Source organism: Sitophilus oryzae, unplaced genomic scaffold (genome assembly GCF_002938485.1).
Source record: "Sitophilus oryzae breed Bouriz unplaced genomic scaffold, Soryzae_2.0 scaffold_1716_pilon_pilon, whole genome shotgun sequence".
Classification (NCBI taxonomy): Eukaryota; Metazoa; Arthropoda; class Insecta; order Coleoptera; family Curculionidae; genus Sitophilus; species Sitophilus oryzae.
Genome location: NW_022146409.1, coordinates 2,535,965 through 2,824,322, shown reverse-complemented (window position 1 = coordinate 2,824,322; position 288,358 = coordinate 2,535,965). Strand labels below are relative to the sequence as shown.

Sequence of the window (288,358 nt, the reverse complement as noted above, 5' to 3'; positions counted from 1 at the left end):
TTATCTATACAATGTATTTTATTAGTCGTAATAGTCTTCTGAAATAACTTAACCAACGTATTTATTAACATTCTTGGTGCCAATAGAATTTTTCTAATTGCCTTGTTCATCTTCTCTAACTTTTCTTGGTCAGATAGTAGGCGTACTTTTCATGATCAGATTGTAGCGTACCTGTTTTATACCGTAACTGTGAATACTGTGATTTTCCGGAAATACTATTAATATTAGTTATCAGGAATTACATTTTTTTCAAATTAATTTTTCCCCACCTTCTTCCACATATAAAAAACAGACCGTTAATGATTTAACAAATCAAACATAATATAAACTCACTTTGAAATATTTTGAAATCACATTCATAGCTTAAGAGAAGTTTTCTGAAAACAACAGCATTTACGATTTTCCATCTTTTTTCGGCGCGTACAAAAACATTTTATTATAGTTACTGGTAAATGTTATCCAACAAAACAATTAATTTTTTAGCATTATTGGAAATAGTTTAAACGCAAATTTAATTTAAAATCAAAAATAAACAATTGTAAACAATGTCATTTTAACATTGAATAAACAGCAATGCTGCCAACATCATAAAATTCACCAAGTTTATTTGGAGACGAAAACCAGCCAATCATATTGAAATTCAAACTTTTACCCAATTTTTTGGCATAATATTAAGTTTTATATAAAAAAGGCTAAGTAGCAAGCACTAATTAGGTTGAAATCTGCATAATTACGTGTGCATAATTACGTGGAAATTGAAAAACATGAAACATACCCATTGGTATGTTAGTATATGACATAAATTAGGATTGATTGACGTATTAAATTGTTTTCGGTCACTTTCTGTTTCACAGAAAATGACAACTTTTGATTTTTAGATTACATATTTAGTATTTTTTTACTCCATTTGATAGAAAATGACATTCTGAATTCTGAATAGAATGACATGTCATATGTCAAATACATAAAACAACTTTTGATATTTTCAATTAGAAAAAAATTGAATTTTAAATTTCAATTTAGAGTGCCATGACCATAAATGTAAGGACAATTTGATTCGAACTACCAAATGTGTGTTACCAAATTATTCGTAAAAAATGGTTTTCGAAATATGCCAATAAGCCACCCTCGTTTTATTTGAAAAATCAAAGTTTTCTCTCCAAAAAAGTCATATATGAGTACTTCGCCACTGCAAGAAGATCTACAAAATAAAATAGTTATTTTTTTTTGTAAACACTGCTGGCGTTAATTCAACGAAGACTAATTATCAGCATTGGTCTACCAATGAATAAAACTGCCCAACGGACAAAAAAAAAATGCTTAACGTTTCGGAAAGTTTATCTCTTTCCATCCAAAAATAAACGCATCAATGACATAAAAACCCACATATAAAAACCTCAACAACTTAAATAAAATAAAATTTTGTGGTATTTTGTACAGGTGGTATTTTGCACAGGTTACAGATTTTGTACGTATTTTGTACATTTGTGTGGTTTACAGGGTTTCTAGTTTATGAGCAGCGCATCAGCTCAAAGTGGATCGAGGTATAGGGATATAGCGGTCATAAATAGAAAAAAATTCTTTAATAAGTAATTTGTAGCCCAGCTGCTTTATTTATGGCGAAAAGAACAATATCTATATATTTTTATAATTTTAATTGAATTTTAGCAAAACGCCGGTCTAATTATGACTGCAAATATTTTTTTTTGCAAAGCGTGTCATTTAATAATATCGGTAAAGGTACACACCCGTAAATTTACCTTCATCGCTTAGTAATGATTTCTGGTGAACTCCAAAAAATGTTTTTCTTACATTAACAGCCCCACGCCCCCTCCTTTAAAGGGTGAACGTGGGGGATGGGCTTTGGGAAATGTTTGGATTGGGTGAGCAAGTGACAGGTGAAAGAGATAAGTTTATAAATTCTTTAAAAATCACTTCTTGTATCACTAGCTGTGTGTTTAGACCTTTCTTAATTAAAAAAAATTTCCCCGTGAAAAAATAAAATAACAAGATACTAATTTAACAATGGGATCAAAAAAATATATTATATGCGTGCAGACGAAGAAGTGTTTATAATTTAATTATGTTTGTAAAAAAGTTTTATTTTGTAAATCAAGTGATTTCCATACTTAAAAGAAACTTTAAACAATACTAAAATAAACCTGAAGTACCTATAAAATTAAAAAAAAATATATATTGCACAAAACAAAAAACTAAACCACCATTACAACTCTGAACGTAAAAGTAGAATATAATATTTATGTAAGAAAACATATTCTTAACCAACTCAGTAATATGTTCTATAAAATGAGTTCTTTGGCTTCATCATCCAGCTCTAAACATTCACTTTTCTTCCACATATGCCGAAATGCAGCCAAATAAGGGTCAGAGGATATCAGGAGACAATTGAAAACATCTTGATTTGTGGCATACCGTGAACATTTTCGTCTATTGTCTTTTCTGAAAAAACGTAACTTAAAATTGTGTTGCGGTCTATTGAGAAACACGGACTACTTCAAATAAATATATCGCATGAATAGGCAGAATTCGGCAGACCATTTTTTGTTTATAAACAAATACATTCCTCAAACAATATTATTTGCGATAAGATGAAACGTCGATAAGCGTCGATAGTATTTTTTTGGTATTTTGAAAACTATAAAAATATGGATAAAAACGACGTTTAAAAAACATGAAAAATTAATACATAATAATAATTTCAGAACTTTCTTAGTAATAGTCCAAAAGTAGAGAAAACCTTTTTTTCTTTAAAATATAAAAAATAATAATCATCTCGGGTTTGTTAAAGCCTCCAGGAATATTTAGATTCTTATTTGCTATCACTCAGCGAAAAAGACAATTAAATGTGATGGATTTAAGAAAAAAACATGGTTACAAATTTTATTCAAAAAATTTGTTGTTGTTTTTCTTTAAACCAATGCTACTACTATTCATAAAGTTTAACAGTGTGTCATATAGTTTAATTTTTCCAAAATCACTTATGGCCGCTCTTTAACATATGCAAGAGCCACTGTACAGCGGTACAAATATACTGTTTTCAGAATTGCTACTTCTTTATGAAACTAAAGATGGTAAACACTTAATTATTTTAAAAGATTTAAGTCTTTTATAAAATGACTTAAGCCATTAAAAAGATTTAAATCTTTTTTAATGACTTAAACTGTATTTTTCACGTCTTTTCTTAAGACTTAAATCTTTTTCTATTTCGGAATAAAGACTTAAATCACAAGTCATTTCGAAAATGACTTAAATTTTAAGTCTTAAGTCAGCTTTCGAAATATGACTTATTAAATTCAAATGATTTATGTCATTAAAATTTTTTAAGTCAAAAAAAGACTTAAGCCTTCTGTGAACTTGCAGCTCTGCTTAAAATGTTGCTCAGAGAAGAGCTATATAGTTTTTTAAATCTTAACTCGGCAACAAAGGTATAGACACATTATTTTTATCTATCGTATTTTCTTAAAAGGTAGAGCAAGGAATACTAGACATATTTACCCTATCTGTCTACTAATGTTAAGCAAAAACGTGTCTAGACTCTACTCTAAAAAATCGAACTTCTAACGAGAATAGCACTGGTTTGATAACATCAACATATCTCTCTAAACCTGCATCGAATTACAAAAATGCTTGACTGTAACAGAAAACCGATAACTGGCTCATACGCTTTGTTCGTGATTGAAACTGCCGAGTAAACTATTGTTTTTCTATTTGTTTTTGTATGGATTTGTAATGGAGTGAGGTTTTAAATAGAATTCTGTTTGATCCCTGAGTTAGTTAATCTAGATAAATTTGATGAATTGTATACGTGTGATTGTAATGTTTTTGATACAGTATATTTAGAATGTGTTTAATTATTGGCGAGATTATTGGTAGACAAGGGTGAATTATAAAATAAATAAAAATTCTTGGACTAACTATAATGTTGTTCATCTTTAAGGTTAAAATTCTTCAAAACGATTTGACTATATCACTATACGTTTTCAAGCAAAAACTTATAAACTAACAAAACAAAACCTTTGAAGGCGGGTAAAAGGACAAATAACTCACAATCACAATCTTTAAATAAAGATTGTGAGTTATTTGTCCTTTTACCCGCCTTCAAAGGTTTTGCTTTGATAATATGTACTCACACTGGGTTAGAGAACGTTTAGTTTGTAATGAAGTTCATAAAATTTCTAGGACACCCTGTATATTGTGTTAATATTGTACTAGAATAATAGAGCCTTCATGTTCTTTTGATAATGACAGTCAATGTATTTTATTGTTAGATCATGTAATGAACTTCATTAGTGTTCTTATTGTTGAATTAAATAAGTTAAATATTTAATTGCCATTTTGTAAGAGAGTTTTGATCGGTTTTGGTCGCTAAAGTTTAATGCGAAAACCCGAAACGTTTGCGCCGCTCTCCCTACTCTGCTAGTGCAGGTTGAGTGGAGGGGAGCGTCAGTCGAGTACCTCGGCTGCAGCAGCTCCAGTTAGACAGTTTGTGGTCGCACGCGAAACAGTGAAGTCGAGTCCGGAGTGCCTGCCAAGTGACCTGCTGCCAGCTGCCCATCGCCGCCGTACTGTGCTAGGTAAGCACCAGCCGCCGAATTGGTCGAAGGTAGGTCGTATCCTTGTTATAATTATTAAGCGGTTACTGTACCACCTAGGCGCGTTTTAGGGATAAGGGACAGCGTAGGTTGCCGACCAGGCGAAAGAGGGAACACGGTTTACTACAGTAGTTGTCAGGAATGACGTCCCGGAAACTAGACAACATAAGGGTGGCCTGACATCTACTCTGGTTTAACGTGCCTCTCGGGAAAAGTTAATTACGGGATAATAACTAAAGGGGTTTTAAACTTCGTATAAATAGAGGTTACCGACCAGGCGAAAGAGGGAACACGGTTTACTATAGTAGTTGTCAGGAATAACGTCCCGGAAACTAGAAAACATAAGGGTGGCCTGACATCTACCCCTTAGCTCTCTAATTCTAACTAATTGGTTTTCATAAGGGACAGCTAAAGTGGTTCAGTAAACGCACGGGCGCGAATATTTATGGAGCTAGGACAGGACCTCGCCCAAATCCCGAGGCTGGTTTTGTAGCTCCCGTATTTCTTTAGGTGTGCCGTCCGGACGGCACCCTGCAACAGTGACGCTGGACGGGATCTCGCCGAAATCCCGAGGCTGTCCTGACCGGGCGGTGTGTGTGCGGGCTGCGCTTATCCGAACGACGTACAACTCGCCGAGACGTCGCTAACGTCTACGTCACTCCGGGACTCGCGTTTGTGTATCCCACGGGACGCTGTTAACTGCGCGATCGATCCAGGGCTCGCGTTTGTGTACCCCACGGGACGCGGTTAACTTCACGATCGATCCAGGGCTCGCGTTTGTGTATCCCACTGGACGCTGTTAACTTCGCGATCGATCCAGGGCTCGCGTTTGTGTATCCCACGGGACGCTGTTAACTTCGCGATCGATCCAGGACTCGCGTTTGTGTGTCACGGGACGCTTTTAACTCCGACGCCGATCCGAGGTCCGTGTTTCGCTGTAAAACGGACGCCGTTACGATAAATATTTAGCTGTGACCATCGGGACGCCTGTAACGACGTCACCGCCGTTTAGAGAGTCGCGTCGTGGTAGAGTGTGTTGCTCCGGTACCTACGTGTCTGTGTTCATTAGGACTCCGCTAAATCCGACGCCGATCAGGAGGAACTCGCGTCGTCGTGTTTAATAGAATGTCACTTCGGGAACGCGTGATAGAATCAGTCAGAGAGTCACTTATCGGGAATAATCGATCAAAACTTTAGAGGTACACGGTTGTTAGTGTAAATTTTGTTCTACGAGGTACTATATTTTTATTATTGTTACAATTAAAGAACGCGAACTTTCTTTGATTACTTTTGTACATAATTAATTAGTTAAATAAAAACCTAGTGTTACGTTATAGTTAATTGTGTGTTTTATTTTCTTTTCATCTCATCACTCCCTGGTATCTCCACTGTATAAAAGCTACCCGTATTGGCACTAGTGGTCTCTTAAACACTTTAAACCTTGGGGGTGGCGCCCGAGGAACCCAACCAAGGCAACTCTGCGTCCGTGACCTCTCTCAAAAACGGGGGAGACTCACAAGTTTTTATAAACTAACGTCACTGAAGCTACTTCTTTGATACTAATCGGAGATACTAGATCATGATGCATTAGGTTGAGTTAGGTTGCTGGGGTTTGGGATCCTGTTTGATCTCTCACTCAGAGGCTTTGGGCTTATTGCGATACCCCTGCATTATTGTAAAAAAACCTTCCTCTTATTCTTTCTTTGCTTTCCTTCCAAGCACTTCCAGCTCTTTGCAAAGTTCCCGATGTCGATGATATTGATGGCTTCTAATATTATCCTCTATTCCCTCCAAAAAACCTTACCCTATGGTTTTAAAGCGTCAGTATTCTAGTGCCCGACAGTGGTACAGCAGATGTTCTATGGTTTCTTCTGCCTCTCCGCATTCTCTGCAGTAGTCGTCGGAAATGTTCCATCTCACGAGGTTTCCCCCGTGTGGTAGTTTCCAGTGATAACGCCTATGCGTACTGTAGGTTTTTTTGTGTTATAGTAGTTGTTTTGTCTTTGTCGTTTTGTCTTTGTTGTCTTTATTTTCTACCACTGGCCACGCTCTTCGAGCTGTAACGCAGTCCTCACCGTGTTGTCACGTCTCTTGGTGCTTGACCTTGATGGTAGTTTCTATAGCTTTCTTCAGTGATCGTCACAAGTGGTAGATAATCTGCCACAGACTCTCTCTAAGAGAGGCCTTACCTTGAGAGGCCTTACCTTGATGCAGCCAGGACACTGCTTCTCGGCAGTCCATCACAGTTTTCGATCTCACTCATTGCATGGTGATGCTTAAGCGCTCAAGTTGTCAGGGTATATCAAGAGATCTCCTATTGATCTATCAGCGATTAACAACATTCTGTTCATACGAGTATTATCTTTACATTTATTAAATTTGACACTCTCATATGCATCTAATTGCCTGTAATTTGAGAGTTGTTTAATTAATTTTAAATTATTAATATCTATAGGTAAAATAATCTTTATCAGCAATATGCTGAGCAACGCAAGATTTATCCGGTCTACAATATCTTACCTGAGCAATATGTTCTTTAAATCTAGTTAATATTGATGTTCTAGTTTGCCCAACATACCGTATGATCGAAAAAAAAACGGCGTCCGGTTGGATGGGAAATGACGAATTCTTGCCACTTAACTGCTTATATAGAAATTTAATTCTACGCTGTGTTTGTCATAATGTGGATCAACCTGCTCTCACTACCGGTTTCGGAGCCCTACTCCATCATCAGGTGAGCTTGGGCAGAGAATTAAATTTCTATATAAGCAGTTAAGTGGCAAGAATCCTTATATAATTTTATTATATACCTATACTGCAAGAAATTTGTTTTCTATTTTATAATTTGGCTTGCCTGAAAATAAACGCCTTTTACCATCGATAGTTGCGCCCCGGTGGTACGAAAGTACTACCATTGCACGCAGGCCTCTATCTCCCGTTCGGGACTTAATATCTAACCGACACTTTCCGACAAGTCGGAATTAACTATCTCTGCGCTGTGGTTGTCATTTTGTGGATCTGCCCAAACTTACCTGATGATGGAGTAGGGCTCCGAAACCGGTAGTGAGAGCAGGTTGATCCACATTATGACAAACGCAGCGTAGAATTAAATTTCTATATAAGCAGTTAAGTGGCAAGAATCCGTATATAATTTTATTATACCGTGCTGGCAACTGTTACTTTTGGGTCGGCATTTACATGTGTGGAAGTAAATCGCATAGGGATCTTATTAAGTCGGAGTGAGAGAAATGCGACCAACCGACGCGACGCGCGACAGTGTGCTGTTGCGGCGTTGCCGATACGCCTTTCCCTATCAAGTAAAGTAAAATCACGATCGCAAACAGCTTATTTTTAAAAGACTTTTTTTTTCAAGAGATAAATAGATAAAATCATCAGGTTTGTAATGTTTCTGAGCATCTGAAATGGAATTATAAGGATATCGTTAGTGTGTCATTTTTTTTATAACGAGAAAACGTCAGTAATCGCGATAATTTAAAAACTCAACTTTTTAACACATAACAAGCCATAACTCAAGAACCACTTTAGATATTGAAACTTTTTTTTTATTTTCAAGATCGGATATTTTACAATATGTTTACATAAGAAAAATTCGATAAGGTTGTTTTTTCCATTCAAAAATTGTAAACAATTCATCCATTTACTTTTAGAGCATAGCAATTTTCAGCAATCGTGTAATTTTTTATTGATAAAGATTTTCACATGCTGTCTACAAGGAAAATACAGCAGAAATATTAACAAAGTTCTTGAAAAAACTACAATCTATTATTTCTAATAGATTTCGAGATATCGATTTTTGAATTCAGAGTTCTAAGAGCGCGACCACAATTGAACACCCACTCAATTCCACTTATTTTTACCAAAAATGCAAGTGTTTCTAGCTTGCCCTTAAAAAAATTCAAGCTATAGGGAAAATTACAATGACTCGTTAATAAATAAACAAATCAAGTATCACGAGACGTAATTAAATCGTGAAGCTGAACGCATGACGTACACCTTTCCCTAGAACTTTAAGTACTGACAGAGGTATTGATTGGGTCGACTGGTCAACTGCGACAAATCTGCTATATCCCCTTCCACGTCTCTTAGCGATGTGCACAGTTTCTGGGTTTAGTTCATACGTTTGGCAACGTGTTTACTGTCCTCTCTTTGTTCAGTACATTATAAACGCATTGTACTCTTCTTACATACGGAAATCTCGACCCAATACTAACCTTTGCCAGCCCTTAGTATACCTATACTGCAAGAAATTTGTTTTCTATTTTATAATTTGGATTGCCTGAAAAAAAGCCTTTTACCATCGATAGTTGCGCCCCGGTGGTACGAAAGTACTACCATTGCACGCAAGCCGCTATCTCCCATTCGGGACTTAATATATAACCGACACTTTCCGACAAGTCGGAATTAACTATCTCTGCGCTGTGGTTGTCGTTTTGTGGATGTGCCCAGGCTCACCTGATGATGGAGTAGGGCTCCGAAACCGGTAGTGAGAGCAGATTGATCTACATTATGACAAACACAGCGTAGAATTAAATTTCTATATAAGCAGTTAAGTGGCAAGAATCCTTATATAATTTTATTATATACTTATAATGCAAGAAATTTGTTTTCTATTTTTTCATATAAAATGACTGCGATCTTCATTTCATAGCCATCGCTAACGCCGTTTTTTTTTCGATCATACAGTATTTCTGATTACAATCTTTACCCCCAAAAAAATCATAAATACTCGACCTTTCCAGTGGAGATGTTTTATCTTTAGAATTACCTAATAGTTGTTGTAATTTATTTAAAAAACTGGTCAAGTGCGAGTCGGACTCGCGCACGAAGGGTTCCGTACCATTCATTATCTATACAACATTAGACACTATATTATTATAAACTTTTTTCCGAATTAGCTAAAATTTTGAATGCGCGTATAAATAATTTAAAAAAAAAATGAAGAAACACATTACTAAAAATTGTATTAATCAATAATAAAAAGTAAATAAATAAATATGTAAAAATATGTAAAAATTAAAAAAAAACGATTAAAAAAAAGTCGCCTTGACTAGGATTCGAACCTGCCTTACTACGGCCCCAACGTCATAGCAGCGTAAAGTCCTAATGCTTTAACCACGCGGCCACCGAGGACTTGAAATATTCTATGTAAAATTCTTACTTGAAAGATAATGTTTAGTGAAAGGACCTTTTTTATTTATAAACATTTATTTAATTCTGTTTTTAGTATTTGTTCTTATAGCGTAGAACATAGATACATTATCTGTAAAAATTTCAACTGTCTAGCTATAACGGTTCATAAGATAGACCTTTGTGACAGACGGACGGACGGACAGCGAAGTCTTAGTAATAGGGTTCCCGTTTTTACCCTTTGGGTACGGAACCCTAAAAAGGTGTCCATTATTCTCAAAGAGACCTGGTTTATAAATCCAAAAGAAACAAGCCACTTTAATTATTTTTGTTTCTTTTGGAATTATAATTTATTGTTAGCACTAATTGACATTATTAAAAATTCTTGCCATCAACAGACAAAACTCTATTTTGGTGTTGAGACACCAAAGATTCCAAACCCAAGTTATTATGCTGTAAAGGCAGTAAGATACTTTCTCAGTGATTTTTAAAACACCCCTTTCGTGACATCATCATTCTGTAGGATGACTCTTTTCGAACATTATCTTTTTTATTCATTTTGATATCTGATTTATTATATTATACTAGAAAAAATACAATGCAGAAGAAAAAAAGGTTGCAATTTCATCTGTACTTCTATTCATTTCCAGACGGTTTTGTTTTATTCGCTGGTTTTATTATTAAAATTTATTAAAAAATATTCATAACGATTATATCCAAAATGCCAAAATGGTATACAACTTTATTAGTATTAAAATTTTGCGCCTGCTTCTTTCGTTTCTCTATTTTAAAATTCAGCTTTAGTTCTTATTATAATAATACCCCCATAATGGTTTGTCCCTTGTATACAATACATGGAATAAATAGATATAATTAGGTTTTATTCCAATTCAGCTAGTTCAAATCCTCTTTAGAATATAAATCGTGTGTTTATTTTGATACAAGGCTTGAGTTCAAGGAAAGACAATACACGTAAGAGAAAATGTACAAAGTGGCTTCCTAGAAATTGGCAAACGACTCTGTGGTGGTCGATATAGCCGCACCGGAAAATCTTTGTAAACGGTGGTGTACATTATAGCGCTTTGTTTACACATACAAAGGATTTTACATACAAAAAACTGTATTTTTTAATTCTTTCAGAAATTTTTCTACGAATAGATTCTAAAACACTAGTTTATTAAACAAAACTTGACTTCGAGTAGACAACTACCATATAAAATTATCACATAAAATTATATTATTAGGAACAAATTATGAATTGTATTTATAATTAGATTCAAAGAACATAAATAATCTTTGTTAATATACTTTAGCCTGTCCAACGGGAGGATTCAACTGACAGTGATAGTCGAGTCTATCATTTTAAGGTGTATTCCGTTGCTTTCCTTGGTTATTGTTTTATGTTCAGTTTCTATGGGTTTCCTGAAAGTTTTATATAACTGTCACCAAACTAACCAGCGCGAGAAGGCTTGTTTTTCTGGTTTTGTTTGTCAATGTCATTTATGTGACAGAAATCAAGCAAATATTGGAAGTTTGAGTGAAATTCTCATTTAATTTCTAAAATTTGTAATAATATTTTGTATTTACATCCAAAAGCAATGGAGGTAGGCAGTAAAGGTAAATAAATTTCATTAACTAAATAGAATGACATTTTAGGACCATTTAAACTTATCATGCAGCCATTTTTCTTGAAGTCAGGAACATTTAAAGAAAACGTGAAAAAGAAGACAACAAGTAATCATGAATGTTTTGTAAGCTATAAAAATATAAATATTGATTAGATTTGTTTATTTATTATTGATCTATTTTAATATTGAACCTGCAAATGTTCACTTGAGCCGTCTAACGAGTTTAACAGTTTAAAATTAATAAAGTACTTTTCAATATTAAATTCCATTGAAAAAAAGAAGCAAAGGTAAAAGCAGATAATAGGTACATTAAAAATGTATAAAATATATGAAAAGATAAATTTTGTAATAAAGGTATTGAAATTTAGGAAACGTCAGCATTTGACAATTTCAATATTTTACCAAACCCTTCCGTATCAAACCGATGTTTTTTAGGAACCGCTCTTTACCGTAGTTTACCGGTCTGGTTTGCCTGGTTTTGCAACGGAATACAGCCTTAATAGGTCAATTCATCATAGACAGTAGAACAGATAAAAATTACCGCAGACAAAGCCGTTAAAGGTATCACCAGGTGTCACAGCACTGTAGGTCAGTGAAGTAAACCGCGACAGTCGACATCAATGACTGTTCAATCGGTTTTATATGTTGAGATTTGGACAGTTGCTCTCTTAAAGGAAAAGTACAGAAAACGTTTGGCGCAAGTGCTGAGACAGGCAGCACAGAGTACTTCTACATTTTACCGCAAAGCTTCTGAACCTGCAGTGCTTCTTTTCACAGTGATCTTACCTATAGCTCTTTGTTGCCAGACAACGGTATGCCATCTACCAAAGAAGAGCCGAATTGAACCAGAAAGAGGTAAAAAAGAAGGAAACCAAAAGATTGTAGGAACAGTAGAGTAGGGTCGCTGGACTGGACGACTTATTAAAGATAATGTTTTAGCATTTTTAATATAAACCAAATAAATTTTTCCATATTTCAAAAATTACATTTTAGAAGATGATGTTTTGTAATTTGTTTAGGGGAAGCACTGCTTCCCTTGCTTCCATGGACCGCCACGCCGCTGCGATACTCCTGACTCGTGTACTACAAAGAAACGTATATAATATTACATACTGCATCTTACCGACCTTACCGTCCACCATCTAAAAAAATGCGAACTTTCATTCATTTGCCTTTGATTTCAAGCATGCCCTTATTGAATTATACTGAATTATACTTCATTTGACTGTTACATCACTGTATAATATACTAAGCTAACCTAACCTACCTCAATGAACTAGTGCAAATATTTTCACTGCTCTGTCTTCAAGATGCAACTTATCTGAAAAGCTGCATTTTACAGCAGCGACCTGCTACATAAAAGAGCAGTTGATAAATTTGTGTTTAAAATGACCTGAATACGACAGATTTACTGGGTCGTGTAATAGAATGAACCGGCACCGTGACAAATGGTTATGCGAGGATCGCACCGCAAGGAAAAAGCCACTTTGACGGCGAATATGAAAAAGCCAGCTTTACTACAGGTCTCTATTTTTTCCGTGTCCCCTTTTTTATTGAGTCGTAACTTATATTACTTCTCTCTTAGGGTTATATTACGTTACCTAAAAATAACTGTACACAACGGAATTATTATAGGGAAAAGTCTGTAAATAAACAGATATTATTATATAAAAATATAACGATAATGTGTTCTTTCAAAGAACAGACACAAATTGCTGTGGGAAAAGAACGAATTATGGTCATATTTTTATGATCTTTGTTAGGATAAATAATATACACCACTATAATACAACAAGCAGGATAAAATCAATCAAATTTAACTAAAATTACGTTTATATTACCTTTACCAGTACAGTAAAACTTCATAGGCATGTTCCAAAAAATATAAATTCGCAAATAAATCATTGTATTGCATAGATTAAGTCTTCATTACTTACAATACATAGGAAATTAGAAAAAAGTCCATGATATCTTTTTAGAAATTAAATTATAATTTCAAACTTGAACATTCCCGGTTGAGTTGTGGCGTACATAGCCTTCACCAATCGCGCTTCAGATCGTAGAAAGGAAAGTTTCATATCATATGTTGGCATGACTGATTGCCTGGCTCATGCGTATCGGGCGCAGCCATTTTGGATGTTTTTAATATTTTTCTTCGTGCTTTTCAGTTCAGCGGTAAATTTTTTTGGTTATAACTTTTAATTTTATCTAGGTAAATGGCTGAAAACTATGAAAAAGCTTGACGGAGTATATGGTAGACAGTTTTTATATAGACAATTTTTATATTTACAATTAAGTGTTCAAATAAAGAAGTTAAAATATCAAAGGTGAGATTTTTTTTCGTGAAGAAGTTATTTAAAAGTAATAAAACCATTATTTATAGAGCATAGATTGAATCATAATGATAACAGTTCGATTGGAAACTTGGAAACGTTCAATAAAAAGAGGGCTTCTGTACAATTAAACAAGAAGTACATCTGAACATTATGTGATTGCAATGATAAAAGTGTTCAGAAAGTGGAGAGAACTAAATTTTTATCTCTACTTTTTTTATCACTGGCGATTTTTAAATTATAACTAAATATGTAAGTTTTTATTTATCTATTTATATTTTAATTTTAGGCGGGATGTAAACATGTCATACATAAGAAATAAAATCAAAAAAGATACCATGCTATGATTTATGTAGAATGAAAGAAGATAACATCTTACTTTCTAGCAACTTTTATTGCCATTCTTGTCTTCTCATAATATTTGTATTTTATATTCTTTTAGCGGGTTAATTGTAAATTCAGTATTTAAGTAAGTATTCAGTAATTAAGTATTCAGTAAGTCCCATCACCATCAAAATGTAAATTATTACAATACTGTAATTAAAACACTTTATATTTACTTGCCTTTTAATTTAATAAATTTATACGTATCTGTAATACACAATATATGTTTCGTTGGAATCTTCCTGATATAAATAACACTTTTAAAAAAATAATATAATCCATATATAATAAACATTACTGATCACATTTTAATACATTTAATAACAAAACTTTAAAATAACATGTTTACTTGATTTTATGTAAGAAGGCACTGCATTAGAGCCTTATTTTATCTATACAATGTATTTTATTAATAGTCTTCTGAAGTAACTTAACCATGAACGTATTTATTAACATTCTTGGTATCATTATTATTTTTCTAATTGCGTTGTTCATCTTCTCTCACTTTTCTTGGTCAGATAGTAGACGTACTTTTCATGATTGTAGCCTACCTGTTTTATACCATAACTGTGAGTTTTCCGGAAATACTAATTATCTTATTTATCAGGAATTACATTTTTTTCAAATTAATTTTTCCCCACCTTCTTACACATGTAAAAAATAGGCCATTAATGATTTAACAAATCAAACTATATTAATATAAACTCACTTTGAAATACTTTGAAATCGCATTAATAGTTCAAGAGAAGTTTTCTGAAAAAACAGCATTTACGATTTTTCATCTTTTTCGGCGCGTACAAAAACATTTTATTACAGTTACTGGTAAATGTTATCCAACATTAGAACAATTAATTTTTTAACATTATTGAAAATAGTTTAAATGCAAGTTTAATTAAAAATCAAAAATAAAGAATTGTAAACAATGTCATTTTAACATTGAATAAACAGCAATGCAGCCAACATCATAAAATTCACCAAGTTTATTTCGAGAAGAAAACCAGCCAATCATATTGGCGAGGGCTACATACGTCGTCGCATCGCGCGTAATTGTGAAATTCAAACTTTTACGTCATTTTTTGGCCTAATATTAAGTTTTATATAAAAAAGGCTAAGTTAGCAAGCACTAATAAGGTTGAAATCTGCATAATTACGTGGAAATTGAAAAACAGGACACATGCCTATTATCGGAACAGCCCGGCTGTCCTAAAGAGAAACACAATATATACATATATTTTTTGTAAATACCATTTTTAACATATATTTGGTAATTATTTATCTATTGCAATCGTCAAAATTTAGATTTACAGCAAAATAACGAAGATACAGAGTAAAAAAAGCAGTATCTTCAATACGATCGGTATAACAATGCAAGTTTTACTCTTAATTTTTTACAAAAACATTTTTATCATATACTGTGTTTTTCCTTGGGACCGCCGAGCCAACGCCGAATTAATGAAGTATCCGGATTACTAATGGAGAGGTATATTTTTATAATGTTATTGTTTTATAGTTTTATTATTTCCAACCTAAACTCCAAACTTAAACACAGTTTTTTTTTAAACCAAAATGCAAAACGCTTTATAAAATATATTAAAACTTCTTTTTGTTTTTATAAATGTGCATGTTTGTGCTTATTGATATAACAACTCAGTTACTACTTACTATAATAGTGGCGGCTCGTGGGGAAAAAATGAAGCGAAGAGTTAATTTTTCTGAGCTGTCAAATTTGACAGTTGTCAAAAAAATTTCAAAGTTGTCCGATTTTGATAAAAATCGATATATTGGATGCCCACTACCCCATAGGCGGTTTTCATTTTATTTGTCTCACATATCTTGAAAAAATGACAGCTTAATGACATGTCAAAATTTCAAAGTCAACCGATTTTGATAAAAATCGATATATAGGATGGCCATGGGCTAAAATGAATGAAAAAAAATTGAACTTTGAAAAAAATTTCAAAGTTGTCCGATTTTGATAAAAATCGATATATTGGATGCCCCGGCCCCATAGTCAGTTTTCATTTTATTTGTCTCACATTTGAATTGTCAAATTTGACAGCTGTCGTTTTTTCTTAAGTTCTCCTTTTTTAATGAAAATCGATATACATATTATTAGGATGCCCATAGGAAGTTATTTAAGAAAAAAACAGCATTACTAAAATGTAAAAAATAAATTTTAAGAAAAAAAACTTTTTTAAAAACAAGCTTCTATTTAAATACACTAAAAAGAAAAAAATAAACTTTTTCTTTAAAACTTTTATTATGAACTTATAACGTTATTACAAAATTTTAATATTATATAAAAGCTTGGCGCGAGATTTCTCTACATCGATAAACAAGCAAATTAAATTACTGGATCTATTTGATTTTAATTGTAAAACTTTTGAAACTAAATAAGTACATACGAGTAAGTACACAATTTTGACATACCATATTTTAAATGCATTAAAACTAACAAAATTTTGGTACGTTTACATCCACAAATTGTCTGAGTTGTTAATGCTTGTCAGTGGGTACAAAGCTAAAAAATACTCATCTCATAAAAAATGATAATTAATTTTATGTTATGATAGACCATTAGACCAGACTTGTATCTAGCCCCAGCAGGCAACTATTACGCCCGACCAATCACGTTAGAGTTTTTGACCAAACACAAATGAATTAACACCCTCCAAATAACCACGCTAACCAACCTGATTGGTCAAGCATAATATTTGCCTGCTGGGGCTAGACACTTCTCTAGACCAGGAATTACAAGATTGTACGTCTATTACTTACGTACGTTTTATTGTCGTACCAGATTTTTATGAGTGCAACTGGGTAACTGTACACTCAAATCTCGCGACAAGCTTTTATGTAATATAAAATTTTGTAATGACGTTATAAAGTTCATAATAATTTTATATTCTATTTTTTTATAAAGCATTGTGGCTTTTTAGTTTAATTAAAAATATATTTAACTTTCGAGTTTACCATTTTATAGAGTAATATTATATATTTCATACCGTTCTAAACACGTCATCGTATTTCTTTCGTTCGATACAATATTCTTTGCCCATATCCGGGCATTTTCGAATGAATATTTCACATGACGATATTAGTTTCGGATAGTGAATGCGTGCATCATAGACGTACAATTTATTTCGATCGTTCCGTATCTTTGGAAACGTTACTCCTCTCGAAATGTTTTATGACTTAGCAACAACGTATGACACCCAGAATAATAAAAATGCACGTGTCTAACGTTCAGTTGAATTTATGAACTCGTAAATTAAAGTTAATATAAGGCTCAATTCAGAACTGTTATATACAGGGTGAGTATTAGGAAATGAGAGCCACAAGAGTAACGAAAAGGCAGATAAAATGGCGAAACAAGGCTCCTCATAGATCATTCATCATCTCATAGATCGTTCATAGTAGATCATTCGCCAAAACTCACGACTGACTTGATAAGCAAAGTAAAGAAAAACAGTCAAAGCTGTAGTGGGTCTAATGTACAGGGCATTGTAAGCTGAATGACTATTATTGATGACTATCTAAGCTGATAGGATTGACGAAGCCATGTGCAGGTTCTGTCAATCTTAAGAAGAAATAGATTAGATTAGATTCTTGGAGGTGGCTTTCGGCCTGATCAGGTCTATTCGTACCTTCTCAGATCTATTGTGGTCCTCTTCTGATTCTTAGATTACATTCTCCAATCCTATCCTTTTCACAAAGTTTAGCAACTTGGAGACTGAACATTCCATTTAGCTCCATGGCAATGGCCTATCATTGCCTATTACCGAGAACCGCACATTTGCCAGGCTGTCGCACCGACATAAAATGTGTTCTGTTGTTTCTTCCTCAGATTGGCAGAACACATTTCTCTTCAGAACATAATCTATGTCGGTGGGACAGCCTGACAAATAGACAGCTTTTTGTACTAGGCAATGATAAGTCATTGGCAAAAAGCTATATGGAGGGTTCAGTTTCCAAATTGCAAGAATTTGTGAAAATGATAGGGCTGGAGAATGGTAACTTAAGGAGCAGAAGAGGATCACAATAGATTTGAAAAGGTCGCAGTGGAACAGGCCGATAGCTACCTTAAAGAATAAGACCAATATAACAGTCATTTTAGAGTTATTTTACTTTGAAAATTCCACACCTGTAATTTTTAACCAATCAAAACGTGTTTTTTTGACAAATCACCATGGCAACGGATAAATTTTAGTGAAAATTTTTTCCTTGTGGGCACCCAACAGCGAATTATACTGGAAATTTTTGTTTATAATGACAGAATATCTTTTTGAGAGTCTGGTTTTTATTTGTTTACTTTTTTGATACATTTCAACTACAAAGCTGAGATGAAAGTTTTTAAACTGCTTCCATACGCTTGACTTCGATTTCCTAGTATTCGCGGGTGTCAACTGCTTAATCTCCTGGTGAATATTTTCTTTGCTTTCATGACCGAAGCAAAACATTTTTTAAGCCGTGCCGCTTGACATCTGCAAAACTGAAATAGTTTTTAGGTTTGGGTGTCACTTAGTTGTCATAGTAACTAAATAATCAATTCGACCAAAAATCGAAAAATACATTTTAATTATTTGAATTTCAAACACAATTTGGTGTGGAATTTTCTTACCGAATACCACACGAGGACAAATTAAATCCGGACAAAAAAATTTCCGGAAATAATTTGACCTCTAGTGGTATTACTAGTGAAAATTAAAAAAATATATTTTTTTCTTAAATTTATGAGTCAAAGAATTGTCGTTACGGACCGCATGTTACAATTTCAAATAAACCATATGCGAAAATGTCAAAAGTTGACATATGATATGTGATTCTATTCACAGTGTCATTTTCTATCGAATTAAGTAAAAAGTACCGAGAACGCCTTTTAAAAACCAATAGTTGTTGTCATTTCCGGTGAAAAAGGAAGTGACCAAAGGCAATTGAATACGTCAATTAATTCTAATTTATATTATATTCTAACATACGAAATCTGGTTTTTTTAGCAGGCAGCAGGCAGGCAGGCAGGCAGGCAGGCAGGCAGGCAGGCAGGCACCACGAAAATATTTTGTATTTAGGTCATTTATGTCCCAAATAACTCATTTTGAGTGAAATTAAAAAAACTTTTTTTTTGCCGATCCTAATAGCCTATATTGGCTAATAAAAAAATTATAGAGGTGAGTCACTTTTGAGACGCACCCGGTATACAGGATGAAGATATGGATTTTTACATAAAGACACCTGGAGTAGGTGTCTATCTATACGTTGTCGCTTTAAAAAGTGATATTATTTTGTGTATTTTTATGTCACCCGGTTTGTTATTACATTTTTTGAAGCTACTTCCACTTCCCATAATTTTCGAGATAAGAAAAAATAAAACATATGTAAAATCGACAAAAATATGATTTTGAATAAGCATTGATAAATTTATGAAATTCTAAGACGTGTTAAGATGATTAAAACAACGTATCAATTCTTGCATCTATCGATCGAAAGCCGAAGAAGTATTGAAAGAAAGAAAATGTGTTGGCTGAGAAATAACCAGACAGTGAACAGAGCTATACGATGTACAGAGTGTTCCATTTTTAGTGCGTTTTACAGGTGTTTCTCGTTTATAAGTAGAAATATAAAGATGCGGTTTTCACATACTGTGCCACTTTGTTATAAAACTAAAATAGCTACATAGATTTGTCCTAGCGCTTTTAGTTCCTGAAATACAGGGTGAATTTTAAAATTCTTTAAATAATTTATTTAACCTTGAAAAATAATCAAATAATTAATTTGACCTCATTTATTGGTTATTGGACGATTGATGATATGTCCCATATAAATTTACATATAAAATGACAGCGATCTTCATTTCATAGCCTTTTTTTCGATCATAATGTTGACGCCGTTTTTTTTTTGATCATATGGTTGATATATTCCGAGGAGAAACAACTACTACGTATTTTTAGCCGACCATACCAATAGGTATGGTAGGCTATTAGGATCGGCAAATTTTTTTTTTTAATTTCACTCAAAATGAGTTATTTGGGTTATAAATGACCTAAATACAAAATATTTTCGTGGTGTCTGTCTGTCTGTCTGCCGTCTGTAACACGATAACTAAAAAACCGCTGAACCGATTTTAACCAAATTTGGCACAAAAATACTGTGGCACCCGAGAATCGGGCCATTAGTTTTTGGTGGGGGTGGGGGGTTGGTAAGGGGGTATAGGAGGGAGTTAAAAATTTAAAAAAATCGTAACTCCAAAATTACAGTAACTAGCGAAATGCGGTTTTCAAATTAAGATTATATATAATATTAGCAACAAAATCCATACATATATAAAAGCTCAAAGGCCTTTGAGCTTTTATATATATGTTTTTTTTGTTACATCCATCCCGCCGAAACTGCTTTACCAATCTTGATGATTCTTTTTTTAATGAAAGGTATATATGTCTAGATTTGTTATAAAGTATTTTTAAATTGTTGAATGGCTATTTCTTTGTGTAAATTGACTAAATATTAAAACATACCTGAAAAACACCTACATACAATACCTCCAGAAATAAATTATTTGTCATTGTCAGTGGTTTGTCAGTTAGATTATATATCAAGTTTTTAGATATTTTAGAGATCAGTTCATACAGCCAGCTTTAGATACATAAATATTAGAACAAAGGTTCGTTTAAACGACATTAGTGAATTAGTTACACAAAGCGATTTTAGGAAATTCATCCTCTTAGAGACTAAAATTATGTCGGAACAATTTGTTCTATGAAAATTCCTTACTATGTGGTCTAGAAGAATGAAATCCTATAAAAAGAATTAGAAGAGATTTTTGAAATTCATCAACCAAATGGGTAAAGTTAGTAAAAATTTATATAAAACTTGGTGACCTCTGAATTAGACACATAAAAATTGGCACAAAGGATCATTTAAAAGACATGAGTTAATTATTTGGATAAAGCGATTTTATGAAATTTATAATCTTAGGGAGTAGAATAGGGAATGAAAGTTTGCTGTTCGAAAATGCATTATTATAACATCTAGCAGTATAAAATTTTATAAAAGGGTTTATTTAGTGACACATCAATAATATAAACGAAATATTTCTTCTTCAATTACACAGGCCGACAAAAAAAAATTTTTTCGATGTAACACAAAGCTCAATAGGATATTGTGGTAGAATGAACCTATCTAATCACGAAAGTGGCAAAAAAAAAGTCGTAACACGTAAGGTTTTTTTGTTACATTAATAAAACATCATTCAATATTACAATATTCAATATATTAAGATAGCTATTCAAAACATGATTTAAGAACTTCTTAAGCCTATATACCGATTATATTTTATAGTTTACACTCCTCAAACATTACTTATACCTAAAAAGTACAAAAACAATCGAAACGAGATCAAAACATAAACAAAAACTTTTACTTTTTCCTTTTATGAGGGACCGCGTCTTCTCTCTTCAAAAACCAACAGTAATCACCCATCATGGCTGGATCCCATCGTCCTTGATAACGAATTTCCATTGTCCTTATGTCTTGATGGAATCTCTCACCTTGCTCATCACTGACAGCACCCATATTTTCAGGGAAAAATGACAAATGAGAATGGAGAAAGTGAATTTTTAAAGACATTCGGGCACCAAGCGATTTATAAGCATCTAAAAGCTCATTAACCAATTGTTCGTAGTTCGCATCCTTATTGTTTCCCAAAAATCCCCTCACTACACTAACAAATGAGGTCCATGCTCTGAGTTCCTGCCTGGTAAGCGTGTCTGTGAAATTTGTGTCGTCCAACAATTTCCTGATTTGTGGTCCAATAAAAATACCCTCTTTCAATTTGGCATCACTCAACTGGGGAAAGACTTGCCTTAGGTATTTAAATCCATCACCTTCTTTATTCATAGCTTTCACGAAGTTTTTCATGAGGCCAAGTTTGATATGAAGAGGAGGCAGGAGGACGTCTTTGGGGTCTACAAGAGGGATATACTTGACATTTTGGGAACCCGGTTGAAATTCACTTCTTTCTGGCCAAATTTTCTGTACATAATGATGATTTACTGCACGACTGTCCCACAAACAAAGAAAACAGCAATATTTTGTAAATCCTCCCTGAAGTCCCACTAAAATTCCTATAACTTTCAAGTCCCCACATATCTGCCATTTATACCTGTTGTAGTTGATTCTATCTAAAAGCATGCGCATATTTTCATAAGTTTCCTTCATTGTCACTGAATGGGCAACTGGTATAGAGGGTTTTAAATTTCCGTTATGCAATAACACAGCTTTTAGGCTATATTTCGACGAATCTATGAATAAGCGCCACTCACAGGGAGAATGTTCTATAGAAAGTTCCTGCATTAAGCCATCGATATCAGTACATGCACACAACGAATCCTCCATACTGTAGAATGCAGAGAACGGAGCATTTCTTTTTCTAAAAGTGGTGATTTTTGTTTCATTGGCTAACAGATTCCATTCCTTAAGCCGGGATCCAAGAAGTTCTGACTGCTGCTTTGATAACCCCAAGTCACGCACTAAGTCATTCAACTCGCTTTGAACAATCAAATGTGGCTTGTCGGAACCGCCCTCTGGGGTAAAGGTAGGATCAGTACACTGGTCTCCAGAGCTGTTTGATTCAATATCTTCCTTATCTTCCAAAACAATACCTTGCCAGTCTAAGGGCGCGATCGGCACTGGGAGATCTGCACCATGAAGAACAGGTCGTATGGCAGACGGCAAATTGGGATACTCGATCTTGTGCTTTTGTTTTTTGGAAAAACCTTCAGTTTTCGTCAGGCAAAAATAGCAATCGTCAAAATGGTTAGTTGGTTCTCGCCATACCATTGGAACCGCAAATGGCATTTTTTCCTCTTCCCTTTCATCCACTGCACAAGCGACACGCTACAAGTAACGCAGCACACATGAGGAGCCCACTGCTTGTCTTGATCTCCAACCAAAACTCCAAAATACTTGAAGTAGGCTTTCTTCACATTTTCAGAAAATGGTCTGGCTTGTGATTGCACCATAAATTCTCCACAAATGTAACAAAATCGATCAGGAGACACTTTACAACTGCGGCGCGTTTGACTTGACATTTTCGTACTATTTATCTACACGCATAGAACAACTCACGTCGAAAATCAACTGAAAACTGAACTCTCTTATGTTTTTCACAATATATTATAGTGCACAAAATGCGTCCCTTTCAATCATCCCATCATAAAATTTACCTGTATGTAAACGAATCTACCTAGACTTAATACCTGACATCTATAAAATTGACTACCTGCAAAAAAGAGGCGTAATTAGGCAACTGAAAAGTGGTACGTGTAGGAGCTTCAGGAGTATTTTTTCTGTTATTAGAAGCATATTTTTATGAAGAAATTCTGCAACTGACTCGTGTTACAAAAATCATGTCGGCCTGTGTTATCCTTCAAGGAATAAAAAATAACTATAAATAGAGTATTAGTGCTCTTAATAAACCAAAAAAAGAGATGAAAAATAAAAATAATATCAAGGGAGTATATTAAGTAAAGCGACAATTGAAAATTTTAAATATTCATTTGAAAACTTTATATTTCAAAACTATTTATTTTAGTAATACAGTTTATATGGGGCCATAGGTAGGAGTTCTATCTATAGAGGGTAAATAATCATTTCACTATTTATTATTTTAGAGAGATTTTATTTTTTCAGATTTTGAAAAAGTTCTTTGAAATTGACTTTGGTTCGATTTCGAAAATAATCTATATATAAATAAGAAATAAAAAACCGCCCTAGAAGATTGCCATCCACCCTCTATCCAACCATACATAATTAGTTTCAGTCAATTGAATTAGTTAGAAAAAATTGATAAAAAGTGTTAAAAACAGCAAGAATTCAAAAACATTTTGTAGCCAAAATTGAACTTCTTTGAAATACTTTGATTTCGATAACTTCTAGAATTATTAAGATTTTTTATTTCAGACGGCTCTAATCAAAAGTTTTATTTTTGGTATACAAGGTGTGTCATAAAGTCATATACAGGCGATGAAAAAATAAAAAACGGTTTTTAAATTTTCGAATTTTCTTAAGTACGTAATAATATTTAAAGAGAATAAAAATGCTCTTGAAATTGGAATATTGACGGCTTTTTATAAATTTTAAGTAAAAAAATTAATAAGTCAAAAATAACAATATCGATTTCTTGTCGAGCGAGTCTTAAATAAGTGCAATTATTCTTTGCGGTAGTAGGTATATTTGACCCCAGAAACACGATTATGAGTTTTTTCGCGAAATTTTTTCTGAAAATTTGGAATTTTTTGAAAAACCTTTTGGATTTTTTTTAGTTTTTAGTTAAAAACCGTAATTTCTTGATAATATGCCAACATAGATAGGTAGTAGATTAAATTTACAAGACAGAAAAACCCGAAAAGCTGCAGTGGTTCTCAAAATTTAAGCAAAAAATATTTTTTTTGGAAATTTTTGAAGTAATTCGAAAGAGTTATTTGAAAAACGGTAAAGAGAAAATATGGGTTTTTATCGAGATCTACCAGCCCTGAAAATATTTGCACTTATTCAAAACTTGCCCTGTATAATACCCAGAAAATCGACAATTGATAACTTTCATATAAAATACGAGTAGCTCTAATACTCTTAAAAACATAGTTTAAATAGGTCATTTGTAAGGCTCACTAGCTCTATATACAAAGTAAATCATTTAAATCAATGCATGAACTATTCGAGGTGTAACGCGAACGTAGTCGCGGGAAAAACCTAGTTTATAATAACATCAAAATCAGTCAAAGTCGCAGTTTTCGAGATATTAATATATTTTAGTATGGGCGGTTATACGTGCCTCCCGGCGCCAATTTTTGGAATCAAAATAAATACTTTGGACATAATTTATCTCTAAACAAAAGTGCTTTGTTTGTTAGAGGGCATCAATCTTTAAAAAAATAAACGCTTTTTTAAGATATTTTAAGCACCGTAAATCAGCTTTAAATGAGATTTGGGATGTCTATCTTTTGCTAAGCGTTTTAACATTTAACTTTCCTAAAAAAAATACGGGAAGGGTGGAAACTATATCCACCCCCTACATATATTTTTGTAGAAATATTTTCCAAAACTCCACTGACGAATGATTTTTTTTCGTAAAATGGTCCTTATAGTATTTACTACATTTTTTTGTAAAAAACACTACATTTGTAAAAAAATACTACTCTTTTTGAGAAAAAAAATTAGAATAGTTTCTTTTTCTATGTCCACTGTATATTGAAGTAATTAAATACGAAGGAAGTTCTGAGGTGGTTAATATTTTTTTTTCTTATTAAAATAAAGACTTTTTGAGTATTATGCTTTTACTTACGCTGCGGTCTCGCGCAAAATAATTCCGAGAGCAAATCTTGGAACTTTAAAACTGGCTGGAATCTCGTAAACAGCGTCGAAGTTCCAGTCACTTTTGATAAATCACCGGGCGCAGTTAGCCGTGGCACCAATTTATCTATGTTAATTTAAGCAGAACGTGAATAATTTTATTAGTTCAGGCTCTATAAATTTTACGAAACTAACAAATTATAAACTTACCTACTTTTTTAATTTAGTTTGGCAAAGTTTAGTTTCTCTAATTGAATGAAACTGCAAAATCTCTCGCAGTGTTCAGCACTCTAAAAATGTTTCTTATTAAGGGTTAATTTTTTGAAGTATTGAACATTTGGTACCTACTCAGTATTTAATACTATTTATCTACGTCAGTGAGTTAAGAAGCTCTTAACTCATCCATTTTGAGTGAGTTAAGAGCTTCTTAACTCACGCATTTTCATTATCGCACTCCTTGTTTAGATGACTACCAAAGAGAACAAAAATATTTTGTAAAACATTTATTTTGCACTAAATTGGAAAAATATGTTATGAGTACCAAACCAAACCATAGTTGTATACTTTTTTTCCGTGCACAATTTTTCATACTTAGAGTATGAAAGTGGCCGGCCGTAGCTCCAGCGTTAGTGTAACGATCTCCGGAGCGGAAGGTACTGGGTTCGATCTCCAGCCAGTACGGTTGCTTTATTTATTTAAATAAAAATATTTACTTATCTAAATAGAGCGACCAACGAGCCGCCACCTCAAGGAAGGCAATGGCAAACCACCTTGAGTAGATTTGCCTTGTACAGCCTCTCAAATAGTGCCGTTCGGATTCGGTAATAAACTGTAGGTCCCGTGTACTTGTGAAACACTGATGACACACATCACAAGTACATGCGAGAGGTAGCCGACGCGACGCTCTATACATATAGAGTATGGCACAGTAAGAAGAAGGGTATGAAAATATACATACTACAGTGGAGTATGTATATTGATACTTCTGTTGCGATTTTGCTGGAAGCTATCCAGAAATGGCTCTGAATGCCTCTTCTTCAATAGGTACCTTTACATTAGCACTCTTTCCTGTGCGATTGCCTTGAGCGCGCCGTTCCACTCATGCGCAAAAGAACGCTAGTCTAAATCGAAATAATCGCGCGAGTTTGAGACTTGTTAAAATACGGGCGATGTCCCTAATGCAATCTTGTGGTAAAATACATTTTTGGTCTTTTCGTTTTGTTTGTAAATTATTCAAAAGGAACAGTTTGCTCCATTTTAAGCAGTTTTTAAAAAAATTTCAAATACATTTTTCTGTAAAATAAAATGGGGAAAACTTATTCATTATTTTTAAAAGGGTTTCCTATGTTCAGGTCGGCGATGCAACAGATGGATAAGATATTATATAATCCTGGGGGATAAGGGGGAGGATCCTGTATTAAACTGCGTTAGTTAAATCATTTTTTTAATTTTATATTGTAAAAGTAACGAATATCCTTCAATTTTAAAATTAATTTTAGTTTTGTTAGCATATCTTTTAAGAAAGGTAGAAAAAATACAAGTTAGAGTAAAAATTTATTATCTTTTATTCCAGATGAGTTATCGTAAAAAATCCAAATACGTCCCGAGATATTAGTCTTAGCTGTACCTAGAACTTATAATTCTAGTTACTTTTTTTGGCAAAATGGCAGCAACACAAAAATTACATTCCTTTTTTTCACACCCTGTATATCATAGAAAACTAAATCTCATACAAAATTTAAAAAAATCAGATCAATCTGCGAAAAACGATCTTTAATGTGCTAAAAAATCAACAAAATTGGTCCATTTTTTTCAAAGTTACAAACTCGTTGAAAATGAGTAAAAAAATCGCTGTGGTATTTAATTTGACGGGCAGTTTAGTTAAATATACTTTTAAGAAAAATACCATACTATCTTAAAGAGATGTTTAAAATGGTGGTATAAATTAAAAAAAAAATGGCAATAAATTTTTTAAAGTTAAAAAAATAAATATTTTAAAGTTATGATCCTGATTTATTCCAATTATATCTGAACTTGATGCATACTTAAATATTGTATGTATTAGCATTCTATAAGGGATACCAATTAAACGTTTAGTTGCATCGTTGAGGGCGCGCTTTTTAAATTCATTGCTGCCAACCATGGACTTATTCGCCGCCTGGCTGACTAACTGGAATTTAAATTTCTTGCTAACTATTCAAGTGGCTATTCAAGTGGCAGCTCTGCTGTAAAAAATGTCGAATTGCCACATTTATTTATTTATTTCCTGACATTGTCATTCGATTTGACGATTGACGACAGCTTGTCAAAATTCCTAATTTTCTTAGTTTTGTCAAGCTGCCATATTAACAGAAAGGGGTGCCACTCACCCCCCCTCGGGGGGTGAAGCTAGAGGCGAAATAATATGCGTAAAATGTCCCCCTTTTAAAAAATAGATCGACGTGTTCGAGCATTTTTTTTACTAAAATCCCAGTTTGAGAAAATAATTTTTTTCCATACTTTATGTACACACTGTATAATATTATTAAATTTAAAATTGTACGTAAAATTCTAAATATACAAATGACTAAAATTACTGCACGGTAATTGATTACCAACTAACTGATTATTGATTTTAAGCTTAATGCCACCAAATAAATATTTTATTACAAAAGCTGGCTATTCTACAGGGGCTAATCTGCAGGGTAAGTCCCTGTAGACTGCCACGTGTGTAGTTTAATTGAACCAAATTTTTAACCTCCACCATAAATTGACTAGTTGGATGTTTGGCGGATTTTCCGCCGATAATTATTAATATTATTATTAACATTTAATTTTTTTTTGTGTTGTAAAAGAGGTTCAGAATACTACGAAAATAATTGAAAAAATATTTGTGCAAACATTTTTCTTTGTTTTCAATTTTTTTATTGTTCCAACATTGTGCAAGTTAACATAATATCTATTCATGAAAAGTTTTAAAACAATTTTTCTTTTTTTAGCCACAATACCACGCCTTATTTTTCGCAGGCGATATCGGTGTATCCGTTGCAACAAAGAAGTTTACATCTTTACTACGTTCATTTTTCGGCAAAATCGGTCTACTAAAGATTGTGCTGCTTCCAAGTTACATTTCTTTGTATGGATTTTTTGTAATTTTTTGGGCATTAAATGGCTTGTCATGGTTCAGCTTGATATTTCTTCATTTGAATCTCGTCGTTCAATATTTCCATTTGCACTTCGTCGCCTAAATGTGTGATTTCCTAGCGACGCCTGGCGTCCGCGTCCCGCCGCACACTTGTTTGTTTCACTATAATAAAATGATACATTACTTTTCATTGATATAATAAAATACTTGGTTTTGGTCACGTACGTTCATAAAGACGAACTAGTGTGCAGCAAGACGCGGACGCCAGACGTCGCCGTCGCTAGGTAATCGCACGGAAATTCCTCCTACAGTACCTCGTGATCTTCATCGTCCTCTTCTGGACCACTTAGTAAGTAATTTGGATTTGGATCCGGTCAGTATCCGAAAAATCCAATCCATCTTCACTGACGGTCTATCGGCGACTTCCGATTCAGTCGATCGGCTTAAACACTTTTTGTTCAATTCTATGCATAAGATAATAATAATAAGAATAGAATGTAAAAAAAACGAAGATAAATATATAAGATGAAACAGATATTTTAGTGAGTTTTTTAGTGAGTTTTTTTAGTATTTTTTGATATTTGAATAATAATAATAATAAAACAAATTACAACGAAATAAAGTTAGAAGGTTGGTTTCTACACCTCACAACAACTCACTGTAGTATTGAGTAATAAAAAGGATTGGAACGAAGAAACGCTTACTCAGCATGTAAAAGACCATACCATAACGTAGTATACTGATGCTTCCAAAACCAAAGCAGGGACAGGGATAGGAGTATTTGGGCCAAAAACTAAATTCTCCGAACCAATAGACACCTAGCCCAGTATCCTTCAGGCAGAAATTTACGCTATCGAAAGATGCGTACAATTTATCTTAGATAGGAACTAAAAAAAACAGGAAATTGCCATCCTATCCGATAGTCAAGTAGCACTAAACTCGATCAACTCAGTTACCATCAATTCGAAGTTGGTCAAAGAATGCCTAGAGAAGCTCAACAAATTAGGTAAAGAAAACAAAGTCCTCCTACTATGGGTGCCTGCTCACCAAGGGATAGAAAGCAATAAAAAAGCAAATGATCTATGATGAAAGCAGAACTGAAGAATCTGGAAGACTCCATCCGTAACCTGGACTGGGTGTCCTCCAACGGTGTAAAACACTCGAAAAATTCCTCAGAACTTACGACCGAGAAAAATTAAGATTTTTCTTGATTTAAGTAAAAACAATCTTCGGATTGTCACGGGGTTTCTAACAGGACACGATCTCCTCAACGAACACTTCATTAGGCTGAAGCTGAGAAACAACGACGAATGCAGATTATGTAGGGAAAATGAGGAAACACCAGAACACCTTATCACTGAGTGCGCCGAGACGACGCTCGACGACCGTTTGTGCCGTGAACTTTGGTATAGCTGATGTCGAGGATAGAGAGCTGGGCTCTGTGGAGCCGTCTCAGATACTGGCTTTTGTTAACGCCCTGAGACTGTATTATGAATATAACTCGTTATAACTAAAAAAAGGAGAACACACAATCAGAAAACAGATTTGTAAGGTCGCGGTGATTAACTCCCCTCCTAAACATTCTACATTCTATTTTACACTGCATATTGTACTCATAATTTGCAAATATAAAAATGAAAGTCAAATGTATTTTTTGTAAGTATCACATATGAAAATATACAGTATTGGATCAGTCAGTCCCCGGATTGTCTTTACAAGAGGAAAAACATTTTTATTATTGACATGTTGAGAAAAAAATGCATTTTTGATAAAAAATTGCATGTTCTAAAATGGTTAATCCTATTTATACTTTTCCAATTTTCATACCATTTTAGAGGAAATTTAAAAGAACATAAAAACATAGTCTTAAAAGTCAAAAAGGTGTTTCTATGGTAATATCATTTCGATTTCATTCTTTGGCAGATTGTTATTAATACAATTTTAATTGAAGTCATATTTTTTGCTGTTTTAAAATATTAAAGAGCTACAAAATTTATTTAGTTCATTTCTACGGAAAGGGTGATAATTATTGTTATCGGAAAATGTGATACTTTAATAACAGCAAAAAATATGACGTTAAATGGAAATTAATAATTACCATCTATCAAAGAATGAAATCTAAATGATATTACCATAGAAACGCCTTTAGATTTTCAGAATTTTCATGGTTTTAAAATTTTCTCTAAAACGGCATGGAAATTTGGAAAAGTATTAACGGGATTAACAATATAGAGATAAAATTTTATTTTAAATTTCAATTTTCTCTTTGATCATTTTTAATATAGAAAGGTTTTATATTGTTCATTTAGAGTTCACTATTGTACTATGCAATAATCGTATTATTTACGTTTCAATGGAATATTTTTGTCACACTATATAATAAAAAAAGGAAATACATTTAAAAATAACAAGCATTGTGATTGCTGTTATATTTTTTGGATATTGATACTGTAAGCGATTTCAAATTAATTAATTATTAGATTAAATAATTCTTTCATATTTTGGAATATTTACATAGGACAGAATTACACGTAAATATTGAAGTTTCTGGTACCTATTTTTCGCAATAATATAGTGAGAAAATGCAAAATAGTTTATTTTTATTAAACATTTATTTTCATAATTGATACGGATATGAGAAACCTTTATATGATTTGAAGTATGATTTCATATTTTTACTTCATTTTTAGCCAATTAATTGTTAATATTCTTTTAAAATGTAATTTAATATTCACTTGTACATAATAATTCATAAAGTACATTGTTTTGAAAAAAACATTTAAATATAAAAACCCTTTTATTATATTTTACTACACAAATAATTTTGAATGTTTCATGTAGTGATACCTACATGAACGTAATTTGAAATAAATAATTTTGTTTAATCAGACGGAAACAACTAAACAACATTGTTGATTATTATTTTCCATGCTTTTATGTGAATACAACGAATGCAATTATTACTATACTAACATAGCTTTAAATATTCTCGTTTAATTGGGATACTTTTTTCTATTTTTAGAATAATTTTAATCAAGTTTGCATTAATAGAAAAGTGTTTAATTTCGAGTATTTTTTGAGTTAATAAATATTATTAAACCGAATTTAAACAAAGGAGAATAGTGTTTGTGAATGAGTTGAATGGTGTTATTTATCTGATTTAAAATTAATTAATTGTTAGATTAAATAATTCTTTCATATTTTAGAATATTTACATAGGACATAATGACACTTAAATATTGAAGTTTCTGGTACCTATTTTTAGCAATAATATAGTGAGAAAATGCAAAATAGTCTATTTTTATTAAATATTTATTTTCATAATTGAAATGGATAGGATAAACCTTTATATGAGTTGAAGTATAATTTCATATTTTTACTTCATTTATAGCCAATTAATTGTTTATATTCTTTTAAAATGTAATTTAATATTCACTTGTACATAATAATTCATAAAGTACATTGTTTTGAAAAAACATTTAAATATAAAAACCAATTTATTATATTTTACTACACAAATAATTTTGAATGTTTCATGTATTGTTACCTACATGAACGTAATTTGAAATAAATAATTTTGTAAAATCATACGGAAACAACTAAACAACATTGTTGATTATTATTTTCCATGCTTTTATGTGAATACAACGAATGCAATTATTACTATACTAACATAGCTTCAAATATTCTCGTTTAATTGGGATACTTTTTTTCTATTTTTTAAAATAATTTTAATCAAGTTTGCATGAATAGAAAAATATTTAATTTCGAGTATTTTTTGAGTTAATAAAAATTCACAGTCCTTTACAAAGATGCAACCGGGGGGGCATTGAAAATGATGAATAAAAACGTAAAAATATGATTAGTGTTAATATGAGTGTATTACATACATATGTTTAAATAACGAACTTAACAAAAAACAACAGATTTAAAGATTCACTGAAAAAGTAGTAATGTTAACATTATCTGTTGTTTCTTCCTCAGATTGGCAGAACACAATTCTCTTCAGAACATAATCTATGTCGGTGGGACAGCCTGACAAATATACAGCTTTATGTACTAGGCAATGATAAGTCATTGGCAAAAAGCTATATGGAGGGTTCAGTTTCCAAATTGCAAGATTTTGTGAAAATGATAGGGCTGGAGAACGGTAACTTAAGGAGCAGAAGAGAACCACAATAGATTTGAAAAGGTCGCAGTGGAACAGGCCGATAGCTACCTTAAAGAATAAGTCCAATATAACAGTTATTTTACTTTGAAAATTAAAAATATATATTTTTTTCTTAAATTTTGAGAACCACTAGATTCTATCTGTTTTTGTTCGTTTTTTTTTAATTTTTGTTCATGAAAATAAATCTTATAGCATCAAACCTCAAATTTGCACTTATTTGAAACTCATCCTGTATACCGGGGGCGTCTCAAAAGTGGCTCACCCCTATAACTTTTTTATTTTTTTTAGATGAAAAAACGAAATTTGGTATGCTAGCATATGACATAAATTAGGAATGATTGACGTATTCAGTTGTTTTGGTCACTTCCTGTTTCACCGGAAATGACTACAACCTACCACTTTTGATTTTTAAATGGCACCCTCGATGACATCCTCGGTATTTTTTTACTTTATTTGATAGAAAATGTCACTTTGATTAGAACTGTCAACTTTTGACATTTTCGCTTTAAAAAAATCGTATTTTAAATTTCAATCTAGAGTGTCATGGCTGTATTAAAAACAGTTATTTTTAATTATGGAACCTTGGAAAAATAGATTTCATCGTTTAGTGTTTTTCGATTTTTGCACTGGCCAGTTAAAAGATGCCCAAATTGTATTTTTAATCATATCTCAATTTTTTCAAATGGAACGAAGGTGGCACATTAGCATATTTGGAAAATTTATTTTTTACGAATAATTTGGTTCCACACACCTGGTATTATGAGTCAAATAATTGTCGTTACGGACCGCATGTTACAATTTCAAATAAACCATATGCAAAAATGTCAAAAGTTGACATATGATATGTGATTCTATTCAGAGTGTCATTTTCTATCGAATTAAGTAAAAAAATACCGGGGACGCCATTTAGAAATCAATAGTTGTTGTCATTTCCGGCGAAACAGGAAGTGACCAAAGGCAATTGAATAGGTCCCCCCAATTAATTCTAATTTATATTATATTCTAACATACCAAATCTCGTTTTTTTATCAGAAAAAATAAAAAAATTATAGAGGTGAGCCACTTTTGAGACGCACCCGGTATACAGGATGGACATATGGATTTTTACATAAAGACACCTGGAGTAGGTGTCTATCTATACGTTGCCGCTTTAAAAAGTAGTATTATTTTGTGTTTTTTTATGTCACCCGGTATGTTATTACATTTTTTGAAGCTACTTCCACTTCCCATAATTATCGAGATAAAAAAAAATAAAAAAAAACATATGTAAAATCAACAAAAATATGATCTTGAATAAGCATTGGTAAATTTATCAAATTCTAAGACGTGTTAAGATGCCTCATATCTGGAGTACCTAATATAATAAAAACAACGTATCAATTCTTGCATCTATTGATCGAAAGCCAAAGAAGTATCGAAAGGAAGAAAATGTGTTGGCTGAGAAATAATCAGACAGTTGACAGAGCTACACGATGTACAGAGTGTTCCATTTTTAGTGCGTTTTACAGGTGTTTCCCGTTTATGAGTAGAAATATAAAGATGCGGTTTTCACATACTGTGCCACTTTGTTATAAAACTAAAATAGCTACACAGATTTGTCCTAGCCCTCTAAGTTCCTGAAATACAGGGTGAATTTTAAAATTCTTTAAATAATTTATTTGACCTTGAAAAATAATCAAATAATTTATTTGATCTCATTTATTGGTTATTGGACGATTGATGACATTTCCTATATAAATTTACATATAAAATGACAGCGATCTTCATTTCATAGCCTTTTTTTCGATCATAATGTTGACGCCGTTTTTTTTTTGATCATATGGTATAAGGTTTATAGTAACAGATTAATTACAGGGTATTTTAATATTCCGAGGAGAAACAATTGCTACGTATTTTTGGAATCAAAATAAGTACTTTGAACATAATTTATCTGTAAACAAAAATGCTTTGTTTGTTAGAGGGCATCAATCTTTAAAAAAAGAAACACATTTTTAAGATATCTTAAGGTTTGTTCCAACCAGCATTTCGGGATCGTTTCGAAATTGTACTCGAATCGGCTTTCTTGCACTTTGTTAGCATGCGCGGACTTCGAATAGTTTCGTGACGGTGCAAAATGTATCAACGTTGGAACGCTTTGTGGATTGTTTTGTGTCAAGCGTGCGTGTATCGATTGGTTTTTTGTTATTGTTTAGAATTTCATAACATAACCCTATTATTTTTGTTTGCAATTTGCAATAATAATAATTATTATTCTTGAAATGGAGAATCAGAATCCAGTAATTGTTAGTAAGTGTTGTTTCAACTGTATACTCACTAACTCACGTACCTATCCTCTCTTTTATGATCCTGTTATGCGTAGTTTTCAGTTATTTCAGCAGTGATCGTCACTTATCCTTAAGTATTATCTATAGATAATTATGAAAGTGTACAATTTACAATTTCCGAACGATTTACTCTACACAAGCTCACAAGCAAAAGTATAACGCACACGTATTCGAATTCGTAAAAAATAACCAAGACAGAAGCATCAGCCGGACGCCGGACCAGAATCAGCTGTTAAAATTCGATAATCCCTGCCAATATGCTTTAATGCGCAAATCAACCCAAACAGTTCTCAATTTGGACCTTGTACCGAAATTACCGTTCTGAAATCGTAACTAAACGATCCCAAGGTAGGTTGGTACGCAAATAGGATCGATTTGAATTACTACGCACGAGCGTGATCGTTCTGCGGTAGGTTGGAACAAAGCTTTAAGCACCGTTAATCAGCTTTAAATGAGATTTGAGGTGTCTATCTTTTGCTAAGCGTTTTAACATTTAACTTTCCTAAAAAAGAAAAAAATACGGGAAGGGTGGAAACTATATCCACCCCCTACATATATTTTTGTAGAAATATTTTCCAAAACTTAACCAACGAATGATTTTTTTTTCGTAAAATGGTCCTTATAATATTTACTACATTTTTTTTGTAAAAAACACTACATTTGTAAAAAAATACTACTCTTTTTGAGAAAAAAATTAGAATAGTTTTTTTTTCTATGTCCACTGTATATTGAAATATTAAATACGAACGAAAGTTCTGAGGTGGTTTATATCATTTTTTTATTAAGACTTTTTGAGTGTTATGCTTTTTCTTATGCTGCGGCCTCGCGCAAAATAATTCCGAGAGCAAATCTTGGAACTTTAAAACTGGCTGGAATCTCGTAAACAGCGTCAAAGTTCCAGTCACTTTTGATAAATCACCGGGCGCAGTTAGCCGTGGCACCAATTTATCTATGTTAATTTAAGCAGAACGTGAATAATTTTATTAGTTCAGGCTCTATAAATTTTACGAAACTAACAAATTATAAACTTACCTACTTTTTTAATTTAGTTTGGCAAAGTTTAGTTTCTCTAATTGAATGATACTGCAAAATCTCTCGCAGTGTTCAGCACTCTAAAAATGTTTCTTATTAAGGGTTAATTTTTCGAAGTATTGAACATTTGCTACCTACTCAGTATTTTTTATTATTTATCTACGTCAGTGAGTTAAGAAGCTCTTAACTCATCCATTTTGAGTGAGTTAAGAGCTTCTAAATTCACGCATTTTTATTATCGCACTCCTTGTTTAGATGACTACCAAAGAGAACAAAAATATTTTGTAAAACATTTATTTTGCACTAAATTGGAAAAATATGTTATGAGTACCAAACCAAACCATAGTTGTATACTCTTTTTCCGTGCACAATTTTTCATACTTAGAGTATGAAAGTGGCCGGCCGTAGCTCCAGCGTTAGTGTAACGATCTCCGGAGCGGAAAGTACTGGGTTCGATCTCCAGCCAGTACGGTTGCTTTATTTATTTAAATAAAAATATTTACTTATCTAAATAGAGCGACCAACGAGCCGCCACCTCAAGGAAGGCAATGGCAAACACCTTGAGTAGATTTGCCTTTGTACAGCCTTCTCAATAGTGCCGTTCGATTCGGCAATAACCGAGGTCCCGTGTACTCAGAACACTGATAACACACATCACAAGTACATGCGAGGGGTAGCCGACGCGACGCTGTATACATATAGAGTATGGCACAGTAAGAAGAAGGATATGAAAATATACATTTTATTTTTTGTTTTTACTCTTGGCTTTAGATCGTTGGGGTTGCAAAGATGTTTCTAGATTTTGTTCCTTATTTTATTTTATGACGACGTTTCGACAGTATATGTCTTTTTCAAGCCTCTTTAAGTACATAAAAACAGTCAGTTAAAATCAATAAGATAAAATGTCAAACTAAAAGGTCTTACCTTGAACGTAGATTTAGTTTGACATTTTATCTTATTGATTTTAACTGACTGCTTTTATGTACTTAAAGAGGCTTGAAAAAGACATATACTGTCGAAACGTCGTCATAAAATAAAATAATGAACAAAATCTAGAAACATCTTATAAAGCAACCCCAAGAAAAAAGCCAAGAGTAAAAACAAAAAATATATAGTATACAGGTCAAAGAAACGAAACAAAAAAAATATACATACTTAGAGTATGTATATTGATACTTCTGTTGCGATTTTGCTGGAAGCTATCCAGAAATGGCTCTGAATGCCTCTTCTTCAATAGGTACCTTTACATTAGCACTCTTTCCTGTGCGATTGCCTTGAGCGCGCCGTTCCACTCATGCGCAAAAGAACGCTAGTCTAAATCGAAATAATCGCGCGAGTTTGAGACTTGTTAAAATACGGGCGATGTCCCTAATGCAATCTTGTGGTAAAATACATTTTTGGTCTTTTCGTTTTGTTTGTAAATCATTCAAAAGGAACAGTTTGCTCCATTTTAAGCAGTTTTTAAAAAAATTTCAAATACATTTTTCTGTAAAATAAAATGGGGAAAACTTATTCATTATTTTTAAAAGGGTTTCCTATATTCAGGTCGGCGATGCAACAGATGGATAACATATTATATAATCCTGGGGGATAAGGGTGAGGATTCTGTATTAAACTGCGTTAGTTAAATCATTTTTTTAATTTTATATTGTAAAAGTAACGAATATCCTTCAATTTTAAAGTTAATTTTAGTTTTGTTAGCATATCTTTTAAGAAAGGTAGAAAAAATACAAGTTAGAGTAAAATTTATTATCTTTTATTCCAGATGAGTTATCGTAAAAATTCCAAATACGTCCCGAGATATTAGTCTTAGCTGTACCCAGAACTTATAATTCTAGTTATTTTTTTTTGGCAAAATGGCAGCAACACAAAAATTACATTCCTTTTTTTCACACCCTGTATATCATAGAAAACTAAATCTCATACAAAATTTAGAAAAATCAGATCAATCTACGAAAAACGATCTTTAATATGCTAAAAAAATCAACAAAATTGGTCCATTTTTTTCAAAGTTACAAACTCGTTGAAAATGAGTAAAAAAATCGCTGTGGTATTTAATTTGACGGGCAGTTTAGTTAAATATACTTTTAAGAAAAATACCATACTATCTTAAAGAGATGTTTAAAATGGTGGTATAAATTTAAAAAAAATGGAAATAAATATTTTAAAGTTATGATCCTGATTTATTCCAATTATATCTGAACTTGATGCATACTTAAATATTGTATGTATTAGAATTCTATAAGGGATACCAATTAAACGTTTAGTTGCATCGACGAGGGCGCGCTTTTTAAATTCATTGCTGCCAACCATGGACTTATTCGCCGCCGGGCTGATAAACTGGAATTTAAATTTCTTGCTAACTATTCAAGTGGCTATTCAAGTGGCAGCTCTGCTGTAAAAAATGTCGAATTGCCACATTTATTTATTTATTTCCTGACATTGTCATTCGATTTGACGATTGACGCAGCTTGTCAAAATTCCTAATTTTCTTAGTTTTGTCGGGCTGCCATATTAACAGTAGCAGCCACCACTCGGGGTAGCTATTTTTTTTTGTGTTGTAAAAGAGGTTCAGAATACTACGAAAATAATTGAAAAAATATTTGTGCAAACATTTTTCTTTGTTTTCAATTTTTTTATTGTTCCAATTGTGTTCCATTGTGCAAGTTAACATAATATCTATTCATGAAAAGTTTTAAAACAATTTTTTTTAGCCACAATACCACCCCTTATTTTTCGCAGGCGATATCGGTGTATCCGTTGCAACCAGGAAGGCAAATCGGTCTACTAAAGATTGTGCTGCTTCCAAGTTACATTTCTTTGTATGGATTTTTTTGTAATTTTTTGGGCATTAAATGGCTTGTCATTGTTCAGCTTGATACTTCTTCATTTGAATCTCGTCGTTCAATATTTCCATTTGCACTTCGTCGCCTAAATGTGTGATTTCCTAGCGACGCTTGGCGTCTGCGTCCCGCCGCACACTTGTTTGTTTCACTATAATAAAGTGATACATTACTTTTCATTGATATAATAAAATACTTGGTTTTGGTCAAGTACGTTCATAAAGACGAATTAGTTTGCAGCAAGACGCGGACGCCAGACGTCGCCGTCGCTAGGTAATCGCACGTTAATTCCTCCTACAGTACCTCGTGATCTTCATCGTCCTCTTCTGGACCACTTGGTAAGTAATTTGGATTTGGATCCGGTCAGTATCCGAAAAATCCAATCCATCTTCACTGACGATCTATCGGCGACTTCCGATTCAGTCGATCGGCTTAAACACTTTTTGTTCAATTCCATGCATAAGATAATAATAATAAGGATAGAATGTAAAAAAAAACGAAGATAAATATATAAGATGAAACAGATATTTTAGTGAGTTTTTTTAGTATTTTTTGATATTTGAATAATAATAATAATAAAACAAATTACAACGAAACAAAGTTAGAAGGTAGATTTCTACACCTCACAACACCTCACTGTAGTATTGAGTAATAAAAAGGATTGGAAGGAAGAAACGCTTACTCAGCATGTAAAAGACCATACCATAACGTGGTATACTGATGCTTTCAAAACCAAAGCAGGGACAGGGATAGGAGTATTTGGGCCGAAAACTAAATTCTCCGAACCAATAGGTACCTAGCCCGGTATCCTTCAGGCAGAAATTTACGCTATCGAAAGATGCGTACAATTTATCTTAGATAGGAACTAAAAAAATAGGAAATTGCCATCCTAGCCGATAGTCAAGTAGCACTAAACGCGATCAACTCAGTTACCATCAATTCGAAGTTGGTCAAAGAATGCCTAGAGAAGCTCAACAAATTAGGTAAAGAAAACAAAGTCCTCCTACTATGGGTGCCTGCTCACCAAGGGATAGAAAGCAATAAAAAAGCAAATGATCTATGATGAAAGCAGAACTGAAGAATCTGGAAGACTCCATCCGTAACCTGGACTGGGTGTCCTCCAACGGTCTAAAACACTCGAAAAATTCCTCAGAACTTACGACCGAGAAAAATTAAGATTTTTCTTGATTTAAGTAAAAACAATCTTCGGATTTTCACGGGGTTTCTAACAGGACACGATCTCCTCAACGAACACTTCATTAGGCTGAAGCTGAGAAACAACGACGAATGCTGATTCTGTAGGGAAAATGAGGAAACACCAGAACACCTTATCACTGAGTGCGCCGAGACGACGCGCGACGACCGTTTGTGCCGTGAACTTTGGTACAGCTGATGTCGAGGATAGAGAGCTGGGCTCTGTGGAGCCGTCTCAGATACTGGCTTTTGTTAACGCCCTGAGACTGTATGATGAATATAACTCGTTATAACTAAAAAAAGGAGAACACAAAATCAGAAAACAGATTTGTAAGGTCGCGGTGATTAACTCCCCTCCTAAACATTCTCCATTCTATTTTACACTGCATATTGTACTCATAATTTGCAAATATAAAAATGAAAGTCAAATGTATTTTTTGTAAGTATCACATATGAAAATATACAGTATTGGATCAGTCAGTCCCCGGATTGTCTTTACAAGAGGAAAAACATTTTTATTATTGACATGTTGAGAAAAAATGCATTTTTGATAAAAAAATTGCATGTTCTAAAATGGTTAATCCTATTTATACTTTTCCAAATTTTCATACCATTTTAGAGGAAATTTAAAAGAACATAAAAACATAGTCTTAAAAGTCAAAAGGTGTTTCTATGGTAATATCATTTCGATTTCATTCTTTGGCAGATTGTTATTAATACAATTTTAATTGAAGTCATATTTTTTGCTGTTTTAAAATATTAAAGAGCTACAAAATTTATTTAGTTCATTTCTACGGAAAGGGTGATAATTATTGTTATCGGAAAATGTGATACTTTAATAACAGCAAAAAATATGACGTTAAATGGAAATTAATAATTACCATCTATCAATGAATGAAATCTAAATGATATTACCATAGAAACGCCTTTAGATTTTCAGAATTTTCATGTTTTTAAAATTTTCTCTAATACGGCATGGAAATTTGGAAAAGTATTAACGGGATTAACAGTATAGAGATAAAATTTTATTTTAAATTTCAATTTTCTCTTTGATCATTTTTAATATCGGAAAGGTTTTATATTGTTCATTTAGAGTTCACTATTGTACTATGTCATAATCGTATTATTTACGTTTCAATGGAATCTTTTTGTCATACTATATAATAAAAAACAAAATACAATTAAAAATAACAAGCATTGTGATTGCTGTTATATTTTTTGGATATTGATACTATAAGCGATTTAAAATTAATTAATTATTAGATTAAATAATTCATTCATATTTTAGAATATTTACATAGGAAATAATGACACTTAAATGTTGAAGTTTCTGGTACCTATTTTTAGCAATAATATAGTGAGAAAATGCAAAATAGTTTATTTTTATTAAATATTTCTTTTCACAATTGATATGGATATGATAAACCTTTATATGAGTTGAAGTATGATTTTATATTTTTACTTCATTTATAGCCAATTAATTGTTTATATTCTTTTAAAATGTAATTTAATATTCACTTGTACATAGTAATTCATAAAGTACATTGTTTTGAAAAAATATTTAAATATAAAAACCATTTTATTATATTTTACTACACAAATAATTTTGAATGTTTCATGTATTGTTACCTACATGAACGTAATTTGAAATAAATAATTTTGTAAAATCAGACGGAAACAACTAAACAACATTGTTGATTATTATTTTCCATGCTTTTATGTGAATACAACGAATGCAATTATTACTATGCTAACATAGCTTTAAATATTCTCGTATAATTGGGATACTTTTTTTCTATTTTTTAGAATCATTTTAATCAAGTTTGCATGAATAGAAAAATATTTAATTTCGAGTATTTTTTGAGTTTATAAATATTATTAAACCGAATTTAAACAAAGGAGAATAGTGTTTGTGAATGAGTTGAATGGTGTTATTTATCTTTTTTTGTTGATATGTAATTACAATATTTAATATGATATACAGGATGATTTACGGCTGTAACAGATTATTTCCTTTATATTATTATTTATATTATTAACAGATTATTTCCTATGTCCTTTACGTTCAAGTCGATGTTTTCGGTTATTAGTTTCGGGAGAGGGTCTTTTAGCAGGAAGTAATAAAACAAACATCTTTCAAACGTGACTATTTTTAAATTCCCAAACTTATAGAAGGGCAAAACAAATAAACTGTAGAACTTAGAAGTAAACAGAAAATTGTAAAGATAGACCCGTAGATAAAAACGCTGGGACATTGTAAAACCAATAACCACCCTTGATAACATGTAACTATCGCCGGATGTTTTGCTTAAAGGATCTGAGGAACTTTAGGAAAGCACGTATCTAGACACAAAACGAAGGATTAAATACGTAAAATGGTCATAAGTACTGCCATCTAACAACGGGAGGTCAGACCAATTTGGTTTGAAGGGCAGTGTCAAAGCTGACCAATCAAGCAAAAGAACAATACCTTTGGGATGATCCTATTGGCAGAAGTACCAGATGCACCACTGCTTCAACCCTGTAATGTTTGGAACCTCAGGGCTGTTTTTAGGCAGAAAAGTTAGTTCAGTTTAAGTTTCTAAAAGAGACGGTTCTCTCTCGGGTTCGCGAAACTCGGTAAGGTTCACGATGTGACCCCCTGTAGTTTTTAAGTCTGGTGTCTGCTAATAGTATTTTTTTATGTCCTTTTGTCAAATGTTTTTAATTTTCTTCTCTAAAATTATTTTAATGTGTTGTAGTAAGATTTAGTAATGGTAATAATAAGGTTCAATTGATTATGTAATTATCAGATTTTTCAACAAAACAGACACCAGACAATTTTCTTGTATTTTTCCATCTATTTTCCATTTTTAGTAATAACCAGTAATTTCGATCATATATATATTTTTTATTTGTTCTTTATTTTCTTTTTAATATTAAATTTAAATGTTTTCTAAAAACTCGGCCGTTTTATTTCTATAGTAAAAATAACCAAGAGTGTTTTAAAAGTATATAAATAAGATCCTTATGAACGGGCAGAATATCTCCAGAGCAGTCCAGAAAAGTCTCGAGAAATGAGCTACAGATTCACAGATAGAGGTCGGGCCGCAATTAAGGTAAGTTATAATAGATTTGAGAGACTAACAGCACTAAGACAAAGCATTAAACATACGCTCCAAAGAGTCGATGTACTTCTTATCCAAGTTTGCCTTCCGCTCAACTTAATTGTTTTTTCATAATTATAAAATAGTCACGCTACCCATATACAAGTGATTAATCCGAAAAGATTTGTCACACGGCGAAGCATCGTAAGTTAGGCATTGTTGGTGGCTTATGGAGAACCGGTGATAGATTTTTTTTAAATTTGTATTTTTACATCAAAGCACTTGGTTTATCTATCTAAATTATTTTCAGTGTTACAGTATTGTGGCTTCATTTAAAAAGTTTATGGCGATAAAAAATGCACATTGTGTGTAAAATTGACTAAAAACAGTGATTTTTAATGAAAATCATCAATTCAGCATATTGAAACTTAAAACTTGGATTACAAGTTAAGGAAAGTCAATATATTTAATTTTTCTAAAAGTAGCCCATTGCATATCATACAAGTAGGTAAAAAATATATTTATACAGAGTCCGGCAATAGTGCGTCGGGCATATATAGCTCCTGGAATAAAAAACTTAAGAATTTTGTTTAAGTGCAAATCTAAAGTATGTTCTAGGATATATTCCAGGAAAATATTTTAACTTCTATAGGGTGGCTCAAAAAAGTGTGAGTGGATTGGGATGAATTTTTTTAAATGGAACACCCTGTATATTATTGCATTTTTGGCTTCTTTTTAGATCACTTTACATAATCCTAAGATATGAGTAAATACATTTTGATACTTTCAGAGATATTAATAAATAAATTAAAAAATATATATTTTTCAGCCTTTCTAAAAAAAAAATATTAAAAATACAAGAACTGTCCTGAAATCAAAACTATATTAGATATTTACTTTATGTACTTACTTTGCTATAAATATGGTAATCGTATATCATACAGGATGTTCAAAATTTTACGCCAAACTTTCTAAAATATAAAATAATGGTTCTTCGTTTTTTTTAAATGAAACACCCTGTGTATTATTTTTTCAATAGATGGAGAATTAAAAAAAATGAACATTTTTTGTATTTAGAGTATTTAAATTTTTTTAACGGTTTCGCAGATATTTGCGGTTTTATATTTCATATGGCATTTCCCATAGTAAATTTTTATCAAAACTACCCAATTATTTTTCTCTCGTATTTTACCGTTCAGAGAGCCATATGGAATAATACTGATGCGTGAATCTGCGAAACCATTAAAAATTTTAAAATACTTTAAATACAGAAAATGTTCAGTTTATAATTCTCCATCTATTAAAAAATAATATACAGGGTGTTCCATTCAATAAAAAACAAAGAAAAATTATTTTATATTTTAGAAAGTTTGGCGTAGAATTTTGAACATCCTGTATAATTTAAGATTACGATATTTATAGCAAAGTTAAGCATATACCATCTAGAGTAAAAACCTAATATAGTTTTGATTTCAGGACAGTTCTTGTATTTGTAATATTTTTTTTAATGAAGGTTGAAAAATATATTTTTTTTATTTATTTATTAATATCTCTGAAACTATCGAAATATATTTATTCATATCTTAGGATTATGTAAAGTGATCTGAAAGGAAGCCAAAATTGCAATAATATACAGGGTGTTGGATCCCGATCCACTCACACTTTTTTGAGCCACCCTATAGAAGATAAATTATTTTCTTGAAATACATCCTTGTACATACTTTAGGTTTACACTTAAACAAAATTCCCAAGTTTTTTATTTTAGGAGCTATAGATGCCCGACGCACTATTGCCGGACCCTGTATATTTCCCTTTCTTATGAAATTTCCCAAAACTTTGTTTTTGAAAATTTAACCCTAAGAGTTTGTTCCCATACCTAAACATTCCGGATTTTTAGTAGACTTATTTAAGATTTAATAATTCAATTATTATAGTTTTATTTACTAATTTTATACTACATTGTACTTATTATACCTTATATAAGTTTAAATATTTGTCATGATAACGATTTTCTTAAAATCGAGCAATTATAAATAACATTGTGATTTATTAAATGGCTTTGCTGAAGAAACTGGAAGGTTTAGGTACAGAAACATGATATGTCTTGAATCTTGATGTGTTTTGAATGTCTTGAATTTTAGGACTTAAAATTCTATCACATTTTCATGTTTTTTTTTATATTTTCTCTGAAACAGTATGGAAATTTAGAAAAGTATAAACAGGATTAACCATTTTATAACAAGCAAATTTTTTTATGAAAAATACATTTTCCTCTAAATATCAATAATAAAAATTTTTTCCTCGTGTAAAGACACTCCGGGACATACTGTATATTAAAAATATTGCTTATGTCATATAAAGAGTCATAGTAAAAAATTCAACCATATTTTTATGATTTTTTTAATTTTCTCTAAAACAGTATGGAAATTTGGAAAAGTATAAACGAGATTAACCATTTTTCTGAAGAATGCATTTTTCTCAAAATGTCAATAATAAAAAAATGCTTTGACAAATTGTAAAGACAATCCGGCAACATACAGTAAAAATAAATGAGTGGTGGTATCATAATAAATTTATAAATTTTAGTAAATATTAAGTACCTAACATATAAATTTTTTTTTACATAGTTTCAAAATCTTCATATAGGTTTTATGTAAAATTCTACATACAATATCGACCATTATTTTAAAGTAAAATATTCTTCAAACTATAAAGTGTACAAAGAAAAATATAGTTGAAGCCAAAAGATAGCACGTAGAGATTTGTTGTAAATGCAGTGTTGTCAGGAAAATTAAATTTAAGGAACTCGCTCATGCAGCAACGGGATTGACCGTTTGTAAGAAACCTGTCTAAATACAAAGAACCAAAATATTTTATTCAGACAAGAATACATTCACAGAGAATATGATTTGAAAGCATTTTCGATTTTACTTGGAAGACCATTTTAAAATTTCTAGTTAATAATATAACTTGAACTATATTAGTTAGTTGAGGTTGAATGAAACTAGTTAATTGAGGAATTGAATATTAAATTTATATACTAAATAATTCAGATGGCATATGAATGTATTTTGTGCCAAATACAGGTGGGTATTCTGTAGTGCTGTCAAAAATCAAGTAACTTCACAGAATAATAACAGGGTTGTGTAGAACGATAACAGGGTTGGCGATTAGGGAACGTAAAAATTATGCGTCAAATAAACTATCCAGCCTGAACGAGTGGGAATCCGGTGATGATAGATCAGACATCATATATTATAAAGACGTAGAACTAAAACGTTACAGCATATTATGACTTCAAAACTTGGGAAGGACTACAAGTTAAGAGGAAGATCAATATATTTAATTTTTCTTTTTTTTTTTTTTTTTTTTTTTTTTTGTAAAAATATATTTATACAGAGTCCGGCAATAGTGCGTCGGGCATATATAGCTCCTAGAATAAAAAACTTAAGAATTTTGTTTAAGTGCAAATCTAAAGTATGTTCTAGGATATATTCCAGGAAAATATTTTAACTTCTATAGGGTGGCTCAAAAAAGTGTGAGTGATTTGGGATGATTTTTTTTAAATAGAACACCCTGTATATTATTGCATTTTTGGCTTCTTTTCAGATCACTTTACATAATCCTAAGATATGAGTAAATATATTTTGATACTTTCAGAGATATTAATAAATAAATTAAAAAATATATATTTTTCAGCCTTTCTAAAAAAAATATTAAAAATACAAGAACTGTCCTGAAATCAAAACTATATTAGATATTTACTTTAGATGGTATGTACTTACTTTGCTATAAATATGGTAATCGTATATCATACAGGATGTTCAAAATTTTACGCCAAACTTTCTAAAATATAAAATAATGTTTCTTCGTTTTTTTTTAAATGGAACACCCTGTGTATTATTTTTTCAATAGATGGAGAATTAAAAAAAAATGAACATTTTTTTTATTTAAAGTATTTAAAATTTTTTAACGGTTTCGCAGATATTCGCGGTTTTATATTTCATATGGCATTTTCCATAGTAAATTTTTATCAAAACCACCTAATTATTTTTCTCTCGTATACCGTTGAGAGAGTATGGAATAATACTGCGTGTATCTGCAAAACCATTAAAAATTTTTAAATACTTTAAATACAGAAAATGTTCAGTTTTTAATTCTCCATCTATTAAAAAATAATATACAGGGTGTTCCATTTAAAAAAAACAAAGAAAAATTATTTTATATTTTAGAAAGTTTGGCGTAGAATTTTGAACATCCTGTATAATTTAAGATTACGATATTTATAGCAAAGTTAAGCATATACTATCTAGAGTAAAAACCTAATATAGTTTTGATTTCAAGACAGTTCTTGTATTTGTAATATTTTTTTTAATGAAGGTTGAAAAATATAATTTTTTTATTTATTTATTAATATCTCTGAAACTATCAAAATATATTTATTCATATCTTAGGATTATGTAAAGTGATCTGAAAGGAAGCCAAAATTGCAATAATATACAGGGTATTGGATCCCGATCCACTCACACTTTGTCGATCCACCCTATAGAAGATAAATTATTTTCTTGAAATACATCCTTGTACATACTTTAGGTTTACACTTAAACAAAATTCCCAAGTTATTTATTTTAGGAGCTATAGATACCCGACGCACTATTGCCGGACCCTGTATATTTCCGTTTCTTATGAAATTTCGCAAAACTTTGTTTTTGAAAATTTAACCCTAAGAGTTTGTGCCCATACCTAAACATTCCGGATTTTTAATAGACTTATTTAAAATTTAATAATTCAATTGTTATAGTTTTATTTACTAATTTTATACTAGATTGTACTTATTATACCTTATATAAGTTTAAATATTTGTCATGATAACGATTTTCTTAAAATCGAGCAATTATAAATAACATTGTGATTTATTAAATGACTTTGCTGAAGAAACTGGAAGGTTTAGGTTCAGGAACATGATATGTCTTGAATCTTGATATCTTTTAAATGTCTTGAATTTTAGGACTTAAAATTCTATCACATTTTCATGTTTTTTTTTATATTTTCTCTGAAACAGTATGGAAATTTAGAAAAGTATAAACAGGATTAACCATTTTATAACAAGCAAATTTTTTTATGAAAAATACATTTTCCTCTAAATATCAATAATAAAAATTTTTCCTCGTGTAAAGACACTCTGGGACATACTGTATATTAAAAATATTGCTTATGGAGTCATAGTAAAAATTTCAACCATATTTTTATGATTTTTTTAATTTTCTCTAAAACAGTATGGAAATTTGGAAAAGCATAAACGAGATTAACCATTTTTCTGAAGAATGCATTTTTCTCAAAATGTCAATAATAAAAAAATGCTTTGACAAATTGTAAAGACAATCCGGCAACATACTGTAAAAATAAATGGGTGGTGGTATCATAATAAATTTATAAATTTTAGTAAATATTAAGTACCTAACATATATATTTTTTTACATAGTTTCAAAATCTTCATATAGGTTTTATGTAAAATTCTACATACAATGTCGACCATTATTTTAAAGTAAAATATTCTTCAAACTATAAAGTGTACAAAGAAAAATATAGTTGAAGCTTTTGGCATAGCACGTAGAGATTTGTTGTAAATGCAGTGTTGTCAGGAAAATTACATTTAAGGAACTCACTCATGCAGCAACGGGATTGACCGTTTGTAAGAAACCTGTCTACATACAAAGAACCAAAATATTTTATTCAGACAAGAATACATTCACAGAGAATATGATTTGAACGCATTTTCGATTTTACTTGGAAGACAATTTTAAAATTTCTAGTTAATAATATAACTTGAACTATATTAGTTAGTTGAGGTTGAATGAAACTAGTTAATTGAGGAATTGAATATTAAATTTATATACTAAATAATTCAGATGGCATATGAATGTATTTTGTGCCAAATACAGGTGGGTATTCTGTAGTGCTGTCAAAAATCAAGTAAAATGAAGTATTGTTAAGTGTAAATTAATAAATAAATGCCTTTATTGTCAACAAATTTTACAATAAGATAAGGAAGTAAACAAACAAAAGAGAATGCAAAACATTATACAAATAACATTGTCAGTCTTATTGTTTAAAATAAACATTTATAAATGTTTACAATGTCAAAGAACAAAGAAATAAAAATAAGATTCAAAAATATTTAGTAAGTTTATACTAAATATCAATGACCTCTAGATAAATTTACCTCGATGACATTGGTAAATATAGTAGTAGCAAACATTAGACCAGTGTTTACAAGATCAAATTTGATCATCAAAATATAAGTCATTTACAGCGTAGAAAGCCTTGTCTAGTAAATAAGAGTTGAATGCTTTGCGAAATGAAGAAAATGATGTTATGGATTTGATTTCAAATGGCAGATGATTGTGCATTTTTTTCGAGTTGTATAATATTGAACTTTTAACTAACTTTGAGCGTGGGGTAGGTAAAGATCTTGCTCCGCGTTCCAGAGTGGATAAGTGTGAAATGGCCTTTCTTGAGAAGCTGATACATGCTTACGTATTAGGCAAACGGATTCAAATATAAATAAGGAAGGAAGAGTTAATATTTTTAATTTTTAAAAAAAGTCCTGGCAATGAGTAGAAGATTTTTCACATGTATGTGAAATCTGCTTATGACTTTTTATCCATTTATTCAAGTACCTATACTAGCTTTTCGATAAATTTCTTGCAAAAAGCGTAGCAGTTTTTCTTTGTTTGCCAAAATTCGAAAAAATAGACAAAATGCATCTAGAAAATCTGCTCCTCAATTATTCTTGACTTCTGTCATAGTTTTTCAAGCCACCTTGTGTAAAATTATGTATAAAAATTATAGAGCAATAAAATTATACTAAAATAACTCCTATTTCAATAACATTATTTGTTACGTACAAATACAAGATAAAAATATAAGGCAATTTCTTCTAGTTCAATCTGATATTAGCTTCAAAATAGTTTGATACCAAGAATAAAATAATTAAAAACACTCGATTGAGGAAGCCAACTATATACATCTTGGATAGATTTTCTAAGAAAGAAAAACAATTAAAACTAGCGAAGAGAGGTTGATCGACCCGAGAAATCCATTACTTTTATTGAGGATGTGGGGTTATTAGCTTTTATCTACTCGATGTATAGTTTGTTTAATCTTTATTTTTTGTTATTTCAGTCAATATTACATTGAAATTAAACATTTTTATATTTCTAATTTGATCGATGCTAAAAAAATAGAAACATCGAATGTTGATTTGTCTTTATTTACATCTGATAATAATTTACGATTTCTTTCTCTAACAAACTCATCTAGAAACTGAATTTTTTCCAGTGGAAATTGAAGAAGCTGTCAATAAAAGTAGTTTTAAATTATTGTCTCGTAAGCCAAAGAAGCAGTATAAAATTTTAGAAAAAAAACTTTCAAAAAAGTTTGAAACTTTTTAAGTTTTAATATTTAACCATCATATTTACTACTATTGACTTACTAAAAATACGTTTAATACAAGTGATAAAAGTACATTACCTTTAAAAGCAGTATAATAAAGTAACATTAAAGACACTGAAAATATACGTTCTCATACGTTTACTGATGTGTCGGAAAAATGCTATTATGATGTACCAAAAGGGAAATTTAATAACCATTTTGTTTGAAACCTCTAGGTATATTGTCATGTTTAGGAGATACAGGGTGTAGAATTTAAATTTTTATTTGGTTTTTTTCCAAATAATTTTTTAACTACTAAATGTCGATATTTAGATGAAAATTGGTGTCAGGTTGTTTTTTGACATGTGAAATTTGGGATTTCGATGTCAATATGACTCCAATTTGTAGGAGGCGCCACTTAAACCTTTTTTAATATTTGTTGTCATAGTTTTAGCTGTCATTAATAGGATATACCGGGTGCGTCTCAAAAGTGGCTCACCCCTGTAACTTTTTTATTTTTTCAGTTAAAAAAACGAGATTTGGTATGTTCGTATATATGACATAAATTAGGATTGATTGACGTATTCAATTGTTTTCGGTCACTTCCTGTTTCACCGGAAATGACTACAACTTTTGATTTTTAAACGGCACCCTCGGTATTTTTTTACTTTATTTGATAGAAAATGACACTCTGAATACACTGACATATCATATGTCAACTTTTGACATTTTCGCATATGGTTTATTTGAAATTATAATTTGCGGTTCGTTACGAAAATTTGACTCGAAATATCAAGTGTGTGGTATCAAATTATTCGTAAAAAAATGCTTTTTCCAAATATGCTAATGAGCCACCCTCGTTCTATTTGAAAAAATTGAGATATGATTAAAAATACGACTTGAGCATTTTCTAACTGGCCAGGACAAGATACTAAAAGCATTATACGATCAAATCTATTTTTCCAAGGCTCCTTGATTAGGGATTAGAGTTTTTAACATAGCCATGGCACTAGATTGAATTTTAAAATACAATTTTTTATTAAGCGAGAATGTCAAAAGTTGGCATATGATGTGTCATTCTATTCAAAATGTCATTTTCTATCGAATAAAGCAAAAACATATCGACGGTGCTATTTAAAAATCAAAAGTTGTAGTCATTTCCGGTTAAACAGGAAGTGACCAAAAACAATTGAATACGTCAATCAATCCTAATTTATGTCATATACTAACATACCAAATCTCGTTTTTTTATCTGAAAAAATAAGAAAAGTTAAAGAGGTGAGCCACTTTTGAGACGCACCCGGTATAGCAAATTTGTAGCGACGACTATCGGTATCTCTACCGTGGAGTTATTGGCACGGTAGAGATACCGATCCTCGTCGGTACAAATTTGCGATATCTGCCATAGGGCCGATCGATAACTATGACAACAACAAGTAACACATTTTTACTATATAAATACGTATCGATAGCTGTCGGTAACTTATCGATACCAGCGATTGTACAGAATAGCGCTCCAAAGGCAACATGCATAATTTTTGTCAATTATCACATGTATTTTGATTCCAAATATTTTGAGAACCATTAACGATTTTTATTAAGAGACTTTTTTTGTCTAAAAATGACGGAAATGTATTTTTGTTCAGTAAGTGTCATACAGGTACCGCCTAAAAGTAATTACTTTTCAAAACAGCAAACGAAACAACAAAAAATATGTAGATGCCGCCCATTAGAAGTAGGACTCATATTGACATATAAATCGAATTTCTCATGTCAAAAAACACCCTGATTCCAATTCTTATCTAAATATCGTTGTTAATTCAGAAATTATTTGAAAAAAATCGAAATATAAATGAAACTTCTACACCCTGTATCTCCCAAACGTAGGATTTTAGGACATAAATTTATGCGAACTTTTTTGCTTATTGTTATCTGCAGAATATACTGTCAAAGTTTCCCGAATAGCACTTGGACCACCCTGTATAATATACATACGTGTAGTCGAGGGCTGTCGCACTATTAGAATAATTACATGTACATTTTCTTGGCAGTCGCTGGCAGTCATTGGCAGACTGACGACGGCAGTCGCTTATAATAATTACATGGCAGTCATAGGCAGTCTTCTTCGTAGTCATTGGTAATAACATGATATTTTGGCAGTACATATACATTTATTACCCAAGTGAAACATTAGAATTAACTATTTAATAGTTTCTTGCATTTTCGCTTTTAATTGCTACTTAGAAGCTTATAATAAGACAAATAAAATAAAAAAATTGGCACCGAGAGGCACGTATAGCCGCCCATAAATATTCATAACATATATGTTAATATCTCAAAAACTGGGACTTTGACTGATTTACAAATTTGACTGTTATTACAAATTTTGTTGCAAATATTATTCCTAATCTTAATTTGAAAACCGCGTTTCGCTAGCTACTGTAATTTTGGAGTTACGATTTTTTAAAATTTTAACCCCCTTCCATACCCCCTTAACAACCCCCCACCGCCACCAAAAACTAATGGCCAGATTCTCGGGTGCCACAGTATTTTTGTGCCAAATTTGGTTAAAATCGGTACAGCGGTTTTTGAGTTAACAACAGACACCATGAACGCCAAATAACTCATTTTGAGTGAAATTAAAAAAACTTTTTTTTTGCCGATCCTAATAGCCTACTATACCTATTGGTATGGTCGGCTAAAAATAATATACAGGGTGTCCTATTTAAAATAACATAAGTTTGAGTCAGATTGGCAAAAAGAGCAACTCTCAGCAAAAAAAGTAGTTGTAGAATCTTTATTAATTAAAACGAGTTATAACTCATCATACAGTCTGAAAGCTTTAACAAAAGCCAGTATCTGACGGCTGACGGTGTTTCCCCATTTTCCCCATTCGCCGTTGTTCCTCAGCTTCGGCCTACTGAGGTGTACGTTCCTCAGCTTCGGCCTACTGAGGTGTTCGTTCCTCAGCTTCGGCCTACTGAGGTGTTCGTTGAGGAAACAGTGTCCTGTCATAGAAATGTCCAGAAACTCCGTGACAATCCGAAGATTGTTTTTACTTAAATCAAGGAAGATAGTAAGGAATCAAGGAACATCGTAAGTTCTGAGGAACTTTTCCGTGTGTCTTAGACCGTTGGAGGGCTCCCATTCCAGTTTAAGGATGGAGTTTTCGCCAGAACCGTTTTGGTTTCCGCTTGGAAAACAAAACGGTTTTGGTCTAGTTAGTGGAATGTTCGCTCCTTTTCTAGCTAGATTATTTGCTTTTCCATTGCCTTCTATCCCTTGGGCACCCAGAGTAAAAGGACTTTATCTTCTTTGCCTAATTTGTTCAGCTTCTCTAGGCATTCTTTGACAAACTTCGAATTGATGGTTACTGAGTTGATCGTGTTTAGTGCTGCCTGACTATCGGATAAGATGGCTATTAAAAATAGGAAAAAAAAGGAAGTAAAAAAATGTGAAATTTTTAAATTATAACATGCGTATTATAATATAATTTTCAAATTATGCTATACGTATTTTTGTAACTACGAATGCTAGGACAAATCTGTGTGTAGCATATTTAGTTTCATAAAAAATAGCACATTAATGTGAAACCCGTATTTTTGTGTCTCTACGCATAAGCGAGAAACCATGTAAAACACACGAAAATGGGACACCCTCTACAGTTTAAAACACTATTTACGAAAATTTAAATCCAAGAATATGAAAATAGTATTCGCTTATCTATATATTATATATCTACTAGACTGAAAAAATGCATTAAATATCCAGTAAATTTCCACAACACACAATTATTATTCGTCCTATAGCAAAATAGGTACTAAATAACCTCGGTTCTAAAAATATTCCACGTTGTTTGCCCGTCTACACTCCCAACATTAATTAAATCAAGTAAACAAAATAAAATGGCTCTTGCCCTTTCCTGTTTGTCTTTGCCCTTAAGAGAGAAATAAAAAACAGATGCGCTCCGCTGATAAAAGGACTTTTTAAACAAAAAGAAACGAGAATACTTTTAATTGATGTTTCTAATTTAACATAAAAAGTACTACAAAAAATATATTTTGATTTATTATAAATGTAATAAATTTTATTTGTGTTAATTATGTTTTTATAATTATATATGTCACTGTAAATGTCCGAAATGCGGTAAAACCTAGGATAAGCGCGCTAAACCTAGGATTTATCAAAAGCAAGTGGTAAAAGCTCGAAAACAGTGGTAAAAGCTGAAAACTTCGTTATTTTGCTTCCATTTCGGACTTTTATCGGTCCCAAACAGTAAATCTTAGGATATACCACACCGCATTGGTAAAATTAGGAATTATATACAGGGTGTTTCAAAACAAATGCGAAAAACTTCACGGGGGGATTCCTTGTTCAAAATAAAGGGTAGTTTGCTTAAATGTTGGGTCAAAAGTCAACCATTAGGGAGATATCGCGGTACAAAGATGGCGGAAAAATAATGTTTTTATTTTTTATCTTGAAAACGAAAAGAGATAGATTAATGAAATTTTACGGAAGCATTACTGTTATGAAAACACACTTTCTCGTTATTTTTTCACTATTTTAAAATGAGTGGAAGGGGTTGAAATAAACTACCCCTATCATTCATGTTAATGAAATTTAAAGAAAAATCTTATCAAACACATGCAAAAAAAATTAATTTTGATAGTTTAGTTTATTTAGAAACTTTTTTATCTCTTGTGTTTTTTTGATAAAACTCACCGATTTGAAATTAAAAAATAAAATGTAAAGCATTACATGTCAGGACAAAAAACATTTTTAGATAAAGAATCTAGTGGGCAGCTGTAATTTTTTTAGGAAAAATCTAGTCGGCCGCTGTCACTTTTTAGGATGTTTCTAATATTGTTTTATTTGACATTACCCTACTGCAATACGTTATTATCTAGATTATTATTATTATCATTATTATCACTAGATTCTTAATCTAAAAATATTTTTAGTCCTGACATGTAATGCTTTACATTTTATTTTTTAATTTCAAATCGGTGAATTTTATAAAAAAATACAAGAGATAAAGAACTTTCTAAACTACCCAAATTAATTTCTTTGCATGTGTTTGATAAAATTATTCTTTAAATTTCGTTAACAAGAATGATAGGGGTAGTTTATTTCAACCCCTTCCACTCATTTTAAAAAAGTGAAAAAATTAACCAGAAAGGTCAAACCAGAAAGTGTGTTTTCATAACAGTAATGCTTCCATAAAATTTCATTAGTCTATCTCTTTTCGTTTTCAAGATAAAAAATAAGAACATTATTTTTCCGCCATCTTTGTACCGCGATATCTCCCTAATGGTTGACTTTTGACCCAACGTTTATGAAGCAAACTACCCTTTATTTTGAACAAGGAATCACCCCCTGAAGTTTTTCGCATTTGTTTTGAAACACCCTGTATATATTTTTCTGATAGAAACAATATCGACAAATTAAGGATGTCGATATACAAACACATCTCTGTTTTTGTTTACTTAGGCATTAAAATTTTAACGATTAAGGTTGATTCTCACTATACCTTCCGTTTCCATTCCATATCCATTCTATATCTGTTCCGTATTTTTTATTGTATTGACGCTATACGTAAGCTTCCGTTCCGTATCAGTTCCATAACACTGTTTCCGATACTCTTCAGTCCGTCCGCAAAAAAAATGTATGAAAGGAAAGGATATGGAACGGAAGGGAAACACGGAACGGATAGTGTACCTATTCATTTACATGATACAATATTTTATGTAAACGGAAGGGAGCTGATACGGAAAGTATAGTGAGATCAACGTTTATCGGTTCACGATATCGATTTTTGTAACGTATCAGTCTTATATTTGTTACTGTAAATTTCCGAAATGCGGTAAAACCTAGAATAAGCACGCTAAACCTAGGATTTACCAAAGACATTAACTAATTAGGTTAGCCTGGCTATTTAAAGGGCGTTAATGCATTGGTTAGCCTGGTTAGCTGGAGGGTGTTAATGCATTGGTTAGCCTGGTTATTTGGGGGTGTTAATGCATTGGTTAGCCTAGTTATTTGGAGGGTGTTAATGCATTGTTTAGCCTGGTTATTTGGGTGGTGTTAATGCATTAGTTAGGTGGTTATTTGGTGAGGTTGGTTGGTTTTTACTACCTCTTGCTTATTCTTACTTTTACCAATGCGGTGTGGTAAATCCTAAGATTTACTGTTTGGATCCGGTAAAAGTCCGAAATGGAAGCAAAATAAATAGTTTTCGGGCTTTTACCACATGCTTTTGGTAAATCCTAGGTTTAGCCCGCTTATCCTAGGTTTTACCGCATTTCGGACATTTACAGTAACATATATACTTTTAATTTTTTAATTTATACAGGATGTCCCAGAAATAAATGCAATTATTTTAACTGGTAGTATATTTTGGCCTCAAAACACGCCTATGTGTTTATTTTGCAAAAAAAATGTTGAAAATTTTATATTTTTCTTGACATTTCCCCGAAAATTTTTTAAAAACTTTTTGGTGCCACTTGCTTATTCACATGTGATTTATCTACGGTGTATCTTAACCTTGCAGGGTTGCCACCTCCTACATTATCCTTATTCGACATATTATTCGTGGTTTGGTTTCTCTAATTAAATGAGGATTTTCTCTTGCATAATAATGTGGTTTTTTTCTGTTTTTTATTGTACCAGAATTTGTAAATAAAGATTCATTCCTCCATAATATTTTTCTAAAAAAGAAAAGGCTCTCTTGAACACTTTCCCGAAACCATTTGCAAAATTGTAAACTTATCTCGTATCACCAGCATATAAAAAAATGTAATCCTTGAAAATTTATTAGTCTTGAACCTTGTTTCTAAAAATTCTGATTTTTTTATTTTCTTGGGATTTAGGTTCGGGAAAACTCTGATTAAGTTTTCATTTAGTTTTTCATATCTTTATTTCATTTTTAAAGGAAAAACAAACGTTTCGACCAACACTACAGCCTTCATCAGTGTATTGTCAAATCATTTGTATGTAATTTTTGGATTATGTTCGATACTGATGGTTTTTTGGAGTTTTCCCGAACCTAAATCCCAAGAAAATAAAAAAAAAATCAGAAAAATGTAAATTTGGTACACATTTAAATTTAAAGTTGTGATATTTATGTTTTTTGATAATTTTCCCTACATAGAATCACTTATACAACACTCGCGACTTATTTTACGGCTAGCACTAAACTTTTAAGTTATTTTTTAAGTAAACATCATACATATCTCGTGTTTCCTCACTTGTGAACATATTGTTGACTGTTAATACACTTTACACTATCTACTATAAATGTTTGTGTCCAGATTTGACACTTAATAGAGTAAACAAAAATTAACTTGCCTGTCATATAAAGTGTCAATTATATTTCCATGGCAGACCGGATCTTTTGAGCGAATTTTTAAAAAATCTATTTTTTAGCGAATTTACATAATAATGAATAAAAGTTAGATACCCACGTATAGTATAGGTTATTTTTTGCTCTATCTAATTGTATGAAAATTCAAAAGGGCGGCCATAAGAAAACAAAAACTTGAATGTTGTTGTGCGAAATCTAGAAGTCTTAGAAATTTTTTGAAAACGGCATTTAATTGGCCGAGGTCAAAAATATCTAACTACCAACTTACGTTGCAATAGATACAATAGTTCTGGAGATATTGCCATTTAAAATAAACGTATAATTTTCATTTTTTTACATAAATCTGAAACTAATCAAGATACCGGGGTTTTCTTCATATGTGTTTTCAAACTTACGCAACATTGTCCCATTTAACCGAATTCGTATCTCTCGTAGTTTCCGAGATGCCCATGTTGAGCATAGAAATTGTTACCACCCTGTACCGGGTGTAGCATCGTCGAGCGGGACATAGGAAATCCCATGTAAATTTTAATGGTGTCAATTATTGGCTTCCCTAATTATTTTAGAGAATAATTCTATTACGTTTATTGAAGAGCACTAAAACCCACATTCAAAAGAATAACTTTAGATATTTTTGATCAGCCCGTTTAAGAGTTATCGCCGATTTCTTTTTAAATATTTCTCCTTTCTTATGGCCCTGTATTTACTTATAAGCACCAGTCAAGGTAAAAGATAACTGTCAAATGAAGTTGTCATTTCAGAAATTTATCTATTTAGTGCTTTATTATTATTATTAAAAACTCATACCTACATCGAAAATATGAGCCGTGAATTACACTACCGAAGAAAAAGTATTGATGGAAATCGAATGGAATCGAAACGATGGAATCGAATGATGAAATGGTATTATTAAAGAAATAGTTATCAAAAGGTGTCGGACATGTTTGCTGCTCTGTATCCGAATAGACCGATACCTGGAAAATCTACAATCGAAGAAATGATGCCGACCTGGAAGTCTTATTGTGCGTGGAAGAGAACGATGGAAAGATCAGCACAAAGAAACTTGAGGATGAAATAGGAATAGATCACACTACAGCGTTTCGAATTTTGAAACGACATAAATACTATTCCTTCAAATATGAAAAGCACCTAGAGCTACGAGATGGGGAGGAAATACGGCGGCAGGCGTTTTGTTTTGATATGATGGAAAGAGCAAACACGGAGAGGGAATTTTTATAAAACATATGTTTCACTGACGAATGCACGTTTACTTTAAATAATGAACCCAATGTTCAAAATGATCGATATTGGAACAAAGAAAACCAACACAGGTTTGTCGAAACAAGGACGCAATATCCACAGAAAGTAAATGTTTGGGCAGGGATATTCGGACACAATATTATCGGGCCATTATTTCTTACGCGAAATTTAAATGCAGAATATTATTTGGAACTACTCGAAAATAATATTTTACCAGCTTTACATGATGCCGCTAGGGAAAATCAGGAAGTTTGGTACCAAATGGATGGCTGCCCGGCACATAGTACCCTGGCTGTTCGGGAATATTTAGACAATAGTTTTAACGGAAACGTTATTGGCCTAAATAATACAGTAAATTGGCCAGCAAGGTCTCCTGATATTTCGCCAAATGATTTCTTTCTCTCGGGCCATTTAAAAAACAGGATATACAAGGATAAAAAATACCCAATTCTAGACGAGTTAAAAAATGCTATTTCTGCCGAATGCAATAGAATTTCAGTTTACCAACTAGCGAATGTAAGAAGAGAATTTTATGATCGCCTGGGTTATGGTCTAGCAGTCGATGGAGGAATATTTAAGCACACCCATTCTCAAAATTCTTCTTTGGACCGCGTCCCATACGTGCTCGATGGGGTTGAGGTCAGGAGATTGTGCCGGCCAGGGTAAGATGTTTAATTGATGAGCATTGATAAACGCACTTACCACTCTGGCGGTATGAGGCCGTGCATTGTCATGCATGAGAATGAAGTTTCTCCCAAAATCATTGGCATATGGTAACACGACAGGCTCAAGAATTAAATCACCATTTGTGATTCCTGTTAGAAACCTTTCAAGAAAAACGAGATCGGGTTTTCGGCCTAACTGGACTCCTCCCCAGACCATAACTGTTCCACCTTGATAAGTGTGCACTTTCTGAACATGATCCAACCGAATAAGATTTCTCGGTTCACTCCATACCCTAAGCCTTCTCGAATCTGGATGAATTCCAAAGCGTGACTCATCCGTGAAGAGAACATTGGCCCATTGTTCATTCGACCACTGAATATGATCTTGAGCACACAAATATCGTACCTCTCGATTTCCTCTCGTTAAGGGTTGAGCTCTCCAGGGGCGTCTGCTTCTTAAGTTGACCTCTCTTAATCTATTGCGAACAGTGTCAGAACTAACGGTTACATTATGTGTTTCCTGGAGAATTAAACTAAGCTCTGGTGCTGTAAGAGTCGGTCGGCGTCGAGCATTTAATTGTAAAAAATGATCTTGCTGAGGGGTGTCGCGATGTCGCCCTGTGTGCCTTTCAGCAACATCACCACTTTCACGGTAGCGTGCACTTAATCGCGATATTACACTTTGCGTTGTATTTAATGCTCTAGCTACGTCGATTTGGCGCATTCCAGCTTCGAGCATCTCTTTTCAGTCCTAACCCCCATTAGGGAGTGTAGTGGTCAGCGTAACATCATGGATGATTTTTCTCCATGCGCCTCTGTCTTTTGTCATCTCGATGACATCGTGCATTGGCTTGCTACAGCTAGTCGTGATCTGGTCTATCCATCGAGTTGGAGATCGGCCACGTGGTCTACGTCCCTTCACCTTGCCTTGAATTATGAGTCTTTCCATATTGTCCGGACTTTTCCTCATTATATGTCCAAAATATTTTAGCTGCTTTAGTTGGATTTTACAGGAAACTTCGAGCATACCCATGGCCCTTAGCATTTCGCCTCTGTTAAGATGTCTACGCTCCATAATGTCGTTTAATACTAAACAGAGTTATTTGAATGAATTCTGGCCAGTTATCATAGAAACATAGCCAATACAGGTTAAATTTGAACAATTGATGCTAAGTGCTTTTTATACATTTGACAATATGACAAATGGCACTCCTATTTTATTTATTAATAAAATATTTATCTTCTTAAATCCTAAAGTTCTAACAATTTAATAGTACCTAAATTAATAAGTTATTGAATATTGTAATAATACTATAATTAACCTTGTAATTGATTACTTTATTTTACTTTAATTCATATTAATTTGTATTTATGAATACATCTTTAACATTTCCGATGTAGGAATGAGTTTTCAATAATAATAAAGCACTAAATAGGTAAATAGGTAAATTTCTGAAATGACAACTTCATTTGACAGTTATCTTTTACCTTGACTGGTGCTTATAAGTAAATACAGGACCATAAGAAAGGAGAAATATTTAAAAAGAAATCGGCGATAACTCGTAAACGAGCTAATCAAAAATATCTAAAGTTATTCTTTCGGATGTGGGTTTTAGTGCTCTTCAATGAACCTAAATAGAATTATTCTCTAAAATAATTAACGAACCAATAATTATTGACCCCATTAAAATTTACATGGGATTTCCTATCTCCCGTCCGACGATGCAACACCCTGTATACATTTTATTACTTAATATTATTTATTTTTATGATTTTTTGAAAAACTTTTTTATATAGTTAGATGCGTGAATAAAAATCACAAAATACCTCACTATAAGTTTGTCGAATGGTGTCTCACCTGGGCGAGCAATGTAAATGTACTGCCAAAATGCCATTTTACTGCCAATGACTGTGAAGAACACTGCCATATAATTATAGTCGACTGATGCCAACGACTGCCAACGACTGCCAAGAAAATATACATGGAATTCCAACAGTGAAACGCCCCTTCCTCGCAGTTGTATAAACACATTGACCAAGTACGAATTTAAGTTAAGTGCTTTAAATAAAAATATGTAGAGATAAAAAATAATTTGAATAAACGATTGACTGTTATGCTTCTGCTCAATATATTCTAATTATTAAAAAAAATTCTGTATTAATATCTACTTAAAAAATATTTAAAGTTTTGCAACAAAAATATACTTACCTTTGACTCTGTACATGAATTTATAAACTTTCTTCTGTAAGAAAAATTAAGACTAGGTAAAAGGATTTTAATAAAAAAAAACAATTAAATCATTCATTATAACAAGCAAAAATATATTTATTAAATTTAAACAAAATGCCATAGAATATTCACAGTCAGATAATATCAAGACAGTTACTGTACAACAATTATTAATATTTAAATTAAAATTAGATTTAAATATATATTTAATACCACATATAAAACACTTTGTAAAGAGACGCATGTCAATATTGGTTCATCATTTTTGTTCAATAGGTTTATAGTAAGTTAGATGAAAAATATCACTATGCTAATTTTTTTATTATAATGATTTTACTTCTGCTGTTATTATAATTAAAAAAGTTAAGTATCGGTTTACAATACAGGGTGTCAAAACAATAGTGTATGTATATGGATAAAAATATAAAATAAGACAAAAAGTTTCAATGCCCTAAAATGCTTACCGGGGAAGTTCCAGCCCTTGAAATGGTAAATAAAATTAATATAAAAATAATAATTACGCTGCCTATACAAAATTAATATGTTTTGTTTATTTTTAAGTACATTGGTAAATCGTCTTTCTTGAAATTTGGTACTCTTACACACATTTTAATATCAAATCGAATGGCGACAGTGTAAAATTCCGTAACAGCCCTGAAAGAGTACTTTCCGGTAGTACTTTTCTTTAGGGTAGAAGGTACTACTGGCGGTAGTTTTTTTTTATCCTGATACAGTAATTCAATAAATGAAAATTAAAGCTTAGAACTTTTTTACGTAAAGAGGGTGCTCTTCATTTAGTTCGAAACAGTGAACGGTTTTCAAGATATTTGCGTTTAATGATTACGATGCATCGATTTTAGTATGAGCGAAATCAAGAAGAATAATATTATTTTATACGTAAACAGAATGTAGCTTAAAGGAAGTTAGATACACTATTTTTTGACACCCTGTATGTGTAGATAAGCATTAATTAAACAATTATTGTTTTTAAATTGTTATTTAAACATTTTTTTTTCTGTTTTTATAATAAAACATGTATTTATAAATGTTTACCATTTTGAAACCAAAAAAATGAAACGATTTACAATAATTCTAACAAATATTTGTTTTTCAACTTATTATGTGCGTATGAGAGTAAAGAGAAAATATTACATCTAGATGTTTTGAGACATTCAGTAAATAGCAGCTTAAGATATACTAGATTTAAAAATTTAAACCATCTCCCCCCTTCCCCCCTAAGTCAGCAGTTAGAATCTAAATAGAATATACATTAATTTGAGCAACATTTATTTAATTATTTTATATACTATTTCATTTTTACAATTATTTAGCTTAATAATTTAAATAGTTAATAGAATATGTTGCAGGTCATAATATATAAGTATATGATCTACATTTTATCTTTTTTTTAAATCTCTTTTCATAATATTTATACAAAAGTACGAATGTTTTAAAAACAAATATATTTATTTAGTAAATAAAAATAATCATTCTGTATCTTCGGTTTGCGTTTTAGAGATTCAGACTATACTTAGAGAATGTAATGTTAATATTGAGATATCTTTAGTAATGAACTCGATGATAAGTCAATTTATTTATACTATACATTAAAGAATATAACAGGACGCAGAATGCTGTAATACTAAACTATTTTTTTTGAAAATATTAAATATAAAAAACAGAAACATAATCATTTTCTTTTTAAATGTTTCTAATAAAAATATTTTGAACTACATATTTACTTATCTTTATTGTCTTTACAATATATTTTAGCTCTTTTATAAACTATTCGAAATATCCTTAAATGCAATTGGTACTTGTTAGTGCATATATACTAACGACAAATATACGTTAAGTGTTACAGAACATCATCAAGATTTTAAGAGTATAGAATTGGCACCTTTACAAAACAGTATTCACTATTAAACGTCTCCTTCTAAAGTAAATAGCACTCACAAGTGTAAATTATTCCTTGTTTGTTCAAATGGTCTCGCTTCTTTGAAATTCTTGAACATTTCCATTCCAGTCAAACGAGAATTTTTATATTCTCTGTCGTTTCTGAAGTTCTTCAAATAAGCTGTTCCACACGATACAGGCTCGTAGATACTATCCTGAAACAATGACATAAAGAATAAGGAAATTGAGGAGCAAACCAAACAGGTTCATTTTATAACTAGGGCTGACAACTTTAGCGCCTTCTTCAACTTTAAAATTTTCATAATAAAGAAGCAATGTCTGTATACTATAAATGCCTGTATACTATATACAGGGTGTTTCAAAACAAATACGAAAAATTTCAGGGGGCGATTCCTTGTTCAAAATAAAGGGTAGTTTGCTTCATAAACGTTGGGTCAAAAGTCAACCATTAGGGAGATATCGCGGTACAAAGATGGCGGAAAAATAATGTTTTTATTTTTTATCTTGAAAACGAAAAGAGATAGAGTAATAAAATTTTATGGAAGCATTACTGTTATGAAAAGACACTTTCTGGTAATTTTTTCACTTTTTAAAATGAGTGGAAGGGTTGAAATAAACTACCCTATCATTCTTGTTAACGAAATTTAAAGAAAAATCTTATCAAACACATGCAAAAAAATTGATTTGGATAGTTTAGTTTGTTTAGAAACTTTTTTATCTCTTGTATTTTTTTGATAAAACTCACCGATTTGAAATTAAAAAATAAAATGTAAAGCATTACATGTCAGGACAAAAAACATTTTCTGATAAAGAATCTAGTGGGCTGCTGTAATTTTTTTAGGAAAAAATCTAGTCGGCCGCTGTTACTTTTTAGGATGTTCCTAATATTATTTTATTTGACATTACTCTACTGCAATACATTATTATCAGATGATTATTATAACGTTATTATCACTAGATTCTTAATCTAAAAATGTTTTTTGTCCTGACATGTAATGCTTTACATTTTATTTTTTAATTTCAAATCGGTGAGTTTTATCAAAGAAACACAAGAGATAAAAAAGTTTCTAAACAAACTAAACTATCCAAATTAAAGCATTTGCATGTGTTTGATAAGATTTTTCTTTAAATTTCGTTAACAAGAATGATATGGGTAGTTTATTTCAACCCCTTCCACTCATTTTAAAAAAGTAAAAAAATTACCTGAAAGTGTGTTTTCATAACAGTAATGCTTCCATAAAATTTCATTAGTCTATCTCTTTTTGTTTTCAAGATAAGAAATAAAAACATTAATTTTCCGCCATATTTGTACCGCGATATCTCCCTAATGGTTGACTTTTGACCCAACATTTATAAAGCAAACTACCCTTTATTTTGAACAAGGAATCACCCCCTAAAGTTTTTCGCATTTGTTTTGAAACACCCTGTATATAAATATAATATTATTTACAATGTATTTTACAATTAATATGATAATTACACAGGTTGTTACAAAAATAGTGGGCCAAATTTCAATGGGTGATTCTACATATAAAATAATGCAAAAATTCTTATGAACATAATATACCGGGTGTTGCATCGTCGAGCGGGACATAGGAAATCCCATGTAAATTTTAATGGGTTCAATTATTGGCTTCCCTAATTATTTTAGAGAATAATTCTATTTAGGTTTATTAAAGAGCACAAAAACCCACATCCAAAAGAATAACTTTAGATATTTTTGATTAGCCCGTTTACGAGTTATCGCCGATTTCTTTTTAAATATTTCTCCTTTCTTATGGCCCTGTATTTACTTATGAGCACCAGTCAAGGTAAAAGATCACTGTCAAATGAAGTTGTCATTTCAGAAATTTATCTATTTAGTGCTTTATTATTATTATTAAAAACTCATACCTACATCGAAAATATTAGCCACCGAAGAAAAAGTTTTGATGATTAAATGGTATTATCAAGGAAATAGTTATCAAAAGGTGTCGGACATGTTTGCTGCTCTGTATCCGAATAGACCGATACCTGGAAAATCTACAATCGCAAGGAATATCCAGAGGTTTGAGACCAAAGGTACCCTAATAAATAATTGCAAATGTGAAGCAAGGCAGTAACAAAGAGAATATGCAAGAAATGATACTCTACTACTGACTTGGAAGTTTTATTGTGCGTGGAAGAGAACGATGAAAAGATCAATACAAGGAAACTTGAGGGTGAAATAGGAATAGATCACACTACAGCGTTTCGAATTTTGAAACGACATAAATAATATTCCTTCAAATATAAAAAGCACCAAGAGCTACGAGATGGGGATGAAATACGGCGGCAGGCGTTTTGTTTTGATACGATGGAAAGAGCAAACACGGATAGGGAATTTTTAAAAAACATATGTTTCACTGACGAATGCACGTTTACCTTAAATAATGAACCCAATGTTCAAAATTATCGATATTGGAACAAAGAAAACCAACACAGGTTTGTCGAAACAAGGACGCAATATCCACAGAAAGTAAATGTTTGGGCAGGGATATTCGGACACAATATTATCGGGCCATTATTCCTTACGCGAAATTTAAATGCAGAATATTATTTGGAACTACTCGAAAATCATATTTTATCTGCTTTACATGATGCCGCTAGGGAAAATCAGGAAGTTTGGTACCAAATGGATGGCTGCCCGGCACATAGTACCCTGGCTGTTCGGGAATATTTAGAAAATAGTTTTAACGGAAACGTTATTGGCCTAAATCATACAGTAAATTGGCCAGCAAGGTGTCCTGATATTTGGCTAAATGATTTCTTTCTCTGGGGCCATTTAAAAAACAGGATATACAAGGATAAAAAATTCCCAAATCTAGACGAGTTAAAAAATGATATTTCTGCCGAATGCAATAGAATTTCAGTTTACCAACTAGCGAATGTAAGAAGAGAATTTTATGATCGCCTGGGTTATTGTCTAGCAGTCGATGGAGGAATATTTGAACATCTTCTTAAATCCTAAAGTTCTAACAATTTAATAGTAGCTAAATTAATAAGTTATTGAATATTGTAATAATACTATAATTAACCTTGTAATTGATTACTTTATTTTACTTTAATTCATATTAATGTGTATTTATAAATACATCTTTAAGATTTCCGATGTAGGAATGAGCTTTCAATAATAATAAAGCACTAAATAGGTAAATTTCTGAAATGACAACTTCATTTGACAGTTATCTTTTACCTTGACTGGTGCTCATAAGTAAATACAGGGCCATAAGAAAGGAGAAATATTTAAAAAGAAATCTTCGATAACTCATAAACGAGCTAATCAAAAATATCTAAAGTTATTCTTTTGAATGTGGGTTTTAGTGCTCTTCAATAAACCTAAATAGAATTATTCTCTAAAATAATTAGGCAAGTTAATAATTGACCCCATTAAAATTTACATGGGATTTCCTATGTCCCGTCCGACGATGCAACACCCGGTATGCTTTAAGATACATCCCGGGGAAGTTACAGCCCTCAAAATGGCAAATAAAAATAATATATTCTGTTTATTTTTAAGATATTGTTGAACCAACTTTGTTAAACTATTTTTCTTGAAATTTTTGGGACATGTTTCAAATGAGGGCTGTAAGGACTGTAAATACTATCAAGGATTATAACTTTTTTTTTTTATTTTTATCTGCAAAACCACCCAATGAGGTTTAGTACACTATATTTTGACACCCTGTATAATATTACTAATTCATTATTAATTGATTCAATTCTCACTAGCAACATTGTATTTAAATTGCAAATTTAATATAAGTATAATGACCTTTGACATATACCATCCAAGCCAAAAATACGTAAATCAAATTTAATGGTTCTTTTTGCCAGCTTAAAAACGGCTAAAAATTAATTTCAAATAATCCGAAGTTGATTGCCTCATTTGAAGGCAAATATTTTTATCAAAAAGTTTTTTTCGAAGAAAAAATATTTTTAACTTTACCCACTTCGTATTATTAAATACGTGCTAATTAGTTGCTAAACGATTAAAAATTATTTTTTAATTACGGGCCCTGACAGACATTTATTTTATCAAAAATAGAATTCGTTTAAATGTGGGCTGCAAAAACTGTAATTAAAGTAGAATTATGTTTTATAGGCTTGATGCATTCTCCGCCGGTGCTGCCACCATCATTTTATCGTAAACAACTAGTATACATAAATACACGTGTTTAAATAGCGAGTATACGAAAAATTGATTATATAATTATTCCAAAAGTGATAGGAAGTATAATCTGTAAAAATTCTAAACAAAAGTAAATATATTGATATCTTCAGAAGGGTCTAACTTGTATAATAATTTATTATTCCAGCTAAAAAATTTTTTAGATGAGTTCAACTACGGTAACGAGCATAGTTTTTATCACCAGTTTAGCTAATGGGGTCATAATTGGAGCTATTTCGGCTATAACAAATTTTTTTAAAGATTCATAACGACAGTTTTTTAATAACCATAAACCATTTTTTTATAACGTGAAAACGTCAGTACTCGCAATAAATTAAAAACTCAACTTTTTAACACATAACGCGCGATAACTCAAGAACAACATTAGATATTGAATCTTTTATTTTGAAGTTCGGATTTTCTATAAGATGTTTAAATAAGAAAAAATAGATAGGCTTGTCTTTTTTTCTCATTCAAAAATTAATAAAAAAACATCCATTCACTTTTAGTGCATAGCAATTTTCAGCAATCGTGTAACTTTTTATTTATAAAAATTTTTACATACTGTCTGTGAAGAAAATATACCAGAAATATTAAGAAAGTTTTTGAAAAAACTACAATCTGATCGATTTCGAGATAACGATTGAGTTCAGAGTTCTAATAGTTAATAGCGCGACCACTGTCGAACACCAACTCAATTCCACTTAGTTGTACAAAAAGTGCAAGTGTTTCTAACTTGCCCTTAAAAATTTACAAGCCATAGGGAAAATTACAACGACTCCTTAATAAATAAACAAAAAATAAAGTATCACGAGAGGTAATTAAGTCGTGAAGCTGAACGCATGATGTACACCCTAGAATTTTAAGTACTGATTACTAGTGTTGGGAAAATTCGAATTAAATAATACGACTAATTCGATAGTAAATTAAAACTAACTAATTCGAATTATCTTTTTCGATATAATCGAGATAAAAATTAGTAGTATTTTATATTATATCTGTGGTAACCGAATTACAAATGAACATAAAACATAACCTCTTATGGACGAATACGAATATTAGTAATTAGTATAGTACTATTAGTAGTATTCTTTCGTTCTGAACGAACTGAAAATTTTCACATAAACTGATTTATAAACCGAATCGACAAAGAAAGGAACGATCCGATATAGAAAAATCCAGAAATCATTGTTATTTCCTATACCACGCAGGAATAAATCAGTTTAAGTGAAAATTTTCATTTCGTCCAGAACGAAAGAATACTACTATTATTTGGTTCATTTCATTTCCATCTCACCCAAATTTCACCGAACACCTACCGAACACTAAAATTAATTTTATTCTTTTATCTAAATAATTATTGATTGCAACTGATAAAATAAAAAGAAATACGAACCGCACGTAAACAAGGACACACTTATATCGTTTTAGAAGAAGCTTTTATTTTAGATATGAGCTTTTCACGAGGAATTGAAACAATCATAAATTCGGCACTTTTAAATTTAAAACGGCTTCGGCACAGTTAATAGAATACATTGAATAAAGAATATTTTTTTTTATTTTTTATTCAGTGATAGAATATAGGTATGGCAATGGTTCAGAATTTGTTTAAAATAGCCCCTAGACGAGCACTAGCTGGGACGAATTTATTTTTAGGTTAAATTTATAATACTACTAAATAATTCGAATTATTAATTCGATTGTGAAATATGAATTATTACTAATTATTCGATGGTGAATATAATTCGATTATTCCCATCACTACTGATTACTGATTGGGTCGACCAGGGTTGCCACAAGAAAAATTTTGATTGTGCAGAACTTGACCACAAAAATGTGTAGCATTGTGTAGCCATCCATGACCAATAACAGTAAACTATCCAATAAGATGTACGTTCGCCAAATTTTAAAGCATGATGACGAGTCTCACTTCCACTTGTTTATATACGTCAATATATTCATTTCCCATTTTTTCTCATGCCAGCAAGGATTGCAGTGACGTCAAAATTGATACCGCGAAACTAACGATTTTATGGACAAATTAGACCAGTTAATTCTTTTTAAAAACTGTAAACTATAAGGACTGTTGATTGACCGACTGGATTGATTATTTAGGACTGTTTAATCGGTCAAATTTGTCAATAGAAACTGCAGTCCTTGCTGACATGGAAGGAAGTGAAATAGGAATTGAATAATATTCACGTATGCAAACGAGTGGAAGTGAGACTCTGAACTACAGTGACCTAATTCAACAGTGAATATGCATTATTTAAGGGATTAAGCAATCCTGTCTATTTATCGTTTTTGGCTCTTGTCATTTGGTCCTTGACTCATGACCCAGTTCGTACTCTGACATTTTACTGAACACCTGAACACTGATGACGGAAAACTATATTTGTCAGTTCAAAATTTAAAGTACATTTGCGACTTCTTTTGATGTACTAACTTAGATAATTTAAAAGCAAGAAAATGGTATTATCTTTTATACGAAATATGTAAATTCTCAAAATGTGTAGCTCGGACGATTATGGTTTAGTAGCTGTGCAATCATTGAAGCAAATGTGTAGCAAAGTACACAAATGTGTAGGTAATCCACTAACGCGTTTTAGCAATGTGCACAGATTCTCAGTATTTCATATGTTTGGCAATGTTTTTACTGTTCTTAGTAACTTTCAACTCTTTGTCCAATACATTATAAACGCATTGTACTCTTCTTACATACCGAAATCTCGACCCAAAACTAACCTTTGTCAGCCCTTAGTATAAGTCTACAAATTTAAATGAAATAACTCAACTACACGTGTTCTGACACCAACAAATAATATAATTAGAGAGAATATTCCATTAAACAAATAATAGGTAAAGGTCATGCATTAATAGTAAAAGTTTTCCATTATCAAAATATACTCGTCATTCGCTGACCTGGCGTAATCTACTTATACAAAGTCCACACTCAATTTACGTCCGTCGAACAATTCCAAAATTTACCGTCACGATATTTCGCAAATTTGCCCGCGGCCTAATTCGTTCAATTTTTGGCCCACATAACTGACCTAGCTAATTGAATAACAAAACTTGGTTAATTAATTACATAATTCGGACGTACGTGTTTGAACTTTTGAATTATTAAGTTTTAAAGAGTCCTCGTTGAGTGCTCCATGTAAATATTTAGTAGATTAAATAGAGAGTATGTTATGGTAATGTTAGGCATATAATATTAAATGAAATTTGACGAAAGAATGAAAGAAAATAGAGAATTAAAGCTTCTTTATTAACAGCTAACGGCACGAAAAACGGCCACATTAAATTTTTCAGTTATTTTAAAGTACAATAGATTCTGTTCTAGTTGGCCAATTTTGATGATTTTTAAGCAATATGTAGCCAAATGTTTTGACATTTTTTAACTGTAATAATTTATATAATATCAACCTATCTGTCTGTTATATGAAGGCAAACAAAATGTTATTTTAGAAAAAGTTTCAAACACCCAGTGAAATGGTTTAACAAAATAAGAAATTTACTCACTTATTATCACATGCATACATACTGCCATTACTCTGTCTGTGAAGAAAATATACCAGAAATATTAAGAAAGTTTTTGAAAAAACTACAATCAATTATTTCTGATCGATTTCGAGATAACGATTGAGTTCAGAGTTCTAATAGTTAATAGCGCGACCACTGTCGAACACCAACTCAATTCCACTTAGTTGTAGAGTATTAGACACACTTCAGAAGATGGTCACGCAAGGCGTTTTCTTTCATGAGCTTTTCTGTGACTGAAAAGCCCGATACGTGATGTTATCTGTCTACCGCACTCCGGACATTCAAAAATCTCATTGCTTTGTTGCCTCTTTACTTTTTGGTTGTCGCTGTTAACTGAGTTTAAAATTTTTCTCCATTCCGTTCTATTGTGAGCTGCTTCTTCCCACTCATTCTGCATGTTAATCTCCTTTAAGTTTTCGTGGAAAATATCCTTGTACCTTTTGAGTTATCCACCCGGCTTCCTCTTACCGTCTATAAGCTCACCGTAAAGCAGAGATTTTGGTATGCGGTTTTCTTGCATTCTGCATACGTCACCAGCCCATCTTACGCGGGATTTTGCAATCATGACTTCAATACTCTCGCAGTTAGCTTTTTCAAGAACCGATACGTTTGAGACATGATGGAATCATTTGATTCTTAAGAGTTGTCTAAGATGTCTCTGTTGCAACTTGCTTAACACGTTCATGTGTCGGCGGTCCGGCACCCAGGTTTCGCTTCCATATAACATGGTGGGAATCATTATTGCTCGGTACACTGCAAGTTTCGTTTTTGTGCTCAAGTCATGATTGTAGAAAACCCTGTCTTTTAATTTCCAGAATGCTCTTGAGGCGCTGCTAATCCTTTGCTGAATTTCAGAATCGATATTGGCCTTTTCCGAAATTAAACTGCCGAGGTAATTGAATTCCTCATACATATTCCAATAGTTTTTCTCCGATTTTTATAGCATTGTTGTGATCTTCCGGGGGAGTGCACATGATTTTAGTTTTATAAGTCCCAAAGCCTCGTATACCCAGGTATATATGTTCAATATTTCTTGCAATTGCTGTAACGTATTTGCTATTAGAGCAGAGTCATCAACGTATTGAAGTTCTGTGATGAATTGTATACGTGTTTTTGTCCTGAGTCATTTTATGGTTAACAAACCGCCGTCGTATCTGTATCTAATGCCCAAAGCTCTCTCCTGCAGTTTGCTGTCCACTACAATGGAGAGCGCTGCCATAAATATGTTGAATAGGAGAGGCGCTAAGACACATCCCTGCCTAACTCCTGTGTTTGTTAGGAAGGGATTGCTGAGTGATACATGATGGTGACACTCTTGACTTGTTGTTGTTATGGAGGCTGTACACACTGTAAGAAATTTGTTGGGTACTCCGAACTTTTTCATAATTGCCTAAAGTGCATCTCTGTTCACAAAGTCAAAGGCCTTTGTTAGATCGATGAATCCAACATAAAGTTTAGACTGCTGCTCATTTACTTTTTCCTGTGGTTAGCGGATGGAAAATGGAATCGATGGTACCACGGTTGGTGCGAAAACCCGTTTGTAATTCTGGAGGGATTTTTTCTGTGTGGGTGCATGCGGTTTGCCATAATTTTTGCAAGAATTTTTTTCTTTGAAAAGTATAGTAACGATTTACAGCAGGTTTAGAATTAGTCTTTGCATTTTATACTCATCAACACATCTACGAGTATAAAATAAAGTTTATTGGTTTTCTAATGTCACTGTCATGGAAAACGCATATTATTATCGTTTTTTTTGCGGACTCTAGAAGTAGTCCAGTAAATAAGAACACGAAAAGTCTCCAAGTCTCGTCGTAATTTGTCGACCTTGACTTTTGGGGGGTAGTTTTAGAGAAAAAACAACGTGCTCTGCCATATTTGACCGAAAAAACTGCCCCAGATGGCCGAAAAATCAGTTTTTCGCAAATATCAGCCAAATTATGCAATTTACAAAAATTTTCTTGGAATAAAAAATAAAACTTAGATCCTTTTTTACAAAAAAAGTGTTGTCACTTTTTTTCGTAAAGTCCTACAAAAGCGGTTAAAAACGGCCCTAAAGGGTCAAAGAATGGGCTTTCCGCCAATATTCGCCGGAATATGGCATATAGATAATTTTCATGATCGCCAAATGGAAGATTGGTTCCTTATAACTAAAAAAATGATCCGGCCACTTTTTTTATTAAAAGGAGACCAATTCGACCATTCGTAATTATGCAATTTTCTTTTGATGACGACAATCCGGAAATCCCAAAAAAGCAGAAAAAACTACTCAATTATAGATGTTTTTTCTTAAACTAAAACTTTGTTACGGTTTAAAATTTCACCGTAACTTATTTTACTTATTTTGCTTATTTTTAGGAATAAAACCAAACTTACTTGAATAACTTGAATAATAACGTTTAATTAGCTTACTTCTTAACTGTACATATAACTTCTAATAATATCTTATCTATTAAATCTCTTCACCACAACAATTTCTTGGGATGGAGTTGTCTCCGATAACTGTAATATAAAACCTCATTAATAAAATATCAATTTGTCTGTTTAAAACCTACCTTTCTTTCTACAGTGGTTACTAATTCTTTATTTAGACTTATGCTTGTGTTAGGATAATTTTCTTGGCATATTTCTTCGGAGGATTCTGGAACATAGACTTGACGTGTTTATCTTTTGTCTGTTTCAACGCAACAAGTGGGAATGTTGGGTCTGCTATATACTAGGGTTAAAGATTTTTTATTATGTATATTTCCTGTGTGTAATCAATTGATTTTACCTGATTATAGTTGATTTTTCCTAAATTTCATCTTGTTTATATTACGATTTCCAGATTGACGTTTCAATTGTTGTCAGCCTGATCGTTTGACACCGACGTTGAAGTTTGACAGATGAGTCTTTGTAAATTAGGTTTTCGATCTTTTAAACGGTTTTATATATGATCGGAAAATGTATTAATAATTTTCCGAAGATATTATGTTCATATAGGGATTATTATAATTTTATTATGATGTAATAAAATGTTTCACTCAATCCGTATGCATTAAATAAAATTTTACATCAAATTTTATTTTGGGTCTTTTGTTTTACTGGTTGCCTGTGTTGGATTTTGTGTTGGTATCTTGGAGTCCAGCGTCTTTTGCGGATTTTGCAAACATGCGTCCTTTTTCGACTTTGAACCATCTTGGTGAAAGCAAGGGAAGCCTTCTGATCTCTGCCGAACATAAAAAAAATTCTAGTGAAATTTTGGCTGGTCGCCGTTCCATATTGGGATTGTTCAGTAGAATTACGGTCTTGGAATTCATTGAGGGTCGAGAAGACCGATTGGCAAGAAATTGAGCTTGGCCTGTGTGTAGTTGGAATTCCGGGGAAACCTTGAAAAGGGATATCTTTGTTGGTTGGAGGACAGGAGTTGTAGATGGGTGCGTGGACGTACTGGGATGAGTACGAGGACAGTTAAGGAACCCTTTTCCATGGAGTAACATGCGTTGAGACGCCATCTTGTCTTGGAAGGTCCGCATGGTGGAAAGGGTTCTTGTTCCTTGGCTCTTAGTGATGATTATGGTTTAGTTTAAGATTTTTATCAATTTTTTTTTGTACTGGATTTGGTACTGAAACTAATGTCCTTGTGACGTGAATGCCACTGTGACGAGGAATGCCACTGTGACGAAGAATGCCACTGTGACACTGAAGACCAGCAATCTGGATTTTCTCATGGACTGACTGGAACGATCACTGGATGACAGATAAGACTTTAATCATCTCTTATTTTATTGCGTTTATGATTGATTAAAATTTATTACATTAAATATACGATCGTATGTGAACTTGGTATACCAGGGGATTTTTTACATTTAAATTTCATTTTATTCTTTATAGACATTTAATCATAATCACAAACACGCATCAGGGTTGTTCACAGTTTAGTCACAACAATATTTTGTGATACTGTTCATGATTTAATTTATTTTACGGATAGTCCATTTTACTAGTATATATATATATTTCATTATTTCGTATTTAAATATTTGCTACATTTTATGATAGATCTTGGTAATTTGTTTTAACTTTGAATTTAATATTTATTAAACGAATCCAGTACATTTTGGACTTTTCAATCAGTACACTTTTTCCATACACCTCCCTTTTGATATCTCTTGTTCTGTGCATTTATATTTTACTTAATTATTTACTGAGCTAGCTGGAACCTATTTGTAACGGAGCCTGGTGAATCTGAGTTCTCATTATAAACTTTTTCACCCAAGGTGGCGTTATAAACTTTGGCGCACAAACTTGTCAGGGCCTGGTGGAAAAATTGTATTGATTTTAAATAAATGATTGAAAATTTTAAATTTTTAGTGAATTTTGAAATTTGATTAAGTGGAAGTGTTAGATTTAAATTATTATTGAATTAATTCAGTCACAGTCGCAGATAGTGTCATTGGTTATTTATTTTTAAATTGGTGGTAACTACTTTAATATTATTTCGTGTGAAACTGATTGACTATTAAAATGCCTTTCAAACTAGACGTAGACAGATTGCATAAAGATGAACTTATTTGGGAACTTCGATCTCGAGGTATAGCCGAGTCTGATAATGTGGATGCTCTTAGGAAAAGTCTTCGTAGCGCTTTAAGTCTTGAAAAAGATGCTTCTTTTAACCAACCTATTCCTTTTGAGGGAGATGCTTCTGAGGAGTTAAATATTTGTCAGACTAAGCTGAATGATATTACGGAATTTTTAACGACATTCTCTGGTTCTGTAGGGCAGGTTAGACGGGTCGAGACAAAGATATGTCATACGTATAATAGATTAGAACGAATTACTTCTGATGATCCAGATCTTATGTGCAAGCGTGCCGTGCTTCGTAAGGGTTTGATGGAAATGATTTCTGTATATAATAGTAAAAACTTAGCCTTAAAACCTGTACAACAAAATGTACTTACAGATTTACGCCTTCAAGACATACCACCTAGTACTTCTGGAAATACAGAAACGCATTCTCCACCACCTGTTACGTCGTCACCGCGTGTTCCACCGATACCTAATAATGATTTAAATTTAAATAATAGCTTTAACGTTAATTCTTCTTTTACGGTACCTGTTTATAAGTGGCAAATTAAATTTTCGGGCTTACCTACTGAAAGTTTTAATTCATTTTTAGAAGAGGTAGAGGAACATTGCATTAGTAGAAATGTTAATAAAGCAAATTTGTTTAGCTCAGCTAGAGATCTTTTCGCAGGCGATGCATTGAGAATGTACAACTGGTTTAAGAGATATGCGAGTGATTGGGATAGTTTGATTAAGTTGATGAAGGAAGAGTATGTTCCATCCGCAGATAAACTATGGCAACAAATTCTTTCGCGTACTCAGGGTGCTTCCGAGTCGATAGGTCTATATGTAGCTATTATGACGAGTTTATTTGATAGAATGCCTACACATGTGTCAGATAGTTTGCGTATGCAAGTTTTGCGTCGAAATATTTTGCCATTCTTCCAGGAACGATTAGCATTAACAGAAATTAGATCACCTTTCGAACTTATTGAACTATGTCGTAAAATCGAGGAAATTCGTGAATCTGTAGATAATTTTAAGCCGCCTAATTTGTCGTCACTTTCTTTAGAACCTGATTTAGCTTACAAGGGTAGTCCGAGACAAAGCCGTCCAACTGTCAATGAAATTCAAATTAGAGAACAAACTTGTTGGAGATGTAAAACTCCGGGGCATTTTGCGAAAGATTGTCCGAAAAGGAAACACGATTTTCGTTGTTTTGGATGTGGTAAAGAGGGTTTCACAAAGAATTCGTGTCCTAATTGCAATCCAAATAGGAATTCTCGAAGTCGTAATGAGCCTAGTACATCTGAATCATCTCGAAACAACCAAAACACACGAACTTCTGGTTCGGGAAACGCTACGCAGAGACGGTAGTTGATCGGCCCACCGCCTCTTTTGTTGACAGTCCGGTCAAAGATTTTAAAGGTAAAGTTGTTCTTGATTACATTTTAGCTCAAGTCGGCGAAGGTGAATGTCCGTATGCTAAAGTTGAAATTTTAGGTTTATCTTTTTATGGTTTATTAGACAGTGGTGCTAATAAAGTATTTATGAATTTAGAGGGATACGAAATGATTAAGAATTTAGGCATTAAATTAAATCAATCTGCAAATTTACTTTGTCGTGTCGCTGATGATAGTCAATGTCAATGTTTAGGGGTAGTTACAATTCCACTTAGGTTACGTAATGTAGTTAAAATTATGGACGTATATATATTTCCGGGATTAAGACATAAGTTAGTTTTAGGAATAGATTTTTGGATTAGAATGGGAATAGTTCCAGATGTTAGGAAAGGAGAATGGTATTTCTCTGATGTAGATCTAAATACACCAGTTTTAAATTCTATCGAGTCACAAACTGACTTAGGGACAAATGACTTAGAACACCTTAACCAAATTGTTAATTCTTATTTTTCAAGTTTTGATAGCAATGCTTTGGGTTGTACCACAGCAGTTCAACATAAGATTCGTGTTACACAGGAAGATCCTATTAAACAACGTTATTATCCAGTATCACCTTTTAAACAAGATATTATTAATACCGAATTAGATAAAATGTTAAAGTTAGGGGTTATTGAAAAATCTTCTAGTGGTTGGTCTTCACCCGTGTTATTGGTCCCTAAACCAGATAAAACTTGGAGATTTTGTGTAGATTATCGTAAATTAAATAGAGTTACGGAACGCGATGCTTATCCTTTACCGTACATTTCGGATATTTTGAGGAAGTTAGGTGGTGCTAAATATTTAAGTTCTTTAGACATCCAAAGTGCTTACTGGCAGGTAGAAGTTGAGCCAGATTCGCGTAAATATACTGCATTTACTGTACCATCAAGGGGTTTATTTCAGTTTACAAGAATGCCATTTGGGTTACATAATGCGCCCGCAACGTTTCAACGGTTAGTTGATAATTTATTTGGTCCTGAGTTGGAACCGTTTATTTTGAAATACCTTGATGACATTATCATTGCAACGCCTACCTTAGAGAAACACTTTGAAGTTTTAGAATTAGTATTTGAACGTTTAAAAACCGCTAACCTAACCTTGAACAAAGAGAAATGTTATTTCTGTAGACCAGAGTTGAAATTTTTGGGTTTTGTAATAAACAGATCTGGGATAGCTGTAGATCCAGGTAAAGTGGAGGCTATTGTAAATATGCCAGAACCACGAACAGTTAAAGAAGTCAGACGGGTAATTGGTATGATTACTTGGTACAGACGTTTTGTTGACGGATTTTCGGATATTCTTGCGCCACTCACGGGACTTCTTAGGAAAGGGAAAAAGTTTGTTTGGGATGAGTCTTGCACGACTTCTTTTCTTAAAATTAAGGATGCCTTGATTTCCGCTCCAGTTCTTGCTTGTCCAAACTTCAAGTATCCATTTTATGTACAAACTGATGCTTCAGCTTATGGATTGGGAGCAGTTCTGACGCAGAAGTATGATGATCAGGAATTTGTGATATGTTATCTATCCAGAACACTTTCACGTCCTGAACGGAATTATTCCAGTACAGAGCGTGAATGTCTCGCTGTTCTTTGGGCAGTTGAAAAACTTCGTTGTTACTTGGAACTCTCTAAGTTCTATGTCATAACTGATTGTCACTCTTTGTTGTGGTTGGAGAACTTGAAGGATGCGCAGGGTAGACTTGGTCGCTGGGCTTTGAGACTTCAACAATTCGACTATGAAGTAATTCATAGAAAAGGTAAGGAACATGTGGTTCCGGACACTCTTTCGAGAGCGTTACCTGTTGTTGATATTGAACTTAATTTTCTAGAGGTTTCCGATGTTAGTGATCGTTGGTATTTGAAAATGCGTGAACGTATCCTTAAAGATCCACTTCATTTTTCTAAATGGCGTGTAGAGTCTGGTAAACTCTATAAATATATTGAACCTGATTTTCCTGAATTGCGAGATTCAACAGATTTTTGGAAATTGGTAATTCCCAAGGAGAAACGTGTAGAAATTCTTCAAAAATTTCATGATGATCCGACTGCTGGACATTTAGGTGTTTATAAAACCTACCATCGAATCGCTCGTCTTTTCTATTGGCCTGGTATGAAGAACGATATATCCAGATACATTAAACGATGTCGTGTCTGTTTACGGACAAAGCCAGAGCAGAAGAAACCAGCTGGTTTAATGGGAAATCCACTCTCTATCACACAATGTTGGCAAGTCATCAGTACTGATCTCTGTGGTCCTCTTCCTAAATCTTCGCATGGACATCAATATATTTTGGTTGTCACCGATAACTTCAGTAAATTCAGTTTATTTTTCCCGTTGAGGAAAGCTACTGCTGCAGCTGTTTCAAAGATCATCAAGGATCAAATATTTATGATATTTGGTGTACCGTTACACTTACGTTGTGATAATGGTGTTCAATTTAGAAGTCGAGAATTTACCAATCTTTGTAAAAATTATGGTGTAAATATTATTTTCAACCCAAACTATTCACCTCAGTGTAATCCTACGGAACGAGTCAATCGTGTCTTAAAATGTATGTTAACCGCATATGTTGGTGAGAATCACCGGAAATGGGATGAAGTTTTGTCTGAAATTGGATGTGCCTATCGAAGTGCACGACATGAAGTTACTACTTCAAGTCCATATTTTGTAAATTTCGGTCATGAAATGGTTACGCATGCTAATGAGTATGAGGTCCATCCGAAGTTTTCTACGAGCTCGACGCTAGATCCGGATAATCATCAACCCAATGATCCTCTCCCATCTGCTGAGAACATTCTTAGGTTACAGAAACTTCGAGAGTTTGTTAGAGTCCGTTTAAAGAAAGCTTCTGATCGATCTAGACAGCAGTATAACTTGCGTAGAAGGCATGTGACTTATAATGTCGGCGATTCTGTTTGGAAACGACAGTTTGTTTTGTCAGACGGTGCGAATTATTTTGCAGCAAAATTGGCTGGGAAATTTTGTGGTCCTTACAAAGTTCGTAAGAAAGTTGGATATTGTGTTTATGAACTTGAGGATGACCGTGGTGTATCGATTGGGAATTGGCACGTAAAAGATTTGAAACCAGATCCAGGTTAGATTTTAGGATGTATATATTTTTCATTGAGTTGGTAGTAACTCGCTGTTTTTAAAGAAATTTCATTTCTTTAAAAAAAAAAAAGGAAGAAAAGGTGGGGTGTTACGGTTTAAAATTTCACCGTAACTTATTTTACTTATTTTGCTTATTTTTAGGAATAAAACTAAACTTACTTAAATAACTTGAATAATAACGTTTAATTAGCTTACTTCTTAACTGTACATATAACTTCTAATAATATCTTATCTATTAAATCTCTTCACCACAACAATTTCTTGGGATGGAGTTGTCTCCGATAACTGTAATATAAAACCTCATTAATAAAATATCAATTTGTCTGTTTAAAACCTACCTTTCTTTCTACAGTGGTTACTAATTCTTTATTTAGACTTATGCTTGTGTTAGGATAATTTTCTTGGCATATTTCTTCGGAGGATTCTGGAACATAGACTTGACGTGATTATCTTTTGTCTGTTTCAACGCAACAAGTGGGAATGTTGGGTCTGCTATATACTAGGGGTTAAAGATTTTTATTATGTATATTTCCTGTGTGTAATCAATTGATTTTACCTGATTATAGTTGATTTTTCCCTAAATTTCATCTTGTTTATATTACGATTTCCAGATTGACGTTTCAATTGTTGTCAGCTGATCGTTTGACACCGACGTTGAAGTTTGACAGATGAGTCTTTGTAAATTAGGTTTTCGATCTTTTTAAACGGTTTTATATATGATCGGAAAATGTATTAATAATTTTCCGAAGATATTATGTTCATATAGGGATTATTATAATTTTATTATGATGTAATAAAATGTTTCACTCAATCCGTATGCATTAAATAAAAATTTTACATCAAATTTTTATTTTGGGTCTTTTGTTTTACTGGTTGCCTGTGTTGGATTTTGTGTTGGTATCTTGGAGTCCAGCGTCTTTTGCGGATTTTGCAAACACGCGTCTTTTTTCGACTTTGAACCATCTTGGTGAAAGCAAGGGAAGCCTTCTGATCTCTGCCGAACATAAAAAAAATTCTAGTGAAATTTTGGCTGGTCGCCGTTCCATATTGGGATTGTTCAGTAGAATTACGGTCTTGGAATTCATTGAGGGTCGAGAAGACCGATTGGCAAGAAATTGAGCTTGGCCTGTGTGTAGTTGGAATTCCGGGGAAACCTTGAAAAGGGATATCTTTGTTGGTTGGAGGACAGGAGTTGTAGATGGGTGCGTGGACGTACTGGGATGAGTACGAGGACAGTTAAGGAACCCTTTTCCATGGAGTAACATGCGTTGAGACGCCATCTTGTCTTGGAAGGTCCGCATGGTGGAAAGGGTTCTTGTTCCTTGGCTCTTAGTGATGATTATGGTTTAGTTTAAGATTTTTATCAATTTTTTTTTGTACTGGATTTGGTACTGAAACTAATGTCCTTGTGACGTGAATGCCACTGTGACGAGGGATGCCACTGTGACGAGGAATGCCACTGTGACACTGAAGACCAGCAATCTGGATTTTCTCATGGACTGACTGGAACGATCACTGGATGACAGATAAGACTTTAATCATCTCTTATTTTATTGCGTTTATGATTGATTAAAATTTATTACATTAAATATACGATCGTATGTGAACTTGGTATACCAGGGGATTTTTACATTTAAATTTCATTTTATTCTTTATAGACATTTAATCATAATCACAAACACGCATCAGGGTTGTTCACAGTTTAGTCACAACAATATTTTGTGATACTGTTCATGATTTAATTTATTTTACGGATAGTCCATTTTACTAATATATATATATTTCATTATTTCGTATTTAAATATTTGCTACATTTTATGATAGATCTTGGTAATTTGTTTTAACTTTGAATTTAATATTTATTAAACGAATCCAGTACATTTTGGACTTTTCAATCAGTACACTTTTTCCATACACCTCCCTTTTGATATCTCTTGTTCTGTGCATTTATATTTTACTTAATTATTTACTGAGCTAGCTGGAACCTATTTGTAACGGAGCCTGGTGAATCTGAGTTCTCATTATAAACTTTTTCACCCAAGGTGGCGTTATAACTTAAAGCAAAGGTATGCTTTCAATGCTAAAATTGCTGTAAATCGTTACTGTCTTATTCAAAAGCGAATATCTCCAATAAAAATAAAACTATTGAGATGAATCAAAAAACAAACTAACGAGAAAAGACGTACTTAGATGATAAAATTATTTTTAAATTCATTGCTTTGTTAATATATTTCACAGGGTGTTTCAAACTTTCACTAAAATATCAACATTTTGTTTTCTCTCGTATAATTGATACATGGGAACTTTTGTCTTTAATTTAAAAAGTCATACTAAAAACTCAAATAATTTAGCTACAAATTGCTTAAATAATCATCAAAATCGGTCAACTAGAACAAAATATATTAAACTTTAAAAGAGGGTAGATGATTAACTTCTCTATTACATATTTTACATAAATAATTTAATAAGAAATAATTATTTATTGCTATTAATTAACGAAAATTGTTAAAGCTTTTGAAAAAGCTTGTTTTTTAAATTTCTTTAGTTTTAGTTTTTTGATAATTTTCAATAAAAATAAATTGGAAAAGTGGAAATGTTGTAGAAGATTCACATACTATGCGTTGCATCGCTTACTTTACTTAAGTTTTGAATATATTCTGTAAACTTTGCATGAATTTAAAGGAATACGATGTAAATGATTAATAAAAGTTTTCCACTTTATTTTAGAACGAGAACTTGTATGAAACTCTTTGAAGAAATAATTAAAATGGTGCAAATTTTCATTTTGTTCATTTTAAATAGTTTCTAGGAATTCAATTTTTCATTTTTAATTATAAAAAGTAATAGTTAACATAGTCAGTTTTTGTATCATATTATTGTGTTTCGAATATGCTTTTGGGCCATTTTTATAAGAAATATCATTAATGTTTGAATCTGTAGATGACATACACACGGTATACATAATGTAACTAGTGATGGGAAAAACCGATTAATTTCAATAATCGAGTACTCGAGTTTCAAGCGATTGCAATAACCGACTGATCGCTCGAGCGAAATATCACTCGTATTTAAAAATACGGGTTTTCACCTGTCGCTTGTTGCAAGTACTCGTTAACACCAAGCGCCAAGCAGTAAGTTGCGTGCGCAGTGCACATATTCTTTCTGTGATGAATAGCAAGCAGTACGCGGCGAGCGATTTGCTTGATCGCTTGATTTAGTTTATTTCAAAGCATTGTCGATGTAGGTAGTAAAATTTTGTCCCTCAGATACGCAACCGATAAATACATATACGTCGTCGTATAAATTTGCTACCTGAAATGTATGTAGAAAATTCGCTCGGCTTTTTATCGAGTATGTCACATTAAAATCGAATTTCAATTTATTTCATTCTAGGATCGCTTGTGTTCGTCGCTTGGTACTCGTCACTTGCATCGCTCGTTCATAATCGAGCGATGTCGGCTGTTTCAATAATCGAGTACTCGAGCGAATTTTAGCTCGATTTATTCCATCACTAAATGTAACACGGTTATTTGCTTGACTAGGACTATAATGTTGAGAAACTAATCTTAGTCGATTAAATAATTTTAATAAATTTTTTATTAAATATGAATTTTTAATTCTCTTTTATTTATTTTTCTGCGGCAAAAATATAATAGTCGAATCGAGAGAAGTTACGAGGCCAAAGTTACGAGAAGGTGTTACCCACCAAATAAATAATTCTACCACCGTTCTAGTATTGTAGCAGAGAAGACAATTCAGACATTTTCTATTAATGCTCCTATTTAACTATTTATGAATAATGGCTAGACCTTTACCGCAGCTTCATTTCAGCAAGAATTTCGGAATAACACTTCTAAATCAAGTGCCGCATAGTAAAGTTATTCAAGAGCTGAAAAATTCAATCCAAAACAGTAAATAATTGAATTATTGTATATGTTATTAACGCAATCCTAGATATACCGGGTGGTCGTTGGAAATAGTCGTTGGAAATATAGAAAATTCCATGCAAATTTTGAACTGTCCAAATATTGGCTCCCCTATTAATTTTACAGCTAAATAGAGTTTTCAAAGGTCTGCCTATGCTGGATACACATGCCAAATTTGAACAATTTTTGACAAGTCGTTTTAAACCATTTAAGAGAAACTGCACCTGTTTTTAAATTAAAACTGTTCAGGTAATAATACAAAACCAGTCAAAAGTCAACATACCTTAAGTTAAGTTAAGTGTTAACCTATAATTTTATCATTGTCAAATATTATTTGTTGTGCTGTCTACACTATTACGTTAAGTACCTACGCTTAGTGTCCGCGTTAATGTATTTTAATAATTTAAATCTGGTTCGAATGAGGCAAAAGCCTATCGTTTAGAAAATACAATTTGACATTGACAAAATTTAAGATGGCGACTAAGGCATTTGCCTGGTTTTTCATTGTTACCTGTTCTGTTTTAATTTAAAAATAGAGGCAGTTTTTCTTAAATTTATCAGCATATCGATATACCAGGTCATGGGCGCCGGACAGGGGGGGGGCAAGAGGGGGCATTTGCCCCCCCCCTGGATCACTGAAACAATAAAAATAAAAGCTATCTTCTTACATCCATCTGTAAAAAAATATTCATTATTATGAAATTGATAAGTGTTACCTGTAAAATAATAAAAAATGTGGTAATTATTGGGAAAACTGGAAATCGTCCGATTTTCACCAAAATTGGTATACACACTATTTTGAGGTCGTAGATTACGAATCTACTTTTTTCTGGGCGGTCTCTTACCGTTTTTCAGAAAAACGGAAAATTATTTCAACATTGAATTTTTCTTTATTTCGGTCCTATAAAGTAATAATTTCACTATATTTTCATTATATTATAGTTTATCTAAAAGCCACACTCGATTGGGGATAGAAAAGTGTCCAACATTTTACTGAAAAACACTTTTCTTAACAAAATAGCAAAGAAAATTGAGACCAGATGGAAGTTTGACATTTGATATATCCTTCTTTCTCTCTCCTATGTAATAAGAGAGACAAATATATTCTAGACCTAATCTAGAAATTTGAAAATTTACAACGTTGCCATATCTTCTATTTTTTCGGGTGATTAGGGATTTTAAATAAATTACCTATTATGAGATCGACAATAATTAAATATACACCTATATCCACAAAATTACGCGGAAGAGTTTTGATTGCATTGGTTTTAACTTCTTTGCGGAGGGGGTTAATCTTTTTTTAGTTAATCTAATAATATAACAACAAAAGATTAACACCCTCTGCATGGAAGTTGTAACCAATGCAATCAAAACTCTTTCGTGCAACTTCGTGGGTATAAATAGTCAGATCTCGTTGGTAAAATAGCAGTTATGGGAAGGAGCCGTTCTTCTGGCGACCGCCTTTCGTAATTCCAGAATGAGCGAAAAAAACACGCTAAATTTAGGTTTAGCATTGGCAACGTTGCTTTAAATGCCAGAAACACATAAACTTACTTCGGGTTTCTCTTATTACCGATTCTGAACCGTCCTAGAACTGTGATGCGTATGCGCAGAAGGAAATATGAAGACATTATTTCATTTGCGCATGCGCTGCAGAGTTCTTGGACGGTTCAGTATCGGTAATAACAAGAACCCGAACAAAGCTATAACCTAACATTTTCAGATTGTTTACAAATTTATTTTACCAAATTTTCCTCTATTATGCATAGAATTGGTTAAAAAAGTAACAGAAAATAGCAAAAACATTATTGATTATTGAATACCTTACAAAATATGTGCTAGAAAACCTTAAAAATTTGAGAAATTAAGAAAAAATCGATATTAAAATTATTTTCCGTTTTTCTGAAAAACGGTAAGAGACCGCCAAGAAAAAAGTTCAGATTCGTAATCTACGACTTCAAAATAGGGTGTATACCAATTTTGGTGAAAATCGGACGATTTCCAGTTTTCCCAATAATTACCAAAAATGTCAATTTTTTATTCATTTTTACCTTGCCCCCCCCCCCTAAATTTCATTCTTCCGGCGCCCATGTACCAGGTGCGTCTCAAAAGTGGCTCACCCCTATAACTTTTTTATTTTTTGAGATAACTATTGATTCTACTATAATATATTACAAATCGAGATTTGGTATGTTAGTATATGACATAAATTAGGATTGATTGACGTATTCAATTCTTTTCGGTCACTTCCTGTTTCAGCGGAAATGACTACAACTTTTGATTTTTAAATGGTACCCTCGGGATTTTTTTTACTTTATTCGATAGAAAATAACACTTTGAATAGAATGACATATCATATGTCACTTTTGACATTTTCGCTTTAAACAAAATTGTATTTAGATTTCAATCTAGAGTGCCATGGCTGTGTTAAAAACACTGGTTTTTAATCAAGGAGCTTTGGAAAAATATATTTGATCGTCTAATGTTTTTAGTGTCTTTTCCTGGCCGGTTAAAAGATGCTCAAATCGTATTTTTAATCATATCTCCATTTTTTCAAATGGAACGAAGTTCATTAACATATTTGGAAAAAGCAGTTTTTTTACGAATAATTTGATATCACACACTTGATATTTCGAGTCAAATTGTCGTTATTGTCTATCGAATAAAGTTGAAAAATACCGACGATATCATTTAAAAATCAAAAGTTGTAGCCATTTCCAGTAAATCAGGAAGTGGTCAAAAAGAATTGAATACGTCAATCAATCCTAATTCATATCGTATACTAACACAATTTACACCAACTATTTTATCTGAAAAAATAAGTTATAGGGGTGAGCCACTTTTGAGACGCACCCGGTATATGAAAGTCATATTGTAACAAGAGTATATTTTTATTAGTGTAACAACAATAATACTTCAGGTTATTAAATTACTTCAAATGTCTAATATTTTTCAGCTAAACGGCACAATACCGAAAATTTCCCAACAAAAACCACACTCCCACGTCCATTTAATTCCACATAAAAATAGTAAAGTATTCTCTGTCCATTTAATACATCAAAGTTAGACGTTTAGAGAAAAATAACTCTAGCATATTTCCGCCTACTAACAGTTACAAAATATTAAAAACTCATATAAACTACTTATGTTTGTAATTTTAGTTTTATGTTTATAACGAAATACGAAATAACAATTTGTATGTGAAACTTCTCGAACAATATATTTTTTAATGATATTTATTAAAAATATTATATAGAGCGATATATTTTTATCTACGTAATATAGTGCCAAAGTTTCCCGAATACAATTTTTGACCACGCTGTATACTATAATAATTATTACCCTTAAACGGACACGTGTAGATTAAACATGTAATTTTCAAAAGATTCACTTTTGTGTTTAATTAGGCCTTGCTAGAGATCAAAATGAAACGCTTCGAGCTATAAATATATTAGACCATTTCAAATTACGTTCTGATATCAATTTTCGTACAATGTCATTATTGCGACCATTTGTCGGGCCCAGCAAAGCGTAGTTTGAGGTCTACATGATATTTTCTTTGTCTTTATAATTGCAATTCTACCTTTAAATCTTTTGAAGGTTTTAATTATATGATTTATTTCATATTTATATTTTAATCTAGATTTACATGTAATATATCTTTAGTGAAATATGTAATTTAATTTACTTTTGTAATTTGTAAAATGAATATTAGATACGAATATTAATATGAATATTATTCTATTGGATTAAGTTAGGTTGCTGGGGTTTGGGATCACGTTTGATCCACTCGGAGGCATTGAGCCCATTGCGATACCCCTGTTTTGTTGTACTAAACCTTCCTTTCATTCTTTCTTTGCGGTAAAGTACTTCCAGCTCTTTGCAAAGTTCCCGATATCGCTGATGTTGGCTTCTGCTGCTTCCTCTAGTTCCTCCAAAAAATGTTGTCCTAAAGTTTTAAAGCGTTGGTATTCCAGTGCCGGACAGTGGCACAGCAGGTGCTCTATGGTTTCTTCTTCCTCTCCGCAATGTCTGCAGTAGTCGTCGTTGGAAATCTTCCATCTTGCGAGGTTTACCCCCGTGAGGTAATTTCCAGTGATGACACCTACAATTATGCGTACTAGGTTATTTTTGTGCTCTAGTAGTTGTTTTGCCTTTTTTTGCCTATCTACCACTGGCCACAGTCTTCCAGCTGTAGCGCAGTCCTCACGGTGTTGCCACTTCTCTTGCTGCTTGGCCTTGATGGTAGTTCCTATAGCTTCTTTTAGTGTCTTAATCGTCACAAGTAGTGGGTCATCAGCCATGACCTCTCCCCTGGCGACCTCTTTGGCGAGTCTGTCTGCTTCCTAATCGCCCACCACACATTGCTGTGACCTGGTACCCAGCACAAAGTAGCCCCCCTCTGACGCAGCCAGGACAGTGCTCCTCGGCAGTCTATCACAGTTTTCGATCTCACTAATTGCATGGTGATGCTCCTCAAAGCGCCCATGCAGTCAGAGTATATCACGATATCCCTTATAGGTCTATTAGCGATTTTCTCTCGTATACAACTGGCCGCTTCCTTTATGGCGTAAACCTCTGCTTTTAGAACATTACAGCCATCCGATAGCCTTAAAGATTGTCGGATGTCTAGTTTCTCTGAGAAGATGCCTATACCTGTGCCTCCTGAAGTTACGGAAGCATCTGTGTAGACTGCTATCTCTTAAGTGTTCATTACTCGGTTGCTTTCCCATTCTACTCTTTTCGGGATGCAAATCCTTATTTTTTTTCCAAAATAAGGTTGGTGAGCATATATTCCGTTTTCTGGTCTAGCAAATGTGGACTCGTGTTCTCCATGATTATATTATTATATTAGTTTTTCCCGGAAAAATATTTTAAAAAATCTCTCATGTCCATAACAAATAACATAAAATAGGGAAAGAAAAAGAAGTCTTCTTTTTTTAATTTTCTTGGTTTGTTTCTCTTAATAGACTAACAGTAGTTTGCCAACATGCTTTCGTCCCAAAAACCTGTTAGGATATTGAATTGTATGTTTATTTTTTTAATTAAAGCTTACAGTTTTTGTTATGCAAAAATAACAGTCATTTTCGTGATTTAGGGGCCTCGCTCCATAGCATTGGTGATTCAAATTGGAAGTAATTCTTTTCTCCCTAGTAAGGTAAGTCCATTTCATAAGATTAAGCCTACAACTTTCACACATAAAAACATGGGGAATCCAGTTTTTATATTGATCGCACACTAAAAACCCAAATAATACAAATATTATGCTGCTTCGAGACATTCCGATACCGGTCTTCCTTATTTCGCGAATATAAATTGTCTATAAACGTAACAAAAACAGTCAGAATCTAATTTATACACTCATATTATACACATATTTTATCAAAAACAAACAACTCTAATTCAGAAGAAAATCAAACCCAACCAACTACAAGAAAACATGATTTAGATACAAAGTTGATAATGGGAATTAACAAAGTCGTTCAACTGTTCAGCAGTTACACTACAGCCTGTTTTAAAAGCATACTTCTCGGAGACTTGTAAATACGATTTTGCGGGAATGCGGTATACCTGGGCACTTTATACAAGAATATATAGTAGGTAGTAAGACAAATAATACGAGATCTAGCAATGTCTGGAAAACAAGTATTTTAAGAAAGCTGGCTCTTTGATATATCTTTTACTATGCTCTCTGGAACAGCGGGCAGGCCGTTTGGCAGCCGATAGACATTACGTTCACTACTGCGCATTGAAAGAAGTTCCTATATTTTTATTTAGTCCTTTAAATACTAAAATTAGGCACCCACATCTAATAACATATGGGGAATCATACCCTTATGAATTATGAAAACTAAATAATTATGAAAACTAAAGATAAACAAAACGGTTCTTCACTACGTTCGAACTATGCTCAAAAACATAAAGGAGAAATTTATATATAAAATTGAAATTCATATATAGGGGCGTCACCCTGTACCCTTCATTCTCCTCGGTTGATTATACGAAAACGGAAAGATGTAGAAACAAAATATTTTGTGGGTACCTATATGTAGGAAGGCAATGTACATAATTTAAAATTATTTTGAAATGTACAGGGTATGTCAGAACTAAGATCCACACCAAAGTTTAATTTTTTCTTATGGTACACCCGGTATTTTATTTCATTTTTGAATTATTGGACACAAAATAAGGCATTTATTATAAGGGTTTAATATGTTTACAAGCTTTGGTTTTTGAGATATTTAAAGATATTTAAATACGCATGCTATAATAAAAAAAAAGATCGTCAACACCCTGTACATTGCTTTTCGGAATTAATTCTTGTTCTGACTTTTAAGCCAGAGGAATAAACTTTACTGATAATTTTAATTGCTTCGTTTAATGTATACAGGGGTATCAAAAATTGCTGGTCTATTTTAGAAATGTATTTTACATAAACCCCTAAATAACACCCTGTATTTTTTAAACCATCACTGCAAGTTTCTAGTGACAGTTAATAGCTATTTTCAAAATCGAGATTAGTTTATGGACTTTAATCAAACTTATAGCAGTTTACATTTATTTAATACAATAGTTTAATAAATAATATTTATTAAATATATTATATTTATTATTCTAACAAGAAAACCGAAGAAGTAGTTCTTTGATTTATTTTACGATGACTTGTATCTACAATCTCCATATATCTATATGGATTTTCTATAAAAGAGCCAATTAGGGCAAATCCATTTTCTTCACTTTCAATGATAGGTTTCTGCCTAATAGGTTTTTTTATAAACCACATTAGGTACCAGCCCTGCAAAATAGGATAAATAGTTTTTCAAAGAAACGCTTATCAGGAAAATTCCTATTTGGTTATTTTTGAGCATAAGCCATTGAGGCCAAGAAACAATTTTTCTCACAATTAAAATAACTAGTAACATATCCATTCGTTCCGCCAGCAGATACTGTTTTATTTTTTATTGGTAAAATAATGAAATAATAATGTCCATAAACTAATGTCGATTTTGAAAATAGTTATTAACTGTCTCTTGAAAACTGCCGGGGCGACACCAGCCATCTTGATTGCCATTTTATTGAAACATAGCTTTTTATTCAAAATATGAGCTAGATAGGTATAGAAAACCCTAATAAAGTTTGAAAGAGCAATTGAATCTACTTTGATTTATGTTAAGAAATATGGGGTATTTAAAATAGATCAGCAATTTTTAGTACCCCTGTATAAATTAAAGGAAACAATAAAATTTTTCAGTTAAGTTTATTTCTTTACCTTTAAACTCAGCACAGGAATTAATTCTAAAAGAGAATATACAAGGTGTTGATAACCTATTCTATTGTAGCATGCATATTTACAAATTTTTAAATATCTCAAAAACCAAAGATTTTAAACATATTTAACCTATATAATAAATGCCTTTTTTGGGTCCAAGAATCCAAAAATGAAATAAAATACCGGGCGTTCCATAAGAAAAAAATATAACTTTGATATGGATCTTAGTTCTGAAGCACCATGTATATTTCAAAATAATTTTAAATTGTGCACATTGCATTCCCACATTTACCATAAAATATTTTGTTTCTATATCTTTCCGTTTGCGTATAATCAACCGAGGCGAATGAGGTGCTCCACCCTGTATAAGTAATGTAGTAAAAATTTAATGGTGGGCATTTATGGAGACTATCATACTTGTAAATATCATTATATTATAAACCTTAAACAACCTCTACACTATGCTAGAAATGTTTCACGAAATATTTCTGGAAATATTTCGAGACACATTTCGCGAAACATTTCTGGAAATACTTTCAGAAGTACACTCAATGCTTTTCTTATGTTGCGGGGAAGATATGAAATAGCGAAAATGATACAGCTTGTACAATGTCTAACATTAACGTTTTACCTGTAGCTCATGATATCAGAAGTTCAACATCAAGACGAATTACTCTCTTGCTGAATGCTACTTGTGCCATCCGAAAGTCGTTCTTCTAGTTGTTGTCGGGATCCATGCAAGAACTTAAATCTGGATGCTGGAGTGTCCGCAGTTGTCACCACTGTCTCACTGGAATGACGCATTTTGCGATTGCTGAAACGAAAGTAGCCCTTTAGACGTTCCTTTGACGATCTGGAAATAAATACCAATTGTTGTATAAATACAAAAATTAAAATTATAATAACATAATTTGATATTATTCATTTCCACGTTAAATATACAGGGTGTCTTAGAAATAAGTGCAAGTATTTTAACTGGTACAGTTAAAATACAGTTCAACCCCAGAAACACGCCTATGAGTTTTTTTTCGCGAAAGAAAAAATTAATACAGTTCAACCCCAGAAACACGCCTATGAGTTTTTTTTCGCGAAAAAAAAAATTTAAAAATTCAAAAATTTTTGAATTTTTTTTTATTTTTTAGTCAAAAAACATAATTTCTTGATAATATGGCAACATAGGCATTAGATTAAATTTACAAGAAAGAAAATCCAGAAAAGATCCAATGGTTCTGAAAATGTTTGTAAAAAATGATTTTTTTTGGAAATTTTCAAAGTAAAATAACTCCGTTATTTTGGACTTTTTGAAAAACGATAAAGAGAAAATATGTTTCTTATATCGAGATCTACCACCTCTTAAAATTCTTGCACTTATTTCTGGGACACCCTGTATAATCTTGTTCCAGCTATTTGACAGGTAGTATTGTAGCCAAATGATCAGATTTTTAGAAATTGTTAGTGATGAAATCATTGGAGGACTACTACAGCAAAACTTTAAAATTATTTTTAAAAGGTATAGAGTAGTACAAATAAATAAAAAATATAAAAGTACATTTTTAGTTCCTACGATTAAAAGAAAGATAAATTTGATTAAGGTTTACCGCACTTTAATCTTACCGTTTCTGAAATATTACGGTTATTTTTTTTTATTATACGATTTTCTAAAAATGCAGTTTAATGCGTCATTTCTCTATGCATATTTAAGTTTTTAAAATCAAATGTTGTACTGAAGTTTTTCTATTTACTAAATATTATTTGTTTCAATGATAAAACTAAGGCTACATTATATAGAAAATATATAGAGTTCCACCGGATATCCGCAAAAAAAGTTACGCATCAAAGTTGTTTTTTGTAATACCCTATATATTGAAAGAAAAATTTCTAGAAAAAATAAAGGTGAGTTTCATTAAAGAATCAGATGTCTAAAATGTAAGGATTTTGACATATTTAACTTATTGTGAAAATGCAGAATACAATTTAAATTTCAATAACGGCTGCCTAAATTGTAATTTACCCTGTATAGCCTGATATTTAATTACAATAACTATTGTATGTTAAACCAAATTAAAATTTGACACCAAAAGTTACGTTAAAAGAATACAGAGTGAGACAAAATTAATAATGAACATTGGCCACTTTTAAAAGTAAGTTACCCCTTTATTTTAAATGGGATACCCGGTATGATGGGAATGAATGGAAAAAAGCATATATCTTTAAAATACTATTAAGGTTGCCTGCCCCTCAGATAAAGATTTTCCTACATATTTTCATTTTTATTATTTTGCGTCAGTAGATTTTTATTACTGGATAAAATCTAGGCGGCTATGATACATCTTTTGTTAATTTAATAAAAGTTAAAGGATATGTAGTAAAATACTCAATGATACTAAAAAGATACACGTTTAAAACATATTATAATTATTACAGAATTAAAACTAGATATAAGAGTAGGTATAACTATGACAAAAATTATTTAGACGAAATCAAATGCTAAGTATGTTTCCTGTCCTGTTCAGGACATAAAATGATTCCCTTTTTAAATCAACTTTTCATATTAAAAAATATTATGTGGAATTCTACTCCTAAAATCAGTCACAATAGTTAAACAATAGTTAGTCAAGTTTTGTAAACACTGTTTTTAACACATCCCAATAAAGAAAGTCAAGACTAGATAAATGAGGAACATTTAAGGTATTCTATTAATTGGTAAACTGCACACTGTTTCCTTTTTTGGCAAATTAATTATAATCCGTTACAAAAAAACATAACTTTTGTGTAACTTTTTTTGGAGATACCCTGTAGAACTCTGTATATTTTTAAAGAATGCCATAAATTAGCCTACATATGCTCACAAAATTTTATTTCAATACAAACTGTATGTACCGTTCTCTTTATAGTCTTCGCGTCATATAAAAGGCGCCACTCTGTATATACAAAAAAACTAAATTCCTTATATTTATTCTCCCTGGAAACATATTTAAATTAATCATGTGTTAACGACGACAAGGAAAAAATACAGTATTTTTTTATATAATATCATTACTTGTTTACCAAAATAACTTTTTTAATTTCCTCAAAAAGTATATTTCAATTTTCGTTCATGTCTAGTGCCTGAGACCAATTATATTTTTCTCAAATATTATGTCGTAAATCTTTGAAATATTTGCATTAATGAGACTTTTTATATAAAAAAGTTAAAGAATAAAAGTTCGTTTATTTCTTATTTTTAATAAGACCTAAAGCTTATAAATCCGATATCCCCGAAATATATTATTTTATACAAGCACGAACAAGGAGGAGACTGCTTTGATTAAAACTTTGTGAGGGAGGGTCTTATTAAATTTGTAAACATTTGCAATAAAGCTGATTTTCTGTGGTAACTTTGTTTTGAGCTCATTCAACTAATAAAGAAACAAAAATATCAAAATATATTTTTTTTAATTTCTACTCTATTGTTGATGAAGCTGCTGGGCTAGGAAAGTACAATTTATTTATAAGACTTAAAGAATCTTCTAAACTAATATAATTATATTACGTGTGAGATAAAAATCCCATTTTTGTATAAAAGTGCATTAAAATCATGCACTTGTTAAAGAATATATTTATTTATTTAATTCTAGATTTTTCTCAGTTCTTGGAGAAAGTCCAATATTATCCTTGTTATCGAAAATAGGATAAAGTTTTTTTACAGATGTTGTGGTTTATAAAGGTACATATCCTAAATATATTTTGTTGCATAGAGGGTAAAAAGGTATGATAAAGTTTATTTACTTAAACTTTGGTTAAAAACACTATATCGGAAGAGTGGTTAAAAACTGTGAGTTTAATTTTTTTAGTACTTAGTTATACTTAAAACCAAGGATAAACCAGAAGAACCAGAACAGAATAAACCCGCGAAGAAAAATTTGCATTATCTAATACAGGATAATTTTTATGGTGTCACCCACATTGCAATATTTAAATTGCTATATCTCAAATTTTTTAAAAACACCCTGTATATCAATTTTCTTTAAGGTGCAGAATTATAAGTTGAATATTTTTTTGTATTTGTAGTATTCCTAAATTAACGGCAACGGCCTAACTACGTTGAAACACCGATTCCCATTAGAACACCGAAATTAAGCGACGTAAGGCGATACTGGTGGATGGACGGGTGACCGGTTCGAAACTCTGTATCGTGCTGTTGTCCAAGGGAAAAGTGTAAAATCTATTGATACATACTGCTCATTGACGCCGGTTTAAGGCCGGATGAGATCGGATATCTCGTGAGTAAAAGTTGATTTAGATACTTCCGGTCGGTAGGCCATTAACCATGATATGGCCGAAGACCGCGGTTCGGATTCCGCGTGAATAAAGTAGGCGCCGTCCAGATTAGCCCTGGCAGCAAAAAGGAGACGTTAACTGAAATCTTTATTTTACTTTACTTTATTCCTAAATTTTTAATGGTTTTGCAGATATTCGTGGTATTATGTTACATATGGCTCTTACAACAGTAAATTTTTATCAAAGCTACCTAATATGATCTTTGTCTAGTATTATACTGTTGAAAGCCCCATATGATACTATAATACAGCGAATATCTGAAAAACCGCTAAAAATTTGGGAATACTTCAAATACAAAAAGTTTTCATTATTTAAGTCTGCATCTAAATGAAAAAATAATATACAGGGCGTTACGTTTAAAAAAATAGAGATATAGCATTTTAAACAATCCTATTTTGGTGACTCCATAAAAAAATACACTGCATAGGATAAATGTATTTTTTTCTTGTTGGATTTATTCTGTTATCCTTAGTGCTTAGAAAATTAATGCTAAGATAAAATGATATAAGAATGTTTGCCACTGAATTGCTGATATAGAAATTTAATTCCACGCAGTGTTTGTCATAATGTGGTTCAATCTACTCTCACTACCGGTTTCGGAGCCCTACTCCATCATCAGGTGAGCTTGGGTCGATCCCACAAAATGACAAACACAGCGCAGACTACCTTAATTCCGACTTGTCGGAAAGTATCGGTTAGATATTATTAAATCCCGAACGGGAGATAGCGGCCTCTGTCCAATAGTAGTACTTTCGTACCACCGAGGTGCAACTATCAGATGGCAAAAAGGCTTTTTTTTTCAGGCAAGCCAAATTATAAAATGCAAAAACAAATTTCTTGCAGTATAGGTATATAATAAAATTATATAAGAATTCTTGCCACTTAACTGCTGATATAGAAATTTAATTCCACGCTGTGTTTGCTACCGACAGGTATTCTAATTTTATTATATACCTATACTGCAAGAAATTTGTTTTTCCATTAATGCTAAGTATTAATACAGTTATATTCACTCCAGTTGTTAACCGCTTTTCGGATATAGTGCTTTTAACCAACATATATACATATTATAATGTTGTATGCAGAATTTTATGCTGAATCCCACTCTCTATAGAAAAATGAGGGTTGTAATTTAAAAAACACCCTTCATTTTTCTATTAAAATTACCCCTATACTACCTCCCATATTTTCATTTAAAAAGACACCCTGTATACAACAAAACATTTTTAGGATATGCGTCATTATAAACCATGCGATAATTGTATTAAACATTTTTTGAACAAAACAACGACAATATTGAATTTCCTCGCACTAATGGTCCACCCTGTATGGTATACAATATTAAAAAAATATACTCGTATGCAATATAAAATATGACTTACCGACTCATTTGCCAAAATGCAAACATTGGAGGAGTCAAACAAGTAGGCAAAAATGCCAGCCAAACAAATAGAACGTATGTATAGTCGAAATGGCTGCTGTTTTCATATGTTTCCACTAGTGCCAATCTGTAAAATAAATTTTTAAGATAAGCTATTAAGAACATTCCGTAATACCAAACAATGAACATTTAAAAATAATATAAATGTTTTGCCTACGACCATTGTGTAAATCACACAAAAATATCCAATCTACGCCTACGATAAAAACGATATTCAACACATTTTGGAACGAATTTGGAGAATTTCGTAATTTATATATACACAGTGAAATCAAAATGTTGTCAAGATTTAGTTAGAGCCCTCGCAGACTATTAAAATAAAGTTACTGTATTGTTGAGTAAAGTATAGGCTTGGTGCATTCTCCGCCGGTGCTGCCACCATCAGGATATTATAAACAGCGGACTAAACAAATACACGGGTTTAAATAGCGAATACACGAAAATTTTTTATATAATTATTCTAAAAGTCTTAGGAAGTAGAATTTATGAAAGTTCTAAAAATAAAAAACTAAATATTTTGATACGTACAGAAGGTCTAAATTTGAATTTATTATTATATATAGCTAATAAAAATTTTAAGATGAGTTCAACTACAGAAGCGAGCATAATTTTACGCACCAGTTTTGCTAGTGGGGATATAAATGGGGCTATATCGGCTATAACGAAATTTTTAAAGGTATATAATTATAATTTTGGAAGATGTACATAAAAAATGTAAGCACTAGTATTAAAAAAAGTTGTAAATTATACCATCCTGGCAAGTAAAACCTTGGGTCGGCGTTTACATGTATAGAAGTGACTCGCTATAGAAATCTAATAAGTCGTAGAGAGTAAAAATACGAAGTGGGAAAATACTTGTCTTCTATCTTTATTCAGTACATCTTATTTTACTAAGCGTGTTTACCGTACTTTTTAACGACCCTAATATTTTCCGGCAATTTTATTAACATACGAAATTGTCACAACGAGTCGCCCAGTTCGGGTTCTTTTTCAATTAATTTTTACTACCCAAAACAGCGTTACATCACACAAACCTCGTACCGAGTGATTTATATACTCTGTTTCTTTTTCAGGTAAGATTTCGACAGACGATGACAGAAGAAAAGCAGATGACGTCCCATACCAATCTACTATTTATTTTACTAAAAAAGTTTCTAATATTTTTACTATGGATGGATTTAAATATAAATCCGTCATGCGTCGTCTCTTGTTGTTTTTAACCAGTTTTATTGGGTTACTTCAAAAATGACATATCATATATCAATTTTATTGGTTTTACGGAAAGATAAACGACAAACGGACGCCGATACGTATGAACACTCGCCTTTAGATTTTTGAGACTTGTCAAATTCTTGCCAAATTATAGGTTATAATTTTGTGTCAACTGAAACTTATGTCAAATATCTGCATTTTGGAAGATGATGCGTTTTGATTCGTGTTATTATCATGTATGTTGTGTCTTTTGAAGTCAAGTGGAGGAAATATCGAGAGAAAATTAACTGTAGACCCAGGGAACAGTTTATAGTTAATACTCGCTGCCCAGGCACAAAGTCTTATACACCAATAAAGTTACCATCAATAAAGTTTGTATACCATCTCGTCGTAGATAAGTGCATCTCGTATATGCTACAAGGATCGTACTAAACATATACCATTGGAGTAGCTGTAAAATATTGACATCACACGATAGGTAAATAATGGATTTTAGTACTGCAGAAAAATAATGTCAAAAGGTACTGGTTTAAAAAAATTAAGATTAAAGTTAATTAATCAACGTGTTATTTAACAAAGTGTTATTATTAATAAAATAGTTTGTTTTATTTATTCCTGTGGAATATTACGAATTTGTATTTGTACATACAGTACGTCTGTCCGTTCTGTAGCTACGGGGTATCCGTGAGAGGGGAATCGATATTCTCTCGATGTTTTTCGTAAAAAATTAGACGACGCGTCCCATCAATAAAAATTCGACAAATTTGCAAGTGGCTAATAAAATGAGTGGGCGGAGCGATTTGCGGTGACGTACTCGTCAAGTCGACGTATAAAATATATTGCTGTTTATTTAAATATTTTTTGTCCGCATTCCTTTCGTAGACACAGATCCAGCAGACGTACTGTAAGTTATATTGATAAAATAATAATAAATGCGGGAAGTTTCTTGAAGCAAAGTAAGAAATAGTTATTTTTTTATATTTTTTTGGTAAGTGGTGTTTTGTCCTTGTTTCTTTTGTAATTAACACATACCGTTTTTTTTTAAATAAAATAACTCGATTACATTTTTTCAGTTTTATACAGTTTTTTTTCACAATATTTTGAAAAGTAATCCCTTATCAGTCAAATTTTAAATATATTAATTTCCTGCTATGCGTTCCTGTTGTACCAACTTATTTCTTTGTAAAATAAAATAAACTACTTTGAAATTAAAATGACAGACACATCTATCACTGTCAAGGATCTTGTCGTTGGGCAAACTATAGTTTCAGTATCTGCACTAGTAAAAACTAAAATACTTAAATATTATGACAAAGCCAATATTTTAATATTATTTCAAATGCGATCGACATAAACGGCAATGGGACTGTGTAAAATACTTTGTGTCGGTTAAATGTCGGATACTTCTATTTTCTGCCGTATCGAGCGCTGCGGTCAGAATTTTTAAAATCAACAGAAATGCACCAAGCCTATAAGGTAAATCAGATTTTAGTATTGACTTCTGATATATATTTTTTGCCTGTACTCGTTTCGTATGTCCGTCAGTGTGTTTAAATATCTGATTATTATAATTACATTTATAAATTGTTATACAGGGTGAGCCTTAAATAAGTGCAAATATTTTCAGGGCTGGTAGATCTCTATGAAATAAACATATTTTCTTTTTACCGTTTCCCAAATCCAAAATAACCGAGTTATTTTAGTTTGAAAATTTCCAAAAAAGTGAATTTTTCAGAACCACTGGATCTTTTCTTGATCATTTCAGAACCACTGATCTTTCTGAACTTATTTAAAACTCACCCTGTATTGAATCTTGTGACTGAATCAGCCACATTGCGTTTTAACAAACGAAAAATATGCAATCTACAAGTTTACATTCACTTTAACACAATTATTTAATAATTTAACTAAGCGTTTGTATAACAATTTATAACGCGTAAAAACGTTTAAAACCAAAATTGTTTAATTTAAATATAATCAAACTGAAATTAAATGGGAAAAATTTATTTACCTAGCCAGACGCATGATCATGAGAGGCAGCAAACAAATGGCGTACATGGTAATGATGGATCCCAAGTATTTTTGAGTGCGTTTTTCCTTGACGACGTCAAGTTCGGACTCGTGCACTTCGTAACGAGTTCGGGAACCCTCGTATTCTCGAAAACTTTCCGGGCTGTACTGGCTGCTGCGGTCATAATCGCCACGGTTGCTTCTGGAAAGACAAGAAATAATTATATTTGCAGTAAGACAATATTTTAAGTACAATGAGTTGTTTTGTTTTGAGCTATTTTCATAACGTGACGGTACCTGTACCGGAGGCAAAGATTTTTTTTCAAAAGTCTAAGTGAAATAAGTAAACCTAGACGTTTCTAAAATAGCTGTTGTTACGATGATATTTCTTTAATTATATCTCGTTTTATGTTATATTGATATATATTCCACAGAATTAATATTTGAACACGCATATATATTATATGTATAGTAGATATTTAGGAACAAAACCTTTCACTTAAACTGCAGGAATATAATAATTACAATATTTTTATGATTTAATTTTATTATAATGAATTAGTATATAAAATTGTATATGATATGTTTGTTTACGGCGTTAATTGATTAATGTAAGAGTAGTGTACTGCTTGATGAGTAATACTGGTAACATTATCAATATATCCGCTTATGAAAATTACTTACTTACTTATTAAAATTAATTAATTGACCCGATGTCAACAAAAGTATGGTCCACGCACATTATTTAAAAGCAATTTTATATATAAACTAGCGTGTACCAGCGACTTCGTTCGCGTCGAATTAATCATTTGTAATGGTGATGATAAAGCAAAGCAAGAATTTCCATTAACATTTTTTTTTCACAATAAGGGGCCGTCCTCTGCCGGAAACACTACGACCTGTGAGGCCTATTGTGTTTGTCCCCTTTCTATATCTGCACCCATTCTCCTATCCCTGTGCCCTGCACTAACTTATGCAGGTCCTTGATAAGATGGAAGCATAGTTCCTCCGGTTCTAGCCTAGCTTTCCCAAATAAAAAGTGTCGCTTGCGATCCAGAGCCTCGCAGTGACATATTATGTGCTCCGCTGTTTCAGGATCTTTATCGCAGAGTCTGCAGCAAAGACTTCCTTGATATAGGTTGAGCTTGTTCAGGTAACACTTGACAGCCATATGTCCTGTCAAGAGGCCTGTTGTAATGCGCAATTTATTCCTGCTAAGCATTAGCAGTTCTTTTGCGGTTTTAGAGCTAGGTCCTTGCAGTGACATATTATGTGCTCCGCTGTTTCAGGATCTTTATCGCAGAGTCTGCAGCAAAGACATCCTTGATATAGGTTGAGCTTGTTCAGGTAACACTTGACAGCCATATGTCCTGTCAAGAGGCCTGTTGTAATCCGCAATTTATTCCTGCTAAGCATTAGCAGTTCTTTTGCGGTTTTAGAGCTAGGTCCTTGGATAAAAGCTTTGCTGTGGCCTTTGCTGCCGCTGTCTGTTTCTGGTGGACATTCTGCTTTTCCCTGATCCAGAGTTTTAGTGCACTACGGGTCATACATTTGGGTATTCCCAGTACTGGCTCTGGACCAAGATAAGATACCGATGATCGATTAACATACAAACTGGATAAAATTTTCTCACATTTATGTCAGCATGAGAAAAAACAATATGCGATATTATTATATAACTTGGTAATATTTGACGGGTTGTTTCATCTCGTTGGAATTTGACTTTCGAAAAAACCGTTTGCCAAAAATAAGCTTTTTACGTCAAGCAGATTAAGCAGAATCGTGGTTAAGAAATTACCCAACTTTTTGGAACACCCTGTATGATTTTTTAAAAAAATTCAAAATATGTAAAAAAACCAAATAAATTATGCTTGTCCAAGCGTTTTCCTGAAAGACTAACCGTTTTTTAAATAACAAATATTGTAATATTTGAGGGGCGTTTTTACCCTCTTGGAATTTGAGATTCGCAAAACCCCTCCTTATCGAACCTCTACACCCCACAGTCAATCCGTTCGCCAAAAATCAGCTTTAAACGTCAAGCAGTTTAAACATAATCGTGTTTACTGAATGGTCATATTTTATGAAACACCCTGTATAAATTTATAAAAAATCTTAAAATATGTAAAACAACAAAATAAAATATACGTATTTAAGAGTTTTTCCGAAAAACTCACCGGTTATTAAATAAAAAATATTTTAATATTTGAGGGATAGTTTCACCCCCTTAGAATTCGAGTTTCAAAAAAGCCCTTCTTATCGAACCTCTACACCCTAAAGTCAATCTGTTTTCCAAAAATCAGCTTTTTACGTCAAGCGCTTTAAGCAGGATCGTGATTAATCAATGACCAGATTTTTCGAAACACCCTGTATACATTTTTAAAAAATCTTAAAATAACAAAATAATATATACGTGTTTAAGCGCTTCTTCGGAAACTTGACCGTTTTTTAAATAAAAAATATTGTAATATTTGAGGGGTGGTTTCTCCCTCTTGGGAACTCGAATTTCGAAAAATCCCTTCTTATCGAACCTCTACACCCTAGAATCAACCTCTATGCCAAAATTGAGCTTCTTACGTTGAGTGGTTTGAGCAGGATCGTGATTAATCAGTATGTCAGTCACTTAAGGATTTTATATATTAATATAGATATTTTATTGTTCCTAAGATAAATTTGCAAACGATACTTTTATTAGCACCCAGGATGGTTTGATATAAATCCATTCAACTAATATTATTATGCAGAGATTGGATGTTTGTTTTTATTGTTAATCTGGGTTAACAATAAAAAACAAACAACCAATCACGGCGGGTCTCGATCAATTTCAGGAATCGTAGGAACTAATTTTTATAACACGGGTCTATTTATATTTATCGTACTATTTTCAGAAATGTTTTGCGAAATTTTTCACGGAAATATATATTTATATAATAAAATATATATATAATAAAACATTTCGGGGATATAGTAGCGGCTATCTAAAATTTTGAAAGTTAGGTTAGGTCTACGAGAAAGAAAGGTTTGGGAACCTGTGATTTAGACAATTAGCGATTTCCCAAATATTCAAAATAAATTCTTAAATGGAAAATCTCATAAGGAACTCTTTTGCACATTTGTAGTTCCATTATTGGAACTTTTAAAATTTAAACCACTCCCACACATACTAAAACCGTAATCGAGGCCGGCAATTTTAAAGCTCTCTAACGATTATTACGTCTAGGTACATGAGTCGGTCTGTGTGGTTGTGTGTGCGTATTATCTATTTCGGAACAGCTTTCTGGTTAACCCCTACAAAGTCATTTAATATGTTTTAGGCTTAATGACAAAGTTTACAAGCGAGGGAGACCAATTTAAGCTTCTAATGAGAGCCTTCATTTCAGGCACATTTTCAAATTGTTTCGTATATTATTAAATATCCATTCTTACTTAATGTAAAGCTTTTCTGACAATCATTTTAATAAACAGTATGGCTCTGATTAAATAACTAAATGGCCCATAAAGCTTATAAAACTTTAAAACTTTTATTTTTTATAAATTAAATTATTTAGCACAACCACTAAAAGACGAATGATCTACCCGTTGCGGTAAATACATACATACATATATTTGATACCAATTAAACTTTTAGATACGTAATCTAGGGCGCGATTTTTCAATTCATTGTTGCCAACCATGGACATATTCGGCGCCGGGTTGGAATTTAAACTTCTCTGGGGATTCAGGTGTTAGCTCTACTGTAAAAAATGTCAAGTTGCCACATTTATTTATTTATTTCCTGATATTGCCATTCGTTTTGATACTTGTAGTTTTGTATTGCGAGTTTTTGGTTTAAATGAATTTTGTTTTGATATTTTAAGCTTCAAAATTTTTACTAGCAGACTATGCAATCGATCATTGTTCTTTTTAGAACCTCTTTTGTGTGAAATGTACAAGATAGCTTAATAGCGGTAAAAACTCATCGCAGCTTTGTTAGAATATTTTGAAAGGAAAAGCGGTAGTAATGGCCCGTTATGTCCTTTAAGTGCTGTTAAAAAGGTGAGTTTTGTTGATGTAAATAATAACTGTTTATATATTTATAATTAATTTATTTTTGTTTCCTAAAATATTTTGACTAAAAGAAAATATGTGAAAGTGGGCAACGCTGTGCCGAACAAGCTTAATCACGTGACTAAATGTTGTATTTGATGTGAACTATAGCTTATTACAGACACACACGGAATGCAGATATTAGCCCCCCATACATCAGAAGATTTGGCCGGCGGATAAAAGCTTTGCGTTTTGGGGCAGACCAAATCTGAAAAGCATTTACAGCCGTACACTGCTTTGTGTACGAATTTTCTGTTTTTTGCCTTTAGTGGACCCAGCCTGTTACAGGCCAAATCCGCAGACTTTGAAATCTGTGATATTAGAATATCCCCCCAGAACACCAGATGATATTGCCCTGCGGATGAAATATTTGCGTTTGTCTGGCGGATCAAGCCTATCACAGTCCAAGTTCTGTGAGATTACGAAATGAATTACGTTGGCAGTTTTGTTTTCAAGTTTTTCGAAACTTTAAAACTGGCTCATATAACTTATTTTTTATAACTCTATTTTTTCAGGAAAAAAATGACATTTGTTATATTGGTATAGGACAATTAGGATTGATTGACGTTTTCAATTAATTTCGGTAACTTTTATTTTTTAAGTGGTACTCTCAGTATTTTTTTTTACTTTATTTGAAATAAATTGTATGTTTACTGTCGCAAAAATTAAATTATATAAAAAATACATTTGGCGACTCATAGCGACTACATTCTAGATTAAAATTTAAAATACCATTTTTTTTAATTGAAAATGTCGAAAGTTGACATGTCATATATAAAATTCTATTCAGAATGTCATTTTCTATCAAATAAAGTAAAAAATATCTAGAGTGCCATTTTAAAATAAAAAAGTTGTAGATATTTTCGATATTTCCGTTGTAGATATTGTTGATATTTCCGGTAAAACAGGAAGCCCAACTGTCCTGTTGATATTTCCGTCCTTTTTAAAATGTCACTGCTCCTTAAAATATTACTCTATAAGGAATAGTCACTTTGAAGTATATTTCGAGAGTAACCGGTTAACCTACCATAAAAGTGGAAAATAAACACCCCGATTGCAAGTTGCAAATATGTAATTTAAAGAAGTGGCTGGAACTACCCGAATCTTCGAATATGGCAACATAAAAGACCAAAAACTTTATAGTAACTTTTCAAAGTAGCGGTTACTAACAAGTGCCATAATGCCTCATTTAAATTTTATTACTTTATAGTAACAATTTAAGTTACGGGGTAGTCGTGGCCACGACACCTAGTTACTTCTAATTTATAGTAGCATTGAAAGTAGCAAAATGGTTACTGCTACCTTCCTACGTCACTATAAAGTAGCTGTCGCTCATCCATTGCCACCAAAAAGTCACGGGAATCAAAAACGACTACTTTATAGTGACCATAACTTAATATACCGTAATAAATAAATAAATAAATGCCTTTATTGTCAAAAAATTTTTCAATTTGTGGACAAAGGTAAACTAACAAACAAAGTAAAAAAAAACAAGGTACACAAACAAACAAACAAAAGATAATACAAAACATTATACAAATAATATTGTCAGTCTTATTGTTAAAATAAACATATATAAATGTTTACAATGTCAAAGAACAAAAAAAATTAAAATAATATTCAAAAAATATTTAGCCAGGTTATAAAATATCAATGACCTCTAAATAAATTAATTTCGATGTCATTAGTAAATATAGCAATAGCAAACATTAGACCAGTGTTTTCAAGATCAAATTCGATTTTCAATTCAAATATGATTCATTTACGGCGTAGAAAGCCTTGTCTAGTAAATAAGAGTTCAATGCTTTGCGAAATGAAAAAAATGATGTTATGGATTTGATTTCAAATGGCAGGTGATTGTGCATTTTTTTCGAGTTGTATAATATTGAACTTTTAACTAACTCTGAGCGTGGGGTAGGTAGATAAAGATCTTGCTCCGCGTTCCTGAGTGGATAAGTGTGAGATGGCCTTTCTTGAGAAGCTGATACATGTTTACGTATTAGGCAAACGGATTCAAATATAAATAAGGAAGGAAGAGTCAATATTTTTAATTCTCTAAAAAAGCCCCGGCAATGAGTTCTGCTGTTTAGTCCCAGTGAATATCGAACAGCTCTCTTCTGGAGCTTGAAAATGCGGTCAAATTGAGCCGCACAACACGTACCCCAGAATGGAAGGGCATACCTGAGGTGCGACTCAAAAAGTGCATAATAAACAGTTCTAGCCACTGACAAGTTAAGCTCCTTAGAAACAGACCTTAATGCAAAACAGGCAGAGCTCAATTTTTTCGACAAAGCTTCGATATGTATGTCCCATTTCAGAGAATTGTCCACAACAAGCCCTAAGAATTTTACGGATTTTACGACGTCAATGGTGGTGTTGTCAAGTACAAAAGGCTGCAACGAGTTTTTATACGACAAAGCCTTAGTTTTAGAAATGTTGAGACTCAGGAGGTTCGAATCGCACCAAGATTTAATGGTGATTAAGTCATTTGATATAATCCTATGAAGTGCCGCGATGTCCTTGTTGCTCCAAGTGAAGCTAGTGTCGTCCGCAAAAAGACATATTTTGCCACTGATGTTTATGTTAGCAATGTCGTTAATAAAAAGAAGAAACAAAACAGGGCCTAGTACTGAGCCTTGTGGTACTCCACATTCTATTGGCTTTCTAGAAGACAACGTGGTATCCACCCTCACAAGTTGACTTCTGTTGCTCAGATACGACTTAAACTATCCGAGAGATGATCCCCTGAACCCATAGTGCTGCAGTTTATTAATTAAGATCTTATGATTAACAATCGAACGCCTTAGAAAAATCACAGAAAATTGTTGCTGTAGAATGATGGTTGTTTAGGCTGGAGTAAACTTTATTAAGGAGGGAAAACATAGCGTCATTTGTGGACTTGTTGCTTAGAAATCCAAATTGATATTCAGTAAGTATTTCGTACTTAAACAGAAAAGATACCAGCCTTCTTTTAACCAACCTTTCTATGATCTTAGATAGCGTTGGAAGGAGTGCAATTGGGCGATAGTTAGAAGCTTCATCTTTGTCTCCTCCTTTGTGCAGAGGAATGATTATTGCCGTCTTAAGACATTTTGGAAAAACACCATTTTGGAACGACATGTTTATTAAAGTTGTTAGGTGATTCAGAGTGCTTTCTGGCAGATTCGAAAACATTTTTAAAGTTAGCCCGTCGGTCCCAGAAGAGGATTTATTTTTGATGGTATTAATTGTACTCCGAAGCTCTTCAAGAACTACGGGCGAAAAAAAGAAACTGTGTAAGTTTACATTATCATTAGAGAGATAAGAAAGTGGATCATGAGGAGGACATATGGTATTAGTTAAGTTTTTCGCTACATTTACAAAGTAATCGTTAAGGTTCTCAGGCGAGGTAGAGATATTGCTAGACGAAGAAAAGCTTTGTTTCTCAACTCATTCACAATAGACCATGTTTCCTTAGCAACATTACCAGAATTGACTATTCTCCTATTATAATAAAGGTCCTTAGCGGCTCTTATAGTCTTATGATAAATTTTTCTGTATAGTTTTACGTAATTGTGGAAGAAGAGACTGTTGAGAATTTTTTAAGTGAGATAATGAACGCATGTTTTAGAAGATATGCGTAGACCTTTAGTGGTCCAAGGTTTATTATGCTTATTTTTTATAGGCCTAAGAGGAAAGGATTTGAACGCTAGACTGGTTAATGTTTTTACGAAAATAGAAAATTCGGTGTCGACATCATAAGAGCTAGTACCCCAGTTGGTTGTTTTACATAAGTGGCTGAACTTTTGAGCATTCTTTTCTGAAAAAATACGGCATAATTTACGAGGGGCATTTTTGATTTTGGACTTTATCGAAAATTCAGTTAAAACTGCTTCATGATCAGAGAGACCCGAGCTAAAGACGTTGCAGGCGATGGAGTTAGGATCAAAAGATGACACAACATAGTCTATAGTACTAGAACTGGTATTGGATATTCTGGTAGGTGAGCCTACATGCATGGCCATTCCAAAAGAATCAAAAATGGACTGAAGAAACTCCTGAGCAGCACATACACTATAAATGTAACTGCCACAGATTGCATCGTGTGCTGCTCTGTTTCAGTGTTTTCTTTTACTTGCTTTTAAGCTTTATTAAAATTTTGTAAAATGCCTAAGGTCAATAAAAAGATTAATAAAAATTTAATGCCGTCTTATTCTGTATTAAATTGGCATATTCGCGTCGTCGCGTCGCCAAATGGGAACTTCAAAGGACAAGGCGGAACGTTAGAGTGGCACCAATGTATGTATAGTCGCCACCGCCGCGATCGGTGTAGCATACGCTCCAATTAAGTGGCACTTTAGTGGCGCAGGGAACTTTCTTGGAAATAACTTTATGGTTCTATAGAATCGTTGACCATGTAATTTCAGAAAAGTTATTGTTTCTATAAAGTTGCCTTTGAGTAGCTACAATTGTCGCTTGATCCATCCGAAGATTTTAAAGGTCCAAACGGGTAGGGTTGGCCTAATATGTTATTGTTCCCTGTACTTTGTTGAAGCACATGGAACTATAAAGTATTTTTCGGATTAAACGGCCATATTTTTTTCATGACTTTTTAAACAGACAGTCAAATTGCTCAAACATTATACCTAGATTAAAGCTTTTTTCCTTAGTTATTTTGTTATTTCTGACGGTGTACAAATATTTTAAAGTTTGACCCCAGTTTCAAGCAAATTATTTTTATTTTTTTAATTACTACATGAGTTTCTAATGCAAATAGTATAATAATTTGAAATATTTTGAGAGGCGCTCGAAAATTTTGTCATATAAACCCACTATTTTATGCAGTAAAGTCGATTGCGTTCTGGAATTTACCTAAAAAAGGCGTTAAAATCGCACGATAAATAACGAAAAAATAATAATGGCTTAATGTTTGAGCTATATTACATAGCAGTTCTGCGAGCACGGAATATTGGGACACCCTTTATAAAGAATTGAGTTATTTGTCACGAACAGCTCTATAATTCGCGAGCAGAAACTGGTACAATAAAACAGAAAGCCAATATTTATTAATAATTCAGATATTTGCCTCTCATGTCTCGAATCCACTTACCAAATGATTTTGTTAGACGTTTTCTTTATATATCTACTTATTTTCTTATTTTATCATTTATAAAAATATAAAAATATGCCTGTCAGAAACCTAATATTGTGTATTGTTGATTTGTATTGGGTATTCTTTTTTATTCGGAATATATTTTTTTTATATAACACATAAATTTGTTCTATTTTATTTTTAAACAAAAAGTTATACATCTAACCATGCATATAAAGCATTGCAGGCTATGTTTTGGTAAAAATTTGTTTATAAATAAACCCCATAAAAATATTTTAACAAAACAATAGTATTTTCGTAGATATTTATTTTTGCAGTATTCAAATTTTATGTATTCTCTTCAAACTCAGGTTCATGATTAAAATAGACATATCTATAAAAAACATTTAAAATGCTTTCATTTATTTTATTTATTCTAAATTGTTTTTATTTTCGTTTTTATGATTATATACTCTTTGAAATATTTAGTGATCTGTTTGTTAGGCAAATTATAGTTTAAGAAAAGCGGCCTATACACGTGCAACATGGTTGGCAACAATCTGCCTGATGTACTTTCACATAAATATTAAAACTACAACATAAATATTAAACTAAATTTAATAATTAAAAGCCGTAGTTGATTAATAATTAATTAATATTAAAAAGTATTTTGCTACCAATAACTAATTTTATATTAAATATTTTGGATATTGTAACTTATAAACCACTCTATTAATTTATCATCACAGAGAGTTGAGAGACATATTTTGTTTAAAATGTATTGTTTTCATTATTCTACAAATCAAATAATTTATGCATATTTGAATAATAGAAATGACTCCAAAGCTATACGATATAACCATTATTATTATCAATCATTCAAGTGTTTGCTACGTTTTCGGTAAAATATTAACAATTAAAAATCAATCAAAGATTATTATTAATGTATAACCCAAAATTAATCCTGTGTTCAGCGACGTCAGCCGATGCGAGAAGATGGACGGGTCGACGGGTGACCGTCTGAAAACTCTGTCGAGTTGTTGTTCCATGACAAGAGTTTAAATCTATTTATACACACTGCTAATTCACGTCGGTTTGAGGCTGGATGATGTCGGATATCTCGTAAGAGTTAATTTAGACACCCGCCAAGTCGGTAGGTTAACAGCGATATGGCCGAAAACCGCAGTTCGGGTTCCGGGTAAAAGTTACGCCTAATCTGGAGCGTTAGCAGCAAAAAGGAGACGTCAACTTAATTTTTTTTACTAATGCAGTGTAAATGGCATATCAGTTTCAATCGTTTAGAATAGACAGTTAAAGCAAGGCCCAATACGTATGCGTAACTCTCGACACGTAACGCAGAAACCTACGTTAAGTCTACCGTTGCGTTGTCGTGTAAACAAGAGTTAAAGCAAGTATTTTGACGTACGTAACGCAAATGGTACATTTGTAATTCTAAATTATTTTGTGAAACAGTTTATTTAATTTTAAAACTGAAAATGGATATCTATTATTATAGAAAATTATAAATGGAAATTATTTTATTACAGAAAGTAGTCCTTACAACTTAAAATGCTCTTAGTAATAAAAAATATTGGAAAACAGACACAGTTTTATGATTATTTATTATATTCCATCTTTTAGAATCCTCATATGGATTTTGGCTAAGAACTAGCATATTTAATTAAATAGATTCCAAAATGAGTTTATTATGATGCTTAATATTTTCATACTAATTTATTGTAATATAATAGGCCCAGTTCTGTTACACTGACCCCAAAATTTATGAAATAACTTAATTACTAGGTTCTGGAAATGAGTTGTTTGTGAATTTGTAGGTTTGGCATCATTCGGGTAAAAATCGAAACTCCTTCGGTTCGATACGTTTGTTTTTACGTACGTATAGGCACGTAAAGATACGTATCACGTATCCGTAAACGCAAGTGAATTTCTCACTGCGCAAGCGTACATAAACGATACGTTTACGTCTACGTCTTTGGCCGTGCATTAACTGTCTAATATAATAGCAAATAATATTATTCAAGGCAATATTTTAAACAAATTCAATGACTAATTTACTTTGCATTCTTTTATTTACTACATATTTTATTTATCATAACTTAATAAATATGTCTATTTTTGCAAAAAGCTCCATTGAAGTGTTAGCAAAAAAGCGATTGAGACTGGAACTCTAATTCGTATATGGCCTTGTTTGATGCGTTGCGCAATCATTTGATAAGTTTCAAAAATGTTTTAATTCTTTTGTGCAACGGGACTGTTTGCGTAACGCGTTGTGTTGTTCTTTCATTCAAATTCTTTGATTTCTTTTTCGTTTTCTGGTAGCATCGATATCATTTAGGGCATCCCTAGCGGAACTGGTTGCAGTTAAGGGAGAAAACATCCCTAAATGGGCGGTCATCACGGTTTTTCTGCCGAGGAGCAAGGGGAAAGGCACCACCTACCTGCTGAGCCTTATCCAGGGTCAGAACTTCAATGTAAGGACATCGAGTTCGCGAGTCATCAACTCGAGGGAGGAGGGTCATGGCCAGGTCCTCACAATAGGAATTGATCTCAAATCCAAGGAGGCAATAGAGAAAGAGGGACATATCCTCTATTATAGATACGGGACAACACCGGTATAAGGTCTAAGGAGAGACCAAGTTAAAGAGATAGAGAAAATGGAGACAGATCCTCCAGATACACCTCACGGGTATCTCAGCCGGACGCAAGCTCCTCGACTATGAAGGGCACGGAGGGCCAAACTCCAAGCATGAAATGGTGTGTACCCTCATAGGAAGAAGATCTGTTGTCAGAGGAGGATGGGAAATACCCTGTCCCCTTTACAACAGGGGTATGTTGGGTTATAGACTGTGTGATGTGTTATAATTCAAGGCAGTAGACAATAGATCTTTAAAATCGCAGTGATTAACCCCCCGTCTCACTCATTTTACATTCTACATTCTAGGGCACATAAGATTATAATTGACGCAATGGCAATTGGAGACATGGCACAACTTATAATATAAAGTTTGGTCAAGTGTATGGGTGATGCAGTTATGCAATGCAACGTTGCACATCGCTTTGTTGCGCAATTTTTTTGATAAGGTATAAACCGCTTAAGACACGGATTGGCAAAAAAAGCGGAGATAAGCAGCTAGTACTGAATAAAACCCTGGTATCATTTATATATTTGTTTTTATTATTTTAAGCCAACACCAGAAGATTCCAAGTGAAGTACTGCAGTGTAGTTTATGTTACATAATGAGTTTAAAAAAAAATAAAAAATTAGTTATATAATTTATTACTTTAATTTCCTCCCTTGCAAATATGTCGTTGAACATAACTAATCGTGCCACGATTATCTTTTCGTTATTTTTTCGTTTTCCTTTCTTCGTTTTGTGTCCCAACAATTACTATGTTAGAATATTAATGAAATAGAATAATAATAAATTTAAGTTATGTCATACAGACTTAGAAAGACTACTAGAAATAAGATAGAATAAACTAAAAATATAAATATATAATAGATAAATTTTGTTTTACAACGAAAAGGAGAAAATAATTATTCATAACCAAAATGCCTCTATCATATAAATAGGCATTAATTTTTGCAGAAATTCTTGGGAATGCAGTTCAGTTTAAAAAATACACAATTATATCTATGTCATATTATATTTTTTTATTATTTAGTTATAAAAAAAATTGAAGAAAAAGAAGAAAATAAAAAATAGAGAAACTGATGAAGACCAGATTGTGGTCGATACGTTTTTATAACTAAACTTGTTGAAACCTGGCGCATCCGCCACGACATCAGGAAAAAAATACTTTTTATTTTTTCTTTAATTAAATGAAAAACAAAAAATCCGGCGACGACAGTTTTTAGAAGAGACAATTTGCTACATTTTAGTAAAAAAGTAACTTTCTAGAGCAAGTCGTTACTTCAGTAGAGACGACACAGATAAACATTAGCATTTTATATTATGTAGATTATTAGAAAAATATAATGTGGCATAAATATAATTGTCTATTATTTAAACTGAACTGCATTCCCAATAATTTCTGCATAATTTATAAATATTACTGTTCAAGGAATTAAGCCAAATTAATATAGTTATTTATATTACATTATATGTATATTTTTCATTCTCTTATATAAATTATGCCTCAAATTATGCACCAAATTAATCTATATTAATCTACCGTGACTGACGTAAGGTTTTGTATTATTTAGAATTTCGAAGTTTGATGGATGTCGATAAACGTAAAGGTGAATTAAATAAATAAAACAAGAATATGTTTATACAAAATGTATTTATATTTAAAATATCTATACACAGAGTACGCCAACATATAGATATCTTATTTCATACGTTTTTTAAAAGAAAGTATACAAATAAAATCAACTAATCGTAGCTGCATTTTAGTTAGTTCAAAATCTACTAGAATAATATTTGCTCAATAATACAAATAGTACTGAAAATATGTTATTAAAACATCAAATTAAGCCGTTATTATATTAATTCAAACATTGCTCCAAACATAAAATCAACAATTATATCTATACAAAATTACAACTTAATGGATATTCGGTGTTATTTAACATAAATGCTGTAAAGTATAGTTCAAACTATACGTCCCCAAATTTAATTTAGATTACACAAAAAGATATACTCAAACATACACTAAAACTGATGCTCATATTGAGAACAATGCATATCTTAACATATCTATAAGTCCATTTTTTTATTAATTTATGGATACAATACTACATACAAATACTATACTATATTTTACGACTCAGGTAAGATTTCGACAACCGATGACAGAAAAAAGGCAGATATCGTCCATACACTATAAGTCCATTTATTTCATTAAAAAAATTCTTACATTTTTAAGTTAACTATGGATGGGTGTATATATTACGCTCAATAGTCGAATTTGGGCAATGCCCGAAAAAAATACGCAAATCTAGTTTTGAGGAATATTTCCCATACCCGAAAAATTAATTTTATTCGATTTTTTTGGCGTATAATGTGATTTGATTGCATTGGTTCCACTCTTTTTTGTTGGATTGGCTTAGTTATTTGGCGAGTTGGTTAGCGTGGTTATTTGGAGGGTGTTAATTCATTGGTTAGTTGGTTTTTCGGGTTTGGTAAATATTCCTTGCTCAAAATTAGATTTGCGTATTTTTTTCAAACTAAAATATTAACGTTGTTTTGGTTCAAATTTATTAGGTACGTATGTTTGGTGTGTTTAAATTTAGGAGGTGGGGAAATCGAGGGAAAGTTAAGTGTAGACCCAGAGGACAGTTTGTATTTGGTTCCCAGAGAGTTGTATCAGCCACCGATAAAGTTTATATATCAGTTCGTATATGACGCTAAAAACATATGACACTAAATTACCTTTAACAAAACAGCCATTTAATAATGACTCTGAGTTTTTGATCTAATTGCATAGTTAATTTAAAAAAACCTTGAATAAAACGATAAACGTTATTGTATTATTAATTACAGATACATAGTAGGCATATTTTGTAATAATCTTCAATTTGTGAAAAATGCAACAGTTTAAGCTTTTTTGGAAATCAATTTAATATTGAAAATGTATATTTATATCGCTACATAGGCTACTAACTCAAGTGTTTATGCGAAACTAATTTATTTGAAAACAGTGTGGGGCGATAATTTAGTAAGCACAATACACTATCGAGTTCTATTGAGTAATAATTCAGGTAGTTTCTACCTATTGTTTATGACTTCACCCTTTACTTCAGAAAGTACAATGAGGTCGTAAATTGTAATGATGTGTAGACAGAAGATTTGCGGTCAAATATAGTACCAGTAAACCAGTGGTGGCTCGTGGTCATTTATAAATGTGAAGCAAAATAATATCATGGGGCATTAGAAAAGCGGCGATTTTTTGCAAGGTAGGTATTAACCATTTTCCATTACTGTGTTACTTGTATAGCATGCAAAAAATAAACAATGCTGGCTCTCATTTATTATCTACTACTTTGATTGGCCAAATGATCTGGACCGATCGATTGAAACCAATCGATTTGACAGTAATTGTCACTTGTTCTCTATATTTTATCTATGGAGTGTAGAGGTAAGGAGAAATAACTCTTACGGGACTTTTATTGAAAAAGTGGTCACAAAATGGGAAGAATAAGGGTTCGCCAAATAACCACAGTGGCGCTAAAAGCGCATGAATCTAAAAAATGAAAAGTAACCATAGATAAGAGAATAAAAATAAATATAACCAAACATTACCCAAAAAAATTTGTTTATCAATATTTTGTGCTTTATTTATTATTTAACAATGGTTAAAGTGTGTGTGGTGCGAAGTTGATTGAATAGCTGATGGAAAAATAAAGAGCAAAGGCAAAGCCAACGGTATGTAAAATACATAATATAATTCAGTATTGTATTATTTGTATTATACGTAAAAATTAGAGTCAATCAAAAGTGTAGTAAACATTTTTCGTAAGATTATTGACATACATGTTACAAAGTATATTTTTACAATCCTTTTTATAAAGTTACTACCTAAATAAAATTTATTTTTAAAGTTTGACAGACATGCACAAATTGTTGGCATTTTTTTAAACAAGTAAAAGTAGGAAATACATAAAATTGTAGGTACTTTCAAGAAATATTGTTAACTGTAAGTGTATTTTAATAATCTATCAAAAATCAAAATCATCAGGATAATATTAGGTATTGATTTTCAGACAAGAATTAGGTTACAGTGATGGTCAAAAGCATTTAGATATTGCTTTGAAATCTACAGATAAGGTATGGCAGTTTCATTTTAAAGAACAAGATGTTAAAGTTTGTGATACAATTGTCATCAGAAATACTGTCCACTTCAGTATTTACATAGGAAAATATTGGAAGATGAAGCTCTACCTACTGCCTCAGGTTAATTTAAATTCTGAATTGCAACAACAGCAACAAGCAAGAAGGGCACCATTAAATGAATATTATACACATAAGTATTATTATACACAGAAAGAGTAATGTTATACACATAAATATTAACATTTTGTAGAGCAACAACACAATACAAAACCAAAATATGAACACCAGCAACTAAAACAGGAACCATTAAATGAATATTATACACATAAATACAATTTGATCGAATAAAAAACGGCGTCAGCGATGCCTATGAAATGAAGATTGCTGTCATTTTATATGTAAAATGATATGGAGAATGTCATCGAGATGTTCATTTCCAAGCCAACTGGACGCCGTGTTTTTTCGATCATACAGTATTATTATACACATAAATAATAATATTATACACATAAATAATAATATTATACACATAAACATCCCTTGATAAAGATCAACATTTTGTAGAGCAATAACATCATCAAATAATGGAAAGAATGGACCCTACTGCTCAAATCAAAAACAAAATTTCAGCATTACTACTTTATTGGTTATATCAATAAAAGAAATTATTGAGTTTATGAGTCTACATCCTACAAGCAAGCAGATCTATCACATAATTTTAAATGAAGATTTATCTATTATAGTATGTATAAACACTTTGCATCTTTTATTCAATGTTGTAATGAATTAACAAATTGCAGGTAATTTATTCTAATAACAAAAAAAAACTTTGGATCAAAAAATATTTTCTTCTGATGAGGTTTATGAATATTAAAGTCAGTTGAAGTTTGGCCATTATGTGTTGGTATACAATTTATTTATGATGTTACAGTAGTTAAACCATCCGAGTACAAAACATGTTTAAAATACACTATTCTTAATGAATGGTAACTATCAACTTGAGAGGAAGCTAAGAGAAAGGTTCTATTGGGTGGATTACAAGGAAAAGGGACATATACATGAGGATCTGGAAGGGCTATAACATTACGTCTCAAGCCATGGAACAATAGGAAACGAAATTCAAAGGAAAATATTACAATACGTGGGATGCAAATTATAGTGCACAGAATTGAGAAAAAGAATTATTAAAAGTAGTTATTGTTACGATAGTTAAACCATCCGACTACCAAATATATTTAAAATCCATTATTCTGAATGAATAGCAACTACCAACTTGGGAGGAAGCTGCTAGAACGATTCTATTGGGTGAACTACAAGGAAGACATGAGCATCTGGAAGGGCTATAAAATTATATTAATATTTCACGTTCCAAGCCATGTTGGAATAGCTGGGAGTGAAAAAGAAGATAATACTGCACAGGATTCTTGTCTAGAAGTAGTTGATATTAAGGTAGTTAAGCCATCCGACTATCGAACATTTAAAATCCACTATTCTGAATAAATGGCAACTACGATGGCAAAACGTTGTAATAAATATTTGTACAGTATAAAATTATATTATATTGGCTTAATTTTTATACTAAATAAAATGTGTTACGTTATTTTTGAACTGCCATTATATTTATTTAAATTCCATATCATCAATTAAACTTTTAATAAAGTTTTCCTAATTATAATTAACATTAATTTTAAACTAAAGCTTTTTCATCTTGAATGAGATTTACGAAATAACTTATGAGAAACAATAAAAAGAGGCTCTGATATCTGAATAATCAATAATAAAACCACATATTGACTTACGTTTATACTAAATAAATGTAGGTATGAAGTTATTTTAAAGCTGCATTACATTTATTTTAAACCCATCACCAATTATTACTTTAAATAAAATTTGTCTTAATTATAATTACCATTAATTTTAAGCTAAAACGATAAGATTATTTTTTCGTCGTCTTGAATGACATTTGCGAAATAACTTATGAGAAACAATAAAAAAAGGGCCTAGTCTATTGCTGCTGAATAAAAATCTGTAATTTATTTCATGCAACATGAAAATAAAATTGTATTTTTTTGAAACCCGCGGCTTCGCGTTTGCTTCACGTCAAATATTTATGTCTTGAATCATCTGTTCTAAAATGTTCGGCGCATGTCTTAAATTGTAGAATCTTGCTACAGCAGCGCCATCCTAATTCTTCCCTTTTTTGACCATTTTTTAATACACAGAGTTATTTCTCCTTACCTCTACACTCCATAATTTTATCATACGATTGAATAAAATAGCGTCAAAGTTTGGTTTGGTTTGGTTACAAATAAACTGAGTCACGTGTAGAGGTGGGCATAGATTGAACGAGTCGTTCATTTGAACGAGTATTAAAAATTATTCGTGAGATTCGATTCATTGCTTGCAATCCGCTTCGTTCGATTGGCCAGCACGGATACATAACATTTGAACGATGAGCCGTAAAAAAGAATCGTGAGAATTGAATCGCATCACAATGCGATCGTTCGTTCCTACGGCGCGGCGCGGCGCCGGCGGTGATATAAGCATAAATGCAGGCACCAATATTTAGACTTGAACAAAAGCCCTAAACAAACATCATGGGCATAAAATACAAACGATAAGAAAGTTATTTCCAAGAAAAACTTATTTATACTGTGCTTAGTACGGGAGTATCTGTAAGGTTATTTAATTTTCACGTTAATATTTTTGTTAAAATAATATTACCTACTATTAAATGTCGGACGCAAAGACGAAATCGTGTTTTTATGCAACTCCAAATAAATATTGTTGGCCTCTGCTTAATGTGATAAAAAAACGGCATCAGCGATGGTTATAAAATAAAGATCGCTGTCATTTTATACGTAAAATTATATGGGGAATATCACCAATTTTCAAGTCAACTGGACGCCATTTTTTTTTATTATGCAGTATTATATCCTATTTATTATGATTATTAATTATTAATTATATATTTCTTTTCACAACTGTCACTGCGTTAGTCGGTAATGACCAACAAATCGGCTATTTACGGCATAAATCTGTCAGTTTGTGTTTTTAGCCTAAAAATTTCCTAACTATGTTACACGTACTAAGTATGGTCGCTTTCTGCAGGTTTATATATATTTTTGATGGGAGGTCTAGTATTTTTATTGCTTCTATGAGATTTTTTGGAATCACTCCTGTGGTGGATATAATAACTGGTACTATGGTAATTTTTTCTTGTCTCCACTGTTCCTTTATTTCGTTAGCCAGATCCATGTATTTTTCGATTTTATTTCGGTATGTTGCTTGCAAATTGTTATTGTTTGGAATAGCTATATCTATAAGGAACGTATTTTTTTTAAATTTATCCGTCAGTATTATGTCCGGTCTGTTGTCTTCAATGTGTTTATCTGTTATTACACTCTTATCCCAATAGATTCTATGTGTTTCGTTTTCTAGGACTGGTTCGGGTATGTAGTTGTAGTAAGGTGTTTTATCTGCTTTTAAGTTGTACTTCTGTATCAGTATCTTGTGAATTATTTTACCTACATTATCGTGTCTCTGTTTATAATCTGTTTGTGCTATCATGCTACACGCACCCGTGATATGTTGGATACTTTCGGCAGTTTTTCCACATCTTCTACACTTATCTGTTAGAACTGTGCGATCCTTTATGATGTATTTTCTGTAGTTAAGTGTATTTACAACTTGATCTTGAATAGCGACCATAAAAGCTTCAGTCTCCGAGAAGAGGTCTCCCACTTTCAGCCATGCGTTTGACGCTTCAAAGTCAACGTACTCCTGACTGGTTTCATTAGGATGACGTCCATGAAGAGCTTTTAGTTTCCATGATGTCAGCTTATGGAGGTTATCTTTTTGTTCAAGGTGGTAATTTTGTTGTTTTAATTTCAGTGGTGTGATATCTGTGTCTGCTTGTACTATAGCTTGGTGGATCTGTGAACTCTGCGCTTTAATATAGAAGTATTGTCTTAAATTATGTATCTGTTTATTGTGCATATTTTTGATATCTATGAGCCCTTTACCTCCTAGTGCTCTGGGGTAGTATTGTTCTTCAGTACATGATTTTGGGTGGTGTTTACGGTGTTTTGTTAGTGTTGTTCTTACTAATCTTTGCAGGTTTTCAAGGTCTGTTTGGGACCAGTGAATGATACCGAATGAATATGTAAGTACTGGGATAGCAAATGTGTTTATTGCTTTAGTTAGGTTGTGACTGTTTAAGTATGTTCTTGCGCTGAGATCTATTCTATTCTTGAATGTTTGTTTTATTCTTTCTTTGGCTGTTCCTTGCTGTATTATTTTATTTTGTTCAATACCCAAGTACTTATATATATATCCTCTTCCTTCATTGCTGCTATAATGCCACCACCGTCTAGTTCAAAATTTTCCATCACTCTTTTACCACGATTTATGCTTATGCTCTTACATTTGTCAAACCCAAACTCCATGTTGATGTCTCTGGTAATTCTGTCGGTAGTTTTGATCAGGGCTTCTAGTTGTTTTTTGTTAGAGACGTACAATTTAATATCGTCTATATATATTGAATGAGAGCATTTTATTATTAATTATTATTATAATATTATTAATAAAGTGTTAAAAAACAAATGAAAAAACTGTATATTTCTTTTTCTGGTCCCTTAAATAATTGTCCTACCAAATTATTGCCGTTACGATCTTGTTTTTATGAAACATAAATTGTGCATGTGGTTCGTTCAAATAAACCAGTAGTTCCCAAACTTATTTTTCTCGTGGGCCACTTTCAAAATTTTACTGGTTTCGGTGGACCCCCTGCTGCTACATTTCTACCACATTCTTAAAGTCGCCAAAAAATAAAAATTGTGTCACTTCTGAGTTCTGTCCCTATATTCCGATATGTAAAATAAAAACGAAAAATGGTACATTTTATATCACTTTATTTATTAAAAAGAATAGAATTACAAGAAAAATATTAAGGTAATATAGGTTCAGGTCATAATTTTAATTAATGGGAAGGATGTATCTGATGGAGTGTCAGCAAACGATCAATGTTTGGCTTTATTTTTGTGAGCAATAACCGCAAATCCCCCCGCTCTGTGATGTTTAATTTGCTCTTTTTTTGTTAAGAGGTTTGTAACGGCACTAAAACTCCTTTCGACAAGGTATGACGAGGGAAAAGCTATTAAAAATTTCCTTGCGATTTCCCACAGTCCAGGATATTTTTGCAGCCAAAATGTTGGGTAGCCTTTTCTAAATTTCACCTTCAGCTCCTCATTAGTGCTTAGCTCGAGCAGCTCCTCTTGTAATACAACATTGGCCACTTCCGTTTCATCAAATGGATTTATGATCCATGGTGGTATATCCATCGTCAGTATATCTTCAAACCTGGTTTTGAAGTCATCATGCAAACACTTAAATGTTGACTGTAGGTATGGATATCCTCATCAATACATTCTACCTGCGACAAGTTTGGAAATTGAGAGAATTCGCGCCGACTAATGTTTTGCTTCATAAATTTCAATTTCCCAAGAAAAGCCGAAATTATCCCCTTTGTTTTTATTAAATTCAGGCTGTCCCCTTGTAACTGCAAGTTAATATCATTAATTTTTTTAACAAATCTGTCAAATACGCAATGTCTGCTTTGAATTTGATCAAGTTTTCTTTTAAATCTGGATCTCTACTTTCTAAGAACTCTAATATGGAATCGAAAACAGAGTAAAATCTCGTTAAGCATGCACCTTTCGACAACCAGCGTACTTCAGTATGTAAGAGCAGTCGTTGGAAGTCTTCATCATTTTCGTCGCACAATTGAGCAAATAAACGCGTATTCAATGCATTGCTTCTGATTTTGTTGACAGCTTTTATTACAAAATGAAGAGATTGGTTCAACCTGTCACTTAAATGTTTTGCCACAAGATGTTGTCGGTGGATTACGCAATGAATAGCTGTAAGTCCTGGTATAATTCTTTTGAGATGACTTATAAACCCACGATATCGCCCGACCATTGCAGGAGCTCCGTCTGTTGCCACTGAAATAATGTTTGTAAATGGGATCGTTATTCAGGACATTAAATATTGATTCGCCTTTAGTGTCAGTCTCCAAAGTTCTGGCAAATAGCAATTCTTCGTGAATTTCTTCCTCAACAATAAATCGGACATATGCCAATAGTAATGCTTCATTACTGGGTAACGTTGACTCGTCCAGTTGTATAGAAAAATGAGTTTTTTGCAGATGATTGCACAAAAAGCTTTCGATATCAGAGCTCATTTCATCAATGCGTCTTTGTACAGTATTGTTACTTAATAGAATTCTTTTTAGTACGTCAAATGGAGATTTGTGCAAAACAGTTTTTAAAACCTCTTCAACAGAGGGTAAAATTAATTGTTCTCCGATAGTGTGCGGTTTTCCAGATTTTGCTATAAGTAATGAGATATTGTAAGATGCCCGCAAGCCATCATCGTTACTTTGAGATGTTGAAGCGAACATACTGTGCATGGTGGGTCTCTTTCCATATTTTTCTTTCAATGTTTGAAAATATTTTAAATCTTTACCTATTTTATCAGTATGACACCTTTTTTAGATGATTTTCGAGCTTTGATGGTTTCATAGAGTCATTGCTCAAAACTTTGTTGCATAATAGGCACATGGGCAATTGTTTGTCTGCCTCTGATGGAACAAAACCATATTTCAAATAATCGATACTATATTGTCGACATTTTTCTTTGCTGTAGCCATGTTTCGTGTCAGTTACCTTACCTGTAAAAAAATGTTTTAGTAACCAAGTTTTTTCTGAATATAGGTATCACACCGCAGCCTTTGTCAGCACGCGGAAATAGAATTACGGCTTGTAAAGGGACCAACTAATAAACCGCTGAGACAAATACAGACGTTTTCACAAAACGGTATCAATTTTAAAGTACATAATTTACCACTAATTCTTAATAGTATAAATAAAATTGGTGTACTAGTATCGAATACTGATCATATTTGTGTAGGAAAAATAAAAGTCGAAATCCCAAAATTGTCCATAAAAACGATAACTAACATTTTATTAAATCAATGAGTTCACGCGCTCCGTGTATTTGCGTATTTTTTGTCTGCGGCTTCATTGTTAAAACGTGACAAACTGGCATCGAAGTCCAAGCCCCGCCCTTTTCCCGTCGCCCGCGCACCGCTCGCTCTTTCCGAAAAGGAATAGTTTTGATAAAATAGTTACTTCAAAACCAATTTAAAATGATTATGAAATTACTGTTTTATAAAATTAGTAGTTATTTGCAAGAAAAATTACAAAATTAATTGCTCTGCAATATTGCTTATTCGGCCTTTTAGAGAGGCAGTGTTTCTCTCGTGAAAAAACAATTGAATAAAACGTGCTGTGTTTGTCTTCAAATCGAAAGAGGACAATTAAAATATCTGTAAGTTACTAAGTTACCTATCTATACAGGCCGTTGTGATCAACCGACTAGTACACGTAAACAAAATACTTAAGTACTATAACAAAAAAGGTAGGTTACTTTACTTTTCTCCGGCACTAGCAAACACAGATATAAATTTTCTCACAACTTTTTTCCAAATTCCGCCTTTTTTTCGAAATTCCGGAAACAAATGAATGCGTTTGCCTTTGGCATCAAGTATTTATAGTGGTGATCAAGTTCATGTCTGAACAAGCATTAAGCATTGTCGGGCGGATAGCGCTTTGCAAGTCTGTACACGAAATTGTACGTAATATCGAATACGCAAGTTTGGACAAGTAACAGTCGCTTGCCTTATTAAAATATTATCTGCTTAGATAGGTACTTAAAACAATGTAGGTAGGCCCTTATAAAAACTATGCTTACATTTTTGCTCTTTACTATCAAAAGCAGATAAATTTTCGTGGACCCCCATTAACATCTTATGGACCCCCATTTTTTGTTCACGCCTACGTAGACCCCCAGCAAGTCTCCCGTGGACCCCTGGGGGTCCACCTGGACCACTTTGGGAATCACTGAAATAAACGAATCGGACGAGTCGATTCAATATGAGAAATTGAAACGTGTGATTCGATTCACTAAAAGGAATCGTAATCCCCATCACTAGTCACGTGATTAAGCTTGACCGGCCAGCACAGCGTTACCCACTTTTACATATTTTCTTTTAATCAAAATATTTTAGAAAATAAAAATAAATTAATTAAGTATAAATATATAAACAGTTATTATTTACATCAATAAAACTCAACCTCCTTAACTGCACTTAAGGGACATAAAGGGCCATTACTACCGCTTTCCCGCTCATAATATTCTAATAAAGATGCAATGAGTTTTTTACGGCTATTAAGCTACATATTTTGTACCACTTCACGTCCTGCCAGCATTTTTTAAGCTTAGAGTATGACAACAAAATTCATTTAAACCAAAAACTCATAATACAAAACTAAAATGACCAAACGAATAACAATGTCAGAAAATAAATAAATAAAGATGGCAACTTGACATTTTTTATAGCAGAGCTACCATCTGAATCCCCAGCGGGAAATTTAAATTCCAGTTAGTCAGCCCGGTGCCGAATATGTCCATGGTTGGCAACAATTAATTTAAAAATCGCGTCCTAATCGATTACTTAACTAAAAGTTTAATTGGGTATCGAATATATTTGGCACATATCATTAATCGTCATTTCTAAGCCAATTTGACGCGTTTCTTTAAACATATAGTACCATTATCACCTGTCTTGTATCACCCCTATATTTGTGTATGATGATTTACGCACATGATTTTGTCACTCAGCTTTATAGGTAAACAAAGCGAACAATTCAGCATATATTCCTTAATCAACAATTAAGGCAATGAAAGTCTTTTCAAGTATTACAAAAATATGTTTATTTTATTAAAGTTATAATAATATTGTTTCTAATTAGGGCTTCTTTATATTAATAAAAAATCATTTATTTGTTTTTGATTAAAAATGTAATTAATTAAACGAAAAACAGGAAAAAGAGAAAATTGGCTAATTAAAAACTAAAAATTAAAAATAATCGTTCGTTATTGCCTAACAGAAATAAAAGTCGCTGGGGAAAATTAAAAGAAAAGTTATCACAGATCTCTAGTTGTATTACCTATATTTTGCCAATTAGTAATTTGAAAATACCACTTTCTAACCGATGATTTCTCAAAGAAATTGACATTTTGTAAATAATTAATATTGTTTAGCTTTTTAATAGTAAAAAAATATTATCGCTTTGTAGTTTTAATCATCTGCTGAGAACATGGTCAGCGAAACGCGCGGTTCAGTTGCAAAAATAAAGTGTTTTGGTGTATTGTGGTGAATTAGTGTTTCATGTTGCAGTTGAAAAGCATATATATGGTGCCCCTACAAGTATGAGTCATATTAACATCTAAATAAAAAAAACGCAGATCTCAATTTTCATCCAATTTCGACTATAGTTCAGAAATTGTTTGGAAAAAATGAAATAAAACTGAAACTTACACCCTGTATATCCAAAAAGAAGCATTTTAGGACATGAATTTATACAATTTTTTTTTCTTATTTTTATCTGCAAAATATCCTGCCAAAATTTTTCGAATACAATTCGGACCACCCTGTATTTTATTCCACAATTGTTCCAAAATCTCCTCTAAATATTCCAAGAATGTAATGTTTTGCAGACCATGCGTGGTAAAAGCAACATAACATGAAGTGGTTGGAAGCCCGGGTTCTTCGAAAAAAACCTCAGTGTGAAAAGCATAAATTTAAAGAAGACGTTTTTATCTTTAACAAGCCAAGTGTGGGAATCTCCACACTATAAGGTGTGGAGAATGTGTTTTTTATAAAACCTTTCTATTGAATTGTGCTATTCGCAGAAAATGAGGACCACCTCCAAAGACTAGTATATCGCTTCAGTCTAGTAGCAAAATCTTAAACATAATAAGCATCCAAAACAAAGAGCCTGACAACATCAAAAATACCTATCAGATACAAGATTGTCGTGGATAACTCAATAATACAGCAAGAAATGAAATTTAAATATCTAGGTATCTAAACTGAGGTAAGACAGATGTAAGACAACAAACAACAAAAGCAATGAGAGTAGCTGGATGTTTGAACGACACCATATGGAAAAATAAATACATAGGTGTCGAGATCAAGTCAAGAATATACAAAGCTGTTGTCAGACCCATAATGACCTACAAAGCAGAAACCAGACCGGATACAGCAGAAACAAAAATATACTCTTGGAAACAGGCAAAATGAAAATTTTCCGCAAAATCGCAGGTAAAACGCTCCTAGATAGAGAACGAAGCGACAACATAAGCCAAACATGCAAGGTGGATAGCATTAATAAATGGGTATTGAGCAGAAGACGCGAATGAAATGAACATATAAGCCGTATGGACGAGGAAAGAATAGTAAGGTCAACTTGAGACAAATCACCACCGGGAAGAAGAAGCACGGGAAGGCCAAGAAAAAGATAGTGTGATAATCTTACCATCGATTGAAACTGTAGGCATGATGTGAAGAATGAACAGGCAATCTGCCTAATATAAAGTAGGAAGAAGAAGAAGAGTCTATTGAATCTTTTTTTCGTTTATTAACTATCTAGTCAATTTTTGTTAATGATGACATGTATTGATTATTTCAATTCCAAATATCTCGAGAACCATTAGTTGCAGCAATTTTCACCAAGAGACATTTTTACGTAGAAAATGGCGGTAATGTGTATTTCTTCACTCAATAGTTTGTGTACAGGGTGGGTCAAATTCGACGCTTTTAAATGGAAACATCCTTTTCTATAGGAGATAGACAAAAACTAATGTCAATTAAAATTGTCAAAAACATGATGGTGAAAACCGCATATCGATATCTGTTACCGTTTCGGAGTTACGGGGTGTTTTTCAAAAATATGCATTTTTAACAAATCGCTGTAACTTTTTTGTTATGGAAAATTTTGTATTTTTATGAAAACATTTCCAAGGCACCTTTTTACGTAGAATTTAATGGTTTAAGTATATATTTTTTTAAATTAATAATTTAAGAATTATCAACAGAAAATTTGATTTTTTATATGGGACACCCTGTATATTTTTAATTTGTTAAAAATAATTTAAAATTACCTTTCCAAAAATATAACACACTTGATATTTTGCTCGATCCCTCTTCGAGATATAGAGTATATAAAAATTTGCCCGCTTTAAATAAGTAGGCTTTGAACGCCGGTGCTGTAATGCAAAAAAATCTAGCTGTGAGCATCAATTAAAACGAAAATAATATTTGCTAGGAGAGGTGCAGAATTTTATAACAATTTAAAATATATTTAACCAACATCAACACATTTAAACTATATCTAATAACAATAAAAATAAATAGCAAACAAAGACATGAGATTTTGCTACAGGTGTTCGACATATCTTCTGTTTTTCAAACATTTCTCGCGGAATTCATTAACTCAGTGGGGGTGAGAGATACCCTCTCATAACTGCTAAGTATTTCTAATTCTTGTCTAGATTATACGGAAGAATAAGGAACCTTTATTCTTCCGCAAATATATCCATAGGATTAGATTCATGGGCACTAAGTCAGGCGGCTTTGACGGCCAACGGCTGGGATCTTGGTTAGCTATTCAATTATTCTTGAAATTGGCTGCAAAAATTTGGTGATATCAGCGTTCAGAGGCGGTGCGTCGTCTTTCTGGAAAGATATGTTTTCGAGTTCCATTAAGGGCATATCATCAATGAGGGGTCCAAAGCCTACTAGTTAAAAATGGCTAACTTTTAAAAATTCTGTATTTCGAAGAGGATTATAACAAAATATCAAGTGTGCTATATTTTTGGAAAAGTAGTTTTAAGCAGGGGGGTGACAGTAAACCGGAAAATTGGAAACAGTTCTGGCGCGGTCTTACCCAGGCAGAAAGCATGGCCTTCTAGACTGTCCTAGACAAAAATCTGAATATTTCTATATGATTTCTGTCAATTTCAGTTACGGAACATTTTTATGCACGTCGGCGTCCTCTTCTTTTGTCTGTGTGTGCCATGTGTCAACTCCCCGAGGCCTCTGGCAAGGTCGGGCGCCATTTTAATTTTTTTGCCGTTTTAGATTTGATTGGAAGTTTGTTTATGATATTTCGGCTGAAATTTATAAGTACAAAGATGTTTTTGATACAAAGTTCCTTGTTAACACCTTAATAAAGTATATATGGTATTAATTACATGAATAAAATGATGAAATCGACGTTTCTGCGTGTAGTAGGTATGGGCCATATTATATGTAAAAATAGGTAATATATTAACTGTTTTTATATTTTTTTAGCTTTAGATCCAAAGATCTTGGGATATTCTTTACCAAGGATTTTTCCGTATCTCTACTTTAAAGACTGATCGGTGATTTTGAGCAATTGAAAGCAAGTTACACAAGGTAAATTATGATTATTGAACTACCTATTATTAGCCTACATTAATTATCTACAAGATGAACAGAAATGCGTAATTACATATCACATAGGTACCTATTATGTATTTTCATAGCAATAATGCTATGTATGTAGATTATTTTTAAAATACAAATGAGGTATTAGATGTATATCATATCATGTATATCATATGTGTATCATATTTTTTATTCATTTTATTTTCATTCAAGTCCTGTTTGATTTAATTCACAACAGTCTTATGTACCTATATTTATGTTTTTTTTACATATTTTTTTTTTGATTCCAGGTTTTGCGTGGGTTCCTGTTGTCTTTTTCTTGCTTCCAGTTAGTTTTACGCCCGTGAAGCTGTGAAAACATTTATTTATCTTCAAGTTTCTGTAAGTCAGTGCATTGTTACTTTACTATTTCACTTTAACACAGCATCTCTGATGTTATTTAAATATTTTGATATTGATACAGTAGTTTATGGGTTTATAGCTCTTTAATTGTGTTGATTTGCATATTTACATTGTTCTAAATTCCAAATAAATATTTTTGAGTAATTTTGTTGTATTATTTACTACTAGAAAAAGTAAAAAGTATATTAACCCTCATTAAACCTCCTGAACAGCCCGCCATTAAAAACCGGAAACGGAAATAAATTTCATAAAATTGAAATTGTCATGTCAATGAAGTGTCTATGTCATGTCAAATCATGTCAAATGTCCCAGCCGCCATATCTGAAAATTAGTTACCCAGGCAGCCACGCTGTTTCCATAATTTAACATTGACTTGACACTTCTTCTTGTATTTATTATTTAATGGTTTTAAGTTCTTGTCAGTTAATTAAAAATATAGAGGATGTCCCAAATAAAAAATCAATTTTTTTGTTGATAACTCTTAAATTATTAATTTTAAAAAAATGATGCTTAAACCATTAAATTCTACGTAAAAAGGTGCTTTGGAAATGTTTTCATAGAAATACAAAATTTTTCATAGCAAAAAAGTTACAGCGATTTGTTAAAAATTCAATTTTTTGAAAAACACCCCGTAACTCTGAAATGGTAACAGATATTGATGCAAACCATCATGTTTTAGATGAAAATTGAGCTGCAGATACCGATATTAGTTTTCGTCTATCTCCTATAGAAAAGGGTGTTTCCCTTTAAAAGCGTCGAATTTGACCCACCCTGTACAGATACGAACGAAAATATATTAGACTTCAAACCAGTTAAAAAATATGTAGGTGGTGCCCCCTAAAAGTAGGAGTCGTATTGACATATAGACAAATCAAATTTCTCACGTCAAAACACTCCCAGACACCAATTTTCATCCAAATATAAACGTTAATTCACAAATTATTTGGAAAAAATCGAAATAAAAATGAAACTTCGTTCGTATAGATTATGACATACATTTATACGAACTTTTTTTACTTATTTTTACTTACAGAATATGTTGCCGAATGCAATTCGGACCACCCTGTATATCGACACATCATTAAGCATGCCCTTTCCACTCCCGGAGCAGCTTTTATAGTTCCTTATCCCGCTAGAAGCGCACCGGTCGCATCAAAAATTGCAAAAATTTCAAATATGCTCGCCCAATAAGAACAAAGATCGTAATTAAACTTCCTGTTTCCTGTTCCTCCTCCACTTTAGTTTACCATTTTGTAAAAGAGGTACCTAAACAAAGATAAATTTTAGCTTTTGATGTATCTGTTTCTAAATATGAAGTGTGTTTATCGAAAACTATCGAGTTTGATTCATAATTTTCGTAAGCGGTTTAGTAAGGTTGTACGATTTGCCACCGCTGAGTTTTCCTTTCTATATTTGTTCTGGTTGAAATAAAATTCACCACAAAAAAATACTTCGCCCGGGTTTGTTATTTCGGTGATACGCAGCTGAAGCAAATTTATAGAATATACCACCAGAGAAAATGGTTAAAGCTTATGGACATTTTACAACTGATGATTATACTTTTAATAGCCAATCAAAATATAAAACACTTCCGACAGCAAATTTGCCACGTAGATTTAGTTATGAAAGCGTATATTTAATATGTTAATAGAAATTATTAATTTAAGCTACTAGCTCTAGTTAGTCCTAAGTTTTATTTTTTAATTTAAAGACAAAACTTAGGTTTAATTAGAACTTGTAGCTTAATAGTTGAAATCTGATTATAAAAATGGAAAGAACAGCAATTCAAATATAGGCGGTTTCTTTAATGTGCAAAAAACTGTTCCTTATCCTACTAGATGTCGCTAAAATACGGTCCCTAAAATAACATGGCAGTGGGCCATAAAGAAATGTCATTTCCATAGTCAAAAGTAGGGAACACGTTAAACCATAAACAGACGTAATCGGTAAAATAGGTACCTGCATTGCCTAGCACAAAAAAAAGGCGGGCAGTTTAAATGTGAATATAAAATTTTATGTATTTTTTAAAATATTACGAAATTAAAACTGCAAAAAATATAATGAAAATTACAATACGGAATAATTATAAGACGGAATATTTGAAAAGTATAAACTATTGTACACATTTTAAATGCTTACAGTTAAATGCTAAATTAAATTTGATAATATAAAACATATATGCTGAATTAACCTCGAGGGGTAAACCGCTGACGAATTTCTGTACACTAATGCCAAAGTAATGCCAACATCTTTTACACCAAAATACACCAACGGTTTACCCGTAGATTAACCTATAGTATCATAACACGTATTTAACAAAGCCACTAACAAAGCATATAAGATCGCAGGGTTTGCAATTTATGCTATTATAACAGATAAAGATTTAAATAAGACATCATCAAAAATTAATTCACCTTTAAGTTGAATTTATAAACTCAGCAGTTGAGATTCAGTTGAGGTAGCAAATGTTCAATACTATGAAATGAAGACGCGAATTTATAGTCAGTTCGTTTTACGTTCACGGAGTTCAGAGATGGGCAATGTCCTTACATATCGAACTTGCTTTGCATGATACCCTTTCCTGGATCGTGTTCAAATCACATCATCGGCTGAACAAAATATTACATCATGACGGTAAAACACATAGCACAAAACATAAAGTTCAAATCATAGAGAAATACAAGGTCTCTGGTTCCTCGGGAAATATTCCTCCATAATTTATGTACGCACAAACACAAAACAAACAAACAAAGTATATGCTACACAAAATAATAACAAAATTCCAAAATTTAAAACAAAAGTGTAAGCAATTGCAAAATACAGATAATTTGCTGTCATGTCACTTGTCAATCTTGTCATGACATGTGACAGGTAGCAGGTGGCGACGCTTTGGAGCCCTAACTCAAGAACAGTTAACCTAATAGGACTGCTCATTCAGCCAAAAGTGTCCGCCAGGTGCATGCGAAAACTACTCGCTTTGTGACGTCTTGTAGCCCTTGTCATGGTTATTAGTCCTTATCCGGCAGCCAATAATACGCATACGTGCAATATTGGTTACCGAATGCAAAACGTTCATTATTTAGTTTATTTATTTAAACACCTTATATGTATGCAGTATAGAAAATTAACTGTGTAAATCGTATTAAATACTCGGATAATGCATTTTTAAGAACAGCAGTTCCCAGCATCACCTTTTGCAAGCATTCTTTTTATAGTACTTCCATATTTTGCTTTAAAATAATTAATAAACAAAATCGTGGGCACTTAGTATGCACTTTGTCACAATCCACAATACAAAATGAACGTATTTATACACTCTATAGCTCTAAAAACTTTCGACACCTTTTTCACATTTAAAATTGACAAAATAATTAACTCAAAATTTCTCAGCTGTTATTTTTATAAGTTTACCATAGGCAACTAATAATACTCACTATCATGACAAGGCCACGAAGGCTTTGACAAGGGCTACAATGACGTCACAACTGTCAGCTGAAGCGTGGGAAGAGGCGAACGTACGTCCATAGATAAATGCAACAAGTTTAGATTGGAAAGCCCGTAAACATTTTAGGTCGCGAAATTATTTTGGGTCGCGACCGTTATCCGCGATCTGGCGCTGCTATAGCGGTCGCTAAGAACAACGGCAAACAAAAACAGAAATAATTTTCTCTTGTCAAAGTCAGAATCTTCAAAAATCATAATAATCTTTCAAAATCTAAACCGCTCTCATTAAAGAAATTCCGAAAAGTGCGTTCATTTTCAAAGTAATTATTGCTATCTTGTGAGTTTAATTCAAGTTTTATTTACTCTAACCGATGATAATTGTGAAAAAGTGGCATTAAAAACTTAAAAAGCTGTGCTGTGAACTGTGAACAGCAAAAACAATCGTGGATCGTGGCATAACGTCGGTTTCCAATGTTTCATAGGTATTTCATACATGCGTCCTTATATAAAATAAGGTTTCTTGTATGCAACACACTGTATTTTATTTATAAAATTAAACGAAAATAAATTTGAATAAACAATATATGGCGATATAATTCCGGAAAAAGCCGAACCGCTCCGAAATTTTCAAAAGTTTTGGTTCGCGACCGTTGCAAGAACAGCGCCAAATAGTGTTTACATTGTCCTTATGGGCACTTTCCAATCTAAACTTGTTTCATTTATCTATGCGTACGTCTTATGAGGATGAGCAATCCTATTAGTTTACCGTTCTTGCCCTAACTGAACTATGCAACATTAGGGAAGCATTATGGCCAAGTTAGACAACCTTTCAAACACTCTTTTATGAGTGGGCAATCTAAAGTAATCAATGTCATTAAGAAACTACCTGTAAATAAATAACATATTGTCATTTGAAATAAAAAAGAAAAACTACTTAAATATCTAAATAAATAAAAACGGGAACACTATTAACATATTTTTATGTCTATTGTAAAAAATAATCTTATTTCTACCACAATTTTTGTCAGTGTAAGGCTTGGTATCCATTCGAACTTCGAAATGTGCCAACAGTGTCAGATATTATGATATTCTAATATGCCAAGTTTGTTGGCGAACCAGATCGGTTAAAACAAGACGACTCTGGAATAGCTGATATCGCAAATGGCATTGCCAACTTGCAGTAGCATATTTGTTTTATGTTTGAGTAATGGCGTTTGATATTTGCAGTTAAGATATACCTCTTACCATGTAATTATATCACTTCGTAAGATGCTGTAATTATTCTTTCAGAGGAATTACATGAACAGAAAATTGAACTGCGGAGAAAAACATTAATTCGAAATAGAGATAATTTAAAATTTAAACTAGTGAACTTAGTTAAGTATACTTTAAGTTTATTTACTGTAAATTTAAAGTTTATTGCAAAGGTAATACGAGAATTATGTCTGTTCTTTGATGTAACGAATACTGTTGAATATCGGCGTCATCTTGTATAGACTTTCTTATTTTGTTTTCCGCGTATTCTTTATAGAATCTTAATTGGAAATAAAATATGTTTCAAATGTTTTTTTAACAAAAAAAATATTATTCAAATATATTTATTTGTAATATTTAATTAAAAACTGAATTTGAAAAGTTTTTTAAATGGTATTAGATCTCATAATATCTACACTCACCGACACGAAAAAACAGGCACCTTAAAATTTTCATGTATTTTAAAGTTTAATATATTTTATTCGAGTGGGCAGATTTTGATGATTTTTAAGCAATTTGTAGCTAAATTATGTGACTTTTCAGTATCTCTCTCTGAATCAGAAATGAAAGTTTCCATCTGGCAATTATACGAGGGAAAACAAAATATTGATATTTTGGTGAGAGTTTGAAACACCCTGTGGCATATGTTAAGATAGCAAGGAATTTTAAAATAAATTTTATCATCTGGATACGTCTTTTCTCAATAGTTTGTTTTTGATTCGTCTGAATAGCTTTATTTTTTATTGGAGATATTCGTTTTTAACCAACAATTTTAGCATTTTTTTTTATTTTGGGTCTTCATCAACACACACTTATAAAATAGTGTTTATTGTTTTTGTAATGTCACTGTCATTGAAAAGTCAAAATTGTTGCTTTAATTGATTATTGTAGAGATCAATTTTTAGACTTAAAACCATATATGCTAGAGTAACTGCCCAACAGACAATAATAATATGATTTTTCAAAGACCGTGACATTACATAAATTATAAACACTATTTTATAGGTCTATTGACTAGGACTGAAACTAGGTCTATTGAATAGCAAAGGCATGATTTTAATGAAAAAAATACGAAAAAATATCAGTGTCTTCTTAAAAAACGAATATCAACCAAAAAAATACCTAAAGCTATGGAGAAACAAAAACAAACTATCGAGAAAAAACGTACCTAGATAATAAAATTATTTTTAAATTCCTTGCTTTGTAAAGCTTCGTTCAGCACTTCGAAATCAGTGGAATAAATTTAGTAGTTTCAATTAAGGTACATTCAGGCTGAGAGCGTCGAGCGTAGCGTCCGCGGACGCTAGCGCAACGTCAGCGGACGCTAGCGCAACGTCAAACGCGTCCTGCCTGAACGGTCTAATTTAAGTAAAGTGAAATGATTCCATTTCGACACGCGGACGCGACGCAAACGCGACGCGACGCTCGACGCTCTCAGCCTGAATGTAACTTTAGTCGTAGAAGTTTGTTCATCTAATTTTAATGTAAGCATTCAGAACGTCATAATTAGTGGTAGTCATTTTCAATTAGTGGAAAAAGTTAACAAACTTTTGACTTTTCCACTAATTATACTTCAAAATTTGCGAGGAATGTCATTTTGGCCTCAACAAAAGTTTGGTTAGAAATCAAAAATTTATTGTTTTATAAGCTAAATATTATGCTTTCTCTATGGATACAACAGACTACAGCAAGCTGTTGCTGGGATATTTTATTAATTTTATTTATGTTTTTAGACATTGCGAATGATCGTTAACTAAAAAGTATAAAGTGTAGTAATTGAAACCACTAATTTATTCCACTAATTGAGAGGTTCTGAATAAAGCTCGGAGGGTTTTTCAAACTTTCACAAAAATATCAATATTTTGTTTTCACTCGCATAATTTACAGATGGCAACTTTCACTTTTAATTTAGAAAGAGATACTAAAAAGTCAAATAATTTAGCTACAAATTGCTTAAAAAAATCATCAAAATTGGTTCACTAGAACACAATATATAAAACTTTAAAATAATGAAACTTTTAAGGTGTCCGTTTTTCGTGCCGGTGAGTGTATTTGGAAATACTTATTGTTATTCTTTTATCGGTTAGGCAAAATTGTATACTAGTAAAAAACCAAAAGAAAAACGATTGAGCTGCTAGTTTAGGGTAAATTTTAATTCGAATGATATTTAAAAAAAAATTCTAGTCTTCTCAATCAAGGGGCCCCTAACACTAAACAGATCTTTGACTTTTAAATTTTATCTAAATATAAGATTTATAAATCTGTAATCTTTTAGAAATCACAAATTGAGATAAAACTTAAGTCACTAAAAGGGTACCTATCCGGTATATATGTCACTGTAAATGTCCGAAATGCCGTAAAACCTAGAATAAGCGCGCTAAACGTAGGATTTACCAAAAGGAAGTGGTAAAAGCCCGAAAACTTTTGTTTTGCTTCCATTTCGGACTTTTACCGGACCCAAACCGTAGATCTTAGGATTTACCACATCGCATTGGTAAAAGTACGAATTATTTTTCTTATAGCAACAATATCGACAAATTATGCATTGGTTAGCCTGGTTATTTGGTGGGGTTGGTTTGTTTTTACTACCACTTGCTTATTCGTACTTTTACCGATGCGGTGTGGTAAATCCTAAGATTTATTATTTGGGTCCGATAAAAGTCCGAAATGGAAGCAAAATAAATAGTTTTCGATATATATATATATATATATATATATATATATATATATATATATATATATATATATATATATATATATATATATATATATATATATATATATATATATATATATATATATATATATATATATATATATATATATATATATATATATATATATATATATATATATATATATATATATATATATATATATATATATATATATATATATATATACTCCAGGGTTTGGTTTGGTTTGGTTTGGTCAAGGTTTGGTTTGGTTTGGTCGCAACTAACGTCGCATCCCCACGCCTAACCGCCACCTGTTACGATCAAGAACATCTTCCTCTTCCAAGTTACGGTCCTCCATTGCCCTTCTGATGGCCTCATTCCAAGATCTTCTAGGCCTTCCTCTTTTCCTTTTTCCAGGAGGTGACCAGCTGTAGATACGGTAGAGCCATCTTTGGTGTTCCATGCGTAGCAAGTGTCCAAACCCCTTAAGGCCCCTCTGTTCGACTCTATCCACTATTGTCTGTGTGGCATCCATTTTGGCTCTGATTTCCACGTTCCTAACTCTGTCCAGTTTAGATGCTCCCGCACTGCATCTCAAATAGTCCATTTCGAGTGCATTCAAAGCTCGCTTTTGTTCAGCTTTTAAGGTCCAAACTTCACACCCATAAGTTACTACCGACTCCACTAGGGCTCTTCCAGTATGTACTTTTGTGTTTGGTCTTATGGTTTTGTCCCACCAGATGCCATTCAGTGCTCCTATAATCTTCCGCCCTTGTTCTATTCTAGCAGATACTTCTGTTTTGTCCAGTCCCTTTCTGGTTATCCAGTCCCTTTCTGGTTATCTGGTCCCTTTCTGGCCCCCAAATATTTAAACCATTCAACCTGTCTGAGCTTTGCATTGTCAGTAATAAAAATGTCAAATTTATCATCTGAATTGGTCACTAGATATTCCGTTTTATCAATGTTCACAGTAAGGCCCCATTCCGTGTATGCCGAATTTAATCTGCTCATCATGAATTCAAGGTCGTAAGCATCTTGAGCTATGACTACCTGATCATCGGCAAAATTCAATGTAACCAAACACTCATTTCCTACAGAGACGCCCATTCCCCCACACCTCTTCTTCCAGTCCCTAAGAGCAACTTCCAAATACAGATTAAATAAAAGAGGCGACAAAGGACATCCCTGTCGAAGGCCTTTGGTCGTAAAAATTACCTCAGACAGTCGGTTACCGCTCTTAACATGAGCTCTGTTGTTGTTGTACAGCACCTTAATTAAATTTATGAGACATTCATCCACATCAAGTCGTACTATAGTTTAATTCTGGGGATGGAGTCGTAAGCTTTTTGAAGGTCTACAAAAGCTAAATGTGTATCTTCTTCACGTGAATTCCGTTTTTCTATAAGTTGTTGGATAGTAAATAGATTATCTATACATGAACGCCCTGCAGTAAAGCCACTCTGCTCTTCACTGATTTTGTTGTAAGTAGATATTTCTAACTTATTTCTAATTATTTTTGTAAAAAGTCTGCTGAAGGTGCAATTCACACTAAGACCTCTGTAGTTATTCGGGTCTTTTCTGTTTCCTTTTTTATATATAGAAGTGATATAGGCTAACTTCCATTCACTAGGTATTTTATTCCGATCTACACACATCTGCATTAAGTTTGTTATTTCTGTTATAAGACATTCTCCGCCATATTTTAGCATTTCAGCCATAATACCACCTGGTCCGTTTTTCATAAAGACCAAGGCTTGTTTAACTTCCTCGATCGATATATTTGTTCTAGCTTCTGTAATACTGACGGCTTCATTGTTTTGTAAAAACTGTGGTCGTTGTTCTATTAATAGGTTTTCATAATGTTTCCTCCAATCACTGAAAGATATAGTTCCCATCCATCGTTCACGCGTATTTGTTTTCATCCCTTTCAGAGTTCTCCATGCTTCCGTAGATCGAGATCCCCCAATGTAAGTCTCAATATCATTGCATTTTCTTTCCCACATACTATTCTTTTCCTCGGTTACTTGTTGTCGAACTTCCTTTTGTAACTTCTTATATGCTAACCAATTTTCATCTGTTGGATTTCCTAACCAATTATTATACCACATACTTTTTTGGTAAATCCTAGGTTTAGCGCGCTTATCCTAGGTTTTACCGCATTTCGGACATTTACAGTAACATATACCTACATACGTTTTGGTATATGGCAGTTAAAGATCAATGTCATTTTATATGTAATTTTTTTTGCTTATATTCTTTATACGTTTATTATATAATTACTAAAATTTTTTAATATTGGTTACTTAATGTAAACTCGACTTTATTTTACAACATAAAATGTCACGGTATTTTATTATTTTGAGATAGAATTTTAATGGAAAACTGTGTATTTTATAGCCTATAAAATATTGAGCACTCTAAGATATTTACTTTTATATTTGATTTTATAAGTTTATTCAACCTTACTTGTAGCTCGCCAAAACAGATTCTTAACATGCTATTCGCTCTGTAAGCAGAGGAATTTAATTTATTTAAGAACCAAACTTCGCCGCAAAAAAATCAATTTAAAAATAAAAAAAACATGCTGAATAAAATGCTTGCAGAAATAAGTAGTAAATATTAATAGTACGGGATGATGCAAAAAGGCTAAATTTTTTTATCTATTTTATGTATTTTACATTAATTTTAAACAATTTTGAAATCTCATTGTAAAAAATACTTTATTTTTTTTTGAAATAGAAAAAAAAAACATTTTTACAATTTACACATATTCAAATAAAGGCGCACTCTCACGACTCGTTTACTTGCCAAGTACGCAAATATTTGCGTACTTGGCAAGTATCCCCATCAGTCCCCAATTTGTAAACAACATCGGCAAGTGTTGCGCTCACACGATGTGTCCATTTCAACAAGTACGCCAACACAAACATTGTTTAAATCATTGGCAAGTAAACAGTATAGTCGCATGTCGCATCGATGGATACCGGTCGTCCCGAAATTGTCGTTGCTAGTGATTCTTTTTTCTTTTTAAGTTTACTTAACAGTAACTTAAGTTACTGTACACTGCAATACGATTTCTACGTTCTTTACGTTTGGTCATCCATATGAAGGGCTCATTTTCGTATAAATCCATAAATTCCAAAACAACATCATTTGAAGATTACACGGGAAAACCCAGTTTTGTCCATTTTAAGTGGAGCCGAGAAAAATGCAATTTAGTGTTTTTAAAGAAATGTGTTATTTTCGGTTAAATAATTAGAAAAATATATATTACTACCAATTATGAATTATTAATATTGTGAGTTATCGCCGTATTCTGAAATACCGAAATAAAAATGCAAAACAAAACAGGGGAAACCTAGGAATGTCCAATTAAAGGTTGTATAAAACCTAAATCTAAACTATAATTTTTTTGTTGTAGGAAGAAAATTAATATTTAAGTCGGTTTTTATTACAATACATAAATTTATAACATATAATACTAATGGCAAGATGCATGGTTGTCGCCCATGCGTAAGTAATCTGGTGTTTGCCATTTACGTGTGGACTGCTCTGGTTTTTCCTTTGACCGCAAAATAACCAAGCTATATCTCTGGGACTAAGCGTATTATTGCTTTTATCTGCAATTAACTCAAAAAACACTACGATCCGGATATAAACGGGACATACTCTATAACAGTACAATTATTTGCGCAGTCGTTTTTTTGCGCCTCGGCAAGTATAGTCAAGGCTGGCCAAGTACACTTGACACGAATAATTATTGTGATCCTTTGACTCGGGCTATATTTACCGATAGAGAGTGGGGACGCGACGAGTGACCAAAGAAACTGTTCTCACGACATGGCGAGTATATTCCAATAACAAATGTTTGTCAAGTACACGAGTCGTGAGAATGCGCCTTAAGAACCAAGCTTCGACAACAAAACCTCAATTTAAAAAAAGAAAAAAAACATATTTGGAATTGCCGAAACCGGTCAGTAAAAAAGAATTTTTTGATAGTGGTTTGGACTCCATTTTAACATTACATTTTTTATCCTATTAAATGTTCATCATACAGGGTGTTTCAAAAAACATGTGCCATCTATCTTGGTAAAAATAAAATTTAATTTTCATATCAACGTAGGTCCGATTCTGCTTTGTTTTCTAGCTACAGGATGTTAGAGTCTAAATATTTTTTTGATTTATTATACTTTTCTTCCAAGTACTTTTAGCGTTTCGAATGAAATTTTGAGGGTAAAAGTTACTATAAATGCGACATATTTTAAGACTATAGTCTGTCCAACGAGAAGATCCTTGACAGTGGTAGATGTGTCTGTCATTTTAATTTCAAAGTAGTTTATTTTATTTTACAAAGAAATAAGTTGGTACAACTGGAACGCATAGCAGGAAATATTTAAAATTTGACTGACAAGTGATTACTTCAAAATATTGTGAAAAAAAACTGCATAAAACTGAAAAAATGTAATCGAGTTATTTTATTTAATCAAAACGGTATGTGTTAATACAAAACAAACACGAACAAGACACCATATACCAAAAAATAGAAAAAAGAACTATTTCTTACTTTCAAGCTTTATGAAACTTCCCGCATTTATGATTACATTTATCAATATAACTTATATATACAAACACAAATTTGTTATATTCCACAGGAATAAATAAAACAACATAAATAAAACAAACTATTTTATTAATAATAACACTTGCCAAATTTTATACCTTAAAGGTTGATTAATTAACTTTAATCTAAATATTTTTAAACCAGTACCTTTTGACATTATTTTTCTGCAGTACTAAAATCCATTATTTACCTATCGTGTGATGTCGATATTTTACAGCTACTCCAGTTTTTAGTATGTGTTTAGTATGATCCTACCATATTCGAGATGCACTTATCTACGACGAGATGGAATACGAACTTTATTGAGGGTAACTTGTAACTTTATTGGTGTATAAGACTTTCTGCTTGGGCAGCGCGTATTAACCATACACTGTGTTCTGGGTCTACAGTTAATTTTCACTCAATTTTTCCTCCACTTGACTTCAAAAGACACAAAACACAGGTAATAACACGAATCAAAATGCATCATCTTCCAAAACGCAGGGTATTTGACAAAAGTTGACACAAAATTATAACCTATAATTTGGCAAGACTTTGACAAGCGTCAAAATCTAAAGGCGAGTTCATACGCATCGGCGTCCGTTTGTCGTTCATCGTTCCGTCAAACCAATAAAATTGAAATACGATCTGTCATTTTTGAAATAAACCAATAAAACTGGTTAAAAACAACAAGAGACGACGCATGACGGATTTATATTTAAACCCATCCATAGTTAACTTAAAAATTATTAGAAACTTTTTTTAGTAAAATAAATAGATTGGTATGGGACGTCATCTGTTTTTCTTCTGTCATCGTCTGTCGAAATCTTACCTGAGAAAAAAAACAGAGTATAACAAAAGTGTCGTCGTATTAAACAGGGACGTGCGTATGGGTTATCAATGGAATATTTTTTCTAAAAAAACAAGTACGCCACTGTCTTTTTTTCTCTTGTTAGCGAAATAGTGTAAGCAGAAAAGCTTTGCGTTTTCCTGAATATCCTTGTATCGGATCGCAAATTCGCATCGAGTCCATTAACTGGAAATTGTAAATCAAAACCACTAAATTTTGTAGTGCTACCAATTTATTGAGGTAGCAGGAATCTAATCACGTATCCATATAATCTACTATTGCATCGAAGCATAATAAACTGATGTTTAATCACGTTATAAATTTATAGGTTGCATTGAAATTGTGCGAAATATATTATGCAGGAGATATTTGCCTGAAGAGTTTGCAAAATGTGCGAACAGCGTTTAGTGTAGTTGGGTCTGTATAATTAGAAATTTTCTATTTAGATGAGCCTTAGAGATTAAAAGTATACGATACTGTTTTTACTGATAAGAGGTTGGATACTAGCATAATAAACAAAAATTATTTGATATTTCTTGAGTTTTTTTGTTTCAATATGGAATTAATGAACTATACAGGGTGATTCAAACTGTATTCCGGAAACTTCAGCAGCATATTCTGCACATAAAAATAAGTAAAAAATTTCGCATAAATGTATGTCCTAAAATGCTTAGTTTCGGACATACAGGGTGTAAAAGTTCCGTTTTTATTTCGATATAATTTCTGAAGTAACGTCAATATTACGATGAAAATTGGTGTCTGGGAGTTTTTTGACATGAGAAATTTGATTTTGATGTCAATATGACTCCTATTTTTAGGGGGCGCCCCTACATGTCTTTTAACTGTTTTGAAGAGTAATAACTTTTCGTCTGTACCTGTATAGAACTACTGAGTGACAAAATATACATTTCTGTGACTTTTTGCGTAAAAAAGGTCCCTTGGTAAAAATCGCTGTAAGAAATAATTGTTCTCGAGATATTTGAAATGGAAATCATCAATACCTGTCATCATGGAAATAAATTAAACATGTTGGCTAAATAGTTATTAGACTGAAATCATAAATTTGAAATGTTTTTGTACCAGAAATTCAATAGAAACTGTTTCATCATCATTTTGTCGCAGAAAAATTTATGATTAATTTAAAAAAATAAAAATTACCCAAATTTATTATTTCTACTCAACGTGTTAATTTTTTGTCAATAATGACATGTATTGACTATTTCCATTCTCAATATCTTGAGAACGGTTACTCGTGGCCATTTTTACCAAGAGACATTTTTTACGTAAAAAGTCATGGAGATTACATTTTTTATTCAGTAGTATTATACAGGTACGGACGAAAAGTTGTTACTCTTCAAAACAGTTAAAACACATGTAGGTGGCGCCCCCTACAAATTAAGTGTCATATTGACATCAAAATCAAATTTCTCATGTCAAAAAACTCCCAGACACCAATTTTCATCGAAATATTGACGTTACTTCAGAAATTATTTAAAAAAATCGAAATAAAAATGAAACTTCTACACCCTGTATCTCCGAAACTAAGTATTTTAGGACATATATTTATAGGAAATTTTTGACTTCTTTTTTTCAGCGGAATATGCTGCCGAAGTTTCCGGAATACAGTTTGGACCACCCTGTATATGGACTCTAGTATAATGGTAGATATTTTATCTTATGAGAGAACAATACTTAATTAGGTACGCCCTAATCCATTAGTCTAAAAATGGCATTGAAAAAAATAATTTTTTATACTCTTTAATATTAATTTTTAATATACTGAAATGTATTAAATTAAAAAAAATGTGTGTGCACTATGTGGAACAGCTATTAAATTGGGGGATTTGAAGGACACGTTGGAAAAAGTGACATATAATGCTGTTTTAATATAAATGTTATTTCCGATTTATTTACCGTTATTCCAGTTGTTTATCCAGTGGCATTGTAAGTACTTAAAAAAATAATAATAAAAATAAAAATGTCTTATTTTAATGACACACCCTGTATCAATATTTATAAAAATTAGAACTTAACTATCTTAGGTAAGGAGGATTCAATATAATTTATCAGATTTGAAATAAATACTGTCCTAAGGGTAGTTTACTCTTGGCTCGAAAAATATCAAACCCCATTAAAACGTACGTCTATGAGGTATCGCATTTCTTATCCTGGGCAAAATGTACGTCTTATAGCCATACAGCCTCCTGCCCAGAATGAAAAAGATCGCTCAACAAACAACCAAAATATTGGCTTTTATCCATCTTAAGTGGGACACCCTGTATATTTCTTATGGGAATTTACTCTACATTTTTTAAGCAGACATATTCAAAACCTTAAATCAATTTAATCAATCATCAAACTTTTTTATTATACGGTATATTTTGAACTCAGATAGTGTATAATAAAATCAATATTTAAAATAAAAAACAATAATTAAAAAAATAAAATCAATAATTAAAAATAAAACAATTTGATGCAAAATTACCGAAACAGAAATATAACGTTTACAATATAAAATGTTGGAAATTGATTTCAAGTATCTGATTTCTATTACTCTATTTTAAGTGTATTAATTGCGAGAGAAAATACAATGAAAAATAATGTCACAAAATCCAAAAAAATTATTTCGTGTTATGTCATTTTTCGAGTTGATTATTTGATATCGATATTAATTGCTAGAAATATCTAAAATTAGACGAAAACAAAATTAAAAATATATAATATTACTAGTAAAAAAAAATGTCAAAAAAAATGTGAAGAACACCGCACGATAGCCTTATGAGTCACACACTTAAGATCTTTCTCAAAGTCATCCACCGCAGGATTTACAGAAAATTAGAAGAAGATATAGCAGATACTCAGTTTGGCTTTAGAAATGGTTTTGGTACTAGGGAGGCTTTGTTTGCCTACAATGTCTTAATGCAGCGATGCCTTGATGTCAATCAAAACGTATATGCCTGCTTTATTGACTATAATAAAGCATTCGATAAAGTAAGACACAAGCAACTAATAGAAGCGTTAGAACGAAAAAATCTCGATACAAGAGATATACAAATAATAGTAAAACTGTACTTTAATCAAAGTGCGTCTGTTCGCGTCCAATCTGAACTGACGAGAGCAGTGGATATCAAACGAGCAGTTAGACAGGGATGTGTTCTTTCACCACTCCTTTTCAACGTCTACTCAGAGGAAATCTTTATCAAAGCCCTCGAAAATGATGCTGGTGGAATACTAGTTAACGGCATACCACTGAACAATTTGTGCTACGCGGACGATACAGTCCTTCTCGCTGAAAACATGCAAGACCTTCAGAATATGTTAAATAACGTCATCACAACTAGTCGAGAATATGCTCTGACACTCAATGTTAAGAAGACCAAATTCATGATTGTCACTAAAACTGGAGTGCCCAATGAACATCTGTACGCGGAAGGCGAGGAGCTCGAAAGAGTAGAGAGGTATGACTACCTGGGTACAAGTGTCGACTGCACCGCGGATTATTGTTCAGAAATAAAGATTCGCATTGAGAAGGTCCGTGCATCCTTTGTGAAGATTAAGATGCTGCTCTGTAGCCGCGATTTGAGCCTAGATCTGAGAACTCGTATGCTCAAATGTTATGTATTCCCAGTCCTTTTGTATGGTATGGAAGCTGGACCCTCAACGAGCTTTGCGAGCGGAAACTGGAAGCCTTCGAGATGTGGACATACCGTAGGATGTCGAGAATACCATGAACAGAACGTGTAACCAACGTGGAGGTTCTGAGAAGAATGAGGAAGGGCGTAAAGATCCTCAAGGGAGTGAAAAAAAGAAAATTGCAATATCTCGGCCATATCATGAGAGGTGCGAGGTATGAGATTTTGCAACTCATAATCCAGGGAAAAATTGCAGGGAAAAGATCTGATGGAAGGAGAAGAATATCCTAGCTCAGAAACCTGCGAAAATGATTTAATGTCACGTCATCTGACCTATTTAGGGCCGCAGCTTCCAAGGTCAAAATAGCAATGATGATAGCCGACCTCCGATATGGAGACGGTACATAAAGAAGAAGAATATTACTAGCTGACCCGGCAAACGTTGTTTTACAATATAAATATTTTTTTATGGGACAACAGTCATTTTTATCCAAGAGGTTAAAAATGATTGAATTACTAATAGCGCTATTAAAAAATAGGGGTTGATGGTAGAAAGGTGAAAATCTAGGGTTGTATGTATTTTTTAATGCCACATCATAAAAAAATAAAAATAAAAAAAATTGTCAAAAAGAAAAATTTGGGGTGGACCACCCTTATCAACTTCTGGGGGTATAAAAAATAAATTCTATTCTCAAAAACCTATTCTCAGACCTAATGAATATTTAAATATACATATAAAGTTTCATCAAAATCGGTAAAGCCATTTCGGAGGAGTATGGTAACTAAAACTGTGACACGAGAATTTTATATACTCTTTTATATACAGGGTGTCCCAGGCTGAGCGTGCATTAGAAGTTTCTAGGGAACTACAATATCTAGATTAGAGATTTTTTGCTACATCGTTGTTTCATAACGTGATCTATCGATTAAAAATATTTTCAATATGGCGGCACTTTCGGTAATGCCGAAAGTTGACAACAACTTTCTTATTTTAAATGGGTACCCTCATTTTTTATTACATACTTAAATTTTCTGTAAAATTTTATGAATTTAGATATTAAACACTCTATACCTAACACTAATAATTTTTACAAATTAAATTAAACTTATTAAATAAAATTAATAATATTTTTTTTAACAATATTTTTTTTAATAAATAATATTTAAACGTTATTTGTAATTGTTTGAATTCCAAGTACTCATTTAAGGCTGAGTCGACCTAGGTACCCAAACTATTTTTATTTTAATAAAAATAGTCGGCTAAAGAAATGCCGGGTGTGGGAATCGAACCCACACCTTGAGATTGGTAGACGAGAGCCTGTACCTCTACGCCACCGGGCACCTTTAAATTTATAAATCATATAGTAAAAAAATGCTCTATCTCTATTATTATTTATTTTAGACAAAAATGATTGAAGGTAGAATATTCCAAATTTAATTCACTACAAAAAACATATCTTTAGTTTTTTTCGAAAAAAGTTATGTAAACGGAGATATTTGAAAAAAAACGGAAAGATTGCGGCGGTTTTTTTCAAACTTCCCCCATTGGGACCGAATGGGACTTTTGAGGGGTTAAATAGCAGATCTTTATCTACACATTCCCGTTGAGATCGTTTGGTTACTAATTATTTCCACCTTTGCATATAATACTCGGCTACGTTTACTGGCCTAGTACTCACCAATTTTGAAGTATAATTAGTGGAAAAAGTTAAAAGTATGTCCGTGATACTTCTGACCAAAACGTTGAGTAAGCAAAATAAATAAAAGAATGGATGTCCGAACATCTTTTAGTTTCAATACTGAATCATTTTCTACTACATTCGAATTTATATTGTCTTAAGTTGAAACTTAATATAATAAAAATCAGTTCAAATTAAACTTTTTAATCCGATCTTTTTTTACTTTTCACCAACAATCCTGAAAATTTCAGCATTATTGAGAGTTCGAAAATACGAAAAAAACTTCTACTTACCGAATATCGGCTGTCATCGTCGAATGGGAATCCATTCTGGAGCGACAATCGCGCCCCCTGGATTCGAAAAATATCACCGCGGGAGCGTTGTGATAAGCCAGCTCGCGCGACGCGCACACAAAGAAGTACGAGATTGCAGCCAGGGGTCCGGCGTAACTGAAATGAGAAATTCCTTATTAGAGAAGAATTACGAACTATTATTACTTTTTAATATAAAATAGTTAATGATGCTGCTGTTGTTAGTGAGCTACGGCCCTTAATCTAATAAAAAATTTATTAAATTTTTTATTTAGATTAATAGTTATCTCTCCTAAAAAATCCTTTATGGGTATTTCGCCACTGCACTGTAAGAAAATCTACAAAATAAAATAGTTATTTTTTGTAAACACTTCTGCGTTAAACCTAAACAGACACTGCTTGTCAGAAATTATGTTTACAGTGATACAAATTTGACTAACAAAGAAAAAAATGCTTAAGTAACAAAAATACAAAGAATAAAGAAAAAACTATTTAAAATATTTAAATTCAACTATTCGAGAGCACTTTACTTTTTTAAAACAGATACGTCTACAAGAAACCGTTGACGTTCTGTTAAAATGACATTTTTAACTTGATATTTAAACTTCAAAATTAACAATTACTACCTGATAACAGTTACTTAATAATGTAAAACCAAAAAGCCCCAAACTTTCTTTATGATTATTTTTAAATTTTACGTATGTTATTACGTTTATTTCGTTTATTTATCTTGTTGTATCTATTGCTCTTTAAAATCAAAGAAGCGATTGCCATACATTACTAACATCTACAGATGCATGAGCAATACATTTATTTTTATTAGATTGAATTAAAAAAGCCTCTTTTATTTTTCTTTTAGAGGCTATCGCTTCTTTCATTGTAATTTTGGCGTTATTAAAATTTATTCTGTGCCCTGTGTCCCATGAATGCTCACAAATCTTAGATTTGTGAAAATCTCCCTTTCTTAAATAACCTTTATGTTCTTTAATTCTAACATTCAAGGGTCTAGATGTTTCACCAATTTAAAATTTATCGCATTCACAGGGTATTTGGTATTTACATTTTTTGTTTGTTGTTCTGTATTCATTTGTTTAGTATGTGATAAAATGGATCTAAGTGTATTTTGTGTTTTGAAAGATGTTCGTATGTTATATTGTTTTCCTATCCTTCTTATTTTTTCCGAAACGCCTCGTATGTATGGAATTGTACGTTGTATATATTGTGTATTGTTATGTGCAGTGCAGTAGCGAAATACCCATAAAAGATTTTTTTGGAGAGATCAATTCGCCACATAAGTATAGATATTTTTTGTTAATAGTTATGTCAATTAAATTTTTCATTACTTCTACTTTTACTCTTAATTTATACTTATACACCGAGCGTTGTTCAAAAGTAGCTATACTTTTCCGTTTTAGAGGAGAGAGGAGACTAAGAAAAACATAAAAATATAGTTAAAATTTTCCTAAAAATCAAAACGCGTTTCTATAGTAATATAATTCAGTTTTCATTCTTAGATAGATTGTTATTGATAGAATTTTAATTAACGTCATATTTTTTGCTGTTTTAAAATGTTAAAGAAGCACAAAGAACGCTCTCATTCGTAACGAGGGAACGAACGTTCGCAAGCCAAATTGATTTCTAATTAAAACGAAACTGCCACATCTGATAAACTGCAAATTTTGTGCCAGCGGAAAATTGATAATCGATGCTTTCCGGCCAGTAAAGCACGTGTTGCAATTGATATTTTAAGCTTAACACCGGTTTAAATGTCACTTGCTGTAATAAAAACAGTTTACGTGTTTTATTTTTACCGACTGTTGTAATGCCAATATATTCTATAGTAAAAAAAATTTAATTCATATTTTAACGTATTAATAAATTAAAAGTTTATTAGATTATTATTTTAGATTCGACTGGAATGTACCAGAAAGTCCAGAATAAAATAGTTAATAGGAAAATAACGAAAAAAAATCATAAAATTTAGGTACGCCCAGTAAGCAAATATTAATGGCGACAAATTAAATAAATTATGCAAAAAGTAGGGTAATATGGCAAACTATCAAAAAATGCTAGAAAAAGAAATTTTCAGAATATGATTATACGTTTATGTTTCAGTTTTAATAAATATACAGAATATTCCACTTTCATTACTACCAATTTATAGAGATTTATTAGAATAGTGCCATTATATACAGTATGTCCCCGGATTGTTTTTACAAGAGCAAAAACCTTTTTATTATTAACATTTTGAGAAAAACGTATTCTTTGTAAAACTGTATGCTTGCTCTAAAATGGTCAAACTTTTTTAGACGTTTCGAAATTTTCATACCGTTTTAGAGATAAACAAAATTTTTTTTAACAAAACTGTTGATTTTTTTAAGCCCTAAAAATCAAAAGGCGTTTAGTAATATCATTTCGTTTTCATTTTTGATAGACAGTTGTAATTAATTTTGATTCATTCAGAACAGGAAAGGTGATACTATTTTTCGGAAAAAGTGATACTATACAACGTCATTAAATAAATGACTATGACGTTAATTAAAATGTGTAATAACCATCAATTAATGAATAAAATGGTAAGTTGTTTTATTAAGAGTAAAAATGAAGCTTTTTGTGGCAAGGCTGTACGTTGGAAGTATGAGCGTTAGCAAGTCTAACATGCAGCCGAGGCCCAAAATAATTTTTACTTCGAATAGAACATGCTATTTTTTTTTCAAACATTTTTAAATAATTTCAAACGTTCCAAATAATATAAAAATATTTTATCCAACAGCCACTACTTATACAGACATTACTCACATGTATACATGCATATAAAATAAATAATAACACACAAAACTTATAAAAAAGTTATAAGAAACTAGTGTGTTATAACTTCAAAGCCACACCATTTTATAGAAATATTTTAGCTTTATTCATAAATTACTAATTCAATTATTTATTTAAATTAACATTAACATTAAATGAAAATGATTATTTTCTTTGTAGATTTAGAAATTGTAAAATCTTGTATGCCTCAAGATGCTGTCCCTCCACTGCTTAAAATAGGCTCCGTCATTACAACGCCTCGTTCTAGAATACTTAAAGCACCATGAATCTTTTTCGCAATCTCTATTTTATTGTTGATGGACTCTTCGATATATCCTTCCGCAACCGTTGCCGATCGCCATCCTCCAGGTCTTTTTAACGTTTGTCATGTTCACTCCTGCATTTACCAGTAATGTAGCGAATGGTCTTCTCATACAATGGCCAGTGTATTGCTCAGGATGTTGTAGGCCCAAGTACTTGCGCAAGATCTTCCTGGATCATTTTTCTTTAAAATCTGACTTGCTGGTTGATAATTCACTATTTTATCGTTAAAAATCGCAATTTATCTAAATGACGTCTTCATATGTCAGTGCTATTTATTATTTACATAGTAACATAAAGGCACCCTGATAATTTATTAATTCGCAACAATCAAAGTAGAACTGGTAGATCCTTTTAAATCAGTTATTCTTTAGAGATTAGACATAAAACAGTTCTGCCGTTGGATAAAATTTTGTATGGCACACGCGTCTTATAATATATAAGTCATTTGAGAAAATTAGCTAAACATTTCCCAGCGCAGTGTGATTTATATGTAAGATAACACACTAGTACCATAAATAACTATTCGTACTTTTATGCTTAGGCGTTAAAATGACTTTTTATATTGTCAATCACGTCGCAAAAATTAATACTTTTGTAAAATTAGTTAAAAATTTGAAAAAAAAATTATATTACCATAGAAAAGCGTTTTGGTTTTTAAGACTCAAAATTCAACCATATTTTTTTTTATTTTTCTCCAAAATGATACGCAAACTTGGTAATGAATAAACAGTATCAATTATTAAAACAAGCATTTTTTTCTAAAAAATACATTTTTCTCAAAATAATAATAATAAAAAAGTTGTAGTCGACTTGAACTCTACCTAAGTGGATAAGCTATTAAAGCGGGTGTTTTTCAAAAATGGCCCATCCCTATAACAATTTTAGTTTTTCAGATGAAAAACGAAAATTTGGTATGTTAGTATACAACATACTCAATTAGTTCCGGTCATTTGCTGTTTCACCGAAAATATGTAAATTTTGATTTTTAAATGTTTTTTTTTCAATATTTTTTGCTTTATTTGATAGGAAATGATATTCTATCAATATAACAACTTTTGTCAACAAAGTGGGCCTTATCCATAGTAACCTTAGCAGCAAATAGAAAGAATTAGCAATGCCTCAAGAGCATTCTGGAAATTAAAAGACAGGGTTTTCTACAATCATGATTCGAGCACAAAAACGAAACTTGCAGTGTACCGAGCAATAATAATCCTTACCACGTCCTATGCCTAGATTATGTATACTTACGTGGATAAGTAAATCACTATGGAAACTGTCGCAAACATATTAACGACTTCCATTTATCATCTTTTTTTGTTGCACACGCGGTGCTTCTCTCTACCTATCCTTGTCGAGAACCTATCTTCCGCGCGCCAGTTTACTTTTTATCCGAGAATATTTTTTTTTTATCAAACTTGTACAGAGATGGGCCACAGCTTACAGAATAATATAGCTTGGACACTCGCTAATTTTTCCCACGCTCGAATTTAAAACGCCCCACTCCGACGATGCTTAACTGAATTAAGCGAGCGAGAGTCAGCCTCATTCAGTCGAGGCATAACGTCCACCGGTGACGAGTAGGGCCGTATTACGGAAGATTTTAATTCGATTTTTTCTTATATTTAACCATAGGTATTTGTGCTTTTATTTCAATTTTATTTTTATTGTTGGAATGGGAAAAGGTTTTCCGGGATGTGCGGCTGCTGGTTACGCAAATAATTATGGAAATAATTCAAAATATAGTCTGTTTAATTTTCAATTCAATTCAAAATTAATTGAATGTTCAATTCAAAAGTATTCACACTTTAGAGCTTTTCAAAACGATAAAGACCACTTATTTGGAGGCTTGTTAATGCCAAGTGACCATTTTTATATTTAGTGTCCTCATTGGAGGCTATTTTTATAAGCTTTGTATGTAACTATCTATGTATGTATGTATGTTTTTGCAGGGCAAATCTTGTAAGCTAAATTAGAACCACTTCCTTTTATTGTAGAAGCTTGAAATTTGGCATGTAGGTTCAGACCCGATGACAATACATTTTTTGCAAGGCATGACCCGAATTTTTGACAGCTGTCAAAATGGCGGCATTTTTGAGGTTTCTGTTTTTTTAAAATTCTATTTATGAATGGATTGGGCTAAAATTATATATATATATATATATATATATATATATATATATATATGTTATATATATATATATGCTTATATAAACGTTGGGTATATTAGTGATATTGTGGTATATACATATGAAAAAAAAATATGGACGGCCATCTTGAAAAAAATGAGAGTTTAATAATACATGTTTTATGGAAGCATTACTGTTATGAAAACACACTTTCAGGTAATTTTTTACTTTTTAAAATGAGTGGAAGGGGTTGAAATAAACTACCCCCATCATTCTTGTTAACGAAATTTAAAGAAAAATCTTATCAAACACATGCAAATGCTTTAATTTGGATAGTTTAGTTTGTTTAGAAACTTTTTATCTCTTGTGTTTTTTGATAAAAGTCAACGATTTGAAATTAAAAAATAAAATGTAAAGCATTACATGTCAGGACAAAAAACATTTTCTGATAAAAAGAATCTAGTGGGCTGCTGTAATTTTTTAGGAAAAAAATCTAGTCGGCCGCTGTTACTTTTAGGATGTTCCTAATATTATTTTATTTGACATTACTCTACTGCAATACGTTATTATCTAGATGATTATTATTATCGTTATTATCACTAGATTCTTAATCTAAAAAATGTTTTTTCATAAAAATTGATATATAGGATGGCCATGGCTAAAATGAAAGAAAAAATTTTGAGCTGTCAAATTTGACAGCTGTCAAAAAAAAATTTCAAAGTTGTCCGATTTTGATAAAAATTGATATATAGGACGGCCATGGGCGAAAATGAAAGAAAAAAATTTTGAGCTATCAAATTTGACAGCTGTCAAAAAAAATTTCAAAGTTGTCCGATTTGGATAAAAATCGATGATGGCCATGGGCTAAAATGAAAGAAAAAATTTTGAGCTGTCAAACTTGACAGCTGTCAAAAAAATTTCAAATTTGTCCGATTTTGATAAAAATCGATATATTCGATGCCCCCTACCCCATAGTCGATCTTCATTTTATTTGTCTCACATTTGAACTGTCAAATTTGACAGCTGTCGTTTTTTAAGTTCTCCTTTTTTTAATGAAAATCAATATACATATTATTAGGATGCCCATAGAAAGTTATTTAAGAAAAAAATTGAGTTTAAATGTGTGGCACTGAGAAACCAGCATAACTAAAAAGTAGAAAATAAATTTTACAAAAAAAACTTTTTTTAAAAACAAGCTTTTATTTAAATTTAAATACACTAAAAAGAATAAAATAAACTTTTTCTTTAAAACTTTTATTATGAACTTATAACGCCATTACACAATTTTAATATTATATAAAAGCTTGTCGCGAGATTTCTCTACATCGATAAACAAGTAAATTAACTAAAACCTGTGTCTACCCTGTCTCATTTTCAAAGTTTGTGTTATGATAGACCACTAGACCAGGAATTACAAGATAAAGTTGTCGTACCAGATTTTTATGAGTGCAACTGTACACTCAAATCTCGCGGCAAGCTTTTATATATTAATATTAAAATTGTGTAATGACGTTATAAGTTCATAATAAAAGTTTTAAAGAAAAAGTTTATTTTATTCTTTTTAGTGTATTTAAATAAAAACTTGTTTTTAAAAAAGTTTTTTTATAAAATTTATCAGAACAATTTTGAAGAACTTTCCTTAAATGTAAATATATTATGTAAATTCGTTAAATTATTACAGACAATTAAATTCAACCATCCTTTTCCTATAATGTATTTTTTGTTAAAATTATACGCAAAAGTTAATTTATTAATACCTTAAAGAATATTAATAAGAACTTAAATGTAGCAAACAAAAACCGAAAGCTCCTAATTTGGAAACATTCGTAAATAACTATAAGTAATCAATGTACCTATTTCATTTTGCTGTTATTTCTAGAAATAAATTAATTAATTTGTTTTTTAAATGTTTTTCTTTGAGAATGCATATTTATTTAAAGTCAACAATTTAAAAAACGTGTATCTAAATTATGTTCTAGCACTAGTCGAATATTTTTTTACGTCACGTGTAAAATTTTTTTTAATACATCTCTGGGCTGACTGCCGCTTACGCGGCTATTGGTTGTGGCGAGAGAGCTCGCCGCTCTAGTGTTCTCCCTCTTTCGAATCGCAAATCCGAGCGTAAAAAGATCAAAGCGGCACGCTACACTGTCCGAGCTGTGTGGATGGGCTAAATATATTCATTTAAAAATCAGGTACTAGTTTTTAAAAAAAAACTCTCAACACGTGCTCAAACACGTAATACGTCCATTATAATTTTTTTTGCGCATTTTTTTGCACCAAAAAGAAAATAAACAGGGGGTAAAAAGTAGATTTGACAAGAAAATTACATATTTTTAATGGGTCACGCTAGTGTATATTGTAATCTAATGAAATATCTTTCTTTTCTGATTTCTGATTTGATATTTGGTTCAGCCATTTTAGCGCAATTTTAAGTTAAATGATAAAATACCCTAAAAATACGAAATATTAATGAGATAGTCAACATTGCAACTTAACTTAAAAAAGGAAATAAGGTTATTGACTTAATATTACTTAATTATTACCTTATTTTAGCAACGGCCTAGCTACGTTTAAACACCGGTCCCTATTAGAACACCGAAGTTAAGCGACGTAAGGCGATACTGGTGGATGGACGGGTGACCATTTCGAAACTCTGTATCGTTCTGTTGTTCAAGGGAAAAGTGTAAAATCTATTGATACACACTGCTCATTCACGCCGGTTCGAGGCTGGATGAGATCGGATATCTCGTGAGTAAAGGATGATTCACGGTACACCGTGACGGGCCGGAGCCGTGCGACGGTGAAGGAACGGCCAAACATTGTCAAATGTTATTTATACTTATACATTCATGCTAAGCCGAGCACGGTCCGAGCTTCGCCGGAACGCGTCCGTGCCCCATCCAAGAAATGTCGGTGTACATTTTTCCTCGGATCCGCTACGTTCCGGCCCTGTTGCGGCAAACATAAATGAGCCGCCGCGGCTAAATACTTCGTTCGTCTACAGGCCTATAGCGACTGTTTCCTAGCAGTGTTGCCGCACCCAACTTTTAGCGCGTACCACATTATAAACTAAAAATGTACCATTTTGGTACAATTTTTTAAAGCACAACAAAATACATCTGCAAATGACTTTAACCGGTTTGGTCGTTGTGAATTTCTTCATAAATTTCTACATAAAAAAACTTCCTGGAGAAAGACACAAATCGAGACGAAAAACATGAAATAGAAATTCAGAAAACCCAATTATAAGTATGTATAGGTTGAAGAAATGTAAGTAATTCTAATACTACACACGATACTTGGAAAACGTAAATTTTATTAAAAAAAAAACGCAAATATAGAAGCATGTTAGAAACAGCAAATTTTTAAGTCTTTTCTTCGGGTTATTTAATATAGGCAACCCTATAGACATTACAACGTTTATAATACGTCGTTAATTAATGCGGATTGTCTCCGAATGGTATCGGTAAGCGCGTTTAATGCAATATCAACGACAATAATTATTAAATATCTATTCATTTTCGGTGCGCGTGGGAAATAATTATTGTACCAAATCATCCTGGATTTGAAAATGTAGTACCACTGTACCAAATAGAATTAAAAGTATCAAATTTGGTACAAATGTCCCACTGCGGATACACTGTTTTCTAGAATAAAATCGGCACGGACATGATCCCCGTTGTCCACTCAGTGTTGCATATATTGAAGGCCCGGATGTGGCTCGGTGTCTACTTTACGGAACGTGCCCGGCTCGGGTACGGTCCGGTGTACCGTGAATCATCCTTAAATACTTCGTTCGTCTACGGGCCTATGGCGACTGTTTTCTAGCAGTGTTGCCGCACCCAACTTTTAGCGCGTACCACATTATAAACTAAAAATGTACCATTTTGGTACAATTTTTTAAAGCACAACAAAATACATCTGCAAATGACTTTAACCGGTTTGGTCGTTGTGAATTTCTTCATAAATTTCTACATAAAAAAACTTCCTGGAGAAAGACACAAATCGAGACGAAAAACATGAAATAGAAATTCAGAAAACCCAATTATAAGTATGTATAGGTTGAAGAAATCAAAGTAATTCTAATACTACACACGATACTTGGAAAACGTAAATTTTATTAAAAAAGCTAAATTGCTATAATTTCCTCATTAATATTATAATATTTCGTAATGTACGGTATTTTAGGGTATTTTATCACAACCTTAAATTAAAACTGCGCTAAAATGGCTGAACCATATGTTAACTTGTATGGTAGCTATTTTTGAAATCTTAGATTATCTAATAATAATCTCATTTTAGATTTCAATATACAGAGTGACCCATTAAAACAAAATTCTTGTCATATCCATATCTACTTTTTGAAGCCCCCTGCATATTTTATTTCTAGTGCAAAAAAAATTATAATGGTCGTGTCCGAGCATTTTTTAGAAAATTAGCAATTGATTTTTTTAAATAAATATGTTCCATATTTTAACCTCATCTCTGTAGACCTCAAAGTGTAGAGGTAGTAAAGCTTCATATTCTTAAAATATTTACCAATATACAGGGTGCGTCACACAAGTGGTAGCACAGAAAAAGAACTTTTTTTAAATGAAACACCCTCTATATTTATAAATTTTTTGATTCCTTGAAAAATTCAACATTTTTCAAGCTACAGGTATTAAAAAATCGGAATTTAAAACTTCATCAAATTCTGTAGATAAAACGTTTTCTTAAAGCAGTTTTTATGTATAAAACTAGAAACAACAATATTTTGTTTTTATAAGTTATTAGGGGATGGGGCGCTCCGCTCGTTACAGTTAGCACCGGGCGGAAAAGTTGCTTAAAACGGCACTGTTAACGCATTAAACAAGTTGCAACAGAGACACCACTGTTAAGAGTCAAATGGTACCACTATGTCTCAAACGTATTGGTCCTTGAAAAAGCTAGTGCAAAAAATGCGCAAGAAAAAATTATAATGGTCGTGTCCGAGCATTTTTTAGAAAATTAGCAATTGATTTTTTTAAATAAATATGTTCCATATTTTAACCTCATCTCTGTAGACCTCAAAGTGTAGAGGTAGTAAAGCTGCATATTCTTAAAATATTTACCAATATACAGGGTGCGTCACACAAGTGGTAGCACAGAAAAAGAACTTTTTTTAAATGAAACACCCTCTATATTTATAAATTTTTTGATCTAAGCGAGCTAATTAAGCTAGCTGCGGGACCACTGAAGTCATGAATAAGCATGAAGACGCTAAGAGGAAGCCGGGTAGACAGCTCAAAAGGTACAAGGATATTTTCCATGAAAATTTGAAGGGCACAATAGAACGCAATGGAGAAGAATTGTAAACTCAGTTAACAACGACAACCAAAAATAAAGCGACAACACAGCAATGAGATTTTTGAATGTCCAGAGTACGCTAGACAGATAACATCACATATCGAGCTTTTCAGTCACATAAAAGCTCATGAAAGAAAACCGCCTTGCGCATCAGAAAATCTAGTTATATTCCTATGATTTCTGGGGTTCCTCAGGGATCTATTCTGGGGCCACTTTTATTTTCGTTATATGTAGCTGATATGGATAAGGAATTACAGTTTTCTAAATTGCAGCAATATGCAGATGATTCTCAAATTTATTGCAAGATAGATACTAATAATTTGGCACAATTTCAGTTAAATTTTAACGACGATCTTAATAAAATTAATAAATATGCACTGGATCATAATTTGAAAATAAATGCCGGTAAATCTTGTGTTATAGTATTTGGTACTGATATAAACAAAATTACAAATACGGCTGGTAACATGAATATCCATATAGATAATGTTGCGATATCTATTGTTAGAGACTAAAAATCTTGGAGTCTATTTTGATGCGAAGCTTTCTTTTCAGGCACATATAAATACTAAATTAAAGGCTGCTTATATACGGTTGAAGAATTTTTCGTCTCTTAAGAAATATATACCATCAAAGTCTAAGTATCAATTATGTGACACACTTATTTTATCTTTATTTGATTACGGCGATGTTGTTTATGGTACATCCATAAACGCTAGATTCTCTAGAAAAATCCAAATACTTCAAAACTCGTGTCTACGGTTTTCTTTTAACATTCCTTTTAGAGATCATATAACGCCACATCTTAAAAATTTATCTATTTTATCCATGACTAACAGACGACAATTTCATTTAATGACATTCATTTATCGAATTTTAACTACAGAGCAGCCTCCCTATTTGTTCTCATTGTTTCACTACGTTGACCATGATCATTCGACAAGTGCATTATTTTAAAATTCCTCAACACCGAACAGCTAACTTCCAAAAATCTTTCAGTTTCATAGCGCCACATTTGTGGAATCATATTTCTAATAACTTTAAATTTCAATCCTTTAGAGATTACAAAAAACAAATTAAAAATCATTTACTAAATTCGTAAATATTATAATTTCTTCGACTGATTTGTGAGATCTTGTTCTTCTGATATGCCCGTCATTGGTTGCTTTTCCGGTTTTTACACTGTTTCATTATGCCTCTCTGCTTATCTCCGCTCATCCCTGATAAAATTATATTCTCACTTTTTTTACATAATTTTAATTTTTTTAATTCTGTTTATTTTTATAATCTAATTTATTTCTATTTTGTATTTGGGGTTGCACCACTCTTGCACTTTGTGCCATTGTATCGGTTTTTTAATCGCGGTGCGATCTAATACAATAATTGTTATGTATATATATTCCATTTAAATGTGATATATTACTATACAATTAAAAAAATGTAAATTTAAAAAATATATTAGAAATATATACAGGCATTAATTGAAATTTTTAGTATGCGTACAAACACTAGAGGTGCTGTATTCCGTTGCAAAACGAGGCGAACCACACCGGTAAACTACGGTAAACAACGGTTCCTGAAAAACATTGGTTTGATACGGAACGGTTTGGTAAAATACCGGAAATGTCAAATGTTGAACGTTTTCCAAATTTCAATACGTTTATTATAAAATTGATCTTTTACGCATTTTTAATGTACCTATTTCTCTGCTTTTATGCTTGATTCTTCTTTTCAATAAAGTTTAATATTGAAAAGTACTTTTGTAATGAACTGTTAAATTCGTTAGACAGCTCAAGTGAAGATTTGCAGGTCCAATATTATAATAAAGCAATAATAAATAAACAAATCTAATCAATATTTATATTTTTATAGCTTAAAAAACATTCACGATTACTTGTTGTCTCATTTCTCATGTTTTCTTTCAATGTTCCTAACTTTAAGAAACAATGGCTGCATAATAAGTTTAAAGGATCCTAAAAAGTAATTCTATTTAGCTAATGAAATTTCTGTATCTTTATTACCTACCTCCATTGCTTTCGGATATAAATACAAATTCCCACCCTATTCAATTTGTATAGGGAGGACCATTTTGGTTGTTTCTATGGGGTATTTAGGAAACCGTGAGAAATATTCAAATTTTGATATTGCAGTCTCGGGTTCTTTTTTTGAAAAAATCACAATGCCGCAAACGGATCGTGGCTATCTTGATCGGTTTCGAAGCTACAGGGAGATTCTCAAATTTTGTACTTTTTAAAGATGTTCGATAGTTTGTTCATTTCAACAATTAGGCAAAAATGAATTAAACATTCTAAATGAACTTTTCTGTGTAGAATGCAGTGGCGTAGTCAGACTTTTTTCGAAAAAAATATTTTTTTAGATATTAACTATACCTATGTTTTTTTTAAATACAACCCCCTGTATATTTTTAAATTTCCTGATTCAGTTTGCCATGGGCTTCTCAAAAATATATAACACTATATATTTATTTCCACTATTAACTTCAAAATTTTAATTTATTTAAAGATATCGACTTTCTTCTTGGTAGGTCATGCCGAGTATTTAAGAAAACAAGCGAATATCTACTTTCAAATTAATCCATGTATTAGCAATTAAATAAATTCGAAAAATACGAAGCAAATAAAAAATAAGTGTGACAGAAACAAAAAAACATATTTTAATACAAACTCAACAGGTTACTTCAATCGGGCTTCTCAGTTAATATAAAAAATAAAACACAAAGACTAAATTAAATGTTCAAACTGCTGTCCATCATTATCTAGACAGAGTTGGCACCGTCTCTACATGCTGCCTCTAACAGTATTTCGAATGTGTATGTTGGTTACACTTTGCAAAGCCACAAGAAAACTATCTTGTAACTCTTCTAATAAATTTGCATTTCGATAAATTTCGTTTTTCAGAAAGCCCCAGAGAAAGAAGTTTAAGAGAGTGATATCAGGTGACCTAGGTGGCTAGGATTAAACTATTTTCTGACCTTTTAAAAATGGCTGGGTTTGGTTGCTCGCGCTTAAAATACCGCTCAAAATATAAATCAGCTGCCATTTGTTTATGTTTGTTAGACTCAATATAACATTCTAACATGTTATATTTCTCAAAATTTTCAAATTTACTCATTTTTTTATTATTTAAAATACACATACTTCAATCTGTTGAAATGAAATGTCACGCATCTCTCAAAGCTATGTACCGATCACCATGACAACCGTTTACTTTGTTACTCGGCGCGGCCTACTTTACTAACTGGATATTTTAAGAAAAATTTGAAATGTTGAGGTTAATAGTGAAAATAAATATAGAATGTTATATGTTTTCGAGAAGCCCTTGCCAAGCTGAATCAAGAAATTTAAAAATATACAGAGGGTTCTATTTAAAAAAAAAACAGAAGTATAGTTAATATCTCAAAAAAATTTTTTTTCCAAAAAAGTCTGACTACGCCACTGCATTCTACACAGAAAAGTGCATTTAGAATATATGATTCATTTTTGCGTAGTTGCTGAAATAAACAAACTAGCAAACATCTTCAAAAAGTACAAAATTTGAGAATCCCCCTGTAGCTTTGAAACCGATCAAGATAGCCACGCTCCGTTTGGGCCTTGTGACTTTTTCAAAAAAGAACTCGAGACTGCAGTATCAAAATTTGAATATTTCTTACGGTTTCCTAGATACCCTATAGAAACAACCAAAATGGTCCACCCTGTACATGATGACAGTTACCTAATATAAGCTGGTTTCAGTTTGGATTCTAATGCAGTGGCATTTTACTAAAAATAATTTTGTTTTTTAGATTTCTCATGCAATAACGAAGTATCCAGACCTTTTTCAAGATATAAATCCAAATTTCAAACGTCAAATCAAATTTATATCATGTTGTAGGCAAATGCTATTTTCGTACCAAAAACGCGAAAATGAAAATCTTCATATGCTATAGCAGCTGTTTGTGGTGGAAATGTGAAATTCCAGGAATATTTATGATGCCGTTCAAATACGCTGTTTGGTCTCTCTTGATGACTAGGTATTTAATTGGCTGGACACATTCAAAATGTCTAAATTTAACTAAAATAGGATCTGCATGAATATCACACGTGTATGTGGAATAGTATAGAGAACAATAAAAAAGCGTGTAGAGTATGTATGAAATTATTATTATATTCTATTTTTAGAAAAATATATACCGGGTGCGTCTCAAAAGTGGCCCATCCCTATAACTTTTTTATTTTTTCAGATTACAGAACAAGATTTGATATGTTAGTATATGACATAATTTAGGATTGATTGACGTATTCAATTGTTTTCGGTCACTTCCTGTTTCACCGGAAATGTCTACAACTAAAAACATTGAAAAACATTTAAAACATTAAAAAACATTAAAAACGTTAAAAACATTAAACAATCAAATTTTTCCAATGCTCCCTGATTAAATATTTATATAATTAAGTTTTTAACACAGTTATGATACTCTAGATTGAAATTTAAAATACAATTTTGCTTTAAGCGAAAATGTCAAAAGTTGACATTTGATATGTCATTCTATTCCATTGTGAGTGTCATTTTCCATTTAAAAATAAAAAGTTGTAGTAATTTCCGGTAAAACAGGAAGTGACCGAAAAGAATTGAATACGTCAATCAATCCTAATATATGTCACATACCAAATCTCGTTTTTTATCTGAAAAAATTATAAAAAAAGTTATAAGGGTGAGTCACTTTTGAGACGCACCCGGTATATGCCTGCCCTTTTATTTCAGGTTTTAATATATTATAATGAAAAGAATGGACTAATTAAATTCAAAAAATAAATAACTATATAGAAAAATATTTATTAATTCTAACTGAAAGGTTACAATACAGTTATAATTAATTTTGTTTATATTGTTCGTTGTTTACTGACATTTTTATTTCGACTTTGAAATATTTCACGGTAGTGTTTTTTGGCTCAAATTACAGTAAAATTTATTGTAGATGTTCATTTTTTCAACATCAAATTTGTAAAGGTTTTAATGAATATTTTGTTTTTCAAATGCATCATTTTTAATAACAAAATTCTAATTGCTATAATTACTCTTTTGTACCTTCTTGTACAAAACAAATTTGACCTATTATTTAGAGAATGACATATTATCTATGTAAAATAATGAATTTTATTTTTTCTTCAAATTTTGTTTTAATTTTTTAATATTTTATATCAAATACAACTAAAATTATTGGAAAATTTGAATCCTAAAACTTGTTTTCCTTTAAGAACACAGTTCATTTATTTAGAAAAATTTTATAAATATATGTTGGGCAAGCTAGAATATCAATATTAAGTAGATTTAACAAACATATGGTTTAAGTCATATGTGGTAGACCGGATAAATCTTGCGTTGCTCAACCTATTGTATATACAATGTATATACATGTACATATGAGAGCGTCAGAATGAGGAAAAGGCATGTTTTTAAATAATGGTTTTAAAAAATAGTTCATATAATTACAAATTGAACAAAAAAAAATTGTTGATATCGGTTAAGAAATGCCTCTAATATAAAATAATTAAATATTGTTAGTTTAAATGGCCGGGCAAACGCTCTCTACCGCGCCTTGTCGCTGTGACGTCACCCGCCGTTCTTCTGGTTGAGTGGAGCCAGACGCGTGTTTATTTTACACAGTTTGCTTTTAAACGCTGTTGAATCCGAGTCAAAATTTTAGTTATTTGGGTTAATTAATACATAATTAGGAATTAGTGATATTTATAAATAGTAATGGATGAGCGAAAACAGAAAAAAATGGTCCAAGGCCATGAGAAGAGATGAAAAGAAAAACGTTAAATTATCCTCTATTTTTACGATTTATTGTTGTGAAGATCATTTTGATGTAAGTTCATATATTTATGTATATTGTCTTACATAGGTATATGAAATTTGAATGTACAGGGTTATTCATTATATTTTGACACCCACATACAGCCATAACTGCAAGTTTTAGAAGAAAACATTAAATAAAAAAGTTGCATGGTTTTTCATATACTCTCTTTTAAAATTAATTCTAGATATACAGGGTGTCTCGAAAAAGGTGGTCCACAAAATTGTAGGTATTTTTCGCTTTTCAACTGTCAATATTTCGTAAACATTTGAAGATAGCTATAGGATATTATACATGAAATATATCTAGAATATCTAGAAATTTCCGAAGAATCCAAAAATGTATAGGGTGTTTCACTTAAAAAAGTAACTTAATTTTGGCGTTTGCTTATGGGACACCTTGTAAAATATTTTCATTACTGATAAACAATTTGTTTCCTATAATTTCTTAAAAAAAACAATCTTTAAAAATAACAAAGGTAAGGGGGTATCAATATATAAAAAACCTTCTTTTTTACGCTATGCTCTGGAGTTACTTTTCCACGTACTAAACAAATATTTTTGTCTCTTTTCACTTCTACATAACCTACAGCATTATCTCCATACGTCTCCTTACCTGATCTGAAAAATAAGTTTATAACATTAATATTTATAACTATATAAAAGTTCGTAACAGTATAGGTACCTACTTATACTTAAATATGCCTCAATTACTACAAAGAATAAATGTTATACCTCTCTGTTTTTCCCTCGTAATTCAGCACCAATAAATTGGGAATTTGTATTTATAAAAGCAGCCAACATAAAGCATCGACTTTTGGCAGAGTTATCTAATTGTGCTTTTACAAACCCGGAATCTGCCATTACTTAAAATTCTCAGAACACACAACACATACAAAATAACTGCACAAAAAAGCATAAAAAGCTCCTTCAATCAACGCTAAAAGCAACAAAAATGTCTTAGTACGCCACCTAAATACGTACATAAAACGGAACACGTCTGGCTGCTGCGCTGGCCATCGCGCGTCGACGAGAACGGCGGGTGACGTCAGACCAATAGAATATCGTTTCAATTCGCGAGGCGTCGTTTGCGTTGTCCATAGTATTTTAATGGCCCGTTTTATAAAATTGTGGTACTGCTTTCAAGAAAAAAGTTTTTTTTTGCATTTACACATATTTATTCTAATAAATTGAACAGTTTCTGGTGAAAAATAAAATATATGCATCTTCCTCATTAATAAATGTGAAGATAATATAAACAAAAATAATGGTCCAAATCCTTCCAGTCCTGTGTTCCTATTGATCTAGTCTGGGTAATTAATTGTGACGCTCGGTTGGTTTTGACTAGCTCGTTTAGTTTTGTCACGCTTGCTCAATACCATCTGAGCGCCTATACAAACGCTCAATTTGTAGATATTAATTTAGTTTTATTCATCTGCTGATGATGCATGGTTAGCAAATCGCGCGTCCAGTGTATAAATAAAATGTTTTATTTTTTTGTGGAGAATGAATTTATTTTTTTCTGTTGCAAGCCTCAACTGTATAATATAATATAAACATTTATATAAAATTAGGAGATAGATCCAAAGATAACGTGTCATTGTAAAGAACTTTTTTGTAAAGCAAAGAAATTAAAATTAATTATAAATTATAAAATTGAGATTAAAATCAAACTCGTTACATTTTCAAAGTAGGTAGCTTTCTTTATCAGCAAAATAGCTTGCTTTCAGTGTTTGATATTCTTTAAAGGTATTTTTATTTTCTACGAAAAATTGATATACTTACGTTACAAGGAATGTTCCTCTCATGTACTCCTTCATATCATCTGCCAGATTTACGATGCATATGCTTACTCCTTCGTATTCGGGCGACTTAAGGAAAACCTGCAAAACAACGAAGGAAAATATTAATAAATGAAATTTAATACCTACCCAGTGCCTCATTAGATAACAAGCATAAAAATACAGGAGACCGCCTTAGGTTATAAAATTTTTAGTGTATAATTGGATATAATAAAACAACAATTAAAATGGGACACCCGGTATATCGCAACGGTGACCGGGAAGACTTGGCAGATGAGCGGTTTTATAATAGTTAATGCTACGCCGAGTGCTACGCCATTGCAATTCCAGCATCAAACCTCTGGTACAGAACAGATTGCGCAAAAATCACGCTTTCGATTGGTATATTAAAAGTTGCAAAAAGTTTAGTGAGGGGGGGGGGACTACCGACATTTTGTCAAATCGGGGGGGGCTATCACCCCTTTCTCTAAGCCCTATTTCTTCTAAGTGGGAGTTGTGCAAAAATCGGCATAGGCTGTGCAAAATTTTGCAAAAATCATGATTCGAATTAACATAATAAAAGTTTTGAAAAAAATAGTGGGAGGGGGGCTAGCGTTAAGTTGCCCCAACCCGCCACTAACACATGTTAATAACTTTCCCCGCGCACGTGTGAAAAAATTGAAAATACCTGTACAAAATTGTGCAAAGTTATGATTAAAGTTTTTTATGTTTTTGGTTATTACATTAACTTAGTGAAAACACTTGAATTTCCTTTTATTCATTCACTTTTTATTTTTTTATTCATCAAAATTTTCTTTTTATATTAGATATGTGAATTAGTTTTTACTTTTTACTAGAATTACTTCTAAAATTTTCCGTTTTTAACTGCACTTAATATACCGGGTGCCTCTCAAAAGTGGCTCACCCATATAACTTTTTTATTTTTTCAGATAAAACAACGAGCTTTGGTATGTTAGTATATATATGTTATATTATATATGACATAAATTGGGATTGATTGACGTATTCAATTGTTTTCGGTCACTTCCGGTTTCACCGGCAATGACTACAACTTTTGATTTTTAAATGGAACCCTCGGTATTTTTTTACTTTATTCGATAGAAAATGACACTCTGAATCGAATGCCATATCATATGTCAATTTTTGACATAGTCACTAAAAAACAAATTCAATTTCAAATTTAAACCTAGAGTGTGAATCTAGGCTGTGTGTAAAACACTAATTTTTAATCAAGAAGCCTTAGAAAATTAGATTTGGTCGTCTAATATTTTTAGTGTCTTGTCCTGGCCGGTTAAAAGATGCCCAAATCATATTTTTAATCATATCTCAATTTTTTCAAATGGAACGAGGGTGGCTCATTAACATATTTGGAAAACGCATTTTTTTACGAATAATTTGATACCATACACTTGGTATTTTGAGTCAAATTGTCGTTATGAATCGCATGTTACAATTTGAAATAAACCCGAATAAACCATATGCCAAAATGTCAAAAGTTGACATATGATGTCATTCGATTCAGAGTGTTATATTCTATCGAATAAAGTAAAAAAATACAGAGGGTGCCATTTAAAAATCAAAAGTTGTAGTCATTTCCGGTAAAACCGGAAGTGACCGAAAACAATTAAATACGTCAATCAATCCCAATTTATGTCATATACTAACATACCAAATCTCGTTGTTTTATCTGAAAAAATAAATAAGTTATAGGGGTGAACCACTTTTGAGACGCACCCGGTATTAAAAAGAAACAGGTAAATAGTGAGGGAAATGTATAAAAAAGAGGAAAAAGATTAAACGGCTCAGCCCTCAACAACTCGCAACCGTATACACCAGTGCAGACACGCACACTCACACAAACACACCTACACTAGTGTACACTGATGTTACTGCCTTCAGGCCTCATCAGTACGGTTAGGAATCAGAAAGCGATGAAACCGATCCAAAAACACAAAAAATCCGGAAGCAAACGATGCAACGAGGCACCGTGTGCAACCCAGGAGATGGAACAAATGATGAAGAAGCGAAAGTCAATGATCGAAAATAAAAGAAGCAAACGGGAGCCTAAAGCCCCAATTTGCAGCCCAGAACCAAATTCGCTCAGGATTGTGGGTTTCTTTCAGAACAGCCGCGGAGGTAGCCAACAGCAACCCGCCGCAATACCCTTAGCCGTGGTACCAATATGAAAAAGACTCTAGTTCTCGGCTGGAAATTGGGGCTTTAGGCTCCCGTTTGCTCCTTTTATTTTCCATTATCGATTTTCGCTCCTTCATCATTTTTTCGCAACCAAACCAACGTTGGAACCAACGTTGGAAGCATCGTGTAGGAGACACATTTGCCAATTGCAATATCGTCGAAAACTGTATCAAATGTTGGTTCCAACGTTGGACACATCGTGTAGTGTCGTCTTAACTTATCAGGCAGTTCACTTTACTCCCAACTCTTGGACTAAAGTGGAAACGACGCTGTAAAATTTCTAAATTAAAGACAATAGCAGTCCAAATAGATATTTTATTTCATAAAATCGTTTATTATTTAAATATGCAATTTTTTATTGTTCTTTAAAAAATATAATAAAAATATAAAACTTGTAATCTTCACACCACCCCTATCGATAAAATTTGCTGTTGTGGGTTGAAAGATAAATCGATTGAAATATAATGAACTAGTAAATAGAATTTTTACTGCTCGGGGGAAGAAAATTTCCAGTTATTTTAGTAATGCCTTAAATAACGGAAGAAGCAATTTATCGAAGGATAATTTGAAAATCACTGAAAACGGCATTAGAAAATGTATTAAACTCAATAAAGTCAATGTTCTGCAGCAACTGCTATTTAAAACATTAATCTAAACTTATTGTTTATATATCTTAATTAATAAGAAAATTGCAAAATAGTACAAATTAGTTCTTTTCTTTGTAAGAAAAAGACAAATATTTGTTTATTTCATTACTTAGTCTTGCTACAATTAAGAATTTGTTCTAAAAACAACTAATCTCATAGTATTTTTTTGTCCGTTAGGCAAATTTGTTTATTAGTGAACCGCTGCTGACAGTTATTAGTCTCCGTTGGATTAACACAGCAGTGTTTACTAAAAAATAACTATTTTATTTTTCCAAAAAAATCCTTTGTGGTTTTTTTTATTTTTTTTTATTTTATTTTGTAGATTTTCTAAAAAATACCCAAAGGACTTTTTTTGGAGAACATAAAATACTAATTCATCGCAATACGTGTTTCGGTGTACTGTACAGGGTGGACCATTTTGGTGGTTTCTATAGGGTATCTAGGAAACCGTGAGAAATATTCAAATTTTGATATTGCAGTCTCGGGTTCTTTTTTTGAAAAAATTACAATGGCGCAAACGGATCGTGGCTATCTTGATCGGTTTCGAAGCTACAGGGGGATTCTCAAATTTTGTACTTTTTGAAGATGTTCGATAGTTTGTTTATTTCAGCAACCACGGAAAAATTAACTATACATTCTAAAGACACTTTCCTGTGTAGAATGCAGTAGCGTAGTCAGACTTTTTTCGAGAAAAATATTTTTTGAGATATTAACTATACTTATATTTTTTTAAGTAGAACCCCTTTTATATTTTTAAATTTCCTTATTCAGCTTGGCATAGGATTCTCGAAAATATATAACACTCTATATTTATTTTCACTATTAACCTCAACATTTCAAATTTTTCTTAAATTATCCACTTAGTAGATAGTAGGCCGCGCCGAGTAACAAAGTAAACGGTTGTCATGGTGATCGGAACATACCTTTGATGGATGCGGGACATTTCATTTCAACAGATTGAAGTGTGTGTAATTTAAATAATAAAAAAAATTAGTAAATTTGAAAATTTTGAGAAATATAATATGTTAGAATGTTATATTGAGTCTAACAAACATAAGGAAATGGCAGCTGATTTATATTTCGGTATCCAGAGAGCGAGCAACGAAACCCAGCCATTTTTAATAGGTTAGAAGATAGTTTAGTCAATTTTGGATCTTTTCAAAAACCGCGTCCGAAAAATTATCAGAAAGAAGATGAATAAAATCAATATATTAATGTCCTCGGACTAAATAAATAATATTATTTATGAAATCCCCAGTATTTTTATGAAAATTGGCACTTTTAGATGATGTGATGTGTGATGGGTCATTTTGCTCCACTTTTTAAATATTCGACAGTTGACACATGACAAACTTGTTAACTAGGTTGGTGTGAAGTACTGAGGAATCCTTACCTTAAAGTTATATAGATTCCTGAAAAATATCGGTAAAACACGGACCAGTATCATAAAAATTTCATGCTTTATTCATCGTTTCGATTTGGTTTCATATCGAAAAATAATTTGTAAAAGATCTATTTAACTTGTCAGACAACTCAAATGTGTTTTTCAACAAAAAAGAAATTAAATGCCACCTAATTGACAAACAAACTGGAGAAACCAGTCTTTGCGTTGGTTAATTGGGTGACAATAATGACGGACATTTTTCAGGATCCGTATTTCGTAATAATAAAAAGTTCAAGCAAAACATAGAAATGGAACTAAAAGTCAATAATCAATATATGAAACGGAACACAGTCAATTAATTTCGTAGGCGTAATTTAGATACTACAAAGGGGTGCCTGAATTTATAAACAATATACAGGGTCCGGCAATAGTGCGTCGGGCATCTGTAGCTCATAGAATAAAATACTTGAGAATTTTGTTTTAGTGCAAACCTAAAGTATGTACCAGGATGTATTTCCGGAAAATATTTTAACTTCTAAATGGTGGCTCAAAAAAGTGTGAGTGGACGTGGATGATTTTTTTTAAATGGAACACCCTGTATATTATTGCATTTTTGAATTCCTTTCAGATCACTTTACATACACCTAAGATATAAATAAATATATTTCGATAGTTTCAGAGATATTAAAAATAATAAAACATATATATTTTTCAGCCCTTCTTAAAAATGTTAGAATATAAGAACTCAGAACTGATATTAAAAATAAATAAAACATATATATTTTTCAGCCCTTTGCTATAAATATGTAGAATATCGTAAATTATACAGGATGTTCAAAATTCTACGCCAAACTTTCTAAAATATAAAATAATTTTTTCTTTTTTTTAAATGGAACACCCTGTATATTATTTTTTTATTAGATGGAGAGTTAAAAAGTGAACATTTTTCTATTTAGAGTATTTCAAAATTCTTAACGGTTTCGCAGATACACGCAGTATTATTTCATATGGCGCTTTCATTGGTAAAATACGAGAGATAAATCATTGGGTGGCTTTGATAAAATTTTACTGTGGAAAATGCCATATGAAATATAAAACCGCAAATATCTGCGAAACTGTTAAAAATTTTGAAATACTGTAAATGCAAAAAATGTTCATTTTTTAATTCTCCGTCTAATAAAAAAATAATATACAGGGTGTTCCATTTAAAATAACAAAGAAAAAATATTTTATATTTTAGAAAGTTTGGCGTAGAATATTGAACATCCTGTATGAACATTTACGATTACCATATTTATAGCAAAGTAAGAACAGACTATCTAAAGTAAATACCTAACATAGTTTTGATTTCAGAACAGTTCTTGTATTTTTAATAATTTTTTAAGAAGGGCTGAAAAATATATATTTTTGATTTATTTTTAATATCTCTGAAACTATCGAAATATATTTATTCATATCATAAGGTCATGTAAAGTGATCCGAAAGGAAGCCAAAATGCAAAAATATACAGGGTGTTCCATTTAAAAAAAAAATCATCTAGGTCCACTCACACTTTTTTGAGCCACCCTATAGAAGTTAAAATATTTTCCTGAAATACATCCTGGTACATACTTTAGGTTTGCACTTAAACAAAATTCTCAAGTTTTTTTATTCTAGGAGCTACAGATGCCCGACGCACTATTGCCGGACCCTGTATACATACGCTTCTTAGAAAATAATACTTGTAATATTTCATTGAATATTTGACTTAGTGTAAAAGGTAACTAAATGAGAATCATGCAGAGATGTTGCTATATATTTCTTGCATCAAAATTTATTAGTCATCAGAAACTAGACAATGAGAAACTACCGCAATTATATTTTGCGATGCAGCCATTCATACATTTAATGATATTGCCTATTCAGTGATAAATTGCAGGTTTCAGGTAATAAAGAAATGACACATTAATCACACTTACACCAGGTTACAATGAATTATACAGGGTGGTCCAATGATAGATGATGTCGGCTGTACTCAGAACAATTAATGAAAGAGTTTAAAGAAAAAAATATAATTAAATTGAGATTATGACAAATTTTAGTAAATTATTATCAAGTTCAAAAGTTGGCAGTTAGCTGGTGTAGCTTTTTAGCAAAGGTAAAAATACCCACTAATTTCTTTTAAAATATCCCAATAAAGGTATATTTAAAATATAAGCTATGTATATATTCAACCAATTACCTTCGCATAGTTATGTAAAGGGTAATATTACCGCGGTAATATTACCGGTAATTTTGGTAATATTACGTAATATTACCGCAAGATCGGGAACATTGGAAATATTTCTTTTTTCCGCTCTACTCTTTTCCTTGTTTTGGTGAAAACAAGATGAGGCTGCTTTGATTCTTGTCAAAAAGCCTTTTTGGTTACTAAACATTCATTAAAAATCTTAGCAGTTGATGATAGCCCCGATATTTCTGATGTTCTTTCAATCACCAAAACAACCCAATCCTCTGCTTCGAAAGGAATTTTGGCTACAAATACAAACAACTTATAATCAATTTCTAAGTGGATAACAATTTTCGAAGCTTTTCCGTTGCTAGGTCGGAAAACAAGAAAATATATGCAATTCAACGGAGGTCATCTATGAAACTGTACGGCGTCATCCAAAGTATTTTTCACAATTAGATCTCGTTATAGAAGCACTGACTGGTACAATACAAAATTAGAGGTAATATTTTTGCTAAAGAATTCGTTCAGCGAAAAATCTGTATGGACTTGTCTGGTGGATAGGAATTTGTTCCAGCTCTAGAATAAGAATGTTGGCCACATACAATTTAAATTTGTCATCGTAAAGAGCCGGAACCGCAAGAACCTTTAGTACTACTTATCAATTTGTCGATCGGCTAAGAAGAAACAAACATACCGTGGAAAAGCCAGAAACTTACTTATATTGCCCACTATTATAAATTACTAAATGGAGAAGAACATCCGAGAATGGTAGAGGCTGCTGAGAAAGAAAGAGTTATCGATTTCGAAGTGTAAAAGATTTGACTCAATTAACGCAAGAGAAGAACCAAAAAAACTTAATGTTAAATTCAAGAACAACGTCCAAATCGCTGTCAAAAAAATTCTTTATTGGTGACCGGTTTCAGCAATTCCAGCCATCATCATACCTTAAAAATAGATATAAATAACAAAACTTATATAAATGTGTAAAAGCAAATAAAAGATATACAATAAAATACAGATACAAAACTAAATAACAAATAAACATTCTAACAAGTTAAAAATTAACTTTGTCAAAGACAGTTGAAGACTTGAAGTAAATAATGTTCTAAGTGCCAAAAAATCGGAACGTCATGTTTTATTTGTAAAATGTCCTAAGTTCCATAACCAATAACAGGTATAAAGCGCTAAGAAGTGCTGTTATACGCTACGGCTATTAATTATTAATTGTATTGAAAAAAAGTCTCAAAAGATACACTGTTATATACAGATCCAGATACAAGTTATATATCAACAAATGATGTTTATCTCAAAATAATGATTTTGGCACTTAGAACATTATTTACTTCAAGTCTTCAGTTGTTCGTTTGACTTTATATATAAAATTAATTGCATACCTACAACAAAACAATTAATAGAACTTCGCACGATACCAAAGACACACAGAGAGATAAGAAGAACCAGAAAAAGACAAGATTGAGAATGATTTACCATTATCCACTCTATTAGTCTCTGACTAGCTTGAAAACGTCCTTGTCTTTTTTTTGTATAGGTAATGTTTGTATAGTTTTGAAATAAAAAAATAATATTATTAATTTTTATATTAGTATTTATAGTTTTGAATTTTTTTGTATATTAGTTTTTATAGTTTTGAAAGTTTTTAGTTTATATTACTTTTTATAGTTTTGATATTAAAAAAAAATATTATTTAAGAACTTGTTTTTTATAAATTACCGGTAATTTTACATCACTACCTACGCTACGCCATTTCTATCAATTGTCAAAAATAACGTAGTGGGAAAGATTAAACACTGTTAAATTTAAATATTGATATCTCAGAATAAACTGATTTTAATCAACTAAAGTTGGAATATTTTCAAAGTCAGTTAGAGACTAGTTTGGGGCTCTTAATTTCAGCACTGTCGGCTTCGTTTAGATAAATAAATTAAGAATACCAAAACGGTTCAACTGACTTATCCATATCAATCTCGTCAAACCGCTCACAAAAGTATAACTGAAAAATAATTTTTAAAAACTTATATTAATATACATAACACTTACTCCCAGATCGATGTGAGTTATGTATATGGGATAAGGAAGGACCAAACATAAGGAAGTGAGCCAAGTTCCAATGGTGCACACAAAAGCTGGTAGGCGTGGTTTATTTGGATTCCTCAGATATCTACGTCGATCCCAGGCCAAGCAAACGTAGGTCAGCATCGTGACATGAAGCGGAATATCCTGAAAAAAATTAAATATATAAGTAAGATTATTATTAGTTGTAGTAACTGAAAAATGCTGGAAATATAAGGCTGACGATGTTTAAGTTTAAAAAAATTGTTTGAATGTGTAGATAACACATTATTTTTATTATATTAGTAGTGTTAAGTGTTACGTCAATATAATATTTTAATACTCCTCCTAGTCCTCCTGGTTAATCCCTTATAAGCTCGTGGTTACATTGGATGCGTGTCCGTACGTTCTTTTGGTCGTACGTGAACGGACGTGCACGCAGCTAAAAACAAGCAAATGGTATCTACGCAGACGGTTACATTGCATCGGAGTTTGCGCGTCCGTGCACGTACGTCAATTTCCGTTGGTCGGATGAAAACAAACTGGTTTGTTTCTTTTATACGTGCACGTCCAAGCGTTCGAATTTTTATTTTTTGATCCCCAATACATTCCCGAAAATTTTGACTATTTTTGAATACCAGGTTTAATTTTATTTGGGATATATAAATGTTGATGGAGAAATCCTAAGATATTCAAAAAATTTGACCGGTTGCTGTCTTAATTCACGAAATATTTTACATATTCATTTTATTCTCCTCTTCTTGCATATAAATTATTTACCGAACATTTTCTTCTTTTCATGAGTAGTTATTTTAACATTATATTCTCACACAGCATCAAAGTAGTGGCGCTTGTTTTGACAAACTCGACACGCAGGACACCATGAAGAGCCACCGGATTTTTTTCTGTATTTGCATCTCTTTTATTACCGTAACCATAGAGTAAAGCCGTAACTATGGTAATATCAGAGATTAAGAAATTATACCTTGGGAAGATTTGCGGTGAAAAGGAAATTCTAAAAAGTTTTCGAAAAACATACAGGGAAATTTAAAAAAAATGCACGATTTTCAACATCTTTTTTAACGAAAAAAAACCTCATAGACGTGTTCCTGGGATCGAAATATACCACCCCTGAAAATATTTATACTTATTTAAGACTCATCCTGTATAAGTCAAAATTATTAACCACAAACTTACTAATTTATAAATAGTTATTATATCAAATTATTTAAAGATCCACAAATTAAATCATTAAATGTTTCTGCTTATTCATTGAAAATGAATGTGCACCTATATATTTGACTAAGAATGTCACTTGTTATAAGCGCAAGTATGATGCGGGAGAATATATTTTGTACTTGCTTTCCACTTATCTGGAAAAAAATCTCTAACAGGTTTGGAATTATTTAGCATATCTTTAAATCTATAATCTTGCTATCGGAGACAGGGTTCTAGGTACCAAACCAGAAGTGGTTACTGCAGGTACCTACTACCAGACGTCCAGTCTTGCAATATGCAAATGGCGTAGATAATGTCGCCAGTTTTTAAAACCGCGTAAACGCCAAAGAGTAAAAAAAGGAATATATAAGCAGCATACACGCTGTACAGTCTACGACGCAAGCTGAGCTAAACTTCTGTTCCTAAAATGGCAAACGGCATAAGCGGAATAGTTTTATACGTTTTATTAAACAGTGTTTTTCTATTTGTGACGAGCTTTGAATACTTTACATAGAGAAGGAATGAGCAATATGAATTTTCTATAGTGGCTTTATAAGAGATGGTATAATTGGTGCAATGAGTTATGTTAACTTGGAAGAATGTTTAATATTTCTGTTAGTAACTAAAACCACTGATTCTATTAAATAAGCAGAGGGGGGCGCGTGGTTTAATACTTTGGGTTTAATACTTAATAATTTGCACAACCTTAGCAAATTTCAACAAGCTCCACGGGCTTAGCCCGCGGTTACATTCGACGCGGGTCCGTGCGTATTTTTATACGTGCGGGCTCTAACGGAATTTACTCGCACGACTATTTTATTTTAGTGGTTACATTAGATGCGCGTTCATGGTGTTCCGTGTGTCGAATTTGTCAAAACGGACGCCACTACTTTGATGCTGTCTGAGTATTTAATGCTAAAATATAATAATCATATATGCTTATGAACAGAAGAAAATGTTGGGTAAATGATTTATATGCAAGAAAAGGGGAAGAAAATGAATATGTAAAATATTTGGTGAATTAAAACAGCAACCGGTCAATTTTTTTGAATATTTTAGAATGTTTCCAGCAACATTAATATATCCTAAATAAAAATTAGCCTGGTATTCAAAAATATTCAAATTTTTCGGGAATGTATTGGGCCCAGAGATATAAAAATTCGAACGCTCGGACGTGCACGTATTAAAAAAACAAACCAGTTTGTTTTCATCCGACCAACGGAAATTGACGTACGTGCACGGACGCGCAAACTCCGATGCAATGTAACCGCCTGCGTAGTTAGCATTTGTTTGTTTTTTACTGCGTGCACGTCCGCGCACGTACGACCAAAGAAACGCACGGATACGCATCCAATGTAACCACGGGCTTAGGGTTTATAAGACTTCAAAGCTATAATACAGTGTTATTCACTTCATTCGACACGGAGTACTGTAGCCAAATGATTAGATTTTTAGAAATTGTGAGTGATGGAATCATTGGAAGACTACAATGTAGTATTTATTTATTTTATTTAATAAAGCTACGATTTAAAATTATTTTAAAAAGGTACAAAGTGTCCCAAAATAAATAAAAAATATTAAAGTTGTATTTTTTTAAATGAGGTGAATAACCCTCTGTATATGTTATGAGTTATATTACACTTATGACAACATTTATTTTGTTGATAACCAAGTTTAGTAGCATGGAAGTCGTGGAAGGTACTAATAAACGTCAATTCGTCCTTGTAACAGTCTATAATAAGAAAGAACACCCTCCTATAACCTTATAAAACATCGAAATGACATGACATCAAACACTTTAAACCATTTTCTTGATACGGTTGTTTGTTGATGGGAATACGAATATGTTATATTTTATGTAGGATATATTATATATATCTCTGAATTTTTTTTTTGACGGAAACATCAATCCTAAAAGTTATACTATATTAAGATTAAGTTAAGTAGCTTTATACCGTATGATCGAATAAAAACGGCGTCAGCGATAGCTATGAAATGAAGATCGCTGTCATTTTATATGTAAAATTATATGGGAACTGTCATCGATCGTCATTTCCAAGCCAACTGGACGCCGTTTTTTTTCGATCATACGGTAGTATCGTGCATAAGAGAACAAATCAAATTAAGGTTTTAATCAATATAATGAAATTTGGCAGTTCTTTTGATAAGGAATAAAATGGAGTATAGGACTCCAGTTTTCAAAAATACTCACCGACAGGAAAAACCACCACCTTAAAATTTTGATGGATTTTAAAAATTTATATACAGGGTGGTCCGAACTGTATTCCGGAAACTTGGGCAGTATATTTTACTGATAAAAATAAGTAAAAAAGTTCATATAAATGTATGTCCTAAAAGGCTTAGTTTCGGAGATACAGGGTGTAGAAGTTTAATTTTTATTTCGATTTTTTGCAAATAATTTCTGAAGTAACGTCAATATTTGGACGAAAATTGGTGTCTGAGAGTTTTTTGACGCGAGAAATTTGATTTTGATATCAATATGACTCCCACTTGCAGGGGGCGCCTCTTACATGTGTTTTAATTGTTTTGAAGACTAATAACTTTTTGTCTGTACCTGTATAAAACTACTGAGTAAAAAAAATATACATTTCCTTGATTTTCTACGTAAAAATGTCTCTTGGTAAAAATCGCTACGAGTAACCGTTCTCAAGATATTTAAAATGGAAATAGTCAATACATGTCATTATTGACTAAAAATAAACATGTTGAGTAGATAGTTATAGGATTGAAATGAGAAATTTAGACACTTCTTATTTTCTTAAACTAATCATTAGTTTTTCTTCGAAAAAAATGATAATAAAACAGTTTCTGTTGAACTTTTGGCACAAAAACCTTTCAAATTTATGATTTCAGTTTAATAACTATTTAGTCAACATGTTTAATTTATGTCAATGATGACAGGTATTGATAATCTCGATTCCAAATATCTCGAGAACCATTACTCGTTGCGATTTTTACCAAAAGACCTTTTTTACGTAAAAAATGTTGTAAATGTATATTTTTTAACTCACTAGTTTTATACAGGTACGGACGAAAAGTTATTACTCTTAAAAGCAGTTAAAAAATATGTAGGTGGCGTCCTCTACAAGTAGGAGTCATAATGACATCAAAATCAAATTTCTCATGTCAAAAAACTTCCAGACATCAATTTGCATCCAAATATTTTTGAGAAGATTCTTTGAAAATATGAAATATTTTTGAGAAGAAATATATTTGAGAAGATATATTTTGAGAAGATTTTTAAGAAATTATTTGAAAAAAATCGAAATAAAAATGAAATTTGTACACCATGTATCATTACAGTTGAGGGTTGGAACCTTTGGTGTTGCACAGCAAAATTAGTCTATAATCATCTGCTGATGATGCTAACTTGGTTAGCGAAACGCGCGTCCAGTGTAAAAGTAAAAGTGTTTTGGTGTATTGTGGTGATTTAGTGTTTTTATTTCACCATGTATCTCCGAAACTAAGTATTTTAGGACGTACATTTATACGAACTTTTTTACTTATTTTTATCTGCAGAATATGGTGCCGAAGTTTCCGGAATACAATTCGGACCACCCTGTATATTGTTTTAGTTGACGGATTATGATCTTTTAAGCAGTTTGGAGCTAAATTATTTGACTTTTTATTACCTCTTTTTAAATTAAAAACAAAAGTTTCCATCTGTCAATTATACGAGGGATTAAAAAGTTGTTATTTTGGTGAAAGTATGGAACGCCCTGTGGAATATGTTAAAAAAGCAAGGTATTTGAAAATCATTTTATTATCTAGGTGCATCTTTTCTCGATAGTTTATTTTCTGGTTTATCTCAAAGGCTTTATTTTTTTGGAGATATTCGCTTTTGAAGAAGACACTAACATTTTTTCATAATTTTTACATTAAATCCATGCCTTTGTGTTTGGTCCCAGTAACCAGACCAATGAATAAATCATTACCAATTATGATTTACATAATGTCACTGTTATTGAAAAATCATATTTTTATTGTCTGTTGACAGTTATTCTAGCAGAAATTGTTTTAACTCCAGTGTATTTGCATCCGCTATAGTTGCGAAATTATGTTGTTAACAGAGTTAGGTGTGCATGAAGTACAGTGCAGTCACTTCCTCGAGAGAACTTTATATGCTAGACGTCCAGGAACCTTCGTATAAGAACTTCGAATCGAGACGATCGATTTATTGTAAGTTTATCGTTATAAACCGCTGTTTGCTAGGTTTCCAAATTTGTAATGAATTGCACCTAAGGAACGTACATGTAAGTGAACGGACTATAAGAAGAAGATTAAAAAAACAAATCTTATATCAAAAAGGTATGCTACCTCTCGCATGTACTTGTGATGTGTGTCATCAGTGTTTCACAAGTACACGGGACATACAGTTTATTGCCGAATCCGAAAGTCACTATTTGAGAGGCTGTACAAGGCAAATATACTCAAGGTGGTTTGCCATTGCCTTCCTTGAGGTGGCAACTCGTTGGTCGCTCTATTTAGATAAATATTTTTATTTAAATAAATAAAGCGACTGTACTGGCTGGGGATCGAACCGTAACCACCGTAATAACAAGGCTGGACAGCTGAGACGTAAAAATCTCGTGACGTCACCAACTGGAGGCTCAACTTTATTTAGCAGCGTTGATAATTACCCGATAAAAGTTCAAATTGTAGATCTTTTCTCACTCACCAGATATATTTCGAAGTTTTAAAATGTCTTTTTCCGAGTTTTTAAAAATATTATTGTATATAAAAATTGTTTTAATAGAATACGGAAAAAATTCATACTAGTCAATAATTGACTGATTAAGTACGTGTAGTTCTTCTTCAAAAACTACCTTTTTCCCGTTCATTAACTACATAAAAACTACTTTAATAAAATACGTATTGATATTACGAAAAAAATATCCTGTAGGTTAATTTTGATAGAAATAATAGTAAGACTTTGTCAAGACTTTGTAGAAAGTACAATATGATCGAAAAAAAAAACGGCGTCAGCGATGGCTATGAAATGAAGATCGCTGTCATTTTATATGTAAAATTATATGGGGAATGTCATCGATCATCATTTCCAAGCCAATTAGACGCCGTTTTTTTTTCGATCATATGGTATTTTTCAACCTGATTTATAATATGGTCTTCAGTTTAATAATTTTCCGTTTTATGAGGGGTCTAAATAATAAGATGTGAATATTATATTTAAAGCTATATTTCTTCTGTTTTCTCAAATATATTTATATGTATTTTCTAAAGCTTTTACTTATCTTTTACCTCACCTCCAACCTTTCATATTTGAAAGTTACATAAACTACACCCTCCACATCGATTAACTACATGTAATATAGTTTATGTAGTTTTTAAGAGTAACATGTAGTTTTCCGAACCCTGATAGTAATACTGATCAAATTATTAGTCATGCTTGTTATTTACTAAATTCTTTAAAATACGATGAAAATAATAAAAAATTTCTAACTTTTTTCTGTGTTCAATATTAAAGTTATTAACTTGAGTTGAGTAACAGGTTGAGCTTAAAGTAATAAAATATTGTCTTAATGAGTAGAATATGAGGTATGTTTTATTAGAGAACTTGCAAACTGATCCTCTTGAAAGTAGGTTTGGAAAATATAGACAGTTAGCTGGGAGTCAGTACAGTATTTGTGTTCGACATTTATAAGGCGAAAAGAAACTTAGGATTCAGTCATTAATATCCCTAAAAAATAATTTAACATTTTCATACAACACTGATATTGAACAAAATTCAGTTATAAAAAACTTACTAAAAGGCAGTTTTGGGTTTCCAAAAGATGAAATAACTAATAGTTTTATTTGAATATATAATTTTTAACAAAGTTTTGCAAAACCATGAGGAGTTTCTCAAAATTCACAATAAAAAAATATTTTTTATTTTGAAAACGAAATTTCCGCAAATGTACTATTTATAATGCTAACTGTTATTGTAAAAACACTGTCAAAAATTCTACTTTTTAAATACGAGTGTCTGAAAAACTACTGTTGTTAAAAATAATGATAACTTGGAAAAGGAAATAAAAGAAACTTATCACACTTACATGCAAAAAAAAATACAATGACGATGGTTATGTGAGAAGGGATATCAATCTGATGTTTTTGATAAAACTCACCGATTTGAATTATTATTTATTAAAAATTCGGTGCAATTAAAGTTTATATCCATTATATACGTATAAAGTGTTTCAAATGCAGCTGTAAAGCTTTAGGCCTCCAGTTGACGACGTCGCTGAATAAGCTGTCCGGCCTTTCTATTATTACGGTGGTTACATTATCCTACCCAGTACGTTATTAGCTCGATTACACCAGGGCCAGTCATCACTGAGATATACGACCTAAAAATATTTTTTTGGGTAGTAATGTAATGCTTTACATGGCGTATTTTTATTTTAATCGGTGAGTTTTATAAAAAAATACAAGAGATAAAGTTGCCTAACAATTAAACTATCAAAATTGTTTTTATAGTTGCCTTGATAAGCCTATTATCTTTAAATTCTGTCGTTGTTTTGTATGTCAAATCAGTTTTCCGTTTCCCCTTCCTCCTCATTTTCAAAGTGAAAAATTCAGTTGTGTTTTGCAATTGAACGGAGATGTGCGTTTCGCTGTTTCTGGTTGTTCTGACTGTTTTTTTCAAGATTTATTTAACAATCATGATTTTGTATTTTTGAATTTTTTGAACTTTGTTTAATGTTTGACTTTTTAAGATCGTTTATTAAAAACTAAGGTTTAAATTGAACAAGGAATCTTTGATTTATTCGCATTTTTTTTAATAACACCCTGTAGGTGAGGTTAACAAAGTCCAAATGTTCATGAATTTTATTTTTTAACAATGTAATATTTACAACGCCATATTTTATTAAAAAAATCTTTTGATTAACTTTATATTTTGTACATAAATTCCACAATGTACTATTACACAATTGTTCAAGTCCATAATGTAAAAAATACACGTAAATAAAACATTGTTCTAATGGACGCCGCTTTCTCTTGTAATCCAACGATAAGAAACTTATGTGTATTTAAATCTGGTACTATAATACAATGACGATACTTTTGTGAATCTGTTGTTCTATTTTTTTTAAATGTTTCATATTATAATTTTCTGTAAATTAAAAAATTATTTAATGTAAGTTTATATCCATTATAAACGATATAAGCAAACCATTTAACACTTTGCAATAGTTTAACCTCCAGTTTAACCTTTATATATAAATCTTGTTTTTACCATTTGACTTGTTTGCCAACTTGGGACCAATCAGATGACTACACATTATTTTGTAGAAATCTGATTAGATCTAACTGGCGAACAAGTCAATACGTCTTGCTTAAAAATAAATTGCATCTATTTAAATTTGCCGCCACATTTGTTACTTTCCTGGGTGGCTAGATGGCGCCTAGATGGCGATACAGATTACAGATTTCTTTACAAATTTGAAACCGTTTTGAAACTAAAAAATGCATGGGAGTTAGCGTTCTTTTTTAGTGTGTTCTGTGCGACACACTAACGCTGGAGCTACGGCCGGCCACACAATTACAACTTACTAGGCCGGTTAAACTAGGAACAAAAGCAAAGGCAGGTTTTAAAGTAAAAATTACGAAAAAATGTTAGTGTCTTCTTCAAAAGCGAACAACTTCAAAAAAATAAAATTATTGATATGAAACAAAAAATAAACTACCGAAAAAAGATGTACCTAGATGACAAAATGATTTTTCAATTCCTCGCTGTATTAACATATCCCACAGGGTGTTCCAAACTTTCACCAATTTATCAATATTTTGTTTTCTCTCGTATAATTGACAGATGGAAACTCTCATTTTTAATTTACAAAGATATACTAAAAAGTCAAATAGTTTGGCTACATATTGCTTAAAAAAATTATCAAAATCAGTAGATAGAACAAAATATATTAAACTTTAAAAAATGTCTATACCTATGTGGCGGATTCATCTCTCCAAAAAAAATCCTATATGGGTAATTCGCCACTGCACTGCAAGAAAATCTACAAAATAAAATAGTTATTTTTTGTAAACACTTTTGCGTTAAACCCAAACGGACACTACTTGTCAGAAGTTATGTTTACAGTTATACAAATTTGCCTAACAAAGAAAAAAATGCTTAACGTTTCAGACAGTGTATCTCTTTCCGTCGTCAGAAGCAAAAAAAATACAAAGAATAAAGAAAAAAACTATTTAAAATATTTAAATTCAACTATTCGAGACCACTTTACTTTTTTAAAACAGATACGTCTACAAGAAACCGTTGACGTTCTGTTAAAATGACATTATATCAAGTTAAACTTCAAAATTAACAATTACTACCTGATAACAATTACTTAATAAGGTAAAACAAAAAAGCCCCAAACTTTCTGTATGATTATTTTTAAATTTTACGTATATTATGTTTATTTATGTTATGTTCTTTAAAATCAAAGAAGCGATTGCCAGACATTACTAACATCTACAGATGCATGAGCAATACATTTATTTTTATTAGATTGAATTAAAAAAGCTTCTTTTCTTTTTCTTTTAGAGGCTATCGCGTCTTTCATTATAATTTTGGCGCTATTAAAATTTATTCTGCGCCCTGTGTCCCATGAATGCTGGCAAATCTTAGATTTGTAAATCTCCCTTACTAAAATAATCTTTATATTCTTTAATTCTAACATTAAGGGTCTAGATGTTTGATCAATGTAAAATTTATCGCATTCACATGTAAAATTTAAAAATAATCATGCAGAAAGTTTGGGGCTTTTTGGTTTTACCTTATTAAGTAATTGTTATCAGGTAGTAATTGTTAATTTTGAAGTTTAACTTGGATATAATGTCAGTTTAACAGAACGTCAACGGTTTCTTGTAGACGTATCTGTTTTAAAAAAAAGTAAAGTGTTCTCGAATAGTTGAATCTAAATATTTTAAATAGTTTTTTTCTTTATTCGTTGTATTTTTTTTGCTTCCGAAGACGGAAAGAGATAAACTGTCCGAAACGTTAAGCATTTTTTTCTTTGTTAGGCAAATTTCTATAACTGTAAACATAACTTCTGACAAGTAGTGTCCGTTTGGGTTTAACGCAGAAGTGTTTAGAAAAAATAACTATTTTATTTTGTAGATTTTCTTGCAGGGTAGTGGCGAAATACCCATATATGATTTTTTTTGGCGATATGAAACTTTAAAATACATTGACATTTTAAGGTGCCGTTTTTCGTGTCGGTGAGTGCATGTGACTTGTCGGGTTTATTTGCATTTAGACGCCGGATATTTAAATTATGTGTTTGCTTATGTACATAAACCGCTAAAGAGAAGCATTTAACCTTTGCGTATCTCCCATTAAATATGTTATAGTGCAGTAGTATTTACATGTTCATTAATATGCCCCCAAGGTAGTTAAGGAAGTCGTCTAAAAGCTTGAGCTCAAATATTTAGGGAGTTTCAAAAGCATCTAGTATTAGGTTTTCTTAATATAACGTGGCAGTTCACGTTAGCATACTGCACTTAATTTTAATGCGTATCATAAAAGGTAAAATTTACCTTTCCATGTAGTATATAGAGTATAGTATAGTAAACTGAAATAGTAATACATGATACTTTATCTAATAACCAGTTCCATTTATAAAATACAAATTTAATGTTTTTTTTATTAATTTGGGACATATTGTACCATTTGAACATTATTTTAAATTGTAGTTCTCTAGTAATTCTTGAATGATTCCAACATTTACAATTTTTAGAAATCTAATCATTTAGCTACTACACTCCGCATGGAATACCGTGAATAATACCTAATAGTCCAGTCAGTGAGGTGTTTTTCCATACAAAAGGTGGTGTAGTAGTAATTTTTTTGTATGTTGTTAAGGTTTCGGTCTTGACAAAAAATCCAAGTTTTCGACCTTGGGATGGGACCGCTCGAGCCGCCATCTTGGATAGAAGGTACAGTGACGAAAAGTTGAACATATTTTCCAAAAAAAATAGAAAAACTTCCCAATCTTGCAATTTTTCCGAAATTCTCGCTATATTTTACATAGGTACAAACAGCAGCGGCTGGTGAGGTAGTGCCACGGTGCCACGGAGCGAAAAGAATGTGTTATAACCTTCATATGTCTCATTGAAATATAACGCACAACATAAAAAAACTGAAAGATAAGGTAGTGCCACGGCGATTTATTAGCGAAAAAAATATGTTATAACCTACATATGTATCATTGAAATATAACGCACAAGATAAAAAAAACTGAAAAATAAGGTATTGCCATGGCGATTTATTAGCGTTTTCTTTTCTTTGATGGTCCGGGTCGGTTATTAATAACGTTTTGAGTATTATCTTCGGTGTCATCGTAATCGGTGCTTTACCACCTTTTTGCTCTTCCATTGTTAAGTCTTGGTAATTTTCGTCCTCAATATCGATGTGACCCTCCGGGACATTTTCGCATGACTGACCACTGCAGAAGCTACATACAACGGAACACTTCAACCCAGCTTTCCTGCAACCACATGCTGTGCCGCATCCTTTTCTACAAGTGCATGAAATGAATTTCAATAAGTTGTCGGGTGCTGCTTGTTTTGTCATGGTGAGTGGAACAAGCCCATTGCTGCCCAGTTTCCAGCCCCAGTCTTCAGGTTTTTTCTCGATTCCATACCATTTCGGGACTTGATGATATGTCCTGAAGGAATGATACCGCGCAGCATCCTTTGTTGGTGGCAATGAAGCAAGATTGGATTTACTTTTTGTGGTTGATCTGGCAAAACGTTGGTAGCGGATTTCTTCTAAGGTATCTTCTTCCAAGTAGCCACCATACAAAGCAACGAGAAAGCGTGCTCCAGCATCTGCGATGTTCTCTGGTATTGCATCCTGATGTTTAAAAATGCCAGTGGTGTCACTGAGTCCTGCTGTTTTCTGGAGAAGCAAACAAAACTTGGGCGGAAATAAGAAGGGCGTCAACAAAAAGATTGTAGGAAAAATTTGTGCGAAAATTTCGTTATCTGCAAAATATTCTTCGCCCTTTGTTCCTCCGTCCAAATTATTACTCCACCCAAATTGTTCCGCCCTTTTTATAAATGATGGCAGCTCGAGCGGTCGCACTCCAAGGTCGAAAACTTGGATTTTTCATCAAGACCTAAACCTTAACAACATATTAAAAAATTAATACTACACCATCTTTTGTATGGCAGAGGCCTATAATGACCCTCCACTGATTGGACTATAACTGTATAGGCTTGGTGCATTTTCCGCCGGTGCTGCCATCATCGGAAAATATGGTAAACAACTGGCAGATTCAAATACAAGGCTTTAAATAGAGAGTATACGCGCGAAAAATATATTAATAATTATTCTGAAAGTGTTCTTATTCCTCTTCAAGTACAGTCTCCTAACGGACGTTGGTAATCATCATGGCTATTTTGATTTTATTTGCGACTGCTTTAAATAATCCATTCGACGTCATTCCATACCATTCTCTGAGGTTCTTTAGCCAGGTTGTTCGTATTCTGCCCCGACTACGTCCTCCTTAGATTTTTCCTTCCATAATATTCTGGAGCAATTGGTATTTACGACCATTATAACATGTGCAAAATATTCTAATTTTTTCCTCTTGAGGGTTTTATGTATTTCTTCTTCCTCGTTCATATGGCGTAACACCTCGATATTTGTAACTTTATCGACACAAGAAATTCGTAACAGCGACGATAACACCACCTTTCGAAAGCTTTGTTTTAAAGGTCCACGCTTCGGCACCATACAATAAGGTCGAAAACACGTAGCATCGGAGCATTCTTATTCTTAAATCTAAGTTTATATCTCTACTGCAAAGAAATTTATTTAGTTTTAAAAAAGAATTTCTGGCTTTCTCAATCCTGGACTTTATTTCTTGCGATTGTTCGGCAGTTTCATTTATTATTGTGCCCAAGTAGGTTTTTGTAGTGTTGGACTTTATCTATTGGCGTGATGTTTATTGATATTGAAGTATTGATATTTTGGTCTTCTGTAATAATCATGAATTTTGTTTTCTTCAAATTCATATTCAGCACATATTGTTTGCAGGAAAAATTTATTCCTTGCAGTAAGTGCTGCAGATATTCTCTATTGGTTGTCATTACTACTGCATCGTCAGCGTATCTCATATTGTTGATTGGTTGACCATTCACTTTGATTCCCTCATCTCCCTCTTACAAAGCTTCTTGAAAGATGATCTCACTATATATACAGGGTGGTCCGAATTGTATTCCGGAAAATTCGGCAACATATTCCGCAGATAAAAATAAGTAGAAAAGTTCGTATAAATGTATGTCCAAAAATGCTTAGTTTCGAAGATACAGGGTGTAGAAGTTTCGTTTTTATTTCCAATTCCAAAGTAGTAAGGAAGTAACGTCGATATTTGGATGAAAATTGGTGCCTTGGTGAGTTTTTTGACATGACAAATTTGATTTTGATATCAATATGTCTCATACTTGTAGGGGGCGCTATCTACATGTGTTTTAACTGTTTTAAAGAGCAATAACTTTTCGTCCGTACCTGTATAAAACTACTGAGTAAAAAATATACATTTGCGACTTTTTTTACGTATAAAAGATGTCAGTAAAAATCGCTACGAGTAATGGTTCTCGAGATATTTGGAATGGAAATTATCAATACATGTCGTTATTGACATAAATTAAACACCGTAACTATATAGTTATTAGACTGAAATCATAAATTTGAAATGCTTTTGTGCCAAAAGTTCAACAGAAACTGTCTTATCATCACTTTTTCGAATAAAATTTTATAATTAATTTAAAAAAATAAAAAGTTCCCAAACTTATCATTTCAGTCAAATAACTATCTACTCGACATGTTTATTTTTTGTCAATAATGACACGTATTGATCATTTCCATTCTAAATATCTTGAGAACGGTTGCTCGTAGCGATTTTTCCTAAGAGACATTTTTTACGTAAAAACTCACGGAAATGTATATTTTTCACCCAGTAGTTCTATACAGGTACAGTGAAAAAGTTATTAATCTTCAAAGCAGTTAAAACACGTGTAGGTGGCGCCACCTACAAATAGGAGTCATATTGACATCAAAATCAAATTTCTCATGTAAAAAAACTACCAGACACCATTTTTAATCCAAATATTGACGTTACTTCAGAAATTATTTTGAAAAATCGAAATAAAAATGAAACTTCACCTTGTATCTCCGAAATTAAGCATTTTAGAACATACATTTATACGAACTTTTTTACTTATTTTCATCTGCAGAATATACCGCCGAAGTTTCCGGAATACAGTTCGGACCACCCTGTATATTGAAAAGGAAGGGAGACATGATGCATCCCTGACGGACACCTCGTTGTATTTGTATATTTTCAGAAAAACCATCGTCTAATCTGAGTCATTAATAAAAAACCCATTTGTCGCAACATTTTTGGCCATATTACCAAAGAACTAATTAATTAAATTTAAAAATACGTATTGAAAACTTCCGATGTACTTTTGTAAAGAGAATACTAAGTTAATTTCAAATATCGTTATTAAAAATCTAAATGAAAATAAAAATTTTGTTTTCTCTTAAATGTCTTTAATATTTCCGACAGTAAGGGGAGACAAACATTTTAAAATGTCAATAAAGTAACTCCAATTCAATAAGTCATTTTCCAATTCCATTTACAAAAGTGATAAAGGACTGAAAACAATAAGTTTTCTGGTGTTTCTTAAAAGCATATTCAACACAGTTCTAAACAAAACAAGGAATGACAAGCTTAAGACCTAAAAAATGAAGATCTCAGAGCAAAGACGTATTTGACTTGACATATTTCCCGGAAGTGTCGAGGATAAAAATAAAACTTGTGTTACAAAAGGAAAATGTCAGTAACGCGATGAACCTGGAAGGACCGAAATATTAACTTCAAAGACTTTTATATAAATTCACTTTATTTTAATTTTATCGGTATCTACAGGGTGGTTCGAATTGTAATCGAGAAACTTATTGTGCAGAGAAGAATAAGTAAAATATTTCGTATAAATTTATGTCCTAAAACGCATATTTTCAGATACAAGGTGTAGAAGTTTAATTTTTATCTTGTTTTTCTTTAAATAATTTCTAAACTAATATGGATATTTGAATGAAAATTGTTGCCTGGGTGTTATTTGACATGAGAAATTCAACTTCAATGTCAATATGACTCCTACTTGTGAGGGGTGAAGAGTAATAACTTTTTGGGCGTACCTCTATTCCACTTTTAAGGAAAAATATACATTTCTGCCGTTTTTCTTACGTACATTCATGTTTTCGACTTTCATTAAAACCCAAACTTGAAATTTTTTAATTCGTGATTTCACCAATGCTCATTCAAATTATGCTTTTGTCAATTTTACACATATTTTATTTTCTAACTCGAAAACTATAAGAGATAGGTGTTTTGATAGGTTAGTATAATAGAAAAATTATGAGATATGAAAGTTGTTTTCAAAATGTAATAATATACTGGGTGTTCAATTTAAAATAAAAAAGATGCTACCACTTTTCAAATGATCCAACAATACTGTAACGTTGATATTTTAGATAGACGGAGCAAGTGTCCTTATATAAAAAAACGAATTACTAAAACAATCCTATAACCGATTCTCATTATTATTACCATAATTGTCGGAAATTCAGTTGCCGGTAGAGACTAGACAGCTAACTTTTAATCCATAAAGATATTTCGAGACTTTTCATTCTTTCCTTCATTTATAAGCTTAAAACTACCTAAAGTTCAAAATTTAAAGTTTGTGAAGCATCTAGAAATACCTACAGTGAGTCAGTGACAAAATTAAAGAAATTTGACAAGAGATAATTCATAAACTATTAGGTAAATTACTAGATATTTTGACAATCTAGCCGACTATAGTATATCCTTATGTTTAGTAAACATTAATATTCTTGCTTTATCCACAATGAAGATACAGGGTGGTCAAAAGTGCCGCTAATACCTTCGAGAAAAGGTGCTGGACCCCATATAATAATTAGAGATTTTTCACTTTTTGAAACCAAGCAACTATAATATTGACATTAATAGTATATTGTTAATATAGATAAACCAAGAATAAATTTAAGGATTCAAAAAATATAGATATCAGTATTTAGAAAAAATAAATTTATGTAGATATCTATAGCTACAATATCAATCTGCCTTGGCGTTATAATGGATATCATTTTCGTCCTCAACTAAAAAAAACGAAATTTGTGCAACTGGCTCTATAACACTTTAAAGAACCTTTGAGTTTGAGACAAAATGTTCTACAGCAATAGAGTTTACAGATGTTTACAATTGAAATAAAAATTAGCAGGTCAGAAGGCATTTTAGTAGAATAAGTATGAAATTGTCTCTCTTGATCCTCTTTCCACCCATACTTCAAAGAATTTAACTTGTTATTAATCCATTCTTGAATCTAAAAAACGCAACTTATCACATTTCCAATAATTTGCTGTACCGTATTTTTTTCCACCAATTATAGTTGAAAACGGTATTTTTTTAATCTAATTTTTTTTGCAAAAATTAACCATATTCGAGATAATGGGCGAAAACTAAAAAAATGAACCTTTGGGGGTGGTTTTGGGGTAGTTTGCACCCTCGCAGGGGTGGGGACTTTTTGTATGTTAATCAGGACGACCAAAACTGGATATTAACCAAAAATCAGCTTCATGTGATTTTGTTCCACGAGCGACCTTAAATGCATTGGGGTACAACTTCAATGTTCAGGTCTCTGAGGCATAAGTGGCAATGGGGAACATGAGGGCTCTTAGCAGTCTGAGTTTGTTGCTAATTGAAATGGCTAAATCTTTCCATATTTTATTGATCGATTGTTCTTACACAAATCAAAGAAAATCTTTAATTTTTCTTGGTCGTAAGTTCTGAGAAAGTTTTTCGATTGTCTTGACCGTTAGAGGATTCCAGGTTACGGATGGAGTCCTTCAAGTTCGTGAGTTTAAGTTGGTTTCCGCTTGTAAAGCAGAACGGTTCTGGTCCAGTTAGTGGAGTTTTCGCTCCTTTCCTAGCTAGATTATTTGCTTTTTCATTACGTTTTATCCCTTGGTGGAAGGGCAACCAGAGTAGGAGGACTTTATTTCCTTTGCTTAATAAATATTAAGTAAATACTACTTGATTAATTAAGCAAGGCATTGTTGTGACATCGGCACCCTGTAGACACGGTTTAATTAGGATAGATCCATTCTAAACAATGTTGTTTAAGAAATATTGCTATCGATCTCAGGAACGAACGGCTGCATAAATTAATTAACAAAGTGAAAAGAAAGACGGAACAAATAAAACGACAAGCTGTAGAAAATAAGCTTTGGCAAAGCTCTAAGCCGGAAAATAATGCCAGAAAAAGCTCTCACTAATCTGAATAATACACTGGCAGATAAAGGTGACAGAGGAAATGGAAGCGAGACCGCTGCCGTTCACGATATGAATTATTTATAAAAGTGAGTGTAAAGCTGCGAAGCATGTTCGATAATTTAGCGGATTATGAGGATTATATTGGTTGAGTAAAAGAATGTAAATATAGGATTTAAAGCATATTTAAAAACGATGTAGTACTCTTAGATGTTTTTTTTTCTGGTATATATTAGAGTGTTGTGATTTTTTTATTTTATGCATAAGTGATGAAACAATTAATTACCGTTGTTCCTCAGTGATCATTAAAACGTCATTTCCATATCAAACAGAACTCTTTATAATCTACTAGATAACTCGGCTAACTTCGTACCTCCTAATGGCACGTTTTCACGGTTCGTGTACTTGACAAGTATTTTTTATTGGCATACAGGGTCTGGCGAGAATGCGGCGTAGTTCCCTTAATAAATAACTTAAAAATTCTGTATAGATGACCGACGCACCATGTATACCCTGTATACCAATTTCAAATGTTTGTCAAGTACACGAGTCGTGAGAATGCACCATAACAGTGAAGTGAAGAGTTTTTTGTCACTATTGTGGTACGGATGACTGATTAACTGGATGATCTGGAATGATTGAAACCAGGGGGGTGACAGTAAACTGGAAAATTGGAAACAGTTCTGGCGCGGTCCTACCCAGGCAGAAAGCATGGCCTTCTAGTCTGTTCTAGACAAAAATCTGAATATTTCTATATAATTTCTGTCAATTTCTGGTACGGAACATTTTTATGCACGTCGTCCTCTTCTTTTTTCTGTGTGTCAACCATGTGTCAACTTATGGTGTCAACTCCCAAGGCCTCTGGCAAGGTCGGGCGCCATTTTATTTTTTGCCGTTTAGATTTGATTGGAAGTTTGTTTATAATATTTCGGCCGAAATTTATAAGTACAAAGATGTTTTTTGTTATAAAGTTCCTTGTTAACACTTTAATAAAGTATATATGATATTAATTACATGAAGAAAATGATGAAATCGACGTTTCTGCGTGTAGTAGGTATGGGCCATATTATATGTACATATGTAAGAATAGGTAATATATTAACTGTTTTTATATTTTTTTAGCTTTAGACCCAAGGATCTTGGGAAATTCTTTACCAATGATTTTTCCGTATCTCTACTTTAAAGACTGATCGGTGATTTTGAGCAACTGAAAGCAAGTTATACAAGGTAAATTATGATTGAACTATTATTAGCCTACAATAATTATCTACAAGATGAACAGAAATGCGTAATTAATCACATATGTAACCTATTATGTATTTTCATAGCAATAATGCAATAAATCTATGTATATAGATTATTTTTAAAATACAAATGAGGTATTAGATGTATATGTATCATATTTTTTATTCATTTTATTTTCATTCAAGTCCTGTTTGATTTAATTCACAGAAGTCTTATGTGCCTATATTTATGTTTTTTACATATTTTTTTGATTCCAGGTTTTGCATGGGTTCCTGTTGTGTTTTTCCTGCTTCCAGTTATTTAATTTTACGCCCGTGAAGCTGTGAAAATATTTATTTATCTTCAAGTTTCTGTAAGTCTGTTACTGTTACTTTACTAATTCACTTTAACACAGCATCTCTGATGTTATTTAAATATTTGATATTGATACAGTAGTTTATGTGTTGATAGCTCTTTAATTGTGTTGATTTGCATATTTACATTGTTCTAAATTCCAAATAAATATTTTTGAGTAATTTTGTTGTATTATTTACTACTAGAAAAAGTATATTAACCCTCATTTATACCTCCTGAACAGCCCGCCATTAAAAACCGAAAACGGAAATAAATTTCATAACATTGAAATTGTCATGTCTATGTCATGTCAAATATCCCAGCCGCCATATCTGAAAATTAGTTACCCAGGCAGCCACGCTGTTTCCATAATTTAACATTGACTTGACACTTCTTGTATTTATTATTTTATGATTGAAACCAATCGATTTAATAGTTGTCATTTATTTGTGCTATATATTTTGGTTTACATTTCGAATCAAGTATTTTCTTTGTTATTTTAATATCTTTTTAGATTTAATTATACTATTTTCCTTAGAATGTTTATTCTGTATTCTATAATTACTATACAGGGTGGTCCGAACAGTATTCCGAAAACTTCGACAGCATATGTTGCAGATAAAAATAAGTAAAAAAGTTTGTATAAATGTATGTCCTAAAATGCTTAGTTTCGGAGATACAGGGTGTAGAAGTTTCATTTTTATTTCAATTTTTTCCAAATAATTTCTGAAGTAACATCAATATTTGGAAGAAAATTGGTATATGGGAGTGTTTTGACATGAGAAATTTGATTTTGATGTGAATATGACTCCTACTTGTAGAGGGCGCCATCTACATATTTTTAACTGGTTTGAAGAATAATATCTTTTCGTCCGTACCTGTATAAAACTACTGAGCAAAAAATATACATTTACGACGTTTCATACGTAAAAAAAACCTCTTAGTAAAAATCGCTACGAGTAATGGTTCTCGAGATATTTAGAAACGAAATTATCAATACCTGTCATCATGGACATAAATTAAACATGTTGACTATATAGTTATTAGACTGAAATCAGACTTTGAAATGTTTTCGTGCCAAGAGTTCAATAGAAACTATTTTATCATCATTTTTTCGCAGAAAAAAATAATATTTTAATAATTTAAAAAAATAAAAATTTCCTAATTTATTATTTCAGTCAAATAACTATTTACTCAACGTGTTTTTTGTCAGTAATGACATGTATTCACTATTTTCATTCTAAATTCTTGAGAACGGTTACTCGTAGAGATTTTTACCAAGAAACATTTTTTTACGTAAAAAGTCACGAAAATGTATATTTTTTCACTCAGCTGTGTTATACAGGTACGGACGAAAAGTTATTACTCTTCAAAACAGTTAAAACATATGTCGGTGGCGCCCCCTACAAATAGGAGTTATATTGACATCAAAATCAAATTACTCATGTCAAAAAACTTCTAAACAACAATTTTGATCCAAATATTGACGTTACTTCAGAAATTATTTGGAAAAAATCGAAATAAAAATGAAACTTCTACAGCCTGTATCTCCGAAACTAAGCATTTTAGGACATACATTTATACGAACTTTTTTACTTATTTTTATCTATAGAATATGCTGCCGAAGTTTCCAGAATATAGTTCGGATCACCCTGTATATTCAATAATATCTAGTATCTCACGGATTGACAGGACATCAATTATTATTAGTGGTAGTATTTACAGTGGACATCAAATGAGCTATAACGTAAGGGTGCGTAACATGCGCTGTCAATTGCGGAAGATGGCGGATTTAAAAAACAATCATTTATTCAAAGATTCAGTTTTTATATAATTTATTTACCGTTATTTCTTCCGGTATTTTAATAGGTGATTCTATGGGCTATTCTGTACAGAGGGAAACCCAGCAAATCAGAGATTATTAAAATCGGTCCAACCGTTCTTAAATGGTGTAACTAACCCTCGACTGTTTTATAAATTTAGGTTTGAGAGAACACTCAATTTTAGAAGCTAAAATAAATTATAAGCTTAAAATAATATTCACTATTGCCAAAAATAAATTGTGTGTGCACTATGTGCGCATATTTGAAGAGGAACTTTTTACTAACTACTATTAAATTGAAGGATTTAAAGGACATGTTTGAAAAAGTGTAGTTTGAAATATTGAAAAAGAAATATATTAAAAATTAATAAATAATTTGATTTACTTTCACAAAATTTGTAGTAAAATGACAGTATCAGTCTGTCAGTCTGTCGGTCTGTCGGTCTGTCGGTCTGTCGGTCTGTCGGTCTGTCGGTCTGTCGGTCTGTCGGTCTGTCGGTCTGTCGGTCTGTCAGGCTGTCAATGTGCCAATCTATCAGTTCTGGCAGACTAACAAACTGTCAGTGTCTCAGTCTGTCAGTCTGTCCACCTGTCTGTCCGTTTTTACCAAACCCAATCAAACCAACACCCTGTACAGGGTGGGTCAAATTCGACGTTTTTAAATGGAAACACCCTTTTCTATAGGAGATAGACGAAAACTAATATCGGTGTCTGGAGCTCAATTTTTGTCAAAAACATGATGGTGAAAACCGCATATCGATATCTGTTACCGTTTCGGAGTTACGGGGTGTTTTTAAAAAATATGCATTTTTAACAAATCGCTGTAACTTTTTTGCTATGAAAAATTTTGTATTTTTATGAAAACATTTCCAAAGCACTTTTTTACGTAGAATTTCATGGTTTAAGTATAATTTTTTTAAAATTAATAATTTAAGAATTATCAACAGAAAATTTGATTTTTTATATGGGACACCCTGTATATTTTTAATTTATTGAAAAGAATTTAAAATTACCTTTCCAAAAATATAACATACTTGGTATTTTGCTCGATTCCTCTTCGAGATATAGAGTATATAAAAATTCGTCCGCTTTAAATAAGTAGGCTTTGAACGGCACCGGCTGTGATGCAAAAAAATTCTAGTTATGAGCATCAATTAAAGCGAAAATAATATTTGCTATGAGAGATGCAGAATTTTATAACAATTTAAAATATATTTAACCAACATCAACACATTTAAACTATATCTAATAACAATAAATAGCAAAACAAGACATGAGATTTTACTACACATGTTCGACATATCGACCGTCTTCCGTTATGGACAGACGGGGCAGTTTTTGAACATTTCTCGCGGAATTCATTAACTCAGTATGGGTGAAAGATACCCTCTCATAACTGCTAAGTATTTCTAATTCTTGTCTAGATTATACAGAAGAATAAGGAATCTTTATTCTTCCGCAAATATATCCATAGGATTAGATCAATGGGCACTGTCAGGCGGCCTCGATAGCCAACGGCTGGGATCTTGGTTAGTTATTCAATTATTCTTGAAATTGGCTGCAAAAATTTGCTGATAACTTCAGCGTTCAGAGGCGTTGCGTCGTCTTGCTCGAAAAATATGTTTTCGAGTTCCATTAAGGGCATATCATCAATAAGGGGTCCAAAGCCTACTAGTTAAAAGTGGCGAACTTTTAAAAATTCTGTATTTCGAAGGGGATTATAACAAAATATCAAGTGTGCTATATTTTTGGAAAGGTAATTTTAAATTCTTTTCAGTTAATTAAAAATATAGAGGGTGCCCCAAATAAAAAATCAATTTTTCTGTTGATAACTCATAAATTATTAATTTAAAAAAATATATACTTAAACCATCATGTTTTTGATAAAAATTGAGCTCCAGACACCGATATTAGTTTTCGTCTATCTCCTATAGAAAAGGTCGTTTCAATTTAAAAGCATCGAATTTGACTCACCCTGTACACTGTTTACCTGACCTAAAAATCGATACTGCAAAATTGGTTTAGCTTAATGCAGTAAGTTTTATGAAGAATACAATTATCTGCAAAATCAGTAATAAAAAGTTGCCCGTATGTGGAGAACTTAAGCAGGCACACTGTGTATGTATTGTTTTCTATTTGTTCGAAAAAAAATGCAGCAAATGTCTTTAAAATTAAAATTATGAATATACTTTGTTATTAAACATGAACTAAAAAATTATTTGTTAATATAATAGTAACTTCCGCGTAGTTTTCCAAAACAAACCACTGTGCATCGGACCATCGGCAGCGTATCAACGGATAACGGACGCATGAAAATCAAGCTTTATGCCACTAGGGACTTTCTTATAGATAACACTTTTATCCAACGAAGTGATGTAATTGTACTATCACTGTATCAAGACAGTTATAATATTTGGATTCGATGTATGTTACAAAAATTGCAATTTTAATACAGGTAATTTTTCATTTTGTTCTCTCCTGATAAGTTTGCTAAAATGCGAGTTACACCAGTATACGAGATAAAGAACGATTTGTAAAACTTCTTTCTCAATTTCCTAGAGTGCGACTCTGGCGGAACTCTGGAGGTTCAAAGTCCTTGGGGAACGATTTAGTTCTTATCCGGTTCTGCGAGCGACCAAAAAGAAGAAGAAGTGCCGGCGAGCGAGTGGAGAGAATTCCAGTTATCCTCCTCTATTACTCAGTTTTCTCTGCGAAAGGCGGCGATTCAAAAGCTGCTTAAGTATTTATTGCGACGGCCAGAGAACAATTCCCATCCCAAAAGTGGGATTTGTAACTTTAGATTAAGAAGAATCTAAATTTACTTTGAATTAGAGATTTAAACAGAATAGCTGCTCGAGAAACATGAATTCTATTTGTGTTTTTCTCTTAGAAATAAGTAAACATAGAGAAACAAAAAAATAAGAAATATTTATAGTCAATTGCAACGTCTTTATAAAAACAGGTGAGTTAAAAAACAATTAATAGATGATTATGACAGACCTAAATAACAATTCATCATCATCATCGTCATTTTCAGCTTATTCAACAATTTCCAATTATCGTGTAGCCTCCCTCGCATATTTAGATACTCTGTTTGTAGTTCGGTCCATTTTTGTCTATTGTTGGCTGTATGCGGGTCCAAGTTATCCCTGCCAATTTCCTAATATCATTGTTCGTGGGTACCATGCTGTAATTTTTGTGGTTCATCTGTTGTCCGTCCTTCTTGTCAGGTGTCCTGCTCATTACGACTACTTCAGGGATTTGATTCTGTGGATGACATCTATTACCTGGGCCTTTTGTCGTATCCACTCTTTAAGGTCTTTTTTGGTTATTCCCAGCATATATTGGTTCCATTGATCGTTGTATGACCTGCAGTTTCCTTATAATATCATATGTTGCTTGTTGCTGTAAAGGCCCTAAACCGCATCAAAGCGATTAAGATGTGGACTCTTTGCAGTCTATTTAGGATCTCGTATATCGTTCACATTTCAAACGAAGATGTCCTGCGGAAAGCTGATGTCGAAAGACAACTGCTTAATATAGTAACCCAAGTAGCACAAATATATTTATAACATTTATATAAACTGCTACATAACAATATGTAATATAACCTTAAATTTTTATAAGAGTGTTGTAAACCCTTATATGATCCTTATAAACACGGAAAATGCCCAGGTTTATAAAATAATTTTTTTTTCAGGTTTTATAAGTCGCAAACAACACTTTTGAAATAGTATTACGTATTTTATAAAATGTTTATAAATCTGTTTTATAAGCGCTTTATAAATTAAGCGGTAGTTTATCTACAAACTATGCTTCCAACAGTTACTAGATATTAAGAGTATTGGTTTGGCAGTCTAGCGAGACGGTCGTGTTTTTCGTTCGCTGGCGCTACCGGTATTGAGTGTTTGTTTTGTTTTGTTCGATTGTTTGTTCTCTGTTTTGATGTACTCTGATAACCTGACAACGTGACGACGTGCTAGTTTGCGTGTTTTTGTTTGTTTGTTTTGTTTAATAAAATACTAATAAAACTGTTTTATAGCAGATTTATAAATATTTTAAAAATAACGTATTTGTTTTTTATTTGTCAAGAATAAAATTATAATTTCTTGTATTTATAGTGACCAAGATAAAACTGATTTTAAAATGGTAAAGTACACATATATACTATTTAAACGCCTAAAACGCTCCAGGAGTCAAATTTTCCTGCGGAGCAAATTTTACTGATATTATATATCCATATTTGTGTAAATATTTTTAGGCGCTTTCATTTTAATAAGATTTTGCAGTTATAATAAATATTTAATTTTTAGGAAATTACTGCAAAATTACCTGTAAACTGGAAAATCGAGATTGTCCAATATCCGATATTATTGGAAACTTATTCGTTTCTTATAAATACGTTTATTTTGAATTAAATTTCGATTATTTTGTTTTGCAAATCCCGACTCGATAAAATGGCCGACATTCAGTCGTCCAAATTCAACATAAAATCATGGCGTTGACTAACAAAACATTTTTGTTGCTCAGGGAGCAGTTATACAATTAACTTGTTTTACAATGATGCTATACGGAACATATTTGTTTTATTACTTAAAATAATGTCGGCAAAATACAATTAAATTCGTCTATATATTCCGGTGCTGTCGCATTTATAACAATAAAATTATAGACGTGTGTTTTTAAATTCGCTCTGGTAGGTTCATCAATACTTATAACATAGGAAAACATTTTAAAAAATTAAAATTTTCATCGATTTTTCTGCGGCAAATAATTAGAAAAAAATACATAATTAAACACAAATTTACAATTTATTGTATTACTAGCATCACTTTCTTCTGGTGTTATAACAGTTTTCTTTAATTTCTCTCTGGTGTCAACGTTTCCACAAGAATTTAAAATCCTTTGGTAGTCATCTTTAACTTTCTTTTTAAAATTTCCACTTTTTTTTAACTTCTTCCAGTTAGAAATACTTGACATTTTAAGTTTTAGAGATAAAATCACAATTTTAAAATATATTTTAAACTCTGACCAAAACCAAAGTTTGAGGTTAGTGCTATAGTATGTTTATAAGGTTTCCTAAATAACATTTTTGTATTTGGGGTAACACTTTTGTTTTTTAATAGCTTTATAAGAATTTTAATTCGTTTCTTTAACAGCAATTATAAAATTGTTTTCTTAGAGTAGCGGTCGCGACTAAATTATTGCGAAGACCAAATTGTTTTATAAATCAGTGGTAAAAACAGCTATAAAACATGTCGATAATGTTTTAATGAACTAAAATGCATATTTTTATAGCTGTTTTGTAAATATTTTATAATTGTTTTAAATTATATTATAAACAATTATAAAATATATCTAGCTCAAGCCTAAATAGTTGTATAAGATTTGTTATATAAACGTTCCTGAGCATATTAACGAATATATTTATAAAAATCTTTTATAAATTAGTCGCCAAAACATCTATATAAGAAAATAATAAAACACATTTGTCTCTATGATAAATTTGTGTTCTTATTGTTTATTATATAATAATTCAGTGTATGAGATCGCTTTAATAAATCGTATATAAAACACTTCACTCTCATAATAATTTATTGTGCTACTTGGGAAAGACCCGGAAAATGCCATATTTGGGGCACATTTTGAGGGCACATTCCGTCGGGCAGAAAACAATACCCTTAGAATCAATTGAAGAGAATGTCCAAATGATCTCCAGCGTGCAAGATTGCATATTGGACCAAAAGAAGAAGAAGATCAATGTTTGTAAATAGTGCTGGTTTTGCAAAAAATGTTTTTTTTCATAACAAATCGACCGCTACAGAGGTCGACTAGGTTGCCAAGTTAATGAGCTAAACTCCATTATGTTTATAGATTAAAATCAGTAAACAATTATAACCACAAACTATAATAAATTATTTGTACATTTCTAATTATACTCGAAATAAAATGGCAACAACAATATTGGAATTAAATTCCGATACATTAAATGTTTTCTCCTTAAATTTCCGCTACACAAATTTATCTACCCACAAAGTAGTATACTGGGTGGTGCATCGTAGGACACATAAGAAATATCATGCAAATTTTGAACTGTTCAGATATTGGCTCGCCTATTAATTTTACAGCGAAGTCGTAAATGGGTTTTATAAAGGTCTGCGTATGCTGAATACACATGCCAAATTTGAACAATAATTCTGGACAAGCCGATTTTAAGTAATTTTAGGAAAACTGCATCTATTTTTAAATTAAAACTTAACAGGTAACAACGCTGTGGTTTGGTTTGGTGGCTGTGGTTTACAGGTACTGTAAGGCATCGGCCCATCTACGTCGAAACATCGGTCCCCATTAGAACACCGAAGTTAAGCGACGTAAGGCGATACTAGTGGATGGACGGGTGACCGGTTCGAAACTCTGTATCGTGCTGTTTTCCGAAAAAAGGCAAAAGTGTAAAATCTATTGATACACACTGCTCATTCACGCCGGTTCGAGGGCGGATGAGATCGGATATCTCGTGAGTAAGAGTCGATTTAGTCACTTGCCAAGTCGGTAGGCCATTGACCATGATATGGCCGAAGACCTCGGTTTGGATTCCGCGTAAACAAAGTAGGCCCCGTCCAGATTAGCCCTGGCAGCAAAAAGGAGACGTTAACTGAAATCTTTACTTTTTTTACAGGTACTGTGGTTTACAGGTACAATTTACAGAGTTTACTGCATTTTGTTTCGCAATTTTTTATTACTTATAATTTGTCTTCACTTTCTTTACCAGCGTTTTTAATGATCTCAAATATATTTTTTTTTCTACACTAAAATTCCTTTATTTTACGACCAATAAAAAAGCTCTCGTCGACTATAACCAGCTTCGTAGTAGCTTCATTACTAAGTTAAGCTAATCATTTTTAGTTTGCTTTTCCAAATACTAATTAATGAAGTTTTCTTATTAAGACCAGGATTTACAATTTAAGTAAAATGTTTTTCGTGAGAAGTCTGATTCTGGTAATTAGGTATTTTACTGCATTTCATTTATTCATCTAAATAAGAAAATACCTTAAAAACTAATATTTATAACTTTTTTTAATATACAGGGGATTAGTTCCTAAAAAGATACAGTAAAAACATATACAGGGTGTCCCAGTTCAAACGAAACAAGGCAATTTAAAGGCATGTCTGATGTGAAAAGGACAAAACGGTGACAAAACACGTCAACTTTATTTTCGAAGAGGAACACCACTCCAAAAATGAGACGGTGGTGAAAAGAGGCTTTAATAACCTTTCAAATGATGTGCCATTCGACCCCGCATTTCATTTAAGATTTTAAGGGTGGATGTCACCCCCGCGTGGGGTTTGAATTAGGGGCTCCCCAAAATAGTCGCATCTTATCCCTTCGAAAATAAAGTTGACGTGTTTCACCGTTTTGTTCTTTTCACACCAGAAATGTCTTTAAATTGCCTTGTTTCATTTGAACTGGGACACCCTGTATAGAAGAAATAAACCTGCCGAAAAATTTTAGTATCTTTTGTATTGTGTGTACGTACCCACTTTTTATATGCCCACATTCCGTCTAATTTTAAATTCCTACTGACTGAAATATTATTTTTTGTTTTAGATTCAATTCGAATAAGACTTTTATACATTTTCTTTTTCAGTACAGCATATTTTCTAAAAATAGGTAAACGTTAGACAAGAGGAAATCCCTGGTAGCTGCTGTTATATTGAAGAATAAGAATGAAAACAGAGAAATTCCAAAAATAAGAAAAAAAGTTTTTCGTACTCCATTTGAATATATATTATTACAAATTTTTATAAATGCCATTCTGGTATTTTAATTTTATTTATGATATTATTTATTTCAATAACAACAATAAGTCCGGTATTTTTTTAGGCCAACTTGTCAAAATTAACAATAAATATAGAAACATAAATCATAATTTTTTCGAAGAAAAATTTATGATTAATTTTAAAAAATAAATATTTTCTAAATTTATTATTTCAGTCAAATATCTATCTACTCAACGTATTTATTTTTTGTCAATAATGACATGTATTGAATATTTCCATTCTAAATATCTTGAGAACAGTTGCTCGTAGCGATTTTTACCAAAAGACATTACGTAAAAACTCATAGAAATATATATTTTTTTACCTTGTAGTTCCATACAGGTATGGACGAAAAGTTATTTCTCTTCAAAACAGTTAAAACACGTTTAGGTGGCGCCCCCTACAAATACGAGTCATATTGACATGAAAATCAAATTTCTCATGTCAAAAAACTGCCAGATACTAAATTTCATCCTAATATTGACGTTACTTCAGAAATTATTTGGAAAAAATCGAAATAAAGATGAAACTTCTACACCCTGTATCTCCGCAACTAAGCCATTTTAGGACGTACATTTATACGAACTTTCTATTTATTTTTATCTGCAAAATATGCTGCCGAAGTTTCCGTTCGAACACAGTTCGGACCACCCTGTATATTGGATATCGAAGGTCCATATGCGCTAAATTATATTTTTGTTTAAAAACTTCTTTAGCCAATATATTTCTCTATATAGTTTTTCGTTTCTAAAGCTGAATCTTAAAACGTTATTTTTTCACCATCTTTGTACTACTATATCTTTCTAATGGTTAAGAAATCATCCAAAGTTTATATAAGAACATAATATTTTTTAGTTAAAAAAAATAATCCTTTAATTTTTTTTACAATTATTGCTTTTAAACACCCTCTTATAAAAACAGAACTTATAAACCTCTAAACACACATGAGTATCAAAAATTCAATTATTTTTTAATTTAATTAATAACGTATCTTACGACGTATATTTCATTCAAAATTAATAACTTTATTAAAGCAAAAAAATCTAGGAAATAAGTAGAATTTTAACACGTCTGTAATTCAAAAGGGTGGAATTGAGTTGAATTGCCGGATATTCAGAAACTTTTCTCTCTAAAATGTTCTAGATATACCGCAAATTCTGTAATTTTACTGCAGAATGAAAAGAATAATTTTATAATTTATTTCATTCCTTTTAACTTGAAATCCAGCAATTTCAGTTTATATTCACATTTAACGAAATGTTAGGGTTAAATGAGTTTTTAGAAATGCATAGTGTCAAAATCTAATATTGTGAATATTTATATAACCCTCGTTTGTATAAAACTCGTAGATCTTTTTATTAATAATAATACTACAAAGATAAAAAATTGTGTGTGCACTATGTGCGCATATTTGAAGTGAAACTTCTTACTAACAGCTATTAAACTTGACTACTAAACTATTTTCTGAATAGCTTCTTTCTCAATAGCCTACAAATTTTGTAGAATACCACTCAAAATACACACTTTTATGTAAATTCCCTTAAATTTTGAACCTAACCAACATTTCGTATTTATATTGTTTTACAATAATTTTGTTAAATTATACGAATATTTTTGTTGATTATTGGTTTGAAATAAATATGACGATGTCCTCCAATGAAAATACGAGTTGCTTCACTCAAATAATTCTAATTCTAAGCTAGCAAATGAGCTAAATGCTTTACCTAGACCATTATTGTGAAACTACAAACCTATCGATAAAAATATGGATGACAATTTACTTCCTAGCCCACAACCAGAGGATATTGGTACCCAGATACACGTTTTTTTGGTATTTGCGCGATCATTACCTTCTGTACTAATATAAAACAAACAAGGGTGTATTCAAAGGTATTCAACCAAGCACTATACCGGGTGCGTCTCAAAAGTGGCTCACCCTTATAACTTTTTTATTTTTTCACATAAAAAAACGAGATTTGGTATGTTAATATATGACATAAATTAGGATTGATTGACGTATTCAATTGTTTTTGGTCACTTTCTGTTTCACCGGAAATGACTACAACTTTTGATTTTTAAATAGCACCCTGGGTATTTTTTTACTTTATTCGATAGAATATGACATTCTTAATACAATGACATATCATATGTCAATTTTTGACATTCTCGCTTAAAACAAAATTGTATTTTAAATTTCAATCTAGGGTGCTATGGCTGTGTTAAAAACACTAATTTTTAATCAAGGAGCCTTGGAAAATGGATTTGATCGTCTAATGTTTTTAGTGTCTTGTCCTGGTCGGTTCAAAAATGCCGAAATCGTATTTTTAATTATATCTCAATTTTTTCAAATGGAACGAGGGTGGCTCATTAGGACATTTGGAAAAAGCATTTTTTTACGAATAATTAGATACCACACACTTGGTATTTCGAGTCAAATTGTCATTATGAACCGCATGTTATAATTTCAAATAAACCATATGCGAAAATGTCAAAAGTTGACATATAATATGTCATTCTATTCAGAGTGTCATTTTCTATCGAATAAAGTAAAAAAATACCGAGGGTGTCATTTAAAAATCAAAAGTTGTATTCATTTCCGGTGAAACCGGAAGTGACCGAAAGCAATTGAATATGTCAATTAATCATAATTTATATCATATACTAACATACCAAATCTCGTTTTTTTATCCAAAAAAATAAAAAAGTTATAGGGGTGAGCCACTTTTGAGACGCACCCGGTATAGGAAAAATCTATAAAAAAAGAACTATTCCTTTCATTCAAAATTTTTCCATTTCTTATCATATTTATCAATACAACTTATTATATACAAATACTTTTTTTAATACTGCACAGGAATAAACTAAAACATAACATAAATAAAACCAAATACTTTATTAATAATATCACTTACCGAATTTAATACATTAAAAGTTAGTTAATTAACTTTAAACTTAATTATTTAAATTAGTACCTTTCGACATTATTTCTCTGCACTACTAAAATCTATTATTTACCTATCGTGTCATGTTATTTTACAGCTACTCCAATTTTAGTAGTAATTTTCTCTCGATTTTTCTTTCCTCCACTTAACTTTAAAATTACAAAACATACGTAATAACACAGTCCAAAATGCAAAATATTTATCATTTCTATTGAATATAATTGGACACAAATTATAACCTATATTTTGGCAAGAGTTTGACAAGTCTCAAAAATTCTAAGTTAAGTTCAAACGCGCATCTGTGTCCGAACGTCGTTTATTGTTCCGTCACTCCAATAATATTGAAATATGATCTGGCATTTTTGAAATAAACCTATAAAACTGGTTAAAAACAACAAGGGACGACGCATGACGGATTTATATATTTTTTATAAATAAACCCATCCATAGTTAACTTAAAAGATATTATAAGCTTTATTTAATGAAATAAATGGTTTGGCATGGATGTCATCTGTCTTTTTTCTGTCATCGTATGTCAAAATCTTACCGAGTCGTAAAACAGAGTATACTTATCATTTTGTTATTTATTGATATTTTTTCGTTACATAGAGTACTATTTTTAAAATATTGCTTTCATATCGTGTATTGCCTAACAATATTACCCTTTATTGCTTTCTTTCAAACGCTATTATAGCGCGTGGAGAATATAGAAAACCAATATATTGCTGTTATCAATCATATGTACACTTCTCTAGCAAGACCCAATTTCAATACATTTTCTACCAGTTGTGTTTTATTTATTTTTCTTTATATTTTCATAAAATGCATTTTGCGATATTCGTAATGTATTTTAAGTAATGTATAAGCAATATCTCAAAATTAAAATATAAAACATTAAAATATTAAGTTTCTTCATTTTAAGCATTATTAAGCAAGTACTAGATATAAATAATTGATATGTGAATTACTAAGATTAAAATTTTAAAATATAATTTTGTTATTTTTCAATTTTAAAATATACATTTGATCGAAAAAATATACCTTTTTTATCGAAGAATAGGCGTTTCACAATCTGAGTTCTTATGATTCTTATGATTCACACTTTGTTGTTCAAGGCACTGAAATAAAAAAATACAGTTTTTCTCATTTTATCATTTGACACGTGTACTGTCATGATCAAACCTATACAGCCTATACAGGGTGCTACAAATTCGAGGTACGAGCATTGGTATCTCGGTAACCGTAATAGATACGAACAAGGTTAAATTGGGGCAAAGTTGCGCTTTAGGATGTGCACCAAGATTCCATCAAAAAAAATGTTAAAAATTTCAAGGACTGCTGAGTTTTTTAGAAAAAAGGAATTTTTTCAAAATCATTATTTTTATTTTTTCCTGGCGTTACTTTATAGGATTTCAAAAAACTAATTGCACATTCTCATTGCCACTTTATTACCGCTATCTGATAGTATTTTTAGATTTTCAAATTAACTGATAATTTCTGAGATGCAGTGACCAACTTAATTTTTTTAAATACGGACCTTGTCTCCTGAGTACAGTGATATGCCACACTTAATTTTTTTTTGTTTCGGACATTTAAACATATTTTATTTAAACTAATTTCAAGTCCGGCTCTGTTTTTTTTTAAGATTTAATCTATTCATAGTTACAATATTGAGATAAGCTTTCAAACTTACCAATGACGTGGGGTAAAACATTGAATATGGAAAATCAAATGCAATAACTAAAGGGGCATTACTTGGAGTCATCTGTAAACGTGAAATCAATACATTTCAAGATTTACAATAAAGAGTAAAAAGTGCATTTGGAACTATAACAAGAAGTTATGTTCAACGAGCTATAAATAAGATTGAACAAAAAATAAATTTGAGATTAGGAAGGGTAGTAACCCTTTCGAACATGTACAGCATTAGAAACTAGTTTATTGAAATTGATTTATTTATAACAACTACGATTAATATTATATGAATATTATTAGGTCGTACACTGAGATTCCAAATTCACAATAAAAGAAGTTAAAAATAATATCTTTGTTGTTAAGGTACCCAAAACAGAAAAAAGTATCAAGTGTGGCATATCATTATACTCAGCAGATTCTTTCAAAATCTGAAATAAAAAATGCAGGTCCGTATTTAAAAAAAACTAAGTTGGCCACTGTATCACACAAATTATCGGCTAATTTGAAAATCTAAAAATACCGTCAGATAGCCCTAATAAAGTGGCAATGAGAATGTGCAATTAGTTTTTTGATTTTCTAAAAAGTAACGACAGCAAAAAACGAAATTGATTTTCCAAAAAACCCGTTTTTTCCAAAAAACTCTGCAATCCTTGAAATGTTTAAAACTTTTTTGAAGGCATCTTGGTGAACATATCAAGGCTCAACTTTGTCGGAATTTAACCATCTTTGTATCTATTACGGTTTCCGAGATACCAATGCTCGTACATCGAATTTGTAGCACCCTGTATAGTTGCCACCATCGGAGAATATCGTAAACAACCGGGGCATAAACAAATACTTAGAAAATATTCTAAAAATAGAAATAAAAAAGTAAATATTTAGATATCTTCAGAAGGTCTAACTTGTTCATAATTTATTATTCAAGCTAATAATTTTCTTAGATAAGTTCAACTACGGTAGGCATAGTTTTACGCACCGATTTTACAAGCGGACACAAAACTGGGACTACCTTGGTTATAACAATTTTTTTTAAAGGTACATAATTATAATTTTAGAAGATGTTCATAAAAAAATTAAACACTAGTTGATTAGACCTAGTATACCATTAATTTTACAAATTATAATTTATTCTCTCATAGCATATGCCGACTTAATTTTTTAATTATGTAACGGGCACTTTGTTTACTCACTTGTTTCGTCCAGCTGCTTGAATCCGTTTTGCTTTTGATCAAATCGGTGTGAGAAGTTGTGAAGCTATAAAATGTTGTTTCGGGTGATTTGAATATCCGGGAAAGGTTAAGTTATTAAATGTTATTGCACCCAACAACCACGTCATTACGCTCTCCTTTACGTGTATAACATTTTTTCGACAATTTTATTAACATTAGAAATTGTCACATCACAAAGCGACGACCAGTTCGGGTTCTTTTTCACTTAATTTTTACTACCCGAAACAGCGCTACATCACACAAACCTCTTACCTGAGTGTTTAATAGTTTGAATAACTGCACTATGAAAAACTCAAATACTCAAATATTATGACAAAGCCATGATTTTAATATTATTTCTATCCGATCATCACCAGAACTGTTATAACATCGAAAAAATGTTTGATCATGATCATTTTTCTGCGATGTGCGTTTAGTTTTCTGGTTTATGTTTTATACCAATTAGTACCTAAATTGTTTTTCTATTTTTACAGCAACTGTGTAGGTGAAATTACAGTTAGAAACATCTACAAAGTTCATCATCTATGGTTTATGTGACAAATGATCGAATTTGTGTGCCAAAAAAGATTTCATTAATTTTGTAATCTATGTGCCAAGGCCAATAACCTACAAAACAGTCTAAGTGCCATACTGCTATTTTAACGTTTAATACTCGGCTAAAAGATGGCGCGACGTCCAAATTGAGTAGGCAATTATAGGAAAAAACCGTCTAAGTGCCAATTCGTTACACATGTAATGAAAAAATGATGGTAAAAATGAAGTTTCTTCCTGTCTCCTAAAAGCATTATTGCAGGAGAATTTTCCAAAAAAGAAAAAGTTGATCGTATGGAGTGACAATTGAATTGGTCAATTAAATTGGAAAATAAAAATAAAATAATGCTCTTGTTGTTAATATATTTGGTGGCTATGGGAGTATAGTTGAACAAAAATTCTTAGTTTCTTGTCATTCATACCTCCCTTGTGATCGTGACTTCGCTCAAATCGAAAAGCGAAAAAGAGTAACAAAAACTTTCACACCTGATAGTATAAAAGATATAATAAAGAATGCATGTCACAAGAATCCTTTTAAAGCTTTTACGATGCAATCTGAGGACTTTAAAGACATTCAGAAACTTGCCGACGAAATGCTGAAGACAACGAAGTTAAAATTATCTCAGGTTTCCTGGATTATGATTAATAAGGAAAATCCAAAGATGGTGAAAATTAGGAAATCTTTCAGTGAGCTGGAAGCATGGACTGAGTGCAATGTTTTCAAACAGGGAAAAAGGATACAGGATATTTTAGGAAATCTCTCTCTCCTAGAATGCAAGAATCGAATCTCTGCTGAAAAAATTAAAAATTTTGAAGATATGCTAGACTATATACCTTTAAAATATTTAAGTTATTGGGAAACTTTGATTGATGATACCATGAAACTAAATTAAGTAGCAACTTAATCTACGTTCGTGTTCAGTTTTATTTTTTTGGTTGTATGTTTAGTTGGAACATAGACGCTTTTGAATCTATGTTAATTTTGAACTTAGACTGTTTCTTTGTTTTATGAATTTGGTAATTTTTTGTAAAACTTTTCTACTTTTTAAAGTTTTTTAAAATGTTTTATACTTCAAACACTTAATACTGATTATTAAAGTACTTTTCACTGCAATATACTTGTTTTTTTTTATTTATTATAACAAAAACCTTAATAACCCAAAAATAACTTTTTGGCACTTAGACGCTTTTGAATTACCGCGCTTCAATTAATCAATTTAACACCTCGACAGCAAAATGTCAAAAAAGTCAATCGGTTAATTTTATTTTTTTCCAAAACTTTATGGCTTATTTGTTAGAGAATGTTTGTTTCATTTATCCTGAATATTTACCAGTTCCAGAAAGTATTGCAGCACTGAAATAATTTTGTTGCCATATTCAATATTCCCAGGAGAATCAACTACATCGTTACGTTAATTTCTAATGGCATTGAAAAAATGTTCAATTTATTATTTTTATTAATTTAAATATTTTGCAAGTAATACTCTTGTGTGTGGTTTATTTCCAACAAATTCTGAGAATATAGCCACTAAAAAAAGCTTTAAAAAATCATTTTATATGTAAAATTATATGGGAAATGTCATCGACCGTCATTTCCAAGCCAACTGGACGCCGTTTTTATTCGATCATACGGTATTTTATGTAAAAGCTACTGAATAATATTATGTCTGTTTAATTGTTCATAAAGCAACTGTAATGGCAACAATATTTTTAGAGTTTTTTAGAAATATGTTTTATGCAGCATTGCTAGGAAAATATAAAAACAAAAAAAAAATAATTATTTTTCGTATGAAATTGAAAATGTTTCGTATAAAGTTCAGAGTTAGTAACAATAAATTCAGAGTATATAAAAGAATTATTTAAATTATAGTGGTGAGTGAGACTGGTCTTGTCTTGCGGTCTCGGTCTTGATCGACACCAGTATATTAACACCAGATATTAACACCAGATATTAACACCAAGACCGAACAGTGCAAGAATCACGCCAGATCCAGCATGCAAGACTTTTGTGTTTGATGTTTTTTTTTCACGTTTTGTTTTATTTATACAGGATGAGTTTCCTACGATGTTCTCTAAGGGTATCTCGGAAACTACTGGAGATTAAGCGTCGGTTAAATGAGGAAAGAATTGCAGTTTTGTGGGGTCATAAATATGCACCTTTCAGATTTTTGAAAAAGTTCATGGATTACTAGATATTTAAAAAAAAATTGGCTACTTTAAAAGTTGTTCCTAATTTCATGATCTATCTATTTTAGACAAAAAGTTTTCAGATAGAAGATATAGATAATCACATCCCTAATGAGTCTGTATTCTCGGATTTTTTCTAAAGCCTGTCATTTTTGACATAAGACACAAACATGTTTTTTTAAATGGAAACCATAGTTGGCCATGACTTCATAAAAAGCGCCATTTTTAAGCTTTTCAGCGATATAAGCTATAATATGTTTGGTTTGGTTTGGTTTGGTTTTACTGGGTTATAGCCAATTCTTATTTTTCTTGACTAATTTCACTTATAAATAATAAATAAATAAATGCCTTTATTGTCAAAAAATTTTTCAATTTGTAGACAAAGGTAAACTAACAAAGTAAAAAAACAAGGTACACAAACAAACAAACAAAAGATAATACAAAACATTATACAAATAATGTTGTCAGTCTTATTGTTAAAATAAACATTTGTAAATGTTTACAATGTCAAAGAACAAAAAAATAAAAATAATATTCAAAAATATTTAGCTAGTTTATAGTAAAATATCAATTACCTCTAAATAAATTAATTTCGATGGTTTAGTTCACATGGTATTCTTATTCTGTTATGATTTATAATTTATAAAAAGACAGAATATATTATTAAACGGTTCTTTATAATTTATATTCCACAAACTAAAACTTAAAAAAATATCACTACATACATTTTAAGTTATTTTAGAAAATATTCAAAAAATTCGCCATTGTTGTGAGTACATAAATGCATCTTTTTAAAACTGAATTGCTAGCTCTTCTAAACTTCTTCCGTACCGCCTCTTCGAGTACCTTTCTTCATAATTCATAAGTTCTTTTGTGAACCTTGTTGTTAACCATACCGCATAAAGAAAATCTAAAATGGATAGGTTAGGTGATCGAGGAGGCCCATGCAATTGGTCCACTTCTTCCTATTCCTGAGTTTGCATAATTATAATATAAATAATTTTTAACATTTCTTTCAGTAGGGGGAGGAGCAAGGGGTGGTGTCATAATGAGAGTCATGTTGGAACCACTCTACTGATGAGCGAGCATCTAAATTTAACTTTTCTAACATGTCTTTGAAAACCGTTCTTTAAAATACGTTAAGTAACGTTCACCAGTCAACCTATCCTCGAACATGTATAGCCAAGAAAAGTTGAATCTTTTCTTCATTTAAAATATTCATATTTACAATCTTTGTTTATTTTAATTTACACAGTTTGGATGTGATATTTCTGAAAGCAACGACGATTGAACTTGTTTCCATGGCTAACTAAGTGAAATTGTTTAAAAATGATAAGAATTGGCTATATTTCAGTAATTTTTTGAAAAAATAAACATATTATAGGTTATATCGATGAAAAACTTAAAAAATGGCGCCTTTTATGAAGCCATGGCCAACTATGGTTTCCATTTAAAAAAACACGTTTGTGTCATATGTCAAAAATGACAAGCTTTAGAAAAAATCTGAGAATACAGAACATCGGAGGAAACTCACCCTGTATACAGGGTTGTTCACCACATACGACACGGAGTATTGTAGCTAAACGATTAGATTTTTACAAATTGTAAGTTTTGGGTTCGTTGAAGGACTATTAGAGCTACAATTTAAAAATATTTTTACAAGATACAGTGTCCCAAATAAATAAAAAATATCAAAATTGTATTTTTTTAAATGGAACACCCTGTATATTTTTACATTTTTAGTTTCTACGATTAAAATAAAGGTAAATTTGATAAAGGTTTATTACACTTAAACCTTACCGTTCTTGAAATATTTTCAATTTTGTGAAATTGCAGTCAAAATTTTAAGGCTTCATTTCACCAAGGGTATCAAAGTTTTTAATACTAAATATTTACTAAAGTTTATTTATTGATCAGTTATTGTGTTGTAATAATAAAAATTATACTACCTAATACAGAGTGTCTAAAATTTTATTTTACATAATTACTAGCTTTAAACGGCAATAACTTGTTAAATTTAAATGGAACGCCCTGTATATTTTATGAGAATCAGATGCACAATTTAATTGTCTATCAAATTGTATTATACCATTTTTTACCTATAGCTTCAAGTTTCCGTAGAAAATGCATTTTCATGTAATTTTAAATTCATTTATCAATATATCCATGGAATACTGACATTTTAGATTATTTTTAAAGATGTACCAAATTTTTAAAGATTACAGATACTAATATTGTCGATATAGTTTGTTTATTTCATTAAAAAATAAAAAAAACTGTTTAAATATTTGTTAAAAAGGACCAATTAATATGATTCCAGTATTCAAACTACATTAATTGACTGTTTGCGTTGATTAATAATAATTGCTCCAAAAACTAAAAAACTGAATTTTTTATGTGTATTAGCCAGTGTGGTAAAAAGTAACACCTTAAAAATGATATTTCATTTTTTGACAAATGCTTATTTGTAACAACAGAGACATTCATTTTTATAACTTATTATTATAGTGATTTCTGATTCAAATCCACATTTATTTAGAATAATTTATTCGCGAATATAATTAAGTATGTAATTAATCAGTATTTGGGCGGAAATAATGCTGGTATATTTAATTAATGGTATACTCTTTTATGAAGATTCAAATAGTTTTCTTTTTGCATACAAATGGGCTAGTAATATTATCATTTTGCAAAAAACGTTAATATTACTAGCCGGTATATTTTGTACATTTATTGCTTTAAAAACAATCTAAAATGTCAATATTCCATGGGTATATATTGATAAATGAGATCTAAATTATAAGAAAATGTATTTTCTACGAAAACTTGAAGGGATAGGTAAAAAGTGGTATAATACAATTTGATAGACAAAATTATGCATTTAATTCTCCTAAAATATACAGGGCGTTCCATTTAAGGTTATTGCCGTTTAAAGCTAGTAATTATTTAAAATAAAATTTTAGACACTCTGTATAAGGTAGTATAATTTTTATTATTGCAACACAATAACTGATCAATAAATAAACTTCAGTAAATATTTAGTATTAAAAACTTTGATACCCTTAGAGAAATAAAGCCTTAAAATTTTTACTGCAATTTCACAAAATTAAAAATATTTCAAAAACGGTAAGGTTAAGGTGTGATAAACCTTAATAAAATTTACCTTTATTTCAATCGTAAAATCTAAAAATAGAATAATATATAGGGTGTTCCATTTAAAAAAATACAACTATAGCATTTTTTACTTATTTGGGACACTGTATCTTGTAAAATTATTTCTAAATTGTAGCTCTAATAGTCCTTCAACGAACCCAAAACTTAAAACTTGTAAAAATCTAATCGTTTAGCCATAATACTCCGTGTCGTATGTGGTAAACAAGCCTGTATAGGTAAGTACTCAGGGGTACTCAAAATTTCTTCTTATACCAATCAAAAAGAAAAAACAACGAGACTAAAACTTCTATTTTTAAATAAAAAAACTTAACTGTTACGAATATTTACCTTTTACTCGAGACACGAATTTTAAAAAGTCCGGATTTGAAAAAAGTTCAGATTGAATAAAAGGCGAAAAGTTATTCTAAAGAAGTTGGACGAGCGAATAATTCTTTTTTAGGGTTCTTTACTAAATTTCCATAATATTACTAAATTCTAATTTTGCCCCGTTTGCTAAGTTTGCTGCACAAGCGGAAGCGATATTTTAATTTGGCGAATATTTTATGAGAAAAGTTACTTACCGTTTATTAGGTCTCAGATTCCGCATTATAGGATTTAGAAACGTACCTTCTTATTCAACCTAATTCGCGTTTTTTGAAATATATTACTCTTGTTTTAAGCCTCCATAATGGAATTACAATGTTAGTCATACTTTCTTTTACATTATTTTCAAGAATACTTTTATTCTTCCGAAATACAAAATCATAAAACTTTCTCTGAGGAAGTGCACCATTCTCTTCTTTCCGACTTCAGAATAACTGAAATCAGTTACAAGAAAACGTGTTTCTGCTTTACATTCTAGCCACTTTTTTTGTGTAAGTATGAACTTAAGCTACTAGAGATAGTAATCAAAACATCAATGCCGTACTGAGAAAAAACGAAAATAAACAAAAATGAACCAACAAACCAAAAGAAACCTAACCAAAGCAATCAAAACACGCAGCAAGCTAAAACGCATCTGTTCACGAATTCCCAGTTGCCGGGTACTTTTCAAATCCTGCTATATTTTACAATATTTAATCAATACATGAAAATGGTTCACTTTTGTTTCATTTTAGAAATTTTCTAGAGTGAAAACAAAAACATATTTTCATGTAACTGGTTTCAACTAGTGATGGGAATACCGGTTCCATATGAGTCGCGTTACAATAGCGACCGTTCCAGAAAAATACCGCGACAAAATACCGCAATTTTGTAACCGAGGTTCCGACTTCCAAAGTGTTGAGGTCCTCGCTAAAAATATATCTAACTTATCTATATTTGTAGATCAATGTAACTTTTATCCACCACTCATTTTCCAAATATCGAGTTTATAATTGTGTATAGCCAATCTATCTCATTTGTAGAAAAACGATGACATTCCTTGTTATATTTTGTCTTTATCAATTCTTGTTTAAATAAAATGAACGGCTCATATTTATGTGTATTGTAATATAATATATTTAATGTTAAAATCAAGAACAAAGTCCAAACCACTGTCAAAAAAAATGTTTATTGGTCTAACCTAACCTTAAAAATAGATATAAACAATAAAACTTATATAAATGTATGAAAGCAAATAAAATATTTTTATTTTATTTTATTTGCTTTTGCGTTTCATCTTTCAAACAACACTATTTTATACCATGCCTAGTACATACCAAAAATCGCAATTTCGAAAGTAACGTAGCGACGGGAGCACCAACGCCAATAGTAACCGACCAAATTGCGACAGGCAAAACCGAAACCCCAGAAGCGCGCCGCCGAGGTCGAGCGTCGAAAATCAGTTACAGCAGTTACTTCTGTTCGCGACAGGGAACTAAAACTCTAGGAACGCGACGGCTGGAGCGAAGTAGGTCACCGCCGAGGTCGAGCGTTGATAATCAGTTACAGCAGTTACTTCTGTTCGCGACAGGGATCTAAAACTCTAGGAGCGCGACGGTTGGAGCGAAGGAGGTCGCCGCCGAGGTCGAGCATCGATGCCCAGTTACAGCAGTTACTTCTGTTCGCGACAGGGAACTACAACCGTGGGAGCACGACGGCTGGACCGAACACGTCCCGACCGAGATCGCGCGGCGCTACGGACATACCAGTTCCAGATACTACTGTTGGCGACCGACGAAATCGCGACGGCTGGAGCTAAACACGTCGCTATGCGGTTACTACGGTTTGAGCTAACTTCAAGTGCGATTATAAATAATTTATTTGCAAATTATAAATAATTTATTTGCAAATTATAAATAATTTATAATTTTGTCGTCATTATGATCGTCGTCAGTAACAGGTTCCTGAGTCGTTGTAGAGCGCGACACGACGTTAAAAAAAAATACCGCTCCAAAATCGCGTTACTCAAATACCGACACATCACTAGTTTCAACTATTCTGAAGTTGAAAAACTGAAAATTATGCATTTCCGCGGAAAAGTTTTTATGACTTACTGTTTGGAAAGGCTTACATAACTGATTTTAGTTAAATTAAAATAGCCCTGATTTCAGCTATATTCTAAAGTTGAAAAACTCGAAAAGGATGGATTTGCCCAGATTTTTTTTATGACATAAAAAATGGAAAACGCTTCCTAATACTAAATAAATATTTCTTATATAACTGATTTCAAATAAGCCAAGTAGCCCTGATTTCAGCGATTTTAAAAAGTTGAAAAACTCGAAAAGACTGTAAATTTTTTTATGGCATACTATTCGAAAAGGCTTCCAAATTACAGTTGAGGGTTGGAACCTTTGGTGTTCCAACAACAGCAAAATTACACTGAATCACCACAATGCACCAAAACACTTTTATTTTTACACTGGACGCGCGTTTCGCTAACATGCTAGCATCACCAGCAGATGATTAAAACTTCCAAAGGTTTTCAAATACTAAATGAACAAATATTTTTTTATTAAATCTTATAGTTATAGTTAAATCTCATTATTTCTGCCAAATACATATTTCTTATCCTAGATATTAGTATAGGAACTCACTTGTTCAATAATATCTCCCTCAATGTAAACACTGTCGCTCACTACTATGTTTTTTGTAAACTGAACTTTCATCACTTTATTTTTGGAGCCACACTAAAAGATGCCACAGAAAATCTATCCAACCATATCTTTTGCTTCTTCAATATAGTATAAATTGCCGAAGATATTGTATTGATAGAAGACTGTATTAACTAACTGTAAACAGATTACCTAATCATAACATCAGAATAAACCTTTGATATTAACAAAAAGAATTAATTAAGGTCATCTATTCCTAAACTTCTAACTTCTTTAGCACAGTGGATTTTATAGCCTAATCCAAAGGTCGAGAGTTAATTCACTTTGAACTAATAAAGTGCAGAATGATTTAGAGATTTTTTAAGTGCAGTTAATATTGGAATGATATTTATTTCCTATTATCGTCTATATATTACTTAACTATAATTACTTATAAATCTTATTACATTGTATTTCATATTTTAGTATTAACCAGACATTAAGCAATCTAACCTAATTAAATAGGGTAATCAAAAGATCCTACATTGTCAGATGTAAAATTACTAAAAATACTTTGGTTATTTACAATGTTTTTTTGAGATACATATTCCACTATGTTGGCACATCGGTTCCTTTAAAACCACAAATATTAAGCGACGTTAGAAGAGTCAAGCTTTTGGACTGATGACCATCTGAAAATTCCGTTGTCTTGTCCGAAGGTAAGTTTGTAAATTCCATTGAGACATTTCAAATTAATTTGTAGTTTTTAAATACTATTATTAAATAGATAGTAAAAAATAATAAATATCATAGCATTCCAAAACAGTGAGCCATATCATTCTTGTTTTTCCTAAAAATATAAATATTATTTTACATTAAACAAATACACGTTATTATCTCTAAACAATATTATCTCTAAATGTAATTATATACAACAATAATAATTATTAAAAAATGTAATATATCAATTGAATATTATGTTTTCACTAAAGTTCTTTTGTAGATGAAGAATTGAAAAGGTAAAAAAGATCGTTCTTTCGCAAACGATAGAAGGTGTGTAACCAAATATCGTATGTAAATATTGACACATAAAATTATTCTATCGCTGAAGTGTACCCTTATGTATACAGCCTAATAATAAAGTACATCGTTGGAAGTGTGTGAAATATTTACACAAGGAAATAAAACTAATTATTGTAAACAATTTAAGAGTTAGTAATAAAGTTATTTATAAAATGCTATACACAAATATATTTCATGTAAATTTCCATTATGAAATTAAGCTTTATAAAGAAGTATGCACCATAAATGTCCGAATTATGACAAAACATATCGGAACTTATTTAAACACAGAAAAGGACAAAATATGATAATACCATCAAGGCTTTCTGATATTTATATAAAGCAATACAAATGAATTATTTACTTTGGTTTTATATTCTTAATCATAAATTAAAATATGTATTTTAAAATAACGTATAGGCCAGTAAGCGAGGGTTTTAGGGTTCGAATTCTGAATAACTGCACCAATTGACGTAAAATTTTAACAGTGAATAAAGATATATGTAGGGGGTGAGTGCCACCCCTTCTTGGGAGGTGAAAAATAAATAATCCATTTTAATTGCAAAAATCAATAAAGGGATGAATTCTAAGCAAAAAATATTCTGTAACATTTTTTCAGAAAATTGATATTTTCCTAGTTATTTAGGATTGAAAATGTTAATTTTTCATCTAAAAACTGCATATTTATCTGTCATTTTTTATAAATAACTCAAAAACCTTGCGTTTTATCGCAAAACTTATATAAAGCAAAAATGAAGCTTTTGGAATAACTAACTATAGGGAAATTAAAACAACTTTCGGTGCACGTCATCAATGATACCATGCGTCGTCTTATGGAGTTTGCTGGTGGTCGTATTATGATGTGCAACCAGTTATTTTAATTTCCCTATATACGATTAATTTTTTGTTGATTACCGTAGGTATAGTAATAGCCGAGTTATCAACCTGTAAAGATGATTTCTTATTTTTCGAAAACTAGATTGCAACATTTTACCGTAAAATAATGGCGAAAAACACATTTTTCAAACAAAATGTATTTGACCGTTTTTAAAGTGCTTGAAAAGACCTTTTAAATGCTTTTTTAAAATATCTAAGACAAAAATCATAAAAATAAAAAATAAGCGTAATACATGTTGGCTATATTTAGGTACTAGCAATTGACTCTGCAAGTTCGAGCGGTTTAGAATGCCTAAATTTGGAAAAAAGTTGAAAATAACGAATAATTTATTTTTGTTATTTGTTAAAAAATTTTAATTTTTTTGACATATCTCAAAAACTAAGCAAAATACGTAAAAAATGCAACGGAGTAAAATTTAAGGTCTTTTTTTGCAATATTTTTTCTCTCTTATTCTTTCTGTAAATCTCTTTATTTCGTAGATATTACGTTTTTTTAGTTTTACTTGCCCTTAAAACTTAAAAATCTCGTAAAAATGAAAAGTTCAAGACTGTTAAACTATAGAGGTTAGTTTGTTGTAGAGTTTTTATTTTTATGATTTTAATCATAGATTTTGTTGTTCATTTTTTTTTCTGAAAAAATAATGTTACCATTTTATTTTTATCATAACTCCGCGAGTTTTTGAGCTACAAACTTGAAAATACCTTTCAAAAAAGCAGTTTAGAAACGGTCATATTCATTTTCTTCGAAAAATGTGTTCTTTCGCCATTATTTTGCGGTAAAAGTTTGCAATTTTTAGTTTTCGAAAAATAAACCATCACCTTTACAAAGTGATAACTCGGCTATTATTACAGGGTATTAATCACTACAGTTACGCTACGGTAATCAACACAAATGAATCGATTCGTTATTCCAAAAGCTTCAATTTTGCTTTAATGAGTTTTGGGATAAAACGCAAGGTTTTCGCGCTATTTATAAAAAATGGCAGAAAAATATACAGTTTTTAGATGAAAAATCAACATTTTCAATCTTAAATAACTCGGGAAATATTAATTTTCTGAAAAAATGTTACAGAACATTTTTGCTTAGAATTCATCCCTTTATTTTTGCAATTAAAACTATTAAAGTTTCACGTCAATCGGTGCAGGTGTCAAGAATTCGGAGGTAATACCCTATTTTTATCCTCGCTTACTGGCCTAGTACATATATTTAGATTTTAAATGATTACATAATATGAAAATTAGTTTTAAAATTAAACAAGACAATTAACCCTTAAGTTCTAACACCCCGTCTCACAGACGCAACGGACTAGCTGGACATATGACATCTCCACTCCTCTCCGTTTCTAATTATCATCCAACTATGTAATTTCAATACGCATCAAAACAAGTTAGAAGCCGGCAGGGCAATTTGCAAAAGTGTGTAGTTTTAAAAATATTTTAGTTTAAACTGTCGATGCCGTCTGACAGACGGAGTGTTAGTTTTAACGTAAGTTTTTTTTTCTAATTTGTGGAATGAATCAAGCACCTAATAGCCCAAAACATGTGAAGTATAGCTAGCAAAATTACAAGGTTACTCTTCTGAAGTGGTTTGAAGAGATTGGCAGCGATAATAGCAAAATAGTGACATAGAATCCGAATGTGGCGAAAATTTTGCTATAGACAGCGATCATAATTCTGAATTCGAATTAGAAGGTAAAGAAACGGTTTTTAACTAATATCTAAAGGTATGTAGCTGTGTATGTTTTGTTATATATGACGAAAATATGGATGTGAACGATCAGTAGACTAATATCGAAGAAAATGAAGAGAACAATTTGTTTGGAATGCGCAAAAAAGTGTGTAGGGAACAAGCCCATCTTTAGGCATTGTCATTTTTTTATTCTTTATATTTTCTTTTGCTTTTTTTGTGCTTAATAGATAGGTTTTTATATGCTAAATATAATAATAAATATAGTTTTTCATTTTCCTTTCGTTTTTTTTTCTATCTCGATGAGAAACAAAAATATGTCAAAAATCCAAAACTAGTACTGTTATTTCAAAAATATAAAACATGTTTGCATAATATAAGCATTAGATATTTTTTTCCTGTAGTTTTAATGCTAATGATTCACTCCACTTACAAAAAAATTGTTAGACAAACAAAATATGTATTTTTTTAATGCGTCTCTCAGACGGTCTGTTAGTATAGGCGCGACTATTTCAATATGTTAGTACTTAAGGGTTAACAAAAATTCTCTAATTATAATATATAAAACAGTAATGTTATTTATAATTAATAATTAGTTAAAAGGTACATAATTATTATTTCATATTTCTTACAATTTCCCACAAAGGAAAATTACTATTACATAAATAATGTGCTGTTAGAAACAAGACCTCTATTTTAACAAGAAATTATAGCTTCCACTGTAATAAAGTAAGCTACAAAATAATAACGTTTATACTTTGAAGGCAAAAATTCAATCCGCAAAATGGAGATTTTGCAGCAGCATTCCACAAAAACTGTAAAGCTTAAAGAGTTATGACTTTTCGGTTGTCGAGAACCCGTAAAATGAAATTAATTTATGCATTTTCAGACAAAACAAGCAAAAAACGGAAATGGTGTTGAGAGCGTATTTTTCAAATTCACCACCGGCACCGGGATATAAAGATTTATGCCCACTTGCACCGTTTGTATAAACTTTGTTTAAAGGCTAAACAGTGATTAACTATACATATTTTATTATAGTTAATCACTGTTTAGCCTTTAAACAAAGTTTATACAAACGGTGCAATTGGGCATTAATGTTTTGCTGAACGCTCATTGGGATACTATTTGTACTTTAAGTTTTATATTTTGTTTTTGTTATTTTCTAATGCATTTTAAATATGAATAATAGTATTTAATTAATTAAATAATAATATTTGAAAAACTTTGTGGATTATTATTTCATACAGGGTTATTCACCTCATTCGACACGGAGTCTTCTTCTTCTTCTAGTGCAAATCCATTAATAGATGTTTGCGATAACATTCTCCATCGCTTCTCTGTTTCTGGCGGTTTTTATTAACGACTGTACAGGGTGTCCCATTTTGGTTGAAATCATAAGGTATCTCCGTTATTCGTGAAGATAGAAGGGTGCGGTTTGCACAAACCTATGCCACTTTTTTGTCAAACGGAAGGTGCCGTAAACAAAATTTTCATAGCGCTCTTGGTTTCTGAGCTACAGGGTCTTTTTAAAAATTTTGCAATTTGGGACACCACCTGAATCTCTGTTATTGTTAAAGGTATCGAGAAGGTGAAAACTGTTTATTGTAGAACCTTTTACGTAGAATACAGTGGCGTAGTCAGTTATTCTACGAAAATAATATTTTTAAAGATATGAACTAAAGTTATGTTGCCTGAAATGGAACACCCTGTATATTTATAAATTATATGATCTGGCTTGCCATAAGCTTCTCAAAAATATATATCACTCTATATTTATTTTCACTATTTACTGCAATATTTAAAAATATATTACAATACCATATTTATTAGTAGGCCATGATTGATAATAAAAGAAACTAAAGAATTATTAGGGAAACTTAACTCTCTACCACTATTTGTAAATCTTGGAACCTATCGTATCGGAACTTTTAAATATTCTTTTGGCTAATTTACATGAAATATATTTTCAGCAAGATAGGGCTCCCCCTCAAAACTTAACTTACACGAAAATATTAGAATTTGTTAAATTACTATTTCTCAAATCAATGAATTGGAACCAATAGACCCATATGATGGTCTCCTTAATTCCCGGATTTGTCCTTTCTTGATTTCTGATTTTGAGGGATTTTTGAAATATATCGTAGCAACTAACACTACTATCAACTACAATGTCGAACACCTGGCAAATGCTGTAATATTGCAAGCTAATAATACAAGCTTTTAGATATTTGCAAACCCATCCCTTTATAAAAAAAAAGAAAAATATATTCAGGGATTCAGTGGTAACAGTTCAAAAGTAAAATATATCATTCCAAATAAAATTTTAATATGTGTATGATTAGTTTAGTATATACCATTTTGATTTTTTGTTATTTATCACGATTTACTAATAAGAAAATGATATATTTAAAAAAAAAAGTGCCCGGTGGCGTAGAGGTACAGGCTCTCGTCTACCAATCTCAAGGTGTCGGTTCGATTCCCACACCCGGCATTTCATCAGCCGACTATTTTTATAAAAATAAAAATAGTTTGGGTACCTAGGTCGACTCAGCCTTAAATGAGTACTTGGGATTCACAATCCTGAGGTAATAATAGGCGGTTGAAGCGTAGTGCTAGCCACATTACCTTCCTTGTATACCGAACGACTCTAGTATAGCAAGCTGTACCTTGCTTACTCCTAAGGCGTTAAACGTTATATACGGGAGCTATTATTATTATATATTTTAAATATTGCAGTAAATAGTGAAAATAAATATAGAGTGATATATATTTTTAAGAAGCTCATAGCAAGGCGGATCATATGATTTATAAATATACAGGATGTTCTATTTGAAAAAACATAACTTTAGTTCATATTTTCAAAAATATTTTTTTCGTAGAAAAACAGACTACGTCACTGTATTTTACGTAAAAAGTTCTACAAGAATCAGTTTTTACCTTTTCGATATCATAAATTGTAATGGAATATTTTGGAGCAGACAACAAACCAAGCTTGTTAAAACTTTGTCATGTGTTTCCGCCCTTAAATTGGTATTTTTTCAGAAGATCGTAAAAACTGTTTAGAATGAAGGACGCGTTTCTCTGGAAAAAACTAAATATTTTTCTGTTAGGTTTAAAATCCCACGTCCATAAATTAATATAATACTTGCTTTGAAACAGCTAGAAACGACTAGCATCAATCATTAAAGCTGTAAAACCCTAAATTTTAACTTCGAGATTATATAAGCAAAACCCCTAGAAAGCAATAAAACTCTAAGACGACACTCTTCTCACGATAGACCTCCCACGGGCCAATACAAACAGATTTTGGATAAAAACAAGTATAATTGTTAATTTAAATATTAAAGTAAAGTTCACGTAATGATATTCTGAAAATTAAGGACTGTCCTCCTTTTTTTTATCCAAAATATCCAAAATTATGTGAAATAAATAAACATATAAGATGAAACAGCGAAACCTAATGAAATCAAATTATAAATATGATTTGTTTTGGTTTTTTTAAGGACAGACCTTAAAATATACTTTAGTTAGGGTTAGTTTTAATCATGTGTAATTGTGTTTACGGTAATTATAATATTTACACGGATATTAGTAATAATTTGGAAAATAACGTAGAAATGGTCATAGTAACGACATCTGTGACAAGTAAAGCCAACTAGACCGGGAACGACAGGGTAGTTGAGGTTTTCTCAGACCAATCAGACGGTTCCTGAAAAGCGAACCCGAAGAGGATTTGAGAATGGCTCGGCTTTTGGTGGTTCCCTATTCTTTTTACCCGCCCATTTTAAATATTTCGAGGTTTAGGAAAATAGATTTTTGGATCAGTTCGGTACTGACTTTTAAATTAGACGGTCGAATTTTCTCCTGTAGATCTTATATTATCCAGTGGTTTTTTTTTAATAATTTTAGTAAGTTTTCGATTTAAAGATTTTCTTAAATATTCAATTCTCAAGTTAGGAAATTTTAAACATTTCATGCATAAAGATTTTTAATTTGTTGTTTTAGATTTTCTTTAATATTTTTTTATTAACGATTTAAGACTTTCTGTTTGTTCTAAAGACTTTAGTAAAAGTTAGATATCATCACACAAATGATTATTTTACAATTGTTCTTTTTATTAAATTCTAATTTAAATCCAATTGTTCAGTTAATATTTTTTTGACATATTAATTTTCTAGCAACGAAAATTCTAAGAGAGATTTGAATTGTATGCTAATTTTAGATAATTTAGATTAGACTAATAAGAAGAATATTTTGTATTTTTAACTTTATCACTTCTGAATTTTAATATCATTCTTTAATTATTTTTGATTAAATTTCTTTCCTTTTGTTTATATTTCGTTAATTATAAATGTCTTGTTAAATCTTTTTCTTTATTTTCTTTATATTAAATATAGTTAGGTGTTGTGAAAAATCGGCATTTTATTTTTGAATCTCACCTTTTTTCTAAAATATCAAACTATCTAAAAGAACACTGTGATAACCGGTCGAGTGGTTTAATCTAAAGAATAAGTCCAAGACCGAAGCGGCAGATCTACAAGGGGATCAATGAAGTCTTCGACAGGTTCTTGTTGTTGATGAAATGCTGACGGATGTTGACGTAATAAGGTAAGTGGCAATAGAGTTTATAGTAACTGAATTTAGAAAGAGCCCTTACCATAAAAGTGCGATGCCTTAATTTCGATTTTTAGCTGGTTATATTTTGTTTTTATATGTAAACGATAAACTATATTTACGCTCTGAAAAGTCGGTGTTCTCATTATCCAAGTTCTGCCTACCGCTCAATAAATTATTTTAATTATAATTATATAAAGGCCACACTACCATGTTAACGGACAAATCTGGAAAGTTTTGCCACAAAATAATGGGGCTGTCCCAAATTGCAAAATGTTCGAAAAGACCCTGTAGCTCAGAAACGAAGGAGGCTATGACATTCTTGTTGACAGCATCTTTCGTTTAACAAAATAGTGGCACAGGTTTGTGCAAACCGTACCCTTCTATCTTCGCGAATAACAGAGACACCGTATGTTTTCAACTAAAATGGGACACCCTGTACATCGTGTAGGCCTGTCCACTGTCTAACATTCCTCAGTCAAGACATTTTCTTCCTTCCGATACCCCTCCGGCCTTAGATCTTGCCTTCGATTAACAGATGCAAGAACTGATATTTGGGGTTTCGCATTATGTGCCCCAGGTATGCGGTTTTTTTCTTCTTAATCAATTCAAGCAATTCGCCCTGTTTGTTAACACGTCTCAGAACTTCTTCATTTGTTAACCTAACCGGCCAAGGAGTACCAGCCGACACGGAGTATAGCCAAATGACTAGATTTTTTAGAAACATTGATGCGATCATTGGAGAATTACTAAAGGCTACAATTTAAAATTATTTTCAAAAGGTACAGAATGTCCCAAAGAAATAAAAAATATCAAAGTTGTATTCTTTTTTAATCGAATACCCTGTATATTATTACATTTTCAGTTTCTACGATTAAAATAAAGGTAAATTTCATTAATGTACAGTGTGCTTCATTTAAATTAAACAAGTTATTGCCGTTTAAAGCTATTAATTATTTAAAATAAATTTTTAGACACTTTAATCTTACCGCTTTTGAAACATTTACGATTTTGTTAAAACAAAGTAACAATTTTAATACTTTATTTCTCTAGAAGTATTTAAGTTTTTAAAACCAAATATTGTACTAAAATATTTCTATTTACAAAATTTTGTGTTAAGTAATAAAAATTATCTATCTTATACACAGTGTAAGAATGTAACAATGAACTTGTTTAATTTAAATGGAACACCCTGTATATTTTACGTGAATCAGACATGCAATTTAATTCTATCTATTCAAGTTTTGGTAGAAAATGCATTTTCTTATAGTTTGGGATATACCCATGGAATATTGACATTTTAGATTTTTTAAAACAACAGATATACAAAATGGACTGGTGCTAAAAATGATAATATTGCTAGCCTATTTGTTTACAAAAATTACTTAAATCTTACCTTTTAAACCTTACCACTTTCAAACTGACCAATTAAATATACCACCATTACTTCCTTTTTTTATTAATTAATTACATACTTAATTGTCTTAGTTAATAAATTATTCTAAATAAATGTGGATTTGAATCAGAAATCAATATAATAATAAGTTTTGAATGTGAACGTCTTTGTTGTTATAAATAAGCATTCGTTAAAAATTTGAATAGAATTTATAAGGTGTTACTTTTTACCACACTGTCGATACTTGATACATAACTCAATTGTGCATCTGATTCTTGTAAATGAATAGTGTGTTCCATTTAAATTAAACCAGTTATTGCCGTTTAAAGCTAATAATTATTTAAAATAAATTTTTAGACACTTAGTATAAAGTAATATTATGTTTGTTTTCTTAACACTAAACTTAGCAAATAGAAAAACTTCAGTACAACATTTGGTTTTAAAAACTTAAATACGCCTAGAGATTTTATTTATTTAGCGTATGGCATATTAAGACACAAAGTACGTATATGACAAAAAGAAAGAAAAAAATTACAAACGAACATTTAACAAATTAATATCATCTATTGATTCTGGAGTTGCCAGTTCAGAAATCTTCTAGTCTGCCGTTATAAGCCGTTTCAGGGCATTCCTCCACGATATGTTTGATGGTCTGGTTTTTGCCGCACTCGCAGGAGGGGCTTGGACTTTTACCCCTTTTGTGTAAAGTATAGGGGCATCTGCCATGCTGCGTTCTAATTCTATTTAGCGTGCACCAGGTTTTCCTTGGCAAGTCAAAACCTGGTGGTGGGTTGGCGATGCATGGTATGTCACTATTTTGTTTCGACGTCCATTCCTGATACCAAGCGTCGGTGATGCTCCATTCGTCTTCCATTACATTTAGTGCGGTTTTGTTGGGTGGTTTTTTAGATCGGAGGCGGTTGTGGTTAGCATCCTCGATGTCTGTATAGTTCTCTGTTGTCCAGTATCTTGTTAAACTCTCTGTACAGAGCGTTTATGCGGCGCAGACTTGGGGGTGGGATGTGACTCAGTACTAGAAGCCATTCTGTGGGTGTGGATTTAATAACACCAGCAATCATTCTCATTGTATTATTGAGTTGTGCGTCTATTTTGTGGACATGTGGACTATTGTGCCATACCGGAGCACAGTATTCGGCAGCTGAGTAGACGAGACCCAGAGCTGACGAGCGCAGAGTAGAAGATGAAGCACCCCAAGATGTCCCGAACAATTTTTGTATTATATTGTTTCTTGTTTTCAACACAATGAAAATACAGTAACAATTTTAGTCCTTGGTTTTACGCCTAGAGAAACGAAGCATTAACATTTTTACTGCATTTTCACAAAAACGTAAATATTTCAAAAACGATAAGATTGTGAGTGCATAATTAAATTTACCTTTATTTTAACCGGAGAAAATAACAATGTAATAATATGGGGTATTCCATTTAAAAAATACAACTTTGATATTTTTTATTTCTGTTGGACGCTCTGCCTTTTTGAAAATAATTTTAAATTGTAGCTTTAGTGGTTCTCTAACAATCCCAACATTCATAATTTCCAAATCTCATCGTATGGCTTCAATATTCCGGGTCGAAAGAGGTAAGTAACCCTGTATATGAGTAATTTATTGAGTACTACAAAGTTATTGAAATGCCATTACAGTAAAATTAAACCAGAAAATATAGTTACGGAAAAGAACAAAATTATTAATGCAATCATACATCACGAAATTTTGCTTGTTATAACAATATCAATACGAAACAACATGAATTCTATTTATTTAAAATAAAATAAAATATATTTATGCGGTGTATATTAAACATTAAAATCACTTAAAATGGAACTCACTGGAAATAATAACGTGTATTTACAATATTTTTAATTTTTCTAACTGTGCATAAATTATTCTTCCACATTTATGGTTAAATATTGTAAATCAAATATTACATATTTTGACTCACAGTAATAAACCAAATATTCATATCCTTTAAAATATTTATTTTGTTAAAAAAGTATATTACCTGTAATTTTAAATATATAATATAAATTGTTTAATATTTCGATATACTCGTACCCATCAACGTATTTACATAATAAATTCTCTGTAAATCCAATAATGTAAAGGGCTAATAAAAGTCCTGTCAATATAAATTTTATCGTTGGAAAATTTGACAAGCAAAATCGGATGTGGGTCACAGTAATGTTCAAAAATAAAAAAGTTTAAGAAAAAGCTTTTATTATATCACAGTCAATCGGAGGGATTTTTTGACATTCGGAATTGTAAGATCCTCTGTTAGCCACAAGGGAATAGAAACATGACTGCTTTGCTTCAGTAAAATTTTACCTTCAGTAAATCAATATTAATATATTGAGCCTGTTGAATAATAGGTACCATTCATAAAATGCGTATCACATCCAAATGCATTATGATTTTTATAAATATGTATGATTATAAAAATAAATAAAAAAAACAGTGTGTGCACTATGTGCGCATATTTGAAGTGAAACTCTTACTAATAGCTATTAAATTAAAAAATTTGAGGGACATGTTTGAAAAAATGACATATAAAGAAAATGTTATTTTCAATTTATTCCTGTAATCTGTATATTTTCTGTTTCGTTAATAGCCTGCCAATTTTGTGTAATACCACCCAAAAAAAAACAAAAAAAACGTTAAAGGAGCATGAAAATTAATCACTTTAATTTTGTCAAAATTACGAAAAAATATTTTATCACATTATTTTCTTTTCTTTTGCCATTGTGAAAAATTTATTAGAAATTAAGAAGGGTAAAAATTACGAGGAATAGTTCTAGATTGTTAATGAGCTTTAAAAATATTCGATGTAATATGAGTATCAAGGTATATTAGCTGCATAGCCATTTAGACACGGGAATGCCCGAAAGCCTGTAGTAGTCAACCAGATGCTGCCATAAAAATATACCTATATAGATCTTGCGCGCGTCTCACTTCTACGCTGTTTAGATGGTATCAAATGTTTTATCAAAGCTGAATGCAAAAAGTGACGGCTTCATAGCACCCAAGTAAGTTGTGAGTTGGAAACCAACCTATCTTTGATGCAACTTTGATGCTAAAACGCTTTCCAACTCGACTTTGATCAAAAAGTCAATACTATACAAGCAGCGTACAAATAAGACGTACGCTGCTTTTATAGTGCAGCGTACAAATAAGACGCGCGAAGCATTATTATAAGCACAGTTATATGGCAGCATCCAAGTGAACTTGGTCCCAGTAACTTTGATCGTGTCATCCCGCCTTTTTAGGACTACCATCCTAGAAATTTTTTATAAAAAATAGCTTTTAACCTGTAGAATAATATCATTAATTATTTTAAAATTGTTTATTTTCCTTTTTTGTTATACCTGCAATTTCTCGAAAACTACACGTAGCATTGAAAAAGTAAGTATACTAGTAGAATCAGGGTAAAATAAGTTTTAGGTTTGGCTACCTGTGTAATTAATCATATAAGTATAAATTATTATAAAAAAACTATTTTCTTCATTAACTTCCAAATCTGTATTTGCTATAACAGTTTTATTTCAAATGGAACATTGTTTATCACCTCACAACAAAAATATTTATATTATGTTATTCTAATCTAACATCTAAATCGTTTCAAAAAGTACTATTTCTATTTGAATTGCCCACAAATGTAACTAATCAGTAATCTATATTGAATCTAATCAATTTGAATTTGGCTACTAAAACAACCTAAAAATATGTTCCATTAGAGCTCTACTGAGAACTATATTCATGTGTTCTGTGAATAGTTAGCATAAGTGATTACTGCAGGATAAATTAAAGATAATATTATTCATATGGTAATATTATTCAAAATGTGCCATTAAACAAATAAAATAGAATGTCTAATTATTTTGATACCCTTTTATATTAATAATCATAAAAGTTTTTATCTTGCAGATAATCATTTTAATCAAATTATTTCATTACCTATCAATTTTGTTAAAGATCTTTCTATATTCGATAGCAATTAGACTTTTGGTTACGTAATCGAGGGCGCGATTTTTAAATTCATTGTTGCCAACCATGGACATATTCGGCGTCGAACTGACTAACTGGAATTTAAATTTTCCGCTGGGAATTCGAGTGGCAGCTCTGCAGTAAAAAATGCCAAGTTGCCACATTTATTTATTTATTTCCTGACATTGTCATTCGTTTTGATACTTTAGATTTCTTTTACGATGTTTTGGTTTAAATGAATTGTGTTTATACTTCAAGCTTAAACAAATTTACTAGCAGACTTTGCAGTCGAACATTGTTCTTTTTAGAAATTCTTTTTTTGCGAAGTGTACAAGAAAGCTTAAAAGCCGCAAAAAACTCATCGCAACTTTATTAGAATATTTTGAACGGAAAAGCGGCAGTGATAGCCTTTTATGTCCCTTAAGTGCTGTTAAGAAGGTGAGTTTTGTTGATGTAAAAAATAACTATTTATATATTTACAATTAATTTATTTTTGTTTTCTAAAATATTTTGATTAAAAAAAGATGTAAAAGTGTGCAACTCTGTGCCGATCAAACTTACTCACGTGACTAAAGCGGCCCATACATTATCAAACAAATTGCGCAACACAGGCTGTTGCGCAACAAGTTGCCAATGTGTGGCCTTGTTTGATGCGTTGCACAATTGTTTGATAACTTTCAAGAATGTTTTAATTCTTATATGCAACGGGACTGTTTGCGCAACGCGTTGTGTAGTGCATGTGTGTGTTGCGCTTCGTTGTGCAATATTTTAGTCGCCCGTCGGTTTTTTGGCGGGAAGTCGCGTCGCTTGTTTCTCGAATAATGCAAAACATTTAATAAAAAGTTTGATCAAAATTTTGCCAAGTGTATGGGTGATTTAATAGTTGTGCAACGCAACGTTGGGCATTGCTTTGTTGCGCAATTTGTTTGACAATGTATGGGCCGCTTAAAAGTGTATTTGATATGAACTATAGATGTATTTTTTTTTTCTCATTCATTGTTAAGTACTCTAGACTGCTGCATATATTAGTGACTCATTTGTATAAACTGGGGTTATATACGAGCTACCTAGACACTCGGTAGTAATTTTATAAAACTACAAATCTTTCCGTATCGGCAGACGGCACAATGAACATTAAAGGACAGTTTTCTAATTTATATATGAGGATGACGTTACTATGAGTCCCTATGTCGACTACAGTCTATGGTCTAGTTGACAAAATGTTGGTGACTCGTCAAGGTATTTTTAAATGATTATTTATTTAATTATTATTAATTAATTAATTAATTGTTGGGAAGTTCTTCGGTGGTTTGTGTTTATAGTTTGTGTTTTTATTAGTTTGTACATTTTGATATTTAATGGGGATCACCATTTTCGTGTTAGATACTAAACTTTTTTGTAAACGACATTTTAGACATTTTAGAAATAATAATAAATTTATGAACGAAATAAATTGTTTAATCTTAAATAAGAAAGTACAGAGTTGGTAATAATATAGTTTTTTTTAATAACAGCTATTTAGTAGTCTATAATATTTTTACTATATTATAATTTATTTATCAAAAACAATAAAAAAAATAGAAGATATGTGCTCTATTGTTGTACCTAAAATGTATGTATTTATAATTTTGTTTTTATTTTGATTATGATAAACTTCTAATGATTTAATAAAATTTAGTAAAAAAGTCTATATTTACTATTTTATATTTTACAAGGAATAAATTTGCGCTTTAATAACGTTCTCCTTTTAATTAGCGTTAATAAGTAAGTAATTAAACGCATATTTAAAATTTTTGGAGGAAAAAACTGCCTGTCAAAAAAATTTGTATATCCTAAACTTCAAATTTAGTGAATATCACAGCCACTGTGACATCTGTTGAAAAAATTGAAATGTTTCAATGTCATATAATATTGAGAGTAGCTGTCATGGAACTGACGGATTAAAAAATTATCATAAATAATTTTTTACAAATAGAAACCTACCTTTTTTATCTCACTAGTGAAAAGGTCTTTTAATTCGTTACTTTTTGATTATACATGTTCCTATACCTAAAATAAATCGTTTTTAAGTTATTTAAGATTTTGTTTTAAAGTATATATTTCCCAAACCAAACCAAACCAGTAGTAGCCTATGACTTTAAACGTCAAGCGATGTAAAATAATATATCTCGCCATGTCATATTGCGACACTGCTAAAAAATCAGTATGTCATCGATCGTCATTTCCAAGCCAACTTTGTCCCGTTGTCCAATTTGAAGTTTAGATTATACAAATTTTTTTGAGAGGCAATTTTTTTCCTCCAAAAAATTTAAATATTTTTTTTCTCAAAAACAGTTTATGTTAGGTCTTAGAGTGTTATATAATCAAAATTCATAACATTTTACAGATAATTTAAGTATGTAATAAAAATAGGGGTAGTCATTTAAAATTAAAATTTTTTTTTCAACTTCCAGTATTTCCAGAAGTGCCGCCATTTTGAAAATATTTTTAATCGATAAATCTAGTTGTGAAACAATGATGTGCAAAAAATCTACGATCTGGCTATTGTAGTTCTGTAGAAACTTCTAATGCACGCTTAGTCTGGGACACCCTGTATAGTATTCTATGATTATGTATACTTTGATTTGTTGGTTTAAAATAATTGAGTTGATTATACCGTATGATCGAATAAAAACGGCGTCAGCGATGGCTATGAAATGAAGATCGCTGTCATTTTATATGTAAATTTATAGAGGAAATGCCATCGATCGTCATTTCCAAGCCAACTGGACGCCGTTTTTATTCGATCATACGGTACATACAAGCATTCTCCAGTGTGAGTTGGTGTTTCTTTAGACGGATGTGATGAAACTGTTTTATATTATTTTTTCATATAGACTTTCAAAATTGGAAAGCGTAAATAAAGGATGTGTTTATATTTTTCTCGTATAATGTTGAGTTAAAGTAAAGTATTTTGGTTAGCCTATCTTTTATACGTGTCCTATCATGAGCCGTTAATCCATCATGATCCATAGTCTTGATAATATATTATCAAGACTTTGGATGAACTAATAAAAACAGGTGGCAAATAATCCAAACAAGACACTTACTAAGTTTACCGTTGTCTCACTCCATCCGTGTCGTTTAAACAGCAACACGTAGCCTTATCAGTTAATGTGTTTAGTGGTCTTTTCTGGTAAAAATAACACGCTAACCCCAGCCATAAAATATGCGTGACTAAACAAATAAAACTGCCGACGTTGGAGCCTGAAAGGCACTTAGGTTTATTAGAATATCGCATTAAAAATGCGTGGAAAACAACGTGCGATACGAATCAAACTATCAACAAAAGGTAATATGATATGTAGAAAACAATCAATTTTGTAACATTTAATGTATTAAGGGTGGTGCACTAATAGAGGACGTTGGCTCTAACTTGAGAACCTAGAAAAACAGACTATACAGGGTGGTCCGAACTGTATTCCGGAAACTTCGGCAGCATATTCTGCAGATAAAAATAAGTAAAGAAAGTTTTTATAAATGCATGTCCTAAAATGCTTAGTTTCGGAGATATAGGGTGTAGAAGTTTCATTTTTATTTCGATTTTTTCCAAATAATTTCTGAAGTAACGTCAATATTTAGATGAAATTTGGTGTCTGGGAGTTTTTCGATATAAAAAATTTGATTTTGATGTCAATATGACTCCTACTTGTAGAGGGCACCACCTACATATTTTTAACTGGTTTGAAAAGTAATAATAATTTTATTTTTTATAATAATACTTTTCGTCCGTACCTGTATAAAACCACTATGTAAAAAATATACATTTACGGCGTTTTTAACGTAAAAAAGGTCTCTTAATAATAATCGCTACTAGTAATAGTTCTCGAGATATTTGAAATCGAAATTATCAATACCTGCCATTACTGACAAATTAAATATTATGTTGACTAAATATTTAATAGACTGAAATCATAAATTTGAAATGTTTTTGTGCCAAATCATCATCAATCATCATTTTTTCGAAGAAAATTTTATGATTAATTTAAAAAAATTAAAATTTTCCAATTTTATTATTTCAGCCAAATAACTATCTACTAAACATGTTTATTTTTTGTCACTAATAACATGTATTGACTATTTCCATTCTAAATATCTCGAGAAGGGTTGCTCGCAACGATTTTTGCTAAGAGACATTTTTTACGTAAAAAATTATGAAAATGTATATTTTTTCACTCAATAGTTCTTTACCGGTACGGACAAAAAGTTATTACTCTTCAAAACAGTTAAAACACATGTAGGTGGCGCCCTCTACAAATAGGAGTCATAATGACATCAAAATCAAATTTCTCATGCCAAAAAAATACCAGAAACCAATTTTCATCTATATATTGACGTTACTTCACAAATTATTTGGAAAAAATCGAAATAAAAATGAAACTTCTACACCCTGTATCTCCGAAACTAAGCATTTTAAAACATATATTTATAAGAACTTTTTTACTTGTTTTTATGTGCGGAATATGCTACCGAAGTTTCCCGAATACAGTTCGGACCACCTTACTTCCTTACCCCCCTGTGTGTAACAGAGGTAAAATATTATATCTAATAGCCATCAAATAATTTAAATTTATAATCACAAACAATTTAAATATTTCTCGCCCTAAATGTCCAAATAAAAACAAACACATACCCTAGTTAATTCACCCACGCTGTTCTCACCACCACACACTCGTCAAAATGCCATGTTTAGCTTGACAAAAATCGAAATTGCAAATATTTTTTTTTCGTATGTTCATCCACTTACGGTCATTTTTATAAAATCTCTAGACCTATTTTAAATGTTATATTTTTTTCAGACCAACTATAACGGCGCAAGCACTACCGAAAGCTGATGGAGTCCGCACTTTCTGGGGAGAACGTTGGCCTTGCGCAAACGTGGAGCGCAAAAGAGTGTCATTTATACCCAGCACAGCCATTTGAAAATTAATTATCATTATAGATAATATAGTTATAGACATGATAAAATAGAAAAGACATTTCTTGCAGTATAGGTATATAATTAAATTATATAAGGATTCTTGCCACTTAACTGCTGATATAGAAATTTAAATTCTACGTTGTGTTTGTCATAATGTGGATCAACCTGCTCTCACTACCGGTTTCGGAGCCCTACTCCATCATCAGGTGATCTTGGGCAGATCCACAAAATGACAACCACAGCGCAGAGATAGTTAATTCCGACTTGCCTGCGTGCAATGGTAGTACCTACTTTTGTACCACCGGGGCGAAATTATCGATAATAAAAAAATGGTAAAAGGCTTTTTTTTCAGGCCAGCAAAATTATAAAATAGAAAACAAATTTCTTGCAGTATAGGTATATAATAAAATTATACAGGGTGATTCCTGTAAGTCGGTCATGCTTTCGAGGAATGATAAGGGACGTCAAAATATTAATTTTGATATAGCACACTATGGGTCGGAAATGCCTCTTACGCAAGATACAGGGTGTTAAAGTTTTTGAAAAATTAAAGATATTCTTTAATAGTTTTTTAACAGTTGAAGGTATCGTTATAAAATTTCATTATAGGAATCTACCAAACAGAGACACTTTAAATGTAAAAAGAAGAGGTTTTAGTTTCAACCAGTGGCGTAGATGTGATATGCATCAGGTAATTTTTTCAAAAAAAAAATAGTACGCCACTGATAAAAATAAAAATTTCCAGTTTTTTTATTTACTCGGTTTATTTCCAAGAAAAAATGTCTCTTGCAACTTTCTCCTATCTAACACCATTTTGTCACAATTTAAAAATAAATATTTTTAACATTGAAAATGTTTCTGTTATCCTATATAAGGGAGCCCAAATCGAATTAAAATGCTACATTTGCCACACCATGACGTCATATATACAAGGGTATAGGAAATCTCGGCGCAGCGGCGGCAGTCGGCCAGCGCGCGCAAAAACCATTACATCGCTAATTGTTTATTGATATATCTTTATTAGTTTAAAAGCAAAAAATATGGGGTTTGCTTTGATACCTTGTCAAGACATGAGCGAAACTTTTAAATTGTTTCTTTTTTTCATTTAGGCCTTCGTTTTTCGTTAAATGAAAGTTATATTAAAAAAAAATCTCTATTTTTAAACCAAATTTTCGCATGATTGAAATGATTATTCATGTTTAAAGTTTTTTTTTGGTCATAAGCGCTAATGGAAATGTTTTTTTGTAAATAATTATAAAAAATTACTCCCTACGAAGACTTTATTCTGTACTGGATCAAAAAATAAGTATTTGTTTTCTCTATACGGTGGTATTAATATATCGATTTTTGATGATAGTGCCTTTTTACCCTGTTTAATTTTGTACTACTTTCGGAATAAGGGTCCCCATATCATGTACTGTGATGTACTGTACTTCCATCCCTGAAAAATTCAGCTTGTGACACCGAAGTGAGAGGTAACGTCAAAATAAGCTTTAATCTACCTACATCATCATAGGTAGGTGTAGGTACTCTAGGTAAATTCTACCTAGACAGTAGCTGAACTAGCTGACAGTAGTAATTAATTTGTTATCCGATAAGTAGTTGTCATTATATAAGTTTAATCGTCTTATACCTCCTATAACGGTAGGTTTTGGATTTTTCCTGATTGGTTTGTTAAACAAAAATATACTGGGCATATAAATGTCTGTTACAGGTTAATTCGTTAAAGAAATATGTTACACACATATTATTTTAATAATAATAGTATAATAGTAATGGCTATATTATGTTATAACACATTATTGAATTAACAATTGAAAACAGTATTGAATGTACTTATTTTAACCAATGCATTGTTTTGTTTTTTTAATCTCACAAATAAGAAATATTTTATAGTTTTTATTATAAAAAACAGTGATTATACAATTTATTTACACCCCTTACACTGTTTTCTGTAAGGGGTGTAACCAGGAGTATATTTCGTAACCTTTTACGATATAAGAGGGCACAAAGTGTTTTATTACTTAATGCTTAAAATTTAATAATATATTTGTACATAAAATAAAATAGACTAGAAAGTCAATTAATTAATATTGACGTAATTACTAAATAAGTACAAGATTTTTTTTCTAATTATTTTAGTGTATTTTTAGTCACCGAATTATAAAGGAGAGATATCCAACCATTGCATTATTTTACTCACAAATAAATGTTTTATGGTTTTTATTATAAAACAACGATTAATTTATTATACACCCCTTAACCCAAACACTCCAAGGAGGATATTTCGTGACCCCGTATTTAAAGTGGACAAGGTTTATTAGTCAATGTTTTAATTACCCAGCGTCTTTAATAAAAATCTAATGTAATTTTTCATAGAAATGATCTGACATGAAAAGCAAATTTTATCAAAAAACTTTTTGATTATCTACAAGGAGTAAACCGCTGACAAATGTCTGTATACTAATGCCAAAGTAATGCCAAAAATACAAATTAAATACCAAAATTTCTCATATAATGCCCCACTAATGCCAAGCTGATTCCAATATAATACCACTAATACCACGAATAATATGTAACACATTTGTTTCACGAATTAACCTGTAACAATACTGGTAGGTACGTGCACAGATTTTTTCCTAGGTAACTTAAAAGTCGTTAAAAAGTCTAATTATATTTAAAGAAGATATAATTCCAACAAATTACATTATAAGGCCAATAATGCACAAGTAATACCATTAAAATTTTAGCGTTTTTAACTTGTGTAACATATTTCTTTAACGAATTAACCTGTAACAATAGTGGTAGGTACGCGCACAGATTTTTTCGCTAGGTAACTTATTAAGTCGTTAAACAGGCCTATAAAAGCTATAACAACATAGGTAACTAATATTTATAATTTAATTCGAGTTTTAATCTCAAATAATAAATGTTTTTACTGGTGTATTTCTGAAGTGTTCATTATTAAAAGTAGATATTCTTCAAGTTATGCGAAGTAATAAGTAATGTTTCCGGTGAGACCGCGTATATGTCACCGGATTCTGGTTAGTATAAAGACTTTTTCTATAGAAAGAGTTTTTTCTATATTTTCCTTTCAAAATAAGACTAATTTCTTCTTATTCTTTTAAATATTACAGTGTTTCTTTTTCCTAAAATGTTATACTTAATTTTCGCTTAAAATTAAAAAATCACAAATGGAGGAAAATATACGTTATTGAATAAAGTTTATACAAATCACTTTACCATAACAAAAAAGTAAAAACATGTCATGGCGGAAGATATTCAGGTGGCATTTCACACATTTATCTATTAAAATCGAGATTAAAATAATAAACTTGCGAACATGTTATACACGAGATAGAAAATTTCAGAATCGATTAATACGCAATACGCTACGCAGTCAACTTATTCCTATGCGCGGATGAGCGTCTTCAAGACTCTTCCTTCGGCCAGGGTCACGACGCCGTCGAAGAGGAATCGGCCTACGTTTGGCTAAACAGGCTGGACACGGAGTACGATATTGGCGAGTCTGACTATTTATAAAAATTTGCAAAGTAAAATATGTTGGAAAAATAATTAATCCATACATATATAAAAGCTCAAAGGGTTTTTTTGTTGCATCCATCCCGCCGAAACCGCTTTACCAATCTTGATGATTCTTTTTTTAAATGAAAAGTATATATGTGTAGATTTGTTATGAAGTATTTTTATAGTGCTTAATGGCTATTTCTTTGTATAAAACGACTAAATACTAAAACATACCTGAAAAACACCTACACACAATACCTCCAGAAATAAATTATTTGTCATTGTCAGTGGTGTGTCAGTTAGATTATATATAACGTTTTTAGATATTTTAGAGTGAGTTCATGCCGCCAGCTTTACATACATAAATATTAGCACAAAGGTTCGTTTAAACGACATTAGTGAATTAGCTACACAAAGCGATTTTAGGAAATTCATCCTCTTAGAGAGTAAAATTATCTCGGAACAGTTTATTGTATGAAAATTCCTTACTATTTGGTCTAGAAGAATGAAATCCTACAAAAAGAATTAGAAGAAATTTCTGAAATTCATCAACCAATGGGTAAAGTTAGTAAAAATTTATATAAAACTTGGTGACCTCTGGATTATACACATAAAAATTGGCACAAAGGTAAAGCGAATTTATGAAATTTATACCCTTAGGGAGTAGAATAGGGAATAAAAGTTTGCTGTACGAAAATGCAATATTATAACATTATAAACCAGACAGTATAAAATTTTATACAAGGGTTTATTTAGTGACATCATAACGAAATATATATTCCTCAATTATCCTTCAAAGAATAAAAAATAACCTATAAAGAGAGTATTAATGCTCTTAATAAATAAAAAAAAAGATGAAAAATAAAAAACATCTATGCTCACTAGCTCTCTATAAAGAAGTAAAAAATCATTTAAATCAATGCATGAACGATTCGAGGTGTAACGCGAACGTAGTCGCGAGAAAAAGCTAGTAATTTATTAAATTATTTTATTTAACTCATTAATTTTCATTGAAAAGGAATTTTTGTAATTCGCCACTATATTAGTTAAAAACTAAGAAACTCATATCAAGTTTTGCGATTTTGACTTATATTTTTTACAAAATCTGAACACATTTTAAAAGAAAAAAAGTTTTTGATAATATTTGTGTAGATTGACTACAAGTTGTATAACATAAATTTCTACGACCGGTCTACCTAGTGGTCTGCAGCATCGCCTTGTGGTGCAAACGTGGGCCTGTAAAATCTGTGACGTGACGCACAACAGCCAAGAAAAACAGAAGCGTGGCTAAGAATTTAGTAATTTAAAAAAAAGTCTTTTAGATACAGTAGTAGAGGTATTAAAAAGTTTTGTGTTTAAATGGGGTTTGCCTTTAACAGTTAAAAAATTATATCGTAAAGTGTAACTTTCCGTAAGAATTCTCTTTTTTGCTTGCTTGTTTTACGGATAGGTGCGATTGCATAATTATTATTGATAATGTTTTATTTAATTTTAACATTACTACTTTTTCAGTGAATCTTTAAATCTATTGTTTTTTGTTAAGTTCGTTATTTAAACATATGTATGTAATACACTCATATTAACACTAATCATATTTTGACGTTTTTATTCATCATTTTCAATGCCCCCCCCGGTTGCATCTTTGTAAAGGACTGTGAATTTTTTTAATGAGAATCTTGAATACAGCGAATTATTATAACTAGAGAGCAGAAACACATGTGCATCGTTAGCTCCCTTCATCTTGGGTAAGTACTTTTTACTATTAGCTCTAAATAAATTTTTAAAAAATTATAAATTTAAACTAGAATTTTTCTTTATTGTTAATAATAAAATTCGTAGTTTTAAGGTAGTTATAATAATTCGGCATATTTAAGGTTCTCATTAAAAAAATATTTATTTTTAAATAAATATGATATGTGACAAAATGGTGTTAGATAGAAGAAAGTTGCTAGAGACATTTTTTCTTGGAAATAAACCGAGTAAATAAAAAAGCTCCAAAATTTTTATTTTTATCAGTGGCGTACTATTTTTTTTTTTGGAAAATATTACACAATGTATCACAGCTCCGCCAACAAACTGTTTTGAATGTAGATAAAATATATTTTAAACACGCTATTTTGGGTTTATTCTTGTTGTAATTTCGTTTTCATAATGAGTTATAGTAATGAGTTCCACGGAGTTCTGCTTTTAATTTATTAAAATTAAAATCCCTAATGTGTGTTGATACAGGAATAAAAAAACAGCTTTCCCAAATTTGCCCTTTTTTTTGAAATAGCCCTTTATTTGCAGGGAGTCGCACTGATTTCTAGACCAGTCCTGTAATATGAAGAAGGCATTTTTTAGTTTTAAGAGGACAGATATTCTAACTTATGAATTTCTAAGTTTATTACAAAGTTTTTTTATATATTATTGACAGTAGAAAAAAATTCAAATTACTGTGCTGGGTTTAAATGACACTCTTTTGCACTTCACGAAAAGTGCAAACTGCATCAATTTTCTTTAACGCTTGCACTACTCTAGTTGAATGAAAAAATTTATAATATTTAAAATCAGCCCTACAAATGTAATAAGAAGAACAGTGTATGGACAAACATACGAAAAAAAAATAATCTGGATTTTTGTCAAACTACATAGCATTTTGCCGTCTGTGCACCGGCCAGCCACCGGCGCGGCACTTTAAATTCATGAATCATGCATTACAGATAGAGACGTTGTCACACTTTTCAATAGTCAGATGAGCTGATCAACTGTACAGTGTTACCAACAGCAAATACAAGAAAAAAGTAATAATATTTAAGATAATTACAAAAACACTATTTTTTAAAAATCTTTAACATCTTGTAATTTTAAAACTATGCATTTCCGGACATATGTTTATAGGAAGTTTTTCATATTTTTTTGATGAGGGATCAATTAGTACTTATAACATTTTCGAGGGTTAATGATATTATTTTTTTTTAAATGTTGCTATTAGACTTTTAACAGCAAATCAATAAAATAGCGTTTATACTCTGTTTTTTTTCTCAGGTAAGATTGGGTAAGATTTCCACAGACGATGACAGAAGAAAAGCGGGTGACGTCCATACCAATCTATTTAACTAAAAAAAGTTTCTAATATTTTTTAAGTTAACAATGGATGAGCTTAAATATAAATCCGTCATGCGTCGTCTCTCGTTATTTTTAACCAGTTTTATTGGTTTATTTTAAAAATTAGAGATCATATTTCAATTTTATTGGTTTGACGGAACGATGAACGACAAACGGACGCCGATGATTTAGATTTTTGAGGCTTGTCAAAGTCTTGCCAAATTATAGGTTATAATTTTGTGTCAACTTATGTCAAATACCTGCGTTTTGGAAGATGATGCATTTTGATTCGTGTTATTACGTATGTTTTGTATCTTTTGAAGTCAAGTCAAGTGGAGGAAAAATCGAGAGAAAATTAACTGTAGACCCAGAGCACAGTTTAAAGTTAATACTCGCTACCCAGGCAGAAAGTCTTATACACCAATAAAGTTACCATCAATAAAGTTTGTATATCCTCTCGTCGTAGATAAGTGCATCTCGTATATGGTAGAAGGATTGTACCTCGGATTGTACTAAACATATACTAAAAACTCGAGTAGCTGTAAAGTAACAACACGATAGGTAAATAATGAATTTTAGGAGTGCAGAAAAATAATGTCAAACGGTACTGGTTTTAAAAAGATTAAAGTTAATTAATCAACCTTTAAGGTATATAATTCGGTAAATGTTATTATTAATAAAATAGTTTGTTTTATTTATGTTGTTTTATTTATTCCTGTGGAATATTACAAATTTGTATTTGTACATAAATTATATTGATAAATAAGTATAATAATAAATGCGGGAATTTTCTTGAAGCTTGAAAGCAAGAAATAGTTCTTTTTTATATTATTTTGGTATGTGGTGTTTTATTTTTGTTTGCTTTGTACTCGGCTTTGTATTAACATTAACACATACCGTTTTTTTAAATAAAATATAACTCGATTATTTTGAAGTCATTTGTCACTCAAATTTAAAATATATTAATTTTCTGCTATGCATTTCAATTGTACCAACTTATTTCTTTATAAAATAAAATAAACTACTTTGAAATTAAAATGACAGACACATCTATCACTGTCAAGGATCTTGTCGTTGGACAAGATCCTTGTCCAACAAAGCGACAAAATATCATAAGACAACTTTTACTTTTAACTTCTTGTAACTATTTATTACTCTCAAAATTTTATCCGAATTACTAAAAGCGCTTTATTATAATAAATCAAAAAAAAAAATTTAGACTTTAACACCCTGTAGCTATGAAACAAAGTAGAACCGAACCTTTGTTGATATAAAAAATAAATCTTATTTTTACGTGAGGAATCTCCCCTCGATAGATGGCACATGTTTTTTGAAACTACCTGTACACATACTATATTTTTCAACCAATTCAACACTTTATACCTAAAATCATTTTTGTGTTTTATCAAAAAAAGGTAAATACGAAACATTTTTACAGTTAAATAGCAGAATCTGTGGTATGGATGGGCCGATTTCAATAAACTTAATAGACGCTAATGACATAAACATCTTGTTTGCTATTTACTTTTAAAGTTGTTTACTAAAAGTAGTATTTTTAACTCGTTGTTTTCCGTATTTTTACATTTTATAACAAGCTGAATATATAACAAAAATATGATGGCCATTAAAAAAGAAGTTATTTATATCTTTATCGCTTTTGATTTGTCAAAGCGCCTATGTATTTTTGGAAACAAAAGCAATTAGCCTTTCCTTTCTCGCAATCTTTTGAAGTTTAGTAAACACATATTTTTACCTCTAAAATATACATTCGTTTGAATTGCAGGCGAAAATGAAGGTAGGTATGGCATTTACAACTGTTATGCAAAGAGCAGAAGAAAATATGAAGGCGTGTGTATTATTAAAATCTAATTACGTTTGATTACACTTGGTCTATATGAATGTTGTAATACTATTTTACCTACGACCACTATGTAAAACAGGCGAAAATATCCAATCTACATGCAATAAATAGCACAATAAATAGCGTAAACACCAGCCAAAGGCGGCCGGTATAGGTAGCAAATTTCCCTGCTAAATAGATGACGTAGTAGGTTGGTATAACAACAAGTCTAGAGTATCACATCAATGTCACATCCTTTCTGACAAATACAGGCAGTTACATATAGTTAGGCATTTAGGCAGGAATGTGTCTTAGCGCCTCTCTTATTCAACATATTCATGGCAGCGCTCTCCATTATAGTAAACAGTAAACTGCAGGAAAGAGGAATGGGCATTAGATACAGATACGACGGCGATGCACAGTGGATCGACCCGATGCAATTTGCTGGACATTCAGCAATTATGCAAAATTTCTAACTTGTTTTTGAATAAATGTGTTCTAAAATCTTCAAATTTGTTGAAAATAGTCATACCTTAATTATAGATAACTTACTGAATAGTGGAGGCAGGGGTGTTTTTCCAGAATATATATTTTATTTTAATTTCCGTATTAAATTGACTATTACAAATTAAACTGCATAATTTCATACTTATTCCAAAACTTAATGAACTTTTTATCATATTTTTATTCTATATGAATTATGACCTTGCGATTTGTCCAGTTCTTTAATACCAACATGTATTTAATAACAATAATTTTCAAAGACTTAATTATTTGTATAGTGTATCACAAAAAAATAAATTTTAAACAAAATTTTCCATAGCCATCTTTACTGCAAGCGGCCGCGATAAAACTTTGTATTCATAAGTTTAGCATAAAATAGAGAAGTCATACCCACCAACAAATAATGGGGACTCGGTGGGACTTTTTGATTATTAGGAAAGAAAGACGCAAACTATAATAAATTTCGCTGAAAAACGTATATTTTCACGGAGAATAGAGTTAAATAAACACCCAAATGTTTCAAAATTTCTTTTAAATTATTCGTTAAAATATGGGCTAAAACTTTTGTATGGGGCACATGAATTAAGTCATTTATTTAATCCATAATTTGCTCTATAATTTTCCCACATATTAAATATCTTTAACAAGAAACGCATATATTGTATACCATAATATATTATAGCTTTGGGTGAATTTTTCAATAATATTCGATTTTCGTTGATTAAATTATGGTTTTCTAAATGTGTATTTGAAGAAATTTGTATTAAAAGTTTAAATACGATCGTTCAACTGTGCGAGGGCGCGGCGCGGCGGTCTGTTCAATATAAAAAAAACTTAGGGCAAAAACACGTACAAACTTCAACACAGAACTTCAATAGGCTGATCCCTGCGCTCTAGTTGCAAAAACGTTACAGAAATTACAAGAAATGCTGAACACATCGATAAAACTAAAATCATTTGTACTCACACGGAAAATGACATCAATGCTATAAAAATTGAAGAAGAACTATTGAAATGTGCAGTGGAAAATATCGGCAGTTTGATTTCGGATAAGCTAATATCGAGTCGGAAATTCAGCACAGAATTAGCAGCGCCTCAACAGCATTCTGAAAATTAAAGACAGCGTTTTCTCCAATCGTGACTTGAGCACAAAAACAAAACTTGCGGTGTACCGAGCAATAATAATCCCCACAATGTTATATGAAAGTAAAACCTGGGTTCCGTACCGCCGGCAAAAGAACGCATTAAACAAGTTGCAACAAAAACAACTTAGACAATTCTTAAGAATCAAATGGTACCACGGCCACCATGTCTCAAACGTGTCGGTTCTTAAAAAAGCTAGATGCGAGAGCGCTGAAGTCATAATTATTAAATCCCGCTTAAAATGGGCTGGTTACGTATGCAGGATATAAGAAAACTGCCTACCGAAATCTCTTCTTTACGGTGAACTTGTAGACGGCAGGAGTAAACCTGGACAAATCAAAAGGTACAAGGATATATTCCACAAAAACTTAAAGGAGATAAGCACACAGAATCAGTGGGAGGGAGCAGCGCACAATAGAACGCAATGGGTAAGAATCGTAAACTCAGTTAACAGCGACAACCAAAAAATAAAGAGGCAATAAAGTAATAAGATTTTTGTATGTACGGAGTGCGGAAGGGAGATAACATCGGGCTTTTCAGTCACAGAAAAGTTCATCAAAGAAAACGCCTTACCTAAGCAATCTTCTGATGCGTGTCAAATACTCATCAGCAAATAATGGTAGTAAGTAAATAAATAGGTAGTAGGTTGGTCGATGATGCTGTAAGCGTGTTTTGATTGCTTTGATTTCAAACTTTTGTTTTTTTATGATTAACAAATAATGTCAATCGCCAAGTCATTACTTCTTCGAGTCGTACGTCATCAGAAGCGCCTAACTGCTACCAGTAACTCTATCTTATTTTTCTCTATCCAGTTGACACAAAGTTAATTTTTGATTGCTTAATAGTCCTTTTTTATCTGATTTTTTGTTTTGTTTTAATTTTAATACGAATTTCATTGCTTGGAATGTATTTATTTTATTTTAAAATTAAATGTCTCACCATTTTTTTACGTAAGCTACTATACGGAGTGAGTCTTAGGCTTAGGATAGTCGATGTTGGTATTCTCGTTGCCATGCGAATTGTTTTCTGGATACGCATTGAGCACATATTGGCAGTATCGTGATTTCTCAGGTATCTAATAGTAAAATGTAGATAAAACAATGAAAAATATTAATGTTGCGTGGATTTCATAGCCTATTGTTGAGCTTTGTCAACCTAATTTCCTATGGATATATCATTATTCTTATCATACGAGGGAAATGTTGAAAATGATTTTCAGCATTTTCGAAGTTTTGAACAATATTTATGGCTGACAAGTCGTAAATTATCAATTACGTATTGAGGAATTTATAGAATAAGTAGGTAGTTTTCACTAGAGAGCAAGAGAACGCACAAAATCACAATTTTTTCTATTTTTACTGACAGTTCGACAAGTAAAATGACCCTTTAAGGTAGCCGTTTTCAAATCGCTTAGCGCAATGGGTAAAGACGCTAAGCGCGTCAGATGAGAATACCCAAATCGGTAGTTAAGTCAGACGTTAAGTGCGCGCTAAGCAAAAATTAACGTCATATAAGCTGAGCGTCTAAAAGCGCTTAGCGTTTTCTAAGTTACAGAATTCGGGCCCAGAGATTCAATATCATGCCGCTGTGTTTTTTTTTTTGAATACTTTAACCTAATAATACCACCCGTGGTTGTTTAATCAGTGGGTTTTATTTATGCACTGGTCAATCTATATCACAACAGAATGTAGAATGTATAATGTTTAGGAGGGGAGTTAATCACCGCGACCTTATAGATCTATTGTGTGTTCCCCTTTCTTGAGTTATAACGAGTTATAACTCATCATACAGTCTCAGGGCTTTAAGAAAAGCCAGTATCTGAGACGGCTCCACAGAGGCCAGCTCTCCATCCTCGACATCAGACGTACCAAGGTTCATGGCACGAATGGTCGTCGTCTCGGCGCACTCAGTGATAAGGTGTTCTGGTGTTTCCCCATTTTCCCCACAAAATCTGCATTCGCCGTTGTTTCTCAGTTTCAGCCTACTGAGGTGTTCGTTGAGGAGACAGTGTCCTGTTAGAAACCCCGTGACAATCCGAAGATTGTTTTTACTTAAATCAAGGAAAACCTTTGATTTTTCTCGGTCGTGTCTTAGACCGTTGGAAGACACCCATTCCAAGTTACGGATGGAGTAGATTCTTCAGTTCCGCTTTCAGTTGGTTCCCGTTTGGAAAACAGAACGGTTCTGGTCCAGTTAGTGGAGTGTTCGCTCCTTTTCTAGCTAGATCATTTGCTTTTTCATTGCCTTCTATCCCTTGGTGAGCAGGCACCCAGAGCAGGAGGACTTTATTTTCTTGGCCTAATTTGTTGAGCTTCTCTAGGCATTCTTTGACCAGCTTCGAATTGATGGTTACTGAGTTGATCGCGTTAAGTGCTGCTTGACTATCGGATAGGATGGCAATTTCCTGTTTTCGATAGTTCCTATCGAAAGCTTATATATATATGCTTTGGTTTTGGAAGTATCAGTACACCACTTGATGGTATGGTCTTTTATATGCTGAGTAAGCGTTTCTTTCTTCCAATCCTTTTTATTACTCAATACTACAGTGAGGTGTTTCTCAAAGTTGTAAATTCTTGGTATGCCATCCACTGGGAGTTGGAGAAGTGGAATTTTATTTTTGAGGGTGTTCCAAGCCCCTGACCTGAAAATTCTCCCAGTACTGTTTCCGTCAGTAACCATTCTAATCATTGCCACATTGGCATAACTACCGACGACAATGTGCAGTGGTGTTAGGTCTAGAATGACCTCCATTGCTGCTGTTGGCTGACCTCCATTGCTGCTATCAGAACAGAAAGCAAATGTCCAAAAATTTGTCACATATATATTTTTATTACAGCTGAGGATTGGATCATTTGGTTTTACAACAGCAAAATAAAACACTAATTTATCAAAATACAACAAACCACGTTTACTTTTAACACTGAACTCTTTTGGACAAATATGAAATTTATAAAAAAAATAAAGGTCTAAATGTATCGCTAATAAAAAAAAATGTCAAACTCGCATGGTATTTGACATAAAACATTTTCAGTTTGCTGTTCTGTGGTTTGTGGGTTTTACGTGAGTCAATAACAACTGTGTATTTTGCGCTTTAAATAATGTGCGTATATTAAAAGCTTTTTCCATCCCTTCTAATCTTTTCCGAGAATTTTCGGCTGTTTGGAATTATGAGAGTTATTTATCATGTGCGGTGTGTATCATTTCTTTTGTTTGTGTTTTGAAATTCGTAACAATTTTTTTCCAGAGCTTTTTTAAATGTAATGTTAATTTAGTGTGTACGATCTTTTATCAGAGTTTGATTTTACTGTTGAAGGTTTTTTATTAATTCAATTTTTTTTTTCGTTAAAATCTAGAATCAGTGAATTGATAATATCTCCGGTGCGCCTCAAAAGTGGCTCACCTCTGTAACTATTTTATTTTTTTTTTCAGATAAAAAAAAACGAGATTTGGTATGTTATGACATAAATTAGGATTGATTGACGTATTCAATAGTTTTTGGTCACTTCCTGTTTCACCAAAAATGAACTTTTGATTTTAAAATGGCACCCTCGTTTTTTTACTTTATTCAATAGAAGATGGAACTCTGAATAGAATGACATATAATATGTAAAATTTTGCCATTTTCTTATGCAGGGTGAGTTTCCTACGATGTTCTTTATGGGTATCTCGAAAACTACTGGAGGTAGAGAGTCGGTTAAATGTGGAAAGAATTGCAGATTTGTGGGGTCATAAATATGCGCTTTTCAGATTTTTGAAAAACTTCATGGCTTACTAGATATTACGAAAAAATAAAATTTTGGCTATTTAAAAAATTGTCCCTAATTCCATTATAATCTATTTTTGTAAGTTGTAGATCATCACATCCGTAATGAGTTTGTGTTCTCCGATTTTTTCTAAAGCCTGCCATTTTTGACATATGACACAAACATATGTTTTTTTAAATGGAAATCATAGTTGGCCATGACTTCATTATGAAATTCGTAACAATTTTTTTTCCAGAGTTCTTTTTAAATGTAATGTTTATCAAAGTAAAACCTCTGAAGGCGGGTAAGGGGACAAATAACTCACAATCTTTAAGATGTTTATTTAAATGTTAATGCTTCAAAAAAAGCAGGGGGGCGACATGTTTCGGAACTTAAACAATTCCCATCATCAGGCCCAGAAAAATAAAACAATTACAATCAGAATAAGAGAAAATTCCAATAGTAAAACAGAGGTCAAAATTATAAAATACGATCACAAAACAAGTTACAACGTTAAAAAAATTTTAAAAGGTTAAAAGGTTATATCTATCACAATAATTGTTCAATCACAGATAACAATATGGGAAGCTTAATTTGAAAATTAAAAACAACTAGACTAAAATCATAAGGTGAGGGGAGCCGTATAATCCACTATGATTAGATAAATTGACAGAAAAAACAAACAAGGCAATATTCAAATCATAACTCAATGCACAATTCAAAGAAATTTACTTAAACATTAGTCAAATGGATTTTGAGGGATAATTTTTTTATTTTTTGTATTAGTCATGTAAGTTAAGAATTATGATTATTTCAATTTGTATATGTAGATATTTAATTTTGTAGGATAAATTTTTAGTTATGTTAGTTAGAAGTAAGTCCCCTTACCCGCCTTCAGAGGTTTTACTTTGATAATATGTACTCACACTGGGTTAGAGAACGTTTAGTAATGTTTATTTTGTGTGTACGATGTTTTATCAGAGTTTGATTGTACTGTTAAGATTTTTCATTAATTCATTTTTTTTGTTAAAATCTCGAATTTTCAGTATTGATAATAATATATCGGATGCGTCTCAAAAGTGGCTCACCTCTGTAACTTTTTTATTTTTTTTTCAGATAAAAAAAACGAGATTTGGTATGTTAATATACGACACAAATAAGGATTGATTGACGTATTCAATAATTTTCGGTCACTTCCTGTTTCACCGGAAATTACTACAACTTTTGATTTTGAAATGGCATCCTCGTTTTTTTTTACTTTATTCGATAGAAAATGGCACTATAAATAGAATGACATATCATATGTCAAAGTTTGCCATTTTCTTATATAGTTTATTTGAAATTGTAACGTGCAGTTCGTAACGGCAATTGGATTCGAAATACCAAGTGTGTGGTACCAAATTATTCGTAAAAAAATGCTTTTTCCAAATATGCTAATTAGCCACCCTCGTTCCATTTGGAAAATTTGAAATATGATTAAAAATACGATTTGGGCATATTTTAACCGGCCAGAGGAGCGCCAGTCTGTACACGGCATCGTTAATCGTCGGTATCGGTAAGTTATGTTAGTTGTTGTAATAGTTTTAGTTTTCATTAATAGGGCATATTGCAAATTTGTACCGACGCGACGACTATCGGTATCTCTACCGTGGGGTTAACAAGGGCACAGTAGAGATACCGATCCTCGTCAGTACAAATTTGCGATATGCCCTATGACCTATCGTAACTATGACAACAACAATTAACACATTTTTACTATTAAAAAACTGTCGTAACTATGCCGTGTATAGAATAGCGCCCCAGGACAAAACACGAAAGACATTAGATGATCAAATCTATTTTTCCAAGGCTCCTTGGTTAAACATTAGTGTTTTTAACACAGCCATGGTACTCTAAATTGAAATTTAAAATACGATTTTTCTAAGCGAAAATGTCAAAAGTTGAGAGTGTCATCGAATCAAAAATAAAAATACCGAGGGTGCCATTTAAAAATCAAAAGTTGTAGTTATATTCGGTGAAACAGAAAGTGGCCGAAAACAATTGAATACATCAAAAATCTTAATTTATGTTAATTTATTTCGAAATAGCTGAAAATAAAGCAGTGAAAACCCGTAATGTATTTTTTTATTTTGGGCGCTGTATCCTATGACAGCTAATAATAATACATAAGTTCTACGAGGTGCGTCTCAAGTGGCTCATACCTATAACTTTTTTATTTGTTCAGATAAAAGAACGAGATTTGGTATGTATAGGTTAGGATATATTGTATAACATAAGTTAGGATTGAATGACGTAATAATGACGTAAATTGTTTTTGGTGAACTACAACTTCTGATTTTTAAATGGCACCCTCGGTATTTTTTTACTTTATTCGATACAAAATGACACTCTGTATAGAACGACATATACATATGTCAACTTTTGACAATTTCGCTTAAAAATCGTATTTTAAATTTTAATCTAGAGTGCCTAGGAGCCTTGGAAAAATATATTATCTATATTATCTATATCATCTAATGTCTTCCGTGTCTTGTCCTGGTCGGATAAAATATGCCCAAAGCGTATTTCTAATCATATTTCAATTTTTTCAAATGGAACCAGGGTGGCTCATTAGCATATTTGGGAAAAGCATTTTTTTAAAAAATGGCAAAATTTGACATATGACATATCATTCTATTAAGAGTGCCATTATCTATCGGTACCATTTAAAAACCAAAAGTTGTAGTAATTTCCGGTGAAACAAGAAGTGACCAAAAACAATTGAATGCGTCAATAAATCCTAATTTATGTTATATACTAAGATACTAAATCTTGTTTTTTATCTGAAAAAATAAAAAAGTTATAGGGGGTGAGCCACTTTTGAAACGCACCGGATATATTATATAATTGGTCTGTTTTTCCAAAAAAATATAATGCCTAGAATAAATATTTATAATGTTAGAATAAAAATATTCAAATATATGCAATTTAAAATTTGCATTTTTCATACATTGTGTCTTTATATGGCAATCAGCACGCAAGCTCATTAAAGGCCATATTTTTAGAAAGTTACTTATTAATCAATATTTTTATAATTATTACAAAACGTTATGAAACATGAACAGTATTATATTACCAATATCCAGCAATAATAAGTTAAAAATTGCTATCAATCTTTGGTCTCCTAAGCCAGCCACACACGTTTTAGTACCTATACTTACGCAAGTTTAGACTTAGGCAAAGTCGATTTTTTTTTTGTTTAGCTCTAGTCAGGAAATCAAAAATTAAAACTTTTTTGAGGCTTGTATGAGTCTAGATACTCCCAATGAGTGGGAAGAGGCAGCTCACAATAAAACGGAATGGAAAAGAATTGTGAAGTCAGTTAACAGCGACAACCAAAAAGTAAAGAGGCAACAAAGCACTGAGATTTTTGAATGTCTGGAGTGCGGTAGACAGATAACATCACGTATCGGGCTTTTCAGTCACAGAAAAGCTCATGAAAGAAAACGCCTTGCGTGACCATCTTCTGATGCGTGTCGAATACTCGTCAGCGAGTAATGGCAGTATATGTATGTATGTAGATACTTTAGCAAAAAAATTTCCACACACGTCGCAGGTATTTTCTCAAGTCTAGTTTGTGCAAGTATACAGGGTTGTTCACCACATACGACACGGAGTATTGTAGCTAAACGATTAGATTTTTACAAATTCTAAGTTTTGAGTTCGTTGAAGGACTATTAGAGCTACAATTTAAAAATAATTTTACAAGATACAGAATGTCCCAAATAAGTAAAAAATATTATAGTTGTATTTTTTTAAATCGATCACCCTGTATATTATTATATTTTTAGATTCTACGATTGAAACAAAGGTAAATTTGATTAATGTTTATCACACTTAAACCTTACCGTTTTTGAAATATTTTCAATTTTGTGAAATTGCAGTAAAAAATTTAAGGCTTCATTTCTCCAAGGGTATCAAAGTTTTTAATACTAAATATTTACAGAAAGAAAGAAATTGCTTTATTGTCATAAAAAATTTTACAATTTTGTTGACAAAGCTTAAAAAAAAAAGAATATAAAAAACATATAAAACTTCACTTAACAATAGAAAAACATATAAAACTAACAGCAAACATACAAAACTAAAACAATACTTTATACAATTATAGAAATTGTACATTGTCAAAAATTTATTTAATTAAATATAAATAAAATATAAACATACATGTAAATAAACAACTGTATATAATGTCAATACTAAATTTAAATGGATAGAAAACAAAATCATTTCTTAAATTTAGTGAATGTGTGTTAAATTTAGAACCCTAGATATTAATAAAAAAATCGTTAACCGCGTAAAAGGCTTTCTCCAGTAAGTATGATCTCAAGGCTCTGCGAAATGCAGGAAAGGATGAAATGGAATTAATTTCAGATGGCAGATGATAGTGCATTTTTTTTTGCATTGTACAATTGGGAACTCTTTACTAACTCAGAGTGAGGGGTTGGCAGATACATGTTATGCTCTGCGTTCCTAATTGGATAGCCATGAACTGGCTCTAGAGAAATACTCGATACGTGCTTGCGAACTAGGCAGACGGATTCGAGTATGAATAGGGAAGGAAGAGTTAATATTTTATATCTTCTAAACAAGTCCCGGCAGTGAGCACAACTGGTTAGCCTCAGTGAATATCGCACAGCTCTCTTTTGTAATTTGAAGATACGCTCAAATTGAGTCGCACAACACGCACCCCAGAATGGAAGTGCGTATCGGAGATGCGACTCATAAAGGGCATAATAGACTGTCCTAGATGTTGACAAATTAAGCACATTAGCAACTGATCTAAGTGCGAAACAGGCAGAACTTAATTTTTTAGCTAAAGCATCGATTGCAAATCCCATTTTAAATAGTTGTCCACAACAAGGCCTAAAAATTTCACAGAATCAACGACGTCAATGGTGGTATTATCAAGTTGAAAAGGTAGCAACGTACTTTTATATGATAAGACTTTAGTTTTAGAGACGTTGAGACACAGATAATTAGAATCGCACCATGTTTTTATGTTGATTAAGTCACTGGAAATGGTTCTATGAAGTGCCGTGGTGTCCGGGCTGCTCCATGTGAAACAAGTATCATCCGCGAAGAGACAGATTTTACCACTGATGTCCAGACTAGCAATATCGTTGATAAACAACAGAAACAAAATAGGACCTAGCACTGAGCCCTGAGGTACTCCGCATTCTATTGGCTTGCAAGAAGACACAGTCTTATCAACCCTCACACGCTGGTTTCTGTTGTTAAGGTAGGACTTAAACCATTCAAGAGGCGTTCCCCTGATACCATAGTACTGCAATTTGTTAGTAGGATGTTATGATTAACACAATCGAAAGCTTTCGAGAAATCACAGAAAATTGTTGCTGTAACGAGACGGTTGTTCAGACTGGAGTATACATTATTAAACAGCGAAAACATAGCGTCATTTGTACATTTGTTACTCAAGAACCCAAACTGAAAGGGGGTGAGTATTTTGTATTTTAGAAGAAATGATACAAGCCTCTTTTTAACCAGTCTCTCCATGATCTTCGATAACGTGGGAAGGAGTGCAATTGGACGATAGTTGGAAGCTTGCTCTTTATCACCTCCTTTATGCAAAGGAATAATTATCGCCGACTTAAGGCAATTTGGAAAAGCACCATCTTCAAATGACATATTAATTAAGGCTGAAAGATGGTTTAATGTACATTCCGGCATACTAGAGAACATTTTAAGAGTAAGTCCGTCAGTCCCTGCTGAAGATTTATTTTAATATCATTTAATGTATTGCGAAGCTCTGCCAACCCCACAGGCGTAAGGAAGAAACTGTGCAAATTAACATTATAGTCAGAGAGAAATGATAGAGGATCAAGGGAGGGTGAGATAGTATTCACTATATTCTTCGCCACATTTACAAAGTAATTGTTTAGGTCCTCAGGTGAAGTTGAGGTTATGTTGGACGAAGAAACCTTACTCCCTCAAGTCATTCACAATCGACCATGTTTCTTTGGCAATATTACCGGACTCAGTCAACCTCCTATTGTAATAGATGTCCTTGGTGGCTTTTATAGTCTTATGGTAAATTTTCCTGTAAAGTTTCACGTACTCGTGAAAGAAGACACTATCCGAGAATTTTTTAGGTGAGATAAAGAGCGCATGTTTTTTGCAGATGTACGTAGGCCCTTAATAGTCCAGGGTTTATGATGTTTAATTTTGACAGGCCTGAGAGGAAAGGCTTTGGATGCCAGACCAGATAATGTTTGTGTAAATCTGGAAACTTCAGTGTCTACATCACCAGAGATGACATGCCAATCTGTTGTTAGACAAAGCTGCTTAAAATTTATAAAGTTTTTTTCCGAAAAAATACGTCCTAATTTACGAAAAGTGTTTCTACTCTCGGATTTTATGGAAAATTTTGTTAATACTCCTTCATGATCAGAGAAGCCTGAGTTCAACACAGTACAGTCAACCAATTCTGGATCAAAGGATGACACGACATAGTCTATAGTACTAGAACAAGTTCTAGTGATTCTTGTTGGTGCATTAACATGCATTACTACACCAAAAGTCTCGAAGATAGACTGGAGAGATACCCGAGCATCACACACACTGGAGAAGTCAATATTAGGTCACCACACAAGATCAACCTGCTATTCACAGGCAGGGACTCTAGCAAACTCAGTAATTTCTGAAAGAACATATGCATATCTGCGTCAGGTGTTCTATAAATACAAACAATATAGAGGTCATAAGCAATGTGGTAGATGATAGAAAATTCAAACATTTTCTCGGCTAATAAGTGATCAAATTTTGTTATTGCCGTAAGGTTTTTGTTGGTAGACATTATCATAGTACCTCCATGAGATAAATTACTTCTATTAAATCTATATTATATTATCTATTGATCAGATATTGTGTTGCAATAATAAAAATTATACTACCTTATACAGAGTGCCCAAAAATTTAAATTAAATAATTACTAGCTTTAAACAGCAATAACTTGTTTAATTTAAATGGAACACCCTATATATTTTACGAGAATCAGATGCACAATTTATTTGTATATCAAATTGTATTATACCATTTTTTACCTATCTCTTCTTTTATAAAAATGCATTTTCTTATAATTTAGACCTCATTTATCACTATACATATGGAATATTGACATTTTAGATTATTTAAAGCAACATAATATGTACAAAATGTACAGGTGGTAAAAATAATAATATTGCAAGCCCATTTGTTTACGAAAAGTAAACTATTTAAATCTTTGTAAAAGAGTATACCTACCAATTAAATATACCACCATTATTTCTACCTAAAAATTAATTAATTGCATAATTAATTCTGATAAATTATTGTAAATAAATGTGGATTTGACTCAGAAATCAATATAATAATAAGTTAAGAAAATGAACGTCTCCGTTGTTATAAATAAGCATTCGTCAAAAAATGAAATAAAATTTATAAGGTCTTACTTTTAACCACACTATCAAATACACATACAAAATTTAGTTTTATAGTATTTGGAGCAATTGTTATTAATCAACGTAAACAGTCAATTAATGCAGTTTGAATACTAGGATCATATTAATTGGTCCTCTTTAACCAAAAAATGTTAAACAGTTTTTTTTTTATTTTTTAATAAAATAAACGAATTATATCTACAATATTAGTATCTGTACCTTTGAAAATTTGTTACATTTTTATAAATAATCTAAAATGTCAATATTCTATGGGTATAGTGATAAATGAGGTCTAAATTATAAGAAAATGCATTTTCTACAAAAACTTGAAAAGATAGGTAAAAAATGGTATAATACAATTTGATAGACAATTAAATATACAGGGTGTTTATATTTATATTACATTTAAATTAAAGAAGTTACTGTCGTTTAAAGCTAGTAATTATTTAATATAAATTTTTAGACACACTGTATAACGTAGTATATTGTTTATTATTGCAACACAATACCTGATCAATAAATAAACTTCAGTAAATATTTAGTATTAAAAACTTTGATAACTTTGGAGAAATGAAGCCTTAAATTTTTAACTGCAATTGAAAATATTTCAAAAACGGCAAGGTTTAAGTGTGATAAACCTTAATCAAATTTACCTTTATTTCAATCGTAGAATCTATAAATAGAATAATATACAAGGTATTTCATTTAAAAAAATACAACAATATAATATTTTTTACTTATTTGGGACACTCTATATCTTATGAAAATATTTTTAAATTGTAGCTCTAATAGTCCCTTCAACGAACCCAAAACTTACAATTCGCAAAAATCTAATCGTTTAGCTACAATACTCCCTGTCATATGTGGTGAACAACCCTGTATTCTAGCGCATGATAAACGATTATTGATACAAATACGTCAAATAAACCTGAAAAAATTCAACATCCATAATTTCAGTCCAGAAGGATCTCTAATTTCACAAGAAATAGTATTCAAAATATATCCTGTTCCGACATTCATCTTGTTTATTAGAGAACAGAAGTATAAGAACAAACCGTTTCAAAGAGTCAAGAAATAATTTAAGTTTGCTTATATAATTTGTATTGACGCGTAGTAGGCCTTTGTAGTGCAAAATTATAAACTCTTTCACCGTGACAAATATCTTTTCAAATTAATAAAAACAATATAAAGAAAATGCTTTGTTTTAGATAAAATAAAATAATTTGTTTAGCATTTCTCTCATAAGAGGGTTTTATTTTATAAATAAAATCAACATAAAATAACGCGAATTCATGATCAAAGGATACAAAAATAAATTAAAAACGTCAATAAAATGGCCATTGAATTTTTCACGGATATTTATATCCAACAGATAATTTTAAAATAGATTAGAAAATACGTTTTACGAAATGAATATATATATATATATATATATATATATATATATATATATATATATATATACAGGGTGAATTTCTAGGTGAGTTTCTCGGAAACTACTGAAGATAGAGAGTCGGTTAAATGGGGAAAGAATTGCAGTTTTGTGGGGTCATAAATACGCCCCTTTTAGATTTTTGAAAATGTTCATGGCTTCCTAGATATTTAAAAAAAACAAATTTGGGCTATTTTAAAAATTGTCCCTAATTCCATTATAATCCATTTCACACAAAAATGTTTTAGATAAAAGTTTTAGATAATCATATATTCTTAATCGGATGACAAAAACTTATGTTTATTTTAAATGGAAATCATAGTTGGCCATGACTTCATAAAAAGCGCCATTTATTAAGCTTTTCAGCGATATAAGCTATGATATAGTTTTTTTCCAAAAATTACTGAGTTATAGCCAATTCTTATCAATTTTAAGCAATTTCACTTAGATTAGATTAGATTCTTAGAGGTGGCTTTCGGCCTGATCCACTGCGACCTTCTCAAATCTATTGTGGTCCTCTTCTGATCCTTAGATTACATTCTCCAGTCCTATCCTTTTCACAAAGTTTAGCAACTTGGAGACTGAACCCTCCATGTAGCTCCTTGGCAATGGCCCATCATTGCCTATTACCGGGAACTGCACATTTGCCAGGCTGTCACACCGACATAAAATGTGTTCTGACGTTTCTTCTTCAGATTGGCAGAACCTACACATAGCTTCGTCTGTCAATCCCATCAGCTTTAGATGCCTATTTAGCTTACAATGCCCTGTTAGTAAACCTACTACAGCTTTGACTGTCTTTCTGTCCTTGCTTATCAAGTCTACCGTGAATTTTGGCGAATGTTCTACAATGAACCTTTTCGCCTGTCTCTGCCCTGGTGAGTTTCTCCACCATTCTAGAGATTTGTTGGCCACCCATCGTTCCGTGGCCATTCTCGTGACCGCCTTTGCAGTGCCGTAGAAGGGTTCTGGGCATATGAATGGCATGGATGAGCCTTGCTTGGCCCTTTTTAGGCTTAGCCTTTTCGTTACACTTGTGACCCTCGTGTCCTGGCACCCAGGCCAACGTAACTGTGCTACGTTCGCCCAAAGTATTCAGAGCACGCACACAGTCCCACACTAGTCTAGAATTGACCTCCGCGGAGCGGAGTGCCTTTAGCGCCGCTTGGCTGTCTGTGAAGATGGCCACAGAACGATTTGTTCGAGCAATTTCACTTAGTTAGCCATGGAAACAAGTTCAATTGTCTTTGCTCTCTAATTAATTATACCTTTCTCCAAATAAAAAATATTCCATCAAAAACATAGAATGTAAAAAAATGCCAGCAAAAAGTCTCGCCAAATGCCAAAAATGAGATCTCATGTAAAACCAAGTCAGTTTATTTTATTTGGTTTCTCTTTAAGCACCTATTCAACAATTTTGTTATAAATTGTTAGTATCAATATTAGTCATCTTTATTTCTGTAATAATTATAATGACTTGGCAATTGCACAGCACCATAGTTATAAAAGAATAATCTACCATCTCAATTATTAAGTAAATCTAAACAGTGCCCCCAAAAATAAAGTTTTTTAATTAGAATAGAATATCATATCGTGCAATTGCCAAGTCATTATAAGAACCATAGAATTTTGATGACGGCGAGTGAGTCACTGGCGAAGTTAAAGAAGTTTAACAAGAAAAAAATGCATAATCCTTGAATTATTGTTGGTACATTGATATCCAAATAAAATCAGTAGAGACCACTTCGATTAATTCTTGTTTTCCTTTTTCTCGACTGGAAAGTCAGTTACCGGTAGCGGCTAGACAGCTAAAATTTAATCCGTAAGGACATTTCGAGATTTCTCATTTTTTCTTTCTATAATAAGCTTAAAGCTACCTAAAATTCGAAATTTGAAGTTTATGACACATTTAGAAGTAGGTACCTTAGAATTTTGATGATCTCAGTGAGTCAATGTCGAAATTAAAGAAAATCGATAAGCGATAATTCATAAACTATGAGGTATAATTACTAGATATTTTGGTAACCTAGCCAGCTATAGTATGTCTTCGTGTGGAGTAAAAATTAATATTCTTGCTTTATCCACAACGAAGTTACAGGGTGGTCAAAAATGCCGCTAATACACTTGGCGTGTGGCTGTGCTTAAAGAGCTTGAAAAAAAAATCCGTAAATAAAAAAAAACAATTATTATATAAACTTTTTAAATTGGTATTTTTTCAGAAGATCGTAAAACCTGTTTAGAATGAAGGACCCATTTCTCTGGGAAAACTAAATATTTTTCTGTTAGGTTTAAAATCCCACGTCCATAAATTAATATAATACTTGCTTTGAAACAGCTAGAAACGACTAGCATCAATCATTAAAGCTGTAAAACCCTAAATTTTAACTTCGAGATTATATAAGCAAAACCCCTAGAAAGCAATAAAACTCTAAGACGACACTCTTAAATATAAAGTAAAGTTCACGTAATGATATTCTGAAAATTAAGGACTGTCCTCCTTTTTTTTATCCAAAATATCCAAAATTATGTGAAATAAATAAACATATAAGATGAAACAGCGAAACCTAATGAAATCAAATTATAAATATGATTTGTTTTGGTTTTTTTAAGGACAGACCTTAAAATATACTTTAGTTAGGGTTAGTTTTAATCATGTGTAATTGTGTTTACGGTAATTATAATATTTACACGGATATTAGTAATAATTTGGAAAATAACGTAGAAATGGTCATAGTAACGACATCTGTGACAAGTAAAGCCAACTAGACCGGGAACGACAGGGTAGTTGAGGTTTTCTCAGACCAATCAGACGGTTCCTGAAAAGCGAACCCGAAGAGGATTTGAGAATGGCTCGGCTTTTGGTGGTTCCCTATTCTTTTTACCCGCCCATTTTAAATATTTCGAGGTTTAGGAAAATAGATTCTTGGATCAGTTCGGTACTGACTTTTAAATTAGACGGTCGAATTTACTCCGTGTAGATCTTATATTATCCAGTGGTCTTTTTTAATTGTTTTAGTAAGTTCTCTATCTAAAGATTTTCTCAAATAAATTCTCAAGTTAGGAAATTCTAAACTATTCATGCTTACAGTATTTTAATTGTTGTTTTTGGATTTTCTCTAATATTTTTCTTTATTAATGATTTAAGACTTTCTGTTTGTTCTAAAGGCTTTAGTAAATTTTAGATGTCATTGCATAAGTGATTATTTTGCAATTGTTCTTTTTATTAAATTCTAATTTAAATTTAATTGTTCAGTGAATATTTTTTTAATATATTAATTTTCTGCCAACGATAATTCTAAGAGAGATTTGAAAGTGTATGCTAATTGTAGATAATTTAAATTGGACTAATAAGAAGAATATTTTGATTTTTTTTTAACTTTATTATCTCTGAGTTTTAATTTCAATTCTCTAATTGTCATTAATTATTTTTGATTCAATTTCTTTCTTTTTCATTAATTATAAATGTTTTGTTGTTAAATCTTTTTCTGTATTTTTTATTTATCTATTTCTTTATATTAAATATAGTTAGGTGTTGTGAAAAATCGGCATTTTATTTCTTTATATTACCTAATCACTAAAATATTAAGTTATTTAAAAGAACACTGGTGATAACCGGTCGAGTGGTTCAATCCAAAGTATGAGTCCAAGACCGAAGAGGTAGATCTACAAGGGGAACAACGAAGTCTTCGACAGGTTCTTGTTGTTGATGTATTGCTGATGGATGTTGACGTAATAAGGTAAGTGGCAATAGAGTTTATAGTAACTGAATTTAGAAAGAGCCCTTACCTTAAAAGTGCGATACCTTTTAATTTCTATTTTTAGCTGGTTATATTTTGTTTTTATATATAAACGATAAACTATAGTTACGCTCTGAAAAGACGGTGCTCTCATTAATCCAAGTTCTGCCTACCGCTGAATAAATTATTTTAATTATAAAAATTATATAAAGGCCACACTACCATGATAACGGACAAAATCTTGAAAGTTTTGTCACAGTTTTGTCACGTTATTATACCTTTTTCTAAATAAAAAATATTCCATCAAAAACATAGAATGTAAAAAAATGTCAGCAAAAAATCTCGCCAGATGCCAAAAAGTCTCGCAACACAATTCTTCTACTATAAAAAGTTGTAAGACCTTATGTAAAACCTGCAAGTCAGTTTATTTTATTTGGTCTCTCTTTAAGCACCTATTCAATAATTTTGTTATAAATTGTTAGTATCAATATTAGTCATCTTTATTTCTGCAATAATTATAATGACTTGGCAATTGCACAGCACCATAATAATAAAAGAATAATCTACCATCTCAATTACTAAGTAAATTTATACAGTGCCCTTAAAAATAAAGTTTTTTAATTAGAATAGAATATCATATCATGCAATGAATAATGCCAAGTCATTATAAGTACCTTAGAATTTTGATGACAGCGAGTTAGTCACTGGCGAAGTTAAAGAAGTTTAACAATAAAAAATGCATAATCCTTGAATTATTGTTGGTACTGTGATATATGAATAAAATCAGTAGAGACAGCTTCGATTAATTCTTGTTTTCTACCTATTTCTCGACTGGAAAGTCAGTTACCGGTATCGGCTAGACAGCTAAAATTTAATCCATAAGGATATTTCGAGATTTTTCATTTTTTCCTTCCGCTTAAAGTTACCTAAAATTCAAAATTTGAAGTTTGTGACACATCTAGAAGTACCTTAGAATTTTGACGATCTCAGTGAGTCAATGTCGAAATTAAAGAAAATTGATAAGCGATAATTCATAAACTATGAGGTATAATTACTAGATATTTTGGTAACCTAGCCAGCTATAGTATGTCTTTGTGTGGAGTAAAAATTAATATTCTTGCTGTATCCACAACGAAATTAAAGGATGGTCAAAAGTGCCGCTAATACCTTCGAGAAAAGGATGGTACGGCTGCCTGACTTGGCGTGTGGCTGTACTTAAAGAGCGTGCAAAAAAAATCCGTAAAAAAACAATTATTATGTAAACTTCTTCCTAAAATTCAGACAACCGATATACTAATTTACCTGTAACATTGGCAGGAAAGTGCACAGCAACTCCCCTAACATCCAGTTCTGGACCAACAACACATACAAAGTTATAGGCAGTACAACCACACATTTAACTATGTCACTGACAGCGTTATTTATAATGAAACTATAGGTCGGATCCTTATAAAGCCTGTACTGAATAATATGGAAAAATAAAAGTACATTAGACAAAATTCCGTAAGTTAACAAAGTTCCGTAAGCGAACACGATATACGACGCTATTCCTTCCAGTGACTTTTTCGGCTGAGGCTCTCGCAAATCCAACTTTTTTTCGCTGCTGTAACCCGTTAATACCTGATGAATAATATTTAAAATATGAGGATCTAAATCTTGCGGCGTACTAGTTGTATTAATTTTAGCCATTTCTGAGTAAATTTTCAGGCGTTAAAATACGAATTTTAATAATTTTTCGTCGATGTTTCGATGTTTTAAGCGGCAAATTGTTAAAGAGGACCCTATAGAAGGATAGCTTGCGCGTTAGTGAACTTGAAATATCCAGAAGAGTGCGATATATAGAGGCCCTCGCAAAGTTTCGCGCGCATGCGGGATTGTTTTGTGCCAGTTATTGTTTAAAAAGAGCCAGAGAAAATACCGAGTATTCAGATGAATACATGGTTAAATATCAGGGGGTGACTTCTCACCAAAATGTAGGTCTGAAAATGTTTAATTTTAAAGATACAGGATGTTCAACTTTACAAAAATAATTTTTTTCGTAATTATTTAAAACCATTATTTATTTTGCATTATTTCCTATAGGAAGAATTAAATATATACCAATGATATACATTATTGTTATTCGTCGTTTAACTTTTTAAGTTTTTTAATGTGGTCCAGAATAGAGGTGGGCAAATATCGAACGAGTCTTAAACCGCTCAAAACTCTTATACTCGCTTTCTTTTTATTAATTTTATTAGCACAAATAAACCAAGCGCCCTTTTTCGACATCTGCATATTATGTTTTTTGAAACGGGATTTTTATCCTAAAATTAAAAATATTAAAGTGGTGTGACCTTATCATTAACAAAAATGGCAATTTTCTTTAAAAAATGTTCTCGCACAACCCATCGACTGTTGGTTCCCAAAAATGCAAGATGCAAAAAACTCCACTCCAGCAAGATGCAAAAAAATCGCAACGGTGAAATTTTTGGTCAAATTTAAAGTGTTACATATATTTTTGTTACTATTTTTAGCCCTATTTTCATAATTTCTTGTTGTAAATAATTATGTCAACTTTAATTCATAAACTCAGTTTTTTATAAACTTTAGTATTTGGCATATTAGATATACAGGGTTAATCAAAGGGTTGTTTTTTTACCCTAATTTTAAAACACCCTGTACAATAATTTCCTGTGTTAATTTTCCTAAAATATAATTTTGCAGTCAGAACCATGTCTCCTGAGCATTTTGTTTTTTGATTCATGTCAATTCTTGCTTGGATTAATTTTTAAGAGCGAAATGAACTGATCACGATCAATATGCAATGTTTTCAAAAAATGTATTTTTTTAATATGACAAGATGGTTTTGGTGACTATTGTCGTAACGTCATATTACGCTGTATTACATACTCTATACTAAATATAAAAACGTTAAAGACTAATGATACAGTCCTGGTTTTAATAAACATTAATAAAAAACTGTTATTGTTTTGTTACAACCAACGATTTAGAATTTAGAATTTAGAATGAGTGGGAGGGGGGTTAATCACTGCGACCTTACAGATCTATTGTGTCCCCCTTTCTTGAGTTATAACTCATCATACAGTCCCAGGGCTTTGAAAAAAAGCCAGTATCTGGGACAGTTTTATAGAGGGTAGTTCTCCATCTCCAACATCAGTCGTAACATAGTTCATGGCACGAATGGTTGTTGTCTCGGCGCACTCAGTGATGAGGTGTACTGGTGTTTCCCCCTTTTTCCCCACAGAATCTGCATTCGCCGTTTCTTCTTAGATTCAATCTACTGAGGTGTTCATTGAGGAGACAGTGTCCTGTTAAAAACCCCGTGACAATCCGAAGATTGTTCTTACTTAAACCTAGGAAGATCTGTGATTTTTCTTGATCTTAAGCCCTCAGAAATTTCTTCGAGTGTCTTAGACCGTTGCAAGATTCCCATTCCAGGTTGCGGACGGAATCTTCCAAGTTCTTGAGTTCCGCCTTGAGTTGGTTACCATTTGGAAAGCAGGACGGTTCTGGTCCAGTTAGTGGAGTGTTCGCTCCTTTTCTAGCTAGATCATTTGCTTTTTCATTGCCTTCTATCCCTTGGTGAGCAGGCACCCAGAGTAGGAGGACTTTGTTTTCTTTGCCTAATTTATTCAGCTTCTCTATGCATTCTTTGACCAATTTCGAATTGATTGATACTGAGTTGATCGCTTTTAACGCTGCTTGACTATCAGATAAGATGGTTATTTCTTGTTTCCGATAGTTCCTATCTAAGATAAGTTGTACGCATCTTTCGATAGCGTAGATTTCTGCCTGTAGGATGCTAGAGTAAGTGCCCATTGGTTCGGAGTATTTAGTTCTCGACCCAAATACTCCAATCCCTGTTCCCGAATTGGTTTTGGAAGCATCAGTATACCAAGTTATGGTATGGTCTTTTAACTGCTGGGCAGACGTTTCTCTCTTCCAATCCTTTTTATTGCTCAATACTGCATTGAGATGTTTCTCAAAGTTGTACGTTCTTGGCATATCGTCCACTGGGAGTTGCAGGAGTGGTATTTCCTTTTTGAGGGTGTTCCAAGTTCCTGATCTGATAATTCTCCCAGTACTAATTCCGTTAGTGACCATTCTAATCATTGTCGCATTGGCATATCTACCAATGACAATAATATGCAGTGGTGTTAGATCTAGAATGACCTCCATTGCTGCTGTTGGACAGGTTCTCATGGCTCCTGTGATGCAAACATGCACGCTAGTCTCTGGACTTTGCACAGGTTTAGCCTTGGCATCCGTTGCTCTAGTTTTGTGTACCAGGCAACTGCTCCATAAATAATCATGGGTCTTACTATCATGGTATACATCCAGCGCAAAATGTTAGGGGAGCTGCCCCATCTATTTCCGGCCAGTCTTCTGCATACCATGAGAGCCTTTGTGGCTTTGCTGGTAGTGTTCTTAATATGCCTGTTCCACAGGAGTTTACTGTCCAGGGTTATTCCCAGATATTTAATGTGATGGCAGTATTTCCTTTCCATCTAGTTGGATTCTTTTCATGTTTTTCAGACTTCGCTTTCTGGTGAATCGCACTATCGCGGTTTTGTCAACAACCAACGATATTAAAGAAAACATATTTAATACTCAAGTATATACAAACAGAAAAAAAAATGTAAAAAATACCCTATTACTATGTATTGCCTCCTTTGGATGCTATAACTTCCTGTATATGTCCGTTCATACTGTCATTGAGGCTGCATATGCATATCATATTGCGTTATATTTTCCCATTCTTCTTTAAAGATCAAGCGAAGTTCATTTAATGAAGGTGGTACCGCTTCGCGACTTCTAACCCTCGTACCAAGCGTTTTCCAAACGTCGAACATGATGGGCGGTTTATATAGTAGTATATAGTTCACAATAATCACCAAAACCGCCTTGTCATATTAAATAATAACTTCAAAAAGAAATGATAATTGAAAAAATTGCAAATTGTTGGTGGCAAGTTCATTTTGCTCTTAAAAATTAACCAAGACATGAACTGACATGATCCAAGAAACAAAATGCTCAGGAGACATGGTTCTGACCGCAAAATTATAATTTAAGAAAATTTACAAACGAAATTATTGCACAGGGTGTTTTAAAGTTAGTAGTAAAAAACAACCCCTCGATTAATCCCATAATATAATATGCCAAATATTAAAGTTTATAAAAAACTGAGTTTAAGAATTAAAGTTGACATAATTACATACAACTTGCTAAAAAATATATAAAATAGGGCTAAAAATAACAAAAATATAACACTTCAAATTTGACCAAAAATTTCTCGGTTGCGTTTTTTTTGCATCTGAGTGTATAAAAACCAAAGATATTTAAACTCAAGAGATTGTTTACCTTTTTCCTTCATCGGCCATTATTCAATCCTTATTTTCGCATCTCTCTTACACCGAAAACATTTGCCAGTTTTACCTGTATATTGGTATTAGTATTCGATTAAATACCATATATATACTATACTACTACTGCCATTACTCGCTGACGAGTATTTGACACGCATCAGAAGATGGTCACGCAAGGCGTTTTCTTTCATGAGCCTTTCTGTGACTGAAAAGCCCAATACGTGATGTTATTTGTCTACCGCACTCCGGACATTCAAAAATCTCATTGTTTTGTTGCCTCTTAACTTTTTGGTTCTCGCTGTTAACTGAGTTTACAATTCTTCTCCATTGAGTTCTATTGTGAGCTGCTACTTCCCACTCATTCTGCACATTAATCCCCTTTAAGTTTTCGTGGAAAATGTCCTTGTACCTTTTGAGTTGTCCACCTGGCCTCCTCTTACCGTCTACAAGCTCACCGTAAAGCAGTGATTTTGGTATGCGGTTTTCTTGCATTCTGCATACGTGACCAGCCCATCTTAGTCGGGATTTTGTAACCATGACTTCAATACTCTCGCAGTTAGCTTTTTTTTAGCGATACGTTTGAGACGTGATGGAACCATTTGATTCTTAAGAGTTGTCTAAGGTGTCTCTGTTGCAACTTGTTTAATGCGTTCATGTGTCGGCCGTACGGCACCCAGGTTTCGCTCCCATATAACACAAATTTGACCAAAATTTCTCGGTTGCGTTTTTTTTGCATCTGAGTGTATAAAAACCAAAGGGGATTATTATTGCTCGGTACACTGCAAGTTTCGTTTTTGTGCTTCATCATGGCCATTATTCAATCTTTTAATTTTCAGAATGCTCTTTGACACCTGCTAAAACATTTGCCAGATTTACCTTTTATATTGGTATTAATATTGCCGATTAAATACCACAACCAATTATTAAGTAATAAATAATTTCGTTATACCTATTTCTATAATATATCAAGTACATTAATTTGCTAACGTCAATTTTTTCATTTAATGCTTAAATGCTTAACTATTTTAAATTTTATAATGGAATAAAAATATCATGATCGTGTTTCTTTTAATAATAAAAAGCAGTTTGGCAATGTCAGTTTTAGAAATATGCCGGCGTAGTACAACGGATTTCGAGGACGAATGAAAATTCCTAGATTCTCCTGTTGCGATGCTGCTATGCCGCCGATCAAGCTCCGTATTTTTTATTTGCAGTATTATAGTATTTTTGCGTTATTTTGTGGACTTCTGTGGACATTAATTTGAAAATATGGTGCATTCATGTATTGTGTACAAGAGAGTGTATCATTTAAATCCAAATTTAATTTTTCACCGGTAAATAAAAATATGTAGGGTTAGGTATATTATTATATCCCCTTCTCTGTAGATCAGAGGCGGACCTAGACATAAAAAATTGCAGATTTCTAAATTATATTTATTTTTAGGTTTATTTTTTAAATTGTATATTTATTAATTTATTATGTTTTTTAAATTATATATTTATTAATTAAATTATTTGTAGAAAAAAGGTACATGTGTGGTACGTACTAATTACTAATAACTTAATAACAATTTCTGTTTCCTTTTAAGAAAGGGTATTGAATAAGTATAATCTAGGTACCCACTTGGGTTTGACAAATCATTACCTACCTTTTGTGAAAATTTTATTGGGGTGTACCAAAAATTTAATACGGCTTTTGTTTTAAATTTTGGTTGCTTTAATGTAAATGGACATCTTTTGATATACATATAATTAATGTACTTATTACATGAATTTTATGAGTACTACATTTTGTTGTATTTTTTACATTTTATTGTATTGAAATTCTTTGCACATGCACTTTTATTATTTATAAACAATATGAATTTTCCTTTGCAAACCAGAGAAAAAAAAACTAAATATTTTTAAGACTAAGGGAAGAACTGTTTACTATACAATAGCCATTTTATTTTATTTATGATCTTCTAAAATTATCGCTAGACTTTTCTGATGACTGTATTATAATATCAAATAATTTTGTTTAGATTTGTAATAATTTCATTTAATGACATTCATTTATCGAATTTAACTAAAGAGCAGACTCCCTATTTGTTCTCATTGTTTCACTACGTTGACCATGATCATTCGACTAGGCAAGTGCATTATTTTAAAATTCCTCAACACCGAACAGCTAACTTCCAAAAATCTTTCAGTTTCATAGCGCCACATTTGTGGAATAATATTTCTAATAACTTTAAGTTTCAATTCTTTACAGATTATAAAAACAAATTAAAAATCATTTACTAAATTGATAACAATAAATCATTTAAAAATTATAATTTCTTCGACTGATTTGTGAGGTTCTTGTTCTTCTGATATGCCCATCATTGGTTGCTGTTCCGGTTACACTGTTTCGTTATGCTCTTCTGCTTATCTCCGCTCATCCCTGATAAAATTATATTTTCATTTTTTTTATCTAATTTTATTTTTTTTAATTCTGTTTATTTTTATAATTTAATTTATTTCTATTTTGTTTTTGGGGTCGCACCACTCTGGTACTTTGTGTCATTGTATCGGTTTTTTAATCGCGGTGCGATCCCTTTAGACACACATTTTAGTAGTTGTAAAATTCATATAGGTATATAATAAATATACATATAATAATAAAGTTTTTATCAAAAATATGTGAAGTCTACAAATATTAGTTTTTGGTAAAATATTGTGTTACTAGGTTAAAATAACTATTTTATTTTGTTATTGCTAATAGAGGGAGTCTCATTCACCGGAGATGACAAGGTTTGGAACAAGATATTGAAACTGCATTTACTAATACACCCAAAATTTGATATTTTATTTAATAAAATAAAGTAAAAAACGCTTATTGATTATTTTAATCGTTATTCTTATGTTAAAAACCATCTTATAATAAAAAATTATGCCGGTTTTTATTTATTTCGCTATCCTCCCTCAACTTATTTTTTTCCTATTAATATCGTCCCTCAACTTTTTACAATGCGACAAATATGTAAGTGTTATTAATATTTTTTTAAATTTATTAAACGATTATTTTAATTTCCTTAAAATACTGTCGGTCGATCGGCACGCCACTGGAAATTGACCTCAACCGTCTAATCTTTGTAAACAACTACATTGTTGCCGTTGCGCCGATACCCTATTCCCTTCTTTGTCCGTTCTCTCTCGCACTCGTTGATTTTCGCAAACCAATATGTGATGAAGGTTTAGAGCGTTTTATGAAAGGATCGTTGTATCTCCCGAGTTTAAATATCTTTGATAAAAACCATATTTGTTTCTTATGTGCATAGTTATATCATTGTTTGAGAAGGACTTGATTAAATATTCTGTATTTCTTAAAAATTTATAAATATTAAATATACAATATTTTATTATAAATCTGTTATATTTTACAAAAACCTTTAAATTTTTACATATTATCAATAGTTTGCAGTTTATTATTTTTACTCACGATATTAATACTCCAAAAAAAATGTTGTTCATAATAAATTGTTAAAATTAATTTCAATTCAAATAAGTCAAAATATTAAATTTTCAAAAGAATCGAGTTTTTTATAGAAATCTAATTCTATAATTGAGTTTAAAAAAATACCAATATGAATACCTACATAATAAAAAATTAAAGAAAATTATACTTGAAATATCCTAATTAAACTAACTAGAGCTATTCAATTCAATTATAATTCATGATTTCTTAGTTATATCTGTTACTACGTATTTCATTTGAGACCTTGGATGATTATCTTTAAATTGCATCTGCTGTCCAATTACGGGTTTATTTTTATCACTGCACAGAAAATATTGCGCATTTAATTTATTCCATATTTCAAGAATCGTGATCTTTATAGACAATTCTTGTCAAATAGTAGGTAACATTGTAACTACTTTTAATAGAGGAAATGGGGTAATTCGGAATGCTGTTGGTAATTTGGTGGGCGCTCAGCTGACGAAAGTTTCAGTTTATAGACAAAACTCAAGTAAGACACAAGGCCGCCCGATCGCCGCTGAAAAATAATAAATAAAAGTGTCAAAAGTTCAAAACCTCTTTAAACTCATACCTATTACAGTCCACTAATAATCTTAGAACAAAACATTTGGAATAACCACATATTGAAGCTATGCGTGGCGTTATCTGTTTAAATATGGTATAAACTAGTAGTTCGGCTGGTATTTAATGGATAACAGATTTTGTAGTTATTTGAATTTATAGTAGAGAGCAAAAATATGTGAACAAATAATTGTGACGTGACAAAAACTTTTTTAGTGGAAATTAAATCGGCAATAATTGCCCTGATTTTTAGGGTTCCGTACCCAAAGGGTAAAAACGGGAACCCTATTACTAAGACTTCGCTATCCATCCGTCCGTCCGTCCGTCTGTCACAAAGGTCTATCTTATGAACCGTTATAGCTAGACAGTTGAAATTTTTACAGATAATGTATCTATGTTGCCGCTATAAGAACAAATACTAAAAACAGAATTAAATAAATGTTTATAAATAAAAAAGTACTTTCACTAAACATTATCTTTTAAGTAAGAATTTTATATAGAATATTTCAAGTACTCGGTGGCCGCGTGGTTAAAGCGTTAGGGCTTTACGCTGCTATGACGTTGGAGCCGTAGTAAGGAAGGTTCGAATCCTAGTCAAGGCGACTTTTTTTAATCGTTTTTTTTAATTTTTACATATTTATTTTTACTTTTTACATATTTATTATTAATTAATACAATTTTTAGTAATGCTTTTCTTCATTTTTTTAATTACTTAATACGCGCATTCAAAATTTCAGCTAAATCGGAAAAAAGTTTATAATAATATAGTGTCTAATGTTGTATAGATAATGAATGGTACGAAACGTTTCGTGCGCGAGTCCGACCGTAACCACCGTAATAACAAGGCCGGACAGCTTATTCGTGACGTCATCAACTGAAGGCCTAAACTTTGATTGCATTTGATACACTTTATACGTATATAATGGATATAAACTTTAATTGCACCGAATTTTTAATAAATAATAATTAAACATAAAATTTGAAAAACATCAGATTGATATCCCATCTCACATTATCCATCGTCATTGTATTTATTTATGCTGTAAGTGTGTCTAAGTTTATTTTATTTCCTTTTCCAAGTCTATTATATTATTTATTAACAACAGTAGTTTTTCAGACGTGTATTTCTAATAGAATTTATGTAAATTTTACAATAACTTAGCATTATAAATAGTACATTGCGGAAATTTTAATAATGGTGTTATTACTTTTAATGTAATAAAGATATTATTGATAAAAATATTTTTTATTGTGAATTTTCAGAAACTCCTCATGGCTTTGCAAGACTTTGTTAAAAATTATATATTCAAATAAAACTATATTAGTTATTTCATCTTTGAAACCTAAGACTGCTCTCAGTTTTGACATTAAGCTCAACCTACTCAACTCAAGTTAATAACTTTAATATTGAACACAGATAAAAGTTAGAAATTTTTATTATTTTCATCGCATTTTTAAAGAATTTAGTAAATAATGTATGACTAATAATTTGATCAGTATTACTATCAGGGTTCGAAAACTACATGTTACACTTAAACTACATAAACTACATTACATGTAGTTAATCGATGTAGAAGGTGTGGTTTATAACTTTCAAATCTGGAAAGGTTTGAGGTGAGGTAAAAAGATAAGTAAAAACTTAGAAAATACATATAAATATATTTGAGAAAACAAAATAAATACACGTCCGCACAACTAATGATAAATCGATGACTATCAACTGCGGCAATACCACTCCGCGACGCACTACGTCAGGCGCCGCCACGCGACGCTCGCGCGCCGTCGCCCCGGAGCGATCGCATAATTATTATTGATAATGTTTTATTTAATGTTAACACTATTACTTTTTCAGTGAATCTTTAAATCTGTTGTTTTTTGTTAAGTTCGTTATTTAAACATATGTATGTAATACACTCATATTAACACTAATCATATTTTTACGTTTTTATTCGTCATTTTCAATGCCCCCCCGGTTGCATCTTTGTAAAGGACTGTGAATTTTTCCGTATTCTATTAAAACTATTTTTATATACTATAATATTTTTAAAAACTCGGAAAAAACTGGGTCTTTATGTTCGTTTTGCTGCTTTTCGATTCTATATGTAAATTTCTTTGGTAGGCACTGTAGCTCAACCTGCTTGATGAATTTTAAGATATAAGCCCATATAGCACGTCCAAATGAAATTACGTCTCTACAAGAGAGACACATGAGAAATAAAATATGTTAAAGTGGACCTAAGTGTTCATCTAGTTCTGACGTATATATACATATGAGATACGTAATACATATGGAATACACGCAGGTTTATATTGATAGAATTGTGTGATACAGTGTTTACTAGTTGTATACCGTATGCACTCAAGATTCTAAACAGTTTTATATAACGTAACACATAATTATTCAATAGTTGAAATCCGACGTCGGTACATGAGACGTACAAGGTATAAGTCATACGTGTGTGTGATACATTGTATCATAGTTGTGCCTATTATACACACCTTGTAAAAGTGCGACGTAATTATTACATATATAAAAACTATATAGACACTCTTTAGTTGTGTCCTGTTGTGTCTACATTCGTGCATGAAACAGAGGTGCGCGTGCACGCAGATAGCTCAGCGTGGGCACGCCGACAAAGTGTCTCATCTCATTAATATTTTATTACTCGGGAGCCCACGAAATGTTCTGTGTGTGTGTGCAGTGTAAAAGGGATTTTAAGGTAAACAAAAGTTTTTAATTACCTTATTACGCCTAAGGGCTATGGGGGTATAGTAATACTTTTATAAAACGATCGATTTTTGTATTATTGCAGCGACTCTATGAAAGATACTTGTCCAATACACAATTTACCAAATTTTGACACTAATGAGGGTATATTCTCGTACAATGACCAAGAAGTTAGCCCTGCAATAAAATTTGTTTGATCTGGAAGCAATACAAATCTAAATGGATCACAGAAAGAAGGTTTAAAATACATCGAGGAACTTCTCAACCTAACACTTGGTAAGCTATCGATGGATCAATAAACATATTCAATAATCAGTTGCATATGAAATTTAAAGGTGAGATTGTTAATCTGGAGATAAAATAGAGCAAAGTTCAACGGGGTGTTCGATGAATGAGTATGCAAACAAACCAACTACTTGGAGGAAAAAAAAGGGGAAAATAACTGAAACAGGTGCATCAGAACGTGGCGAAATTCATCAGTGTTTACAGTTTTAGTATGTTGTTATAGGTACTTTATATTATTTTATTTATTTGTTATTTTCAATACATTTCCATACAAATTCTGTTATTTTACAGTGTTTTCTTACTTCTGTTTTCCGTAGTGTAAATAATAGCATTCCTTGATGGAAATACATATAAAAATTTCATTTTTTAACCGCTTACTCTATATTATAAGGAAGGAAGTAGTATACACTCAGAGTGGATAGCCAAGGTAGAGGTGTGCTTTATAAACAACCGCTGACTATTCTCATAGTCTCATTAAGTTTGTTGTCAATTATCTTTACGTGGCAGCTCTTTAGCCAAACTGGAGCGCAATATTCAGCAACTGAGTAAACTAGACTGAGAGCTGATGTTTTAAGAGTGTATGTTTTATTTTATTTTATTTCATTTCATTTTTTAATTTACTATTATTTGATTAACTTAAAAATCAGATGCTATAGAAGTAAATACTACAATACTACATTTTTTTCGTGACATTATCCATATTTTATGGATAAAATTATGGTTTTGTGTACAAATATATACTGTATACTCGTATGTAGAAGATTAGATAACTATAGGCTTTATTTATACATAATTATCTTTTGTTTGTGCTTATTATATAAGCAAAATAAACTCTGAGAGAGGGTTGAAAGCAAAGAAGAGAGAAAATGGAAATGTTATATTCCGTCAGCTGTAAAAAAGAGGATTCGCTTTTGTTTTTCGGTGACAAAATGAAATGGTGACCTAATTTAAAACACTGAGCAAACATTTTTTGACAAGTTAAAATTTAGGGCTTTCTGGTCCTTGTTCACAAAAAAATATAAACTTAGTAACTTAGTAAGTGTTAATTATTTTTTTTATAAATATTCTATTAACTTATTTCCTTATTAATAAATATTACTTTCCTAATTAAACATATCTTTTATATAATTTAGAGTTGGTTTTAAAACGCTTAAATTTTATCTTGTGTTCCGAATTGTCTTCCAAATTGATTATGCCACATATTATTCTGTCTACCATTCAGACAAAGTTTGTTCTATAAACTTTAACAGGGTCTGGTTCGGTTTGTCGATTTAGTACGTGACTAAACATAATTCCGAGAATCTAACTAAACTTATTTTATTTTACAAACATAAGACAATAACTTACAAGAAAACATAAATTGGCAACTACAAGTAGCTGAAAATATTGTTAGATGAGAAAGAAATAAAATAAATGCGAATCATACACTCCTTAATTATGCTTACTAGATGCGATATGTTTTATATCTTAAAATCTTATGTTTTTAGTCAAAATTTTTAGAAATGAGTTTGAAAATAAGAGTTTTTAGAGCCAAGGAGACTGAACAATTTATTAGATTTGTTGAGTGTGCAGAAATTTAGAGTGAGCCTCTAGCTTTCTAACACAATTTAATTCTTAAATTTACATATGGAGAATGATTGAAATGGTTAAATAATTTTATATTAGTGATTGGTATTATTTTATTACCAAACTGTATTACAAGCCCTTAACCTAACCTATACAGGGTGTCCCAGAAATAAGTGCAGATATTTTAAGGAGTACGACAGATGGGGACTCAATATCAACCTCACAAAAACCGAATACCTGAAAGTAGGAGAAGAACAAACTGAAGATCCTGAACTACACATACATGAAATTAAAAGGTGTAGCGAATATAAATATTTAGGAAGTATTATATCTGAAAAAGGGAACTCCAAGAAAGATATACATAGTAGAGTTCAACAAGGTAAGAAAGTAATCGGTCTCTTAAACCCTCTCCTGTGATCAAATAAAACATCCATCCAAACAAAGATAAGGATTTACAAAGCAATCGTAGAGCCAATTTTAACATACTGTGCCGAATGCTGGCAATTTATAGCAAAAGAAAGAAGGATGGTGGAGTCAGTGGAGATGGACTTTCTCAGAAGAGCATGTCGCATATCAAGGATGGAACACATTAGAAATGAGAAGATCAGGCAAAGAACAAGGCGAATATATACCAGCACCGACAACATCGAATCGAGACAGCTACTATGGTATGGGCACGTAAAAAGAATGTGAGGGGAAAGATGGCCAAAAAGGGCAATGGAGTATCGTCCCCAAAGCAGAAGGAAAAGAGGAAGACCTACAACTACGTGGTTAGATGAAGTAGACCAGTATATGAGAGACAGAGCTTATTAACCAGGAAGAATGGCAAAATCGAGCAATATGGAGGTCGAAATGCGGGATGCGGCAGAAGCTGTAGGACCCCCGCTTTATATATTATATATATATATATATATTTTAAGGAGTGTCATCTGTGTGTGTAATACAATATTTTACAATACAATAATTTCTCTCATGTTGTCGACAATAGTTGGTCGAGTTTTGTAAACACTGTCTTTAACATATCTCCATAAAAAACCCAGACTAGATAAAATCAGGAGCATTTAAGTATTCTATTAATTGGTGAATGCACACTGCATTCACCAACTAATAGAATCCTATCAATTCTCTCTAATGTAGGATAAGTTTGCATTTCGGCAAATTCTGAGAACTTTTTTTTTCTTTAACTGACACAAAATGATAACTAGTTGTTAAAGTTGGACTAATTAGACAGCTATGTTGAAGTAACGTCAGAAATATCACAGCCATCTAGATTTTATCAAATAATAAAGATCTACTCAGATCAAATCATGTAAATGAAAATATCTACGAAAATCTTTATTTGAGGGGTAGGCAACCTTAATAGTATTTTGAAGAGACATGAATTCTTCATTGAATATAGGAATAATATACTGGATATGTTTCTTTCAAAATAAAAGAGTAACATGCTTTTAACGGTGACCAATGTTCAATATTAATTTTGTCTCGCCCTGTATAACTTTTTGGGTCAAGTTTTAATTTTATTTAAAGTACAATAATTAATTTAACTACATATTAGGCTATACCAGGTAAATTCCAATTTAGTGAATTTAGCATTTATTGAAATTTAAAAATTGTTTTTTATTTCTAGAAAATGTTAAATATGTCAAAAACCTTACATTTTAGTCATAAACTTCTCTTATAAAACTCACCTTTATTTTTCTCCCAGAATCAGAAAATCATTTAATATATAGGGTGTTTCATTACAAAAAAAACAACTTTACAAACTGTCGTTCTCCTTGGATCCTCCGCGGCGTATGAGAGTATGACACCCTGTATACAACTACTTAGTTGTTTAATTAAGACATCATTTTATTCTAGCCATTTAGACAAAACTCAGCCCATAAACTTTAGTCGAGGCTTGTTAAGTTTGCGGCTTAGATGCGTGACAGATCTAATTAAGAGATTCCCGCTGAGCCACAAAGAAGTTTACAGATACACGTTGTGTATTAGTTTGTCGACGAACCGTTTGTTATCCAAGTAAAATATGTCTGCTGGTCCGAAAAGTTGGATTAAGGAGAATAGATTAGATTCGCACACTTGTTTTCAACAATGTGTCCAACGGTTTGGTAAAATATTATTCAGCATTAGATAAAACAAGTAAAACTAGAAACATAATAAATTAAATAGATTGACCAGAAACATTGATTTATTTTATCTCAATAAATAGGGTGATTCACGGCGATGCGATGGTACGTTAGACGTTTATGGAGAACCGGTGATAAGATTTTTTTGAAAATTTGGATTTTTACATAAAGGTACGTGTTCCATCTATCTAAAATATTATCAGCGTTACAGTGTTGTCGGACGGTTTAAAAGTGGTAGCATATTTGTTATTTTAAATGAAACACCCCATATATTAATGTATTTTTTGAAAAAATTATCAGATATGAATAGTGCTTTAAGCCCCTTATGGGATACAAACCTCGGAATTCATTTACTTTGAACGAATTTTTATAAAACTTTTTGCATTGTATTTTTAATAAGATATATTACAAAGTTTACCCATTTAAATTCGTTGCTTTCAAGTATCTAGTTGCTTTTTAGTATTTAAATAAATACACATATATAAATGCTTATATAATATATATATAATATGGATTCCTATTTAAGATTTTCACTCCAAATAACCTTTTACAAAATATGTGTTTAATGGTAGTTCATATTTCAAAGATATTTTTATAGATATACAGGGTAAGTCAAATATATATCTATATTTGTTTAGTTCAGTGAATTTGCTATAAAATTCCGGTTCCAAAAATATATTAATACCATAGAGTATACTAAGTGGTTTTTGAATTATGACCACGTCCATGAGGCCGTTAATGTAGACGTCCAGGAACCTTCATATGAGAACTTCTAATCGAGACGATCGACTTATTGTAAGTTTATCGCTAAGAAACTGCCGTTTGACAGCTTTTCAAATTGATAATGAATTGCACTTAAGGTACGTACATATTAACTAATGGACTATAAGAAAAAAATTAAATGAAGCAAATTTTATGTCAGAAGGCCTGCTTCGGGACCAGAACTTATACAGGGTGTTTCAAAACAAATGCGAAAAACTTCAGGGGGTGATTCCTTGTTCAAAATAAAGGGTAGTTTGCTTCATAAACGTTGGGTCAAAAGTCAACCATTAGGGAGATATCGCGGTACAAAAATGGCGGAAAAATAATGTTTTTATTTTTTTTATCTTGAAAACGAAAAGAGATAGACTAATGAAATTTTATGGAAGCATTACTGTTATGAAAACACACTTTCAGGTAATTTTTTTACTTTTTTAAAATGAGTGGAAGGGGTTGAAATAAACTACCCCTATCATTCTTGTTAACGAAATTTAAAGAAAAATCTTATCAAACACATGCAAAATTTAATTTGGATAGTTTAGTTTGTTTAGAAACTTTTTTACCTCTTGTGTTTTTTTGATAAAACTCACCGATTTGACATTAAAAAATAAAATGTAAATCATTACATGTCAGGACTAAAAATATTTTTAGATTAAGAATCTAGTGATAATAACGATAATAATAATCATCTAGATAATAACGTATTGCAGTAGAGTAATGACAAATAAAATAATATTAGGAACATCCTAAAAAGTAACAGCGGCCGACTAGATTTTTTCCTAAAAAAATTACAGCAGCCCACTAGATTCTTTATCAGAAAATGTTTTTTGTCCTGTAATGCTTTTAACACATGTAACGCTTACATGTAATGCTTTACATTTTATTTTTTAATTTCAAATCGGTGAGTTTTATCAAAAAAATACAAGAGATAAAAAAGTTTCTAAACAAACTAAACTATCCAAATTAATTTTCTTGCATGTGTTTGATAAGATTTTTCTTTAAATTTCGTTAACAAGAATGATAGGGGTAGTTTATTTCAACCCCTTCCACTCATTTTAAAAAAGTGAGAAAATTACCAGAAAGTGTGTTTTCATAACACTAATGCTCCCATAAAATTTCATTAGTCTATCTCTTTTCGTTTTCAAGATAAAAAATAAAAACATTATTTTTCCGCCATCTTTGTACCGCGGTATCTCCCTAATGGTTGACTTTTGACCCAACGTTTATAAAGCAAACTACCCGTTATTTTGAACAAGGAATCACCCCCTGAAGTTTTTCGCATTTGTAGATGTGTTCACTAGGCCCAAAAGCAAAGGTATGGTCTTAATGTAAAAATTACGAAAGAATGTTAGTGTCTTCTTCAAAAGTGAGTATTTGCAACAAAAATAAAGCTAATGAGATGAACCAAAAAACAAACCATCGGCAAAGGATGTATCTAAATTTGTATCCTCATTTAAATTTCTTGCTGTTTGTTTAACATATTTCTTAACATATTCCACAGGGTGTTTCAAACTTTCACCAAAATATCAACATTTCGTTTTCCCTCGTATAATTACAGATAACAGATAAGGAGTTTCATTTTTAATTTAGAAAAAGATACTAAAAAGTCAAATAATTTGGCTACACACTGCTTAAAAAATCATCAAAATCGGCCCATTAAAACAAAATATATTAACTTTAAAATACATCAAAGTTTTAAGGTGCTCATTTTTCGTGCAGGTGAATGTTTTTCAAAAACTATACGTTTTAGTCATATACTTTTCTAATGAAACAAACTTTTATTTTTTTACTAGAATCCAAAAATCAATTTATATACCTACAGGTTGTTCCATTACAAACAACATAAATCTGACGTGCAACTTTTTTGGGGACACCCTGTAGAACTTATTACATTATTTTAGAAAAAGCTTTAAATTTATGTAAGTCAATCACAAAAGTCAAGCTCACAAAATTTCACTTCAATACAAACTTTTGTTCTCTTACAACAACCTCGTCGTATATGACACGCCACCCTGTATAATTCGATTTCACTCAAAATTTCAATGATTAGAATATAAGCAGAATGTGCATTAGATTTATTTATTTCAATAAATTTACTTAGAAAAAGAATTTAAAAAATCAAAAAATTAAGAAGGAAATAATTAAGAATTTACTAAAATTACTAAAATAAAAAAATAAAACCAACGAAAAAAAATGGGGTAAACATTTTAGTATTTTATCTATAAAACACAATACAGAAGGTTTCACATTAATATATTAATACATTCACAGTAATTGAATTCCGAGGTAAAAGTCTCTGGGCACTCCACTAGAAAGTAGTTTCGAAAAATCTAATAATATACTAGGTGTTCTATTTAAAATAAAAAAGATGCTACCACTTTTAGTATGAAGCGGCAACACTGTAATGCGGGAAATAATATAGACTCTCCCTTCCTCCCGGTCCCTTTTCATAGTCCAATGTCTTTTTTTACTTTGCAAAAAGGTGGCAACCCTACGTTCACGTGTTCAAAAATTATATTACAAGACACGCTTAAAATTAAAAATAATAATTAGATTTTCATCTTTATTAAAAAAGTTTTGAGTTATGCCGTTTTAAAAGTAGTATTATTTAGATTGTCCATCATACTAAGTATAAACTCGGTGTACAACATCTTGGCATTTTTATCATTAAAACTTTACTAGCAATTTGTTACTTTCTCGGAAGTTATAATATTTTAAGTAAGTACTTAAGCATGCGTTCAAATTGCAATATCATATTTCTCGGTTAAGTGCTTACACTTAAACTTTATAAAGAATATTTGGAAAATATGGCATTAGCTAATATTCTAAATTTGTTGCATGCATAATTAAAACTTTAAAGTTTTTTAAAAGTTTTGTGTTATAAACAAAATGTCCTTAATTTTCCAAATGTCTTTATACTTTCAATTACGTTATCTACAGGCAAGGAAATTATACATTAAAGCTTGTGTAATATTTGGTATACTTTTTAGTTTGGTGACTTGTGTCTAGCCCTAGCAGGCAACTATTAAGCCCGACCAATCACGCTTTTTTGACCCCCCAAACACAAATGAATTAACACCCTCTCAATAACCACGCTAACCAACCTGATTGGTCACGCTTAATAGTTGACCGCTAGGGCTAGACCATAGACAAACAGAAAAATTAAAAGACTGCCAGAAGACATACGACGCGCAGGCAAATGTACCTGTAGCGCATCGACGCAAGTGCCGAAATACGTCCATCTAGCTATCTGTGTTTCGACACTAGTCCATTAGTCTTAGCATATTCAGAAAGAACACGCTAACCTCCAGCGTTGCCAATTTGTGGGGAATTCCCCAAATTTTGGGGAATCCGGAGCCGATTGGGAGTTTTGTGGGGATTTTAGCAATAGGGGGCGAAAATAAGGGGAGTTTCAACATTTTATTGCTGATTGAAAATGGCGTAAAATTTTTAGCTTTAAAACAGATGTGGACGATATATCTTTTCCCAACTTAAAAATTATAATCTGCTTTTTACTTGTGCTTCCCTTTTGCAAATGCTTCAGTTAAAAGAAAATTTAGTGACCTCAAATTATTTAATGACTACTAGGGAAGGGATTAAAAAACAAGGAGGTAATTTACAGTTTAATCTCTCTAACATATATAATAAATATTGTATTTTTATTAAAATTATTTTTTTTTGTTAAAATAATCATATGGGGGAATTTTTGGTGAATCAGGACATTTTTCTCCCCAAATTGGCGAATTTAATTTAGATTTTTAGAAAATTGACATTGGCAACGCCGCTAACCTCATTCTTTTGTTTGTTGTTTGTTCAAAAAAGCGGCACGCGACGTAGTACAAGGCTTGATCATTTTTTTAAGAAATTTTGATTGTTAATTTTATTTTTGTGCAAACTAAACAGTTGTTTTTTATTAAAAAATAGCAGACAAAGGTAAGAAAGGTAATGTCCATGCAGAAGTTTTTATTTCACAGACTATTCTTTCTAGAAATTATACCATCCAGCCCTCCTATTTAATTATTAAATGAAAGTGTGAAAGAGATATCAAGGTCTATTCTGTTAAAATATCATCCGACCAGTCTAGGCCCTGTTGTGAACCAGAAGGTGTGCTAAGTTGGATGTTGGATATAGAATGGAAGGAATATCATGGCCGAGAACAAGGCATAATTGTATGCCCCTTGATGTAGGGGGGTAGGTTTGTTTCTAATAGGCAGTAAAACCAAAAATTCTACTGTGAATCTTCATATTCTAGGCCTGTAAAGATAAATAATTCCTGGAGCCATCTCGAGGTATAGTACTCAAGTCGGATCGAATCAATAGATAGCACAATGAAAAGAAATAATAGCCATCATAAAACTGTAAATATGTATATAACTAGTACAATGTAGCTATTTAACTGTAAGTACAATGTAGCTAGATATTTAGTAGAATAGGGGTATTATAAATTAATACAAAATACAATACTTGGTCATTCTTTCCATTCCCATTCAATTCTTCCCATTTAATCATTTTCCCATAAAAAAAGGAAAATTAAAATTAAGAGTGCCCTTAACCAAAAATAGTGAAATAAATGGAGATAGTCAAATTTTATATTAGCGTGTAAGACTTTGAATAAAAAGGTGTAAAAGGATTATAAATGCTGTATTTATATCCTTTAGTATCATGATAATATAAAATTTGAGTAGGTATCTCCATTTATATCACTGTTTTTGGTTAAGGGCACTCTTAGTTTTAATTGCCTTAAAAATAATAAGTATAATAATAATTTAAATCTCCCGCTCTTTCATAGTTCGTTCATGTAGCCAAGTAGAGGGCGCTAAAAGCGCAATCTCCCAACATTTTACCACGCGATTCACCACTCTCTAAACTATTAACTTTCTCTATGGGCTAGACACTTCTGGTCTGGTGCATTCTACGTCGGTGCTGCCACCATCAGTAAAAAAAAACTCACATCTTCAATGATATTCACACAATATCGTAAACAATCGGCATATACAAATACACGGATTTAAATAGTGAGTATACAAAAACGTTGTTATATAATTATTCTAAAAGTGTTAGGAAGTATAAAATTATGTAATGAGCACTTTGTTTACTCACTTGTTTCGTCAAACTGCTTGAATCCATTTTTACTTTTGATCAAATCGGTGTAAGAAACTATGAAGCTATAAAACGTTGTTTCGGGAGAGTTGAATATCCGGGAAAGTTGAGTTATTGAATGTTATTGTACCCAACAACCACATATACTCTGTTTTTTTTTCTCAGGTAAGATTTCGGCAGGCAATGACAGAAAAAAAGCAGATGCCGTCCATGCCAATCTATTTATTTCACTAAAAAAGTTTCTAATATTTTTAAGTTAACTATGGATGAGTTTATATATAAATCCGTCATGCGTCGTCTCTTGTTGTTTTTAACCAGTCTTATTGGTTTATTTAAAAAATGACAGATCATAAGTATTTCAATATTATTGGAGTGACGAACGATGAACTTGCCTTAAGATTTTTAAGGCTTGTTAAATTATAGGTTATAAATTTTGCGTCAAATTATGTCAAATAACCTGCGTTTTAGAAGATTATAAACAGTTGTGAATTGTTTTTGCATTTTGGTTCGTGTTATTACGCGTGTTTTGTGTCTTTTGAAGTTAAATGGAGGAAAAAATATAATTCGAGGAAAAATTAACTGGAGACCCAAAGCACAGTTTATCGTTAATATTTTGTGCCCATACAGAGAGTTTTATACACCAAAAAAGTTACCATCAGTAAAGTTTGTATACCATCTCGTATTTGGTACTTAAAACAGAAGTAGCTGTAAAATAACGACATCACAAGATAGGTATATAATAGATTTTTGTACTGCAGAAAGATAATGGTTAAAAAGTCCTGGTTAAAAAAACTAAAGTTAGTCAACTTAAGGTATACAATTTAGCAAGTGTTATTATTAATAAAATATTTTGCTTTATTTATGTCTTTTATTTATTCCTGTGCAATATTAAAACACTTTTATTTGTATACAAGACATATTGATGAAGATAATAAATGTAGGAAGTTTCTTAAATTCTTTTTTCTATTGTTTTGGTACCTACGTAGTGTTTTGTTTAAAATACACCCTTGTTTGTTTTATAATAACCCATATCATAATTTTTTTTTAAATAAATTAACTGAATTTTTTTTTCACAATATTTTGAATTGCTCACTTGTCACTCAAATTTTAAATATATTAATTTCCTGCTATGCCTACAACTTACTTCTTTGTAGAATAAAATAAACTATAGTACTATTCTTTTAAAAGTTCCTCAATATGGCCGACCTAGTTAAGAAAATTGGTAATTTTTTTTTAATGAAAAATAAGTTGGCGTTAGCGAATTCAGAAATTGATTTACTCTTTGGTCTCTGCTTTGGTAAACAATAATATTTTTCAGGATTGTCAAGTTGACGTTAAAGTTAGATTATTAGGTGGTTGTCATAAATCATACATAAAAACATAGATTATTGAAATTATTTAATAAGAATAAAGGTATTTTACCGCAGATCCGAAGAGATTTTACTTAAAGGTATTTTATAAACTTTCTCAGTGAGAATATTAACTCCCCTGTTTCTTATATTTTAGTTAAAGGTAAAGGGACGTAAGAACGTATAGGAAGTACGTATAGGAAGTGAATTTTTGTTTTTATGTTTTGACGATATCTGAGAGTTCCTAGTTCCTAGAATTATCAAGATTATTGAATAATTATAGTTGTTTAATAATTGAAATTAATAGAAGACTTGGAAATAGGATGATGCGTTTCATGTTATAGTTGAGAGATCACCATACACATTTCAGTACAGTTAATCACAAATTGAATTAATGTGTGCAAAAACAGCTATATATTTTCAAACATCTTATTTAAATAGTTCTTTTATATACTGTTAAACTGTATCAACTACAAAGTCTTTAGCAAAAAGTTATAAGGTAATAAATTTTGTAGATATAATTTATGAAAATTTATATATAAAGATTAGAACACAATCCTCTGAGGGAAAAAGAAATACTCATTAAATGTACTTTATTAAAAACAACAACATACAAAAACATCCATGCAAACTGTAATAATCAGAACATTGCCACAAATGTTTGTTTAAATATTAACTTATTTTAAATTGCCAGACACATCAAAATATGTCACAACCACAACTATAGGTTTGGAATCAGTACTAAATTTTATACCTAGTAAGTGATGCGTTAACTAACAAGTATAGGATAAAAATCAATTATTAATATAGAGTGTACAATATACTGCTTATTTATGAAATGACTTTCCCTTCAAATGTGAGGAATACCAGTAAAATAAAACATAATTTTTGGTTTGGTTTGGTGTTTAATACTCTAACTAACTACATCTATTACAAACCTTAAGTGCTTTTAGTAAGTAACTGTATTTTTTATTATTCTTTGTGTGTCCTGTAAAGTAAAAAAATATATATTTCAAGAAATATAAAAACAATGCAATATATATCAAACAGATTCATAAAAACTACTTACAATTATTGTACATAATTATACATTTCAAGTATTATTTGATGTTTGGTACCATTACCAACATTACCTTATTTAGGTCTTCTCTACTAACTCAACTTTTAAACCTGTTTTAAACCTTCTTTATATTTTAAAACTGATTTTCAACAATCTGTAATGCCCGCGCTGTTTCCTGAAATATAAGTTTTAATCTATTTATTATCATATAGTACATATTACAAACCTGAAA

General features: G+C 31.7%; 1 protein-coding gene and 1 long non-coding RNA gene across 3 annotated transcripts; one reads left to right on the top strand and one right to left on the bottom strand.

The window, feature by feature from the left end:
- Positions 1 to 63,190: 63,190 nt before the first annotated feature.
- On the bottom strand, positions 63,191 to 265,511 carry LOC115881354 (orexin receptor type 1-like). Its single transcript, XM_030898799.1, has 8 exons — positions 265,030 to 265,511; positions 175,032 to 175,211; positions 166,518 to 166,615; positions 148,270 to 148,425; positions 101,106 to 101,306; positions 97,824 to 97,949; positions 92,753 to 92,974; positions 63,191 to 64,289 (listed from the first exon to the last, which is right to left on the bottom strand). The coding sequence occupies exons 1-7, from the start codon at positions 265,414 to 265,416 to the stop codon at positions 92,782 to 92,784; spliced, it is 1,341 nt and encodes a 446-aa protein (XP_030754659.1). The 5' UTR covers positions 265,417 to 265,511; the 3' UTR covers positions 63,191 to 64,289; positions 92,753 to 92,781.
- LOC115881355 lies at positions 116,934 to 117,323 on the top strand. Of its 2 annotated transcripts, none has more exons than XR_004050032.1 (2): positions 116,934 to 117,052; positions 117,130 to 117,323. It is a non-coding gene; the product is annotated as an uncharacterized LOC115881355 (long non-coding RNA). The 2 variants fall into 2 exon arrangements; XR_004050031.1 differs by having other exon boundaries at positions 117,112 to 117,323.
- Positions 265,512 to 288,358: the final 22,847 nt, after the last annotated feature.

Bases quoted from the DNA above. Each gene is read 5' to 3' on its own strand.
- LOC115881354 (XM_030898799.1), bottom strand. From the start codon at position 265,416: ATGGCTAAAATTAATACAACTAGTACGCCGCAAGATTTAGATCCTCAT. The intron at 175,212-265,029 runs GTAAATTAGTAT...AATTTTTTTCAG, and splicing joins CTTTCCTGCCAATGTTACAG to GATATTCCGCTTCATGTCAC. The intron at 148,426-166,517 runs GTAAGTATATCA...TTCTCATTTCAG, and splicing joins AGAGGAACATTCCTTGTAAC to TTACGCCGGACCCCTGGCTG.